The sequence below is a fragment of the Sturnus vulgaris genome, chromosome 26, assembly GCF_052056855.1.
Source record: "Sturnus vulgaris isolate bStuVul1 chromosome 26, bStuVul1.hap1, whole genome shotgun sequence".
NCBI classification, from domain to species: Eukaryota; Metazoa; Chordata; class Aves; order Passeriformes; family Sturnidae; genus Sturnus; species Sturnus vulgaris.
This window is the reverse complement of record NC_142268.1, coordinates 3,756,473-4,013,053: the sequence shown is the minus strand read 5'-3', so window position 1 is coordinate 4,013,053 and position 256,581 is coordinate 3,756,473. Positions and strand designations below refer to the sequence as shown.

The window sequence follows — 256,581 nt, the reverse complement described above, 5'->3', positions numbered from 1 at the left end:
TCTCCCGAGCACCCCGTGCTGGCCCGAGAGCCTGGAAGGAGACCTGAGCCTCATCTCTGGCCAGGCAGTGCCTGTGCCGGGGTGGGTGGGGTCCAGGCTGGGCAGGGAAGCTGCACTGGGGGATTTGGGTGCTGCTCCAGGTGGGAGCAAACCAACCAGGGAGCTGGGACTGAGCTGTTCTCTGCATCTTGAGAGGTCCCAGGTCTGGTTTATTTTTGTCTTTTGGAGCTCAGGGACTCGAGGAGGAATCCCCCCTACTCCAGCCATGCCCCAGGCTCTGGGGAGCCCCTGCCACATCCATGGGCACGCTCTGTCCCACTGTGAGCACAGCCCTGCTGCTGTCAGGTGATGGAGTCACTGAATCATGGAATTGTTTGGGTTGGAAAAGTCATCCTGAGATCATCACCATGTCCCCAAGTGCCACATCCACACATTTGAGCACTTCCAGGGATGGTGACTCCAGCACCAGCCTGTTCTGATGCCTGATCACTCTTTCAGTGAGGGAATTTTTCCTGATACCCAATCTAGATGGCTTTGAGTGGATTAATAATTGCTGAGGAATAATTTAAATGACCTGAGCAGGGCTTTCACCATGCTGGTCCCTCAGCATCCCCGTGGATTTGGGGACTGGGTCCAGGCCCCACGTGCTGCCACATACTTCACAGCAAGGAGCAGATGCCACAGCCCTGCCTTGGTGCCCATGAGCTCACCTGAGCTGTTCACCAGAGCCCATGGAGGCTGTTCTGGGTAATCACTATGGGGCAGAGAAGTTTGGCTTTGTGTTTCCCTCTGGATCCATCCCTGCAGTGTGTAATGCTGGCAAAGAAGCACATAAAGGACCGATGTTTGAGAGGCTCAGCTCTAGGTTTTATTGAAGCTGTATTTTTCCCTTTAAAATACCATTTTTATTTGTGATTGTACCACAAGTTGTCTCTGAGAAGCACAGGCTGAAGGAGCTGTTGTTTCTCCTTTGCTGAGAAGGGTGAGCTGTGAGTGTTATTGAAAACAGCAAAAACCTGGTGGCTGCAAAAAGGTTCTGAGGGGGTTTTGTACAAAGTCTGAACCCCATAAACTTTACTGGGGATTATCAGCCACTAAATTGGTGCTTGGGGCTCCCATCCAGCTGCCTTCCCTCAGATGTTCTGATAAACCAGACTTAGAGCACCAAGCAAAAATTTTTTGAGGGTATAAAACCACAGCCTGTGCTTGGGAGTTTGATCCCAGCTTCATAATTCATGGGCTATGAGGGGAGTGGGTTTAGTTTTGCAGAGCTTTCCCAGCGAGGAACTGGTGGATTTCATAGAATCATGGAATGATTTGGACTGAAAGGACCCTAAAAATAATTTAGTTTCAACTCCCCTGCCATGGGCAGGGACAGGTTTGGCCAGGCCCTCGTGAGCTCTTGGCTTTGAGGAGACCTTTGGGTAGGCTGAACTGGAGGCTGGTTTAGGGATCATAGAGAACCTGGGTGACTTGGTAGAGGGTGTGTTCTGTGACCTCCTGGAAGTACTGGCAGCACAGCCACTCCTCCAGGCCGGGGCTGGCCCTGGCCTCAGCCGAGTTTTCTGCAAACCTCAGGAGCAGCAGAGCCCTCTTGACCTGCAGCCAGCTCTGGAGCAGCCCGAGGCTCTTCCTGCTCCTGGCAAAGAGCTCCTGGCGTGGCCCCCAGAGCAGCACCTGCAGGATGCCCCTGGCCTGCTCGATGGACACCCTCTGCTGGGGATCCCTGTGCAGGAGCAGCGTGGCCAAGCGCTTCAGCCCTGCCGAGTAGATGGACAGCAAGGGGATTTCGGGAAGCCTTTTGCTTCTGAAACCCAGAATGTTCTCCAGGGAGATGTCCACGTGCAAGATCTGATAGATCAGCCTGCCCACGTTGAGCTCAGCTGCTGCTGGAGTGGAGGGTGCAGCGAGACCCTGGCTCCAGTCCTGCTCCTGGCTGCTGGAACAAGGTCTTTGCTTCTCCTGCACCTTGAAGAAGCTGCTGATGAGCAGCCGTGGAAGGGACAGTCCTGGCAGCTCCCTCTGGCCCTGCTGGCCCCGGGAGGGACTTGGGCACTGCACCAGCAGCAGGTTCTCGGGGCAGAGGTCCCCCTGGGCCACGTTCTGCACCCGGAGGTGCTCCAGCCCCATGCAGAGCTGCAGGAGCAGGAGGCAGCCCAGGCGTTCATAGTGCCCGGGGCTGGTCCTGTGCAAAGCGTGGGAGCCCTTCACAAAGTCCGCCAGGGTCTGCTGGGGAACCTCGGCACAAAGGAGCACCTGCAGCACAGCCCGGGGGGCAGGACAGGCTGGTTCCTCTCTGGAAGGGCCCTGATTCTGTTTTCCAGGGATTCCTGGGAGCACCAGTTCCTGCGGGAGGCGGTCGGTGAAGTGGCCGAGCAGGCGCTGGATGCTGCAGTGAGTCCCCAGGGAGCTCTGCACCCCCAGGCTGGAGCAGCACGGCTTGGGGACCTGCGGGGACACACAGGACAGGGCCAGCTGTGCAAGGACAGAGCCTTGGCCTGGCCTGGGCCACCCTGCCAGCTCAGGGCCACCAGCTCTGACCCACGTGTGGTGCTGGGGTCCTCCTGCACCCTCTGAACCCAGAAATGGAGCCAGGATGGCTTTGAGCAGAGCTGGGACACGGGGGGTGGTGCAGCCCCAGCTGGGCTGGGCTCTCATCCTGCTCTCCTGGGCAGCCAGCTCTGCTCCAGCCTCTGCTCTGCTGAGTTACCAGGACATGTCCCCCAGCAGGGCCATTTCTGACGTGTCCCTTGGCCCCACGGGAGCCGTCACCCTCCTCAGCCACCCCCGCCAGCAGCACTGTCTCATTCAGCAAATGCAGAAGTGGCTGCAGAAAGGGGAAGTGGCCCCAGTGTTGTGTCCCGTGGAGAAGCAATGCTCTCCTGGATCTCCTGACTCCCTCTGCACCACCCAGGGCTCCCGACTTACCCGACTCCCCCCTTACCTTGGCTGCAAACTGCAGCTGGCTGTGCTCGAAGGTGAAGCCCACCCTGAAGTACCAGGCATCCCCGCTCTGGCAGCAGGGCCGGGGGTCCAGGACAGCGAGCTCTGCCCAGCGCTTCCCTGCCAGCTCTGCCTGCAGCAGCTGCTGCCTCTCCTCGGGCCCCACCAGCTCCTCCTGCATGTGAGCCGAGAGCCGGGCCAGGGAGGCCTCCTGGCACCCCAAAACCACCCCACAGACCCCGGCCGGGCTCTCCAGGAGCTGGCCCAGCTCCCCGTCCGCTGTCCCAAATGTCAGCTCCTTCAGGCTGGCTGATGGGGCTTTCTGGGGGCTGCTTCGGGCCAGCGGCTCCCCCAGGCTTTGGGACTTGGTCAGGGGCTTCTTGGGTGCCCAGGAGGGTCTGTCCCGTGGGGGAGCCCCCTCCCCGAGCCGCAGCTGGGCTGGGGGGATGCTGTAGAGGATGCTGCCAGCCCGTGGCTCAGGGTCGCTATGGCAGCGGTGGAATGATGCCGGCTCCGGGAGGGACTCGGCTCGCTGGAGCTGCTTTTTGGGCAGTGGGGGCGGCTGGGGGTCCGGGCCGGGCTGAGGGAGGGGTCTCCCAGCGCCTTCCCCTCGGCTGGCCTTGCGGGGGACGAGGTGGGCCCGCAGCTCTCCTGGGGAGGGAGGGAGGGACAGACGTGACAGGGCAGAGGAGAAGAGAGTGGGATGGGATGGGATGGGATGGGATGGGATGGGATGGGATGGGATGGGATGGGATGGGATGGGATGGGATGGGATGGGATGGGATGGGATGGGATGGGATGGGATGGGATGGGATGGGATGGGATGGGGAGTACAGCACGTTGTTCTTTGCCCCCCTGCGTATTTCCAGCCCCAAAGCCACACCCAACACCAGCCAGAGGGGTGACACGGGGGGAGGACAGGGACAGCGGAGGGGCTGGTGCCACTGTCCGAGGTGACTCCTCGGCAGGCAGGGGCACAGCGGGGTCAGGCCGGCACTCACCCACGTTGCTGTAGATCAGGGCTGAGTTGGGGGGCCGAGGGGGGCAGCCCCCCGGCGTGTCTGGCATGGGAGAGGCCGGCGCGGGGGCAGCCCGGCCCAGGCTGGCACTGCGGGGAGCGGAGCTGGCCCTGCCGGAGCCGGGAGGCAGCGTCACCCCCGGGCCCCGCTCCCTTCGCTGCCGGCTCAGGGAAAGAACGCGGAGAAAAGGGGAAGCAGCGGCCTGGGGAGCCTCGGCGGGGCGGTTTTGGGGAGAAACTCGGGGACTTTGGTGGCCCAGTGGCTCCAGTTGCCGCACTGGGAAATCCTGGGAGTGGGCGCTGCCCGGGGGCTCCACACGCGCTGGTTCCCACCTGCATGGGACACACCCAGGGGTGCACAGGGGCTGATGTGTGACCTGCGGTCCCTGCCGGGTGACCCCAAGGAGGATACAATGCTGGCAGGGATTTGGGAAAAGAGCAGGAAAAGCCTTTGACACCCCCAGCCAGGCCTGGGGGACAGCACAGGGGTGCGGGCATGGGGAGGGAGCAGAGGGAGCCCAAGGAGGAGGGCACTGGGATGGAGCCGCTGGGTTTCACTTCCGTGCCCTGGCACTGGCTCTGACTTTGCTGCCACCGGCGATACCGAAACCACGGTGGCTTTGCCTAAACCTCACCGTCCTGCTGGGACAGCACCGGCTGAGCAGCTCCAGGCTGTGCCCCCACCCGGACCCTGTGCCCCCCTGTGCCCCCCGGCACCCCGGCTCACTGCCGTGCTGAGCAGCTCCTTCGCCCTGTGCACAGCCCCCCGTTACCTGTGGGGTGTCCCTGGTAGCAGGGGGGTCCCGCGGGGCTCCAGCTCCACATCCCGGCCCCGCTGCAGCTCCCGCTGCCCATCCCAGCCCGTCCTGGCGCTGCCCATGGCGCGCTCGGGACTCGCCTTGCGCAAGGGCCGGGGCAGGATGTGCTTTCAAAACCTTTCAAAACCTGCTCCGTGCTCGGCTGGAGGAAGCCGGGGCTTGGCCTCGCTGGTCACCGTGTCACCGTCAGTGCCACCTGTGGATCTGTGTCCCCCGAGCTCTGCACCCCCAGGCTGGAGCAGCACGGCTTGGGGACCTGCGGGGACACACAGGACAGGGCCAGCTGTGCAAGGACAGAGCCTTGGCCTGGCCTGGGCCACCCTGCCAGCTCAGGGCCACCAGCTCTGACCCACGCGTGGTGCTGGGGTCCTCCTGCACCCTCTGAACCCAGGAATGGAGCCAGGATGGCTTTGAGCAGAGCTGGGACATGGGGGGTGGTGCAGCCCCAGCTGGGCTGGGGTCTCAGCTCTGCTCCAGCCTCTGCTCTGCTCTGCTGCTCGTGGAGCTTCACACTGCTCCTCCTTCCTGCATGGCTCCAGGGATGGCTTTAAGGGTGGCAGCTGCTCTGAGCAGGGACTGCCCTCACAAACCCCCCTGACATCACAGAATTATTTCCCCTTCCTCCGGGTTGTTACTCTGGGTGGGTTGGCAAGGACGAATATTTTCATTTTCTTCCATGAATTGATGTTGTGGGTTCAATTCCTGTAAGAGTTGGACTTGATGATCCCTGTGGTTCTCTTCCAACTCAGAATATTCTTTGATCTGTGATCTGTCTTTTGTTGGGATTTCCTGCAGCCATTGCATGACAGGAGCCCAGCCCTTGGAAATCATCTTTTTTTTTTCTTGTCTCCCAGAGCTTTACAGATGCTCAAAGAGCACCAAGTGACCCAACTCAGTTGCAGTTCTCAGGCTGCAGCAGGTCTGGAGAGCTCAAAGGTGTGAATTGTGCTGTTCCTGCCCTTTCCACGTCCTGCTCAGGGCTTTGCCCACTGATTTTGCCTTTTCTTATCAAGGCACATGAGGAAGAAAAGAGGGAGAAAAAATCCTGGAAAAAATCCTCCCATTGGTGTCTGTCCCCTCTAGGATGAAGTCACTTTTTAAACAGTCTAAAACCCAAATATTTCAATATTTCCTCCCTTCTATTCACTGTTCGAAACATCAGTGGTGTCACTGTGGGTGCTGTGGGAAGGCACAGAAATCCTGCAGGGATTTCTCCTGGGAGCAGCGAGGTTGGGATGAGCAGGCTTTGGGAGATTTCCATGAGGAAAGTGGAAAATGTCATTGCTTGAGCCCAGCCATGCAACCAGGAGAGCAGGACCCTGGATCCAGGCACGTGTGCAGGGTTTGGGGGCTGGGGTGGGACTGGGTGGGTGCTGTGAGCCTGCAGTCACCCCTGTGAGGAGCCCACAGTTCCTTCCCGTGTGTTTATTTCTGTATTTCCCAGCCCACCCCAGGCCAGCCGGGGTTGTGGCTGTTGGCTGGGGCCGTTTCTGGGTGCTGAGGCCGTGTGTGAGAGCTGATAAAAAACCCTGTGGGGCTGAGTCACGCTTGGATCCAGCTCAGGGAGGAGGTGCAGGGCTCTGGGAGGAGACACAACCTGCACCATCCACCCCACGCTGCACCAGCAACACAGACTGGTTTGGGTTGGAAGGGACCTCAAAGCCCAACCAGTGCCACCCCTGCCATGGCAGGGACACCTTCCACTGTCCCAGGCTGCTCCAATCCCAATGTCCAACCTGGCCTGGGACACTGCCAGGGATCCAGGGGCAGCCACAGCTGCTCTGGGCATCCTGTGCCAGGGCTCACCACCCTCACAGACAAGAAATTTGTTAGAAGCATCACTGTTTTTTCCCTAACGAATAAAATTACTGTTAAGAAGTACCAGAAAATGTTGGGAATAAAATGACAGAATTCCTGCCATGCCTGTGACCCTGCCAAGCTGGGTGAGAAGTGGCCAGGAAAACGGGAAAAGCCAGGAACTGCCTTTTAGCTGTGAAATTCCTCATTTGTCTTATTACAAACAAGGAGAAAATGCCAAGTTTAAAAGCCACCCAAGCCCTTAAGAAGGATAGTCCTTTCCTGTTGCCAACCTGTGTAAGACTGTGCAAAATGCTGATTTAATTCTCCAGGCCATGGGGCATCCCTGAATCCTTTGGTGGGCTCTGCTGCCTGCTCCAGGTGGATAAATCAGCTGCAGGATGCCCTGATGGCACTGCTGGCATTTGCAACTCTGGTCCAGGAGCTGCTGAGCCCCTTTCCCCCCAGATTTGGGGATGCAGGGAAGCTTTTCTTAGTGTCAGCCTTTTTGGTTTGTAAGGAAATTGGTTTCTCTTCTCAGTGGGAGATAGAATCTTTACATGCAGCTGATGGAAAATTGCAGTTTTCTAATTGTCTTTATTTTTTGCTGTTTTTTTCATGGCATTGTTCAGCAGCCCGTGGGTGCTGTGGGGATGCTCCATGCCCAGCTCAGAGCAGGTTGGGGGGACCCCTGGGGCACTGAACCCACCTGGGTGCTCTCTCAGCATCTCCATCCTGCAGCTGACCCCCAAAAGGAGCCGGGGGGTCAGTCCCGGCTCCCACGGTGTCCCCACACCCCGGGCACAGGCGGGAGCTGTAACCTCGACCCTTCACCTCCCCGTGCCGTGCAATACATCTTGAAGCAGGAAATGAGAGAAAAAAAACCCAATTTCCTCTTTCCTCCCTCGCAGCTCTGGCGCAGCCCGCGGGGGCTGCAGCCTCCCGGTTATTTGGCAACCAGGGCCACCCTCCCTCGTGTCATGGGGTGGGAGCTGGGAGCCTCCCCGGACCCCAGGGAGAGTTTGCGGGCTGGAATTTCGGGCTGGAGTGGCCCAGGGCCCGTTTCTCCAGCAGATGGAGGCATTGCTTTGCTTCCAGCAATGCGCTCCCAGTGCCAGCCCAGTGCCAGCCCAGTCCGTGCCGGGAGAGCCGCAGCTGGGGCTGGCAGGGACAGGAAAGGGACACGGGGCTTTGGGGAGGACACAGGTGGCCCCCGGCCAGCGGGACAAGGGGACACTGGGCTGGCTGAGCCCGTGGTGGGGACAGCGATGGCCGCTGTGCCAAGGGCAGGGGTGGCCTTGGGGGGCCGGGCTGTGCCTGGGGCTGAGGGGATGGGAAGGGCACTGGGAGGGTCACTCTGTGGAGGAGGAACCGCCTCCCCCTCCCCACTGGCTCCTGCCCCACGGCCCCACCGCAGTGCCCTCCCCCCGTGCCTCAGTTTCCCCAGCACAGGCTCCCAGTGCCCAATTTCCCAGCCCCATCCAAGGGATTTGGGTTCCGTGTGTGCCTGTGCACATCCGTGCACTCTTGTGTGGATGTGACTCCTTTTAACCCCCCCAAACATGAATTTTCCTCCAAGCAGGACTTGAGGTGCTGACTTTGCACCCTCCATTTTTGGCACATCCTTATAAACACTGCATTAATAATTAATAATCGATTAATAGCAGCAGCAGTTTGTTAGCACACGTGCATTAATCATTTATTAGTTATTAATATGGACTTTGGTACCCTCAGGGAGGTGGTTTCACATTGTTTATGCATGGTTTGTGGGACTGATGGTGGTGACAGACTGAGGGGCTGCAAATCCCAGCAGAGCCCGGGAAGGGGGAAAGGTCTGCTGGAATTCTGGGGCCTTCCCGGCTTGCAGCAGGTCTGGAGAGCTCAGAGGTGTGAATTGTGCTGTTCCTGCCCTTTCCAGGTCCTGCCCAGGCTTTGCCCACTGATTTTGCCTTTTCTTATCGAGGCCCATAAGGAAGAAAAGGGGGAGAAAAACCCAAATGAGCCACAAAAGTCCCTTTTTTTCGTCTTTTTTGTTTTGCTCACAAATACATCTCACATGCTTGTTACATAGAAAACTGGGCCAGGTCTGCACTGCCCTTTGCTCCCACTGTGAGGGTCCATGCCCGACCCCCTCCCCGCCCTCCCACCCCTCCCCCACCCCCCTCCCAAGGTTAAAAAAACCCCAGACACCAAACAGGACCCTGGTAGGACACAGCATGCACGGCTGGGGGGCGAGGGGCACCGGGCATGTGGGGCCAGGGGACAGCCAGACCCATGGCAGAGAGGGAGGGAGAGAGAGAGGGATGATGGATGGATGATGGATGGATGGATGGATGGATGGATGGATGGATGGATGGATGGTGGATGATGGATGGATGGTGGATGATGGATGGATGATGGATGATGGATGGATGGATGGATGGATGGATGGATGGATGGATGGATGGATGGTGGATGATGGATGATGGATGATGGATGATGGATGATGGATGATGGATGATGGATGGATGATGGATGATGGATGGATGGATGGATGATGGATGGATGGATGGATGATGGATGGATGGATGATGGATGGATGATGGATGATGGATGATGGATGGATGGATGGATGATGGATGGATGGATGATGGATGGATGATGGATGATGGATGATGGATGGATGATGGATGGATGGATGGATGATGGATGATGGATGGATGATGGATGATGGATGGATGATGGATGGATGATGGATGGATGGATGATGGATGGATGATGGATGGATGATGGATGGATGATGGATGATGGATGGATGATGGATGGATGATGGATGGATGGATGATGGATGGATGATGGATGGATGATGGATGGATGATGGATGGATGGATGATGGATGGATGGATGGATGGATGGATGGATGGATGGGGGGCACCATGTGAGAGCAGAACAGGGCTGGGGGGATGTTCTGAGCAGCCACGTGTGTCCCACAAAGCTCCCAGCCCTTCAGATGCTCTGGTGCCACTTCAGGATGGGCAGCTGCCCCCTCCAGCTCCCAGCCTCACCATCATGGCTGGAGAAGGGACATCCCTGCAGGAATGGGGACAGAGGTGGCACCTACAGCAACCCCAGGGTGCACATGGGAGGAGAAAGAGGAGGAAGAAGCAATGAACTCCCTGGATTGTCCAGGTCACATCCAGGCTCTTCCATTCCAGCTTCATTCCTTCTCCCACACACAAAAATCCACGCCCTGAGGCAGAGCCAGGGCAAAGGCTGGGCAGGGGTGGGATGGGAAGGCAGGAACCACCCCTGTGGCAGCAGGGAGCAGCCCCAGGGACACTGACCCGCGGTCCTCAGCGCCGGAGGGTGCAGGATCTGGGATGGAGGTGTCAGCCAGGACGTTCTCCTGGACTGCTTCTTCCCAGCTTTGCTCTCCTCTTCTCTCCTGGGCCGTAGGGCCTCCCTGCACAGGATGAGCCAGGTCCTGCTCTCCTGCAGATTTCGACTTTGCAACTCAAAGAAAATGAACCCAAAAGTGCCTTTTGAACCCCTAGGAATCCCAGGCCCCCTCGGGCGGATACAGATGGGGAAGGGGGTGAGAAGCTTGCATAGCCCTGGGGCTGCTCTTCCTGATTTTAACGATCTCGGCCTCATTCTGCCTTTTTTCCCCTTTTTTTTTCTTGCTGACACCTCCTCAGAGCCTGGCCCTGGAGGTTTATTATTGCTTGTGCAGAAGCGTCCCCGGGCACCCACATTGGCAGATGTTGGATCTTAAATCCACGGATGAGAAGCTGTCAAGGCACATCCGTGCCCAGGGTGGGGGAGTCTGTCTTTGCCAAGGGAGTCTGTCTTTATCCCCCCCAGTTCAGTTCCTCCCAAGTCCCACATCACCCCGGAAGACATTTCTCTTGGAAATTCATTAAAAAAAAAAAATCGGACCAAAACCCCCACCAACACCAAGAAAAGAACCACAAACAACTACCAGGAAAGTTTTCTGAAGAGTCCCTTACAAAAAAAGGGAAAAGGTGGGGGGAAAACAGGAAGCATTTTTCTCCCAGGCCCAAACACTGCTGATCTTTTGGCTCAAGAAATGCATAGTTGGTAGCAAAAACTTTGCTACATCAGGAGCCCCTGGGATGGCTCCTGAGCCCTGAGGGCTCTCCACAGGGTCAGGAGATCGGGGTCATCCCTCCCCGACCCTGAGGTCCCCATGGTTCTGACCCTGCTGGCCTGTGGCACCTCTGTCTCCAGCCGCGTCCCAGCACAGCGAGGTCACTCTGCCAGCTCCGGGACACGGCCGGTGCTCCCACAGCCCTCCCGGCCCCGTCCTGCCACGGCCGTGCCCGGGGCTGGGCAGCACACAGCGGTTCTCCTCTGGGAGAGGCTCAGATCATCTTCATGTTGAACTTCCTGGCCCCTCCTTGGCCGGTGGTGGTGGTGGGACCGTCCACCTTGCGGAAGGAATATTCCACGGAGAAGTTGTTCTTGTGCTGCCCCCGGCCGCGGCTCCAGACGAAGAGCAGGAGGAAGCAGAAGAGCACCACGCCCAGGAAGGTGATGCAGCCCATGGCCGTGGAGACCAGGATGGTCTTGAGGTCCAAGGTGAACTTCAGGAAGACCTGGGTGTCGTTGTGGAAGGTGTCGTTGAAGTCGCTGAGGTACAAAGTCCGGTTGGCGTGGTGGGCGCCGTCGGCCGGGCGCCCCTTGACCGTCAGCGTGGCGAAGTAGGTGTCATTGCCGCCGGCATTGCTGGCGATGCAGATGTAGGTGCCGCTGTCCTGCACCTGGGCGAAGCGGATCTCCAGGGTGCCCCCGGGCAGCACCGTGGCCCGGCCCGTGCTGCGGGTGGTGATCATGCGGTGCTGGGGGGACACCCAGGCGATGGAGGGGTCGGGCTCGCCGTCGGCGCGGCACAGGAAGGACACGGACTGGCCCTCCCGCGCCGTCACGTGCTGCAGCTTCCGATCCCGGATCTTGGGCTTCTGGCAGGTGAAGTACTCGAAGAGCACCGAGTCCGGGAAGTCGCGCAGGGCGTTGCCCTGGATTTCGGGCGGTGAGGAGCACATGGGCTGCTGCCCGTCGAAGTTGAGCGTCTTCCGCCGCTGCAGGATCCAGAGGAGCCGGCAGTCGCAGGCCAGGGGGTTCCTGTCCACCCGCAGCGTCTCCAGCGTGTTGACCGAGTGGAAGGTGCTCTCCTCCAGCGTGGACAGGAAGTTGCTGGAGAGGTTGAGCAGCCGGATCTGCCTCAGGCCGGAGAAAGCCTGCGGCTCCACGGACACCAGGAGAGCGCCCACGATGTGGAGCTCCTGGAGCCGGATGAGGTCTTTAAAGGAGCCCTTGAGCACAGTGCTAATGGGGTTGTAGGACAGGTTGAGGTACCGCAGGTACACCAAGTTCCTCAAGGCAGCGGCGGGCACGGCTGTGATGTTGGTGTAGGTGATGGAGAGCGAGGTGAGGTTCAGGCCCTGGAAGCTGGTGGGAGACACCTCCTCCAGCAGTGGCCAGTTGTCGATCTCCAGCTGCAGGAGATTGTAGAGCTTCTTGAAGTTCTGGTCCTCCAGGGCAGAGATGCTGAGATGCCGGAGCCGCAGCACCTCCAGGTTCTGGAGGTAGGACAGCGACTCGGCCGAGATGGAGGTCAGGTTGCACTTCTCGATGGTCAGCTGCTCCAGGCCCAGCAGCCCCGAGAAGGCACGCTGGGAGATGTACACCAGGTCATTGTCACCCACCTCCAGGCTCTTCAGGTTGCGCAGATCCTGGAACATGTAGTCCAGCAGGATGACCAGCTTGTTCTCGCTGATGTCCAGCAGGGTCAGGTTGGTCAGCTTGGTGAAGACCCCCGGGGGGATGAGTTTGAGCTGGTTCCCCCGCAGCCGCAGGGTCTGCAGGTTGAACAGGTTGCTGAAGGCGCCGGGCTCCACATTGGAGATGATGTTCTCGCTGAAATCCAGCTCCTCCAGCAGCGGGTACGGGGCCAGGTCCCCGGGGTTGAGGCAGCGGATGCGGTTCTTGTTGAGCTCCAGGACCCTGGTCTCGGTGGGGATGCCCTCGGGGATGGCGGTGAGGCGCTTGCGGTGGCACAGCACGGAGCGCAGCTGCGGGGCGCACTCGCAGCGCGCGGGGCAGGCGCCCGCCCGCGGGGACAGCAGGACCACCAGCACCGGGAGCCACCATCTCATTGTGTGGGGCATGGTCTAGGGGCTCACTGCCGTTCTGCCATGCGCCTGCCATGGAGAGAGAGCGGAATCAGCGGGGACAGTCCTACCCGGCCCCACAGATGACCTACAGTGCTCCCCAAGCTGTGGCCAGTGGCCCCAGTCCCTCCAGGAAACCTCTGGATCCCTTTCACCCGCTGTGCAACCCGGGCATCCTGCCCTGAGATAAACGAGCCTCACTCTCCATCGGAACAGGGAAAGAGGCGGGGGAGAGGTTTGAGAGAGGAGCCAGGGCTGCAGACCCACACCTGAGCTGTGCCCTCGCTGGCACAGCCCTCCCTGTGCCCCCTCCCTGTGCCCCCTCCCTGTGCCCCCTCCCTGTGCCCCTGATGGTGCAGGCACGGGCGGAGGGCATCGTGAGCACCCTGGGATAATGCGGGCCACAGACACAGGCAGGGCAGGGCAGGAGCAAAGAGATGCTGGAAGAGACGTTGCCAACTCGTGGCACAGCTGGGATGTCCCGTTCCCTGTGGTGACACAGCTGGGATGCCCCATGCCCTCTGCTCCTGGTCTCATCCAGTGGCACAAATTCTCCCCAGGCCCTCAGCTTGGAGGGGTCCCGTAGGACGGGGGACACTCGGTGCCGCACGTAGGGCCCGGTCCCGGTCCCGGTCCCGGTCCCGGTCCCCGTCCCGCCCTCCCGGAGCGCAGATTAAGGCTGCCCCGGGCACAATCTTTACAGAGCAGGGATTAACACCGAGCCCGCGGAGCCGTGCCCCCGCTGCCCTCCTTTCCAGGGATTAGCACTTCGCCGCCGCTTTCCCTTTTCTTTGCTTCCCCTTCCCCTTCCCCACTCCCTGTCCCCATCCGTGCCCCAAATCTGCCAGGCTGCCTGGAAACGCAGCTCCCAGCGCCACAGCAAACTCCTCAGCGCCTTTCCTTAATGAAGCACGGTCATTAACCTAATTAAGTGGCAGAGTTGCTCGGCTGGGGAGCTGCGGGGTGTTTTTGAACCTGGCAAGAGAATTTTGGGGGTACCGAGAGCAGAGCCAGCCCCTCCAGCCACCCCTGTGGAGGTGCAGGGAGCGGGGCACTGACACCTCCAGCATGGGGGGCTTTGTCCCATCGCTCCCACTGCACTGGGACAAACTGGGATGCTGTCCCCGAGTTCCAGCCCTTCTGACTTCCAGGGAGCCCGAGCTGTGGCTCCAGGGATCCCTTCACACGCTCCCTTCTGTCCCTCTGGGCACCTCAGGGACCACAAACTCGTCTGTGGGAGCCCAGCAGGATGTGGGTGAGGGAGGGAAGAGGACGATGTGACATCAGTGGCTGCTCAAAGCCATCGAGATGTGGCTGCAGTGCTCCACCCTGGTGCCACTGCAGGTCCTCAGTGCCCAAAAGGTCCTGAAAAGGCCGACCTTGAGGTGGCTGCTGCTTGGCTTAGGGGGTGACAGGAGAGCAGTGGGGACCCCAGATCCCCCAGAGAGGTGACACTGATGGAGCAGGGACAGCAGGAGCTGGCCCAGCCCAGCATCTCCTGCTCCTCACACTCTGTGCTGACAAAGGACACCAAAGGCTGGTGTCACCCTCCCTGCTGTCCCCATGGGCTGGTGGCACACAGGACCTCAGGGGGCTGGGGGTTATTGACTCTCAGTGCTCGTGTCTCAGGGAAGGATTCAATCTCCATGGAGAATTTCCTGCCCTGATCCTATCACCCGACAGGAGCAATTCTCTGGGATTAACCCCATGGCTCAAGTGCAATTTTGGAAGGACGGGAGATGAGCTTTTGGACACTGCTCTCAGGGATGCTCAGGGTGGGATTGTTGGGGGGTCTGTGCAGGGCCAGGGGCTGCACTGATCATCCCTGAGGGTCCCTTCCCCTCAGGATATCCCAGGACTCTGTGATCTTTTACAAACGTGGGGATGTGGCACTGAGGGACAAGTGATGTCCTTGGCAGGGCTGGGGTAACAGCTGGACTCGATGATTTTAGAGGGATTTCCAACCTCAACAATTCTATTCTGAGTCTATGACACTTTTTTTTTTTTTTTTTTTTTTTTTTTTTTTTTTTTTTTGGTGTGTGTATGTATCTTAATTTTGCCACATTTCCCTTCTTCTTCCAATGAATCAAACCAAGAAGGAAGTGTCACCATTTCCCACAACCACAGGATTCCCAGCTGAGCTGGGGCACATGGGGGTGGGACCACTGACCCCACTGCTGCCCCTGCCCCTTTCTCCCCTCTCTCCAGCACTGCTCAGCTTCACTCCTTGCACCAAACCCCCTTTGGGGGCTGGAGGTCCCCAGATGCCACCTGGGCACTGGAGCTGCTCTGCCTTCCAGGAGAGTCACTTTGTGAAGGCTCTGCCTGGCTGGTGGCCCCAGGAACCTGAGCTGGCACTGGGGTGAGGTGGGGGCAGCTCCCCTTGGTCCCCTGGTTCTGGAGGCCCCACTCTTGCTCTGCCCTGGGGCTGCATGGGAAAGATGCCCCAAGCACGACCTGCAAACCCACAGGACAAAACCCTCCCTATTTATTGTGACACTTCATTGTCCTGTTCACTGCCTTTGCACTAAAGAAAGGTGCCCATGGGCCACTTTCATGGTGTCCCACGCTGGGCCGTGTCCCCGTGCCCACCATCCCTCCCTGCTAGCCCTGGGGGGGATCCAGCCCTTGCCCTCCCTGCCTGAGGCTGTGCCCGTGTTCATTATGGATGAGCCGGGGGTAACCCAACTCCACTTTTGGTTACTACTGCGGCCACCTGATCCTCTAAGCAAAGCTCCAGCCTCGCTGGAGTTGTTTTCCCTGGCAGATGGAGAGCGGGAGCCACAGCCCTGGGCTCACCTTCCCCCTCCGCAGCCAGAGCATCACCAGCGCTGCCCCACGGCTGCTGCACCGGCCCCACAAACCCCACAGCGGGGCCAAGGGCTGCTGGATCAGCCATCCCTGCAAATCCAGGCAGAGCCGAGCCGGTGTCCGCTGCCCCAGGACACCCCGCAGAGCTGCTGAGACCCTGTCCCCTGCAGGGACACCTGGGTCCCTCCCTGTCCGTCCCGGGCAGAGCCGGCCGGGCCGGGCTGTTTATTAATAGCTCATTACGGTGATTGTGCGGCGCTTTCCGGGTTCGCCCGGCCCCTGGGGAGCCAGGGTAATTAAGATCCAGAGCAAGGCCTAGATAGAGGCTCTTCTCCTCATTTAATTTATTTTTAAAAATAACAAGCTTGCTGCATGCAGGGCTGGGGACAGAGCCAGCAAAGCCCCAGGCTGAGGGACTGGGATGGGGGAAGCAGAGAAGAGCAATTGTGGACAATTTGGACAATTGGATAATTTTGTGAGCCCCTGGAGCTTTCCCTGCCTCATTCCCTACTTCTCCATCAAGATTTGGGACCCCTGAGCTCGTTTTGTCCCAGCCACCAGCAGCACAGAAAAACTGCTGCTCTCCAGCCACCCTGGCTTGGGGTTACCCAGGGAAGCTGTGTCTGCCCCTGGATCCTTGGAAGTGTCCAAGGCCAGGCTGGACAGGGCTTGGAGCAGCCTGGGACAGTGGAAGGGGTCTCTGCCCCTAGCAGGGGGTGGAAGGAGATGGGCTTTAAGGTCCCTTCCATCCCAAACCATTTGGGGATTCCATGACTCCTGCAGGTGGGGTTTTGCTCCCTCTCCACCCTTCAAACAGCTCCTGCTCCTCTGGCACAAGCTTGGTCCTGCCAGCTCCTCCAAGAGCAACTGCTCCTCAGCTGCCATTATTTCTGCCTTTTTGTGAATAAAGACTGAAAAATGAGCCCAGGTTGCCATTTCCAGGTTCCCCGGCTCAGACACTGCATGAGCACAAACATCTCAGTCAGAGCAAGGTCTTGTTTTATCCTTCCCTTGACATGCAGGATGCAAAATGCTGAGCCCTTCTCATTCCAGCACCCCAGTGCTGCTGCTCCAGGCCAGGCTCCTCCATGGCAGGGGCCAGAGGCAGCCAGGGGATGCAGCTGCATGTCTCCAGGGATGCAGGGAACTGCAGGACAGGATGGAGACCCCAAAGCAGGGAGGGAGCAAATGGAGCAGACAGTCAGTGATGGTGGGACCCCCACCCTGGAAACACGGACAGGGGGGACAACCCCAGTGCTCTGTCACATGGGTATCAGGGAGGTGCCAGTGCCAGTGTATCCCAAACTTGGCATGAGGCAGGAGACAGCTCCTACAAACACCAGCAGCAGCCAAATGCTGTTGGGAACACCCCAAGTGCTGCCCTGCCTGGCAGCCGAGTGTCCCCACACCATCCTCACGCCCTGGCTGCTGTCCCCAGCCCGGCTCCGTGCCAGGGAAGGCAATGCCAGCCGTGCTGGGCTGTGCCAGCATCCTCACAGGCACTGTCACCCTGCTCAGCCCCGGCACAGGGCTGGCGTTGGATGGAGTGTCCAAACATCCGTGTGGTGTTTCCCAGCTCACTGACAGCTTGCCAGGATTGCTGCTGGACTCTCCATCAGGACAAGCTCCCTGTGCTTCCCTGTCCTGGGCTGTGACCTGGGTGAGATCTCGATTCCCAGGAACAGGAATTCGTGGATCAGGCAGGCTCCATGGATTCGTGCCTCCCTGAGCTGCTGGCAGGGCCTCGGAGCAGAGGATGGGGCACTCTGGATGCTGATGCCAACAATTCCCTGGCTCCAAGCTCTGCCCATGGGGAAGGGAAAACTGCAGCCAGAGCTGCTTCAGGACAGAGCTCCTCCAGAGCTAAGAGGAGCCCAGACCCCAGTCCTGTGCCAAAGCCCGTCCAGACATCTGCTCCTTCTTCCCTGCTGAGCCCTCAGTTCCACCTTCCAAAAACACCCTTCACCCCATATGATTTTAGGCTGAAAAGGCAAGAAATGAGGGTCCCTGGGGTCTGCTCCATGCTCAGCTCCACTGATAACACCCCCCACGCTGATCATGGCACCAGGGGCTGCTGGGGGTCCCCAGGGGGATGTCCTGGCATTGTTCAGAGCTGGCAGAGCACAGTTTGATGCCCGATGTGAAGTCAGGGAATCCAAGTGTGTTTTTCCAGCTGTTGCTGCAGCTCAGAGCAGAGCACAGTTCCCAGGGGCACTGAAATGAGGACCAAAGGTGACCTGTGCCACCCTCCAAAAACAAACCTGTGGCCCCTGCAGCTTTATTTTATCCCTTGTCTCGAGTCTGCAAAGTCAGTGGGTTTGGAGCCACATTGAGTTTGGAAAACCCCAGAAAAGACAGGGAGGCATGGGAAGGATAGAGGTGATGGGGAGGAGCTTCAGGAGCATCCCTCAGACCTTCCCTGGCTCCTGGGGTGACACCAGCAGGTTTCTCTCTCTGCACAGAAAAGATCCTGCAGCAGAAAGATCCTGGCTTATGCTGGGGTGTGGAGGGGATTAAATCAGAGCTGAGACAGAAACAAAGAGGCAGAAACTGGAGGGTCAAAGGAGGCCAGGGATGTGCCCAAGCCTCAGCTCTGGTGATCAGGCAATTAGCAAGCCAAGCATGAGAATAAATAATCCAGCTGAAACAGGGAGAGCAGGACAGAGCTGGGGGTAAGAAGGAAGGAAATCAATCACCAGACATAATGGAGAATTATCCAGGAGAGAGTTCTTCCTAATCCCATCAGGAGCTGGCTGGGAAATAAATTCTCCTGGCTCTGCTGCTCTCAGCACGTTTTTCTGGGTCAGGGCTGGGCTGGGCAGGCAGGAGGGCTGGGCTGGAGGAGCAAAGGCAGAACCAATGGCTGGGTGGGCACTGAGGACACCCAGCAGGGTCCCTACAGAGCATCTTCCCACCCCACAGGACCTGGCACACACCTTGAGGGTCCTCAGGCCTCAAGTCATCACAACAAGAATACCACCTATAATTAAACACAAAACCAAAAAATAAATTTAACCACGTACAGTATTATTTATTATGTGTAATTTGGTTTTTGAGTAAAGATAATTTTATGAATGGGTTTGTTTGTACTTGAAGCAGAATTGATTTAAACTGTTTTTTTTAACAGAATTTTGATATGTATTATTGGGATTTTGTTTTTGTTTACTGTATGTAAGGATTTAGATTGGGTAGGGCCTGTTCAGTTGGTAGAGTTTTGGGTGTTAATTAATTAGGTGGTTTTTGTTAGATGTTGTTTATAATTTTTGAAAGATTTCTTTATTTAATGTTTTTAAGGTGGTTTTTAATAGTTTATTGTATTTTTAATTTTGTTTGTAGCTGGTGTATGGTAGGGGATATGGTACACTTATTTAATGTTATGTTTTTTAGTTTAGGCGTTGATAAAGCTGTTTTTGAAATGCGTTTTATTGTTTGATTTCATTTTTTTAGGGGTATTATGTTTTTACAGGATTGTAAAGTGGCCAAGTGACTGTCCCCAACAGCTCTGGCAGAGCCCAGCTGGGCTGTGACCATGGTGGCCACGTTCCCGATGTCACCCTCGTGTCCCTCTCAAGGCTGCTCAAGCAGAAGCAGATTTTCCTGGCAAGGCACAGGAATGGGGAGGGGAGCATGAAAGGAGCCAGGCTGGGCCACCACGGAACGTCCCCAAGTGTGACTTCAGGGCTGGCTGGAGACCATGGAGAGCTCCCACAGGAGTTTTATTTTGGTGAGTGGCAGCTGCTGCTCCTCCTGCTCGGCAGCCCCAGGTCCTGGGCAGGATCAGCCCTTCCGTGGTGTCTCCACAGAGCTGCCAGGATCCCCGCCCATCCTCAGCAGCCGTGGCCACAGGACTCTGCAGCCTCTCCCACGTGGGAACTCCCAGCCCTCGCAAACTCCACGGAACCCCAGAACCGAGGATTCCCTGAGCCACAGCTCCAAGGAGACAAAAGGAGAGAAGCCACTGCTTATTTTTAGAGACAACCTTATGATTCCTGAGCACGTGGCCCAGGCAACACTGCACAGGCAGCCCCAGATTGGCCACAATCTGCTTTTCTTCTTGACAGACATCACGTCTGAATCTCTATCTCCACAAGATGCTCCCAGGAGAGGAGACATTTAGAGACGACCACAATGTACAACATTTCTGAAAGGTCGCTGCCTGCACCAGGCAACGAGGAGCAGGAGCCACTCATCAGCAACAGGGGTTTGGGGAGGTGTTTAATATTCCATGAGCATCTCTATTTCTCTACCAAAGTGGATAACTCTTCTAAAAGTAGGGGAGGGGAGCAGGGCAGGTGGGTGCTGGGCTCTTGTTTCCACCCAAGGTGGGTTGGCTGAGCCACCAGTCAGAGCTGAATCTCCACTGCTGCTGGGAAAGGGTGGCTGAGAGTGAACCTGACCTGGGCCTCAACAGCCTCAGAACCTGCTGGACCACACGAGAGCAGAGGCTGAGCTTGGTTCCCCCTCTTCAGCTGCATCCCAGACCACCTTGTTGCCACTGAACTGTTCCACTGATGCCACCAGGAACCCTGGAGTTGAACTTCACACAGGGGCTGTGGTCCCTGGGTGGACAGCAGGGGCTCTTTTATTGAGGGTTCAAGTGAGAACTTTTAATTTGCAGAAGCCCATTAACATCAGGGGCAGGATGAGGAGGGGTTGGGAGGCAATGCAGGGTCACACCCCATGGCCCACTTCCTGATGTTTTCCCATCCCAGCCTGTCACCAGGACCAGGTGCTGGCCACAGCCCCCAAGGCGTCCCTGTCCCTGAGCAGCAACACAGCCAGGAGAGGCCCCAGCAGCAAGGTGACAGCCCAGGTCTGGGAGACTCCCACTGCAAACCCAGCTTTGTCCTCTCCCACCAAAGCTGGGCTTTGCCAAGGTCCCCATTCCAGCCCAAAGGTGCCCATCCAAACCAACCTGTGGCCAAGGCTTGCCCAGTCTCAGATTTCTCCCCAGCCTGGGAGTGGGGACAAGGAACCCAAACCCCTGGCAACTGTCCTGGCATCTCAGCTGTAGGGCCCACCTGACATTTGTTGCTGCTGGATGTACAAACCATGAGAGCCCAGCAGCACAGATGTGACAGTCACCACAGGCACACAGAGAAAGGCAGGGCCAAGCTCCTGCCCCCACAGAGACACAAACACAGAGCATTAAATGAGAGAGGGGCATTTGCTCCTTCCTCTGCAGCTTCCTCCCCCTCCTGCCTCTCTCCTGAGCTCATCCCTCACCTCCTGCACCAAAACACAGCCTGGGAGCACACCAGGAGCAAAGCCAGAGCACCGAGGGCAGCGTGGCCGAAGGGACCCGGGAGGGGACAGAGGCAATGTGCCAGAGCCTGGCCAGGCAGGACATGCCCAGGCCGTGCTGGGGACACCTCCGGGGGTGGTGTGTCCCCCATCACCCAGAGCAGCAGGGAGGGTCCCTGTGCCTTCGCTGCTCCAAGGCAGCAGCTGGGTGGGGAGGGAGGTGCGGGGCAGGATGATGAATAACGAGGCAGGGGCTGTGCCGAGGCTCCTTTCGGAGCGCTGATGATGACGCTGCTCGGGGGCGTGCGGAGCGCTGGGGATGCTGACGTGCAGCCACCCCCCAGTGCCAGCACTGGTCCCAGCCTGGCCAGCGGTGCCCAGCAGAGCCCTGCCCTGCTGCTGGACGGTGATTTCCCGGTGATTTCAGTGCCAGCTGCCTCCCACGGGCTTTGCCCCAGTACACGACCTCATTTGTCCAGCCGGCCCCGCCGTGCCAGCCCTCGTTAGATCAGCTCGTTCATTAAGCTCAGCACTTCAGTGATGCTGGCCTGAGCCCCTCAGGGGGCTGGCACATAAATCACACCCTGATCGCTGTCACTGGCTGCCAGTGCTGGACCTTTGATGGCAAAATCTCCTCCTAATCCCTCACCTGAACTGTGGTGACACCGGTCAGGGCAGTCCCAGCCACCCCTCCAAGCTCCTGGATAAAACAATGGCTCTTTGCAGCCTTGACCCTCAGGAAGGACCCTGTTCCTGAGGGCTCAGCCCATGGGAGCCTTCACCCATGGCAGGGGGTGCCCAGCAAGCCCAGCTTCCCTCTGGAGACGGAGCTCGGAGTTCTGGCTGCTGCCAGCCAATCTCTGCACCTTGGCAGGGAGATCCATCATTCCAGAGGCTTTAATCCAACTAGACTGCTGGACATGTGTGCAGAGGAGCAGACTGACAGGCCAGACTGATGGACAGCTGCCTGCTCCAAGGCCAGCAGGGACAGGCAGCTGTGGCTGGAAAACAGCCCGGGCCCAGCAGGACTGCTCAGCTCTGCAGGAAGCAGCTCCGAGCTCTGGGAGCAAAGCTCTGCGGGGGCAGGGGGGGCACGGGGCAGAGGTGGAGCCCCTGCCCTGCTTGGAGTGGGAATTCCAGCCAGGAGGAGCACAGTGACAGCTTTCCCTCCTGCTCCCAGCTCTGCTCAGCATCAGTCCCTGGCTGAGTGCATTTTTAAAGACCTGTCTACAGCTGCTGCTTCATCGGAGATTTTATTGCCATCCCAATTATGATCATGGGAGCAGCGAGAGCAAAATGCCATTACAGGGGTGAAATGGCTCCTGACATCCCAATCCATCCCTGTGGCGCCAGACGGGAGCGGGACTGGGACCAAGTGCCTGAAATAATCCTGGAGAGGGGAGGGGGACAGGGGGGTTCACCCCAGCCCTGCTGAGACCCTCCTGCCTCGCTGCCCAGATTCCAGAGGGGCCCAGCAGAGCCCGGGGGGGTCCAGCTGTGCCATCCCCAGAACTCCCCCGGGCTGCAGGATGGCAGTGGTGACATTTGGAGCGAGACATGCTGGCGTCAGTCCCCAGATCTGCGGCTTCAGGGCATCAGCTGGGGCACCAGGACAGCAGCTCCTTTCCCGTGTGCAGCCCCAAGACGATCCCAAAATCAGAAATCTCCGTGGTGGCAGGGAAAGGGGACAGCAGGGCCTTGTGGCTTCACTCCCTGTCCAGCATCTGGACAGCAGAGCAGGGGCAAAGCCTCCAGAGCTCCTCTCCCAGCTGATGCACTCCCAAATCTCAGGAAATCCATCCAAACCCCAAACCACTGCCCCTCAAACTGATGCTGCACAGGGATCCTGGCACAGCCAAGGCTGAGGGGCCAACAGTGGCCAAGGCTGGGGTCCCTGCTGGGGCCCCACTGCTGCCTGCCACCAACCCTGAGCAAGTAGCCGAGCTCAGCACCTCAGAGCTTCACATCCCAGCTCCACCAGAGCGACTTCTTGCTCGTTCTGGGGTGGTGACAACAGGCTGGAGATCTCCCAGCTGGACCACAGGACAACTGTCTGGCCCAGTGCTCCTGCTGCACAAGGAGGTGGGGACAAGGAGGGGGCTAATGCCACCAAGCAGGGATGGCCATGAGGTAAAAATGAGCTGGATTTTGAGTGTCCCAGTGCACAATCCCCAATCCCACTGGAGCCCAGGGAGTTCTCACCGTTCTGCAGGTCCAGGGCTGCTCCGACATTGGGATCTGCTGAGGCATTGGAGCCTGGGAATGTTCATGAGGTGAAGTGTCCAGCACAGCCAGCCTCGGCTCCTCTGCACAGAAAGCACAAGGAGACCCCTGTCAGTCACCTTCCCCCAGTGTCCGCAGCAGAAATCCCAAATAAACTCCTCCAAAGCCCAGGGATGTGGCACCCAGGCACTTCCCAGAGAGGGGGAGCATCCTCAGTGCTGCTCCAGCCAGATGTGTGACCTCACCATTGCAGCTTGCCTGGTTTTATCTATATAAACATATATAAAAATATAAAATTACGTCACACTTTGTGCCCTGAAGGATCCTCTCCCCACCAGGAGAGTGTCGGAGCCCAGCCCTGCCGTGCGTAGCTCTGGGTGGAGCAGGGAAGACACGGCCCTGCCCTTTGGGAATCCTGCAGGGAATGCAGGAGGGGAATGAACCCACCCAGTGAGTGCCCACAGCCCAGGAGGCCTCGAATCTGCAGAGATTTCATCCAAACGTGCAAGCAGAATTGTCACTGCCCGGACTCCCAGTCCCGTGTCCTTTGGGCATTTTAGGGGACTGGGGGGGTCGGGAGATGCTCCCAGCACTGATGCAGCAAATGCTGAACAAATGATTTGCTGTGGTTTGACTGAATTGCTTTGAACTCTCTGGCTCAAGCTTAATTTGCCTGTTGCAAAGAAAGGGGGAATTTAAATAGCTCCTTTTGTGCAGAAATCCTGGTTAACAGCCCTCAAATGTCCCCGGCTCGGGTCCTGCTCAGTGACACCCACGCAGAGACGCTGCAGCTGCAGCTCAGCTCAGCTCTGTGCCTGCTCCAGACCTCGCTCAGGGCTGGAAGGTGAGGTTTGGGTGGGCAGCAGCAACCAGGGGAGTTAACTCCTGCTGGGAGAGGCTTGGGGAGCCTTAGGTGAAGGAGGTTTCCACGGCAGGGATTTGCTGGGGAAGAGGAGCCGGCTCTGCAGCAGCAGATGGCCCCGGGGGCACAGGGACCACACCCCTGGCACATCCCGGAGCCAAGAATCCCGGCAGGATGGAGCTCTCCAAACCCCAGTGGTGTCCACAAGCTGCTTGTGGATGGGTAAATCCTCCCTTCTGGGGTTCCCACAGAACTGACAGTGCCCAGCGCTCTGGAAAGGCTAAAATTCCTCCAGGAAAGCAGCACCAGCCCAAAGCTGAAGCCAGAGGGATTCCCTTCAAACCTGCAGGTTTGGGCTCAGCCGTGCAGGGACAGTGCTGAGGGTTCCACACTCCTGCTCACCTGTGAGGCTGCAGGACTCCAACCAGTGCCCAGCAATCCCAGCCCATTCCCCACTCCAGACCACGTTCCCATTGTCTGCTCTGCCTGAGAGAACCATTCTTCTCCCTGGAATGGCAGGAACCCACAATCCCAGCTCCCAGAAGGTCCCAGTGTCAGTGGGATACACTGAGCCCTTCACCCCGTCAGTCCCTGGGTGGCAGGGATGCAAATCCCATGTGGGATGCAGGGAACTCAGTCAGAGATGCTCCCCAGTAAAAGAACAGCACTAAACCCCCACAGCAACAGAAATCTCCTGCCCTGGGCACGCCAGAGGTTCCTGCTGGAGCCAGGGGATGCACCAGACCCTCCAGGAGGAAGGGCTTGGACAACAAGGACAGCTCAGGGCTGGCAGGATGGAAAAGCCCAGGAGCACAGCAGGATCCATCTCCTCAGGAACCTGCCCTGCAGCACACACGTGTGGGAGTAACTCCGACCCAGCACCTGAAATAAAAGCAAGAATGATCCAAACCAAGCCCTGAGATGCAAAAACGACCCAGAAACACCTGAGCCTGCCCTCAGCACCTGCAGGGAGGAGCTTGTGGCACCTCCAGCAACTGCAGCTGGTGCAATCCCACAAGGAATTTGTCTCCAGGAGATGCAGTGTGTGTGCTCTGAGGGACAGGGGCTGATGTACACAGATCTGCTGTGGATCCCTGGTGCTGCTCCAGTCCTGGGAGATGGGATAACTGGGAGGGAAGTGGGTTTGGTTCACCTGCAGCACCACGTGTGGGACTCACACACTCAAATATTCCAGCAGCAACGGAGCCATCGCCATCCAAGGGTTAATCCCAACCACAACAGCTCAGCTGCTGCTCCCCATGGCCAGGCTCCAGCCCCGGGGATGGAGAAGGTAAAATTTCAATCCAATTCCAGCAGGCTGGACACAGCCACGTATTTACTGCAGTCAGCCCAAAGGTGCTCAGCTCCTGGCACTGAGCAGCCTCTCCTGCCCTCCCTGAAAGGCTTCACTCCCAGCCCTGCCTGGGCATCAGAAATGGGATTTAAGCTCACTCAGAAACCACCTGGGCTTGGCTTGTCAGGTGAGCCCCTTTTTCCCAGCCCTGGGAATGAGCAGGGGCTCAGCTGATGTCTTGGCATTTGTTTTTGGCAGCTCCCGGGTCACTTAGCAACCTCTGTCTCAGGTTACCTCTGGGGGTTTTGTCTGCAAATACATTTTAATCCTTGTGAAAGGGGACACACCAGCACGTGGGTGAAGTGGCTAAAGCCTCCTTTGGTCCCACGTGGTGACACCAGCACAGCTCCCTGGCCCTGTGTGTGTTTGTGCCACCAGGGCTGTTGTCACTTCCTGCTCCTGTGCTTTGTGTTTTACTCCAAACTTGGATTTGAACTCTTTTCTGGGCTACTCCAGGAACCAGGAGGAGCCAGGAGAGGATTCTCCTCTCCCTGGGTGCCACACAGGACCTGCTTCTCCATCAAGGAGCTTCCAGTTCTGCACACAAGTTCCCCTTGAACAAAGAAATTCCGCAGCAAATCCAAAGGCCAAACAGGACCCAAGAGTCCTGGAAATCAGCAGAAACCTCCAGAGAACCACACCAAGGTGCCCAAGTTGAGCTCTTGTAAGGCAGGAGCATCCCTTGGGCTGTGCAGAGCAACCCTTCCATGCATGGCAGCAAATCTGGCTCATCTCAGAGCACTGCAGAAAGGGACCTGGGGGTCCTGGTCGGTGGCAAGTTGGATCTGAGTCACCACTGTGTCCTGGCAGCCCAAAGGGCCACCGTGTCCTGAGGGGCACCAGGCCCAGGGAGGGATTGTCCCACTCTGCTCTGCAGTGGGGCAGCCTCACCTCCAGTGCTGGGGGCACCTTGGGCACCACAAGATCAGAAGGAGCCAGAGGTGTTGGAGAGTGTCCAAAGGAGGGACACGGAGCTGGGGAAGCTCTGAGGAGCAGCTGAGGGCACTCGGCTCGTTCAGCTGGAGCAGAGGAGACTGAGGGGAGACTCCTCGGGGGCTGCAGCTCCTCCCGAGGGGAGGCAGAGGGGCAGGGGCTGAGCTCTGCTCTGGGCCAGGGCCAGGAGCCCAGGAAGGGCTGGAGCTGTGCCAGGGCTTGGCATGGAGCTCAGGGAAAGGTTCTTCCCCCCGAGGGTGCTGGGCACTGCCCAGGCTCCCCAGGGAATGGTCCCGGCCCCAAGGCTGCCAGAGCTCCAGGAGCGTTTGGACAGCGCTCTCAGGGATGCTCAGGGTGGGATTGTTTGGGGGGTCTGTGCAGGGACAGGGGCTGCACTCATCATCCCTGAGGGATCCAGCTCAGGATATTCTGGGATTTTATCATTCCATGGACCCCAGGACACCTGATAGTGCCCAAAATCCAGCTGGTGTCACACAGCCTTGGTATCCAGGAGCATTAAGCCAGACTTTTGCTCATTAGTGTAATTAATGTCAGATTTCCCAGCCAGCTGAGCTTCCAGCTGACCTTTAGTTATTGAAATATGAACAACAAAAATGACACATTACCACGGGGAGGTGTCACACGCTGCTCATTTGAAATCCTGTCTCAGTGACAGGCCCCCAAAGAGTTTCTTTCTGCAAAAGTAAATGGGAAAATTTGGAAAATGCTCAAGCAAGGAGGAAAAATTCAACTCCACAGCAGCACAGCAGGGACACAGCATCTCCCAGCTTTAGGGGCACAGCCAGAAATGATCCCAGGGAGACAAATGGAGGGAGAAATGAGGCAGAGCTGTTAAAAATGAAACAGAGGAAAGAAGATCTGTTTCTTAGAGTCTTGGGAAAGTCACTGAGGTGGAGACAGCTGAGCCAGGACTGAGGCAGCAGGGACAGGGCCCCAGGCCATGGAGTGATCCCTGCACAGGGACAGCTCTGCCCAGCATGAACTCAGGGGCAGCAACAGCCTGAGCCAGAAAGAAGCTCGGGGCAGGAAAAAAACGCCAAAAACCCGGCAGCATTGTCTGGTGCTGGATGAGCCTGACCCAGCAGATCACAGCCCCATTTGTCACTGCAACAGCAACAACCTGGCCCTGGATTTCCAGAGGTTTGCAGATGTTGCTGCAGGCTGAGCAAGGCAGGGGAAGGCAGTGGTGCCAAATCCCATCAGGACACTCCCGATGGGAATTGCTTTGCCACAAGGCTGGGGCTGGATGTAAAAGTGACCCTGAAGGTAAGAGGAGAAACCAGTTCCTGAAATGTGGAGGGCCCAACCTCCAGAATAACTGCTGGAATGACTTCCAGAGCACTGGGCATGGCTGGCAGGGATGTTGGCATCACCCACTGCACTTCCCTGGGAGCAGCCCCAGGCTCCTACTCCTCATCATGCCCAGGAATAAGGACTAAGGAAGGCAGGATTATCTCCCCCCCCCTCCATTAGTCACACTTGGTTAATATTCCTGCTTATGGAAAAAGGTCACAGTTTCTCTCTCACTTATGTCACTCCACCTTCCATTTGCAATTGCAGGGTTCTGCTCCTTTTCCATCCCTAATTAATGTTCAATTACAGGGTCCTGCCCCAGCCCACCACCAGGCACAGGTCCGGGGCCGTGCTGCCTCTCTGGGGTCTCCCTGTGGAAAACTGACCCAAGAACAGCCCTTTTTCCTCTGGCAGCACGGCAGGAACCAGATGGACTTGCCTTCAAATGAGATTTAAATGGAAAAACACAAAATAGCTCCTTGTGCCAATATGGAAGGGTTGGTGTCCAGCTGTCCTGAGCACGGGAAGGTCAGCCTGGGTGACCCTCTGGAAAAGGAGGCCAGAAGCACCAAGCACCCTCGTGGTTTGCTCCTCTGGCTGCACCACTGAGAAGGGCTTGGAAATGATTCCTTCCACTCTTCCTGAGGGAAAACAATCTGCTCACCTTCCTTTATGTTGTTTATAAAAGTTTTCTTTATGCCCTTTAAGTTTTAAGCCTGCCTTGCTTTTGCTCCTAATCCCCTCTCACAGCAGGAAAGGAATATATGGAAATTGGCAAATCAAACCCCCTACACTGAGATATTCCACCCTGGAGATGTGGCTGAGAGAGTTTGGATGCTCAGGGAGAGCCCCTTGAGCTTCCCTGCCCTGCAAACCTCTGCTGCTGCTGCTGTGAGGAGCACTGTGAGGACTGTGCTCAGGAGGCTTCAGAGGATGGAAAAAAGCCTGAATCCCCCTCAGTTCATGCTCCATCCCCACTGGTGGCACCTGGCCCAGCAGCTCCTGTCACAGCCATGGCTCCAGCCAGGGGAGCTGATCCCACAGAGCAGCCATCGACACCCTCCTGGCTATTTCAGTTTATAGATGAACGCCCTCATCCTCCTGGACCGAAACAGTGGCCACACTGAGCAGGAAAAGCAATCAGAGCTTTGGGGGAGCTTTCTGGATGGGAATTGAGTTGGAGATCAGGAGCATCCCCCACTGCAGGTCGCTGTTCCTGCTCCTGCTTCCCTCCCGTGCCTGCTGGGATTTGTTGCGTGGCACAGCCACGATGTCCCACACTCCCAGCTCTGAAGCCAGCAGGGGCTTCTCCTCCTCCCTGGCAGCAGCAGGACTGTCCCCACCACCCAAAGTCCCCCCAGTTCCCACACAACTCTCTGGGAACATCAGGGTCCTGTGCCGTGACAGGGACAGAGCTTGGGCTCAAATGCACCCAAGGGCAACAAGAGGCAGAGAGGGACAATATTTGGTTTAAATTTTTCCTGAATTCCCTTCCCACTGAATATTTTCTCTTCTCCTTTCCAAGAACTTGCATTATTTCTCCCTGTCTCCCTCTAGCAACGGTATCTGGGAGAAACAATGAATTTTTAATAGGAGGGGGCGGTGGGAAGAGGCAGACCCTGAAGCAAGGAGAGAAAACATTGATCTGTTAAATCACCCCCATCAGCAGGAAACCACATTTAAGGGAGAGGGAGCCACGTGAGGACCACACAGCAGGGTCGTGGTCCCCTCTTTTCTCTGAACCCAGCAGATGCTCTACAAGCCCCAGGCAGGGTGAATCCTGCTCAGAGGAGCCCTCCCAGCCACTCCCCACACCCCTGGCCATGGCTGATGTGGGTGCAGGACCCCCAAGCAGGCCCTTGCACAGGGAGGGGAACCCTCCAGCCCTCCTGTCCCCCAGCACTGGGGTTGTTCCTCTGCAGCACCTTCCCTGGGAGGGTGCCCTGGCACAGGGTGCCCAGAGCAGCTGTGGCTGCCCCTGGATCCCTGGCAGTGCCCCAGGCCAGGCTGGGATTGGAGCAGCCTGGGACAGTGGAAGGTGTCGCTGCCATGGCAGGGGTGGCACTGGATGAGTTTTAAGGTCCCTTCCAACCCAAACCATTGGTGAATCCACGATCCCAAAGCTGAGCTGTACCCACCTCCTGCTCTCCCCTCTGCCCTGCAGGGCCAGGGCTCCTCCCCAGGAGCTGAGGATGCCCAGCTCCCCTCCCTCATGCCTGGCCCTGTCTCCCCATCACAGCCCGAGCCTAAATATAGTCCCTGGTTCTCTCTTCTTGTAGACACAACCGGTGCTCTGAGTCAAAGTCCTTTCCCATGAACTCACTGTTGCTTAATAAAGCACAAACCCTCGGAGACCTTGATGCTGAGATCTGTCATTTTAATTCCCAGTAACACTTGTTCCTCTCCACTCCAGTATGTGGCCGCTGCTATTTTGGTTGGCACATCGGGAGCTGAACAAGGAGCTCTGGCGCTCCAGATCTGAGCTGGGCAGAGCTGGGACAGCTTTGAAAACCAAACCCTCCTGATGGATGGGGCTGCAAGTGGCAGCTGAGCTCGTGGTGGCATGAAAAATTCAGGGGGAGGAAGGCAGGGAAGCAAGGGAAGAGCTGGGCTGAGGCAGAGGAAGGAGGAGGGCACGCTCAGGGAGATGGATCCTGCCTCTGCTGCCGGGCTGGATCCCAGCCTTGGGGTGCCCATGTGGATGCCAAGGCACCACAGCAGCCTGGGGATCACAGCCCAGACCCTCCATGCTTTGTTTTTAACCCATCCCTGGTAAAGCTGTTTCTGTTTGCCCAAATTCTCCATCCAAATCTCTGCTGTTTGGTTGTTCTGGGGTGAATTTGGTGCTGTCCTCAGCTTGCCCATTTTACCTGGGAAAGAGGGAATGGCAGCCCCTGCCCGGGCCTGGGGTGGGCTCTGCTCTCCCACCACCAGGGCTAATTCTCCACTCTGCCACCCCCATCCTGCCCAGCCTCAGCCCCCACCTCGGGGGGTTCCAGCCCCAAAACACCACAGCTTCAATGGGATCCGAAGGAGAATCCAGCACATTCCATTGCCAATGGCTGAGCAAGGCTCGGCCCAGCCTGTCCCACTCCAGCATCCCTGGTCCCACAACCCCTGGGCCAAACCTTGTGGAAGCAGCTGCTTTGTCCTTGAAGGTAAACCCTACAAAAACTTCACAACAGAAGAGTCAGCTGAGGGTGCCCAAAGCCCAATCCATTTCCCTTCCACAGCCACTGTGGCTCTTGGCAGCTTTTCCAAGCATTCTCGTGGGATTTATTGCTTTTCATCTCCTCTCACATCTCTGCTCTGAACATTTCTGCCCTCGCCTCTTTGTTTTGGGGCTTTTCCAGGACTCACAGAGTGGGGCCTTTGGGTTCAGGCAGCACCTTCCCTCCTCCCTGCAGCCCCATGGACCACAGACATCGTGAGGATGCTCCGTGATGCTCCCCCTGCCTGCTCAGCCAGTCCCATCACTGCTCCACAGCCACACACAGGCAGCAGCAGTTTGGCTGCCTGAGGGACTGTGCCACCCTCCAAATCCAGGCCTCCACACCACAGCCATGTACACCAGGGAAACTGAGGCACGAGATGCACACAGAAGGATTTTGGAGCCTCGTGGCGAATCAGTGCCACTGGGGACAAGCCCAGGATGGCCTCACTTGGCTCCCACCTCCTTCCCTTGGAGCTGTGGGACTGGGGACGTGGGGAGATGTTGCTGGTGACAGGTGTCCCACCCGGGCTGCCCACGATTCCCAGCACGGGAATCGCCGCTGCCCACGCACAGCACACCCGGCCACGTGCTCCACATTCCCGGCGTTATTCCCAGGGCTTCCAACACCTCTCTCCTATCCCAGGGATGTGAACGCAGCTCTGAGCTGCTGGAGCAGCCCAACTCCTCCTGCCTTATGGCAGCTCTGGCTCCTCATGGAGAGAACAGGAGCCACCTGCTCCCTGCTGGGATGCTGGGGGGGGGGAAACAGGAGTGATCCGACAGCCAGGAGTTGGGAAAAATCCATCCCAAACACATGGATTGAAAACCTTTAAATGCTGAGGGCAGCCAGTGCTGAGCCTGGCTGTGCCGCTGGGCTGTGAGTCCAGTGTTTAATTTGGGCCCAGGAGGGAAGAGCAGGGATTAGGTTTGGGCCTTGGAGCCAGGGATGAGTTCTCTGGTGAGGCAGAATTAGCACAGCTAATAAAAGCAGACATTCCTGAGCTCTAAACACTACAAAATAGGAAAAAAGCCCCCGGCCCTGCTATCTTCAGCTGGAGATCAGCAAAAGTGCATCCCTCCAGAAAGGCTGAGTCTGGCAGGACCCAGCCGTGCCTGGGGTGTGTCCCAGCTCTGCCCAGCTCTCTGTCCCAGCTCTGCCCAGCACAGCCACGTCCCACCCTTGGCATTGATGCCCCAGACAGGAGAAACACAACCCAGCCCCTGTTCCTCCTGCTCCCTCCTCCAACAGGGCAGGATAAAAGCAAAATCGACTGATTTTGAAGCCAACTCTTTCCTGAAGCTGTTTTGCCTCCTGCTCTCTGCTCACGGGATGCTCCTCCAGCTGTTTTGCAGGCTGGGCATTGGAGAGCATCTTCCCCCAAGCTCAGCCCACAACCCAAGCGTTTTGGGAAAGGCTGTAGGGTTTTTGCAATGTGAAAACCATAAGAAATCCTGGGTGGACCAAAAGTCCCCTCTCCAAGCTGGCCAGAACCCAGCTGGCTCCACCAGTCCTCCAGCAGCAAGAGGCAGCAGCTCCGCTGCCTCCCCTCCACGAGTGCTACAGAAACATCAGTGATAAAAACAGTGCAAAATTAAACCAGATCAATCCCAGGCTGCCCAACTGGCAGCTCCCCAACTCACCCTCAATTATTCTCCCATTTAAAGGACGTGCACCACGTTCTCTGCCATGCCCTGGGGTGCCCTGATTTTATCCAACCTGCAAGAGGTGATGGAGCTTTGGGGGCAGAGCAACCACAAGGGCCCTGCACTTCTCAAAGGATTATTGCAGGGTTCAACACCTGCATTTTGAATTTTAACCCACACAAAACCATATCATTGCTGGACAGCTCTGCTCCTGGAGGGCTTTTTGGTTTCAATGCCTCGTGTTTTGATTGAGAGGTTTGTAGGAACTTTCCCTGACTGGATGAAGCTTTTACCCTGGTGATACCCCTGCACTAGGGCTGGGTTTTGGGGTCTCCATCCTGCAGGCTGCACATCCCCAGCCAGGGTGAGAGACCACCCACAAAACCAAGCAGCAGCCAGGAGCTCTGCTAGGCCCAGGCTGGTGTTCCCCAGGTTACCAAAGATCCCCAATCCCGGTCACTTCCCGCTCCAGCCGCTCTGGTTCCAGTGCTCCTCACTCCCGAGGGCTGCCTTGGTGCTCTGGGTGCTGCCAGGCTGCAGGCACGGCTCCACTCTCCATCTATTTCACAGGCACTCTGCCTTCTGCTGCCATCCCCTCCCTTCCTGGTTGCTCTTTTCTCCTTCCCAAAAACCTCGTCTCAGGGTAAGGCTGGGCAGGAATAGAAAAAGCAGCTGCTCCTCTGCAACTGCTGCCTGTGCGAACGCCGCGGGAATTGGAGCACCTTTTGTCAGGTTTTAGCTCAAATCCACTTCGCAAGTGGATTAAGGAACTGGCACAAAAGTACACTGGAGGGAGAGTGGGAAGAGGCAAAGGCTGCTATTCCAGCACGGCAGTAGGAGCCAGGAACGCTGTGCTTGCTGCCTGCTCCATTTCCCCGAGAAACACAACCCGGTAACATCCGCGGCTAAACCAACCCTCGGAATTTTCGACAGGAGAATCCGCCTAAAATCCGGGAAGCTCGGGGAAGAGGCAGGAAGGGCCCTGGGGTGGCGAGGAGTGAGGACCTGCAGCAGCGCCCGGGGGGAAACACGAACGAGAGGAGATGGGAAAAGCTTTCCCGACTGCCGGCGATGCTCGGACCCGCGGGGCTGTGCCGGGGAAAGGGGCTGCGAGGCGGGGGGGGGGGCACTGCGGGTACCGGACCCCCGGGGATGGAGCGGAGCAGGGGCTGGGCACCACCGGCATCCCCGGCGCGACCCTGCCCGGGGGCACCAGCGCTGCCCGCCGTGCCGAGCCCCCTCCCCGGGCACAGCCGGGGCTGCGGAGGGGCCTGGCGGCCGCGGGCGGTGGGCGCAGCCGGAGAGGAGGAGAAGGAGGGATGGATGGAGGGAGGGATGGAGGGAGGGATGCAGGGAGGCTGCGAGTCCCCAGGAGCGGCGGGGGCTCGGCGGCCGCCCCCCGGCGCCACGTGTGCGGCCCGGCACGACCCCCCCGGCCCCGGGACCCCGCACTCACCGCTCGGCTGCCGCTGCGGGGCTGCCCATGGTGCGGCGGCGGCGGCGGCGCGGGCAGAGCCGCAGCCCCGGGGGCGGCGCGGCGGCGGCTCCGGACGGACCCCGGCCCGGCCCCGGCCCGTCCCCGGGGGCGGCGCGGCGGCGGCGGCAGCGCCTCTCCAGCCGAGCGGGCCGAGAGCGGAGCCGCCCCCCGAGCCCCCCGCCCGGCCGGGGGAGGGACGGGGTCGGGGGCGATGCGCGGCTCCGGGCGGAGAACCGGCACGGCCCCGGAGGAACGCGGGGAAGGGCACGGGGGTCTCCTCCCTGCGCAGCCGTGAGCAAAGGGGAGGGGGTCCCCCGGGCAGCCTGGGGTGTCCAAGACTCGGAGTGCCCTCCCTGAGGTTCCCAACTCCATGCCAGCACCATGGGGTACCCCCGACCACCGTGCCTGGGCTCCCTCCATGCCAGCACCCGCAGGTGCCCACCTGCCACCCTGCCTGCCCCAGGACAGGGTCTGGGGTCCACCTCACCCTGAGCTGCCCTCTGCACTGAAGGTGGAGGTGGTCGTGGATGAGGACAGCCATGTCCCCGCCATCCCATGGGAAATTTGGGTAATCAGGGCACAAACTGAGCTGTGACCCCAGGAATGAGCGCAGCCCCCAGCCCAACCAGGGCTCCCGTGTTTGTGCCCCCGCACTGGGCTCCACTGTCCCTTGCAGCAGTGCCAGGGAGATGCCAGGCTCACGGGAAAATGAGCTGGAGCCCCCCGGCAGCCCCCCCATCCCGCATGGGGCCAGCACTCACCATTGCCCATTCCTCCTTGGAGTTCTCCTCTTGCTCCTCTTCGCTCCTGCCGAAGCCTCCTGAGCTGTGGTGATTTGGTTAATTGGGCTTTGAGGATGGCAGAGGCCAATTCCCTCCTTGGCTCTGACTCGCAGGGTGGAATTGTTGCTCCTCTCCATTCATCGCTGGCCAGTCCAGGCTGGTCTTAGCCTTGCTGGTCCCTGGCCTCAGGGGCTGTGGGCAGCTGATGCAGAGTGTCCTGTGCCCTTGATGTGCTGTGTGCCAGCTGACCAAGCACCACCTGAGCCATTCGGTGACATTTGCTGCGTCTGACAGCGCTTTTCAAGCAGGGTTTGGCAGCATCTTCTTCACTTTACAGCTGAGGAAACTGAGGGCAGAACTCAGGGAGAAGGAATGGGGCTCAGCACTGAACACCAGGTGGGTCCAACGCCGTGGTTTCGCCTGGACTGGCTCCGTTTGTGCAGGATTTTGTCAGGAGAAATGCCAACAGCTCTCCCAGCCTTGTCGGTTCCACTCCCAACTCCCATCCCTTGCTGCAGCCCAGCGCTTCTGCTGATGGAGGTTCCTGGTGCCTCCTGCTGCTCGCTTGCTCCGGGATGTGGATTTATAATTTCATTGCAGGCACACGCAGCTCGGGCTTTCCCATTTGAGCTTCATCCCCAGCCTCAGCCCTGGATCTGCGCTTAAAACCAGGAGATTTATGTAGCTGGGAAGGAATTCCACTGCTGTTTTAAACAATATCAACTTATCTGCTTAGGAAAAGATGAAAAATCCAGGCATGAAAATTGTGGCTGGTTTAGTTGGGGATGGATTTTTAAGAGGCAGGTGTGGGGGGAGGGTGTGCTGGAGCGATCCACGTCTCATTTCCATTCCCCAGGATGGAAAGGTGATTCTGGCTAATTTGAACGCAGTCATTAAGCTGCTGTATCAAAAGCACAGAGTCAATTAAGCAGCGTCCCCCCCGCCCTGGCTCCACAGGCTGTGCTGTTTTAATCAGGGATGGGGGGAATTGCTGCTGTTTCCACACAGCTCCCGATCCCAGTGCTGGGAGTCAAGGGCTGAGCTGATTTTGCCTGATGGAAGATGCTCTCCTGCCCGCTGGCCAGGGTTAGAGGTGATTTTGGGGGAGCAGACTTCTGACAAATACACTGGGGGAGCCCCAGGTTGGAGGGGGCTGCTTTGTCCTTGTCCCCTCCCTATTCATCTCACCAGAAAATCAAATTATTTCTGTCCTACTGTGCTCCCTTCATGCCATTATTTTATTTTGGGGGAAACCAAGGCACAGCACAGGAGCAGGCAGGTTGTGACTCAAGCCTGTGCCCTGGGTTTTGGCCCAGCCCTGCTCCCCCTCTGGGCTCTCTCTCCCACCCATTAACTCCAATGCCCTTTTGGCATCACTTTGGGCTTTGAGGAAGGAGCAGGACAAAGCTGTGGAGGAAAAGCACCAGGCTGAGGTGACCAGTTCTGCTTCCCCAAGCCACAGTCCCGACACTGGACACTGGAGAATCCCGCAGGGCTCTTGGTCTTGTGCTCCAATTAATTCAAATTGGCTTCAATATGAGCATAAATCCAAAGGGATCTTAGGCCAGGAGCCAGGGACAGGTTGGGGAGGAGGTCCCTGCCAGGGGCTGTGGAATTTGGGATGCTGAGATGGGACCTGGTCCCCTCCTTAGGGGCTTTACCCCCACCTGTCCCCTCTGTCCCAAGAGCTTGGCCCTAAACAAAACTAGCACCCCCACAAATGAGGATGGGGACCCATAAACCACCAAAAACCTCCAAAATCTTGCTGAGCATTGGGACTGGGATGAAATGGGGCCACCTGGGTGCCAGCTGTACTCTGGGAACACAAATGCATGGAATCATAGAATCATCTCGGTGGGAAGAGACCTTCCAGACCACCCAGTCCAACTGTCCCCAGTTTGGGGGACACACACAAGTGGCAGGACCCCGAGGCCCCAGGGAGGGTCCCTGTCTTTGGAGATGCTGTTCCAAGCAATCCAGCGCTGGGATTGTCTTGACAAGTTTTGCTGCTTTCTGGGGCATTTTCACACAGACTCAGCAAAATGATTTAGGGGAAAAAAAAAAAGAAGTGTGAGAGAAATAAAAAAATCGCAGCTGCTCTGGCACACGCTCAAAAACCCAAAGAGTTTTTGACTGAAACGTGCCAAGGGGAAAAAAATAATTCCAACAAAGTGAGAAGTAAAGTCCCTTTTGCCCGCGGTTTGCCCTCTGTGGTGAAGTGAGGGATCTTTCCCGGCTGATCCCAGGATCCAGAGCCTCTCCCTGCCTGCAGGGTCGCTGCCAGCCCCTCCTGCTGCCGGCCACGCTGGTCCCCTGCCAGCCCGAATGCAGCATTCCAGAGCTGCCAGCTCCAGTGGCAGCCCGGGAGGTTTTTGTCCCCTCTCAGGATGCAGCAGCGGGAGCCGTGTGATGGGAGCAGGCTCCTGCTGCTCGTTCATTTTGCCTAATGGGAACCTCGATGGACTCCTCGAAGGAGCCGGCTGGGTGCTCCCCCTCCATGTGCTCCTACAGAATTTGGGTTCTGGGGAGCCCACCAGGAGCCACTTTAGTGCTGGGCTGATGCCAGGAGAGCTTGGGGGTGCCAGGGAGCCAGTCCTGGCTTGGCAGCCCAGACCTCCCAGTCCCAAATGTCCCTGAGCAGAGCCAGACACATCACAGGGACTGGGGACAGCACCATCGCCAGGGCTCGCCCCCAGGGCTGAGCAGGGGGATTATTCTGTGCTGGCCAGAGGCTTTGCAGTGCCCCAAACATCACTGCAGGGTGACACTGCACAGCCGGAGGGCACCGTGCCCCAGGGACACTGCCCTGTGTTGTCCCTCCATGCAGCCCCTCCCAGGGACCTGCCAAAGTGGGACCAGGAGATCCCATGGGCTCACTCTGGCCTGGTCACCCATCACACCCAAAAACGCAGCTTCACCTCAGGAGTGCACTCTGGCAGGACTCCAGCATGGAAATCAGGGGGGGCACAGCCCCACTGTGGGGTTTGGGGGACACAGGGAAGAGTGGCTGCCACATCATGAGTGACATCCGTGACCTGCTGTGCACAGAGCTGGGATTGTTCCCCTGCAAATCCTCTTGTTCCTCCTCCAATACCCCTGGTCCCCCCTCCAATGCCCCTGGTCCCCCTCCAAAGCCACTGGTCCCCCTCCAATACCCCTGGTCCCCCCTCCAATGCCCCTGGTCCCCCTCCAATGCCCCTGGTCCCCCCTCCAATGCCCATTTCCTGCAGCTCTCTCTGCCCTGACCCCAATGTCTCAGTGTCTGCACTGTCGATCTGTTCATTTTGAGCAGGAACCCCTGAGGGGGGACAGTCCCACCTCAGTTTCCTGCCAGAGCCCGGCAGGCAGCCCCGCTCTGCACACACAGCCTGAGCCCGTGACTAAGCCCAGTTACTTTTAATAAATATTTGGTAATAACAATGGAAGTTTCTCTGGCCAGGAACCTGCTGTTCTGAGCTGTGCCCAGCAGAAGCAGCACCAGGTGAAAGGTTTTCATCCAAGCAAGAGGGAGAGGGACCTTTCCCCTCTCTCACTGCCTGGGCTTCAAGCGACAGCAGTGCTGGGATGCTCACCTGCCCTTCCTCCCACTGCAACCCCTGAATGAGCTGTCATGTCTGGGTCCAGGTGTCCCTTTTGGCACTGAAGTCAGCCCAATGTGACAAACTCCACCACAGGAGGATTTCCTCCCTTTTTTCCAGGCCAGTTTTGTAGAACCACCCAGCCCCAGCCGGCATTAGCAGGAGAAATGCAGCCAGTGCTGGGAAACCAGAGATTATTTGCTTTATCCTTCTCTGAGGAGGGAAATGTTAGGCCACGTTTGAGGGTTGATGAGCCTGCAAAGCTCCTGCTGAAGCCAGCTGAGGCTGGGTGGTTCTACAAATCTGGCCCTTAAAAAAGGGAGGAAATCCTCCTTTGGTGGAGTTTGTCACCTTGGGCTGACTTCAGTGCCACCCCAGGTCCCATTTGCAAGGCCATCCCTTTGCTGGGGATCAGGGGGCCTTGCACAGCACCCAGATCCCTCCCCTGTCTGTGGCACTGTCAGACATGGAGCTGGTGTCACCCTCCAGGGCTGTCCAGCCCCACAGAGCCCACGGACTGATTGCCCACATAAGAAAGATAGTGAGCCATTAGAGAGTGTCCAAAGGAGGGCAAGGAGGATGAGGACAGACTTGAGAAAAGCCATGTGAGAAGTGGCTGAGGGCACTTGGGAGCAGAGGAGACTGAGGGGAGACTCCTCGGGGGCTGCAGCTCCTCCCGAGGGGAGGCAGAGGGGCAGGGGCTGAGCTCTGCTCTGGGCCAGGGCCAGGAGCCCAGGAAGGGCTGGAGCTGTGCCAGGGCTTGGCATGGAGCTCAGGGAAAGGTTCTTCCCCCCGAGGGTGCTGGGCACTGCCCAGGCTCCCCAGGGAATGGTCCCGGCCCCAAGGCTGCCAGAGCTCCAGGAGCGTTTGGACAGCGCTCTCAGGGATGCTCAGGGTGGGATTGTTGGGGGGTCTCTGCAGGGACAGGGGCTGCACTCATCATCCCTGAGGGATCCATTCTGGGATTTATTCCCCACAGCTTCTGATTTACTCCCCTCAACCAGTGGGGCCAGCATTGCCCAGCTCATTTTCCCATCCTGGCAGCTCTGTGGTTTCTGTTTGCCCAGCTAATCCAGGAAGGTGCTGCAGGTACCAGGATGCACTGACAGAGCAGCTGCTGCCAGCCCCAGCTCCTTCTCCCCACTGTGATCCTTGGCTCCACACCAGGGTTTGCTGCCCAGCCGTGCCTGGCCAGGCAGGATGGCAGAGCCACCTGTGTGCCAAGGGCCCCCAGCCGGGCTGGGAGCAGCCTGGGGACAGTGCAGTGACAGGGTTTGGGTTGGGGGAGTCCCTGGGGTGGGAAAGCCTCATGTTAGGACTCCTGCTCAACCCAAAAGCCGCAGGGAGCAGAACATTTCAGGCTCCAAATGCAGCTGCCCCAGGCTGCCTGAGCTCAGGGGTTTTAGGGAGCTGATGGCTGAGCTGAGGAATGCACTCTATAGATGATCACCCCAGATTTTACCCCCAACATTTTCCCTTCTTGTCCACTTATTATTACCTTATTTTTATCAGGGGTGGGGTGTGCTTGGCACAGTCGTGGTGCTGTCCTGGTGTGGATGGGCAGGACAATCACAGAATCACAGAATGAGTTGGAAGGGACCCTCAGGGATGATGAGTGCAGCCCCTGCCCCTCTGCCTCCCCTCGGGAGGAGCTGCAGCCCCCGAGGAGTCTCCCCTCGGACTCCCCTCTGGCCGTACAGATGAGAACCAGTGCAATGGTGTGGGGTTTTTTTTTTCCTGGTGATTTCTGTCTCAGCAGGTCCCAGGTCGCCTCCCCGTGCCTGAACCAGCTCAGGGATCCATGTGCTGCGTTTCCCGGTGGGATCCCAGCGCTCCCCCACCCTCGGGGAGCTGGGGGCGGCCACTCCGCTGCCTCCCCGTGAGGAAATTGCTCCTGATGGAATCCAGCCCACATTCCCTGAGCCGCAGCGTGCGGAAGGAACGCGCTGCCACCCCCGTCTCCCTCGCCCTCCCTCCTGCCTTTATCTGCGAGTGGCATCGAATCCCTCCAGCAGCTCCCAGCTCCTCTTCAAATACCATTAGAGCTGCTTTGCAGGCGATTAGAATTCCAGGCACTGCGGTGCCACGGACGGCAAACACGGCATTGGCACCTTCCAGACGGAAATGTCCCCGTGTCCCCGTGTCACTGCGACCCGCAGACAGAGCAGGTTCTAATCGGTTCTGATCCCAGCTCTGGGAGCTGCTGGTTCCTGTCAAGGATGGGGCCATTGTGGAATTGTCCCCAGGGAATGTGAACAGGATTGCACAGCAATAAAATCCCCAAATCCCTGCCTGTCTGTGCTGTGGGATGGCCCTGGCCAGGTTGTCACCCAGGGATGGCTCAGGAATGGCTCGCTGGACTCAGGAGGGATCTGACTGGGGCCACCAGCCAGGGACATCCCCATCAGCCTCTCCTGGTGGCTCCCTCCCAGCTGGCAGTGTGTCTGACCCACTCCTCAGGGTGTTGTCTTGGGAAAAAAAAGCTGTCACTTGGTGTGAGTGGCTCAGGGCCACGTCCCCAGCCACCACCAGGATTGTCCCCTTGCTGGGAAGGAAGGGACTCACAGCACCAAACTGGTGAAGGAGAGCACCCACACCACAGTGTGAGCTTGGTGACCTCCCAGCAGGAGCTGCCCAGCCCCTTACCTGTGCCCAGGTACAGCTGGCAGGTGACAGTGGTGACAACCACTGTCCCTTTGCTTGCTGGAGGCTCTCAAGGTCCCCTCTCCCCCCTGCTGTGCTCTCTGTTTTGAGGGATGTGCCCTTCCCAATCCCTTTCCTGCTTCAGGGTCATGCTGAGGCAAGGACGTGCCAATCCCCAAAATTCTGCTTCTTCCCTGTCCTCACATGGATCATGTCCAGAATATGTCCAGAAACTCAAAGAGCAAAGGAAGAAACCCCCCTGTCCCCATCTTTTCCTGCTCTCCCCAGTCCAGCACAGGGGGTCCTGGGTTTTTTTTTTGCTGCCTACTCTTGCTCCACGTCCTTGGAGTGGGATGGGAGCTGTTAGGTTGAAAGACAAATTATGCTGGGATGCAGTGATGGCAGAGCTGATTCATCAGCTGGGGGGGTCTACAAGGTCTAATTTGGGAGGGAAGAGCTGACGAATCCTTCAGTAACCAGGAAGACTTGGGAAACTTTTCCTGGCTGAACACATTATTAATTTCCCTGCCCATCCAAGAGCTCGGATGGGGAGGCTGCCATGTTGGGGAAAAGGTTTTAAACAGAAAATGTGTTCGCAGGAAACAGCTTCAAATTTGCTGGATCATCATCAATTGTTGGACTCTGATCTCACAGATTTTTTCCAACCTTAATGGTTCCATGGTTTCTCTCCCTGTGTTGGCCAACACCAGGATGGAGATGATGGTTTCTCCCCGAGGGAATCCAGCTGTTTCCAGATATTGAGAGTGTGAAGCTCCACAGTGCTGGACGTGTTTTCCCTGCCTGAACAACCCCCATTCCCTGTGCCCTCCACAGGGACCACGAGCAGGTTCTGGAATCTCTGGCTGCCCTGCTGTTGAATGGGGTTGAATGTGGCTGAACACGGCTCTGGGGCATGAAGGAATTTCTCCAGCTGGATCCTGTGGGAATTGGCTCAGGCTATCATCTGCCAGGCAGGCAATTCCAGCCCCTCTGGCAGCCTCAGGGGCTGGAGGAGACACTCAGGGCTGGGCTCTGGGCACTCCTGGCTGTTCCAACATCCCCAGGGGGGCTCTGAGATGGGGGAACTGTGATGGAATGGGGCTGGCAGGAGGATTTTGGGGAGCTGTCAGTGCTGGAGGTGAGAACAGGCCTGGCACCCAGCCAGCATTATTAGTGTCTCACTTCCACAGGCAACAAATCCACCCACATCCTCCATGGAAGCAAAAACTGTTTGGAAACAAGACCTGTACCTGGCACGGGGATGCAGAGATGCTCTCCTGGTGCATCTCCCTGCACCCCATGGCCTTGGCAGGATGGGCAGCAGTGCCCAAGGGTCCACAGCTCCATTGTGACCGTCCCCATCATCCTGTCCCTGCTCCTCATTCCAGCAGCAGCTCCAGGATCCTTGGATATGTGAGAGGGGTGGAGGTCACTGTGCCCTGCCTCACTCTGTGAATTATTTATCCAGCAGGAGACAGCTTGGACTGGGAAACCTTTCCCAGCAGGCAGGAACACTGGGAATGGGTTTTCCAGGCCGTGCTGGGTGAGCTGGCCGGGGACTGAGTCCCCTGGGCCAAGCTTGCTCCAGCCTGCCTGGTGTCCTGTCCCTGCTCCAGCTCCGAGTCATGTGAAATTCAGGGTTGCCCTTGCTCTGCTCCAGTTTCTCTGCTTTGCCCTGGGGTAAATCCTGGACCAAACCTTGGGGTCCTCCTGGGAAAGGCCTGAGCACAGGGTGGGGTTCTGCAGGACAGAGGGTGCTCCCAGGGACCCCGAGCCCAGCTCCCAGCACAGGGTCCTGGCATGGGGCAGGTACCAGGGGGATTCAGCAGGGGAGAGACAGATTCAGCTCCCTCAGGAGCTCTCCCCTCCCAGCAGCCAAACCCCTGGAGCAGCCCCTGCCAGCCCCCAGCCTCACCTGCACCATCCAAGAATCTCACTGATATTCCACTCAAGCATCCACCCCAGCATCCCTCAGAGGAGGGAGGAGCAAGAGCAGATCGAGGCTCCAGGCTGGTGTGGCTTGTGCCACCTCACCTCTGCTGACAGCTCCGGCCACCCCAGTGACCCCAACGTGTCTGGTGTCCTCCTGTCACTCCGTGTTTGTGTCCCTGTCCCTGTCCCCAGCCTCCTCTGTGGGGAACAGCCAGGGCTGCAGGCAAAGGGAAGCTACTGCTGACTTTTGTGTTTTCCCATCGGCCCTGGTGGTGTCTTCCAAACAGATTAAATTTGGATGTCAACCCCAAGATCAGCTCATGGAGATGCTGGGAGGCAGAAAAGGGGTTTTGGGGGGCTTTTCTGAGTCTGGGAAGCAGGTGGGAATTTAGCATGCCGGGGCTGGGGAGGCACAGGTTGCCCAGAGAAGTTGTGTCCACTCCTGGACTCTGGAAGTGTCCAAGGCCAGGTTGGACGAAGCTTGGAGCACCCTGGGGTGGCAGAAGGCGTCCCTGCCATGGCAGGGCTGGAATGGGATGATCCCTAATGTCCTTTCCAACCCAAACCATCCCATGGTTTGTGGGGATCTCTCCTTGGCTCTCAAAGGTGCAGTGCTGGGGCTGTATCAGGGGCCATGCTGGGTGTTGAAGGTGTTTGTGGGGAGCAGCACCTCTGCTCTGATCACAGGAGCCCGGGGGACACATTGGCCACGGGCTGGTGACACTGAGCTGAGCTGTCCCTGCTCCCCCTCAGGGGGCCTGGGCCACCTCTGGGCTCTGCTCCCCTCATGAACAACATCCCCTCACTCAGCCCTGTCCCTTCCCATAAACCTCCCCAGGGCTTCAGCCACTGAAGCTCCTGGACCTCCTGGAGGCCCCCAAATGTCTCTCAGTGAGAGGAAGAGGTGAGTGCTGAGGTGCATCCAACACCCAAGGCAGCATCTCCGTGCCCCCCATGTCTGACAAAAGCTTCATTAAACTTTGGGAGCAACAACACTGTCACACCGCTGCTGTCATTAATCCTTGCTAATTGTTTCTATAATTAAAAGCCCCATTGTGTCTTGTCTCTCCAACATGATTTATCAGATAGGGAGCACTCTTGCATGAATGATGCACGGCTGGTGGGAGGACATCAGCTCGGGGCTGCCTGCATGGAGGGGAAATGCACGGGGGCTGCTGCCTCGCCGAGCCCTGTGTGCACCTCAGCCTGGCTGAAATCCCCGTCCCCGAGACACCCCTTGGCTTCTCCTGGGTACCAGGGAAAGGTTCTTCCCCCCGAGGGTGCTGGGCACTGCCCAGGCTCCCCAGGGAATGGTCCCGGCCCCAAGGCTGCCAGAGCTCCAGGAGCGTTTGGACAGCGCTCTCAGGGATGCTCAGGGTGGGATTGTTGGGGGGTCTGTGCAGGGACAGGGGCTGCACTCATCATCCCTTCCAGCTCAGGAGCTTCCATTACTGATCAATACCAGGAATGGGATTGTTTCAATCCTTTGTGCAGAGCTCCTGGCCTTTGATCCTCAAGTGAGATCCAGCCAAGGACAGAACTGACTCCTGAGTGAAAGCAGCCAAAGAGGAGCCCCCTCCTTCCCTGGGAGCGTGGGAGGGCTGGGGTTCAGCAGATCACGCTCTGCCTCTGCTGGGAGCTGCATTAAACACCTGAAACCAGGTGGGAGGAGCTGCTCTGTGCTGGTGATGAACGAGGGGGTGCTTGGATTCCTTCCCTCTCTTGGAGACCCTGGAGCCTGGGAGGGGCCTGGCTGGGAAGTGCAGCAGAAGATTCAAACCAGGACAGTTCCATGGCTGGTGTGGGCACAAAGACTCCTCAGCAGGAGGCTGCTCCTGATAAAGCATTCTGGGATCTGGAAATCACAGAATCTGAAAGGTTGGAAAGGTTCCTCTGAGATCATGGAGTGCAACCACTGCCATGCCCTCCTGTGTCACCAAATGTCACATCTCTGGCCACCTGCCAGCAGTTCTTGAGGTCCCAGCAGTGCCCACTGAGCTCTGCAGGCATGGGGCAGGTGCTGGGAGCTCCTGGAAGCAGCAATGACATCGAGAGGGTGATGCTGAGCCAGCCAGGGTCCCTTGGGGACACAGCAGTGACCTGCAGCCTCTCCTGCCTCTCCACACTTCCTGGGTGTCCCACTCCCTGTGGGGACACAGCAGGAGCAGGAGTCACCTGCTGTGGGCAGAGAAGCATCCACAGCTCTCAGGGAGGTCCCTGGGGATAAGGGGGTGTCACAGCAAGGAGGGGACTGGTGACAATTTACACTCCCACCCTTTTTGGTGCCCTGAACCAGCCACAGGTGCCTCTTCCCCTGCAGGCAGATCCAGGGCCAAGAAACTCAGTGCAATCATGGAATGGTTTGGCTTGGAAGGGACTTTTAAGATCATCTTGTTCCACCCCTGCCATGGCAGGGACACCTTCCACTGTCCCAGGCTGCTCCAATCCCAATGTCCAACCTGGCCTGGGACACTGCCAGGGATCCAGGGGCAGCCACAGCTGCTCTGGGCACCCTGTGCCAGCCCTGCCCACCCTGCCAGGGAATAATTCCTTCCCAATATCCCATCTAAACTTCCTCCCTTTCAGTTTAAAACCATTCCCCTGTCACTACATACTCTTATAAATAACCTTTCTCCAGACTGGCCCATCCTTGACCCCTGGGGGCTCCTCTGCACCCCCCACCTGAAGGCACCTCCAGGAGGTCACATATTGGCACGAGCAGCTCGACTCGATGGCACGGACCTCATCCCTCCTTCCCTCTGTGGGGACAGGAACCATCCATAGCTCCCAGGCTCTCCTGTCACCTCCCATTTTTCTAAGCTAATATATTGCAGCATCTTTAAAGGAAATATGAACAAAACCAGTGAGTTTTGGGGAGTGCACGGCTGAGGATAATCAGACCTGAAAATGACTCTGCTTTGTGGGGTGAGTCACACCTAATGTATGTGCATATGAATGCTGCCCTTCCCAGCTGTGCTTCCAGGAGCTTTCACTGGGCTTGAGCTGGAAAGACCCTGGGAGCCAGGCACAGCTCAGCTCCCAGCTCTGCTCAGGACTTTTTGCAGAGGGGGTCTCACTGGATACCACTTTTCCCTTTTTTCCATCCCTTTTCCCTCACTTTTCCCGCAGTGTGACACACAATGAATCTCCAGGCCTCAGCTGGATGCCAGCCCAGCCGTGGCATCTGCTGTAGCACCGGTTCCTCCCTGCCACCCAACTGTGACCAACAGCTTGGAGACACCAACAAGGGCAGCAGCACAAATATGGGCTCAGAGCCTCTGGAAAACGTCAACATTCTCAGCACTCGCCAGCCAAAAATATCTGGGCTGGGAATTGTGCATCTCTGAGGGGATGGTTCCATGTCCAGAGATGCTGGTGATGGCCAGAGAGCTCTGTCACTGCTGTCACCATCTGCTCCCAGTTACACACCTGGCTGGAGCCCTCCTCAGGGGTAAAACGCTGCTTAGCTGGTCCAAGGCATCTCTGGGCTCCCAGATGCAGATAACCCACAGGGAGAAGGGTCAACCCTGATGCAAATCCCTCCCTGGCATCTGCAAAACCCCAAAGGGCAACTTGAGACACGGGGCTGGTCCCTCCCTGCACATCCCTGAGTGGAGCAGAGCCAGCACCTGCCCTGTCCTCAGAAAGACACAAAGTCACTCCCCAGGCACCCAGGTCTGGGCACCTCACCCTGAATCCGTGTTACCTTGGGAGATGAGCAGATGTGGGGACAGATGTTTGTCCCCTGCAGCTGTAAAACCTGCTGGGTTTGGGGCAGCTGGAGCTCCCCACGGGCTGGGGCTGGTACTGGGCTCTCTAGGGACACATCACAGCCTCCCTCATTCCTACCACTGTCACGAGGGAAGATAAAGCTGGCATTATCACTGAGAGCTGTCACCAGCTGCAGGCAGGAACCTCACACAGGTGACAGCACCGGGAGGGGCTGGATCACCGCCGGAGGCTGAGCAGGACACACACACAGAGCCCAAAGGAGAGCTCCCAAAGCTTTTGGGGAATGGCAGAAGCACCTGCCTGCTCCTCCTGCTGGTGGCTCTACTGGTTTTACTGGGACCATGCCAGGCACAAGGGTTCCCACTCTCCTGCTTTGCCTTCCACACTGTGGGAGCAGTCGGGCACAGAAGGAGGGGCTGGGCTCAGGGGGTGCTCAGTGCCTGCCCACACTGCTGGAACGGTGAATTCGAGGATTAATTCCTCCAGGAATAACGCCTGGAGGGGCAGGAGACTGAACAGGAAAGAAGAACACAGTAAAAAGTGTTGTGCTTTCACATTTCCCAAAAACGGGAAAATTTTGTAATTAGAATCATGATACATAAAGATGATTTTGCTGCAAGTAAACTGTTTGAATGCCTTTTTGCTAGGAAAGAAATTCCTGCTCTAACGTTAGACGTCACAGTTAATATTTAACCTCACTATTTCCATCGTGCTGGAGCTGCAGCTCAGCACGTCCTCCCTCCCCTCCCACCCCAGCAGTGACCTTGAAGGACAGACTGGAGCAGTCTGTCCTCTGCTCCTCATAGGAAAAAGCAAAACGCTCCTTCCAGCCCTGGGGCAGGGTTGGAATGGGGCTCCTGCCCCTCTCAATTACCGGCTTTGACAGCGGCAGCGATTGCTGCTCCCCCTGGCTGAGCACAGCCTGCCCAGTCCATCTCTCCAGCCTAAGCAGGCTCTGGCCAGGCACAGAGCCAGCAGCCCGAGGAGGAGATGCTGATGAGCCCCAGCCCCGGGGGACCCCCCTGCCACCCCCTGTCCCTGCCCTGGGACCCCCCTGCCCTCCCTGCTGCCCACCCCAGGCCAAGGTAACCCACCCCCGGCTCCTAATTGGATTTGTTCAGGCTAATTATGATCGTTTTCGCCTCAATTAAGCCATTTGTTTCCCACACAGCTCCCCGTGCACAGGTCTGAGCCCTTTGCAGGCTGTTTGGGCCACGTGTCCTCGGTGCTCCCCGGCTGTCAGGGTCACCTTTGCTCATCCCTCAGGCTCCCTCCAGCTCCACACTCATCTCCTCATCCCCCAAACACGGCATTAACCCCTTCACTCCCCTCCCTCTCCCCATTCTCCCTCCTGCCCATCCTCCCACAGCCCCTGTCCCTCTCTTTGGTGGCCCTTGCTGAGGACATGGAGCTGGCCCTGGTGTCACCCTCAAAGCCACCAAGCAAGTCCTGGAGGTCAGGAGGGTGCAGAGCTCAGGGCACCATCCACATCCTGCAGGGTTGCCACCATCCCAGTGCCTCTGGTGTGCAGGAGGGGCAGGGAAATGGGCCCGGGGAGAAAACTGAGTCTGGGGATTTCAGGGGGTGCAGAGAGGGAATCTGCTCCTGAGCAGGGACTGAGGGGAAGTGCCTTGGGGTGAAATACAGGATGTAACCAAAAGTCTGGATTCTATCCCAGCTGTTAATCCAGCTGTTGCAGTGTTCTTTATCTTTTCCACAGCCCATCCTCCCTCCAGGAGATCTCTCCTGTTCATGGGCCACGGAGTCCCAAGCTAGGGCTGATAAAATTCCATCATCCCATTAAATCCCACTAATTAACTGATAAAATTCCATCATCTCATTGGGAGATGCTCCAGCCAGGGGGAGGAGCCAAACATTTCCCACCTGGATAAAAACCTCAGATTTAGAACACCAATCCACTGGATCCCAGAGGAAAACCAGAGCCTTCCACATCATCCCTGGAGCTTTGGAGGAAAACTGCACCTTGTGCAGGAGCCCTGCTCCAGCAGAACCACATCTGTCACTGCAGGAGGATGCAGCCACCATGGAATGGGACTGCACCAACCCTGACTGACTGACGGGGGCACCTTGGATTCTCACTCTGGTGGCATTTAGGGTTTGTTTATTTGTAATACTGTATTTCTAGTCTAATTTTTCCTAGTAAAGAACTGTTATTCCTACTCCCATATCTTTGCCTGAGAGCCCTTTAATTTCAAAATTATAATAATTTGGAGGGAGGGGGTTTGCATTCTCCATTTCAAAGAGAGGCTCCTGCCTTTCTCAGCAGACACCTGTCCTTCAAACCAAGACAGGAAAGGTGAGGGGGATCAATATCTGGGCCTGGATCACCCCCAGGGCTGTTCCCCAGGGCAGCAGAGGCTGAGCTGGGAACATCCCACAGCCTTTTCCTAGAAATGAAAATGCCAAGGAGGGCTCAGTGAATCCCCATCCAACCAGGATTCAATAACCTGCTCCATCAGGCTGCTCCTGGCACCTTCCTACACCAAACCAAGGGGGCTGCAGCCACCCTGTGTCCCTGGGCTCCATCTCCTCACACTGCAGGGAAAAACAGGCACAAAACCCCACAGGCCAGCAAGGAAGAGCAGGAACGAGGAGAGGGAGGGAGGGGATGCTCAGAGAGACTTCATGGATTAGGCAGGACAGACTCTCCACCCCTGCCCTGCTTCACCAGACTTGGAGGGACCAGAAGTGCCCAAAGCATCATACAGATCCCACCCCCCCACTGAACGGCCCCAAACATCCTTTTAGCCCCAAACCTGCATTTCTGGGATGTACCAGTCTCACCCTTCCACAAAGGGACGTGGCTCATGTGCACACAGCATTCTGAGCAGCTCACTGCTAATGTCCCTGAGGCCACCACCAGCCAGTGCCACCCTCAGGCAGCCCCCAGGTGACTGGGCACCTGTCCAGGCTGAGCCTTCACCCTCTGAAGGGCCATCATCCCACTCCTCCTCCTCACAAACAGGCACCACACACCTGCTGGGGCTGGACTCATGGATGACGTTAGGATCAAACAGCTCTGCAGCTGCTTCTCCAAGCCATTTACTTCCTCCATGTTCAACTGAGGAGGCCTCTTCTTCCTAAATCAGGCTTAGGGTCTGGGGAGCTCTGGGTATGGCCAGAATTAATTTGCAGGTGAACTCAGAGGCAGATTTAGGGCTGTTTCTTTCCTCACCACATTTAAAAATCATCACTCTGCTGCCTGACCCCCAGGCAAGGAACCAAACCTGCCCTTCATGCCCACATCCAGGGCTCCTAAAGCTCAGGAGCAAGAGGAAAAGCCAGCCCAGATTCCAGAGAGAGCCCTTGCCCAGCTCTGTGAAGGATGTTTTATTAATTTCTGCAGCAGAGAAGGGGAGAGCTCTTGAACACAAACAAGGAGCACCTGAATTAATGCTGAGCCCAGAATAATATCCAGGAGCTGCAGGATCAGCTCCTTTATCAACCTTTAACAAAAAAAAAAAAAAATCTTGCTGTTATTCAGCAGTAATGAAAGCAAAGCTATTGTGGCTGCAGATAACACCAGGTACGAGGCACTGCAGCTTTATGAATGCTTGAGTTTCATGACTCAGGACTGTTAATGGTGCACAAATAACCAACCTGAGAGAAAAATGGCCCTGCCTGGCCCAAGCCATGCCCCACTGCAGCAGAGGCACAAGGAACCAATGCTCTGGCCAGAGCTGTAAAGCGAATTTTAGAGGGCCAGGGATGAGTCCAAGGCAGAGATGTCCTGACCCAGCCATAAGTTTAAAGCTCCAGAATTTCCTCCTTTAGGTGGTTCACTGGTCAGAGAAGGCTTTGGAAACACCAGAGTAGCCCAGCAGGAAAAGCCACAGCAAGGCTGCTCTGAGAGGCAGGACAACCTTTAATAAACCCAACATTAAGAGCCCTGGTCCCAGCAGGGTCTGGGAGCTGGAACCCCTCCATCCCCCTTACCTGCCTTCAAGCTCTCTGGGATTTTGAGCTCCCACTCCTTCCTGCAGCCCACAGGAATTGGGACACAAGCACAGCCTTGGGACAGCTCAATTCCTCTGTCCCCTGAGGGTTTATTCTCCTTCAGAGGTGTTGGCTGTGGCATGGGGCAGGCACAGACACAATCACAGGCATTTCTAAGCTGGCCTGAGCCACCCCGGTTAAACCAAACCGAGGGCTCAGCTCCTCCAGCCCCACATCGCTGCTGGAGGGGGCCACGGTTCATTTTAGCACTTGGAGCATTGTCAGTCCCAGTGGATTGCCACACAAAGCCAGCTCCAGGCAGTGGTGTCAGACACAGCCTCCAGGCATGCCCTGAGCAAGGGATCCAACACCCCCTGAGCTGTTCCTGTTCCCTCACCCACACTTGGAGGAGTTGCTGCTCTTTGTAGCCTCAGATTTTGGGAGTCAATCCAGGCTACAGCTCCAGCACTGGGACAACCTCAGGTCTCTGCAGAGCTAAGGGTCACATTCAGGCATTTCCAGACCCCAAAACCCCTGTTTCCTCAGAGGAGCCTCCTCAGGATCCGTGTAGAGGGAGAAGGCTCTGTTCACAAATCCCGGATAAAGCAGACAAAATACAAACTGAAAACCTCCAAGAGTTCATTAACAACATGGCCTCTGTGTTAAACTCCTTGGTTTATTCCAGTATCTTTGAGGATGCCAGAAGGGAAGGGGATTCCCTGGAGGCACCAGGCAGCCCAGGGCTATCCAGGGAGCAGCCTGGGTGTCCAAGCTCAGGGACTGCCCCATGGAAAGCCCCAGTGCTGCCCAGCCTCACTCTGCACCTTCAGTTCTCCCCCTCCCATCCCATTCCAGCATTCCCAGAGCCATCTCCTTCCCAGGAACTCCTCAGGAGGGAGTAGAGGGAAAGATGCCCTGGCAGCCCCAGACCCTGGAATGCCAGTTCCAGGTACTGACAGCCAATAGAGCCCAGTTCACATGAAAAAATAGAGTGATTTTATTATAAACCTCAGAAAAAGGAAACAAACAACATGAACACAGCATTTAACTGGACATCTTCCTCAGGAACACGGCTGTCCCAGGGAATGAGGCACTTTACAACCCCAGTTCATCCCAGCGGGACAAGTCAGGCGTCCTGGAAAACAGGAGATTTTCCCCATAGCACTGCCTGTCCTCACTGGGGACAAACCAATCCCCCACCTCCCTCCTCACCCTCCACCTCCCTGCAAGCCAGACAGGGCAGCAGCTTCCTGGGAATTTGGAGGGCATCCAGCAGTGCTTTGGGACCAGAGCAGTGAGGGACCCCATGGAAGTTGTGTGTGGTGAAGAACTTCCTACAAATCCTCCCTATTTTCTACTGCAAAATATCTGGGCCAGAGAGTCACAAAGGGCTTGTGGCAACCTGCTGGCAGCAGCCCTGGCTCAGAGGTGCCACAAGCTGGCACACAGTGGTGACTGGAGCCCCTCCAAGGCTTTCCCTCGGCAGCAGGGCTCTGGGACAAAGGCTCAGAGCCTGGGGACATCCAGGGCACTTGTGACACCTCCCCTGCTGGCACTCAGAGGGTGGGATTGTCCCAAGGGTCCTTACCTCATCGTGGCAGAGGTTGGGGTGTCACAGGTTGTGTCAGCCTCCTGCTTGCCGACATCCCCACTGCTCTCACTGGCTAGTGGCCTCTGGGCATCACCACTGGCCACATCCAGAGCTTCTTCCCCACTGCTGGCCACAGCTGGAACCTCTGCTGCTGGCTCGGGGGGCAGCACGGAGCCCTGGGGGTTGTGTGGCACAGGGACACAATCAGAGCAGCACAAAATCCATAAGGGATTCATGGAATTCAGGTCAGAGCGAGCCCAGACTCCCTCATCCCGCAGCCAGGGGCTGAGGTAAATCCTCCCAGGCCAGGACTGATGCAGTCCCCAGGACTGGAGCAGGAACACTCACCTGGACAGCTGAGGGCTCCAGCCCAGCGACCTCACCCTGCTCCTCCAGCTCCAGGTCGGTGTCATTTTGGGACTGGTACTCATCACTGTCTGACTCCACCTCCGAGGGCTGGGGGGGAAAGAGGCAAAGGGAGGCTCTGAGGAAGGGACAGGGTGGGGCAGGACACACCAGTCCTGTCCCAACAGCACTGGGAGCCACAGCCAAGGGTGACAGACACTGCTTTGCAGGGACAAGGGGAACCTCGACCAAAGGGAAACTCCAGGGATGAGCAGGGCACCCTCAGCCAGTGCTGGGGTGATGGTCAAGTACTCCTTGGGCACCCTCAAAGAGGGAATAGGAAAGGAAACCTCTGCAGGCTCCTCCACAGGGACACTCCCAGAGCATCCCAGGCCCACACTGAGACCAAAGCATCTTGGAATTGCTCAGCAGCCACAACATCTCACCTCATAGGTGAGATCTTCAGAGTCTTCTTCTGGCCAATCCCTCTCCAGCACCACAAACCAGGACTCCTGCTGCTCCAGAGCCACATCATCCCGCTTCCTCTTGCTGGCTTTGCTGGCTGGGTTGATGGGAGCCTCCCGGATCTCTGCAGGGATTCACAATCACCACACCCAGAACAAATACAGCCGCTTTCCCAGCTCCCTGCAGGAATTCCACGCTGTGTTCTTCCCGGCTGCAAAGCCTCCAGGTGCTCCAAGAGGCCCCAGCTCTTACCCTTGGACACGTTGCTCTGGCCCCAATCCATTGGGAGGTAGCCCAGGAAGTTCTGGATCCTGGTGGGGGTCACAAAGAGCAGAAGGCGCAGGAGTTTCCCCCGGCGCTTCCTGGCGAGGAGCCCGGGCCTGGGGAGGGGCTGGGATGGGGGGCAGAGTTTGCTCCTGATGGTGCTGACAGGGAACACCAATCCAATCCAGACAGATGCTTTCTGAAGGAGCTTCAGCTGCAAAGAGAGATCCATCAGCACATGGGAGAATTTCCAGGTGTTCAAAGTCCTCGGGGAATGCCTTAAACTCTGCTCTGTCCCAGTGTGGAGCTGAGATTGGGACCAACTTCAGCCAAAACCTGATGGGTTGTACTTCATTCCCAAAACCCTCCCATTTCTACTGGCCCAGAGAGGGAGAGAAATAGGAATGCTGGAGCCACCAAGAGCTGAAGGGGAGCAAGGCAAGGCCAAGGAGAAAAAGTTGGGATAGATAGAAAAGCAGAGGACAAATCATGGAATGGTTTGGCTTGGAAGGGACCTTAAGGACCACCTATTCCACACCTTATGGGCAGGGACACCTTCCACTATCCCAGGGTGCTCCAAATCCCATTCAACCTATCCTAGGACACTTCCAGGGATGCAGGGGCAACCACAGCTGCTCTGGGCACCCTGTGCCAGGGCTCCCCACCTTAACAGGGAGATATTTCTTCCTTATATTTAGTAATGTGAAAAGACTGAAATAATATAAACTATCTGGCAGAAAAACCCCAGAAACTGCCAGTGTTGAGGTTTTAGCCACCCTCTCCCCTGCCTCAGCTTCACTCACTGGGTACTTGACCAAACTGAGCTGAAGGACCTGGTCCAGGAACCTCCTGGAGAAGGAATCACTGCTGGTGGGTGGCCTCATCTGGAGAGAGAGAAAGGTCAGAGCCTCCAGGCCAGCTCTGAGAGTGCCCCCAGAAGCAGCCACATCTTGGGCAGCACCCAGACCTGATTTGTTCACTGCTCCACAGAGCCCAGACAGGACACAAACCCGGCCTAAGCCTCTCTGTGGCCCTCAGAGTACTTATAGGTCCTGCCCCATCTGCTCCTCGTTACCCTGAGGAGCTGCTGGCTCTGCTGATTGGGGCAGCCCAGGGACCTCAGGTGGGGCTATCAGCACTGCTACCAACACTGCTACTGACATTGCTTCTAACACTGCCACCAGCACTGACACCAGCACTGCCACCAACACTGCTACCAACACTGCTCCTAACACTGCTACCAACACTGCCACCAGCACTGCCACCAACATTGCTCCCAACACTGCCACCAACATTGCTACTAACACTGCCACCAGCACTGCTCCTAACACTGCCACCAACATTGCTACTAACACTGCCACCAGCACTGCCACCAACACTGCCACCAACACTGCTCCCAACACTGCCACCAACATTGCCACCAGCACTGACACCAACACTGCCACCAACACTGCTACCAACACTGCCACCAACACTGCTCCTAACACTGCCACCAACACTGCCACCAACATTGCTACTAACACTGCCACCAGCACTGCCACCAACACTGCCACCAACACTGCTCCCAACACTGCCACCAACATTGCCACCAGCACTGACACCAACACAGCTACCAACACTGCCACCAGCACTGCTCCTAACACTGCCACCAACACTGCCACCAACACTGCCACCAGCACTGCCACCAACACTGCCACCAATACTGCCACCAACACTGCTACCAACATTGCTTCTAACATTGCCACCAACACTGCTAGTAACACTGCCACCAACACTGCCACCAGCACTGGGGCCTCATTAAGGGCTCTCAGTGGGTCATTTTCTCTCAGTTTGAGGTCTCCTCCTCCAGGAGCTTGCCAAGGTTCTGATTTGAGATCTCTCCCCTTGCTCTGTGCGGGTGCAGAGCTGAAGGTGATGAGATGCCAGAACCTGCCCTGCTGAGCCCCCAGGGTTGGGAGAAACTCGATCCCAGGTGAGGGGAGGGCCCTCTGCATCCTCCCTGCTCCGTGCCCGCACAGAGATGGAGCTGCTTTTGCTGTCTACATCATTTTCCCAGCAGGATCCACCCTAAAGGCTCCATCATCCCCCTGAGAGTGAAGGAGCTTCTTTAGCTGGGGTAGAGTGACAGGAAACCACTCCTGTCCCTGTCCCTGTCCCTGCCCCGCTGCACAGGGGAAAGGCAAAGCTGGGAAATCAGCTTCATCCTCCTCATCCTCCCACCTGCAGGAGGCACAGAGCCTCTTCCCCCTGGCCTGGGGCTGTTCCCCCCCGTTCGCAGCCCAGCGGGATGGGAGCGCAGGGATGCTGCGGGAAAGGAGCCAGCGCAGAGCCCCGGCCCCGGCAGGGTGGGAGGAGGGACCCGGGGCTGCGGTGCTTGGAGCTGCCGCTGGCTCTGGGGAATCGCGTGGGCCGCAGCTTTTCCCGACGGGAGCTTTGCTAGACTGAGCTCAAGTGTTTGTCTGCCGCTGCCGGCTGCCCCTTCCACCTGATGCCCACGGCTGGTGATTCATCCGCTCCCGCTGCTCTTCCCCTCTCCGCTGCCTCGTGGGTGCCGGCCCTGTGTGACAGCGGCAGCGCCGTGTCCTCACTTGTCCCCTCCACCCGCCTGCCCCGTGCCCCGGCGGCCGCCGGACCCTGGCAGGACCTGGCGGTGTCGTCACCGCGCGTCACCAGCCGGGGGTGGCCGCAGAGCAATAAATGCCCAGCGCTGCCCAGCGAGCCCTCGGGGCCACCATGTCCCTCTGCCGGGCCACTCTCTGTCCCCCCGCGCTCCAGGGCAGCAGCTCCAGCGACATCTTCTTCCACGTGGTGACCCCCGACCGCATCCCGCAGTTTGTTATCCCGTCCCTGGACGCCCACAAGAAGCAGAGATGCTCAGGCAAGGGGGCGGGACAGCTGGAGGGGACGGGGCAGCTGGAGGGGACAGCTTGGAGTGGCAGCTGGGACACGGGGGTGCAGGATGAGCACGGCTCGAACTCATCCAGTTTTAACTCATCCTGCTCCGACCCAGACCCCACTGCCTGGGCAGCTCTGTCCCTGCCGCACCTCCCCAAGGTCACCACCCCGTACGGCTTTGTCACCCTGGGGCGGAGCCCGCAGGTCACCAGTGAAGAGGCTTTTTTTCACTCGGGCTCAGGCCACCCTCGGGGTCCCGGGACACGTCGCAGCTGGCAGGAGGAGCCGGGATGCTGCGGACATGCCGGGATTCCTGCCACTGAGGGAGACTCCGGCATGGGAAGAAGACAGAGGGACCACAAGCAGCCAAATCCCCGTGCCAGTGGTCACAAGGGCGATGGAAGCAGCCCGACCCCAGCAGGGCTTCCCCTGCCCGGATGTGCCAGAGACACCCGAATAGCAGAGGCTCTGGGAAGGGGAGAGAGAGAGAAGAGGGACAGGAGGCTCCTGGGCATGGACTGTCCGGGGAGCAGCTCTGGCCTGGAGCTCCCCGCGGTGACAGCCAGGAAGAATTTGTTCCAGAGGATCCTCAGGAGGCACCTTGGCCACCCACGGCAGCTCAAGCCTGGGCATTTCACTCTCCACTGATCCTGCAAAGCAGCTCCGAGGAACTGAGGCTCCCTAAAGACCTGGGGAAGAGACACTTCTGTCAATGCCTCAGAACGCTGAGCAGCCAGGCTCAGCTGAGAGCATCAGGGTGTCACCTTCCTTGGGGTGGCATTGCTGGTGGCACCAGCAGGGCACAGCTGGGAGGGACACAGCAGTGCTGCGGAGCAGAGCTGTGGGTTTGTGATTTTTCAGAGCCTGAATAAAAGTGCAAACATTTCATCTGAGCTGTTGTCCTTTCCTTTTTCTTTCTTGTGCCTTTCTTTCCTTTTTCTTCCTTTCTTTCAGGTGTCACCAGGGTGTTTTGGTGACCCCAGCACCCTCTCCTGTTATACCCCCAGGCTCAGCAGCTCCTGAGCGGAGTGCAGGTTCTTGATGGGCTGACACTGTTGGAATGCAGAGCAGGGGACACTGAGCCTGCTGCAGCAGGCCAGGAGGGAGGAGTGATCACATCCACTGTCCAGATTTGTGGCCATAACCTGGGGTAATGTGTCAGGGTTCCTGTCCCAGCCCTGCAGGAGGGACCTCAGCTCCAGGACACTGCAGCTCTCCTGAATTAGTGACCCCTCACCATTCCAGAGGGTGCAGTTTCCAACCACTCCTAACCAGCTTGATAAGCAAGTCTCACTTTATTGACTGTTCCCTCATAAATGGCTTTTTCCTTGCTTTTATTGAGCAGCAGAACCTGCAGTGCCAGAATTAAAGAGTTCATGGTCAGCAGTGTTTGGGGGCTGCTGAAGCTCAGTGTCCTGGGTCAGCAGTGCTGGGCTGCTGCCAGCTTCCCTTCCAGGGCTCTGGCTCTCCAGGAGATCCCTGAGAGGTTCGACTGGGAGGGCTGGACCCAGCCCAGGGGTGCTGGGGGTGGCTGAGGCCCCTGCACGAGCAGCAGTCAGGATTTGCATGTGGGTCATTAACCAGGCAGCTCATTAACCCCGTTGGCCTCCCACCCCTTCCGTGGCTGGGTCACCTGAGCCGCCGTCAGGGACTTTGTTTTTTCCCCATCCCTCCAGTCTGGTTTGATTCTCAGCTCTCTGGTGGAGCTGCCACTTCCAAGGCAGCTTTTCCTGCAGTGTCTGAGTGCCAGTGGGCAACAAGGATGAACACAAAGAGCCCTGGAGCCCCTGCTCTCCTCCAGATGGGGCATGGAAGCACCAGTACCCAGAGGATCCATGCCAGTGCTGTGGAAGGGGTGGGAGCTGGTCAGACGTGTCCCCCTGCATGGCTCCTGTCCACAGCTCCAGCACAGCAGGATGTGGCAGCCAGCACTGCTGGAAGGGGAGCTGGGATCAGGGATGTGACAGAAAATCCACTCCTAGTTTATTCTGAGGAGCACTGGCACTATGGAGTGAGTCAGGGACCGAGGCTCTGGAAATTTAAATTGATCTCCAGCTCCTGAGGGCATCGTCTCTGCTCAGCACTCGGGGCTGGGAGGGCAGGTTGAGTTACCAGGAATTAATAAAAGAGCTCTTATCAGTTACTCAGGCTGTGAGAGCTGAACATGTGCGTGCTCTGAGCTGACAGGCGACTGGGAATTAAGCCACGCTCCTGTAAACCTCTCTCGTCTCTCCTTTGATGCTCAAGCTGCTGCAGAGCAGTGGCTCTGTCCAACTGGCTCAGCATCCCCTGGGGAAAACATGGAAAACAACTCCCCAGAGCTGACTGAACCTGCTGTGTTTACCAGTTAAACCCAAACATGGGGAGCTGCCACTCCTGGGGTTTATTCCTTTCTTGGGGACCTTCGTGAGCTCCCAGGAGCTTTTTAAAATGTCCTTTACCTTGTCTACAAAATAGGAAGAAATCCACTCTGCTTCCCAGCTGGGTTGCAGGGCTTTGCTCATCCTTGTTCCCAGGACATCTCCAGTGCCCATTCAGGAATTCCCAAGGGAAGGAATATTTTGTGCTCCTGCAGGCTGCCATGGTGCAAGACTCGTTTCCTCTGGGTGTGATCAGCCTGGAGAGAATCACGGGTTATAGGATTGTTTAAAATGGTTGCAGTGGGAATTGCTGGCAGTGGGAGTTGTTCTGTGGCAGGAGTGGAGCTGGGGCTGAATGAGGAGGGAAACAAATTCCCTGCAGCACAGCAAAGGTGCTCTGCGGTGGAATTGTGCCTCTGCCTGCCAGGTTCCAGCTCAAGGCACCTCTCCAGCCTGTGAAGTGAGAAGGACAATACCTCCCAGTGCCTCTGTGATGTACAGGATGCCCTTTCCCTGCAAACCAGGCAGGGAGGACGTTACAACAGGAGGTATCAAGATGTGACAAGATAAATTGTCATTACCAGCCACTGATTATCCTGCCTGGGCCTGCCACATTTTCTAAATGTTGTTTTGGTCTGACTCAGAATTTCCTTCCAGCCTCCTGCAGGTAGAGGAAAGCTCAGGGCTAATTATCCCCTCCTCATCCCACGCTCTGAGCAGCACCAACCACGCCTGGCTGCAAGGAGGGGGAAATCAGAGGAGGAACCAATTCCAGGCTCCCGAGTTTGGGGGGCTGGGTTGGGGACAGGGCTCTAAATCCTCTGCAGCTCCCCAGCCCCTCTGGCAGGACCGTGCTGAGCCCTGTCCCCAGCCCTGTCCCCAGCCTTGAGACTGAGACCCCTCTTCCCTCCCTGTGACCCTTCTGGAATGTTCTGGCAGCAGTTTATTTCAAGAAAACCAGTTAAACTGGGCAGATACTCAAAGTGTTTCCCAGTGCCCCATTCCTGCAAACTCTATCAGGAAAAATCCACCACAGCTCTTCCCTTTGGTCTCAGGGGCTCCAGTGTATCCCTCAGGTTCTCTCCTCCCTGTTCTCCAGAATTCCCTCTGAAACCTATGGAAATCAGCATCCATCCCTTCTCTTTTCAAGCCAGCTCAGCGTCGCCCTAACTATTTTGCTGCCACCACTGGTCACACCCCCCTCAAAGGGGTGACAATTTCTCACTGTCAACAGCCTCCAGTGCCACCAATGTCACCTGCTGCAGGTGGCTCTTGGCCACACTGGGCACGAGGAGGTCTCGTTCTCACAGGCACCCAAGCAACAGCAAAGAAACCTCATGGAGAAATCCCATTTCCCTGTGATTTTTATGCTGGGGAGCATTCAGCCTTCGATTGATATGGAACTGCTGCCTGTGCCAGGAGTTTTACAGTCAGTGTCAGTGCCTGGGGCTGAGATAAATCCCTTCACGGGCTCATTAGCTGCACAGCTCCTCTCCAGCTAATTGGGGCTGCAAAGGTCAGGCTCTGGCTATGACCCAGCCTGGAGTGCCAGCCTGGGCAGCAGGGAGCACACAGGGATGGACACAGGGATGTCCTGCATTCCCATGGACCTGGGGATGCAGTTTCCCACCTGGTTTCCCGATGTGCACCTCCCTGGCTCAGTTTATCCTGCCTTCCACCCCTCTGACCCCCTGACACCCCTTCTCTGCCCTCCAGCACCTCCAGCACCACCCCTGGGCTGCAGCTCCAACACTGCCTTGGGTGCTCCAAGGCCACCAGCTTCTCCAGGGCGTTGGATGTCAGCTCCTCGGCTGGCAAGCTGTTTGTGAGCAGGTACAAGTGCCTGGATTTATCCTCATTTGTACCCTGAACAGCTTTGTTTGCTTCTTTCCATTACTGCAAACACCTGACAGCCAGGCTGTGCACTGGGAAAAGCTCAGCATTGCTGCTGGGCAGAGCCCTGGGAGCCTCTGCCAGGCTCAGGGCAGCAGCTGCTCTCTGCTCAGCCGTGCTCACAGGCACAAAGCACTCTTCCAGCCTGCCTGGCTCAGCAGCAGGACCTCTGTCCCCAGCTGGGAGTGCAGCCAGGTCTGTGCTTTTCATTTCAGACACTCTAAGAGACCCAACCATGGCTCTTCTGAGTAGCAGAAATCCTGCCTGTGCTCCTTCCTCGGAGTCACTTCAAACCTCACCGTGAGCATTTGTTGCTCTTTACAGAATCCCAGACTGGTTTGGGCTGGAAGGGACTTTAATATCATCCCGTTTTACCCCTGCCATGGGCAGGGACACCTTCCACTGTCCCAGGCTGCTCCCAGCCCCAATGTCCAACCTGGCCTGGGACACTGCCAGGGATCCAGGGGCAGCCACAGCTGCTCTGGGCACCCCGAGCCAGCCCCTGCCCACCCTTACAGGGAAGAAATTTTTCCTAATATCCAGTCTAAACCTACTCTCTGTCAGTGGGAATCCATTACCCCTTTTCCTGTCCCTCCAGGCCCTTGGAAATTGTCTCTCCCCATCTTTCTTGCAGGCTCCCATCAGGTCCTGGAAGGCCACAATGAGGTCACCCCAAAGCTTTTCTTCTCCAGCTTTTCTCCCAGCAGAGCTGTTACATCCCCCTGATCATCCTGGTGCCTCCCCTGGACTCTCTCCAGCAGCTCCAGGTCCTCCCTGTGCTGAGCCCCAGGGCTGGGGCAGCTCTGCAGGTGGGGTCTCACCATCCCCATCCAGCCCCTGTCCCTGCAGAGACCCCCCAACAATCCCACCCTGAGCATCCCTGAGAGCGCTGTCCAAACGCTCCTGGAGCTCTGGCAGCCTTGGGGCCGGGACCATTCCCTGGGGAGCCTGGGCAGTGCCCAGCACCCTCGGGGGGAAGAACCTTTCCCTGAGCTCCATGCCAAGCCCTGGCACAGCTCCAACCATTCCATAAATCCAGCTGGAACAATCCACATCTCCTTTCCTTTGGCATCTCCAGCTCCGTGCTGAGCCGGAACATGAGAGGAGGCAAGTAATGATTTTATTTCCAGCCAGAATTTATTGATTTGTTGGACACAGGCAAAAGAGGAGTTGACACGAATTAATGTACATCCTCCTCCTTCCCACTGTCCTTGGGCAGCCACCTGTGGTGTTGTGAAGCTGCTCCAGGGAATCATCTGCCACCCTGGGATGCTGAACCAGCACCAGCAGCACCACAGAGCTTCCCAGGGCTCAGTGCTCCAGGAGAGGATTTTCCAGATGAAAGTGCTACAAGAACTTCTAACCCAGCAATGCCGGTCCCCCCCCCCCCCAAAAGCCATTTTGGAGTAATTTTCGGAGTCATGAGTAATTTTGAAAGATGCACGGTTCACCTTTGTAGCTGCTTCACGTTAATTGCCTTAAACAAACAAACAAACAAACCAACCAAACAGGAGCAGATTCATTAGGTTTCTTTAATTGCCCTCAGGGCTGGGTGTGCTATGAAGGAGAATTTAATTTAGCTCCGAGATGGTTTTCATTAGTGGGTAAAGGAGGAGAGAGGAGAGGTGGTGTGGGCTGTTCTGTCCCTGATCAAAACAATGCTTTGTGAAGCTCTGGAGAGTCTGGAGCTGCTGGGGGATGAAATAACCCAAACCACTCCTCAGTGACACCTCCTGCACTTTTCTGTGCCCAGCTCCCCTCTGTATCCCACTGGAGAGAGACCAGGGAGCTCCAGGGGCTTGGAATCCTTGGGATATCAGAGAACAGGAGGGGATGGGGCCGGGATGGAGCCTTTGGGCTGAGGGGCTCTGTGCAGACACCTCCTGCACCCAAACAGGGTTTACATGGGAAGATCAAAATTTCTGCCCCAAAAAGGCTTCACCCATGCAGCTCCTGGGCTGGGCAGGGAAGGCTCCACCTGGACTCACCTGAGCTCTGCAGACACAGCCAGAACTCGAGGGAAACTGAGGCACATGAGGTTTAACTCACCCAGAGCTGCTCAGCAGGGAGGGTTCTGCAGGACCACGAATATCCCACCTAAGCCTCCTCTCTGGAAGCCATTCCCTGTGTCCTGTCCCTCCATCCCTTGTCCCCAGTCCCTCTCCAGCTCTCCTGGAGCCCCTTTAGGCCCTGCAAGGGGCTCTCAGCTCTCCCTGGATCCTTCTCCTCTCCAGGTGAGCACCCCCAGCTCTCCCAGCCTGTCCCCAGAGCAGAGGGGCTCCAGCCCTTGGAGCATCTCCGTGGTTCCTCTGGGCTGGCTCCAGCAGCTCCACGTCCTCCTGCTGCTGTTCCCCAGGGCTGGGGCAGCTCTGCAGGTGGGAGGAGGAGAGAGGAATGAGAAACAAGGAGATGTTTTATGTCTGCATCAGCAGCAGGGAATGCTTTTAGGGATGGAGCTGTCAGGACATTCTCCCTCCCTCCCTCCCTTTGTTTTCCCCCAGGGCTCGGTGGCACTGCAGGTGACCTCTGGGAGCAGCACTTCCCTGTAATCCCGGTGGAATCTCCAAGCCTGGCAGCTCAGAGGAGCTGCTGGAGGCAGCTGAAGCCCCAAGCTCCTTTGAGGATTACACTCCTGGGAGGCACAGAGCTCCTCTTGCTCTCCTCCTCTGCAGGAATTTGCAGCTGCCTCCGGGGCTCCTGCCAATAACTGGGATTTGTGGAAAGAAGATGACTTTAGCCAAGTTTGCTTAGACTTTTGGTGTATTATGGTTCAGTCAAGGCTTTTATCTCAGAAGGGCTGTGCTGGCCATGCAGAGGTAGATCCTATATCTACCCAATTAATGAGATTAATTTTACTGATTTTAATTGGAATGATTCACTGGCTGCAGACGAAACAGCAGCTTATTTATCTGCTGGATCCTGGCCAGACAATGCAGCATCTCAAGGATCTGGCCCTTACATTTCACAACCTGTGCAGGAATCCTTCCCCTTCAGTGCTGTGAGCCCAGAGTCTATGGTGGGGGTTTTATTGCTGTTATTTCAGGCAGAGTGCCCAACAGGGAACAGTGTGATTGATAAGCAGGCAACAAATCCAGGGGTAATGGTCCCTGGGAGCCTGGGGCCAGGGGAGCTGACAGCTCAGATCCCTGGGCAGCCAGGTGGAACTGCTGATTCCTGAGCTGCACTTTGGATACACTGCCAGGAACATCCAGGGATGGACTGGTGGGCATGGGAATAAAAAATTATTTACACAGAGCTCCTCACTCTGCTGAGAGGGACCATTAATCCTGCTTTGATAGGCTCCTGGGGTCTTGCCTTCCCAGGGTGTGCAGCTGTGAACTCATGGAATCTCAGACTGGTTTGGGTGGGAGGGACCTTAAAGCTCATCCAGTGCCACCCCCTGCCATGGCAGGGACACCTTCCACTGTCCCAGGCTGCTCCAATCCCAATGTCCAACCTGGCCTTGGGCACTGCCAGGGATCCAGGGGCAGCCACAGCTTTTTGGGAATTCCATCTCAGCCCTCCTCATCCTTGAAGGGAACAATTCCTTCCCAATATCCCATCCAGCCCTGCCCTCTGGCAGTGGAAGCCATTCCCTGTGTCCTGTCCCTCCATCCCTTGTCCCCAGTCCCTCTCCAGCTCTCCTGGAGCCCCTTTAGGCCCTGCAAGGAGCTCTCAGCTCTCCCTGGATCCTTCTCCTCTCCAGGTGAGCACCCCCAGCTCTCCCAGCCTGTCCCCAGAGCAGAGGGGCTCCAGCCCTTGGAGCATCTCCGTGGTTCCTCTGGGCTGGCTCCAGCAGCTCCACGTCCTCCTGCTGCTGTTCCCCAGGGCTGGAGCAGCTCTGCAGGTGGGGTCTCACCTGAGCGGGGCAGAGGGGCAGAATCCCCCCCTTTCCCTTGGTCCCTCCCTGGCTCTGTGTCCCAATGTCCTGCCCAGTGCCCTTCTCTGGCCACCACTGCAGAGTCAAGGGAGAAAAGTTGCTGCTTGCCCTACAGTTGGAATATCTCCTCCAAATTCTTGGTTTCTTCTTTCACAGTTTCCTTCTCCTTTCCCTCTGTGTCTTAGTTTAACTCCACCCTCCTTTAGATAAGGCACAGATTAGGATTTTTTAAGGAAAAACTCTCACACTTCTCCTCCAGGTGCAGCCTGGAGCAGCAGTGAGGCCCCAGTCTCCCTGTCAGCTGCTCCCTCCCAGAAATCATCACCTTTGCAGAGAATCAGGGTGGATCCTGAGCCATTCCCAGGGAAGGGATCCATCCTGCCCCATGCTCAGCTCCAGCCCTGGCCCTGGAGCTGCTCTCAGATCCATCTCTGGCTCCACAAGGAGTTTGCATTCAGCTCCATCAACGTTTCTGTGCCAGGCAAACAACCAGGAGAAACCTTTGGGGTGGGATGTTCCATCTTCTGAACAGGATTGATTTTGTTGGGAAAAGCTTTCCAAGGAGCAGGATTTGCTGCTGCACCTCAGCTTTCCCAGAGGGGTGAGCTCTGCTCCATCTGCAGCAGCCCCTGCTGCCCAGCACAGGGGACAGGACACTGCTTTGGGTGGCACATTGGCTGTCCCCAAGGTCTTTTGAACTGAAGTGTCCCTAAATTTGTTTGCAGTTCTCAACTGTGGGAATGCAGGGAGCCAGGACAGGCAGCTGCCAAATCAGAGAACCCTGGAATACCCTGAACTGGAAGGGATGATGAGTGCAGCCCCTGTCCCTGCACAGACCCCCCAACAATCCCACCCTGAGCATCCCTGAGAGCGCTGTCCAAACGCTCCTGGAGCTCTGGCAGCCTTGGGGCCGGGACCATTCCCTGGGGAGCCTGGGCAGTGCCCAGCACCCTCGGGGGGAAGAACCTTGCCCTGAGCTCCATGCCAAGCCCTGGCACAGCTCCAGCCCTTCCTGGGCTCCTGGCCCTGGCCCAGAGCAGAGATTGGAGCTGCCCCTGAGGACACTTCAGAGAGGCTACAGCAAAGTCCTGTGGCAGCTGAGTGACCTGAGGGACCTTGGCAGTCCCCAGCACTTTGTAAATCAATGTCCAGGTGCTGCCTTGAGAACAGAACTGCTGGGGCTGAGCAGGAGCTGCTGTGGGAGTGTTGGAGGTTCAGACCCTCCTCGATGTCACTGTGGCAGCAATTCCTGCTCTGCCCTGTTGTGGCTGACCCTGCTCCTCCTGAGATTTGCAAAAGCTTCCCAGAGCCATGGAAAAAGGAGAGATTCCACTCTGGGCCGTGCAGCTCCCAGCAGTCAGCTCCCATGGGAATACAACTGATCCTTCATGGGCAGGAGTTCAGGAAGTGGGAGCAAAATATTGGTATTTTCATTGTGGGCCAGAAGACAACGTGGTCTTAAATTATTCATGGGACCCTCCTGGCAGCACACACCACACAGCAGAGAAGTCTACTTAAAATTCTGAGCCTGCCTATGCAAGGGGAATAATGATTAGACTCATGTAAATGTTAAAAAAGGAATGTCTTACCACTAATTAAACCTATTTATCTCGCACAGCTCGAGCAGTTAACAGCCCAATAAAAGGTATCACCGTGTAACAGGGTGTTTATTTATCAGATGATTTTCCTGAATGTGAGGGCCTCTCCTTTACAAATGATTTGATGAAAGAGCAGATGGCACATGAAGATAAAAAAAGCCTGACTGTTGCCCTGGATGTGAGCTCAGAGTGAGGCAGCTCCACTGAACATCATCATTAATATTTAAGGGCAGAGTGAGGCTTCCTCAGGACATGGAGCTGCCTCCTGCACCAGAGGAATGTGAGAATCCTGGGATGCTTTGGGCTGGAGGGGACCTTAAATCCCATCTCATCCCACCCCTGCCATGGCAGGGACACCTTCCACTGTCCCAGGCTGCTCCAATCCCAATGTCCAACCTGGCCTGGGACACTGCCAGGGATCCAGGGGCAGCCACAGCTGCTCTGGGCACCCTGTGCCAGCCCTGCCCACCCTGCCAGGGAACAATTCCTGCCCAATATCCCATCCAGCCCTGCCCTCTGGCAGTGGAAGCCATTCCCTGTGTCCTGTCCCTCCATCCCTTGTCCCCAGTCCCTCTCCAGCTCTCCTGGAGCCCCTTTAGGCCCTGCAAGGGGCTCTCAGCTCTCCCTGGATCCTTCTCCTCTCCAGGTGAGCACCCCCAGCTCTCCCAGCCTGTCCCCAGAGCAGAGGGGCTCCAGCCCTTGGAGCATCTCCGTGGTTCCTCTGGGCTGGCTCCAGCAGCTCCACGTCCTCCTGCTGCTGTTCCCCAGGGCTGGGGCAGCAATGGGGGGTCCCAAGGCAGCAGAGCAGAGGGACAGAATCCCTCCCTGGACCCTTCTTTGGACTCAGCCCAGCACAGGGAGGTTTCTGCCAATGCACAGCTGGGACCTGTGGAGGTTTTTGTTCACCCTCACCCCCAGGTCCTGCTCCCCGGGGCTGTGATTTCCCTGCTCCCAGACCTTTCCTTCCCTGTTCTTGGTGTTGTAGCAATGATCTGGAACTAGCACGAGGAGCTGGATAGAATTTCTTCCCAAAACTGGCCTAACCCTGCCCTTCCAAGGACAGGGCCGTGTCCTGTGGGGTGTCTCAGCAGTGATCACAAAGGTGAGGAGATGCAGGAATCCCCCGTGTGTGTCAGGACACACGGCTGGGTCACCCCACAACAGCTCTGCAGTCCTGGACCAGGTTGTCCCACATGCAGAGATGTCCCAGACTGTGGGAGCTGGCACGGGACTGAGTGGAAGTGCTGCCCCAAGCATGCAGGCCATGGAGGCCAGCATGGAGAGGGGCAGTGCCATGGCCTGGCACAGCTGCCAGCAGCCCCTCTGCCTCCTGCCTCCCAGGCCCTGATCCTTCTTGCAGGTCTCTCCTAGGACGTGGAACAAACACCAGAGCTGGAGCAGAGGTGACCTCCTCTCTGAAAGTGCTGACTGAGGCAGGACCTGCCTGCATTGTCACCTTTGTCACGCTGTGTCCCCACCCCGGGGAGGGCCAGGCAAGGGCCAAGTCAGCAAATGGAAAGGGGCTGCTCTGTCCCCTCCGTGCCAGCACCTCCACTCAGCTGTTTTTTTCCAAGGACACGAGTTTTGGAGAGATGATTCCAACTCCTGGATGAGGCCTGGAGGGCACTGGCTGTTTGCTGCTGACGTGGGCAGGGAGGGGTCCAGAGGGAACAGGAGGAGATGAAAGGCAGTGCTGAGGTGTGGAGGGAGCAGAAAACATTCATAAAGAAGAAAGTCTCCCTACATCCTCAGAACGAGCCCCCTGGAAAACCAGAGCTTAGAGATGAGAAATGGCTGTGAAATGACAAATACAAAAAGGAATTCAGCTCCCCCCCCTTGGTAGACCCTCTTATCTATCTTCAATATTAGTGGTTCATTCTCTTTTAGTATCCATAGGCCAGCTTTGAATGTGAAATCCCTCAGGGATTGGTTAAAATATAGAATTCCCTTGGTAATTGGTGCAAACTGTAAAACCCTCAAAAGTGATAAAAACCCCTGTAAAACAAGAACTGTTGTATTGCCAGATCAGATGCCTTCACAGAATAAACGATGGATTTGAGCCTTTCTGCACATTCCAATCTCTTCAGCCCGCTGGTCTGAGAGCTCACCGTGAGCCAAATTCTACCTGGGCAAGGCTGGGGAACGTGCTCTGTCACTGAGGGCTGCAGAACAGCCTCAGGGATCCCAAAGGGACCCCAAAAACCCAGCCAGTGACACTGAGGAGCAGGAAAGAGCTGCAGCATCCCTGGGGAAACAATGAGGAGAGAGAGGAGGAAGGAATGAGAGAGGAGGGAGCTGTGTAGGGAGAGCTGGAGTTGCAGAAAGAGCTGGAACTTCAGTGTCAGGGTGTTCAGAAGAACAGGCTTGACATGGGAAAGGCTTTGGAAGGTTTGGTCTCTGAAATAAAGAGTAAGAACCAGTCTGGAGGGATGCTGAAGGATCAGAAGGGATGGGAGCACAGGCAGTGATTGATTTCAAGGTAAGAGGAGTCAGGAGAGCTCCTCCTCATCAGTGGCCTGGGCCCATGTGGCCACACTGAGCCCCCAGCTCTGACCAAAGCCTGCTCAGACCAGAGGATGAATTGTGCTGCAGGCACAGCTCCAGTGCAGGTACAGCTGGAGATGGGGACAGAGAGGTTTGGGGGTTCCCTGTGCTGGGAGGGCACACCTGGACCACCCCTTTGAGCACTGACCTTTCAATCCCTGAGCCTCTGGCCAGTTTGAGAAAACCTGGCTTGGTTTGTAAAGATCCAGTGGCCTCTGCCCACATGGAAATAAGTGGCTGTAAATGCAGGAACATCCCCTGCTCAGAGAACATAAATTTATCTGCTTTTATTTATTCATTCAGGCTGTTGATGTTCAAACCTCGAGAATCCGACTGAAGTTGCTAATCCCTATGGAGTGCCTGGGAATGACAAGTCTCTTTAGGAGTGTGGTACCTCAGGAGAATTTCAACAAGAATTTTGTGCAAATGTTGTGATTTCTTCTGCACAAGATGATAAGGTTCACTTTTCCTGTCCAGGCTTTTTTTTTTTTTTTTTTCCTTGAAAGAAAAGCCTCCATTTACCTCAGGGTGTCATTTTCTGGGGATGGGTTTTGTCATTTGTTAGGCTGTTAAACTCCACACAGATCCATTGGCAAATTCTTGTCTCGAGATCACAACCGTGACAAACTGCAACGGCCTTCAAGCCTCTTGTCAAAATCCATCTGGACTCTTCACACTGAAATCGAGTGTTCCAAAGACTGACTTTGTTCCTAGAAAGAGAAAAAAACAAGGAAAACTTCTTGGTTGTGCAGTGGAGGAACATGTTAGGGAATGGCTCCTGTCTTGTTTACATTGATACTGTAAATAAGAGGTTTTAAAAATTCCAGCTGGATCTTTCCCTTCCAAGGCAGCAGAGCTCTCTGGAGAGGCAGGAGGGGATAATTCCCCACGTTTACAAGGGATGTGTCAGATGTTTCCATGAATTTTGCAGGCCTGATCCTCGTGCTGGTTCCAGATCACTGTGGGAAGCTACAACAGCAAGGACAAGGAGGAGAAGGGTCTGGGAGGAGGGAAATCACAGCCCTGGGGAGCAGGACCTGGGGGTGAGGGTGAACAAAAACCTCCACAGGTCCCAGCTGTGCATTGGCAGAAACCTCCCTGTGCTGGGCTGAGTCCAAAGAAGGGTCCAGGGAGGGATTCTGTCCCTCTGCTCTGCTGCCTTGGGACCCCCCATTGCTGCCCCAGCCCTGGGGAACAGCAGCAGGAGGACGTGGAGCTGCTGGAGCCAGCCCAGAGGAACCACGGAGATGCTCCAAGGGCTGGAGCCCCTCTGCTCTGGGGACAGGCTGGGAGAGCTGGGGGTGCTCAGCTGGAGAAGAGAAGGATCCAGGGAGAGCTGAGAGCCCCTTGCAGGGCCTAAAGGGGCTCCAGGAGAGCTGGAGAGGGACTGGGGACAAGGGATGGAGGGACAGGACACAGGGAATGGCTTCCACAGCCAGAGGGCAGGGCTGGATGGGATATTGGGAAGGAATTGTTCCCTGGGAGGGTGGGCAGGGCTGGCACAGGGTGCCCAGAGCAGCTGTGGCTGCCCCTGGATCCCTGGCAGTGTCCCAGGCCAGGTTGGACATTGGGATTGGAGCAGCCTGGGACAGTGGAAGGTGTCCCTGCCATGGTAAGGGTTGGGATGGGATTTAAGGTCCCTTTCAGCCCAAACTGTTCCATGATCCTCTGAAATTCCCTGAACATTGGCTTTGATTGCAGCAGTGTTTCCATCCTGGCTGGGCTGTGGCTGAGCAGACAAAGGTGCAGTGACAATGACACTGAGACACACACAGGGCTGTGTGTGGCTGTAGTAACTCTGTAGTAACCCTGGAGGAACCTGCACCCACTCTCCCCTCACAGCTGAAGCTTCACATTGACTTCCAGCCTTCCCCAGCAGAGATCTGGGTGGCCAAAGGGGCAGTGTCCATCAGGATGGAAGGTGAGGGAGGTGGAGGAGGAACCTCTGAGCCTCCTCTCCCACCCCTGGGGTTCCCATGGCTGTAAATCTGTGTTCTCAGAGTGACTGATGGCACAAAGCTCATCCAAAGGCAAACACAGGGTGGATTTCTGAGCTGACACTCTGGGCTGGGCAAACTTTTCCCCACCACAAAGGTTTTGACACTTTCAGTTCCTCCCGGGGCTGAAGTCCAGGTAGAGGTGCTGGAACTGGCACCTTGCCCTCCCTGTAGACACTTTCCCTGATAGAATAAACTTATTTTTATATCTAGCCTGTCTTTTGTCTACTCCAAGATCAGGCAAGTGAGTGAAAGGAATCTGTTCTTGTAGGGCTGGTGTTCAGCTCACAATGTCCAGGGAGTTATGGAATGGTTTGGGTGGGAGGAAATCTTTGAAAGATTTTTAAAGACCAACCTCCTGCCATGGCAGGGACACCTTCCACTGTCCCAGGCTGCTCCAATCCCAGTGTCCAACCTGGCCTGGGACACTGCCAGGGATCCAGGGGCAGCCACAGCTGCTCTGGGCACCCTGTGCCAGGGCTCCCCACTCTCGTTGTAAAAAAATTCTTCTTTTATCTCGTTGACCTTCTTTCAGTTACATGAGCTTAGGAACTCGTCCCTTGGGAAAATGGAAACCAGCTTGGATCCCATAAAAGCAAAGACATCTTCCCTCTTCAGCCATTCAGGCTGCCCAGGAAACTCCCTGGTAAATGAGATCCCACATCCCAACGAAGTCACAGGGAATCCTACTGGGACAAGGTTCTGAGCAGTCAGCAGAAGGGAGGAATTGAGTTGAACCTTTGATAATTCCTGTAAGAATTCCTGGCTGAGCCCTTGTCCTGTTTAGATCCATTATAGGAAGGCTGGAACCCTGGCTGGATCTGCCTGGCTCAGTACAGACATAAAACTCATTAGCTCCACTGAGAAAAGCTTTCAGAAATGCACATAATTCAATTAGACCATCAAAAGATGATCTGAGCATGTCATCCCAATTATTCAGACTTGAGCAAGCTGAAATCTTTCATGTCCCCTAAACTGGGAGCTTTGTGCTGTGCCAGCCCTCCCATACCAACAGCTTGGGAGATTTATCCAGACCTTATTCCTGCTTTTCAATTGGCCTTTTTGGATAAGGAAATCCCCTAAGTTTGATATCAGAGAGACACAGGATTGTTAAGGTTAGAAATGACCTCCAAAGTCATCAAGTTCAACTTTCCACCAAATCTAAGCCTTATTTCCAGGGATGGGGATTCCACCCCAGGACACCTGGGCAGCCTCTCCCACTGCCTGGCCACTTGTTCAGTGAAGATATTTTTAGGCAAATAAAGAATATTAATGAGAAGGAACAAAGGCATCCAGGACACCACAAGGCAGGAACAGATGTGGTGTGGGCTGGAGCTCCTGCAGCTCAGGATTCTCCCAGCGTGGATCTGGGCATGGAAGCTCTGCCTGCTTCCCATGGAGCTGCCTTTTGGCAAAATCTCCTTTCTCCATTTCATGGGGGTGATGCCTCTGTGTTCCCTTCTCCTGATGTTTCTGCTCATTTCAAGCTTCTTTATCCTCATGGAAATCCTGCTGTCCTTTCCCATGATCCCCATGAACCCAAATGGGAGATGACAGAGTTTCCACCAATTGCTTGTCTGGCAATCCCAATGTTCCCAGTCCAGGGCTAAAGGAAAGAGGGATATTTTATGCACTGGCAAAGCAGGCACTGCTCCCTTTCCTTTGATTGCACCATAAATAAAGCCATAAATGTGACTCATCCTGGATTTCTAGTGAAATACTGAATGTAAGGGAAGCTGGGAAGTTAAAATTTGGGTGGAAGACCCTCAGTTGGTGATGACTGGACACAAGATGAAGGGATTCTGATTATTTATTGAAGAGGTGACAAAAACCTGCAGCAGTTTTATAGCATCTTCTGGCCAAAGGGAGCTGCTGAAACCATTCATGTTTTGAAGAATCTCCCGTGGTTCTTGTGCTGGGATGATTGGCTTGGGCAGAAAAAAGGGGAAAAGGGGAGAGAAAGGAAAAAAAAAAAAAAGATTGGAAGATACTGAAATATAATATATTCTGAGGGACTTCAATTGGCAGCTCCTCTGGGCCAGGAAACCTGCAAAAGATAAATGTGGGTAATGGATTATTACAAATTATATGTGACAATTATGGGATCATGGAACATCCTGAGCTGGAAGGGACCCTCAGGGATGATGAGTGCAGCCCCTGTCCCTGCACAGACCCCCCAACAATCCCACCCTGAGCATCCCTGAGAGCGCTGTCCAAACGCTCCTGGAGCTCTGGCAGCCTTGGGGCCGGGACCATTCCCTGGGGAGCCTGGGCAGTGCCCAGCACCCTCGGGGGGAAGAACCTTTCCCTGAGCTCCATGCCAAGCCCCCAGAGTCATTGCCAATGGGGGCACTGGAGTCCCTGGGGTCTCAGGGTGTGCACACCCTCCTCTCACCCCTCCTGTTCTGGGAGAGGAGCTGAGACCTGGCCTTGAGCAAACCCCTCTGTCCCTGCTCTGTGTCATTCCTGACTCCCACCTTCACCTTGGTCTCCATCAATCCCACACTTTGAGGGGAAGGTGCTGTTCTAACACCCAGCTCCCACCAGGTTCTTCATCTCCCCAAAAACCTCTGCACCTGAGCAAGGCATTGCTGCTTTTCCCTCCAAAGCTGCCCTGCAGTCAATGCACCCTCCTGAGAGCCAAACCAGTGAAACCAGTGGCTGAAGGGTGCAGGGCCCAGCCTTCCAACCTGAAACCACCCCAAAGATACAGAGAGCTCAGCCCTGACCAAACAGAGCCCTGAGAACCACTCATTGTTCTCAGGCACGTCCCTGGGAATGAGGATCCTGGGAGGAGGGAGCATCCCAGAGCTGTTTGTGCTCCTGTTTGCTCTCTTCATCTCAGAGATTTCCCAAAGCCTCTCACTCCAGCAAAGCAAATAAATGACAAGTGCTGAAGGAATCCTGAAGAACACAGGCCATGGCAACCACGACCTGAATGCTCCACACAGGATGGGAATCTGCTCCATGCACAGCTCCTCAGGGGCATTTTTATATCCTTGTTTTATCCCAGGGACCACTGGTGAGGAGATGGAGGCCCAAAGCTGCTCAGATGAGAGCAGTGTGGTGCTGTCCCAGTTGTGTGATTGAAGATCCCCACAGTGAAATCTTCTCTCACTGGTTAGAAATGAGTCATGGAATCATTGTGGAGTCAGGGAATGGTTTGGGGTGGAAGGGACCTGAAGGATCATCTCATTCCAGCATTCCCCTCATTCCAGGGACACCTTCCACTGTCCCAGGCTGCTCCAATCCCAATGTCCAACCTGGCCTGGGACACTGCCAGGGATCCAGGGGCAGCCACAGCTGCTCTGGGCACCCTGTGCCAGCCCTGCCCACCCTGCCAGGGAACAATTCCTTCCCAATATCCCATCCAGCCCTGCCCTCTGGCAGTGGAAGCCATTCCCTGTGTCCTGTCCCTCCATGCCTTGTCCCCAGTCCCTCTCCAGCTCTCCTGGAGCCCCTTTAGGCCCTGCAAGGGGCTCTCAGCTCTCCCTGGATCCTTCTCCTCTCCAGGTGAGCACCCCCAGCTTTCCCAATCAGGTTTCAAGAGATAAAACCCCAAAATGTGGAATTTAGAGGCAAACTTTCAGCATGGAAAGAGATGAGCAGCTCTAGAGCCCAGCAATTCTTGCAAGAGGCAGAATTCCTGCACAGATTTAGTGAGGAGTGAATAGGGGATGGCAGCAAATTATGGCTTAGAGAAAATTATTTCGATGTGAGAGAGTTTTGAATAGTCCCTGATATGAGAGGATTTGGAGGAACTTTGAAAGGACAGAAAAAAGGCTCAGCTGGGCAATAGGATGGCAGATGAAAGTCAGTGCAATGTGATGCATGTGGGAAGGAAGAACTTGAAGTGTTCCTGGGTTTCATGCATTGTAAATCAACTCCAAGGCCTCAGTGTCACTGGAAAGAGCTCATTAAGAAGCATCTGCTCAGCAAAGCGTTCTGGCCAGAAGAGCAGGATATTTAAATGTGGGCTTTATGTAATGATGAAAATATTATAGAGCCATATATTCCATTAGTGGTGAGCCCTCCTCATCTGAAATAGAGTTTTCAGTCAGTTCTGTTGAGAAAATGGAAATCAAATTCGAAGAGTGTGAGAAGAAATGCTAAAGACTTGGAGGATTTCCATATGAAAAGAGCCTTCTTATACTATTGCAACTTCAGATAAGACATTACTCATGGTAAAAACTGAATTTCTTTCATTAATGAATGGGATGGGATGTTTTAAAAATGATCTTCCAAACTGCTCTGCCACAAGAATGAAGAGGTTCTGCTATAAATTCAAATAACCCTTTTATGTTGAGGACCATTAAAACTCAGATGAGGCACTTTGGATCAGCAAACTCGTTAGTTCAGCTCAGTAATTCGTGCTCAGGAGCTTTGTTGGATTCCAGGAAGTTTCCTCCTCCTCCTCCCACGGGCTCTTGCAGGCAGATAATGCCAATTCTCACAAGTTCCTGTGGAATTTGTAGTCCTGGATTATTTCTTGAGCCAGAGCTCACACTCCTAATGGACCAATGAAACTGGGATTCACTCACCAAGACATTTCCTCCAGGAAACATCCAGAAAAGCTCTGGAACACCAAAAAAATTCAGAGCTGCTGCCACCCCCTTGCCAGTTCAGCTCCACACAGAACAATTAAGGAGAGGAAACTTCAATTGACATTCACAGCTTTATTTCAAGCAGTTCCAGGTAATTCCCAAACCTGCAGCTACTCCTTTTACAGCCTGGAAAAATCATCCATGACATTCCAGTGCAGATACTGCTGGGCCTGAGGGAAGAGCCAGACCTGTGTGGGAACCTTTAAAAACCCCTTGAGGGAATTCCAGGGGTTCTGCAGGGTTTTTAGGGACACCTTTGCTTCATTGCATGTGAAATTCACCCCTAAGTCTAAATGTTGAGATTCAGGATGGAGTTTAAGGCTGGATTTAGGGCAAATTAATGAGATCAACCCCAAATGTGCCTTCATTTAAAGGATGCTCCAGCAAATACCTGTGGCACGAGGTGACCATGACAAAGCTGTGGCACCCACAGGGACATGAGTGAGGTCACAAGTCCTACCTGGAAATGTTCAGGATTTCCACCAGGTTGAAGTTAAGCTTCCCTTCCAGAGCCACAGGCCTGGAGCTGAATCCCAGGAGAACTCTGGAATTTGGGTGTTCCCAAAACCAGGCAGCTCAGGTGGAGCAGAAAGAGCAAAGAAAAGTTGTGGGGATTACACAAGAAAGTCTCAGTGTTCCAATTTGTCTCCAAAGAATCCTCTGGTTTGCAGATTTCCCCCTGTTGTTCCAGTGCAATCCTCAGGAATTACCGTGAGAAGTTTTATTTCTCACAGAGAAATCCACACCCCCAGGATCACAGAGCTGCCCTGACAACACATTTCAAACTCAATTTTCCTCCCTGCCAGTCTGAAGCCACTCTCCTTCCCAGAGAGTATTCCCAAGCCCTTCTGCTGAGGAAAATTTTGTCTCATTTCGGTTTTGCTGTTGTTGTCGTTTTAATTTTGTTTGGGATTTTTTTTTTTTTTTGGTTTACAGGAGTCTCACTCGTTTTCAAGCCACTGAAAAGCTCCCTCAGCAACTTCAGTATTCCTGTTTAAAACATGGAAGATCATCTTGGAAAAACTGACCTTGGGATGTCCTGTCCCTCCATCCCTTGTCCCCAGTCCCTCTCCAGCTCTCCTGGAGCCCCTTTAGGCCCTGCAAGGGGCTCTCAGCTCTCCCTGGATCCTTCTCCTCTCCAGGTGAGCACCCCCAGCTCTCCCAGCTCTGAGCCCCCATGAAACTCTTCCTGTGTTTGTTAAAAAACCTTTATTTCAATATTTAGAGACATTTACAGACATTTTACACTGCAGTATTTTAGGTTGATCCAATTTCCATGTGTTTATACATTCAGGGAAGGAGCCATTTTCTTTGTTCGTACAAAGGGGAATTAACACGAAACAGAAAAATGCAAATTAAAAGTTTCCATCTGGGTATTGCTGGAAACCAGCTTTGCACAGGAGCCACTCCCTTTGCCTCCCCAAGGCTGTGGAGTGACGCCTTTAAGAGATGAAGTCATGAATTTAAATATTATCTGAGCTTAAAAGCCTCTAAGTTCACTCAGTGAAACTGAGCTTCAAGTAGGGGAAGGAGACCCTGTAATCTCAGCTGAGGACATTGCTGGGGACTTCTGTAAGGACATTTGTCCTTTGAAAAGCCAATATTGTCCTTTCAAAAGCCAAATATTCTCTGGCTTTTAATGCAGAAATTTTTCAAGGTTTTAAAAATCTCTAACTGATACTTTCTCTGTGACATTTTAGGGCTTTCAGAAATTGTTTGTGAATAGCTGGTGCCACTCCATCAGTTTGGGGTTTGAAATGCTTGATGCATTAAGGCTACACCTATGTGGGATCTGCAATGTCTCCTTTTTTTCTGTAATTTCCAACTCTTTTCATTCCAGTGCGGAGTGAAATGTCATATTTTAAAATGCAGCACAGAATGTGGTGTTTAAAAAGTTTTTCGAAGTTACTCTGTTGTCATTTTGACAGCCCTCCTTGATGTCCTTATTGTACTTTATTACATCAGGCAATAAAGGAGAAGTGGAAATGCAAAGTTCTTGTCATGTAAAAATGGAACATTTCAGCCTTATTTGCATGTTTGACTTTGCATTCAGAATATAAAGGGCAGAACCCAACACAATCCTGCTGAAAGCTTGGTTTTCAGTAAAGCAGCATTGTATTCTTTTTTTTAAAGAGGAAAATGTAGAAAATCCTGGTCAGCTACACAAGGACTCTGGATTGAGTCCTGGCTGATCCCATCTGGCAATTCCCAAACTTTTGCCTTGGCTTTGCTCTCAGTGAAGGTACAAACACTCCTTGGGGTCAGGGGGCAGATGTTCACCTCAAATATTCCATATATTCAGTAATCCTGAAGGTTTGACCACACCAGAGGAGCTCTGGGCTGGCTGGAGCTGGGAATGGCTGGGAATGGAAATCTCTTCCCCTTGACCAGTCCAAGACGCTCTGGGAGGGGATGGAGAATTCCAACCCGTTCACATCAGGCCTGGCTTGCTGGAAAAAAAAAAACAAACCTAAAAAAGGCCACTTTAATATGAAATATTTCCACTGCCAAGCCTTGCTGTGTGACAGAGCCTCGGGTGTGCCAGGGCTGGTTCTGGCAGTCACAGCTCTCCTTTGAAGAGCACCAGCCCGTGCTGCCCCAATTGAACAGGGGAAATAGAGGTGCATACCAAGAAATCCTTGGCATCAGTGACATTTTCACCTCACTTCAGTTCATTAAATGCTCTCGTTTTTGTGCTTTTCAGCCTCCCTGCTCAGTGCAGGTTGAACTCACCTGTTGTGCAGCACGGGGACAAAACCTCACTCAGCTCATTCCCACCTAAACCAGGTGCCTGGAGCCTCCAGGCTCTAACCTGGCAGGGGTTTGGTAAATCCTTGGCAGAATGTAATGCCCATAAATACCTGCCTGCAGGAAGCCCCAGAGGAGGCTCTGTCTGCTGCTGAAGGAGCAGGGTCATGGAGAGGGGGAGGACTCCAGTCCTCTCCAGGGGAGGGATCCATCAGCAGGACCAGGATCACAGCTCTGCCATGGGCAGCTCCTGGCAGGGAAAAGAGCTGCACATGGGAGAACTCTCTGGAAAACAGGGCCAGGAGCCCAGGAAGGGCTGGAGCTGTGCCAGGGCTTGGCATGGAGCTCAGGGAAAGGTTCTTCCCCCCGAGGGTGCTGGGCACTGCCCAGGCTCCCCAGGGAATGGTCCCGGCCCCAAGGCTGCCAGAGCTCCAGGAGCGTTTGGACAGCGCTCTCAGGGATGCTCAGGGTGGGATTGTTGGGGGGGGTCTGTGCAGGGACAGGGGCTGCACTCATCATCCCTGAGGGTCCCTTCCCACTCAGGGTATTTTGGGATGCTAAGAAAGGCATGGCCCAGGTGACACGTTGAAGAGGAAGGTCATCACCTCACCTGAGATCTCCTCAGCCAGGGAAGGAGCAGGTGAGCAGCTCTGTGAAGTCTGGGGGTGGCAAAGCTCCACAGGACATTCCTACCCACAGTGTCCTCCTGCCAGGCCTAACCTGAAAAAAAGATCTTTTTCCCTTTATAAAGTCACAGAAGTGTTTGGATTGGAAGGGACCTTAAAGCTCATCCCATCCCACCCCTGCCATGGCAGGGACACCTTCCACCATCCCAGGCTGCTCCAAGCCCTGTCCAGCCTGGCCTTGGACACTTCCAGGGACAGGGCATCCTTTCTGTTCCTCAACATCTGGAAAAACATGAACTTAACTTTCTCAGGCCCTTGTGGTGATTAAGCCCTTGAAGGTGGAAAAAGAGATTTTAGAAAGAATGAATGTTATGAAACTTTGGGTCATTAATAATGATCTGGTTCCCCACGGCCCCCTGGCAGACACACACAGAGTCTCCTGTCACTCACAGCCTCGTGAACCCTGGTGTTGCTCCTTCTCCAATGACTTTTGCTGTTATCTCTCATTCCTTACAAGGTTGGCTTCTGACTCCTCTCACAGCAAGACTGATCTGGCGTGGGCAGGGGCTCAGGGCTGTGCTGGGATCACTGAATTTGTCCTTCCTCAAATAGCTCAGCACAGGTTTGTGTCACACAAAGGCCAAAATTCTGCAGTTCGTTCTCTTTCCTCCTCAGCCAAGGAGAGAATTTGGGTTGAAGCTAATTTATATTAACATTACATCACCTGCAGCATCATTTCAGCAAGAATTTCTGGGCTGGAGAGAGACAAATGGGCTGCAGGGATAAGACTGCTCAGGGATGGCTGCAAGAAGATGCTGGAGCCCAAAAACCAAACCATAAACCATGGGGGCAATGGCACTGACACAGTTCTGTTCCCTCCCCTGCTCAGAGCCTGTGAAATCTGGAGCTGGTCCTGCTGATGGAGAGTGAGAGAAATGTTGGATTTGTCTTTCCAAACAGGCTGTGGGTCTGCTGGTAGATCAAACCAGCACTGAGAGATAAAAGAAACAATGGGATGGATTGCAGTGACTGATGAATGGAAAAAGATATTTGCCTTTACAAACAAACTGCAGGTTTGCTGGTAAATGAAATTGGATATTGCAAGATGAAAGAAGCAATGAGGAAAAATCATGAATTTTATAAGAATTAAAAATTAAAAGGGAGGGTTATACATTAGAGGGGAATCTCAGGTGCCAGGTGTTCTGGGAAGTCTGTACCTCTCAAGTACCTCAGCCCATGGGGAAAGAGAGGGAAATTGGGATAAAAAGGAGGCTGCATCCTCCAAAAATCTGAGAGACCCCAGAGGAATGCCCCATGGCCTCTCCCTTTATTCCAATAAAGTAAAAGGACTCCTCTGTCTCCTTTTTGGACATAAACCTCTGGTGTTTGTGGATTAATTTCCCTGACAAGAAGAAAAGGGAAGACAGATTTCCCTCTTTCTGAAGGGAATATTCCCTGCAGGAGCAGGTGAGAGCTGGGTGCAAGAAGGGGATTCTGCTTTACCTTTAATTCAAGCTGAGGCAGGGCCTTCCTGAGCGTGCTATAAACAGAGCACCTGCAAATCCTCTGCCTGCCCTAATGAAGATACCACACTCACAACTGAGATAACCACGTGCTAATGGGTCCCTGGAGTTCCTTAAAGGAGGTTCCACCAAGGGAATCCCTCAGAAGAAAACACCCGGCAACCTTCCCGAGCAAAGCCCCAATCAGGAGGAGTTAATTACCCCCCGAGAAAAGCCTTGGTGAGGAATGCAATGCCAGAAATGCGGGTGTGCAGGATCCACACACATCTCTGAACGCCTGACCTTCGCTTGTCACCACACCCCAAGGCAGGAGCATCCAGCAGAGCTTCATGCCTCAGGGGTTCTCCCCTCTGAGCCACAACATCTCCCTGCCTGCCCTTTCCTTCTCTTGCCATTTGTCTTCACAAACTTCCCCTTCTTTATTCCCCTCTTAACCTTTGATTGCTGAGAAGTGGAGATCACCAGTGGCAGAGCAGATCTTGGATTTCAATATTTGTAAAATACAGAGGGGTCTTGGGCTGGGTTTTACAGAATCACTGAGGTTGGAAAAGACCTCCAAGATCATCAAATCCAACCTTTGACCAAATCCCCCTATTCCCTCCAAAGCCTGTCCCCAAATGTCACATCTGCTTGTTTTTTGAGCTCTTCCAGGGGTGGTGACTCCACCACTTCCCTGGACAGCCCATTCCAATACCTCCCCACTTTCAGTGAAGACATTTGTCCTGATATCCAACCTGAAGCCCCTGGCACAGCTTGAGGCTTTTTCCAGTGTGATGCAGCAGGAGAAGAAATGACCCTTGGAAAACCAAGAGGCTGAGCTGGGCTTAGGAGTCACAGTTTTTAGTCACAGGTTTTAGGTCAGGGTTTGGCCTCAAGACCTCCAGGACAACACAGTGCTCACATATCCACATCCAAGCCCACTGCCTGGGGTGAGACTGAGCCTTTCTACAAAGAGGGCTGGAAATGCACCTGGAAAAATCTTAATCTCCTCTGCAGGACTGTGATCCCAGTGAACTCCAGGAATTTGTGCTGTTTTTATCCAGAAAAGCCCTCTGGGCTCGTAATCAGGTGCAGGATTTGGCTGTTTCATTTCCAGGCTGAGTGGAGGGAAAGGCTCCAGCCAGGTCCTGGGTGAGACAAGGCAGAGCCCCTGCTCACACTGACCCAGCTGGCCTGGGAACCTCCCAAGGCACGGCTCTGCCACCCAAAATTCCTGCCTTTGAGAGCACCTAAAACCATCAGGGAAAGGTTATTTGGGCTACTGCAAAGTTTACACCTCTTTTCTTGTGAGGGGAAAGTGCCCAGAGGGGATGGCAGCACATCCTTGCTCCTTGACTTCAAATCAAGGGACTTTTCCAATAAATTGCTGCAGTGAAAAGCGATGGAGTTTTTTTGGGGATGTCACCTGGGTGCTGTGACTCCCCCCTTGTGTTTTCCATGGAGTTTTTTTCCCGGTGAAGGGCCTATGGAGACACAGTGCAATCAATGGAGAATTAAATATCAATTCTGCATCCTAAATACCCAGGGCCCCGGTTCACTGAATATCCTGAGGAACCTTGGGATGTGAGTGGCAGCTGAGGGAGCTGGGGAGGCTCAGGCTGGAGAAAAGGAGGCTCAGGGGGGCCCTTGTGGCTCTGCACAACTCCCTGACAGGAGGGGACAGCCGAGGGGGGTCAGGCTCTGGTCTCAGGGAACAGGGACAGGGGGAGCCAGGGAAGGCTCAGGTTGGACACCAGGGAGAATTCCTGCATGGAAAGGGTGGTCAGGAATCAAAAGGGGCTGCCCAGGGAGGTTTGGAGTCCCCACCCCTGGAGGTGTCCAAGGAATTCCTGGGTGGGCAATGGGCACAGGATGGACTCGATGACCTTGGAGGGCTCTTCCAACCTAAATGATTCTGGAATTCTGTGATTCTCTCCTATTTCTGGTTCTATTTTCTGGTTCTATTTCTGGTTCTATTTTCTGGGCCACCCCCAGCCTTGCCCTTCCAATCTGCAGCTTGGGAACTCCTGGGATTATTTTTGCTTTACAAATGCAAATCTGAGATTCTTTTCTGTTCTGGGGCAGGTGCTGCTAAACCAGAGACCTGAGACGTTTGTGTTCTCCCACCTCCAGCAGTAACATCACCCCTGCCCCTGGAATGGGGAAAACGAGATCTCAGGAGCCACTTCTGGCTGCTGGTGCTGCTACTTCCCATCAAGGTTCACACAGCAGGTAAAAAAATTGATTTATCTCAATAATTTTCCTTAATCCATTAATTAGTCAGGCTGGCAATCAAATATTTTTCAATATTATACAATCAAATTGTCTTTCTTTTTGCAATGCTCTCCTGTATAATAATTTCTCCAGGTTTTTGTCCATGTACATTTAAAAAAGCCCAATAAGTCAATAATTTATTTTCTAGGTATTTGTTACCTGCAAATAATCCCCATTGAAGGTAACTGCACAGTTTCACTGTAGCTGCTTTTCTGTTAGAAGAGCTTAAAATAATTCTAAAATTAGCATAGGAACAATTAATCCTCCAAATCCCACTGTCAGTAATTGGCCAGAAAATAATAATTTACATACAAAGATGTGGGAAAAGCTTCAGGGTGTTATGATGGGCTGATCCATGTGTGAATAAATGCTCCCAAAAAAGGGGACACTTCAAGGTTTTAATCAAGGAACAATTTACCACTAAAACCTTTCAGCCTTGAGCAATATTCCCACCTGTAATTCCTTTTAAGTATTCACAAATAAACTTGTGAAGGTTTGGTAATAATTGTCATGTTTGCAGAGATCCTGAGAGGGAAGGTTAAAGAAATACTTATATTTTGGTCAGATATTTTTGCTAAAAAGTTGCATGAGAATATCCAGGAGCAGCTTTTTTCCCAGTCACTGTTTGAAGTCTGTGTTGTAAATGGCAATTTCAAGGTTGCCATCAGAGTAGCAGATTATTAAAATCCTTATTGTTGTAATTAGTGTGAAATAAAGGCTGTAAAGACTCTTAGAGAAAATATATTTATGTGTAGGCACCATCATAATGAATCAACACTTGACATCAACACTCTCTTCTGGAAGAGCATTGTCTCACTGTTTTACTGCTTTTTATCTGTGAAAAGAAGCTTCTCAAAGAGAAAATTAATGCACTAATTTCTGCCTAAAACCTTCAAACTTCAGGCCTGAAAACTCAGTCCTCCCTGTGCATCCTCTAAAGACATGGAAAGGTGCTTTTGGGAAGCTTTAAGATAATTTTCAGGGATGTTTGAGAGAGATGAGAATCTCAATAAGGGATTTATTTCATTATTCTCTATGTCAAAGTGACCCTCTGGGACTGGAACAACTCTGAATAGAATAATTTTCTGGTCAAATAATGTGGAAACCAGAGGCCCTCAGCCCACAGGCCTGAGATATTTCACTGGAAGGGCTTTCCCCAAATCCTGGAGGAACGGGCTGGATGTGGATCCATGCTGGGAATCCTTGACAGCTTTTCTGGGAGCTGGAGCAGAACTGGAGGAGCCTTGAAGGTTCTTCATTGCCTTCAGTGACATTTCCAAGGATTTCCTCATGCTCATCCTGCCCCCTCATGCTGCAGGAATGTTTTATGGATGTCACTCCCAATGGATTTGGGCAGTTCTGCTGCCACAGCCACAGTGCACAGGGGGGATCATAAATGGCAATTTCGGATATTTTCTCCCCAAGGATGCCGGGAGTACCAAGATATTCCAGCTGGAGATTGTAGGCGAGAAAAGAAACCAAAGGGATGCCCAAGTTCTTTTTAGAGTTAATTTATCCCTCCAAGCAAAGGGAGGGATCCACTGACAAAGGGAAAGGACAATTCCCAGCCAGCCTCGCCTGCTGACCTCTGGTTTGTTTTTCCCGGAGCTGTTCCACCTGGAATGAGTTCACCTAAGCCCAGAAGCAGAGCTCAGGAAGAAGCCAGGTAACAAAAGATTCCTAATCCTTCTGGAGGCTCCTTTGTCGTTAAATCTCTTCATAATTGGCTGTGAATTGGTCACGTAACTGCCCTGACCTCGGGATGGTCGGTGGAGCATTAAGGAAGAAAATTCCTCAGTTTTGGGGCTGTGCCAAATCCTCCTCTGCTGAGAGAGGCGAGGCCGGTCCCTCTCCTGGGCTGCTCTGCCAGCGCAGGCGCTGGGAGCTGCATCCGTCTGGAATTAGATTCTGGTATCCAGCCTGTTCCATGGACAATCCCAGCCTGTTCCATGGACAATCCCAGCCTGTTCCATGGACAAATCCTGGCCCATTCCATGGATAAATCCAGCCCTGTTCCATGGACAATCTCAACCCTGTCCTATGGACAATCCCAGCCTTTTCTATGGACAATCCCAACCCATTCCATGAACAAATCCTGATCCATTCGATGGACAAATCCTGAACCCATTCCATGGACAAATCCTGGCCCAATCCATGGACAATCCCAGTCCTATTCCATGGACAAATCCAGCCTGTCCCATGGACAATTCCTGCTCTTCTGCATTTATTCCCCCTTCCCTTCACTGACAGCCCAGTGCTCATTTGCCCCAGCACTGAGACATGTGGGCTCATCCTCTTGTTTGAGGAGAGTCCCAGAATGGTTTGGGTTGGAAAGGAATTCAGAGACCATCCCATCCCACCCCTGCCATGGCAGGGACACTTTCCACTGTCCCAGGCTGCTCCAATCCCAGTGTCCAACCTGGCCTTGGGCACTGCCAGGGATCCAGGGGCAGCCACAGCTGCTCTGGGCACCCTGTGCCAGCTCTGCCCACCCTCCCAGGGAACAATTCCTTCCCAATATCCCATCCAGCCCTGCCCTCTGGCAGTGGAAGCCATTCTCTGTGTCCTGTCCCTCCATGCCTTGTCCCCAGTCCCTCTCCAGCTCTCCTGGAGCCCCTTTAGGCCCTGCAAGGGTCTTTGAGCTCTCCCTGGATCCTTCTCCTCTCCAGGCTGGACAATCCCAATTCCCTTGGTGTTCCCTTTAGCCACGTTCTCCATCTCTCCAGTCCTCTCCATGGCCTCCTCTGGACTCTCTCCAGCAGGTGCCTGTCCCTGCTCTGCTGGGGGACACAGAGCTGGCCCTGGTGCTCCAAGTGGGGATTCACCAGAGCAGAATCAAAGCTGCTTTGTTCCTCTCTGAAATATCTCAAACTCCACAGGAAAACTTGGATCTTCTCCCAGGAGAGAAGGGCAGCAGGTGCATTCCTTGTATCTGCATCACTGCCGTGATTATTCACGTTCGTTCCCTGTGCAATAATTCTATATTTGTGTAGGAATTTCACACTGCAGCGAGGTTTTAAATACTTCTCCTCACTGCAGAGCTGATCCCAGCACGGAATGTACTGGGAAAGGAAAGGAATGAGCACAGTCAGAGGCACAGGCCTGGGAAGCACATCCATGTGTGCACAGCCATGGCCCACAGGAGTTCCAGGAACAATCTTTGCCTCCAGCTAAATTGGTCCTTACTGGCGCTAAACGTGCTCGGGTAAAATATCATCATTTATCTGCATTGCTGAGCTGGTGACATCAACACAACTCGTTGCGATTTTGGATTATTTCCCTGCTGACCTTAAGGATTTAATTGGTTGGAAAGGGCTGTGGATTTCTTGTGTCTGCCTGCATTTCCCAGGACAGCTGGGGGGGTCTCTGCTGAGCTGACCCTTGGCTGAGGCAAGAAAAGCCTCAGATAATTCATTATCAGCAGTGTGGAGATGGATTCCTGCTCGTTTATTTCAAAATCTTCAGGAGCAGCTCCTTCCCTGGGGCCTCCCCATCCCTAAATCTCAGCCAGGACAAAGATGTCACTACAAGATTCTCTAGAGGCTTAAAGCAAGACAAATATTTGAGTTTAGAATGTTGCTGTTTCCTGATGGGTCATTTCTATCTCTGAAAGGCCACATGGAGCCAACACAAACTTTTCCTTGTAGAAATATTTAGCTTTGTTTGCAGAACTTACCAATTGTTTCAGATGGTGGTGAGATTAAGAGCCGTGCAATCCACAGATTTCCTTAAAACTAAGAAAAAAAAAATCAGCAAATCCTATCCTTTAATTCCAGATATAAAAAACACCCACAACTTTTTCTTGATATTAAAAGTGGGTTTAAGTTGAAGGGGAATTGCCTTCCTTGCAGGTTTGAGGTTCTACATTTTCAGTCAGCAGGACAAACACCCAGCGTTGCATTCTTGCCTCATCATGACTAATTTCAAATTAAGTACATATAAGAAGCCAAACTAAAGGGAAATACAGAAATGGGAGGTTTTATCTCCAACTTTTCCTCAATCTTTGCTGTCTGAAACAGAAGAAACGCAGTTGGCAACTCTTGGAGCAGAGATTTGCTTGGACTAATTTCTGTTTGTATGAACAAAATCTCAGAGTAATGTGATATAAGGCAGATTGATGTTCAACCAGAGAGGAACAAACATCCTTTGATGGTGCTTTTATCCCCTGAGTAAATAATGCTAAGAAACTGCAGAGAGTTCTTTAAGACATTTCCTGCTTCTTTCTTGGATCATTCCCACATTGGGGACATTCTGCTCCTTAGAACTCAATTTATATTTCATTTAGTGGGGCTCAAAAAAAATCCTTCCTGTTTGAAAATGTAAAATAGGAGGTGAAGCAGGACAAGCAGAATATGGACTGATTGTTCTTCTTATATTTTTAAAGTCTGTGATTGCTGGATTATTGTTGTAAGAGCTGCAAGAGGCAAGAAATGTGAGTCATATTAATTTCAAGAAAGGCTTAGTGAGTTTTCTGTAATATTATCTGAACTCTTGCATTTGCAGAATTCTTTGCTTTCTTTATTTATTAATTCCCAGTTGGAACGAGTCTGTAGGGACAACACGTGGCCAAGGAGAACCTGAGCATGAGCTAAGAGAAAAACTTAAAAACTGGGTCATAAAATCACAGAACTAAGGCTGGAAAAGACCTTTAAGATCATCCAGTCCAACCATTGATCCAGCACTGCCAAGGCCACCACTAAACCACGTCCCCAGGTGCCACATTCACCCCTGTTTTGAACAATTCCAGGAAGGTGACAGCACTTCTACCCTGGGAAGCCTCTTCAGTGCTTTAAACCATGAAAAAATGTGTCCTAATATCCAATATGTGATCCTGCCCTGGTACAGCTTGGAACCATCCTGTGCCTGAAGGAGCCAGCAGGAAAGAGGGACAGAGACTATTTGCAAAGGGATGGAGGGACAGGACACAGGGAATGGCTTCCACTGCCAGAGGGCAGGGCTGGATGGGATATTGGGCAGGAATTGTTCCCTGGGAGGGTGGGCAGGCCCTGGCACAGGGTGCCCAGAGCAGCTGTGGCTGCCCCTGGATCCCTGGCAGTGTCCCAGGCCAGGTTGGACATTGGGATTGGAGCAGCCTGGGACAGTGGAAGGTGTCCCTGCCATGGCAGGGGTGGGATGGGATGGGATTTAAGGTGTCTTCCACCCCAAACCATTGTGGGATTCCATAATTCTCTGATTTCCATGAGAGGAGCAGGAAGCAGAAGTACAAGAACCTGTCACAAATTCAGGAACTGGACCTGCACAAGGACACTCGGTCTGGGGAATGTCTGCACTGTCAGGTTTTGTTCTTTTCATTGGCCAGGATTTTCACTCCAGTCCCCAAATGTCTTTGTGACATCACAGCCTGGGAGTGGAATCATTGCAGCTGGAAAAGATCATCCAGCCCAAGCTCTGACCCCTCCCAGTGGGTGCTTGCCCCAGATCACCAACACTGCTGCCTCTCCCTCCATCCCAACACCTTTCAGACCCACCTCGAGCTGAGCCTGACCTTGGAACAGCCATGAACGAGTTCTGGTTTTAGCTGGGAGTTAAAAACAGGCTGAGGAGCTGGGAAAGGCTGAGGAAGAGGAGCCAAAGCACAACACGAAGTGTCTGAGTCGTGCACACACGTCCCTGCTGTGGCACAGCCCTCCGTGGGATGGGGCACCACCAAAAGAGGGTTGGTGTTGGAATTATGGCTCCTCCAAGGAGTCAAGATGAGGCTTCTGGGAATTTCAAATCATTTGGTAGACTGGAAACATTCAGAATAATAAAAAAATCTCCCCCTTTTTTCTTCAGATGAAAGGTAAGGGAAGAGGTAAAAGCCTAAAGTAATAGGATAAGTTCCCAACAGCCTTAGGGGAGAAAATCTGCTGTCTAAAATGATGACAATTTTAAGATTCTCCAAGAAATGGTGTTTTTTGAATCTATAGTTAAAAGTCTTCTCCAGTCTTAAGGATTCTGTGGGTCCATGGGTCTGTTCTGTGTTTGTCTCTGCTCAAAGAGGCAAAGCATGGCTTGGACACATTAAAGCAACAAACCCAGGAGAGCAAGGAAAGAGATCATGGAAAGTTCATGGATATCTCAGCAAGTGCTGCCAGGGTGGGAAAGGAAGGGCAAACTCAGCTAAGAAATCAAATATTCAGGTATCAAATATTCAGAGATAAGGGGAAGAGGATCAGCCTGGCTGCAACTTAGGGGAAAACAAATTTAACACCTTTGGAACATGGGAGAGACAACTCAGGAGGGCTGCAAGGAATCCCAGAACCACTGAAGGTGGAAAAGGCCTCTCAGATCATCAAGTCCAATGCTCACCCAGCATTGCCAAGCCCACTAAACCATGTCCCCAAGTGAAAAAAAGCAATCTTTCAGCCAGGACTCCCATCCCCAAGTGCCACATCCACAAAGCTTTTAAATCCTTCCAGGGCTGGTCCCCCCACTGCCCATGGCAGCTGTGCCAGGGCTGTGATGCCTGAAGAGGCTACCTAGAAGAGAGGCTAGATACAGGAATAAAGTATTTGTTAAAATATTTAAATATTAAATTATGTATTTATTTATTAAATAATTAAATATTTAATTATTATATATATTTTAGTATTTATTAAATGGCTTCAAAGGATTCATCTTGGGCAGTGCAAGAGCTCGGCTGTGGCTCCACCCAAGATAGACTCCAAGTTTTCACACTTTTATCACTTTTGGTCCATTTCCATGTTGGGGTTCATTGTCCAATTCCAGCTCCAGGTTCTGCAGTCTCATCCTCCCAGATTCTCTCCTCAATTTGTTGTTGTTTGCACTTTTTGGCAGTGAAGGTGCAGTGGTGTCCTTGTTTCTGGGGCTGGCAAAGGATTGTTTTGTGTGACTGAGCTGGGAGGAGAACTTGGAACACTTTCTATGGAGTTCAGAGTTATTTACTAGTGCAGTACAGAATCGGGAAAATATGAAAGACAAAACTTAAAGCATCAGCTGGACAACCTTCTCAGGGAAGAAATGTTCCCAATATCCAACCTGGCTCTCCCCTGGCCCAGCCTGAGGCCGTTCCCTCTCCTCCTGTCCCTGTTCCCTGGAGCACAGCCCGACCCCCCCGGCTGTCCCCTCCTGTCAGGGAGTTGTGCAGAGCCACAAGGGCCCCCCTGAGCCTCCTTTTCTCCAGGCTGAGCCTCCCCAGCTCCCTCAGCCTCTCCTGGTGCTCCAGACCCTTCCCAGCTCTATTCCCTGCCCTGGACACCTCCAGCCCCTCCGTGTCCATCCTGTGAGGTGCCCAGCACTGGCCCAGGGCTGCAGGAGGTTTCTCAGCTGTGCCAGCACAGGGGTCCCTCCCTGCTCTGGGACTGTGGCCACACCATGGCTGGGACAAGCCAGGTGTCTTTGGCCTTCCTGACCACCTGGCTCAGGTTCAGTCGCTGTCACCAGCTCTCCCAGGACCTTTTCCAGCTTTCCAGCTTCTCTTCCCCTGGCCTGGAGCTGCAGGGGACTGGGGTGACCCAAGGCCAGGACCTGGCCCATGGCCTTGTTGAACCTCCCTAAACTGAGCTCATCAGCTGAGGGATCCCAGCCTTCTTTTAAACTGCAGAGCAGAACTGAATTTTCCACTGTGTCTGTGTCAGGTATGGAATAATCCTGGGATTTATCAGCTCCTACAAGCTGGCATTTTGTATTTCATTGGAACAGACTGAAAGGATCCAGCTAATTCAATGATGCTACAAAAGAAAGACTCCCTTTGAACTGTGCTGTTATAACTCATTAGACAAAGTGTGCTTACTTTAATTATTCCAGATGATGGCAAAAAGATTAATTTAATGTTCTACACAAAAGATGTCAAGGTTAATGATTCAATCAGGAACAAAACTGCTGGCAGGGAGAAGCCTCCATATGAGAGATGTTTTGATATGAAATGAAAAAAAAGAATTAAAGATTTAAGAATTGAAGATGGCACAATAACCCAACCTCCTCCACAAATGCTGTATTTTCCATTAAGGTTCTTCAAGTAAACAAACCTTTGCTCTCACCATTATATTTTTCTCCAAACAAATTCACTCAGACCTTTATTTATTCCACAAAATGCTGGAAAAAAACCCTTCCAACATGGAGCTGGTTGCAGGGGGTGGTGTGAAAATCAGCCTGTTCAACGGCAGCGTGTGTCACCCAATCTGTCCCCTGGCTCTGTGCCTGCAGGGGCTGTGCAGAGCCAGGCTCAGGGTGGCATTTACAGCTCTAATTCATCCCACAGTCTCCCTACTACAGGAGATGAGTGGAATGAGGAGTTTTTTCCAATCAAATCTGTCTGTTTTCCATGAGTGAAGAAATCACTGGGTTGAATAGACTGAGGGGAACTCCCCCACTGTGGGAATTGTCACTGCTCCCTGAGTTTCTCACTTCTGCTTGATTGAAGCAAATCCAGAGGAGGCCACCAGGATGTTCAGAGGGATGGAGCAGCTCTGCTGGGAGGAAAGGCTGGGAGAAATGGAATATTTAGCCTGAAGAAAAGAGGCTTTGGGGTGACCTCACTGTGGCCTTCCAGGACCAGATTGGAGCCTGCAAGAAAAATGGAAGGTGACAATTTCCAAGGGCCTTGAGGGACAGGACAAGGGAGAATGGCTTGAAACTGAGAGAGAGTAGGGATAGATTGGATGTTAGGAAAAAATTCTTGGCTGGGAGGGTGAGGAACCCTGGCACAGGGTGCCCAGAGCAGCTGTGGCTGCCCCTGGATCCCTGGCAGTGCCCCAGGCCAGGTTGGACATTGGGATTGGAGCAGCCTGGGACAGTGGAAGGTGTCCCTGCCATGGCAGGGGTGGCACTTGGGGTCTTTAAGATCCCTCCCAGCCCAGGCCATTCCATGATCATATGGTTGTAATTAATTATAAGATCACCACTAGGATCCTAATTGTAAACATATGTCTTTAGTAGAGCACTTGAAGGATGTTTAGATGTTTAAATCAGGGAAGGATTGAAGCCTCACTGAATTAAAATACAGCCATGCTCAAGGCTGGGCTCTGGCCCAGGGATGGTCACCAGGGCTGTGCTTTGCTTCTTCTGCTGAACTGGATCTGACCTGCACCAGCTGGGCTTTAGGGAGAACAAGAACCAAGCTCTGGTTCCACAAGCTAAACATGAGGTTTGTCAGGTCCCTTGAATTTTTGAAATTGAATCATAGAACCATGGAATATCCTGAGCTGGATCCCTCAGGGATGATGAGTGCAGCCCCTGTCCCTGCACAGACCCCCCAACAATCCCACCCTGAGCATCCCTGAGAGCGCTGTCCAAACGCTCCTGGAGCTCTGGCAGCCTTGGGGCCGGGACCATTCCCTGGGGAGCCTGGGCAGTGCCCAGCACCCTCGGGGGGAAGAACCTTTCCCTGAGCTCCATGCCAAGCCCTGGCACAGCTCCAGCCCTTCCTGGGCTCCTGGCCCTGGCCCAGAGCAGAGCTCAGCCCCTGCCCCTCTGCCTCCCCTCGGGAGGAGCTGCAGCCCCCGAGGAGTCTCCCCTCAGTCTCCTCTGCTCCAGCTGAACGAGCCGAGTGCCCTCAGCTGCTCCTCAGAGCTTCCCCAGCTCCGTGTCCCTCCTTTGGACACTCTCCAACACCTCTGGGTCCTTCTGATCTTGTGGTGACTATTTTTAGTTAAATCTGTAAATACTGGATGCAAAATATACCAGAAGACCTCATTATAAAGCCCAGCACAGCTGACTCAGCCTCTGTTCCTTGTTGCTTTTTCCTTCTGGTAAATATTTCCCCCTTTCATTCTGAATTGCTCCAACAAAGCCCCAACACTTTGTGTTTCCATGCTGCGTGGTGACAAGGGCTGACCTCTCCCTGCACTCCTCCCACAAAGGCTTTTGTGTTTCCATGTTGCTAAGGAGGGAAGACCTGGGAGTTCTGTACCTTGTTGGCTTTCCCTTCTGCTCCCTCACGCCCCAAAGTGCTCTGTGTGACTTCGGTCTCTACCTCTTGGCAGCCTCCAGGAGAAGGAATGCATTCAGAGCAGAATTTAATCTGTAGTTAAACAGCAAGACAGAAGGGAATGGGCAGAGGGAAAGGTTTTCAGTGCTCTGCTGTGGAACTACAACAATACCTGGTGGAACTGAGGTGCTGCTGAATTATCCCACTAAAGGGAGCCCAGGTTGGGGCAGTGCAGGGCAGGGACCCCTCCCACTGTCCCAGGCTGCTCCAAGCCCAATGTCCAACCTGGCCTGGGACACTGCCAGGATCCAGAGGCAGCCACAGCTGCTCTGGGCACCCTGTGCCAGCCCTGCCCACCCTCCCAGGGAACAATTCCTGCCCAATATCCCATCCAGCCCTGCCCTCTGGCAGTGGGAGCCATTCCCTGTGTCCTGTCCCTCCATCCCTTTCAAACAGTCTCTCTCTCTCTCTCTCTGTCTCATTTTCTTGCAGGCTCCCTTCAGGCACTGCAAGGCCACCATGAGGTCACCCCAAAGCTTCTCTTCTCCAGGCTGAACAATCCCAATTCCCTCAGCCTTTCCTTACAGCAGAGCTGCTCCATCAGCAGCAAATCCAGCAGGAAAAACCACCCCAAACTCATGAGGGTGCAAATACAGGACAAGCAATCCTGAAATAAACACTGGCTCAGCTTTAAAAATGCCTGAGCTTTAATTAATCTTTCATGATTAATGTCTTTTATTTCCACATGTTTTACTGCTTTGTTTTCTGAGGTTTAGGATGGCCTCTAGTGGCCCACAGGATGTGCAAGGTGAGACCCCGTTTGGTTTGGCTGAGCAGAGCAGGGGGGACAAAGCCAGGCTTTGCCCAGGCTGGCACTGAACAAGCTCCTGGCAGTAAATCGTCCCCTTGTCAAATATTAAATATTAAATCAACTTGATAGAAAAAGGGGAATGGGTTTAAGGTGAAGAAAGGGGGATTTAGATGGGATATGGAGAAGAAATTGTTGGCTATGAGGTGCTGCAGGATTGGCACAGAGAATCTGTGGCTGCCCCTGGATCCCTGGCAGTGTCCCAGGCCAGGTTGGACATTGGGCTTGGAGCAGCCTGGGACAGTGGAAGGTGTCCCTGCCATGGCAGGGGTGGAACTGGATGGGCTTTAATGTCCTTTCCAACCCAAACCATTCCATGATAACCTACAAGATGCATTTTTCTCTCTGCAAACAAACACTGAGCATTTCCTAGCTATAATTTAATTTCTTCTCTCTGGAAAAAAAGCTGCCTTTGCAGAATCTCTGCCTAATCAGGACAGCAGGGACGTGAGCAGGTTGAAGCTTTGTGTCTAATGGCATCACTTGGGTATGAAATGAAATCAGTGAGCTCGTTGTGGTCCCCAAAGGACACATTTGAACATCTCCAGGCACTGCTGGGACATTCAGGTACCTGAACATCCCCTGCAGCAGGGCCAGAGAGAATTCATTGCAAAGCTGGAAATCAGGAGGAAAAGCTCCTGTGGTGGAACTCATCCCAGTTCATCCCTCTGTGCTCAGAATGGAGCAGGAGAGGAGGTGATGAGATCCCAATCTCCTAAAAATTGGCTCAGCACATTTCTGTCCCAAATCAGTTGGAGCTGGATTTTAATCACAAAATCACACGGGAATAATTTTTTTCATTAGCAATTTCCTTTATTTGAGGAAAAAGTGGTGTGGGGGATTGTTCCTGCAAAGCCAAATCATCTCCATGTGCTCTGGGAGAGGTTTTTTGGGGGAGGAACCCCTGAGTGTTCACCTGGCTCTTCTCCCAGAGTTATTTTGTGTCACCAACACATTTTCTCATGGTCAGTAATGGTAATGCTGCTGTGGGGGATCAATTTATTGCCCAAAATTCATCCCATTAACTCCATTATTTATTTACTGATTTAAAATCCAGATGCTTTTCCATTAATGTTGCCACAACCCCCTTTTTACACCCGGAATTTCCCCAAACAAAGCCTTTTCCAGGCGATGTGGGTGCTCTTGAGGGTTTGAAATGGATTCCCAGCCCAAAGTGCATTTTTGCACCTATAGTTCATCCCACTGGGCCCCCAGTTCTGCCCAGATAACAACAACTTCCTAAACTAAGGAGGGTTTAAGGTGTGTCAGCTGCTCAGCCAACCCACCTGAGCCTGCCCTACCTGAGTGACTTCCATAACATTTGGAATTTGCTTGCAGAGGGAGCAGAGTTGTGAGGAGCCCGGAACAACTTCTCACTTGGACAAGGAGTCTCAAGACAACAACATGACTTGGAGACGTTGGTCTGGGCAATATTTGACACAAAATATATTCATAGTCCTGGCATTTTATTTCAGCACGTGCACAGCAACAGGTAGGATGGACCTTGTGGTAATTTTTTCATAGAATGCTCCAGGGAAACTGATATTTTAATTGAGGTGGGGGGTGAAAAATTTTTTAAAGGGAATTGTGAATTTATATTCATAAATATAAATGCAAATATTGCATTTATATATCAAATCTATATCTAAATATTTTTAATTTGGGATTAATATTAGCAGAGTGCATTCAAAAATTCCTGGAAAATACCTGTACCTGCACATGCCTGCAGTGCAGAGGCAGGAACTCAAGGTAGAAGATAATTAAACACTTTCTAATCATTGTGGATTATTTTGGGGAGGAAAAAGAGACAAAAACAATTCCAAATAGTTAAGACTTGAGCATATTCCCTGTGGTGGGAGGGGAGGTTTGCTGTGTTTTCAAAGCTGTAAAAGGGGACAGGAGTGGGGACTGACACAGTCACACACGCACTGGATCCTCTGGAATTGGGAATTGTCCTTGCTATTTTTCCCTTTGGAAAGGAAGGAGACCTGAATCTTTCAAACCTCTTTTAAACTGAAAAAACGGATATCTAGGTGAGATATTGGGAAGGAATTGTTCCCTGGCAGGGTGGGCAGGGCTGGCACAGGGTGCCCAGAGCAGCTGTGGCTGCCCCTGGATCCCTGGCAGTGTCCCAGGCCAGGTTGGACATTGGGATTGGAGCAGCCTGGGACAGTGGAAGGTGTCCCTGCCATGGCAGGGGTAGCACTGGATGGGCTTTGAGGTCCCTTCCAAGCCAAACCATTCCATGATTCCATGAATGTACCTGGATCAGGCAGATGTGAGGACCAAATTTTTTCTAGGAAGAGTTCAAGGAGACACTTTTTAACATTTGCTGAGATTGTGCCCAAATTCCATTATTTGAATAAGCACAAACCCCAAACCCATTATCTGCAGTGTTTTCTTTACCCCTGACTGTGAATATCTGATATCTGAGAGTTGAGAACAAGAAAAAAAAAAGTGCCTGAAATTTCTTCCTACATAATCCTGTCTTGATGCTTCAGCACTCAGGGGTAAAACTGCAGTCGAGTCTAGGAGTATAAGAATATAAAAATCATTGTGTAGGAAATAACTCCCATAAAAAAGATTTCATTGCATTTTTAAAGCCCTGTTCCCCCCAAATTTCTCTCACATAAAGGTTCCACCAATATCTGACATCTTAAAATGCTAGAATTAGGTGACTCAAGCAACAGCCTGAGGTAGAAATTCAGAATGGAAAGAAAAAACCAAAACCAGAAGGAGAAACTCTTTACATGAGGTTATAAAACAAAAAAACAACAAAACAAAAAGTTTAAATCCAGACAGGTTGGATGGGGCTTGGAGCAACCCGGGACAGTGGAAGGTGTCTGTGCCCATGGCAGGAGTGGCACTGGATGAGCTCGAGGGTCCCTTCCAACCCAATCCTTTCAGTGATTCTATAAAAATATAAATTATTGCAGAGAAGTTTCTGTCTCCTGTGGGGCTGAGGAGGAGCTGCTCCCTCCAATGTCCCTCCCACTCCTGACACTGAAGGGTTCCTTGGGCAAGAGGGATTCCAGTCCTGGCTGGAACAGTCTTGGCTCTGCCACATCCAGTGGCTGTGTTTGATCAGGATCAGATAAAAGATCCCAAGAAGCAGCAAGCTCCAATCTCCCCAAAAACTCCAAAATCACACAGAATCCCAGAATATCCTGAGCTGAAAAGGATCCCTCAGGGATGATGAGTGCAGCCCCTGTCCCTGCACAGACCCCCCAACAATCCCACCCTGAGCATCCCTGAGAGCGCTGTCCAAACGCTCCTGGAGCTCTGGCAGCCTTGGGGCCGGGACCATTCCCTGGGGAGCCTGGGCAGTGCCCAGCACCCTTTGTAATTAATGAAATCAATCAATTAATTAACTGAAAAAAAAATTACAGATGTCTTCTCATATTCCTAATCCTTTGATTTCTGCTGGATGTTGAGCCCTCTGTGTTTCCCAGCAGGTCTCAGGAGGTTGGTGCCTGGCATGAAGGACCTGGCAGCGATCAGGGAGAAGCTGCCAGAGGACAAACCCCCCTCACTGGGAATTGTGGCAGCATCAGAGGGGAACTGCAGGCCTGGAACGGGCACAGGGACAGCCCTGGGGGACAGAGTTCTGCCCTGGTCCCCTGTCCTTGGGCAGAGCACCGGGGATGAGTTGGCCCCACAGCCCCTGAACCCCTCGCTGGTGCTCGCTGAGCCCTCGAGCCCAAAGCCCCCCATGACACAAAGGGCACACACATCACTGTCCCCTCACCACCAGGGTGACAGTGGGGACCCTCCCCAGCCTGCCCCTGCTGCAGCCCCCGCTGCTGAAGGATCCTCTCCCCTTCCAGCCCTGCACATCTCCATCAGTGTCAGAGCCCGGGCTCTGCAGCACAAGAGCCCAGCTTGGGACCCTTCTGCAGCCGCCCTCAGGGCACTGACGGGTCTGGGGGCACCTGGCACTGGGGACACTGGGGACCCTGGAGGGACCCCCTCATTCCTTGGCCCCAGGGGGCTGCCCAGACCCACTCAGGACACGAGGAATGAGTGCAAGACACCCCTGAGCTCCAAGGATACCTCTGGGACGGATGTTCTGGCCTGGCTGCACGGCGTCGTGGCAGGTGAGAGCATTTATGGATTTATTAAGAGTGATCAGCTGATTCCTGTATTTTATTTAGTGTTTGAAACAGTTTATCTGGGGGCAGATCATCATCTTTCTAGTGCAAGGTGTCCCTGTCCATGGCAGGTTGAGGAATCAGATGATCTTGAGAGTTTCCTTCAACCCAACCCATTCTGGGATCCTGTGAAGTGTTTTCTGTCCTCTCCCAGTGTCACCTGGAATGTGTTCATACCCCTCAAACCAGGGAGATCTCGCATGATTTTCTGGAACCTTTTCCTCTGTGGTGCAATATCTGTGTCTGGTTACTCCCTCAGAAACTCTCCCTGGGCTGTGGGATTGTTTAATTTCTCCATTGCAGGCTCAGGGTTTGGTCCATGCAGACCAAGGCATGTTGGGGTCATTCAAAAGCCAAAGGTTTTTGTTCGAGCACCCACTCACAGGAAACACTGTCCTTTTAGCTTTCAGCATTGTGTCATGTTCTAATTTTAGGAGTCACCTGCGTCACAGGTGGGTTTGGGTGTGGAGCACACCTGGCAGAGGAGCTGCTGAGAGGATTTCTGTACAGACAGCAGCAATAAACGGAGATGATGCCCTAATCCAGAAGTAAATGAGAATAAAACAATAAAAGTGGGCGAAACACTTTCTTCCAGAGCCCTGGAATGGATTGGATTTCAAATGCAGTTCTCAGTTAATGCCAGCAGAAGGAAGTATTTGGTTACAAAACCAACTGGTAAAACCTGATAAATCAATCAGAATTTAGTGAGCATTCATTAACACGGGACAGGCAAAGAATGAAAGTTGTTATGAATTCCTTCTCAAGCTACTTCATTCCCACTGAGCTTTCCTTTGCCCCAGCAGCACAAGGGCAGGAATTATCCCTGTTTCAGAGCTGAAGTTCTCTTAAGGAAGTTAATTCCTGGTTCAAATGGCAGGTTGAAAAAGGAAATTCTAAATTAACCCACAGCTTTTCTTAAAGTGATGCATTCCTCCCAAACCATTGAGGCTTTCACTTTCATTTACTGAAATCAGGTGAAATCAGGAGTGTGTACAGCCAGGTGTCCCTGCCAGGGAGGTGCAAACACCCAGTTCTGATGAAAGGAAAAGATGCTGGATTATGTAAACGTGACTGCAGAGACATCATGGAAGAACAGCTTTTGTTTCAAGGGCTGTCATGTCAAGCCCTGCAGCAACCATCACCTTTATATCACAAAAGTGTTTGGGATAGAACCTATTGCCACCAGGAGGTTTTGCCTGCAAAAATTAATTGAAAACTTAATTTTTAACAGTATCAGGCCTCCCTCTTGGTGCAGGTGTGTGTGGAGCTCTTCCATCCAGGATTTTGAGACTCAAACTAAAGTAAGCAGAGTCCACTGGGCTGTTTATACTCCAAAAGTGAAAACAGGGGGGTTGTGCCTTTTTGCTTAACCTTGGAGACCACCAGAACCATCCCCAAAGCTCCTTTGTTTCAATTTTATTATTTTATTTACACCTGGTTTATTTACCTCCAAAGCTGGGATGATTCCTCTCAGAAGTTGGGATGATTTTCCCCCTCCCCTCCAATTTATCAACCTTTTCTATGCAGGGAGGTGAAGCCAAAGACAGATCACGTCAAAGAGGCGACCCAGGCAGAAATGAGTCGTGAATCACAAATTGTTTCTCCCTCAGTAACACTTGAGGAAAGGTCAAGGATGTTCAATTTACCCAATTCTTGCACAACCAGGCAGGAACAGGCGCACGTCAGTCCCTCACATCGTGACAGGTGTGCTTGAGGTAATTTCAGACACTCTGGAACTTTAAAACTTTCTGTGTTATCCAAGCAATGAAGAGGGTCTTTGTATCACAGAAATTTTACAGAGAAATAACATTTGTGTGGATGAATCCAGGCTTCTAAAGCCTATTTAGTTCCTCAATAAGGAAAACTGAATTTACATTAATTTTGTTATTAATGTATGTGCCAGTGTTTACTGGTTCTTTACCTGTGAAAAAGATATTTTTAATATAAATTATCTCCAGCATTTACAAAAAACCCCCTTGGATATTCAAAGCAGAACTGTCCCCTACAAGTTGTAGAAGTATAAAATAACTTTTAAATCCAATCAAACAAAACATTTAATTAATAACTCATAAAAACCTCCAGCTGAGAGAATTAGAATTGGTTTCCAGAGAATTTCCAGGTCATCTGGACAAACATTTACTTTTCTTCAGGCATCTGTTGGAAAACTGTCCCTCTAAACCCCGAACTGAGCTGGTGCTAAAGGCTCTCCATCAGGGATTAAAAAGGTTTTGGGCCTTTCCTGAGTGCAGGGTTTAGTAAGAATTAAATAAAAAGTGATGGAAAATGTAAAAGAGAATTTATTTATTTATTTTTCTTGGGTTCACCTTGAACAAGAAATGTTGGGTTTGGAAGAAGTGTGAGAGAAAGGAGGAGCAGGATTCTGGAAAGAGAACAGGGACAAGACCTGAGGGATGAAGGAACCTGTGGAGAGAGCAGAAAACATTCATAAAGAAGAAAGTCTCCCTGCATCCTCAGAACGAGCCCCTTGGAAAACCAGAGCTTAGAGATGAGAAATGGCTGTGAAATGACAAATACAAAAAGGAATTCAGCTCCCCTCCCCTTGGTAGACCCTCTTATCTATCTTCAATATTAGTGGCTCATTCTCTTTTAGTATCCATAGGCCAGCTTTGAATGTGAAATCCCTCAGGGATTGGTTAAAATATAGAATTCCCTTGGTAATTGGTGCAAACTGTAAAACCCTCAAAAGAGATAAAAACCCCTGTAAAACAAGAACTGTTGTATTGCCAGATCAGATGCCTTCACAGAATAAACGATGGATTTGAGCCTTTCTGCACATTCCAATCTCTTCACCCCGCTGGTCTGAGAGCTCACCGTGAGCCAAATTCTACCTGGGCAAGGCTGGGGAACGTGCTCTGTCACTGAGGGCTGCAGAACAGCCTCAGGGATCCCAAAGGGACCCCAAAAACCCAGCCAGCAACAGGAACCCAAACCCAAAGAGAGTCTGTTCACCTGTAGATCAATCCTGATCAAGAATTAAAAGGATAAAGCATCAAACTCAATATTGGTGATGGCTCAAAATAATTGGAAACCTTTTTTAATTCTCATCTGGATTCAGGGGTGTGGCAGCTCCTCTTTAAGCTTTATCCACTACCCCATGGATGTGCAGGAGCAGCACGTGGGTTTGCTGGGTTATCCACGGGTTTACCCCTGGGCATTCCCTCAGAGAAGTTCTCCTGAATCTCTTTGTCCCTTCTCCAGGGGAGAAATCCCCGGGGCCGCCTGAGGCTGTGCCAAGCTGTGGGTGAGCACTTTTGGCAGTGGGTGAACCCTGGGTTCCCGGGTGCTGGGAAGGAAGGATGAGCCCCACGGGCTCCTGCTGCTCCCAGCGACCCACAGAGAGCATCAGGAAATGTTTGCTCGTCACTCAGGGCACAGCTGAGCGACTGAAATGTAAACTCAGGGCCGGCCAAACTCCTGTCTCCGTGTCCACCCTCAACTTAAATATCTGCGGGATGAATGTGTGATTGTGGCCCTCGGGGGTGTAGACCTGTCCCCATTCCTGCTCATTTCATGCTCAGATTCACTCCCGCTGACCTTTTCAAGCAGAGAGTTTCTTATTTACCTTCCCTAGAGGGAAAGTACCAGGTTCTAATTTGAAAATCCTGGGGCTGTCAGCTACAGGTGTGGCCCAAACCTGCACCAAGGGCTGGTGCTTATGCAAGGGGCTGGAGTTTAAGAACATTTCCCCCCCTGCCCATCACACTCGTCTCCTTCCCTCCCGTGTGAGGGTCACTCCTGTGCTGCCCAGAGCTGCACATCACAGAGGGAATTTGGGAAAATTTCAAATCTTGTCAGAAAAATTCTAATCTTGTAAGAAAAAGGATGGATTGGACGAGAAATTTATCCCGATCTAAGATGAAGGTTTTGTGCGTTGTCATTGTATTGTGCTTCTTTTTTGGTAAGTAAAATTTATTTAATTATTTAATTTATTAAATACTTAATTTGTTTAATTGCTTAATTGAAAAAATTATTCAATTTACTTTTTTATTAGAAAAACTCTGTCAGTGTATTTTTGTAGAGTTGAACTGATTTTGTAAATTAAACGATGACCACTAGAACTAAAAACAAAACTGGTTTTATTCCCATCTAATCACTTCAAACAACATTGATGATTAAATGTACCCAGAATTTGTGATACAACTGAAAAACACCAAATCACTTTGGAGTGATGGGCTGATCTTTCTCATGGTCTTGCCAATTTTTAGCACTTCAAATCATCAGTTAAAAGAAGAAAGTAAGAGAGAGGACAACATTTATTTTTGAGATTTATTGAATATAAATACAGAGAAATTGCCAAAGCTGGGCTGATTTAATTTCTTGTAGCAAAAGCCAAAATATAAATGGCAACATTTGTTTTAGCATGCAAAGTTAGTTTTGTTTTCTGAAAAGAGATGAATGGGACGTTAATATTTACTTTATAAACGGCTCGTCTACATTCCTCAGTTGGGTTTTGAAATCATAAAAAGAGGGAGGGAATCCAAGTCATAATTATAATTGTTAATAGAAAATAATCAAGTTAAAAGATTTACAGAATTTGACAATATTTTCCAGTTGTGTATTTTTTTAAAAAGTAGGTAAAAATGACATTATTAATGGCAATGAAATGACAGAGGGTCTGGAGTGCTCCAGTCTCTGAAATGATATTTCTTATAACATGAAAATTAGCTTTGGAAATGTCTCTGAATTTAAAATCTAGAAGGTATTTAATCATCTAAAATTTAATTTTTTAAAAAAATTCAAGCTGTAATTACTTGATTTCTATATGGAAAAACAATTTTGTGGTAGTAGTTACTCAAAGGTTTATACATTTAATTTTTTGTAATAAATAGGACACTTAGGACTTGAAGTCCCAGTGACTTACAGAACTCTCCCAAAGTTAATTTAATTAATTAATTCAAATTACTAGAGACATTTTAAGGACATTGGTGCCAACATATAAAATGTCTTTGTTCATACAACCCGCAGCTTAATTGAGATTAGTCTTAAATTAAAGGCAATTAAGGCTGTTTTAATTCTGAATTAGAGACGAAACACCGGAGCTAAACATTGCTTTAAAGTACATGGGCTCAAAAACACTTGGAGTTTTTCATATTAATAAAATTATATTAATTTCAATTAATTCACCATGTCTTGGTAAGAGTTAGGCTGTTTCTGTGTGAGCTGGTGAATAGAAATCTGCATGAGGATTCCTGCCCAGAGCCAGATTTTAAGTACAGGTGGATGTGAAAATATTCCAGTTTCCCCACTGCACTGCAAAAGAAATCCAGCTTTGATGTAGAGCATGGAAAGGCCTGTTAGGAATTTCTGACTGGGATCAGGAAATCCCTGCGGTGTTGCAGTGAGGAAACTTTGATATTCTGGTGAATTCTCGGTGGATTTACCAACTGTTCCCTTAGAAGGATGAGGGTCACTAATTCTAGAGTTTGCAATTCAATGTGAATATTTGAATGTCTGCAAAATTACTGCTTAAATATGAATCTGTCCAATTAGTGTTAGAAATGTGTGGTTCCAGGTTGCTGCCCAGAAGAGTCTGGGATACAGAGAGTTTAGCTCTGTGCATCCCCAGATCCCTCTGCCAGGGGAGGCTTTGGTTCCCTCTTTTAATATTCTGAAAAATCCCCCATAACAAATCTATTAGGCATGGCCAGGAATGGCTTAAAACCTCCAGGTAGTACAGAAATAAAAGGAGGAATTTAACCATTCTCTAGATGTTTACATAGCAAAAAATGTATATGTTAATATACAAAATAATATATAAAAATATAAATACATCAAGGTAATAGGGATTCTGGTATTATATGTTTTAGGAAAAACCCTACTTATTACTGATATTTATAGACATATATTTTTATTTTTGTTTTATTTTTATCAATGTATATATTTATATTTATATTTATATTTATATTTATATTTATATTTATATTTATATTTATATAGCATAGAATGGTTTGGGTTGGGAAGGGCCTCAAAGCCCATCCAGTGCCACCCCTGCCATGGCAGGGACACCTTCCACTGTCCCAGGCTGCTCCAATCCCAATGTCCAACCTGGCCTGGGACACTGCCAGGGATCCAGGGGCAGCCACAGCTGCTCTGGGCACCCTGTGCCAGCCCTGCCCACCCTCCCAGGGAACAATTCCTGCCCAATATCCCATCCAGCCCTGCCCTCTGGCAGTGGAAGCCATTCCCTGTGTCCTGTCCCTCCAATGTTTTTATGTGCATCCTTATTTCTGAAAACTGTGATGTTCAATATCGTGACGATTAATGTGAATAAAAAAGTCAAGGACAGGTCTGTGAGTAGAAGCAAAGCTTGAGGAGCTACTACCAATTTACTCATTGCCACAGTGGCTGCCCCTTGCTTTCACTGACTCTTCTCTGCCCTTCCATTCTGTTCTAACACTAATATTACCACACCTGTTGTTTGTAATATTCTGCTGCTTTCTAAGCCCTCTCATGCACAAAATACCAGAGCATCACTTGCTTGAGTCCGGAATCCAGAAAGACAACAAAGATTTAGGAATGGGGAAGAGACAGGGCATTATTTTTGTATATAACAGACAGAGCTGGGGCTTGCCCTGGGCTGGACCACAGGTCACCTGTCCTGCTGAGAGGGACAGCTCAGTGCTTTGCTTTGCACAGTGTTCATGGGGCCAGGTGGCTCCACGTGGGTGCTCAGGGAGTGCAGGTAGAACAAATACCTGCAAAAACCCCACAGAAAACTCTTCCCTTCCATTGTCCAGCTGGTGAGTTGTGACAACAGAGAGATTTGATGTGACTGTGCCTGGCTCAGGTGAGACCCCACCTGCAGAGCTGCCTGCAGCTTGGGGGTCCCAGCACAGGAGAAAGAATCCAGAGAAGGCATCAGGAGAATTAAAGGGATAGAGCAGCCCTGCTGGGAGAACTGGGGGCTGTTCATTCTGGAGAAGAAAAGCTTTGGGGTGACCCTGTGGCCTTCCAGAACTTGAAGGGAGCCAATAAGAAAGATGGAGAGAGAGAGAGAGAGAGAGAGAGTGAGAGAAGGGGAGAGGGAGAGAGGGAGAGAGAGAGGGAGACTATTTCACAGGGCCTGGAGTGACAGGACAAGGGGGAATGGATTCAGAATGATAGAGATATCAGGGAAAAATTCAAAGGGGTGTTGAGATATGAGGGAAAAATTCAGAGAGTGATGAGGCCCTGGCACAGGGTGCCCAGAGAAGCTGTGGCTGCCCCTGGATGCCTGGAAGTGTCCAAGGCCAGGCTGGGCAGGGTTTTGGAGCACCCTGGGATAGTGGAAGGTAGGGATGAAACAAGATGTGCTTTGAGGCAGGGAGGACCCAAACTATGGCTAAACTATGATTCCATGGTCCCATGAAGTTGTTTGTGAGGATGCTGGGATGTGATTCCTTACATTTGAAAGAGCTTGGTGTGAGTCCCTCTCTCCTTTTCCCCCTCCTTCCTGTCCTAACGGCACTACCTGAGGCAGGGTGCCAGCCCTGCTCATTTCCTGGTGGGTGTCAAGCCCAAGCATTACTAACGAGCCTGGAATGTTTTACCAGAAGAGAATCTCCTGAGGTGACACAACTGACCTGACAGGGGAGAGACTGGGCTGTGATTCCAGTGAGGGATTATTAATAGAATGAGCCCCTCCTTAGAGCCACACCATAGAGATGGTTTGGAACATTTGTGTGCACCTCAGGGGAACAGGGGAATTTAATTGGGGTGACAAACCCACGCCTATTGTGTTGTCGTCACTGAAAGAGCCATGGATGAATAGCAGATTTTTTTAGGTGTTGCCAATTCAGAAAGCTTGAAAAAAACCAAGCTTTTTATGTAAGCATTACATATTTGTTACATGAATTACATTACATAAAAAGCAGCTGGAAAAATATTGGACTTTTTTGGAGTATTTTGAAAAGTGTTGGACTTGTTCAGAGTGTTTTTCTTGACTCCTATATTCACCTATTTAGGTATCTACTACTCCTTTGAAATCTGGAATTACAGACATGACTGATGTCCCTTAGTGAAATATATATTTAAATCCCGAAACAGCTCAGTGTTCTAGAGAAGCTATTCCAGAAAACTCTGAACAGTCTTTGACCCTCTTTTCCATGGAAAACTGGGGACATCAAAAAGATGGGGCTGGATAGGAGCACTATTTCTCATTGGAAAGGAAGGAGCTTGGGGAGTTGTCTGCTAACTAGCTTTACTGCAAAAAACAGAAGAATCTTAAAACTAATTGCTAAAAAATAACAAGACCATATAAAATAATAAAGCGTTAAGAAGCAAGAAAAGGAACAAATTGGTACTGCCTAATTCAATTTCCTTTTTGACAAAAGGTTTCAGCCAAAGGGAAACCCGCAGCTGGACTAAGAATTTAATCATACAATAAATTTTAACAGTGATTGACATAACACTTTCCTAAAAGAAGAAATCATCCAGGGTAGAGGCAAATCCTCATAGATGGCTTTTACTGTTCTTTTCTGGGTTTGGATGAAAAAAGTTGGATTAAAAAAATCTGTAAAAATTAATGTCTAGCAGTGAGATTACATTTTAAATGTCATCAGTTCTCCAATTTAGGGACAGTTCCTCCTAAATTATTTGAAATATTATCTATGGAACAATAAAAGTTAGGAATCTTGCAAATATTTTGGAAGACAGGATTAGAATGAAAATTACTTGGAAAAAAAAATTAATGGCTCTTCTGAATTGCAGTGGAGGAAATTGGGATACCTTGCACATGCGAATGCACATGTTCAGCTGCAAATAACATTCTGGTTTTACTTTTCTCTGAAGATCTCTTCAGAGAACCTCCAGCTGGACATTTCTGTTGATTTGAGTACATGAAGGAACACGTAAAGTGCAAGAGGTTTTGTGATAACACCATTGTTGAAGGGGTAAAGGTCCAGTGATCACTCAACCTGACGGACTGAGTCCAGAGGAGGCCACCAAGATGAGCAGAATGACAGAGCTGCTCTCATATGCAGCCAGGCTGATGCAACTGAGATTGTCCAGCCTGGAGAAGAAAAGGCTCCAGAGAGACCTTAGAGATCCTCTCAGTGCCTAAAAGAGCTGCAAGAGAGCTGGAGAGGGACTTGGGACAAGGGATGGGGGACAGGACACAGGGAATGGCTTCAAGCTTAGAGAGGATTGATTTAGGATGAGTACTATGAAGGAATTGTTCCCTATGAAGGTGGGGAGGCCATGGCACAGGATGCCCAGAGAAGCTGTAGCTGTCCCTGGATCTGGGGAACCTGGACACTGGGGACTGGAGCACACTGGGATAGTGGAAGGGCATGGCAGGGAATGGAACAAAAGGAATCTCAGGATCCCTTCGAACAAAAATAATTATGTGAATCTATACTAATATTATATAAAGTAACTCTGATCAGCAAATGACTCTTCAGTCGCTTCACCAATTATTATTCAGTAAGACGTAAATATAGGAAGAAATTTCAGGTAAAACCTGGGAAAAAAGAATTTCGAAACACTCAAATAGTGAAAACAGAAAAAATGAAGTAAAACAGACTTAAAATAAAGAAGGGATACACAACGATTGTATGAATAATATAGAAAATTAAGAAGACAAAATATTTGAAAAACTAACTAATAAATCTGCTCCAGGGACAAGCCCAACTTCTGCCACCAGCTCTGCTCATCCGCCGAGCTCTACTCAGGAGATCACTTCCACAAACCCCACCACAGCTACACCCTCCAGCAGCACTGCTCTTCAGACAACCTCCACAGCAGCTGGTCAGGCCACATCACCCGTTGAATCCACCACAGTGTCCACCACCACCACCAGGCCGGAAGAGAGCACCACGGCTGCGCACTCCACATCTCAGCCTGGGTCGACGGCTTCAGCCTCCTCACCTCGGCCAGAGACGTCTCCACTTGTGACAACCTCAACAATTCTCTCGACTACAGCAGAAATCTCCAGCCTAACGACTTCAGCCACCACTCCCATGACAACCAGTCCTGCTGAGACACCCGCTCGTTTCCAGGTCACCTCTGAAGCCACAGAAAGAACTGCGACCTCTGAGGTCCGAGCACAAACATCAACTGCTTCTCCTGGGACAAGCCCAACTTCTGCCACCACCTCTTCCTCTACTGAGAGCTCAACTCTGGAGTCCAGTTCCCCAGCTCTTAGCACAACTTCAAGTATCAGCACCGCGTCGGAGACAACCTCTACTTCTGCTGCTACGCCTACCTCCAACTTTGAGACCAGCACTGGGCCCAGCTCCGTGACAACGGAATTCTCCACCTCGGCTACACAGTCCACATCGCGTCCCGAGTCTTCGACTCCAGCCTCTTCCACTAGAGCAGACAAGTCTTCATTGGAGACAACCTCCACTGTCCTCTCGACAGCAGAACAAACCTCAAAATTGAAGACTTCAGCCGCCACTTCAGGGGAGTCCATCCTCACGGACACTTCCATGCGTGAGCACGTCACGAGTGCAGCAACAGAGGAAACACCCGCCAGCACCACGGTCCTTACACAGACGATGTCTTCTGCTCCAGGGACAAGCCCAACTTCTGCCACCAGCTCTGCTCATCCGCCGAGCTCTACTCAGGAGATCACTTCCACAAACCCCACCACAGCTACACCCTCCAGCAGCACTGCTCTTCAGACAACCTCCACAGCAGCTGGTCAGGCCACATCACCCGTTGAATCCACCACAGTGTCCACCAGCACCACCAGGCCGGAAGAGAGCACCACGGCTGCGCACTCCACATCTCAGCCTGGGTCGACGGCTTCAGCCTCCTCACCTCGGCCAGAGACGTCTCCACTTGTGACAACCTCAACAATTCTCTCGACTACAGCAGAAATCTCCAGCCTAACGACTTCAGCCACCACTCCCATGACAACCAGTCCTGCTGAGACACCCGCTCGTTTCCAGGTCACCTCTGAAGCCACAGAAAGAACTGCGACCTCTGAGGTCCGAGCACAAACATCAACTGCTTCTCCTGGGACAAGCCCAACTTCTGCCACCACCTCTTCCTCTACTGAGAGCTCTACACTGGAGTCCAGTTCCCCAGCTCTTAGCACAACTTCAAGTATCAGCACCGCGTCGGAGACAACCTCTACTTCTGCTGCTACGCCTACCTCCAACTTTGAGACCAGCACTGGGCCCAGCTCCGTGACAACGGAATTCTCCACCTCGGCTACACAGTCCACATCGCGTCCCGAGTCTTCGACTCCAGCCTCTTCCACTAGAGCAGACAAGTCTTCATTGGAGACAACCTCCACTGTCCTCTCGACAGCAGAACAAACCTCAAAATTGAAGACTTCAGCCGCCACTTCAGGGGAGTCCATCCTCACGGACACTTCCATGCGTGAGCACGTCACGAGTGCAGCAACAGAGGAAACACCCGCCAGCACCACGGTCCTTACACAGACGATGTCTTCTGCTCCAGGGACAAGCCCAACTTCTGCCACCAGCTCTGCTCATCTGCCGAGCTCTACTCAGGAGATCACTTCCACAAACCCCACCACAGCTACACCCTCCAGCAGCACTGCTCTTCAGACAACCTCCACAGCAGCTGGTCAGGCCACATCACCCGTTGAATCCACCACAGTGTCCACCAGCACCACCAGGCCGGAAGAGAGCACCACGGCTGCGCACTCCACATCTCAGCCTGGGTCGACGGCTTCAGCCTCCTCACCTCGGCCAGAGACGTCTCCACTTGTGACAACCTCAACAATTCTCTCGACTACAGCAGAAATCTCCAGCCTAACGACTGCAGCCACCACTCCCCTGACAACCAGTCCTGCTGAGACACCCGCTCGTTTCCAGGTCACATCTGAAGCCACAGAAAGAACTGCGACCTCTGAGGTCCGAGCACAAACATCAACTGCTTCTCCTGGGACAAGCCCAACTTCTGCCACCACCTCTTCCTCTACTGAGAGCTCTACTCTGGAGTCCAGTTCCCCAGCTCTTAGCACAACTTCAAGTATCAGCACCGCGTCGGAGACAACCTCTACTTCTGCTGCTACGCCTACCTCCAACTTTGAGACCAGCACTGGGCCCAGCTCCGTGACAACGGAATTCTCCACCTCGGCTACACAGTCCACATCGCGTCCCGAGTCTTCGACTCCAGCCTCTTCCACTAGAGCAGACAAGTCTTCATTGGAGACAACCTCCACTGTCCTCTCGACAGCAGAACAAACCTCAAAATTGAAGACTTCAGCCGCCACTTCAGGGGAGTCCATCCTCACGGACACTTCCATGCGTGAGCACGTCACGGGTGCAGCAACAGAGGAAACACCCGCCAGCACCACGGTCCTTACACAGACGATGTCTTCTGCTCCAGGGACAAGCCCAACTTCTGCCACCAGCTCTGCTCATCCGCCGAGCTCTACTCAGGAGACCACTTCCACAAACCCCACCAGAGCTACACCCTCCAGCAGCACTGCTCTTCAGCCATCCTCCACAGCAGCTGGTCAGGCCACATCACCCGTTGAATCCACCACAGTGTCCACCAGCACCACCAGGCCAGAACAGAGCACCACGGCTGTGCACTCCACATCTCAGCCTGGGTCGACAGCTTCAGCCTCCTCACCTTGGCCAGAGACGTCTCCACTTGTGACAACCTCAACAATTCTCTTGACTACAGCAGAAATCTCCAGCCTAACGACTTCAGCCACCACTCCCATGACAACCAGTCCTGCTGAGACACCCGCTCGTTTCCAGGTCACATCTGAAGCCAAAGAAAGAACTGCGACCTCTGAGGTCCGAGCACAAACATCAACTGCTTCTCCTGGGACAAGCCCAACTTCTGCCACCAGCTCTGCTCATCCGCCGAGCTCTACTCAGGAGATCACTTCCACAAACCCCACCACAGCTACACCCTCCAGCAGCACTGCTCTTCAGACAACCTCCACAGCAGCTGGTCAGGCCACATCACCCGTTGAATCCACCACAGTGTCCACCACCACCACCAGGCCGGAAGAGAGCACCACGGCTGCGCACTCCACATCTCAGCCTGGGTCGACGGCTTCAGCCTCCTCACCTTGGCCAGAGACGTCTCCACTTGTGACAACCTCAACAATTCTCTCGACTACAGCAGAAATCTCCAGCCTAACGACTGCAGCCACCACTCCCCTGACAACCAGTCCTGCTGAGACACCCGCTCGTTTCCAGGTCACATCTGAAGCCACAGAAAGAACTGCGACCTCTGAGGTCCGAGCACAAACATCAACTGCTTCTCCTGGGACAAGCCCAACTTCTGCCACCACCTCTTCCTCTACTGAGAGCTCTACACTGGAGTCCAGTTCCCCAGCTCTTAGCACAACTTCAAGTATCAGCACCGCGTCGGAGACAACCTCTACTTCTGCTGCTACGCCTACCTCCAACTTTGAGACCAGCACTGGGCCCAGCTCCGTGACAACGGAATTCTCCACCTCGGCTACACAGTCCACATCGCGTCCCGAGTCTTCGACTCCAGCCTCTTCCACTAGAGCAGACAAGTCTTCATTGGAGACAACCTCCACTGTCCTCTCGACAGCAGAACAAACCTCAAAATTGAAGACTTCAGCCGCCACTTCAGGGGAGTCCATCCTCACGGACACTTCCATGCGTGAGCACGTCACGGGTGCAGCAACAGAGGAAACACCCGCCAGCACCACGGTCCTTACACAGACGATGTCTTCTGCTCCAGGGACAAGCCCAACTTCTGCCACCAGCTCTGCTCATCCGCCGAGCTCTACTCAGGAGATCACTTCCACAAACCCCACCACAGCTACACCCTCCAGCAGCACTGCTCTTCAGACAACCTCCACAGCAGCTGGTCAGGCCACATCACCCGTTGAATCCACCACAGTGTCCACCAGCACCACCAGACCGGAAGAGAGCACCACGGCTGCGCACTCCACATCTCAGCCTGGGTCGACGGCTTCAGCCTCCTCACCTCGGCCAGAGACGTCCCCACTTGTGACAACCTCAACAATTCTCTCGACTACAGCAGAAATCTCCAGCCTAACGACTTCAGCCACCACTCCCATGACAACCAGTCCTGCTGAGACACCCGCTCGTTTCCAGGTCACCTCTGAAGCCACAGAAAGAACTGCGACCTCTGAGGTCCGAGCACAAACATCAACTGCTTCTCCTGGGACAAGCCCAACTTCTGCCACCACCTCTTCCTCTACTGAGAGCTCTACTCTGGAGTCCAGTTCCCCAGCTCTTAGCACAACTTCAAGTATCAGCACCGCGTCGGAGACAACCTCTACTTCTGCTGCTACGTCTACCTCCAACTCTGAGACCAGCACTGGGCCCAGCTCCGTGACAACGGAATTCTCCACCTCGGCTACACAGTCCACATCGCGTCCCGAGTCTTCGACTCCAGCCTCTTCCACTAGAGCAGACAAGTCTTCATTGGAGACAACCTCCACTGTCCTCTCGACAGCAGAACAAACCTCAAAATTGAAGACTTCAGCCGCCACTTCAGGGGAGTCCATCCTCACGGACACTTCCATGCGTGAGCACGTCACGGGTGCAGCAACAGAGGAAACACCCGCCAGCACCACGGTCCTTACACAGACGATGTCTTCTGCTCCAGGGACAAGCCCAACTTCTGCCACCAGCTCTGCTCATCCGCCGAGCTCTACTCAGGAGATCACTTCCACAAACCCCACCACAGCTACACCCTCCAGCAGCACTGCTCTTCAGACAACCTCCACAGCAGCTGGTCAGGCCACATCACCCGTTGAATCCACCACAGTGTCCACCACCACCACCAGACCGGAAGAGAGCACCACGGCTGCGCACTCCACATCTCAGCCTGGGTCGACGGCTTCAGCCTCCTCACCTCGGCCAGAGACGTCCCCACTTGTGACAACCTCAACAATTCTCTCGACTACAGCAGAAATCTCCAGCCTAACGACTTCAGCCACCACTCCCATGACAACCAGTCCTGCTGAGACACCCGCTCGTTTCCAGGTCACCTCTGAAGCCACAGAAAGAACTGCGACCTCTGAGGTCCGAGCACAAACATCAACTGCTTCTCCTGGGACAAGCCCAACTTCTGCCACCACCTCTTCCTCTACTGAGAGCTCTACTCTGGAGTCCAGTTCCCCAGCTCTTAGCACAACTTCAAGTATCAGCACCGCGTCGGAGACAACCTCTACTTCTGCTGCTACGTCTACCTCCAACTCTGAGACCAGCACTGGGCCCAGCTCCGTGACAACGGAATTCTCCACCTCGGCTACACAGTCCACATCGCGTCCCGAGTCTTCGACTCCAGCCTCTTCCACTAGAGCAGACAAGTCTTCATTGGAGACAACCTCCACTGTCCTCTCGACAGCAGAACAAACCTCAAAATTGAAGACTTCAGCCGCCACTTCAGGGGAGTCCATCCTCACGGACACTTCCATGCGTGAGCACGTCACGGGTGCAGCAACAGAGGAAACACCCGCCAGCACCACGGTCCTTACACAGACGATGTCTTCTGCTCCAGGGACAAGCCCAACTTCTGCCACCAGCTCTGCTCATCCGCCGAGCTCTACTCAGGAGATCACTTCCACAAACCCCACCACAGCTACACCCTCCAGCAGCACTGCTCTTCAGACAACCTCCACAGCAGCTGGTCAGGCCACATCACCCGTTGAATCCACCACAGTGTCCACCAGCATCACCAGGCCAGAACAGAGCACCACGGCTGTGCACTCCACATCTCAGCCTGGGTCGACAGCTTCAGCCTCCTCACCTTGGCCAGAGACGTCTCCACTTGTGACAACCTCAACAATTCTCTTGACTACAGCAGAAATCTCCAGCCTAACGACTTCAGCCACCACTCCCATGACAACCAGTCCTGCTGAGACAGCCGCTCGTTTCCAGGTCACCTCTGAAGCCACAGAAAGAACTGCGACCTCTGAGGTCCGAGCACAAACATCAACTGCTTCTCCTGGGACAAGCCCAACTTCTGCCACCAGCTCTGCTCATCCGCCGAGCTCTACTCAGGAGATCACTTCCGCAAACCCCACCACAGCTACACCCTCCAGCAGCACTGCTCTTCAGACAACCTCCACAGCAGCTGGTCAGGCCACATCACCCGTTGAATCCACCACAGTGTCCACCACCACCACCAGGCCGGAAGAGAGCACCACGGCTGCGCACTCCACATCTCAGCCTGGGTCGACGGCTTCAGCCTCCTCACCTTGGCCAGAGACGTCTCCACTTGTGACAACCTCAACAATTCTCTCGACTACAGCAGAAATCTCCAGCCTAACGACTTCAGCCACCACTCCCATGACAACCAGTCCTGCTGAGACACCCGCTCGTTTCCAGGTCACCTCTGAAGCCACAGAAAGAACTGCGACCTCTGAGGTCCGAGCACAAACATCAACTGCTTCTCCTGGGACAAGCCCAACTTCTGCCACCACCTCTTCCTCTACTGAGAGCTCTACACTGGAGTCCAGTTCCCCAGCTCTTAGCACAACTTCAAGTATCAGCACCGCGTCGGAGACAACCTCTACTTCTGCTGCTACGCCTACCTCCAACTTTGAGACCAGCACTGGGCCCAGCTCCGTGACAACGGAATTCTCCACCTCGGCTACACAGTCCACATCGCGTCCCGAGTCTTCGACTCCAGCCTCTTCCACTAGAGCAGACAAGTCTTCATTGGAGACAACCTCCACTGTCCTCTCGACAGCAGAACAAACCTCAAAATTGAAGACTTCAGCCGCCACTTCAGGGGAGTCCATCCTCACGGACACTTCCATGCGTGAGCACGTCACGGGTGCAGCAACAGAGGAAACACCCGCCAGCACCACGGTCCTTACACAGACGATGTCTTCTGCTCCAGGGACAAGCCCAACTTCTGCCACCAGCTCTGCTCATCCGCCGAGCTCTACTCAGGAGATCACTTCCACAAACCCCACCACAGCTACACCCTCCAGCAGCACTGCTCTTCAGACAACCTCCACAGCAGCTGGTCAGGCCACATCACCCGTTGAATCCACCACAGTGTCCACCACCACCACCAGACCGGAAGAGAGCACCACGGCTGCGCACTCCACATCTCAGCCTGGGTCGACGGCTTCAGCCTCCTCACCTCGGCCAGAGACATCTCCACTTGTGACAACCTCAACAATTCTCTCGGCTACAGCAGAAATCTCCAGCCTAACGACTTCAGCCACCACTCCCATGACAACCAGTCCTGCTGAGACACCCGCTCGTTTCCAGGTCACCTCTGAAGCCACAGAAAGAACTGCGACCTCTGAGGTACGAGCACAAACATCAACTGCTTCTCCTGGGACAAGCCCAACTTCTGCCACCAGCTCTGCTCATCCGCCGAGCTCTACTCAGGAGATCACTTCCACAAACGCCACCACAGCTACACCCTCCAGCAGCACTGCTCTTCAGACAACCTCCACAGCAGCTGGTCAGGCCACATCACCCGTTGAATCCACCACAGTGTCCACCACCACCACCAGGCCGGAAGAGAGCACCACGGCTGCGCACTCCACATCTCAGCCTGGGTCGACGGCTTCAGCCTCCTCACCTCGGCCAGAGACGTCTCCACTTGTGACAACCTCAACAATTCTCTCGACTACAGCAGAAATCTCCAGCCTAACGACTTCAGCCACCACTCCCATGACAACCAGTCCTGCTGAGACACCCGCTCGTTTCCAGGTCACCTCTGAAGCCACAGAAAGAACTGCGACCTCTGAGGTCCGAGCACAAACATCAACTGCTTCTCCTGGGACAAGCCCAACTTCTGCCACCACCTCTTCCTCTACTGAGAGCTCAACTCTGGAGTCCAGTTCCCCAGCTCTTAGCACAACTTCAAGTATCAGCACCGCATCGGAGACAACCTCTACTTCTGCTGCTACGTCTACCTCCAACTTTGAGACCAGCACTGGGCCCAGCTCCGTGACAACGGAATTCTCCACCTCGGCTACACAGTCCACATCGCGTCCCGAGTCTTCGACTCCAGCCTCTTCCACTAGAGCAGACAAGTCTTCATTGGAGACAACCTCCACTGTCCTCTCGACAGCAGAACAAACCTCAAAATTGAAGACTTCAGCCGCCACTTCAGGGGAGTCCATCCTCACGGACACTTCCATGCGTGAGCACGTCACGGGTGCAGCAACAGAGGAAACACCCGCCAGCACCACGGTCCTTACACAGACGATGTCTTCTGCTCCAGGGACAAGCCCAACTTCTGCCACCAGCTCTGCTCATCCGCCGAGCTCTACTCAGGAGATCACTTCCACAAACCCCACCACAGCTACACCCTCCAGCAGCACTGCTCTTCAGACAACCTCCACAGCAGCTGGTCAGGCCACATCACCCGTTGAATCCACCACAGTGTCCACCACCACCACCAGACCGGAAGAGAGCACCACGGCTGCGCACTCCACATCTCAGCCTGGGTCGACGGCTTCAGCCTCCTCACCTCGGCCAGAGACGTCCCCACTTGTGACAACCTCAACAATTCTCTCGACTACAGCAGAAATCTCCAGCCTAACGACTTCAGCCACCACTCCCATGACAACCAGTCCTGCTGAGACACCCGCTCGTTTCCAGGTCACCTCTGAAGCCACAGAAAGAACTGCGACCTCTGAGGTCCGAGCACAAACATCAACTGCTTCTCCTGGGACAAGCCCAACTTCTGCCACCACCTCTTCCTCTACTGAGAGCTCTACTCTGGAGTCCAGTTCCCCAGCTCTTAGCACAACTTCAAGTATCAGCATCGCGTCGGAGACAACCTCTACTTCTGCTGCTACGTCTACCTCCAACTTTGAGACCAGCACTGGGCCCAGCTCCGTGACAACGGAATTCTCCACCTCGGCTACACAGTCCACATCGCGTCCCGAGTCTTCGACTCCAGCCTCTTCCACTAGAGCAGACAAGTCTTCATTGGAGACAACCTCCACTGTCCTCTCGACAGCAGAACAAACCTCAAAATTGAAGACTTCAGCCGCCACTTCAGGGGAGTCCATCCTCACGGACACTTCCATGCGTGAGCACGTCACGGGTGCAGCAACAGAGGAAACACCCGCCAGCACCACGGTCCTTACACAGACGATGTCTTCTGCTCCAGGGACAAGCCCAACTTCTGCCACCAGCTCTGCTCATCCGCCGAGCTCTACTCAGGAGATCACTTCCACAAACCCCACCACAGCTACACCCTCCAGCAGCACTGCTCTTCAGACAACATCCACAGCAGCTGGTCAGGCCACATCACCCGTTGAATCCACCACAGTGTCCACCAGCACCACCAGGCCGGAAGAGAGCACCACGGCTGCGCACTCCACATCTCAGCCTGGGTCGACGGCTTCAGCCTCCTCACCTTGGCCAGAGACGTCTCCACTTGTGACAACCTCAACAATTCTCTCGACTACAGCAGAAATCTCCAGCCTAACGACTTCAGCCACCACTCCCATGACAACCAGTCCTGCTGAGACACCCGCTCGTTTCCAGGTCACCTCTGAAGCCACAGAAAGAACTGCGACCTCTGAGGTCCGAGCACAAACATCAACTGCTTCTCCTGGGACAAGCCCAACTTCTGCCACCACCTCTTCCTCTACTGAGAGCTCTACACTGGAGTCCAGTTCCCCAGCTCTTAGCACAACTTCAAGTATCAGCACCGCGTCGGAGACAACCTCTACTTCTGCTGCTACGTCTACCTCCAACTCTGAGACCAGCACTGGGCCCAGCTCCGTGACAACGGAATTCTCCACCTCGGCTACACAGTCCACATCGCGTCCCGAGTCTTCGACTCCAGCCTCTTCCACTAGAGCAGACAAGTCTTCATTGGAGACAACCTCCACTGTCCTCTCGACAGCAGAACAAACCTCAAAATTGAAGACTTCAGCCGCCACTTCAGGGGAGTCCATCCTCACGGACATTTCCATGCGTGAGCACGTCACGGGTGCAGCAACAGAGGAAACACCCGCCAGCACCACGGTCCTTACACAGACGATGTCTTCTGCTCCAGGGACAAGCCCAACTTCTGCCACCAGCTCTGCTCATCCGCCGAGCTCTACTCAGGAGATCACTTCCACAAACCCCACCACAGCTACACCCTCCAGCAGCACTGCTCTTCAGACAACCTCCACAGCAGCTGGTCAGGCCACATCACCCGTTGAATCCACCACAGTGTCCACCAGCACCACCAGACCGGAAGAGAGCACCACGGCTGCGCACTCCACATCTCAGCCTGGGTCGACGGCTTCAGCCTCCTCACCTCGGCCAGAGACGTCCCCACTTGTGACAACCTCAACAATTCTCTCGACTACAGCAGAAATCTCCAGCCTAACGACTTCAGCCACCACTCCCATGACAACCAGTCCTGCTGAGACACCCGCTCGTTTCCAGGTCACCTCTGAAGCCACAGAAAGAACTGCGACCTCTGAGGTCCGAGCACAAACATCAACTGCTTCTCCTGGGACAAGCCCAACTTCTGCCACCACCTCTTCCTCTACTGAGAGCTCTACTCTGGAGTCCAGTTCCCCAGCTCTTAGCACAACTTCAAGTATCAGCATCGCGTCGGAGACAACCTCTACTTCTGCTGCTACGTCTACCTCCAACTCTGAGACCAGCACTGGGCCCAGCTCCGTGACAACGGAATTCTCCACCTCGGCTACACAGTCCACATCGCGTCCCGAGTCTTCGACTCCAGCCTCTTCCACTAGAGCAGACAAGTCTACATTGGAGACAACCTCCACTGTCCTCTCGACAGCAGAACAAACCTCAAAATTGAAGACTTCAGCCGCCACTTCAGGGGAGTCCATCCTCACGGACACTTCCATGCGTGAGCACGTCACGGGTGCAGCAACAGAGGAAACACCCGCCAGCACCACGGTCCTTACACAGACGATGTCTTCTGCTCCAGGGACAAGCCCAACTTCTGCCACCAGCTCTGCTCATCCGCCGAGCTCTACTCAGGAGATCACTTCCACAAACCCCACCACAGCTACACCCTCCAGCAGCACTGCTCTTCAGACAACCTCCACAGCAGCTGGTCAGGCCACATCACCCGTTGAATCCACCACAGTGTCCACCAGCACCACCAGGCCAGAACAGAGCACCACGGCTGTGCACTCCACATCTCAGCCTGGGTCGACAGCTTCAGCCTCCTCACCTTGGCCAGAGACGTCTCCACTTGTGACAACCTCAACAATTCTCTTGACTACAGCAGAAATCTCCAGCCTAACGACTTCAGCCACCACTCCCATGACAACCAGTCCTGCTGAGACACCCGCTCGTTTCCAGGTCACATCTGAAGCCACAGAAAGAACTGCGACCTCTGAGGTCCGAGCACAAACATCAACTGCTTCTCCTGGGACAAGCCCAACTTCTGCCACCAGCTCTGCTCATCCACCGAGCTCTACTCAGGAGATCACTTCCACAAACCCCACCACAGCTACACCCTCCAGCAGCACTGCTCTTCAGACAACCTCCACAGCAGCTGGTCAGGCCACATCACCCGTTGAATCCACCACAGTGTCCACCACCACCACCAGGCCGGAAGAGAGCACCACGGCTGCGCACTCCACATCTCAGCCTGGGTCGACGGCTTCAGCCTCCTCACCTTGGCCAGAGACGTCTCCACTTGTGACAACCTCAACAATTCTCTCGACTACAGCAGAAATCTCCAGCCTAACGACTTCAGCCACCACTCCCATGACAACCAGTCCTGCTGAGACACCCGCTCGTTTCCAGGTCACCTCTGAAGCCACAGAAAGAACTGCGACCTCTGAGGTCCGAGCACAAACATCAACTGCTTCTCCTGGGACAAGCCCAACTTCTGCCACCACCTCTTCCTCTACTGAGAGCTCTACTCTGGAGTCCAGTTCCCCAGCTCTTTACACAACTTCAAGTATCAGCACCGCATCGGAGACAACCTCTACTTCTGCTGCTACGTCTACCTCCAACTTTGAGACCAGCACTGGGCCCAGCTCCGTGACAACGGAATTCTCCACCTCGGCTACACAGTCCACATCGCGTCCCGAGTCTTCGACTCCAGCCTCTTCCACTAGAGCAGACAAGTCTTCATTGGAGACAACCTCCACTGTCCTCTCGACAGCAGAACAAACCTCAAAATTGAAGACTTCAGCCGCCACTTCAGGGGAGTCCATCCTCACGGACACTTCCATGCGTGAGCACGTCACGGGTGCAGCAACAGAGGAAACACCCGCCAGCACCACGGTCCTTACACAGACGATGTCTTCTGCTCCAGGGACAAGCCCAACTTCTGCCACCAGCTCTGCTCATCCGCCGAGCTCTACTCAGGAGATCACTTCCACAAACCCCACCACAGCTACACCCTCCAGCAGCACTGCTCTTCAGACAACATCCACAGCAGCTGGTCAGGCCACATCACCCGTTGAATCCACCACAGTGTCCACCAGCACCACCAGACCGGAAGAGAGCACCACGGCTGCGCACTCCACATCTCAGCCTGGGTCGACGGCTTCAGCCTCCTCACCTCGGCCAGAGACATCTCCACTTGTGACAACCTCAACAATTCTCTCGACTACAGCAGAAATCTCCAGCCTAACGACTTCAGCCACCACTCCCATGACAACCAGTCCTGCTGAGACACCCGCTCGTTTCCAGGTCACCTCTGAAGCCACAGAAAGAACTGCGACCTCTGAGGTCCGAGCACAAACATCAACTGCTTCTCCTGGGACAAGCCCAACTTCTGCCACCAGCTCTGCTCATCCGCCGAGCTCTACTCAGGAGATCACTTCCACAAACCCCACCACAGCTACACCCTCCAGCAGCACTGCTCTTCAGACAACCTCCACAGCAGCTGGTCAGGCCACATCACCCGTTGAATCCACCACAGTGTCCACCACCACCACCAGGCCGGAAGAGAGCACCACGGCTGCGCACTCCACATCTCAGCCTGGGTCGACGGCTTCAGCCTCCTCACCTCGGCCAGAGACGTCTCCACTTGTGACAACCTCAACAATTCTCTCGACTACAGCAGAAATCTCCAGCCTAACGACTTCAGCCACCACTCCCATGACAACCAGTCCTGCTGAGACACCCGCTCGTTTCCAGGTCACCTCTGAAGCCACAGAAAGAACTGCGACCTCTGAGGTCCGAGCACAAACATCAACTGCTTCTCCTGGGACAAGCCCAACTTCTGCCACCACCTCTTCCTCTACTGAGAGCTCAACTCTGGAGTCCAGTTCCCCAGCTCTTAGCACAACTTCAAGTATCAGCACCGCGTCGGAGACAACCTCTACTTCTGCTGCTACGTCTACCTCCAACTTTGAGACCAGCACTGGGCCCAGCTCCGTGACAACGGAATTCTCCACCTCGGCTACACAGTCCACATCGCGTCCCGAGTCTTCGACTCCAGCCTCTTCCACTAGAGCAGACAAGTCTTCATTGGAGACAACCTCCACTGTCCTCTCGACAGCAGAACAAACCTCAAAATTGAAGACTTCAGCCGCCACTTCAGGGGAGTCCATCCTCACGGACACTTCCATGCGTGAGCACGTCACGGGTGCAGCAACAGAGGAAACACCCGCCAGCACCACGGTCCTTACACAGACGATGTCTTCTGCTCCAGGGACAAGCCCAACTTCTGCCACCAGCTCTGCTCATCCGCCGAGCTCTACTCAGGAGATCACTTCCACAAACCCCACCACAGCTACACCCTCCAGCAGCACTGCTCTTCAGACAACCTCCACAGCAGCTGGTCAGGCCACATCACCCGTTGAATCCACCACAGTGTCCACCACCACCACCAGACCGGAAGAGAGCACCACGGCTGCGCACTCCACATCTCAGCCTGGGTCGACGGCTTCAGCCTCCTCACCTCGGCCAGAGACGTCCCCACTTGTGACAACCTCAACAATTCTCTCGACTACAGCAGAAATCTCCAGCCTAACGACTGCAGCCACCACTCCCATGACAACCAGTCCTGCTGAGACACCCGCTCGTTTCCAGGTCACCTCTGAAGCCACAGAAAGAACTGCGACCTCTGAGGTCCGAGCACAAACATCAACTGCTTCTCCTGGGACAAGCCCAACTTCTGCCACCACCTCTTCCTCTACTGAGAGCTCTACTCTGGAGTCCAGTTCCCCAGCTCTTAGCACAACTTCAAGTATCAGCATCGCGTCGGAGACAACCTCTACTTCTGCTGCTACGTCTACCTCCAACTCTGAGACCAGCACTGGTTCCAGCTCCGTGACAACGGAATTCTCCACCTCGGCTACACAGTCCACATCGCGTCCCGAGTCTTCGACTCCAGCCTCTTCCACTAGAGCAGACAAGTCTACATTGGAGACAACCTCCACTGTCCTCTCGACAGCAGAACAAACCTCAAAATTGAAGACTTCAGCCGCCACTTCAGGGGAGTCCATCCTCACGGACACTTCCATGCGTGAGCACGTCACGGGTGCAGCAACAGAGGAAACACCCGCCAGCACCACGGTCCTTACACAGACGATGTCTTCTGCTCCAGGGACAAGCCCAACTTCTGCCACCAGCTCTGCTCATCCGCCGAGCTCTACTCAGGAGATCACTTCCACAAACCCCACCACAGCTACACCCTCCAGCAGCACTGCTCTTCAGACAACCTCCACAGCAGCTGGTCAGGCCACATCACCCGTTGAATCCACCACAGTGTCCACCACCACCACCAGGCCGGAAGAGAGCACCACGGCTGCGCACTCCACATCTCAGCCTGGGTCGACGGCTTCAGCCTCCTCACCTCGGCCAGAGACGTCTCCACTTGTGACAACCTCAACAATTCTCTCGACTACAGCAGAAATCTCCAGCCTAACGACTGCAGCCACCACTCCCATGACAACCAGTCCTGCTGAGACACCCGCTCGTTTCCAGGTCACCTCTGAAGCCACAGAAAGAACTGCGACCTCTGAGGTCCGAGCACAAACATCAACTGCTTCTCCTGGGACAAGCCCAACTTCTGCCACCACCTCTTCCTCTACTGAGAGCTCTACTCTGGAGTCCAGTTCCCCAGCTCTTAGCACAACTTCAAGTATCAGCACCGCGTCGGAGACAACCTCTACTTCTGCTGCTACGTCTACCTCCAACTTTGAGACCAGCACTGGGCCCAGCTCCGTGACAACGGAATTCTCCACCTCGGCTACACAGTCCACATCGCGTCCCGAGTCTTCGACTCCAGCCTCTTCCACTAGAGCAGACAAGTCTTCATTGGAGACAACCTCCACTGTCCTCTCGACAGCAGAACAAACCTCAAAATTGAAGACTTCAGCCGCCACTTCAGGGGAGTCCATCCTCACGGACACTTCCATGCGTGAGCACGTCACGGGTGCAGCAACAGAGGAAACACCCGCCAGCACCACGGTCCTTACACAGACGATGTCTTCTGCTCCAGGGACAAGCCCAACTTCTGCCACCAGCTCTGCTCATCCGCCGAGCTCTACTCAGGAGATCACTTCCACAAACCCCACCACAGCTACACCCTCCAGCAGCACTGCTCTTCAGACAACCTCCACAGCAGCTGGTCAGGCCACATCACCCGTTGAATCCACCACAGTGTCCACCACCACCACCACCAGGCCGGAAGAGAGCACCACGGCTGCGCACTCCACATCTCAGCCTGGGTCGACGGCTTCAGCCTCCTCACCTCGGCCAGAGACGTCTCCACTTGTGACAACCTCAACAATTCTCTCGACTACAGCAGAAATCTCCAGCCTAACGACTTCAGCCACCACTCCCATGACAACCAGTCCTGCTGAGACACCCGCTCGTTTCCAGGTCACCTCTGAAGCCACAGAAAGAACTGCGACCTCTGAGGTCCGAGCACAAACATCAACTGCTTCTCCTGGGACAAGCCCAACTTCTGCCACCACCTCTTCCTCTACTGAGAGCTCTACTCTGGAGTCCAGTTCCCCAGCTCTTTACACAACTTCAAGTATCAGCACCGCGTCGGAGACAACCTCTACTTCTGCTGCTACGCCTACCTCCAACTTTGAGACCAGCACTGGGCCCAGCTCCGTGACAACGGAATTCTCCACCTCGGCTACACAGTCCACATCGCGTCCCGAGTCTTCGACTCCAGCCTCTTCCACTAGAGCAGACAAGTCTTCATTGGAGACAACCTCCACTGTCCTCTCGACAGCAGAACAAACCTCAAAATTGAAGACTTCAGCCGCCACTTCAGGGGAGTCCATCCTCACGGACACTTCCATGCGTGAGCACGTCACGGGTGCAGCAACAGAGGAAACACCCGCCAGCACCACGGTCCTTACACAGACGATGTCTTCTGCTCCAGGGACAAGCCCAACTTCTGCCACCAGCTCGGCTCATCCGCCGAGCTCTACTCAGGTGATCACTTCCACAAACCCCACCACAGCTACACCCTCCAGCAGCACTGCTCTTCAGACAACATCCACAGCAGCTGGTCAGGCCACATCACCCGTTGAATCCACCACAGTGTCCACCAGCACCACCAGACCGGAAGAGAGCACCACGGCTGCGCACTCCACATCTCAGCCTGGGTCGACGGCTTCAGCCTCCTCACCTCGGCCAGAGACGTCTCCACTTGTGACAACCTCAACAATTCTCCCGACTACAGCAGAAATCTCCAGCCTAACGACTTCAGCCACCACTCCCATGACAACCAGTCCTGCTGAGACACCCGCTCGTTTCCAGGTCACCTCTGAAGCCACAGAAAGAACTGTAACCTCTGAGGTCCGAGCACAAACATCAACTGCTTCTCCTGGGACAAGCCCAACTTCTGCCACCAGCTCTGCTCATCCGCCGAGCTCTACTCAGGAGATCACTTCCACAAACGCCACCACAGCTACACCCTCCAGCAGCACTGCTCTTCAGACAACCTCCACAGCAGCTGGTCAGGCCACATCACCCGTTGAATCCACCACAGTGTCCACCAGCACCACCAGACCGGAAGAGAGCACCACGGCTGCGCACTCCACATCTCAGCCTGGGTCGACAGCTTCAGCCTCCTCACCTCGGCCAGAGACGTCTCCACTTGTGACAACCTCAACAATTCTCTCGACTACAGCACAAATCTCCAGCCTAAAAACTTCAGCCACCACTCCCATGACAACCAGTCCTGCTGAGACACCCGCTCGTTTCCAGGTCACCTCTGAAGCCACAGAAAGAACTGCGACCTCTGAGGTCCGAGCACAAACATCAACTGCTTCTCCTGGGACAAGCCCAACTTCTGCCACCACCTCTTCCTCTACTGAGAGCTCTACTCTGGAGTCCAGTTCCCCAGCTCTTTACACAACTTCAAGTATCAGCACCGCGTCGGAGACAACCTCTACTTCTGCTGCTACGTCTACCTCCAACTTTGAGACCAGCACTGGGCCCAGCTCCGTGACAACGGAATTCTCCACCTCGGCTACACAGTCCACATCGCGTCCCGAGTCTTCGACTCCAGCCTCTTCCACTAGAGCAGACAAGTCTTCATTGCAGACAACCTCCACTGTCCTCTCGACAGCAGAACAAACCTCAAAATTGAAGACTTCAGCCGCCACTTCAGGGGAGTCCATCCTCACGGACACTTCCATGCGTGAGCACGTCACGGGTGCAGCAACAGAGGAAACACCCGCCAGCACCACGGTCCTTACACAGACGATGTCTTCTGCTCCAGGGACAAGCCCAACTTCTGCCACCAGCTCTGCTCATCCGCCGAGCTCTACTCAGGAGATCACTTCCACAAACCCCACCACAGCTACACCCTCCAGCAGCACTGCTCTTCAGACAACCTCCACAGCAGCTGGTCAGGCCACATCACCCGTTGAATCCACCACAGTGTCCACGACCACCAGGCCAGAACAGAGCACCACGGCTGTGCACTCCACATCTCAGCCTGGGTCGACAGCTTCAGCCTCCTCACCTTGGCCAGAGACGTCTCCACTTGTGACAACCTCAACAATTCTCTCGACTACAGCAGAAATCTCCAGCCTAACGACTGCAGCCACCACTCCCATGACAACCAGTCCTGCTGAGACACCCGCTCGTTTCCAGGTCACCTCTGAAGCCACAGAAAGAACTGTAACCTCTGAGGTCCGAGCACAAACATCAACTGCTTCTCCTGGGACAAGCCCAACTTCTGCCACCAGCTCTGCTCAACCGCCGAGCTCTACTCAGGAGATCACTTCCACAAACCCCACCACAGCTACACCCTCCAGCAGCACTGCTCTTCAGACAACCTCCACAGCAGCTGGTCAGGCCACATCACCCGTTGAATCCACCACAGTGTCCACCACCACCAGGCCGGAAGAGAGCACCACGGCTGCGCACTCCACATCTCAGCCTGGGTCGACGGCTTCAGCCTCCTCACCTCGGCCAGAGACGTCTCCACTTGTGACAACCTCAACAATTCTCTCGACTACAGCAGAAATCTCCAGCCTAACGACTGCAGCCACCACTCCCATGACAACCAGTCCTGCTGAGACACCCGCTCGTTTCCAGGTCACCTCTGAAGCCACAGAAAGAACTGCGACCTCTGAGGTCCGAGCACAAACATCAACTGCTTCTCCTGGGACAAGCCCAACTTCTGCCACCAGCTCTGCTCATCCGCCGAGCTCTACTCAGGAGATCACTTCCACAAACCCCACCACAGCTACACCCTCCAGCAGCACTGCTCTTCAGACAACCTCCACAGCAGCTGGTCAGGCCACATCACCCGTTGAATCCACCACAGTGTCCACCACCACCACCACCAGGCCGGAAGAGAGCACCACAGCTGCGCACTCCACATCTCAGCCTGGGTCGACAGCTTCAGCCTCCTCACTTCGGCCAGAGACGTCTCCACTTGTGACAACCTCAACAATTCTCTCGACTACAGCACAAATCTCCAGCCTAAAAACTTCAGCCACCACTCCCATGACAACCAGTCCTGCTGAGACACCCGCTCGTTTCCAGGTCACCTCTGAAGCCACAGAAAGAACTGCGACCTCTGAGGTCCGAGCACAAACATCAACTGCTTCTCCTGGGACAAGCCCAACTTCTGCCACCAGCTCTGCTCATCCGCCGAGCTCTACTCAGGAGATCACTTCCACAAACGCCACCACAGCTACACCCTCCAGCAGCACTGCTCTTCAGACAACCTCCACAGCAGCTGGTCAGGCCACATCACCCGTTGAATCCACCACAGTGTCCACCACCACCACCAGTCCGGAAGAGAGCACCACGGCTGCGCACTCCACATCTCAGCCTGGGTCGACGGCTTCAGCCTCCTCACCTCGGCCAGAGACGTCTCCACTTGTGACAACCTCAACAATTCTCTCGACTACAGCAGAAATCTCCAGCCTAACGACTTCAGCCACCACTCCCATGACAACCAGTCCTGCTGAGACACCCGCTCGTTTCCAGGTCACCTCTGAAGCCACAGAAAGAACTGCGACCTCTGAGGTCCGAGCACAAACATCAACTGCTTCTCCTGGGACAAGCCCAACTTCTGCCACCACCTCTTCCTCTACTGAGAGCTCAACTCTGGAGTCCAGTTCCCCAGCTCTTAGCACAACTTCAAGTATCAGCACCGCGTCGGAGACAACCTCTACTTCTGCTGCTACGTCTACCTCCAACTTTGAGACCAGCACTGGGCCCAGCTCCGTGACAACGGAATTCTCCACCTCGGCTACACAGTCCACATCGCGTCCCGAGTCTTCGACTCCAGCCTCTTCCACTAGAGCAGACAAGTCTTCATTGGAGACAACCTCCACTGTCCTCTCGACAGCAGAACAAACCTCAAAATTGAAGACTTCAGCCGCCACTTCAGGGGAGTCCATCCTCACGGACACTTCCATGCGTGAGCACGTCACGGGTGCAGCAACAGAGGAAACACCCGCCAGCACCACGGTCCTTACACAGACGATGTCTTCTGCTCCAGGGACAAGCCCAACTTCTGCCACCAGCTCTGCTCATCCGCCGAGCTCTACTCAGGAGATCACTTCCACAAACCCCACCACAGCTACACCCTCCAGCAGCACTGCTCTTCAGACAACCTCCACAGCAGCTGGTCAGGCCACATCACCCGTTGAATCCACCACAGTGTCCACCACCACCACCAGACCGGAAGAGAGCACCACGGCTGCGCACTCCACATCTCAGCCTGGGTCGACGGCTTCAGCCTCCTCACCTCGGCCAGAGACGTCTCCACTTGTGACAACCTCAACAATTCTCTCGACTACAGCAGAAATCTCCAGCCTAACGACTTCAGCCACCACTCCCATGACAACCAGTCCTGCTGAGACACCCGCTCGTTTCCAGGTCACCTCTGAAGCCACAGAAAGAACTGCGACCTCTGAGGTCCGAGCACAAACATCAACTGCTTCTCCTGGGACAAGCCCAACTTCTGCCACCACCTCTTCCTCTACTGAGAGCTCTACTCTGGAGTCCAGTTCCCCAGCTCTTAGCACAACTTCAAGTATCAGCATCGCGTCGGAGACAACCTCTACTTCTGCTGCTACGTCTACCTCCAACTCTGAGACCAGCACTGGGCCCAGCTCCGTGACAACGGAATTCTCCACCTCGGCTACACAGTCCACATCGCGTCCCGAGTCTTCGACTCCAGCCTCTTCCACTAGAGCAGACAAGTCTTCATTGGAGACAACCTCCACTGTCCTCTCGACAGCAGAACAAACCTCAAAATTGAAGACTTCAGCCGCCACTTCAGGGGAGTCCATCCTCACGGACACTTCCATGCGTGAGCACGTCACGCGTGCAGCAACAGAGGAAACACCCGCCAGCACCACGGTCCTTACACAGACGATGTCTTCTGCTCCAGGGACAAGCCCAACTTCTGCCACCAGCTCTGCTCATCCGCCGAGCTCTACTCAGGAGATCACTTCCACAAACCCCACCACAGCTACACCCTCCAGCAGCACTGCTCTTCAGACAACCTCCACAGCAGCTGGTCAGGCCACATCACCCGTTGAATCCACCACAGTGTCCACCACCACCACCAGGCCGGAAGAGAGCACCACGGCTGCGCACTCCACATCTCAGCCTGGGTCGACGGCTTCAGCCTCCTCACCTCGGCCAGAGACGTCTCCACTTGTGACAACCTCAACAATTCTCTCGACTACAGCAGAAATCTCCAGCCTAACGACTGCAGCCACCACTCCCATGACAACCAGTCCTGCTGAGACACCCGCTCGTTTCCAGGTCACCTCTGAAGCCACAGAAAGAACTGCGACCTCTGAGGTCCGAGCACAAACATCAACTGCTTCTCCTGGGACAAGCCCAACTTCTGCCACCACCTCTTCCTCTACTGAGAGCTCTACTCTGGAGTCCAGTTCCCCAGCTCTTAGCACAACTTCAAGTATCAGCACCGCGTCGGAGACAACCTCTACTTCTGCTGCTACGTCTACCTCCAACTTTGAGACCAGCACTGGGCCCAGCTCCGTGACAACGGAATTCTCCACCTCGGCTACACAGTCCACATCGCGTCCCGAGTCTTCGACTCCAGCCTCTTCCACTAGAGCAGACAAGTCTTCATTGGAGACAACCTCCACTGTCCTCTCGACAGCAGAACAAACCTCAAAATTGAAGACTTCAGCCGCCACTTCAGGGGAGTCCATCCTCACGGACACTTCCATGCGTGAGCACGTCACGGGTGCAGCAACAGAGGAAACACCCGCCAGCACCACGGTCCTTACACAGACGATGTCTTCTGCTCCAGGGACAAGCCCAACTTCTGCCACCAGCTCTGCTCATCCGCCGAGCTCTACTCAGGAGATCACTTCCACAAACCCCACCACAGCTACACCCTCCAGCAGCACTGCTCTTCAGACAACCTCCACAGCAGCTGGTCAGGCCACATCACCCGTTGAATCCACCACAGTGTCCACCACCACCACCACCAGGCTGGAAGAGAGCACCACGGCTGCGCACTCCACATCTCAGCCTGGGTCGACGGCTTCAGCCTCCTCACCTCGGCCAGAGACGTCTCCACTTGTGACAACCTCAACAATTCTCTCGACTACAGCAGAAATCTCCAGCCTAACGACTTCAGCCACCACTCCCATGACAACCAGTCCTGCTGAGACACCCGCTCGTTTCCAGGTCACCTCTGAAGCCACAGAAAGAACTGTAACCTCTGAGGTCCGAGCACAAACATCAACTGCTTCTCCTGGGACAAGCCCAACTTCTGCCACCAGCTCTGCTCATCCGCCGAGCTCTACTCAGGAGATCACTTCCACAAACCCCACCACAGCTACACCCTCCAGCAGCACTGCTCTTCAGACAACCTCCACAGCAGCTGGTCAGGCCACATCACCCGTTGAATCCACCACAGTGTCCACCACCACCAGCCCGGAAGAGAGCACCACGGCTGCGCACTCCACATCTCAGCCTGGGTCGACGGCTTCAGCCTCCTCACCTCGGCCAGAGACGTCTCCACTTGTGACAACCTCAACAATTCTCTCGACTACAGCAGAAATCTCCAGCCTAACGACTGCAGCCACCACTCCCATGACAACCAGTCCTGCTGAGACACCCGCTCGTTTCCAGGTCACCTCTGAAGCCACAGAAAGAACTGCGACCTCTGAGGTCCGAGCACAAACATCAACTGCTTCTCCTGGGACAAGCCCAACTTCTGCCACCACCTCTTCCTCTACTGAGAGCTCTACTCTGGAGTCCAGTTCCCCAGCTCTTAGCACAACTTCAAGTATCAGCATCGCGTCGGAGACAACCTCTACTTCTGCTGCTACGTCTACCTCCAACTCTGAGACCAGCACTGGGCCCAGCTCCGTGACAACGGAATTCTCCACCTCGGCTACACAGTCCACATCGCGTCCCGAGTCTTCGACTCCAGCCTCTTCCACTAGAGCAGACAAGTCTTCATTGGAGACAACCTCCACTGTCCTCTCGACAGCAGAACAAACCTCAAAATTGAAGACTTCAGCCGCCACTTCAGGGGAGTCCATCCTCACGGACACTTCCATGCGTGAGCACGTCACGGGTGCAGCAACAGAGGAAACACCCGCCAGCACCACGGTCCTTACACAGACGATGTCTTCTGCTCCAGGGACAAGCCCAACTTCTGCCACCAGCTCTGCTCATCTGCCGAGCTCTACTCAGGAGATCACTTCCACAAACCCCACCACAGCTACACCCTCCAGCAGCACTGCTCTTCAGACAACCTCCACAGCAGCTGGTCAGGCCACATCACCCGTTGAATCCACCACAGTGTCCACCACCACCACCAGGCCGGAAGAGAGCACCACGGCTGCGCACTCCACATCTCAGCCTGGGTCGACGGCTTCAGCCTCCTCACCTCGGCCAGAGACGTCTCCACTTGTGACAACCTCAACAATTCTCTCGACTACAGCAGAAATCTCCAGCCTAACGACTGCAGCCACCACTCCCATGACAACCAGTCCTGCTGAGACACCCGCTCGTTTCCAGGTCACCTCTGAAGCCACAGAAAGAACTGCGACCTCTGAGGTCCGAGCACAAACATCAACTGCTTCTCCTGGGACAAGCCCAACTTCTGCCACCACCTCTTCCTCTACTGAGAGCTCTACTCTGGAGTCCAGTTCCCCAGCTCTTAGCACAACTTCAAGTATCAGCACCGCGTCGGAGACAACCTCTACTTCTGCTGCTACGTCTACCTCCAACTTTGAGACCAGCACTGGGCCCAGCTCCGTGACAACGGAATTCTCCACCTCGGCTACACAGTCCACATCGCGTCCCGAGTCTTCGACTCCAGCCTCTTCCACTAGAGCAGACAAGTCTTCATTGGAGACAACCTCCACTGTCCTCTCGACAGCAGAACAAACCTCAAAATTGAAGACTTCAGCCGCCACTTCAGGGGAGTCCATCCTCACGGACACTTCCATGCGTGAGCACGTCACGGGTGCAGCAACAGAGGAAACACCCGCCAGCACCACGGTCCTTACACAGACGATGTCTTCTGCTCCAGGGACAAGCCCAACTTCTGCCACCAGCTCTGCTCATCCGCCGAGCTCTACTCAGGAGATCACTTCCACAAACCCCACCACAGCTACACCCTCCAGCAGCACTGCTCTTCAGACAACCTCCACAGCAGCTGGTCAGGCCACATCACCCGTTGAATCCACCACAGTGTCCACCACCACCACCACCAGGCTGGAAGAGAGCACCACGGCTGCGCACTCCACATCTCAGCCTGGGTCGACGGCTTCAGCCTCCTCACCTCGGCCAGAGACGTCTCCACTTGTGACAACCTCAACAATTCTCTCGACTACAGCAGAAATCTCCAGCCTAACGACTTCAGCCACCACTCCCATGACAACCAGTCCTGCTGAGACACCTGCTCGTTTCCAGGTAACCTCTGAAGCCACAGAAAGAACTGTAACCTCTGAGGTCCGAGCACAAACATCAACTGCTTCTCCTGGGACAAGCCCAACTTCTGCCACCAGCTCTGCTCATCCGCCGAGCTCTACTCAGGAGATCACTTCCACAAACCCCACCACAGCTACACCCTCCAGCAGCACTGCTCTTCAGACAACCTCCACAGCAGCTGGTCAGGCCACATCACCCGTTGAATCCACCACAGTGTCCACCACCACCACCACCAGGCCGGAAGAGAGCACCACGGCTGCGCACTCCACATCTCAGCCTGGGTCGACGGCTTCAGCCTCCTCACCTCGGCCAGAGACGTCTCCACTTGTGACAACCTCAACAATTCTCTCGACTACAGCAGAAATCTCCAGCCTAACGACTGCAGCCACCACTCCCATGACAACCAGTCCTGCTGAGACACCCGCTCGTTTCCAGGTCACCTCTGAAGCCACAGAAAGAACTGCGACCTCTGAGGTCCGAGCACAAACATCAACTGCTTCTCCTGGGACAAGCCCAACTTCTGCCACCACCTCTTCCTCTACTGAGAGCTCTACTCTGGAGTCCAGTTCCCCAGCTCTTAGCACAACTTCAAGTATCAGCACCGCGTCGGAGACAACCTCTACTTCTGCTGCTACGTCTACCTCCAACTTTGAGACCAGCACTGGGCCCAGCTCCGTGACAACGGAATTCTCCACCTCGGCTACACAGTCCACATCGCGTCCCGAGTCTTCGACTCCAGCCTCTTCCACTAGAGCAGACAAGTCTTCATTGGAGACAACCTCCACTGTCCTCTCGACAGCAGAACAAACCTCAAAATTGAAGACTTCAGCCGCCACTTCAGGGGAGTCCATCCTCACGGACACTTCCATGCGTGAGCACGTCACGGGTGCAGCAACAGAGGAAACACCCGCCAGCACCACGGTCCTTACACAGACGATGTCTTCTGCTCCAGGGACAAGCCCAACTTCTGCCACCAGCTCTGCTCATCCGCCGAGCTCTACTCAGGAGATCACTTCCACAAACCCCACCACAGCTACACCCTCCAGCAGCACTGCTCTTCAGACAACCTCCACAGCAGCTGGTCAGGCCACATCACCCGTTGAATCCACCACAGTGTCCACCACCACCACCACCAGGCTGGAAGAGAGCACCACGGCTGCGCACTCCACATCTCAGCCTGGGTCGACGGCTTCAGCCTCCTCACCTCGGCCAGAGACGTCTCCACTTGTGACAACCTCAACAATTCTCTCGACTACAGCAGAAATCTCCAGCCTAACGACTTCAGCCACCACTCCCATGACAACCAGTCCTGCTGAGACACCCGCTCGTTTCCAGGTCACCTCTGAAGCCACAGAAAGAACTGCAACATCTGAGGTCCGAGCACAAACATCAACTGCTTCTCCTGGGACAAGCCCAACTTCTGCCACCACCTCTTCCTCTACTGAGAGCTCTACTCTGGAGTCCAGTTCCCCAGCTCTTAGCACAACTTCAAGTATCAGCATCGCGTCGGAGACAACCTCTACTTCTGCTGCTACGTCTACCTCCAACTCTGAGACCAGCACTGGGCCCAGCTCCGTGACAACGGAATTCTCCACCTCGGCTACACAGTCCACATCGCGTCCCGAGTCTTCGACTCCAGCCTCTTCCACTAGAGCAGACAAGTCTTCATTGGAGACAACCTCCACTGTCCTCTCGACAGCAGAACAAACCTCAAAATTGAAGACTTCAGCCGCCACTTCAGGGGAGTCCATCCTCACGGACACTTCCATGCGTGAGCACGTCACGGGTGCAGCAACAGAGGAAACACCCGCCAGCACCACGGTCCTTACACAGACGATGTCTTCTGCTCCAGGGACAAGCCCAACTTCTGCCACCAGCTCTGCTCATCTGCCGAGCTCTACTCAGGAGATCACTTCCACAAACCCCACCACAGCTACACCCTCCAGCAGCACTGCTCTTCAGACAACCTCCACAGCAGCTGGTCAGGCCACATCACCCGTTGAATCCACCACAGTGTCCACCACCACCACCAGGCCGGAAGAGAGCACCACGGCTGCGCACTCCACATCTCAGCCTGGGTCGACGGCTTCAGCCTCCTCACCTCGGCCAGAGACGTCTCCACTTGTGACAACCTCAACAATTCTCTCGACTACAGCAGAAATCTCCAGCCTAACGACTGCAGCCACCACTCCCATGACAACCAGTCCTGCTGAGACACCCGCTCGTTTCCAGGTCACCTCTGAAGCCACAGAAAGAACTGCGACCTCTGAGGTCCGAGCACAAACATCAACTGCTTCTCCTGGGACAAGCCCAACTTCTGCCACCACCTCTTCCTCTACTGAGAGCTCAACTCTGGAGTCCAGTTCCCCAGCTCTTAGCACAACTTCAAGTATCAGCACCGCGTCGGAGACAACCTCTACTTCTGCTGCTACGTCTACCTCCAACTTTGAGACCAGCACTGGGCCCAGCTCTGTGACAACGGAATTCTCCACCTCGGCTACACAGTCCACATCGCGTCCCGAGTCTTCGACTCCAGCCTCTTCCACTAGAGCAGACAAGTCTTCATTGGAGACAACCTCCACTGTCCTCTCGACAGCAGAACAAACCTCAAAATTGAAGACTTCAGCCGCCACTTCAGGGGAGTCCATCCTCACGGACACTTCCATGCGTGAGCACGTCACGGGTGCAGCAACAGAGGAAACACCCGCCAGCACCACGGTCCTTACACAGACGATGTCTTCTGCTCCAGGGACAAGCCCAACTTCTGCCACCAGCTCTGCTCATCTGCCGAGCTCTACTCAGGAGATCACTTCCACAAACCCCACCACAGCTACACCCTCCAGCAGCACTGCTCTTCAGACAACCTCCACAGCAGCTGGTCAGGCCACATCACCCGTTGAATCCACCACAGTGTCCACCACCACCACCAGGCCGGAAGAGAGCACCACGGCTGCGCACTCCACATCTCAGCCTGGGTCGACGGCTTCAGCCTCCTCACCTCGGCCAGAGACGTCTCCACTTGTGACAACCTCAACAATTCTCTCGACTACAGCAGAAATCTCCAGCCTAACGACTGCAGCCACCACTCCCATGACAACCAGTCCTGCTGAGACACCCGCTCGTTTCCAGGTCACCTCTGAAGCCACAGAAAGAACTGCGACCTCTGAGGTCCGAGCACAAACATCAACTGCTTCTCCTGGGACAAGCCCAACTTCTGCCACCACCTCTTCCTCTACTGAGAGCTCTACTCTGGAGTCCAGTTCCCCAGCTCTTAGCACAACTTCAAGTATCAGCACCGCGTCGGAGACAACCTCTACTTCTGCTGCTACGTCTACCTCCAACTTTGAGACCAGCACTGGGCCCAGCTCTGTGACAACGGAATTCTCCACCTCGGCTACACAGTCCACATCGCGTCCCGAGTCTTCGACTCCAGCCTCTTCCACTAGAGCAGACAAGTCTTCATTGGAGACAACCTCCACTGTCCTCTCGACAGCAGAACAAACCTCAAAATTGAAGACTTCAGCCGCCACTTCAGGGGAGTCCATCCTCACGGACACTTCCATGCGTGAGCACGTCACGGGTGCAGCAACAGAGGAAACACCCGCCAGCACCACGGTCCTTACACAGACGATGTCTTCTGCTCCAGGGACAAGCCCAACTTCTGCCACCAGCTCTGCTCATCCGCCGAGCTCTACTCAGGAGATCACTTCCACAAACCCCACCACAGCTACACCCTCCAGCAGCACTGCTCTTCAGACAACCTCCACAGCAGCTGGTCAGGCCACATCACCCGTTGAATCCACCACAGTGTCCACCACCACCACCACCAGGCCGGAAGAGAGCACCACGGCTGCGCACTCCACATCTCAGCCTGGGTCGACGGCTTCAGCCTCCTCACCTCGGCCAGAGACGTCTCCACTTGTGACAACCTCAACAATTCTCTCGACTACAGCAGAAATCTCCAGCCTAACGACTTCAGCCACCACTCCCATGACAACCAGTCCTGCTGAGACACCCGCTCGTTTCCAGGTCACCTCTGAAGCCACAGAAAGAACTGTAACCTCTGAGGTCCGAGCACAAACATCAACTGCTTCTCCTGGGACAAGCCCAACTTCTGCCACCAGCTCTGCTCATCCGCCGAGCTCTACTCAGGAGATCACTTCCACAAACCCCACCACAGCTACACCCTCCAGCAGCACTGCTCTTCAGACAACCTCCACAGCAGCTGGTCAGGCCACATCACCCGTTGAATCCACCACAGTGTCCACCACCACCACCAGGCCGGAAGAGAGCACCACGGCTGCGCACTCCACATCTCAGCCTGGGTCGACGGCTTCAGCCTCCTCACCTCGGCCAGAGACGTCTCCACTTGTGACAACCTCAACAATTCTCTCGACTACAGCACAAATCTCCAGCCTAACGACTTCAGCCACCACTCCCATGACAACCAGTCCTGCTGAGACACCCGCTCGTTTCCAGGTCACCTCTGAAGCCACAGAAAGAACTGCGACCTCTGAGGTCCGAGCACAAACATCAACTGCTTCTCCTGGGACAAGCCCAACTTCTGCCACCACCTCTTCCTCTACTGAGAGCTCTACTCTGGAGTCCAGTTCCCCAGCTCTTAGCACAACTTCAAGTATCAGCACCGCGTCGGAGACAACCTCTACTTCTGCTGCTACGTCTACCTCCAACTTTGAGACCAGCACTGGGCCCAGCTCCGTGACAACGGAATTCTCCACCTCGGCTACACAGTCCACATCGCGTCCCGAGTCTTCGACTCCAGCCTCTTCCACTAGAGCAGACAAGTCTTCATTGGAGACAACCTCCACTGTCCTCTCGACAGCAGAACAAACCTCAAAATTGAAGACTTCAGCCGCCACTTCAGGGGAGTCCATCCTCACGGACACTTCCATGCGTGAGCACGTCACGGGTGCAGCAACAGAGGAAACACCCGCCAGCACCACGGTCCTTACACAGACGATGTCTTCTGCTCCAGGGACAAGCCCAACTTCTGCCACCAGCTCTGCTCATCCGCCGAGCTCTACTCAGGAGATCACTTCCACAAACCCCACCACAGCTACACCCTCCAGCAGCACTGCTCTTCAGACAACCTCCACAGCAGCTGGTCAGGCCACATCACCCGTTGAATCCACCACAGTGTCCACCACCACCACCACCAGGCTGGAAGAGAGCACCACGGCTGCGCACTCCACATCTCAGCCTGGGTCGACGGCTTCAGCCTCCTCACCTCGGCCAGAGACGTCTCCACTTGTGACAACCTCAACAATTCTCTCGACTACAGCAGAAATCTCCAGCCTAACGACTTCAGCCACCACTCCCATGACAACCAGTCCTGCTGAGACACCCGCTCGTTTCCAGGTCACCTCTGAAGCCACAGAAAGAACTGTAACCTCTGAGGTCCGAGCACAAACATCAACTGCTTCTCCTGGGACAAGCCCAACTTCTGCCACCAGCTCTGCTCATCCGCCGAGCTCTACTCAGGAGATCACTTCCACAAACCCCACCACAGCTACACCCTCCAGCAGCACTGCTCTTCAGACAACCTCCACAGCAGCTGGTCAGGCCACATCACCCGTTGAATCCACCACAGTGTCCACCACCACCAGGCCGGAAGAGAGCACCACGGCTGCGCACTCCACATCTCAGCCTGGGTCGACGGCTTCAGCCTCCTCACCTCGGCCAGAGACGTCTCCACTTGTGACAACCTCAACAATTCTCTCGACTACAGCAGAAATCTCCAGCCTAACGACTTCAGCCACCACTCCCATGACAACCAGTCCTGCTGAGACACCCGCTCGTTTCCAGGTCACCTCTGAAGCCACAGAAAGAACTGCGACCTCTGAGGTCCGAGCACAAACATCAACTGCTTCTCCTGGGACAAGCCCAACTTCTGCCACCACCTCTTCCTCTACTGAGAGCTCTACTCTGGAGTCCAGTTCCCCAGCTCTTTACACAACTTCAAGTATCAGCACCGCGTCGGAGACAACCTCTACTTCTGCTGCTACGTCTACCTCCAACTTTGAGACCAGCACTGGGCCCAGCTCCGTGACAACGGAATTCTCCACCTCGGCTACACAGTCCACATCGCGTCCTGAGTCTTCGACTCCAGCCTCTTCCACTAGAGCAGACAAGTCTTCATTGGAGACAACCTCCACTGTCCTCTCGACAGCAGAACAAACCTCAAAATTGAAGACTTCAGCCGCCACTTCAGGGGAGTCCATCCTCACGGACACTTCCATGCGTGAGCACGTCACGGGTGCAGCAACAGAGGAAACACCCGCCAGCACCACGGTCCTTACACAGACGATGTCTTCTGCTCCAGGGACAAGCCCAACTTCTGCCACCAGCTCTGCTCATCCGCCGAGCTCTACTCAGGTGATCACTTCCACAAACCCCACCACAGCTACACCCTCCAGCAGCACTGCTCTTCAGACAACCTCCACAGCAGCTGGTCAGGCCACATCACCCGTTGAATCCACCACAGTGTCCACCACCACCACCAGGCCGGAAGAGAGCACCACGGCTGCGCACTCCACATCTCAGCCTGGGTCGACGGCTTCAGCCTCCTCACCTCGGCCAGAGACATCTCCACTTGTGACAACCTCAACAATTCTCTCGACTACAGCAGAAATCTCCAGCCTAACGACTTCAGCCACCACTCCCATGACAACCAGTCCTGCTGAGACACCCGCTCGTTTCCAGGTCACCTCTGAAGCCACAGAAAGAACTGCGACCTCTGAGGTCCGAGCACAAACATCAACTGCTTCTCCTGGGACAAGCCCAACTTCTGCCACCAGCTCTGCTCATCCGCCGAGCTCTACTCAGGAGATCACTTCCACAAACCCCACCACAGCTACACCCTCCAGCAGCACTGCTCTTCAGACAACCTCCACAGCAGCTGGTCAGGCCACATCACCCGTTGAATCCACCACAGTGTCCACCACCACCACCAGGCCGGAAGAGAGCACCACGGCTGCGCACTCCACATCTCAGCCTGGGTCGACGGCTTCAGCCTCCTCACCTCGGCCAGAGACGTCTCCACTTGTGACAACCTCAACGATTCTCTCGACTACAGCAGAAATCTCCAGCCTAACGACTTCAGCCACCACTCCCATGACAACCAGTCCTGCTGAGACACCCGCTCGTTTCCAGGTCACCTCTGAAGCCACAGAAAGAACTGCGATCTCAGAGGTCCGAGCACAAACATCAACTGCTTCTCCTGGGACAAGCCCAACTTCTGCCACCACCTCTTCCTCTACTGAGAGCTCAACTCTGGAGTCCAGTTCCCCAGCTCTTAGCACAACTTCAAGTATCAGCACCGCGTCGGAGACAACCTCTACTTCTGCTGCTACGTCTACCTCCAACTTTGAGACCAGCACTGGGCCCAGCTCCGTGACAACGGAATTCTCCACCTCGGCTACACAGTCCACATCGCGTCCCGAGTCTTCGACTCCAGCCTCTTCCACTAGAGCAGACAAGTCTTCATTGGAGACAACCTCCACTGTCCTCTCGACAGCAGAACAAACCTCAAAATTGAAGACTTCAGCCGCCACTTCAGGGGAGTCCATCCTCACGGACACTTCCATGCGTGAGCACGTCACGGGTGCAGCAACAGAGGAAACACCCGCCAGCACCACGGTCCTTACACAGACGATGTCTTCTGCTCCAGGGACAAGCCCAACTTCTGCCACCAGCTCTGCTCATCCGCCGAGCTCTACTCAGGAGATCAATTCCACAAACCCCACCACAGCTACACCCTCCAGCAGCACTGCTCTTCAGACAACCTCCACAGCAGCTGGTCAGGCCACATCACCCGTTGAATCCACCACAGTGTCCACCACCACCACCAGGCCGGAAGAGAGCACCACGGCTGCGCACTCCACATCTCAGCCTGGGTCGACAGCTTCAGCCTCCTCACCTCGGCCAGAGACGTCTCCACTTGTGACAACCTCAACAATTCTCTCGACTACAGCAGAAATCTCCAGCCTAACGACTTCAGCCACCACTCCCATGACAACCAGTCCTGCTGAGACACCCGCTCGTTTCCAGGTCACCTCTGAAGCCACAGAAAGAACTGCGACCTCTGAGGTCCGAGCACAAACATCAACTGCTTCTCCTGGGACAAGCCCAACTTCTGCCACCACCTCTTCCTCTACTGAGAGCTCTACTCTGGAGTCCAGTTCCCCAGCTCTTAGCACAACTTCAAGTATCAGCACCGCGTCGGAGACAACCTCTACTTCTGCTGCTACGTCTACCTCCAACTTTGAGACCAGCACTGGGCCCAGCTCCGTGACAACGGAATTCTCCACCTCGGCTACACAGTCCACATCGCGTCCCGAGTCTTCGACTCCAGCCTCTTCCACTAGAGCAGACAAGTCTTCATTGGAGACAACCTCCACTGTCCTCTCGACAGCAGAACAAACCTCAAAATTGAAGACTTCAGCCGCCACTTCAGGGGAGTCCATCCTCACGGACACTTCCATGCGTGAGCACGTCACGGGTGCAGCAACAGAGGAAACACCTGCCAGCACCACGGTCCTTACACAGACGATGTCTTCTGCTCCAGGGACAAGCCCAACTTCTGCCACCAGCTCTGCTCATCCGCCGAGCTCTACTCAGGAGATCACTTCCACAAACCCCACCACAGCTACACCCTCCAGCAGCACTGCTCTTCAGACAACCTCCACAGCAGCTGGTCAGGCCACATCACCCGTTGAATCCACCACAGTGTCCACCACCACCACCACCAGGCCGGAAGAGAGCACCACGGCTGCGCACTCCACATCTCAGCCTGGGTCGACGGCTTCAGCCTCCTCACCTCGGCCAGAGACGTCTCCACTTGTGACAACCTCAACAATTCTCTCGACTACAGCAGAAATCTCCAGCCTAACGACTTCAGCCACCACTCCCATGACAACCAGTCCTGCTGAGACACCCGCTCGTTTCCAGGTCACCTCTGAAGCCACAGAAAGAACTGCGACCTCTGAGGTCCGAGCACAAACATCAACTGCTTCTCCTGGGACAAGCCCAACTTCTGCCACCAGCTCTGCTCATCCGCCGAGCTCTACTCAGGAGATCACTTCCACAAACCCCACCACAGCTACACCCTCCAGCAGCACTGCTCTTCAGACAACCTCCACAGCAGCTGGTCAGGCCACATCACCCGTTGAATCCACCACAGTGTCCACCACCACCACCAGACCGGAAGAGAGCACCACGGCTGCGCACTCCACATCTCAGCCTGGGTCGACGGCTTCAGCCTCCTCACCTCGGCCAGAGACGTCTCCACTTGTGACAACCTCAACAATTCTCTCGACTACAGCAAAAATCTCCAGCCTAACGACTTCAGCCACCACTCCCATGACAACCAGTCCTGCTGAGACAGCCGCTCGTTTCCAGGTCACCTCTGAAGCCACAGAAAGAACTGCGACAGCTGAGGTCCGAGCACAAACATCAACTGCTTCTCCTGGGACAAGCCCAACTTCTGCCACCACCTCTTCCTCTACTGAGAGCTCTACTCTGGAGTCCAGTTCCCCAGCTCTTAGCACAACTTCAAGTATCAGCACCGCGTCGGAGACAACCTCTACTTCTGCTGCTACGCCTACCTCCAACTTTGAGACCAGCACTGGGCCCAGCTCCATGACAACGGAATTCTCCACCTCGGCTACACAGTCCACATCGCGTCCCGAGTCTTCGACTCCAGCCTCTTCCACTAGAGCAGACAAGTCTTCATTGGAGACAACCTCCACTGTCCTCTCGACAGCAGAACAAACCTCAAAATTGAAGACTTCAGCCGCCACTTCAGGGGAGTCCATCCTCACGGACACTTCCATGCGTGAGCACGTCACGGGTGCAGCAACAGAGGAAACACCCGCCAGCACCACGGTCCTTACACAGACGATGTCTTCTGCTCCAGGGACAAGCCCAACTTCTGCCACCAGCTCTGCTCATCCGCCGAGCTCTACTCAGGAGATCACTTCCACAAACCCCACCACAGCTACACCCTCCAGCAGCACTGCTCTTCAGACAACCTCCACAGCAGCTGGTCAGGCCACATCACCCGTTGAATCCACCACAGTGTCCACCACCACCACCACCAGGCTGGAAGAGAGCACCACGGCTGCGCACTCCACGTCTCAGCCTGGGTCGACGGCTTCAGCCTCCTCACCTCGGCCAGAGACATCTCCACTTGTGACAACCTCAACAATTCTCTCGACTACAGCAGAAATCTCCAGCCTAACGACTTCAGCCACCACTCCCATGACAACCAGTCCTGCTGAGACACCCACTCGTTTCCAGGTCACCTCTGAAGCCACAGAAAGAACTGCAACATCTGAGGTGCGAGCACAAACATCAACTGCTTCTCCTGGGACAAGCCCAACTTCTGCCACCAGCTCTGCTCATCCGCCGAGCTCTACTCAGGAGATCACTTCCACAAACCCCACCACAGCTACACCCTCCAGCAGCACTGCTCTTCAGACAACCTCCACAGCAGCTGGTCAGGCCACATCACCCGTTGAATCCACCACAGTGTCCACCACCACCACCAGGCCGGAAGAGAGCACCACGGCTGCGCACTCCACATCTCAGCCTGGGTCGACGGCTTCATCGTCTTTTGCTGATGTTTTCCCCTCGTCTCTTATGACAAGCTCTACACCGCTTCTTTCCAGAGCAGGAATTTATGGAACATCTCCTGCGATGACGACTTCCCATCAGTCTTTGTCTGACTTTTTTCCGTTTACTACACAGACATCTCATACATCTTTTCTTGATGTCAGTAGCACAGCTCATTTGGAAACGACAGAAACACCTCACAGTAGTCTTGAAGTCAGACACAGTAAGTTTTATGGGTGTATGAAATATGAGTGATTTTGTTTAATATTTCTCAATTATATATTAGCTTTAATATAGCTTTGTTTTATTTTTAGTAAACACCTATGATACATAAATTATGCCTTTCCAAATCTAGTTCTTTACATCTCCTCTTGTTTGAGATATTTTTGCAAGTATCAATACTGTATAATATGCCATATTACTGGTTTGTTTTGTTTTAATTGGCTTACCTTTTAGGTTTTTGTATTTGTCTCTAATCTTTGCATAGTGCACTAACAATCTGAAGTAAAAGGCAGAAAATAACCAAGGGGACTGTTGTTTTTCATTTGCAAATTCATAGTTATCAATATTGGACTATGAGGTATGTCACTGGAAAAATATACGGATATAATATTGAGATAATTGTTAAACAGACATATATAATTACCTGCATATCCAGGTTATAATCTCTAATCTCTGTTGAAATCAAAATGAAAGAAAACTTAGCATATGTATTTTAAACAGAAAAGTTAACATTCATAATTCAGACTATGAATTAAAGGCCCATATGATTGAATGCAGAACAAGGACAAAAAGGGGCATGGATGGGCAACCCCATGGCTGGCAACAGCGACCTGTGAACTCTGTGATTGTCCATCCAGAGACCTGACACTGAGCATGTGTCCCCTTGTCATTCCACATCTCTGTTTCTTGCAGCTCCCACACACCCACCAACAACAGCTGCTGCCCTCGAGCATTTCACTGTCAACTTCACCATCACCAACCTCCCCTACAGTTCTGACCTGGAGAATCCTGACTCGGCCAAGTCCAGAGCTACACAAAGGGTTATGAACACGCTGGTGAGTGGACAAGCACTGGGATATTGTCCTGCCCTCCTTGGGCTCTGTACACTTAGAGGGAAAGTAATGAGATTTCCATGGCTTAACTGGGAAACCTTTTCTCTTGGCAGCTCAACAGCCTGTTGAAGGAAAGCAGCATTGGCCCTGTTTTCCAAGGATGTGAGACAACAGACTTCAGGTATGAGTTGTTCTCCAGTGTGACTTGGCAGTGCCCTTGCTTAATTAAGGAGACCATTCACAATCATGTCCTCCTCTTCATGGAGCAAGGTCATTCTCCATCATTCCCAGGATTTCTTTCTGCTCTGCCCCACAGTTATATCATCCTTCCAATTGCTGCACTCTCATTCACCTCTTGGGTGGTGAAAGCCCAATCATATGATGAGTCGAAAGCCATTCCAGTTCCCTTCTTCCCTGAATAGGCCCAAATTGTTATTGAAGTTGCAGAGCAGTTTCCAGCCAACAAACAGACACCCAAATTTTGGGAAGGCAAAGATTGTATTCACATTCCACAATGAGCATAGAAGTTCCAAGAAAAAGGCTTGAGAGGAAAACATACAGAGGAGGGTACTGAGGGAGGACCCTGTGTTTTGCAGGCCTGGCAGTCACAGGGACGAGACCCGCGTGGACGCCGTGTGCACCTACAGCAAGGAGCCCTCGGCCGCGCCTCTCGACAGGGTGGGGCTGTACCACCAAGTGAGCAACAAGACCAGAGGCATCACCCAGCTGGGCCCCTACAGCCTGGACAAGGACAGCCTCTATGTCAACGGTGAGCCCCGCTCCTCCCTCGGCCTCCTCTGCTCTCCCATGGCAGCCCTGCCCCAGTGCTGCCCCTTGCCCACATCCAGCTCCTGACCCTCTGTCTCTCTCTTTCCTCAGGATACAACGAGCAGCCACTGGTAACCAGTGAGTACCTTGCAGCAGTGGGATGGGATCACAACACAGCCAGTGCCTCAGATTGGTCTCCTCTGGGGTAGTTGAGGCTGGGGAATGGGGCATGAGATCATGGGGATATGGGGAGCCTCCCTGCCATCCCCATAGAGAGAAAAGCTGGCAAGGGACCTCTGTGTTTCCATCCAGAGACCTGACACTCTTGTTCTTTCACCTTGTCACTCCCCCTCTCTGCTTCTTGCAGCTCCCACCCTTCCAGCAACAACAACAGCTGCTGCCCTCGAGCGCTTCACCGTCAACTTCACCATCACCAACCTCCCCTACAGTTCTGACCTGGAGAATCCTGACTCGGCCAAGTTCAGAGCTACACGAAGGGTTATGAACACTCTGGTATGTGGATCAGCACTTGGGTGATATCCTTCTTCCCATTGTGCTGATCAGCATGGAGGGAGTGCAGAGAGATGGTCATGGCTTAACTGGGAAACCTCTTCCGTTGACAGCTCGACCGCCTGCTGAAGGAAAGCAGCATTGGCACCGCTTTCCAAGGATGTGAAACAACTGACTTCAGGTATGGGTTAGAGCCATTGTCCCTTTGCAAGTCCGTTCCTAATGAAGGGATCAGTCATGCTCATGTTCCCTGTTTTAACAAAGGCAGGACCATGCCAATAATGCCCTTCTGCCCAAAGGCCTTCTCTCTGGTATCCATCCTTCTTAGATCTTCTCCTCACTGCTTATGATCTCATCTTAAGATGCTCATAGAACAGTATTGAGAAGACTCTAGGTCTGGCCTTGATTATTTGTTCCTGAAAAGATCCAGAGGCATTAGTGAAGCAGGAGAGTAAGAACTGAAAAAAAAGAGAGATGTATGTTTGGAAGCCAGAGCTAGAATTCAAACAGAAAAATGGCAATGGCAGCTTGGAAACCCACCCCTGAACGAGACAATGTGCAGAGAAGGGAGCTGATGGAGGATTGCCCTGTGTTTTGCAGGCCTGGCAGTCACAGGGACGAGACCCGCGTGGACGCCGTGTGCACCTACAGCAAGGAGCCCTCGGCGGCGCCTCTCGACAGGGTGGGGCTGTACCACCAAGTGAGCAACAAGACCAGAGGCATCACCCAGCTGGGCCCCTACAGCCTGGACAAGGACAGCCTCTACGTCAACGGTGAGCCCCGCTCCTCCCTCGGCCTCCTCTGCTCTCCCATGGCAGCCCTGCCCCAGTGCTGCCCCTTGCCCACATCCAGCTCCTGACCCTCTGTCTCTCTCTTTCCTCAGGATACAACGAGCAGCCACTGCTGACCAGTGAGTATTTTGCAGCAGGGGGATGGGATCACAAGACAGCCAGTTCCTCAGATTGGTCTACTCTGGGGTAGTTGAGGCTGGGGAATGGGGCATGAGGTCATGGGGAGCCTCCCTGCCATCCCCATAGAGAGAAAAGCTGGCAAGGGACCTCTGTGTTTCCACCCAGAGACCTGACACTCTTGTTCTTTCACCTTGTCACTCCCCCTCTCTGCTTCTTGCAGCTCCCACCCTTCCAGCAACAACAACAGCTGCTGCCCTCGAGCGCTTCACCGTCAACTTCACCATCACCAACCTCCCCTACAGTTCTGACCTGGAGAATCCTGACTCGGCCAAGTTCAGAGCTACACGAAGGGTTATGAACACTCTGGTATGTGGATCAGCACTTGGGTGATATCTTCTTCCCATTGTGTTGATCAGCATGGAGGGAGTGCAGAGAGATGGTCATGGCTTAACTGGGAAACCTCTTCCGTTGACAGCTCGACCGCCTGCTGAAGGAAAGCAGCATTGGCACCGCTTTCCAAGGATGTGAAACAACTGACTTCAGGTATGGGTTAGAGCCATTGTCCCTTTGCAATTCCGTTCCTAATGAAGGGATCAGTCATGCTCATGTTCCCTGTTTTAACAAAGGCAGGACCATGCCAATAATGCCCTTCTGCCCAAAGACCTTCTCTCTGGTATCCATCCTTCTTAGACCTTCTCCTCACTGCCTATGATCTCATTTGAAGGTGCTCTTAGTTCAGCCTTGAGAAGGCTCGACGGCTGGGTCTTGATTACTCGTTCCTGAAAAGGCCCTGGGGCATTGGTGAAGGTGGAGAGTAAGAACTGAAAAACAAACAGCTGTATTTTGGCAAGACAGAGCTAGAATTCAAACAGAAAAATGGCAGTGGCAGCCTGGAAACCCACCCCTGAACGAGACAATGTGCAGTGGAGAGTGCTAAAGGGCTGCCCTGTGTTTTGCAGGCCTGGCAGTCACAGGGACGAGACCCGCGTGGACGCCGTGTGCACCTACAGCAAGGAGCCCTCGGCCGCGCCTCTCGACAGGGTGGGGCTGTACCACCAAGTGAGCAACAAGACCAGAGGCATCACCCAGCTGGGCCCCTACAGCCTGGACAAGGACAGCCTCTATGTCAACGGTGAGCCCCGCTCCTCCCTCGGCCTCCTCTGCTCTCCCATGGCAGCTCTGCCCCAGTGCTGCCCCTTGCCCACATCCAGCTCCTGACCCTCTGTCTCTCTCTTTTCTCAGGATACAACGAGCAGCCACTGCTGACCAGTGAGTATTTTGCAGCAGGGGGATGGGATCACAAGACAACCAGTGGCTCAGATTGGTCTCCTCTGGGGTAGTTGAGGATTGGGACAAGGACATGAGGTCATGGGGATATGGGGAGTCTCCCTGCCACCCCCATAGAGAGGAAAGCTGGCATGGGACCTCTGTGTTTCCATCCAGAGACCTGACACTCTTGTTCTTTCACCTTGTCACTCCCCCTCTCTGCTTCTTGCAGCTCCCACCCTTCCAGCAACAACAACAGCTGCTGCCCTCGAGCGCTTCACCGTCAACTTCACCATCACCAACCTCCCCTACAGTTCTGACCTGGAGAATCCTGACTCGGCCAAGTTCAGAGCTACACGAAGGGTTATGAACACTCTGGTATGTGGATCAGCACTTGGGTGATATCCTTCTTCCCATTGTGCTGATCAGCATGGAGGGAGTGCAGAGAGATGGTCATGGCTTAACTGGGAAACCTCTTCCGTTGACAGCTCGACCGCCTGCTGAAGGAAAGCAGCATTGGCACCGCTTTCCAAGGATGTGAAACAACTGACTTCAGGTATGGGTTAGAGCCATCGTCCCTTTGCAAGTCTGTTCCTAATGAAGGGATCAGTCATGCTCATGTTCCCTGTTTTAACAAAGGCAGGACCATGCCAATAATGCCCTTCTGCCCAAAGGCCTTCTCTCTGGTATCCATCCTTCTTAGACCTTCTCCTCACTGCCTATGATCTCATTTGAAGGTGCTCTTAGTTCAGCCTTGAGAAGGCTCGACGGCTGGGTCTTGATTACTCGTTCCTGAAAAGGCCCTGGGGCATTGGTGAAGGCGGAGAGTAAGAACTGAAAAACAAACAGCTGTATTTTGGCAAGACAGAGCTAGAATTCAAACAGAAAAATGGCAGTGGCAGCCTGGAAACCCACCCCTGAACGAGACAATGTGCAGTGGAGAGTGCTAAAGGGCTGCCCTGTGTTTTGCAGGCCTGGCAGTCACAGGGACGAGACCCGCGTGGACGCCGTGTGCACCTACAGCAAGGAGCCCTCGGCCGCGCCTCTCGACAGGGTGGGGCTGTACCACCAAGTGAGCAACAAGACCAGAGGCATCACCCAGCTGGGCCCCTACAGCCTGGACAAGGACAGCCTCTACGTCAACGGTGAGCCCCGCTCCTCCCTCGGCCTCCTCTGCTCTCCCATGGCAGCCCTGCCCCAGTGCTGCCCCTTGCCCACATCCAGCTCCTGACCCTCGGTCTCTCTCTTTCCTCAGGATACAACGAGCAGCCACTGGTAACCAGTGAGTACCTTGCAGCAGTGGGATGGGATTACAACACAGCCAGTGCCTCAGATTGGACTCCTCTGGGGTAGTTGAGGCTGGGGAATGGGGCATGAGATCATGGGGATATGGGGAGCCTCCCTGCCATCCCCATAGAGAGAAAAGCTGGCAAGGGACCTCTGTGTTTCCATCCAGAGACCTGACACTCTTGTTCTTTCACCTTGTCACTCCCCCTCTCTGCTTCTTGCAGCTCCCACCCTTCCAGCAACAACAACAGCTGCTGCCCTCGAGCGCTTCACCATCAACTTCACCATCACCAACCTCCCCTACAGTTCTGACCTGGAGAATCCTGACTCGGCCAAGTTCAGAGCTACACGAAGGGTTATGAACACTCTGGTATGTGGATCAGCACTTGGGTGATATCCTTCTTCCCATTGTGCTGATCAGCATGGAGGGAGTGCAGAGAGATGGTCATGGCTTAACTGGGAAACCTCTTCCGTTGACAGCTCGACCGCCTGCTGAAGGAAAGCAGCATTGGCACCGCTTTCCAAGGATGTGAAACAACTGACTTCAGGTATGGGTTAGAGCCATCGTCCCTTTGCAAGTCCGTTCCTAATGAAGGGATCAGTCATGCTCATGTTCCCTGTTTTAACAAAGGCAGGACCATCCTAATAATGCCCTTCTGCCCAAAGACCTTCTCTCTGGTATCCATCCTTCTTAGATCTTCTCCTCACTGCTTATGATCTCATCTTAAGATGCTCATAGAACAGTATTGAGAAGACTCTAGGTCTGGCCTTGATTATTTGTTCCTGAAAAGATCCAGAGGCATTAGTGAAGCAGGAGAGTAAGAACTGAAAAAAAAAAGAGATGTATGTTTGGAAGCCAGAGCTAGAATTCAAACAGAAAAATGGCAATGGCAGCTTGGAAACCCACCCCTGAACGAGACAATGTGCAGAGAAGGGAGCTGATGGAGGATTGCCCTGTGTTTTGCAGGCCTGGCAGTCACAGGGACGAGACCCGCGTGGACGCCGTGTGCACCTACAGCAAGGAGCCCTCGGCCGCGCCTCTCGACAGGGTGGGGCTGTACCACCAAGTGAGCAACAAGACCAGAGGCATCACCCAGCTGGGCCCCTACAGCCTGGACAAGGACAGCCTCTATGTCAACGGTGAGCCCCGCTCCTCCCTCGGCCTCCTCTGCTCTCCCATGGCAGCCCTGCCCCAGTGCTGCCCCTTGCCCACATCCAGCTCCTGACCCTCTGTCTCTCTCTTTCCTCAGGATACAACGAGCAGCCACTGCTGACCAGTGAGTATTTTGCAGCAGGGGGATGGGATCACAAGACAGCCAGTTCCTCAGATTGGTCTACTCTGGGGTAGTTGAGGCTGGGGAATGGGGCCTGAGGTCATGGGGAGCCTCCCTGCCATCCCCATAGAGAGAAAAGCTGGCAAGGGACCTCTGTGTTTCCATCCAGAGACCTGACACTCTTGTTCTTTCACCTTGTCACTCCCCCTCTCTGCTTCTTGCAGCTCCCGCCCTTCCAGCAACAACAACAGCTGCTGCCCTCGAGCGCTTCACCATCAACTTCACCATCACCAACCTCCCCTACAGTTCTGACCTGGAGAATCCTGACTCGGCCAAGTTCAGAGCTACACGAAGGGTTATGAACACTCTGGTATGTGGATCAGCACTTGGGTGATATCTTCTTCCCATTGTGCTGATCAGCATGGAGGGAGTGCAGAGAGGTGGTCATGGCTTAACTGGGAAACCTCTTCCGTTGACAGCTCGACCGCCTGCTGAAGGAAAGCAGCATTGGCACCGCTTTCCAAGGATGTGAAACAACTGACTTCAGGTATGGGTTAGAGCCATTGTCCCTTTGCAATTCCGTTCCTAATGAAGGGATCAGTCATGCTCATGTTCCCTGTTTTAACAAAGGCAGGACCATCCCAATAATGCCCTTCTGCCCAAAGACCTTCTCTCTGGTATCCATCCTTCTTAGACCTTCTCCTCACTGCCTATGATCTCATTTGAAGGTGCTCTTAGTTCAGCCTTGAGAAGGCTCGACGGCTGGGTCTTGATTACTTGTTCCTGAAAAGGCCCTTGGGCATTGGTGAAGGTGGAGAGTAAGAACTGAAAAACAAACAGCTGTATTTTGGCAAGACAGAGCTAGAATTCAAACAGAAAAATGGCAGTGGCAGCCTGGAAACCCACCCCTGAACGAGACAATGTGCAGTGGAGAGTGCTAAAGGGCTGCCCTGTGTTTTGCAGGCCTGGCAGTCACAGAGACGAGACCCGCGTGGACGCCGTGTGCACCTACAGCAAGGAGCCCTCGGCCGCGCCTCTCGACAGGGTGGGGCTGTACCACCAAGTGAGCAACAAGACTAGAGGCATCACCCAGCTGGGCCCCTACAGCCTGGACAAGGACAGCCTCTATGTCAACGGTGAGCCCCGCTCCTCCCTCGGCCTCCTCTGCTCTCCCATGGCAGCTCTGCCCCAGTGCTGCCCCTTGCCCACATCCAGCTCCTGACCCTCTGTCTCTCTCTTTTCTCAGGATACAACGAGCAGCCACTGCTGACCAGTGAGTATTTTGCAGCAGGGGGATGGGATCACAAGACAACCAGTGGCTCAGATTGGTCTCCTCTGGGGTAGTTGAGGATTGGGACAAGGACATGAGGTCATGGGGATATGGGGAGTCTCCCTGCCACCCCCATAGAGAGGAAAGCTGGCAAGGGACCCCTGTGTTTCCATCCAGAGACCTGACACTCTTGTTCTTTCACCTTGTCACTCCCCCTCTCTGCTTCTTGCAGCTCCCACCCTTCCAGCAACAACAACAGCTGCTGCCCTCGAGCGCTTCACCGTCAACTTCACCATCACCAACCTCCCCTACAGTTCTGACCTGGAGAATCCTGACTCGGCCAAGTTCAGAGCTACACGAAGGGTTATGAACACTCTGGTATGTGGATCAGCACTTGGGTGATATCCTTCTTCCCATTGTGCTGATCAGCATGGAGGGAGTGCAGAGAGATGGTCATGGCTTAACTGGGAAACCTCTTCCGTTGACAGCTCGACCGCCTGCTGAAGGAAAGCAGCATTGGCACCGCTTTCCAAGGATGTGAAACAACTGACTTCAGGTATGGGTTAGAGCCATTGTCCCTTTGCAATTCCGTTCCTAATGAAGGGATCAGTCATGCTCATGTTCCCTGTTTTAACAAAGGCAGGACCATCCCAATAATGCCCTTCTGCCCAAAGACCTTCTCTCTGGTATCCATCCTTCTTAGACCTTCTCCTCACTGCCTATGATCTCATTTGAAGGTGCTCTTAGTCCAGCCTTGAGAAGGCTCGACGGCTGGGTCTTGATTACTTGTTCCTGAAAAGGCCCTGGGGCATTGGTGAAGGCGGAGAGTAAGAACTGAAAAACAAACAGCTGTATTTTGGCAAGACAGAGCTAGAATTCAAACAGAAAAATGGCAATGGCACCTTAGAAACCCACCCCTGAACGAGACAATGTGCAGTGGAGAGTGCTAAAGGGCTGCCCTGTGTTTTGCAGGCCTGGCAGTCACAGGGACGAGACCCGCGTGGACGCCGTGTGCACCTACAGCAAGGAGCCCTCGGCGGCTCCTCTCGACAGGGTGGGGCTGTACCACCAAGTGAGCAACAAGACCAGAGGCATCACCCAGCTGGGCCCCTACAGCCTGGACAAGGACAGCCTCTACGTCAACGGTGAGCCCCGCTCCTCCCTCGGCCTCCTCTGCTCTCCCATGGCAGCCCTGCCCCAGTGCTGCCCCTTGCCCACATCCAGCTCCTGACCCTCTGTCTCTCTCTTTCCTCAGGATACAACGAGCAGCCACTGCTGACCAGTGAGTATTTTGCAGCAGTGGGATGGGATCACAAGACAGCCAGTGCCTCAGATTGGTCTCCTCTGGGGTAGTTGAGGATGGGGAATGGGGCATGAGATCATGGGTTACCTCCCGGCCATCCCCATAGAGAGGAAAGCTGGCAAGGGACCTCTGTGTTTCCATCCAGAGACCTGACACTCTTGTTCTTTCACCTTGTCACTCCCCCTCTCTGCTTCTTGCAGCTCCCACCCTTCCAGCAACAACAACAGCTGCTGCCCTCGAGCGCTTCACCGTCAACTTCACCATCACCAACCTCCCCTACAGTTCTGACCTGGAGAATCCTGACTCGGCCAAGTTCAGAGCTACACGAAGGGTTATGAACACTCTGGTATGTGGATCAGCACTTGGGTGATATCCTTCTTCCCATTGTGCTGATCAGCATGGAGGGAGTGCAGAGAGATGGTCATGGCTTAACTGGGAAACCTCTTCCGTTGACAGCTCGACCGCCTGCTGAAGGAAAGCAGCATTGGCACCGCTTTCCAAGGATGTGAAACAACTGACTTCAGGTATGGGTTAGAGCCATCGTCCCTTTGCAAGTCCGTGCCTAATGAAGGGATCAGTCATGCTCATGTTCCCTGTTTTAACAAAGGCAGGACCATGCCAATAATGCCCTTCTGCCCAAAGGCCTTCTCTCTGGTATCCATCCTTCTTAGACCTTCTCCTCACTGCCTATGATCTCATTTGAAGGTGCTCTTAGTTCAGCCTTGAGAAGGCTCGACGGCTGGGTCTTGATTACTTGTTCCTGAAAAGGCCCTTGGGCATTGGTGAAGGCGGAGAGTAAGAACTGAAAAACAAACAGCTGTATTTTGGCAAGACAGAGCTAGAATTCAAACAGAAAAATGGCAATGGCACCTTGGATACCCACCCCTGAACGAGACAATGTGCAGTGGAGAGTGCTAAAGGGCTGCCCTGTGTTTTGCAGGCCTGGCAGTCACAGGGACGAGACCCGCGTGGACGCCGTGTGCACCTACAGCAAGGAGCCCTCGGCCGCGCCTCTCGACAGGGTGGGGCTGTACCACCAAGTGAGCAACAAGACCAGAGGCATCACCCAGCTGGGCCCCTACAGCCTGGACAAGGACAGCCTCTACGTCAACGGTGAGCCCCGCTCCTCCCTCGGCCTCCTCTGCTCTCCCATGGCAGCCCTGCCCCAGTGCTGCCCCTTGCCCACATCCAGCTCCTGACCCTCTGTCTCTCTCTTTTCTCAGGATACAACGAGCAGCCACTGCTGACCAGTGAGTACCTTGCAGCTGTGGCATCGCAACACAAAACTGCAAGTGCCTGACACTGGGCCTGTTTAGGATGGTGGGTGTCGGGGGCTGGGGCCACAAGACCATGGGGACCTGGAGATTCTCGCAGCCTTGAGCATTGAGAGGAAGGCTCCTAGGAGACCGCTTCTGTCATTCGACCAGGGCTGTAACAATCAAGATTTTACCATTTGTAATCACACATCTGTGCTTCTTTCAGCTCCAGCCCATCCATCAACGACACCTGCTTCCTTTGAGCATTTCACCGTCAATTTCACCATCACCAACCTCCCTTACACCTCCAACCTGGAGAATCCTGACTCGGCCAGGTTCAGGGCTACTCAAAGAGTTATGAATACCTTGGTAAGTGGACAAGCACTGGGAAATTGTCTTGCCCTCTGTGGGATGTCTGAACTTGCACAGTGTGCAGTGAGGTGGCCATGCCCTAACTGGGAAACCTTTTCTCTTGGCAGCTCGACCGCCTGCTAAAGGAAAGCAGCATTGGCCCTGTTTTCCAAGGATGTGAGACAAAAGACTTCAGGTAAGAGTGGCCCTCCAATGTGCCTTGGCAGTGCCCTTGCTTACTTAGGATGATCAGTCATGGTCATGTTTTCCTCTTAAATGGAGCAAGGACATTCTCCACCCCTCCCAGGATTTCTTTCTGTCGCACCTTTCTATTAAATCACAACCTGAGTTGCTGTACTCTCCCCTACTCGGGTGGTTAAGGCCTAATCTCAAGTTGACTTGAAAGTCTTTCCAGGCTCGCTCTTTCATGCACATGCCCAGACTGTGTTTAAATCTAAAGCAGAGTGTCCAGACAACAAGGACACAGACTTAAATTTCGGGTAGTCAAAGATTACATTGCCGTTTCACAATGAACATGGCTATTCCAAGACTCAGGCTAGAAAAGAAAACATGCAGAGGAGGGTGCTGATGGAGGATTGCCCTTTGTTTTGCAGGCCAGGCAGTCACAGGGACGAGACCCGCGTGGACGCCGTGTGCACCTACAGCAAGGAGCCCTCGGCCGCGCCTCTCGACAGGGTGGGGCTGTACCACCAAGTGAGCAACAAGACCAGAGGCATCACCCAGCTGGGCCCCTACAGCCTGGACAAGGACAGCCTCTATGTCAACGGTGAGCCCCGCTCCTCCCTCGGCCTCCTCTGCTCTCCCATGGCAGCCCTGCCCCAGTGCTGCCCCTTGCCCACATCCAGCTCCTGACCCTCTGTCTCTCTCTTTCCTCAGGATACAACGAGCAGCCACTGCTGACCAGTGAGTACCTTGCAGCAGTGGGATGGGATCACAACACAGCCAGTGCCTCAGATTGGTCTACTCTGGGGTAGTTGAGGCTGGGGAATGGGGCATGAGATCATGGGGATATGGGGAGCCTCTCTGCCATCCCCATAGAGAGAAAAGCTGGCAAGGGACCCCTGTGTTTCCACCCAGAGACCTGACACTCTTGTTCTTTCACCTTGTCACTCCCCCTCTCTGCTTCTTGCAGCTCCCGCCCTTCCAGCAACAACAACAGCTGCTGCCCTCGAGCGCTTCACCATCAACTTCACCATCACCAACCTCCCCTACAGTTCTGACCTGGAGAATCCTGACTCGGCCAAGTTCAGAGCTACACGAAGGGTTATGAACACTCTGGTATGTAGATCAGCACTTGGGTGATATCCTTCTTCCCATTGTGCTGATCAGCATGGAGGGAGTGCAGAGAGATGGTCATGGCTTAACTGGGAAACCTCTTCCGTTGACAGCTCGACCGCCTGCTGAAGGAAAGCAGCATTGGCACCGCTTTCCAAGGATGTGAAACAACTGACTTCAGGTATGGGTTAGAGCCATTGTCCCTTTGCAAGTCCGTTCCTAATGAAGGGATCAGTCATGCTCATGTTCCCTGTTTTAACAAAGGCAGGACCATCCCAATAATGCCCTTCTGCCCAAAGACCTTCTCTCTGGTATCCATCCTTCTTAGACCTTCTCCTCACTGCCTATGATCTCATTTGAAGGTGCTCTTAGTTCAGCCTTGAGAAGGCTCGACGGCTGGGTCTTGATTACTTGTTCCTGAAAAGGCCCTGGGGCATTGGTGAAGGTGGAGAGTAAGAACTGAAAAACAAACAGCTGTATTTTGGCAAGACAGAGCTAGAATTCAAACAGAAAAATGGCAGTGGCAGCCTGGAAACCCACCCCTGAACGAGACAATGTGCAGTGGAGAGTGCTAAAGGGCTGCCCTGTATTTTGCAGGCCTGGCAGTCACAGGGACGAGACCCGCGTGGACGCCGTGTGCACCTACAGCAAGGAGCCCTCGGCGGCGCCTCTCGACAGGGTGGGGCTGTACCACCAAGTGAGCAACAAGACCAGAGGCATCACCCAGCTGGGCCCCTACAGCCTGGACAAGGACAGCCTCTACGTCAACGGTGAGCCCCGCTCCTCCCTCGGCCTCCTCTGCTCTCCCATGGCAGCCCTGCCCCAGTGCTGCCCCTTGCCCACATCCAGCTCCTGACCCTCTGTCTCTCTCTTTTCTCAGGATACAACGAGCAGCCACTGCTGACCAGTGAGTACCTTGCAGCTGTGGGATTGCATGAGGAGGCAGCAAGTGCTCTCCACTGTTCTTCTTTAGCAAAGTGGAGGATAGGGGCTGGGACATGAGATCATGGGGACTTGGGGAACATTTGAATCTTCTCCCTGGAGAGAAGAGATGACAGGAGACCTCTGCACTCTTCCAGACAGAACATTAAAAACTAAGCTTTTCCAATCTGCAATTCCTAATCTTTGCTTCTTCCAGCTCCCAGCCATCCAGCAACAACATCAGCCACCCTTGAGCGTTTCACTGTCAACTTCACCATCACCAACCTCCGCTACACTTCTGACCTCGAGAATGCTGACTCAGCCAAGTTCAGATCTACACGAAGGGTTATGAACATGATGGTAAGTGGATCAACACTTGGACATGGTCTTGCCCTCACTGTACTGACCAGCTGGGAAGCATTGCAGAGATCTGGCCATGGCTTAATTGTGAAACCTCTTCCCTTGGCAGCTCGACCGCCTGCTGAAGGAAAGCAGCATTGCCCCTCTTTTCCATGGATGTGAAACAACTGATTTCAGGTATGGGTAACACCCCAGTGTCCCTTTGTAAGACCTATACCTATATGACAGGTTGTCTTCCGGGACGGAGAACATTTCTGTTCACCTCTTTCATAGAGGCAGCCCCTTCTGGCATATGCCATCCTACTCTACGTTGTTCTCCCTGGTGCGTCTTCCTCTTAGAGCTCCCCATCTAAGTGCACACTCTCATCTTGCATGGTCTAGGCTAGGATTATTTGGTAACCAAAATCAAGAATATATTAAAGACTTTCCACGCAATCTCCTTAATCAAGTATCCTAGAGCATTAGTGAAGATGAAGAGCAGTATCAGATCAACAAACACACACACATATTGTGGGAAGGGAGACCCAGCACTTCAACTTGGAAATGGTTATGAAAGCAGGAAGAGCCAGCCATGAGTGGACAATGTGCAGAGGAGGGAGCTGATGGAGGATTGCCCTGTGTTTTGCAGGCCTGGCAGTCACAGGGACGAGACCCGCGTGGACGCCGTGTGCACCTACAGCAAGGAGCCCTCGGCCGCGCCTCTCGACAGGGTGGGGCTGTACCACCAAGTGAGCAACAAGACCAGAGGCATCACCCAGCTGGGCCCCTACAGCCTGGACAAGGACAGCCTCTACGTCAACGGTGAGCCCCGCTCCTCCCTCGGCCTCCTCTGCTCTCCCATGGCAGCCCTGCCCCAGTGCTGCCCCTTGCCCACATCCAGCTCCTGACCCTCTGTCTCTCTCTTTTCTCAGGATACAACGAGCAGCCACTGCTGACCAGTGAGTACCTTGCAGCTGTGGGATTGCATGAGGAGGCAGCAAGTGCTCTCCACTGTTCTTCTTTAGGAAAGAGGAGGATAGGGGCTGGGGCATGAGATCCTGGGGACTTGGGGAACATTTGAGTCTTCTCCCTGGAGAGCAGGGATGACAGGAGACCTCTGCACTCTTCCAGCCAGAGCAGGAACTAAGATTTTCCAATCTGCAATTCCTAATCTTTGCTTCTTCCAGCTCCCAGCCATCCAACAACAACATCAGCCACCCTTGAGCATTTCACTGTCAACTTCACCATCACCAACCTCCGCTACACTTCTGACCTCGAGAATGCTGACTCAGCCAAGTTCAGATCTACACGAAGGGTTATGAACATGATGGTAAGTGGATCAACACTTGGACATGGTCTTGCCCTCACTGTACTGACCAGCTGGGAAGCATTGCAGAGATCTGGCCATGGCTTAATTGTGAAACCTCTTCCCTTGGCAGCTCGACCGCCTGCTGAAGGAAAGCAGCATTGCCCCTCTTTTCCATGGATGTGAAACAACTGATTTCAGGTATGGGTAACACCCCAGTGTCCCTTTTTAAGACCTATGCCTATATGACAGGTTGTCTTCCGGGACGGAGAACATTTCTGTTCACCTCTTTCATAGAGGCAGCCCCTTCTGGCATATGCCATCCTACTCTACGATGTTCTCCCTGGTTCCTCTTCCTCTTAGAGCTCCCCATCTAAGTGCACACTCTCATCTTGCATGGTCTAGGCTAGGATTATTTGGTAACTAAAATCAAGAATATTTTAAAGACTTTCCACGCAATCTCCTTAATCAAGTATCCTAGAGCATTAGTGAAGATGAAGAGCAGTATCAGATCAACAAACACACACACATATTGTGGGAAGGCAGACCTAGCACTTCAACTTGGAAATGGTTATGAAAGCAGCAAGAGCCAGCCATGAGTGGACAATGTGCAGAGGAGGGAGCTGATGGAGGCCCCTGTGTTTTGCAGGCCTGGCAGTCACAGGGACGAGACCCGCGTGGACGCCGTGTGCACCTACAGCAAGGAGCCCTCGGCCGCGCCTCTCGACAGGGTGGGGCTGTACCACCAAGTGAGCAACAAGACCAGAGGCATCACCCAGCTGGGCCCCTACAGCCTGGACAAGGACAGCCTCTACGTCAACGGTGAGCCCCGCTCCTCCCTCGGCCTCCTCTGCTCTCCCATGGCAGCCCTGCCCCAGTGCTGCCCCTTGCCCACATCCAGCTCCTGACCCTCTGTCTCTCTCTTTTCTCAGGATACAACGAGCAGCCACTGCTGACCAGTGAGTACCTTGCAGCTGTGGGATTGAATGACGAGGCAGCAAGTGCTCTCCACTGTTGTTCTTTAGCAAAGTGGAGGATAGGGGCTGGGACATGAGATCCTGGGGACTTGGGGAATATTTGAGTCTTCTCCCTGGAGAGCAGGGATGACAGGAGACCTCTGCACTCTTTCAGCCAGAGCTGGAACAACTAAGATTTTCCAATCTGCAATTCCTAATCTTTGCTTCCTCCAGCTCCCAGCCATGCAACAACAACATCAGCCACCCTTGAGCGTTTCACTGTCAACTTCACCATCACCAACCTCCGCTACACTTCTGACCTCGAGAATGCTGACTCAGCCAAGTTCAGATCTACACGAAGGGTTATGAACATGATGGTAAGTTGAACACCACTGATCCACATCCTTTATCTATTTGATTGCATCATCTTTGAAGCAGTGCAGACAACTGGTCAGGGCTTAAATGTGCAACCTCTTCCCTTGGCAGCTCGACCGCCTGCTGAAGGAAAGCAGCATTGCCCCTGTTTTCCACGGATGTGAAACAACTGATTTCAGGTAAGAGTAACAGCCCAGTGTCCCTTTGCAAGGCCCATGCTCACATAACAGGTCTGTGCCTGGCCAAGAGGACACTCCTGTTCCTCTCCTTCACAGAGGCAGGCCCTTCTGGCTAATGCCATCCTGCTCCAGGATCTTCTCCCTGATGCCCCTTCCTCTTAGAGCTCCCCCTTTACGCCCGTACACTCGGTGTGGTCTAGGCTACGATTATTTGGTAACTAAAATCAAGAATATTTTAAAGCATTTCCAGGCACTCTCCTTAATCAAGTGTCCTAGAGTATTAGTGAAGATGAAGACTTGTATCTGGCCACCAAACGCACACACATATTTTAGGAAGGCAGACCTAGCATTTCAAATTGGAAATGGCTATGTGTTGGGAAGGATGGATTAAGGAAACCTTATAAATACGAGTGCCTAGCAAAAGACTATGAGAATATGGAAAATATAAGCGAAATAGAAATGACAGCAATTTTTGACTGTGTGGCTGAAAGCAACTGAATGCCTGAAGACCCCTTTGTTTAGATAATGTTAGATGCTGTGAATACCAAGGAGCAAACAGACATCCTCCCTAGGCATGGCGGGAAGGGTCCCAGATAAAATTTAGAGATAAGAAAAGCAGTAAAACATGGTAATATAGTGATTCCTATAGGTTACATGCAAATCTTAGAGAATTTGTATCTTGTATTAGATTGGTTAGTGAAAATTAGAATATTCAACATAGAAGAAGGTTAAATGTATTGTAAAGGGGAAAATCTCTCTCTTATGCTCCTACTCTCTTCATTCTTCCTTTCTTAACCTCTCTTCTTTTACTCTCATTCTATCCCTCTCTCTGACGTGCTCTGAGCTGCAGCTGCAGTTCCTAGCAGGGCCTTATATAAACGCAAGGCCTACAAAATAAACTGTAAACTTTAAGACCAGAATAAGGAGAGCGCCAGAGTTTGTCCTGATCATCCCAAGGCAGCGTTTCCTACAGCTATGAAAGCACCAAGAGCCAGCTATGAGTGGACAATGTGCAGAGGAGGGAGCTGATGGAGGATTGCCCTGTGTTTTGCAGGCCTGGCAGTCACAGGGACGAGACCCGCGTGGACGCCGTGTGCACCTACAGCAAGGAGCCCTCGGCCGCGCCTCTCGACAGGGTGGGGCTGTACCACCAAGTGAGCAACAAGACCAGAGGCATCACCCAGCTGGGCCCCTACAGCCTGGACAAGGACAGCCTCTACGTCAACGGTGAGCCCCGCTCCTCCCTCGGCCTCCTCTGCTCTCCCATGGCAGCCCTGCCCCAGTGCTGCCCCTTGCCCACATCCAGCTCCTGACCCTCTGTCTCTCTCTTTTCTCAGGATACAACGAGCAGCCACTGCTGACCAGTGAGTACCTTGCAGCTGTGGGATTGCATGAGGAGGCAGCAAGTGCTCTCCACTGTTGTTCTTTAGCAAAGTGGAGGATAGGGGCTGGGGCATGAGATCCTGGGGACTTGGGGAACATTTGAGTCTTCTCCCTGGAGAGCAGGGATGACCGGAGACCTCTGCACTCTTCCAGCCAGAGCAGGAACAACTAAGATTTTCCAATCTGCAATTCCTAATCTTTGCTTCCTCCAGCTCCCAGCCATCCAACAACAACATCAGCCACCCTTGAGCGTTTCACTGTCAACTTCACCATCACCAACCTCCGCTACACTTCTGACCTCGAGAATGCTGACTCAGCCAAGTTCAGATCTACACGAAGGGTTATGAACATGATGGTAAGTGGATCAACACTTGGACATAGTTTAGCCCTCACTGTACTGACCAGCTGGGAAGCATTGCAGAGATCTGGCCATGGCTTAATTGGGCAACCTCTTCCCTTGGCAGCTCGACCGCCTGCTGAAGGAAAGCAGCATTGCCCCTCTTTTCCATGGATGTGAAACAACTGATTTCAGGTATGGGTAACACCCCAGTGTCCCTTTGCAAGGCCCATGCACACCTGGCATGTCTGGGTCTGGTCTTAGAACACTCCTGTCCTCTTTCACGGAGAGAGGTCATTCCTGCTAATGCCATCCTGCTCCAGGATGTTCTCCCTGATGCCCCTTCCTCTTAGAGCTCCCCATCTAAGCCTGTACTCTCATCTTGGCGTGGTCTAGGCTAGGACTATTTGAGAACCCAATTTAAGAATATTTTAAAGTCTTTCCAGACACTCTCTTTAATCAAGTGTCCTTTAATCAAGTGGCAGTAGTGAAGATGAAGACCACTATCAGGCCACCAAACACAGACGCATATTTAGGGAAGGCAGACCTAGCACTTCAACTTGGAAATGGTTATGAAAGCAGCAAGAGCCAGCCATGAGTGGACAATGTGCAGAGGAGGGAGCTGATGGAGGACCCTGTGTTTTGCAGGCCTGGCAGTCACAGGGACGAGACCCGCGTGGACGCCGTGTGCACCTACAGCAAGGAGCCCTCGGCCGCGCCTCTCGACAGGGTGGGGCTGTACCACCAAGTGAGCAACAAGACCAGAGGCATCACCCAGCTGGGCCCCTACAGCCTGGACAAGGACAGCCTCTACGTCAACGGTGAGCCCCGCTCCTCCCTCGGCCTCCTCTGCTCTCCCATGGCAGCCCTGCCCCAGTGCTGCCCCTTGCCCACATCCAGCTCCTGACCCTCTGTCTCTCTCTTTTCTCAGGATACAACGAGCAGCCACTGCTGACCAGTGAGTACCTTGCAGCTGTGGGATTGAATGACGAGGCAGCAAGTGCTCTCCATTGCTATTGTTTAGGAAAGTGGAGGATAGGGGCTGGGACATGAGATCCTGGGGACTTGGGGAACATTAGAATCTTCTCCCTGGAGAGAAGGGATGACAGGAGACCTCTGCACTCTTCCAGACAGAGCAGGAACAACTAAGATTTTCCAATCTGCAATTCCTAATCTTTGCTTCCTCCAGCTCCCAGCCATCCAACAACAACATCAGCCACCCTTGAGCGTTTCACTGTCAACTTCACCATCACCAACCTCCGCTACACTTCTGACCTCGAGAATGCTGACTCAGCCAAGTTCAGAGCTACACGAAGGGTTATGAACATGATGGTAAGTTGAACACCACTGATCCACATCCTTTATCTATTTGATTGCATCATCTTTGAAGCAGTGCAGACAACTGGTCAGGGCTTAAATGTGCAACCTCTTCCCTTGGCAGCTCGACCGCCTGCTGAAGGAAAGCAGCATTGCCCCTGTTTTCCACGGATGTGAAACAACTGATTTCAGGTAAGAGTAACAGCCCAGTGTCCCTTTGCAAGGCCCATGCTCACATAACAGGTCTGTGCCTGGCCAAGAGGACACTCCTATTCCCCTCCTTCACAGAGGCAGGCCCTTCTGGCTAATGCCATCCTGCTCCAGGATCTTCTCCCTGATGCCCCTTCCTCTTAGAGCTCCCCCTTTACGCCCGTACACTCGGTGTGGTCTAGGCTACGATTATTTGGTAACTAAAATCAAGAATATTTTAAAGCATTTCCAGGCACTCTCCTTAATCAAGTGTCCTAGAGTATTAGTGAAGATGAAGAGTTGTATCTGGCCACCAAACGCACACACATATTTTAGGAAGGCAGACCTAGCATTTCAAATTGGAAATGGCTATGTGTTGGGAAGGATGGATTAAGGAAACCTTATAAATACGAGTGCCTAGCAAAAGACTTTGAGAATATGGAAAATATAAGCAAAATAGAAATGACAGCAATTTTTGACTGTGTGGCTGAAAGCAACTGAATGCCTGAAGGCCCCTTTGTTTAGATAATGTTAGATGCTGCAAATACCAAGGAGCAAACAGACATCCTCCCTAGGCATGGCGGGAAGGGTCCCAGATAAAATTTAGAGATAAGAAAAGCTGTAAAACATGGTAATATAGTGATTCCTATAGGTTACATGCAAATCTTAGAGAATTTGTAACTTGTATTAGATTGGTTAGTGGAAATTAGAATATTCAACATAGAAGAAGGTTAAATGTATTGTAAAGGGGAAAATCTCTCTCTTATGCTCCTACTCTCTTCATTCTTCCTTTCTTAACCTCTCTTCTCTTACTCTCATTCTATCCCTCTCTCTGCTGTGCTCTGAGCTGCAGCTGCAGTTCCTAGCAGGGCCTTATATAAACGCAAGGCCTACAAAATAAACTGTAAACTTTAAGACCAGAATAAAGAGAGCGCCAGAGTTTGTCCTGACCATCCCAAGGCAGCGTTTCCTACAGCTATGAAAGCACCAAGAGCCAGCTATGAGTGGACAATGTGCAGAGGAGGGAGCTGATGGATGACCCTGTGTTTTGCAGGCCAGGCAGTCACAGGGACGAGACCCGCGTGGACGCCGTGTGCACCTACAGCAAGGAGCCCTCGGCGGCGCCTCTCGACAGGGTGGGGCTGTACCACCAAGTGAGCAACAAGACCAGAGGCATCACCCAGCTGGGCCCCTACAGCCTGGACAAGGACAGCCTCTACGTCAACGGTGAGCCCCGCTCCTCCCTCGGCCTCCTCTGCTCTCCCATGGCAGCCCTGCCCCAGTGCTGCCCCTTGCCCACATCCAGCTCCTGACCCTCTGTCTCTCTCTTTTCTCAGGATTCAACGAGCAGCCACTGCTGACCAGTGAGTACCTTGCAGCTGTGGGATTGCATGAGGAGGCAGCAAGTGCCCTCCACTGTTGTTCTTTAGAAAAGAGGAGGATAGGGGTTGGGGCATGAGATCCTGGGGACTCCCCTGCTCTCCACGGATGACAGGAGACCTCTGCACTCTTCCAGACAGAGCTGGAACAACTGAGATTTTCCAATTTGCAATTCATAATCTTTGCTTCCTCCAGCTCCCAGCCATCCAACAACAACATCAGCCACCCTTGAGCGTTTCACTGTCAACTTCACCATCACCAACCTCCGCTACACTTCTGACCTCGAGAATGCTGACTCAGCCAAGTTCAGAGCTACACGAAGGGTTATGAACATGATGGTAAGTTGAACGCCACTGATCCACATCCTTTATCTATTTGATTGCATCATCTTTGAAGCAGTGCAGACAACTGGTCAGGGCTTAATTGTGAAACCTCTTCCCTTGGCAGCTCGACCGCCTGCTGAAGGAAAGCAGTATTGCCCCTGTTTTCCACGGATGTGAAACAACTGATTTCAGGTAAGAGTAACAGCCCAGTGTCCCTTTGCAAGGCCCATGCTCACACAACAGGTCTGTGCCTGGCCAAGAGGACACTCCTGTTCCCCTCCTTCACAGAGGCAGGCCCTTCTGGCTAATGCCATCCTGCTCCAGGATCTTCTCCCTGATGCCCCTTCCTCTTAGAGCTCCCCCTTTACGCCCGTACACTCGGCATGGTCTTGGCTACAATTATTTGGTAACTAAAATCAAGAATATTTTAAAGCATTTCCAGGCACTCTCCTTAATCAAGTGTCCTAGAGTATTAGTGAAGATGAAGACTTGTATCTGGCCACCAAACGCACACACATATTTTAGGAAGGCAGACCTAGCATTTCAAATTGGAAATGGCTATGTGTTGGGAAGGATGGATTAAGGAAACCTTATAAATACGAGTGCCTAGCAAAAGACTATGAGAATATGGAAAATATAAGCGAAATAGAAATGACAGCAATTTTTGACTGTGTGGCTGAAAGCAACTGAATGCCTGAAGGCCCCTTTGTTTAGATAATGTTAGATGCTGCAAATACCAAGGAGCAAACAGACATCCTCCCTAGGCATGGCGGGAAGGGTCCCAGATAAAATTTAGAGATAAGAAAAGCAGTAAAACATGGTAATATAGTGATTCCTATAGGTTACATGCAAATCTTAGAGAATTTGTATCTTGTATTAGATTGGTTAGTGGAAATTAGAATATTCAACATAGAAGAAGGTTAAATGTATTGTAAAGGGGAAAATCTCTCTCTTATGCTCCTACTCTCTTCGTTCTTCCTTTCTTAACCTCTCTTCTTTTACTCTCATTCTATCCCTCTCTCTGCTGTGCTCTGAGCTGCAGCTGCAGTTCCTAGCAGGGCCTTATATAAACGCAAGGCCTACAAAATAAACTGTAAACTTTAAGACCAGAATAAAGAGAGCGCCAGAGTTTGTCCTGACCATCCCAAGGCAGCGTTTCCTACAGCTATGAAAGCACCAAGAGCCAGCCATGAGTGGACAATGTGCAGAGGAGGGAGCTGATGGATGACCCTGTGTTTTGCAGGCCTGGCAGTCACAGGGACGAGACCCGCGTGGACGCCGTGTGCACCTACAGCAAGGAGCCCTCGGCCGCGCCTCTCGACAGGGTGGGGCTGTACCACCAAGTGAGCAACAAGACCAGAGGCATCACCCAGCTGGGCCCCTACAGCCTGGACAAGGACAGCCTCTACGTCAACGGTGAGCCCCGCTCCTCCCTCGGCCTCCTCTGCTCTCCCATGGCAGCCCTGCCCCAGTGCTGCCCCTCGCCCACATCCAGCTCCTGACCCTCTGTCTCTCTCTTTTCTCAGGATACAACGAGCAGCCACTGCTGACCAGTGAGTACCTTGCAGCTGTGGGATTGCATGAGGAGGCAGCAAGTGCTCTCCACTGTTGTTCTTTAGCAAAGTGGAGGATAGGGGCTGGGGCATGAGATCCTGGGGACTTGGGGAACATTTGAATCTTCTCCCTGGAGAGAAGAAATGACAGGAGACCTCTGCACTCTTCCAGACAGAGCAGGAACAACTAAGATTTTCCAATCTGCAATTCCTAATCTTTGCTCCCTCCAGCTCCCAGCCATCCAACAACAACATCAGCCACGCTTGAGCGTTTCACTGTCAACTTCACCATCACCAACCTCCGCTACACTTCTGACCTCGAGAATGCTGACTCAGCCAAGTTCAGAGCTACACGAAGGGTTATGAACGTGATGGTAAGTGGATCAACACTTGGACATGGTCTTGCCCTCACTGTACTGACCAGCTGGGAAGCATTGCAGAGATCTGGCCATGGCTTAATTGGGCAACCTCTTCCCTTGGCAGCTCGACCGCCTGCTGAAGGAAAGCAGCATTGCCCCTCTTTTCCATGGATGTGAAACAACTGATTTCAGGTATGGGTAACACCCCAGTGTCCCTTTGCAAGGCCCATGCACACCTGGCATGTCTGGGTCTGGTCTTAGAACACTCCTGTCCTCTTTCACGGAGAGAGGTCATTCCTGCTAATGCCATCCTGCTCCAGGATGTTCTCCCTGATGCCCCTTCCTCTTAGAGCTCCCCATCTAAGCCTGTACTCTCATCTTGGCGTGGTCTAGGCTAGGACTATTTGGTAACCCAATTTAAGAATATTTTAAAGTCTTTCCAGACACTCTCTTTAATCAAGTGTCCTTTAATCAAGTGGCATTAGTGAAGATGAAGACCACTATCAGGCCACCAAACACAGACGCATATTTAGGGAAGGCAGACCTAGTACTTCAACTTGGAAATGGTTATGAAAGCAGCAAGAGCCAGCCATGAGTGGACAATGTGCAGAGGAGGGAGCTGATGGAGGACCCTGTGTTTTGCAGGCCTGGCAGTCACAGGGACGAGACCCGCGTGGACGCCGTGTGCACCTACAGCAAGGAGCCCTCGGCGGCGCCTCTCGACAGGGTGGGGCTGTACCACCAAGTGAGCAACAAGACCAGAGGCATCACCCAGCTGGGCCCCTACAGCCTGGACAAGGACAGCCTCTACGTCAACGGTGAAAATTTTTTTAATTTCTTTAATTTTTATGAACTTCATTTTCTATACTTAAATTATTTAATGTCCTGTCATATTAATTCACTAATTAATTCCTTTTTCTTTAAGTATTTTTTATGCTTTCCCTGAATTTTATCTCTCATTCTTTTGCTGGGTTTTAATGCCTTCTCATACCCTCTATATGCCTTTATTATACTACCTCTCTCCATGTATTTTTTAATATACGAAATTAAACTTTTTCAAGAATATTTTCGCTGTTATTTAAATTTTAAGTATTCTATTTACAAAACGCTCAGAAAATATAGGGATTGATTTCTGAAGTTTAAGGTACAGCAGTAGAACTTAAGACCCCTTGGCAAAATCATGCAGAAATTTTCCCTGTAGTAGTTGGATGACTCTTTGGCCGTGGCATTGTCCTTGGAACTTGATGATCTCTATGTTCCCTTCCTCCCCAACGATTCTGTGTTTCTTAATTGGATTTAGGCAATTGTTAAATTCCCTCTAGACATTCTTAAGAAAGGGTAAATTTTGTGCAGTGCTAAGACAAGCAGCACCTTGCCTACAAGGTAATGTACATTTATGCCTGAGTAGTCACCAAATCAATCTTTTCTTGGGAATGTTTACACAGGAGCTCTCAGACATGTTTTGCATTCTAGTGCATGCCAAACCTTCCCAACTGCGAGGCATTTCCTCAAATCCTGTCCCTTTTCTTCTCCCACAGGTCATCATGAAGTGCAGCCTGAACTATGTAAGTACCATTAAGGAGAATTTGAGGGGCAGGAACATTTTGCTAATTAGCAGCAGCCAAAACAGCAAGTTGGATTAATCAAGCAAGAGCACTGCTGGTCTATAAAATAGTGTTAGGAGAATTTGTGTGCCTGCTAGGGAACCACAGCTTATATAGCCTTGAAGCCACCTAGAATATCTGGGAATTTTACCTAGAGTGTTTCCTCTTGGGATGTTGAACACAAATGGTATTTTCAAGCAATAACTTTTCTTTCTCATTACAGCTACTGATCAAAGCACCCAACTTCGGGCACCAGCAGTAAAGAACTTCACCCTGAACTTCACAATAACCAACCTCCGGTTCAATGCAGATCTGCAGAAACCCAATTCCAGGAGATTCAAGTCAACAGAAAAAGTCATGTACCACTATGTAAGCCTCACAAACGATGCCCTGCTGGGGCACAGTTCTCTCAGTATCTCTCATCTCTTACCTTCACTGGCACATTTTGCTTACTTCCATGTTGTTACTCCATTTCCAGCTTGATCCTTTACTCCAAAGGAGCAGCATTGGCCCAGCTTACATTGGCTGCAAAATAATAGCATTCAGGTAAGAGCGATGTCTGGGAAAAGTTCCCATTCCCCACTTCTTAAAATTCCCATTTCTCAGCATTTCACTCATCTTTGGGTATTTTTTCATTGTGGTAGCAATGTCTGAGGGGTTTTTCTGATCCCTCTCTTTGACTGTACACTAGAAGTTAAGATAAATTTCTCAATAATGACTAAACCAACGCCTCATTTCCTAGGTCCACGAAGAACAGGGATGACACAGGAGTAGATGCCATGTGCAGCTGTAGGGATGAGCCTTCAGGTCCCAAATTCAACAGAACAACCATTTACCATGAGCTGAGCAAAATGACCAATGGCATCACCCAGCTGGGACACTACAGCCTCAACAGCCAGAGCCTCTATGTCAATGGTAATGAGACCTTCTCAAGGCCTTTTTCCTAATGAAATTGCAGATTCCCTGTCCCTGAAGGTGTATAAGGACATGTGGCATGGAGTTCTGAGCACCCTGGTCTAAGTTAAAGTTGTGCCTGTCCAGGGCAGAGAGGTGGAACTGGGATGGTCTTTAAGGTCCTTTTTGTCTCAAAACGTTCTGGGATTCTGTGTTGGAATCATGGAACCATTATGGTTGAAGAAGACCTCCGAGATCAATCCAACCTTCAGTGTTGGCACAGACTAATTTGAAATTAGAATGAAGAAGATTTAATCCACCTCTTAAAACAAAGAACAAAGATTAGAGGGCAAAACCCCGTCAGTCACCAAGTTAAAAGTCTCAAACTCAGTAACCACAATCTTGTAATAAAATCCCCTGTATTTAGTCCTGCTAAGACTTTCTTGGAATATTTTCCTAATAATTTTCCATTTGTTTTTCAGGTTACAATGAACCTCACAGTCCACCCTGTAAGTATATTTAAAACCAAATACAGGTTAAGGCTACTTAAAGGCATACATTGATTTTCTTTCCTGATGATATGGCAATGTTTGTAACACTGCAAAATGTCTGAAGGGTGGGATCATGTTCACATGGGTCTTTTCTCTAAGAAACCCAATAACAGCAATGTCTTATGAAGATTCTGTTCTTATTTTATCATTCTCATTTTTGTCCTCTCTTGCAGCAGTAAAACCAACCACCACACAAAGTCCAGGAGCAATCACGGAGCACTTCACCCTGAACTTCACCATAACCAACCTCATGTTCACCACAGACCTGCAGACACCAAACTCCCGTAAATTCCGCTCTGCTGAGAAAATAATGAAACATTACGTAAGCCAAAATTCTGTTGTTTTTCACTGAAATCACCCAGGATTTTGGGGTTCCCGCATTCACAAAGACTTTTCCTTGCCAGATTGACCCCCTGCTTCAGAAGAGCAGCATTGGCCCCCATTTCAGTGGCTGCAAAGTGACGGGGTTCAGGTGAGCAATAACCACAGAGATTCACTTGGAACTGCAGCAAATGGATTTCCTTACATTTGACTGACACTTTAATAATTGTTCTCCTTTTCCAAGTAGTTGCTTTTATTATAATAAAGCTTCTATGCCATTTTGTATGGTCTTTATCTTACAAAAGCTATTTCTTTGTAAGGCCATATCTCGGTGATTTCTGCATCTCATCTGAGAACTGTGGGCAGATTTATTAGGAGGGTTTTTTAATCATATCAAATCAAACAAACAAACAACAAAAAAAACCCAAAATATTTTTAATAACTAACAGAAGCTCCATGATATTAAATTCCTCAGGCCTGGGAAGAACAGGGATAGCACAGGAGTGGACACCATCTGCAGCTATGGAAATGGCTCCCAGGTGCCCACCTTTAATCCAGCTGAGGTTTACCAAGAGCTGAAGAGAATGACAAGTGGCATCACCAAGTTGGGAATCTACAACCTGGACAACAAGAGCCTCTATGTCAATGGTGAGTGTTTGATTTTCCCCCTCCTCCAGGCACTGGAGGAGTTTGGTATCACTTAGTTCTCAGGGATCACCTCAATGGTAAAAAAGTCACCTCAAGGAGAAGGTCTAGAGTATTCTGCTTAATTTCTCTGTGTAAAATGAAGTATGATTTAAAATCCTTCTGTGTCGACATTTTTGAAAATTTTAATTTCTATATTACATTGAAGGGTGAACTTAATTTTAGTCTTGACCTCAATCATCCACCTGCCTGTGAACATTTCACCTGATTCCTGTCCCATAGTGCTTAATTAAACATTGGCACACACATTTTCTCATTGTAGCCCTGCTCTTCCAAAGCACCTTGTTCTGCCTAAGCTTTGTTTGCTTAATACATTCACACCCTTGGGGTCTGGTTCTAATGATTCATTCCCAAGTCATCCTTTTAATCACCCCCTCTCCACTTACATTCACTCTGGAGAATGGATTTCATTTTCTCTTGCATTTCCTTTCAGGTTACAATGAACTCCTTGAGAGATCTCGTAAGTATTTTGCCAAATTCATTTTGCCACACTCATTTCACCAAATTCATTTCAGGGGAAGCTCTCAAAGGAGCAATGCCCTGAGAAAATCAGAGGGGAAGAGATTATTCAGAGTAGCCTTGAGGTGTGCTGGGAGTAGGAATGTTTTGAAAGTGAAAACAGCTTTTTGTTTTGTTAGAAAATTCCTAATCTTTCTCCCCTTTGATTACAGCCGGGAGCACCACAGCTGCACCAAAACCAAGCTCCAGGAATTTCACACTGAACTTCACCTTGACCAACCTCCGCTACACTGCGGATCTGGATGCCCCAAATTCCCGCAGATTCCTTTCCACAGTGAAAGTCATGAACCACTACGTGAGTCTGGCTCTGCTTGTGCCTCTTTTGGGTCTTGGTGGTGACCTCAATCCACCTGCTTTAAACTCAGGATGTGTTTCCCAGCTCTCATTGTCCTTTTTTTTTCACAGCTTGACCCTCTTTTCAAGAGGAGCAGCATAAGCTCTGCCTACACAGGATGTAAAGCCATGACATTTAGGTAAGATTTGGAATTCCAGAATCACAGGATGGGTCAGGTTAGAAAAGACCTCAGTGGGTCCAGCAGGGTCATCCCATAGAGGACATGGATTGTATCCAGATGGCTCTGGGTTATCTCCAGTGAGGAGATTCCACAACTTTTCTGGACAATCTGTTCCAGTGCGTGGTCACTGCACAAAGTTCTTCCTCATGTTCATCAACTTCCATCAATTCCTACCTTGTTCCTCTTGTTCTGTTCCTCAGCACTGAAGAGCAGAGCCTGATCCCTGCTCTGTGTCCTCCCTGCAGACACTAAAAATATCTGAAAGAATACTAAAAGTGCCTGAAATACAAAAATACCTAAATATAAAACACCTAAAACACTCCTGAAATTGCAATGAACCATTTCTTTACCCACTCTCACCTTCAATTCGTGGCTGGTCTGAGACCAGAAAACAGCAGCCAGTGACACCTCCCTGTCCAGCCAGGAGTTTTTTTAGCTGGTAAAATCATTTTGATATCTACATGTCATCACCCCAGTTCTGGAGAGCCTGGTGGAGGATGCAGGAGCCCATTGGCACTGAGGGTTTGGTGTCTGTCCTAAAATCCCCACAGGAAGTTGTGCCAGCAGAGCAGTGCCCCAAAGAACGTGTCTGACATTTTCCCCCAGGTCTGGAAGGAGCAGGGATGACACAAAAGTGGACGCTGTGTGCAGCTACAAGGACAACGCCAGCTTTGACAGAGAAAAGCTCTACCAGGAGCTGAGCACCCTGACAAACAATGTCACCAAACTGGGCCACTACAGCCTGGACAGGAGCAGCCTGTTTGTCAATGGTAAGCATCCAAGGGGATAACAGGATTTTGGGATCTCCTGGAAACCATTCCTCATCACTGGGGCCTGAGCTCTGATGAACCCTTTGGTTTGTTGGTTTTTTTTAAGTTTGACACAATGACAAAATCAATCCTAGAGAATACTGCCATGCTGGCAGCATTTTCATTCCTTAAATCAGACAAATTCCAGGTGAATTTCACTGTTAGAGTGTATGATCTAAACAGAGATATGAACAGATGTAAAAATAAATTCACTCCACCCTTTTTATTTAGGTTTCACCCCCATAGACACAGCTGCCACCAAAAAGCCTCTCTTGACAGCAGACAAACTGGGCTACAGACTGAACTTTAGAATAGTCAATGAAAACCTCACCAACCCTGACTCCCAGTCTCCAGAATACAGAGCAGCAGTAGAAAGCATCACCAACAAGGTAAGGAGGTATTTGAGAATATGTCTGGCTGGTCAGGTTTTGAAGCAACTACCAAAGATTTGTCTTAATTAAAAACAAAAATTAAAATCAGAATTTGGGAACAAAAATTTATAGAAACTGAAAGATAAGATTGGCCTTTGATTCCGTTTTGGTTTTAAGTTGTACTTGGTGGGGGTCAGCCCTGCCCATGGCAGGGGACTGGAGGATCTTTAAGGTCTTTTCCAGCCCAAACCATTCGACGATTCATTGTGGTCTTATGAAATTCTCTCCAGCCAAAGACATGGACTACAAAATGCCAGAACTGATCTGTTAAATGTTAAATCCTCAGCATTTCACTCCCACCTCCAGAAGTGCATCAGGGCCAATCCCTGCTGGCAAATCCCTGGTCAGCCTATCATGATTCATTCCAGGAATCCAACATTTTCTCTTGAGCACCAATCCAATTTATCAACCTGCTAAGGCCCTGACTGGGTGGTTTTTCTCTCTTTGAGCTGTGGGTCTGGGAGGTTGGGGTGTCACTCAGGACACTGCTCTCCCACACTGGCATCCTGCTCAGACAAGGCAGCAATGTTTGCCAGGCTGGAAGTCAGACCCCACCACCAGAAGGTGCCTATTCCAAAATAAAGCCCAACCCTCGTGAAATCCAAACAGCAAAAAATAATCCTGGTGTTTCTCTAGAGGTCAAGTCCCTCCTGCTGCCCTAAAGCCTCCACCACACTGCCCAAGCTCATTAATATTTAATGTAACATTTTAATTTCAGGTGAACCAGTTATACCGTCAGAGCGAGCTGCGGGACCAGTTCCTGATCTGCAAGATCACCGGGCTGAGGTCTGGGATAAAATCCGATTTTATTTAGAGATTGCAGCACCCTGGCAGTGCTCCCCCCTGGCTGAGTGCCACTGGCCCCTGAGGAATTCCTCCCTTCCATTCTCCTGTTGGAAACTGATGCCCTAAGGAGGCATTTCCAGGCTTCCCAGAATTTGTCAGTTTGAATTTTTTGGGGGGTTTCTCAGTCAGGGTTTCTTTAAGGCACTCTCAGGTCTCTGAGTATTCCAGGAATTACACATTCCATCCTTTTACTGGGAACTGGTGATCCTGTGACCTCTGCACTCCTCTCAGCCTGAACTCCACTAGATTTTAAAAGTGAGCTGTGGTGTCCTGCTCAGGATGGAATGAGGCTTGGACAAAGGACCCTCCCACAGAGACAAAGCTTTTAAAAACCTAAAAGTGCTTCTCTTTCCTTGCATTCATGCAATACAACCCAAATTCCCCCAGAGAAGAGGTAAAATTTTAATTCCTGTCCCTGCACAAAGGAAAAGCCCCAACCAGTCCATTCCATACCATTATTCCACCACGTTACTTTAAACCACTCCACCTTCAGAACAGCAGGAACCCTTCAGGAAACTCCTTCCCACACCGAGCTTCCTGCCCATCCCATTAATCTCCAAACCTCTGTCCCTCTGCCCACAGGATTGGATCCATAGTGGTTGACTGCCAGTGCTTCTTCCAGCCCAACCCAAACATCACCAGTGCCGTGGTTGAAAGAACTTTCCAGGACAGAGCCTCCAACACCACTGGGCTGTGGCTGGGGAGCAGCTACAGACTGCAGGAATTCTCAGTGGACAGTAAGTGCATCAAATCCCTTCCCACTTATCCCATGGATAACTCACATTGCCATAGCACACTCAGAATCTCCCAAATTCTGCTCTGTCAGAGCACAAATAAATCTATTATTCAGTTGAATCACCAGACTGAGTTAGGCCATTCAGACATTCAGTCCTCTAATCATTGATGGCTTAAGGAGTTATTCAATATTAAGGTGTTTTCAGTATTAAAAAAATCAGAAAATGAAGTGTGAATTGCTCACCACTGACTTCAGCCATCTAGAGCTAAAAGGTCTTCCAGCTTTTTTTTCCCAATGTGCAGCAATCCCAAAGAAATGAATGGCCTGGTACCTTTGGAGTTTCCTGTCAGACTCAAATTCTGCCAATCTAAGACTAAATCTAAGCTAAAAGGCTGCAGCTCAGTGCTGCTTGGTGGGAAAGCCTCAGCTTCTCTCTACTAGAATTTAATTTTCCTCTCCATTTTCAGCCTTGGAACTCTCAGTTGAGACAGCAACTCACAAGACACCCCTCGAGTCTGGCAAAGAAAACTTTGGATTAAATTTCCAAATCTCCAACCTTCCCTACTCTCCAGAACTGCACGACTCCAGCTCCCAGATGTACCGAGAGAACAAAGAGAAGATTGAGAAAGAGGTGACATGAACAGCAATAGCTTGAGCTCCCTGTCCAAAGGATGTGTTCAACTAACTCAGCTTTCCCCAACTGTTTTGTTTCTCCCCATCAGCTCGAGGTATTCAGGAGCAGCCGCCTGAAGGATCAATTTGTTGGCTGCACTGTGGAGAGCTTTGGGTATGTCCAGTGCTTTTTTCAAGTCCCAAAAGAGCAGTTCAGGAAGACATTTAGGGTGTCCACCCCTCACTGCCAACCTCTGTGCCCCCAGTGACACACGGGAGTCACTTCATTCTCCCTCGCTCACTTCTGCCTTTACCACAAAAGGTTTCTGTCCCAACAGAGCTGGTTTTGTTTCGGTGCTTGCAGAGCTGTTTTCATGCATGAACAATCCCAGGGTAAAGCAAACACGTTCATTCTCTCATTGAACGTGCCCAAATGAGCTCAAATTCCACTGGCACACACCAGGAAAACCAACTGACCACACAACTGACCAGCCTGAGGACAAAATCTGCCTCTGTGAGGCTCCTCCACCTATTCTTTGGAGGAACAAAGCAGCAGAGTAGATTTAACTTTTAGAAATAGAGCTGATTGAACTCTTAGAGTTGATTTTCCTCTTAGAAATAGAGCTGATTTACCTCTTAAAAATTCCTTGCTGGGGATTAAATCAGTGGATGGATTTCACAAGGCTGCAGGAGTTCCTGTCTTACCCAGAACAATCCCAATTAAACATCTCTGGGATATCTGCAAACCTGAGACTCCAAAGCCCTGTCCCTGCTCTACTCAGCTCTGTTCATTTTCTCTCCTCTCTGCCTGTCACCCTCCAGGCCTGTCCGTGGCAAAGGACACACAGAGGTTTCCTCAATCTGCACGTTCACCCTGGATCCCCTCTCGGGGACTCTGCAAGAGCAGGAGGTGTTTGAGGAGCTGAAACTCCTGACCCAGGGCTTCACCAGGCTGGGTCCCAGCTATGAGCTGGAGGAGCAGAGCCTGGTGGTGGAAGGTGAGAGGGACATTTTGGGGAATTCTTCTTAATTTTGTTTAAATCAGCTCCAGAGTTCCATTCCTCATCTGTCCCACTCCTCATTTCCAGGTTACTCTCCACTCAAGACGGACGAAGCAGAGTCCAAAAGATCTGGTAGGTGCTTTTTTGGCAAGGATTGACCCGACAGCCACTGAACACTTGAGCTCTGATAAGTAATTGAAGCCTGGTAAATACTTGAGCTGTAATAAATTAGCAACAGATATCTTGGAATGGGACTAAACCCATGGAAAAGATCAAAAATCCAGGGCTCTTGGTAGCAAACAGCAGGTGCCACCATCCCGAGGGGAATGGAATTGAAGGACAGGCAAAAGCAGGGCACTTTGGGAACTGTTTGAAAACTCTGGCACCGAGACATTTTGATAACTGCAGTATTTAAACCAGATATGGTTTAGCTTAGCTACTACTCCAGAACTAACAGCAAACAGGAGAGAGGAAAAAAAAAGAATTCTGAACTGTTACTTTGCCATGCACCACAAACACTCTGGTAAAACAACTACAGCTTTTGCTGACACCCTGAGCCCTGTCCCTGTTCCCAAAAGAGTCCAGAAGCAGTTAAGTCAGAACTTTGTCACTCTGAACATTCCTGCAATCAGCTGGAGGCTCTGCTGTCCCTGCGGTGGCATTTAAGGTTGTGGATCCCTGAACCCTCACTCCATTTTCCCAAATTTCCATAATTTGCACCTGCAGAGTGTTCAGCACTTCTGAACTTTGCCGGGGGGAGATCTCCCTCTCATAATCCCACATGGAAGAGTCTCTAAACCTGACGTGCCCTTTTTTTTTCTCCTTTTCAGAGCTTCAGTTCTGGGCCATCATTCTCATCTGCCTTTTCACCCTGCTGGGCTTCATCCTCCTCCTCTTGTTGTGCTTCCTGGTGAGTGTCCCCTTTGCTGTCCCTTGACTCCAGCAGAGCCACAGGAATTCAGACACATTCCCAAGGATCCAGTGGGAAACAGCAAAAACCAACCCAAATCCTTCAGTCCCTGCCAGCTCTTCCAAGCACTGGGGATGGGGAAGGGAATTTCGAGTCAGCTGAGCAGATTTTTAGCAAAGGAAGCAGAATTTTCCTTTTAGAAAAGCAGCAGGATCGTGGCTGGCACTGGGATTTTGCAGAGGGAAAACACAAACACAACACCAAGATGAGGAGCAGGAGTTAGGGAATCCACAGGTGGAAATAGGGAATCCTCTGCAGCATTTCCTAAACCTCTCCCCTGTCCAAATACCTGCAGGGATGAGCAGGTTCCAGATGAGGGAGTGCCAAAAAAAACATTTTTAACAGCCTGTGGGAACTGCATTGAGAATTTGGTATTCAGTGCTCTTAACCTACAGACTGCTGCAGCCTGGCAGGGCCATCTCCAGCTGCAAATCCTTGGAAAAGGCACAGGAGATCCTCTTCCCATCTCTGGGGTGTTTGGATGGGGAACAACATCTCAAAAGCACTGCTTGAAAACATTGCTTTGCACCAGCTGAGAGAAGAGCTAAATCTACAGAGAGCAGGGAGGTCCAGGAGACAAAATTACAGCCAGCAGGATTTAGGAGAGGAAACCCCTGTGCTGCAGAGCTGCCTCACAGCTTTAGGCATTTTGGGATTTTTATTCCCAAAATCCCTCCCTTACCACCCAGCAATGTGATTTGGGGACACCTAATGGTGGGCAGAGAACAGATTCCATTTTTTTCCCATTAAGTTTGATTTTTTTTGCCATTTATTTTGTTCTTTTCCCATTAGTTTTGTTCTTTTCCCATTAATTTTTGTTCTTTTCCCATTAATTAATTTTTGTTCTTCTCCCACCAGGTCATCTCCTGCCTGAGGAGAAAGTCCCACCTGTACCAGGTGCAGCAGAGCCTGTATGGGTTGTACTTCCCCCACCTGAACACAGGGAAGGTTCACTGACACCTCAGCTTGGTCTTCCCAGACCTGTTTGTCCACTGATGAAGGAAAAAATAGCTACAAAAACTAGAAAATATTTCTTTTATAAATTATTTCAGCGTTTTATCTCACCTTGAGACAAATCTTTGCACTATTGCCATGATTCTTTTCATACTCCAGGAAACTGCCAACAGTGCAGGTACTGAGGAAAATATTTTTTTAAGCACTGCAGTGTTTTATATAACTATAAATTTTATATAAATATTATACAACCAAAGGAAAATAAAAAATATCAGGAGCTGCAGTTTGCAAAGCCCTTCAGTGTTAACGTCAGTTTTCTGAAAAAGGCTTAAAATTATACTAATTTAGAGATTTTTGGGGACTGACTGCTGTAGACTTAGAAATCCCACCTAGATTTTAGCTTTTTCACCACTGAGCTATAAAAATGTAAATATCTTAAATTAATTCAAATATTTAATCTATTTATAATTATGATATTATGATGTAAAGAGATCTTGTTAAATCTGAGTGTGACATAGCCAGGCTGTGTTTTTTGAGATTGCTGCTGATTTCAGTTCATTAAATGCCATATTTTACTGTCATGAAGTTGTGTTTCCTTTGTAACAGCATTTTTATCATCCCAAATCAGAAACTGCAGAAATCCTGGAGGTTTTGCTCCTCAACCCCACCCCACAGCACAGGATCTGTTTTTAGAGTTCAGAACCTTTTCCTGCCCCTCTCACCCAGCCAGAATTGCCCCAAAACTCCCATTTCATGCCCCAATTTCCTGCTGAGCACAAGACTCAGGGCTGTTTCTCTGCAATTATTTGGTCCTATCGTTAAATGAATTCTCTGAAAGTGAAAGCATTCAATTAGAATTAACAAACCCACAATTAGTCATTAATCCTGCCACTGCAGGCAATGTTTCCACGCAACCAAGTGGGTTTTGCTTTCAAAGCCGAGCTCCTCCAGGGCAGGTCCGACCAGTTCACCCCCAGCTCAGAGTTTCCTGCAGAGGATTAGGATCTGTTTGCTCGCTCAAACAAAGGGCTTGAAGCACCAATTATGTCAGCAAACATCGATTAAAAGCTCTCAGAGCTCTTGCACAACACCTCTGTGGTGTCCCTGTTCCCCCGAGTGTCCTGAGTGCAGCGGCCACCCTGAGACAGGGATGTTGGGAGTGGGAAGGAATTCCCAGCTCCCAGTCTGAGCAAGAAAAGCTGAGTGACCCAGCAGGGCTGAGTGCAGCCACGAGAATCATAAAATCCTGGAAGGGACCCTGAGGGATGATGAGTGCAGCCCCTGTCCCTGCACAGACCCCCCAACAATCCCACCCTGAGCATCCCTGAGAGCGCTGTCCAAACGCTCCTGGAGCTCTGGCAGCCTTGGGGCCGGGACCATTCCCTGGGGAGCCTGGGCAGTGCCCAGCACCCTCGGGGGGAAGAACCTTTCCCTGAGCTCCATGCCAAGCCCTGGCACAGCTTTGTGCCATCAGAGCAGCAGCTCCTGCCTTGGCAGCCCTGGATCTTCAGCTGACTGTCCCTGCTGTGCCTCAGTTTCCTTCCCCCTGGTTTCCCTCTCCCCTGGGGAGTCTCTCACCCCCAAAAAGCCACGAGTGAAGCCAACAGCAGAGATGAGAAGCTGGCTCGCACGGGGAGAGGAAGGTGCTGGGTTTTGGTCCTGTTTCCTGGATATTCTGAATTTTCCTTTTCCCAGCGTGGCCCCAGGGGAAACCAGGGGTCACCCCAGGAGCCAGATCACCTGCCCAGGGTTTGGAGAGAACCAGCACACCCTGCAGGGCAGAGCTGGCACCGATGTCCCATCCAGTCCAGGGACAAAAGGAAATGCAGAAAATGCAGCAGTTTCCCAGGGAAGCTCCAGGACTAACTGGGAGCACAGGGCACATTTCTCACAGAAAGGCACAAGTAGCTGATCTAATGCAGAAAATCCTCGATGTGGCTATGTTTGTGGGGATCCAAAATGCCAAGGAAACCTCCCCAGCCCCACTCCTGAGGGAATTGTTCCTTTCTGCAGGAACAGCTGCAGAGCATCCCCCTCTGCCCAGCACAGCACCAGCACCCACTGCCAGCCCAGGATGTGCCAGGCACCACCTTTGCCATCCTGGCCAGGGGGCAAACCCCCACAGCCAAGCCCCAAAACCAGAGCCAAAATTAAAGCTGGAAAACAATGAGAAAGGAGCACCAAGACAGCTGTGAGGGGAGGGAGCAGCACTTGCAGGGAGAGAGGGCTCAGGGGTGCTCTGGTGCCCACGAGCCTCAGTCCAGGGCTGCTTTCCAAGGAATAGGAGGCCTCACATTCCACGGTGCTCCTGAGCATCCCCGGGCTGTGTCACAGCCAGATTCGTGCTGGGCTTGCAGGGCTGGGCCAGCTCAGCACCAACCAGGGGCTCAGCTCTGCCCTGGGCAGGGACTGGGCAGAGCAAGAGGGTGGAGAAGCTCCAGAATCTGCTCCCAGCTCCTGCTGCAGCCCCTCCCTTAATCCCCCCTTTGCCTCCCTCTGCCTTTCTTGTCCCCTTCCCCTGCAGCTGCACCAGGGTGGCTCCTCAGCGTTCCTGTCCTTGTGCTTGTCCCCAGGGCACCCAGCTGAGTCCCTGCTGCCACCAGAGGGTGACCTGGCAGCACTGGCAGCACCGATCCCATCCTGCCCAGCACCTGCCTGGCACTGCCTGGGAACTGCTGCCAGGTCACAGCCACTTTATCAGTCTCTCCTGAGCACTGGGAACCAGCCTGAGCTGCACAGATTCCAGCAGCTGCTCCTCATCCTTCTCCACAGCAACTCCTATTCTGTTTGGCTCTTCCAGATGGGAAAATGCAAAAGCATATTGACAGTGCTTCTATCCAAGCACTATGAGTACACGTACCTTTGGTTAAAACAATGCTTGCTTATTTCCAATACAATACCTACTTGTCAGCCTTACAATACAATGCACAGAGCTCCATTATTAAGCTTAGAACTTCCTACTATCTCGCTAGATAAACTTTTCTGCAGCTTAGGGAGTTATTCTAGCCAAGCTTTAATACACAGACCATTGTTCTATTTGTCCTTGCTTTCTACATCTCATACAACTTTTCTGCTGATAAATCTTATGGCTACCACATAGCTCTAATTGCAGTTCTGCTGTTTCTGAGGCCTGCTTTTTGCAGCTTTCCCAAAACCCTCTAATTTTAAGGATTCCCACACCCAGCAGCTGCCTGGGAATTGCTGCCAGGTCACAGCCACTTTATCAGTCCCTCCTGAGCACTGGGAACCAGCCTGAGCTGCACAGATACCATCAGCTGCTCCTCATCCTTCTCCCCAGCAATTCCTATTCCATTTGGTTCTTCCAGATGGAAAAATGTTCCATCTGTTTTGTGCAGCAAGGCCTCTTCTTCAGGGAGTCACACACTCAGACACCTCTGCCACCTCCTGCTCTCAGCATCAACCCAGCAGCTCCTCCCAGGGCCAGAATTCCATCCTGTCCCACCGTTCATGGAGAGAACATGGAGCTCCTTGTCCAGAGCAGGGTCCAGCCAGCCCCAGCTGGGATTTACAGCTCCATGGGCAAGAGCTCCTCTCACCCTCCTCAGTCCTTCCTCTAATTAGTTAATTGATCTAATTGCATCTCATCAGCATTTCTCCACTGGGAGCCTCATCCTGGGGCAGCAGGGAGATCTCCACCATGCCCAGCCAGGAATTTAGTTTGGGAACTGATTGTTTTAGCAGCAAATGCATCATTTTGTTAGTGCCAATCACTGAATTTACTGGCAAGGCTTGGTGTCACCTGCAGGGTTTGTTGTCCCCTCTAGGGTTTGGTGTCACCTGCAGGGTTTGGTGTCCCCTGCAGAGTTTGGTGTCACCTCCACGATGCCAAACAGCCCAAGGGACCCTTACCTGTGCTCAGCCAGGGCCGCTCAGCGATGCCAATCCCAGCAAGGTGACACCTGTGGCTCAGGGCAGGGCCACTCGGTGGCAGCTCCGGACAGTGTCCAGCAGGATGTCCCGGCAGTGCTGCTCCCTGCAGGGCTCAGTCCCCTCTGGGCCGGGGCAGAGGCGGCTGCAGAGACCCCAAACACGCGGTTCCACTGGGCTTCCACTGAGCCCACCCCGCCCCCGGTGATGTCACAGCACCTGGGGCACACCCCACATCGCCAGAGCTGCCCCAGGAGCCGGGAAAGGCCCTGCCAGGAGCCGGGCACTGCCGGGGATGGGGCAGGGGGCACAGGGGAGGCTGCAGGAGTGTGGGAGGGGCGCAGGAGGGCTGCAGGCAGGAGGTGCCAGCGATGCTGGAAGGATGCTCCAGGACAATTTCTGTGAGCAGCAAAGAACTTGAGTCTCAAATGGACCCCAAGTGGTCACTCCAACACCCCTGAAACTTTCCAGAGAAAACCAGTTCATCCCTCCCTGGAAACCCAGACCCAAACTGGGGCTGCCTGGAGGAAGGAGTAGCCCCTGGGATCCCCCAGAGCCACAGGGCTGTCCCTGTCCTGAGCTGTGTGCCCATGGGTGTCACCTCTGCTGCCCCAGCATTGCAAGAACCAACATTCTTCAAAATCTAAAAATCTTCAATCTTACACTGCCTGATTTCACAGCCCCAGGGAAGGCAGAGCATCAATATTTGCATTCCAAATCCAGCTCAGCTCCTTTGGCTTTGGCAGCAAAGGCTGAACAGCAGCACCCTGCCAGGGACAACCGGGCTTGGATTGAGATTCAGACATGAAATAATAATAATAAATTCTAATCAATAAAAACAACACCCTGAGTGTTTACAGGAGGTGCACCCCCATCTCCCGGGTGACATCCAAGCTGTGGGGATGAGGTCAGACAGGTCCCACCTCAGCCCACCCCAGGGCAGCCACATTCAAAATCCTCAACATCCTCTGAGCACCACCAGCATCCTCCAGCCACTGTTCCTGAGCTGTGACACTGTGTCCCCATGGGTGTCCCCTCTGCTTGATGTGGCATCACTGAGCCCCAGCATTTCAAGAAACAACACCAAAAAAATCCCCAAATGAGACCACGAAATCCCTCAGGACCCCTGAGCACCATTGGTTTTCCTGCCCAAAGCAGAGGATCCCATGGAGCATGCTGGGGGTGCTAAACCTGCACAGGACACAGAGCTGGAAAATCCCATCCCTGGGACTGGAGTTGCCTCCCCTGTCCCTGTCCCCGTCCCTGTCCCTGTCCCTGTCCCCGTCCCTGTCCCTGTCCCATCCCTGTCCCTGTCCCTGTCCCCGTCCCTGTCCCTGTCCCTGTCCCTGCCCTGTCCCCGTCCCTGTCCCTGTCCCTGCCCTGTCCCTGTCCCTGTCCCCGTCCCTGTCCCTGTCCCTCTCACTATGGCACAGCCTCTCCGCAGGGCAGGTCCTCGCTGTCCCCTGGCACTCCAGCCCTGCAGCCCCATCCTGTGGCCACCCAGAGCCCCAAAGGTGGCCCTGCCGAGGCCATCCTGGGGTTGGGGACATCCCCTGCTGCCTGTGCCCCAGCTGGGCCTGGCTGAGCAGCAGTGCTGGCCCTGGGGACAGGGGCTGTGCCCTGGGGGACACGGAGCACTCGGGCCCTGCCCCTGCCAGGCAGGGCACAGGTGCCCACAGGGACCCCCCAACACCGGGGCTGCCAGGGCAGGGCTTCCACTGACCCCAGCCTGCCCCAGGTGATGTCACAGAGCCCTTGGGGACATCTCCCCAATCCCACTGCATTCCATGGGGAATTCCAACCCCATGGGATGTGTTCCCTGCCCAGGGAATTGTGCTGCCCCCCAGTCCTGCAGGTTCACTGGGATGGAGCTCCCCAGTCCCAGGCTGGAGCAGGGACACCCCCAGTCCCTGCCCTGCTCCAATGGCCCCAGGACCACGCAGGCTCTGGGATCACCCTGGCAGCAGCACAGCAGCAGGACACCTCTCCCAGAGCATGGGGAGCATTCCCAGAGCTGCCCCAGGAGCCAGGAGCTCCCTGCCAGGAGCTGGGCACTGCAGGGAATGGGGCAGGGCCGTGGGATGGGGCAGGGGTGACACAGGGACAGGGCAGGGGGCAGAGGGGAGGCTGCAGAAGTGTGGGAGGGGTGCAGGGAGGAGGGGTCAGGGATGCTGGAGGCATTTGTCAGGACACTTTCCCAGAGATTTCTGACTAGCAAAGAGTGTTTCGTTCTCAAATAGACCCCAAGTGGTCACTTCATTTCCCCTGAAATTTCCAGAGAAAACCAGTTCATCTCTCCTTACAACCCCAGCCCCAGTCTGAGCTCTCTGGAGGAAGGAGCAGCTCCTGGGATCCCCCAGAGCCCCTCTCAGCCCTGCACAGCCCCTGGTGCTGCCTGCCCAGGGCTGTCCCTGTGGCTGAGCTGTGGCACCGTGTCACACAAACCATGGCCCCGTGTCCTGTGGAGCAAAGAGCTGCAATTTATTTCCTGTGAGCTGCAAGGGGAGCCACAGGGTGGGGAGGGGGGGGACCAGGCACACCCCAGGGTGTTACTGTGCATCCCTGGTTATCAGCTGAGGGATCACACCTTTGTTTTTCAGGCTGTTCCTTTTTCTGGTAAAGGCTTATCATGGTCATGACCATGTGGTCATCTCTGCAGTGACCACAGCCCTGAGTGGGCACAGCTGCAGCCACAGCACAGCTGGCAGAGCTGCAGCCCCACAAATCTCCTTTCTCCTTCTCCTGCTGCAGCAGCAGCTCCTTCCCCTGTGCATTCACCCCCAGCACCCCGTGGGGATGGAGGCAGGAGCAGGGAGCTCATCTCTGCTTGGGAGTGCCCTTGGAGCAGCTCCTCTGCCCACCCTGCCACATCCCCTGTGGGTGCCTGGGCACTGCCACCACTGCAGGTGATCAAACACCTCCAGCACCTCTTTATCTTCCCTTTCCCATGGAGGAGGATGGCTCCTCTGAATATTTGGGGAGAGGTTTCACAGCAGCACAGATTGCCATGGGGCTGTGAATTAAAGCAGAGTCAGAACCCTCCCAGACCTCTGTGCCCATGTCCCCTGCGCTCTGTGCTCTGTCCCCTGTGCCCTGTGCCCTGTGCTCTGTGCCCTGTGCTCTGTCCCCTGTGCCCTGTGCTCTGTCCCCTGTGCTCTGTCCCCTGTGCCCCGTGTTCTGTCCCCTGTGCCCTGTGCTCTGTCCCCTGTGCTCTGTGCCCTGTGCTCTGCACCAGCACTGGGGCAGCTCCTGTGGTAAAACCTGCACAGAAACACCCACCTGGTGCTCTGGGTCCCTGCACATCAGTGGGTGACTGCACAGATGGGAATTTGGGGACAAGGGCACAGCCCAGCAGGATGCCAGGGGCTGGTGCTCAGGTCCCAATCAAGGACAAAGGTCTGGCTCTGATCTGACAGCAGCTCCCAGGTTACCCCGAGCCCTTTTTGGTGTTTAAAAGCAAACACACTCCAAACACATCCCCCTGCAGCACCTCTGGCTCAGGCTGCAGGGCCCAGGGCACTCTCTGTGCTCAGAGCCTTCACTGCTCACTCACAGCAACGCTGGGTGTGTTTTCAGTGGGATGCAAAACCCCCAATCCAGCAGGGACGGGAGGGAGCAGGAAGAGCTTGGTGTGATTTTTGAGGTTACTCAAAACATTGAGGTAATTCAGCGGAAAGTCTTTTTCTGCTGTAATCTCACTCTCCATGCCAGGTTGTTGCTGCTGTATTAGAGAAAGGCAGCGCGTGTGGGAGGTGTGAATTAATGTTACCACACTGGGAAGGTGGTGACGACCAGAGATCTCACAATGATGCACATCAGGCTCCCTCCTCAACAGGGCTGTGAGCAAGTGCAGTGGAAAAAAAGGGACACTTTTTCTTAAAGTGTTTTAAGAAAAAGCCCAAACCAAAGAGCTGTGAGACACCGGCGTCAGCAGATGCTATTTCAGAGCACAGACACTCACCTCCTCTCTCCCAGGACAAGTGTTAACCTTTAAATGCAGCATTTCCATTCCTTTCCCTTTCACTCACGTATTTTTTTCCTCCCCCTGCTCCCCATTAACAGATTTACAGAATCACTCGAGTTTCCCCATTGAGGCTGTTGTGTGCAGGGAGCTGCTCCATCCACACCCCTACACCCCATCCCTGTGCTGCCACGGGCTTTTCCAGCAGCAAAATCTCCCTGTGGCACCCTGGACTTGGACATTGGCCTCAATTCTTGTCCTTCCTGGGCCAATTGTCCCGGAGATGTGGCTGGAACTGAAGCTCCCCAGCTCTGGTGCCAAGGGGAGCTGGCCAGGAGCAGCTCTGATCTCTGTGGTGAGCAGGGCCAGGAGCCCAGGAAGGGCTGGAGCTGTGCCAGGGCTTGGCATGGAGCTCAGGGCAAGGTTCTTCCCCCCGAGGGTGCTGGGCACTGCCCAGGCTCCCCAGGGAATGGTCCCGGCCCCAAGGCTGCCAGAGCTCCAGGAGCGTTTGGACAGCGCTCTCAGGGATGCTCAGGGTGGGATTGTTGGGGGGTCTGTGCAGGGACAGGGGCTGCACTCATCATCCCTGAGGGATCCAGCTCAGGGTATTCCGGGATTCTGTGGATTATATTCATTAATTATTTTAACTCTTCTGGCATCCCATCTTCCCCAGTGTTTCCAGTCCAGGTGCTGAATTGGGTGCAGGCAGATCTGGTGAACAAAGGTTCTGTGACCCACAGGCTGTCACAGCTTCTCCCAGTCAGGCTCCAGCAGCAGCTGGGGTTGGCTACTGGGAACCCCTGCCCCAACTTTCCACCCCCTCAGAGCGTTCCTGTTCAGTAGAAATGAAAGTTCCTTTGCACATCCTGCACCCAGCCCGCAGCACTTCAGGAGAAGGGATGAGGCTGAGCCCCCTCCCGCATCCTGCAGTGCCCGGGGCCGGGCAGGACCGAGGGGCTGAGCCCGGGGGGCTTCGGGAGGTGCAGAAAACCGCGAGGATGGCTGGGATACAAAAGGGAATTGTGCACAATTCACATCCCAACTCTGCTTCCCGAGGGAGGAGGGGGATGTGCAAATCCCCCGGGCCGGGAGGAATCCTGTGCTGCTCCTCATCCTCACACTCCCACTCTCTAGGCTCCCTGTTGATTTGGAATAAGAGGATTTACTGATCAAATTGCCTTTTAATGCTGAAGTTTCAGCCTCTGCTTCAAAGGCATTCAAAACAAAAATAGGTTTTTTTTATGAAAGTGCCTGACTCACTGAGAGTTCTCAACTGCTGCTTTAGGGCCAAGTGCCTCTGAAAATGAGGAGAGGAAGCTGCTGTGAGAGGCTCAGCTCTCAGCACTTGTCACCAAATATCCCCAGAGACTCCCCTGTCCCACCCAAAGAAGCAACCCCCAGCTCTTTAGGATTTGGGTCAAAAAGATTATTAGAAATTAAATAATTTAAATCTTACAGTGTTTGATTTCACAGCCCCAGGGAGGGCAGAGCATCAATATTTGCCCCCTAAATCCAGCTCAGCTTCTGAACTTTGGCAGCAAAGGCTGAACAGCAGTGCCCTGCAAGGGTCACCTGGGCTTGGATTGAGATTCAGAAATGAAATAATAATAATAAATAATAAATTGTACTAAATTAAACCCAACCCCAGAGTGTTTACAGGAGGCGAATCCCATCTCCCAGGTGACGTCCAAGCTGTGGGGATGTGGTCAGTGAGGTGCTGTCACAGGTCCCCTCCCCAGGGCAGCCACACTCAACATCCTCTGAGCACCAGCAGCATCCTCCAAGCACTCAGAAAACACCTTTTAACTGAAATCTCCCAAATTCTGCCCAGTTTGGCAGGGAGTGTCCTTGTTCCCACAGTGAGGGGCTCAGGAACTTCAGCCCTGTGGTTGTGCTGCTCCCACAATGATTCATTGAGTGACAGACTTGTGGCCACCAGGACTCTGGGGCTCTTCTGTTCCTGTGAAGTTGTGCAGAATTTCAGAGCTCAAACACAAGTTCCCCACTTCTCTTCCACGCTGAAATTTTAGATTTCACAGTGGTGCTCACCAAAAAGGATTATCTTGCCTCTGTTTCTTCAAAGCATAGCATAAATAATGCAACAGCATTTCCATTCCCTTCTGGATTTTGTGTTTTGCTCTTCTTTTTTCTCATTTTCAACTTTTTTTTCACCCACAACTCTCAAACACTGAGGAATTCAGGAAGGTTTATGCCACAGGAAAATGCAGAAATAAGTAGGAAAATTGCCTAGGTTTTATTAAAACTTTCTAATTTTGTCTAATTTGTGGGATCAGGTCAGATTGGGGGTGAGTCCTGGTGCCCCTCTGTGTCTCCCATGGATGCATTTCAATTTGCTCCAGGGAGACAGTGGGAATTAGGGAATTAATAAAATCATGCCAGTCAGCTCCAAACATTTCCTAGAAATGTTATTTTACCCTGAAAAAATATTATTTTCAAGTACATTCCAATACAGAGATTCCTCTCCTTTCATTTTGTTCACAAAAGTAAGAACCAAAAGTGCAACTTAAAGTCTAAACTTTGCCATTCAGTGGGCTGGAGGGAGGGAAATGCTGACAATAAGAATTCAGGATCAGATCATGCCTCTCTCACCTGCCAGGGAGGAAAAAGGAATTCCCTGAGCAGCTGTAATTGCTCAGGAGAAGGAAAACTGCCCAGGAAGGATTTTCCTGCCCTTCAGCTGGGGAGCAAAGAGGGCAGAGGCAGCACATCTGGAACTGGGGGTGACCAGGAGGCCACATCTGGATGGCTGCACTGACATCCTGTGGCTGCATTCCAGAGGAAATCTGGGGGGATCAATAAAAGCCTTAATTTTTTTCCTCTGATCTCTTCCAGAAGAGGAACCTCTCCCAGCTGAAGCAGGGACTTTGTGTCACCAGGAAATATTCAGAGTTTCTGACATGGGAGCAGAGGGAGGCTCAGGGCAATCCTGGAGCTCGAATTCCTGACCAGCAGAGCCTCCTCTGCAGGGTTTGGTGGCTCTGGGGGACACAGGGGGGCCTCTCCTGCTCAGGGACACAACAAAAATCTGCCCCTCTGCCTGGGCAGCACTTCCCTCTGTCCTGAGAGAGAATCCAGCTGGACTTCCCAAAGGCTGGGCTTTGTTGGGCCAGAGCAGCATAAAAAAATGTTGGAAGGGACCTTAAAGATCCTGCAGATCCAACCCTCAGGCATCCCATATTGTCGCCCACACCTCTGTGACCCTTCCAGCTGTGCACCAGATGTGTGGTGGGTGTTGATCTCTGCAGGCTGAGCCAGCCCCGGAGCTCTGGGTCTGTGCAAAGGGAGGGATAAACCAGCAGGAAGAGCGGACAATTCCCAAATTGTAAAGTAAGTAAACCAGGAATTCTGGGGAGACTGGGGGGATTTTAGTGAGAAAAATTATATTTGGGGTTCTAGGTAGACTTGGTTCACATTTCAGGCCAAGCCATCAATACCTGAGGGAGTTTGGGAATTCAAAAAAACAGAAATAAAGAGCACACAACCCTGAGTGAGGTCTGGGGAGTTCAGGACAGCTCTGCCACAAGCTCCTGCAAAACAGAGAGGGGGAAAGTCAGGGAAAAAAACATTCCTGAGCAGGGCACTGGGTCTGTGCCCACCCAGCGAGCCAGGGCTGCACCAGGCCTGAGGAGAAATTGGGATTGGGAAACTTGATCCACTTTGTGAGAGGTCTGGGGACCAAGGTTGAGCTGGGAGCAGTTTTTAGCTGTTCTTTTCCCCCACCCAGCCTGAACACCTCCGAGCTGTGAAGATTTTTTTATACCTGAAAAGAACAAAAATCAGAACCAGGCCAGCTCAATTCACCCTGGAGTGCTGCTCTCTGAACGGTTTTGAGGTCAGGGAGTTGCCAAACCTCCCCTGCTCCCTCTGATGTTTTAACACTCACCAGGTCTGAGTAAGGCTGTGAGAAATGAGAGCTTGTGGTCTTCAGGAAAACTGAGACCACAAACCTGCCCTGGGATGAACAATTCAGTGTGGTCACACCTCTGCAGCTGCATTTCAACAGGGTCCTGGAGAAATCTCTCTGTTTCTCTTTGTTTTCTGCAACAGGGACAGGAATTTGTAAGGTGTGATAAGAGAAAGATCAGAGCTGGAAGGCAGCTCCATCAATCTGAGTGTCCTGCACCCAAAATATCCCAAATAATCCATCCCAACACCTTGCTGTGAATTACTGCACATGGACGAGGACTTGGGGGGAGTAAGGAATTTAGGCAGCAACTCCCAGCTTTTTGCACCAAATTGCAAAATCTGCTTTGTCTTTTTGCAAGCCAAAGGATGGAGGTGCAGTTGAGGGGACACAGGAGGGGGCTGAGGTCACCCCAGGGGACACAGGAGGGGGCTGAGGTCACCCCAGGGGACACAGGAGGAGGCTGAGGTCACCCCAGGGGACACAGGAGGAGGCTGAGGTCACTCCAGGGGATGGTCAGGGGGTGTCTCCAGACCATTTCCCCAGCTCTGCCCCAGCTTGACCCTGCTGTGGAAGGACAGATGGACCTCACAGATATTTTGAGGCTTATCATCCTAAAGTCCCCATTGGATAAATCAGGCCAAGAATTCCATGCTCATGCACATCTCCAGCCCTAGAAGTCCAACAGGTACCAAAACATTGTCCTGTGCAACTTCCTCTGCACACAGCAGCTCCTGAGGTGCTGATCATCAGATTCTGTCCCTTCCAACAACAGGGATGTGGGGGAGCATGGAAATCCCAGGTATTTAATAAAAAACCCTTCACTACCCTTTAAACCCCCTCCAAACACCTTAAAATCCCTTCCAAAACCCAGCTTTCCCAAACCCTTTTCCAAGTTTGCCCAGACAGTGCCTAAACAGCCCTGGGTGACTGAGCCAGGCAGGGAACTGGGACCAGTTTGTACCAAATGTGCAAAGGAGGGGATTTACAACCAGGAGGGTGTGAAGGAGGCACCCAAGGATGAGGCTGAGCAGGAAAGGGACAGGTCCAAGAGAGCAGGCCCAGCAGGCAGGAGCAGCTCAGGTACAGCTGGTATGGGCAGCAGGATATAAGGGGCAGAAAAGCTGCCTGTGGTCAGCACTCAGCCAAACCCCACATGATCTTGGTGTAGGAAACAGCAAAGCCCAACCTAAACCCTGGTCCAGAGGCTGTGACTCACCCCAGGGTCAGAAAATCACCATGAAGTTTGAAATCCCCAGGGTCAGAAAATCACCATGAAGTTTGAAATGTTGCTGCATCCCCTCCCCACTGCAAACCCCCCCTTCCAGGCTGGGATTTGGGAAGAACCCCAACCCTCTGCCCTGCAGGGATCCCCAAAAGCTCCCCCTGAGCTCAGGTCAGGCCTGACCCTGCTGAGCTCCCCTGGGATCTGATGGTGCAAACACCAAGCCAGGACATGATGATTATTTTCTTTTCTACAAAAAGACCAACCCACTTCTCTAGACATCCTTCTAGGAGTGATGAAACGTTGAATGGAAAGAATTCTATGGGATGGGAGTGGGGAAATTCAGTTTGTTCTGAGTCTGAGCTGCCCATACAGCTCAGTGTCTGCTCTCCTGGGTGAGAGGGGCCAGGATGCAATGCAGGGAGCAGCTCATTTTCAGATGGTTAATATTGCTCATGCTGTATGGTTTGGAATTTTCCCTTCTGATTATTTTATAATGCTAGAAATACAACCAGAATTAAATTTAAAACCGACTTTAGAATCAGCATTGCCCTCCCAGGGGCTTCCCAGTGTGTGAGCAGGGCACTGTGAAAGCAGCACCTCTTTCCAGAAGTCACTGCTGACGTTTTGTGCCTCAGCAATGATTCAATTTGGGGCCTGAGCCTAAGCTAAAGGTCAGCATTAACTCATGCTCTGAAGGGAGGGCTCTGTACTCATCTCTGTGCCCAGCTCTGCAGTGTGTGACACACAGTGCCTGAAATGGGTGGGATTTGTTGGATTTTTTTGGAGTTCACTTTTCCTGGAGAAAGAGAAATTCTCCTTTCTGCGGCACGGGCATGGAGAAGCATTTGGATGAGGCTGTGATTCCACCAGGCTTGTCCCCAAAGCTGGGGAGTGCTCAGCAAACCCCAGGGAGAGCAGCAGCAGCATCACCCACCCCCAGCTCCCCTGAGCCAGAGTCTCCCCCAGCTCAGTCTCCAATTCCTCCTGGCAGGTTGATCCTTGCTGAAATCCTCTCCTTGTTTTTGGACCCCTGGGGACCCTTGTTGCAGGGTTTAGTCACGAGCTGCACGAAAAAGATCCATCCTGCAGCTTTTACAAAGCCTCTGCCCACTTTCCCTGGGTGGCAGCTCGTTCTGAGGCATGGAAAGCACTGAGAGACTTTCCCCTGCTCACATTCCCAGGGCTCCCTTGATGTATATTTAGGTGCCTGCAGCGTGTCCTGCCAGCTCAAAGGGAAAACCTCCCTGTCCTGGCAGACAGATAAAGAATACCTGGAATGGTTTTCCAAAGAGGTACAAGCAGGAATTATCTCCCTTGTCTCCCCCTCTTAGGACACACAGAGGATTTTTTATTCTATAATGTACAACCCAGTAATTAATCAGCTTGAAAATTGCCTGAAATGACTTTGGAACAGAGACTAATTAAAGACTTAACTAAGCCTAAGAAGAGGCAGGAACAGCTCAGCTCACTTTCAGCCCAGACTCACAATTGGTAACACAATGGCTCCTTTCTGAGGGTGTCAGTGAATGTGGAACTTGGGATAATAGATAGGGATAGATGGATGATGGATGATGGATGATGGATGATGGATGATGGATGGATGGATGGATGGATGGATGGATGGATGGATGATGGATGGATGATGGATGATGGATGGATGGATGATGGATGATGGATGATGGATGGATGATGGATGATGGATGGATGGATGATGGATGATGGATGATGGATGATGGATGGATGATGGATGATGGATGGATGGATGGATGGATGGATGGATGATGGATGGATGGATGGATGATGGATGATGGATGATGGATGATGGATGGATGATGGATGGATGGATGGATGATGGATGATGGATGGATGGATGATGGATGGATGGATGATGGATGGGTGGGTGGATGATGGATGATGGATGATGGATGGATGGATGGATGGATGGATGATGGATGGATGGATGGATGATGGATGATGGATGGATGATGGATGGATGATGGATGGATGGATGATGGATGGATGGATGGATGGATGGATGGATGATGGATCATGGATGGATGGATGATGGATGATGGATGGATGGATGGATGGATGGATGGATGATGGATGATGGATGATGGATGATGGATGGATGATGGATGATGGATGATGGATGATGGATGGATGGATGATGGATGATGGATGATGGATGGATGGATGATGGATGATGGATGGATGATGGATGATGGATGATGGATGGATGATGGATGGATGATGGATGATGGATGGATGGATGGATGGATGGATGATGGATGATGGATGGATGATGGATGGATGGATGATGGATGGATGATGGATGATGGATGGATGATGGATGGATGATGGATGGATGATGGATGGATGGATGATGGATGATGGATGGATGGATGGATGATGGATGGATGATGGATGATGGATGATGGATGGATGGATGGATGATGGATGATGGATGATGGATGATGGATGATGGATGATGGATGGATGATGGATGGATGATGGATGATGGATGATGGATGGATGGATGGATGATGGATGATGGACGGATGGATGATGGATGGGTGGGTGGATGGATGGGTGGGTGGATGGATGGATATTCCCCACACAGGAAATTTTCTAGGACAAAGCAGCAAAGGAGGAGTAAAGGTGTAGAAGGAGAAGAACCATCTCCATCTCATCCAGGTGAGCGACCCTGGAGGGAAGGAAAGGAAATCCTGGAAAGAGGGAGACAGGTGTGGGAGCAGGGCTGGCTCACTGCACACCCTGTCCCCATCTCCTGCTGCTTTTCCTGCTGCTCTCCCACCCTCCCACTCCCTCCACAGGCACCCAACAGCTCCCAGCACCAGCAGCCCTGACTCCAAACCAGGTTTCACCCGTTTGGTTTTTACAAGAGCAGGGATGCAGCAAACAGGAAATGTTACTCATTTCTTCAATGTTCTAAACACCCCACAAAAAACTACCTTTGGGCACCTGCAGGGTTAAATCTCTCGGGATTGGATTACTGGGCCACAGGCAGGAGGGGTGGGAGGGACAGGAGGGTTAGGAGGGACAGCAGGATTAGGGGATGCAGCAGGATTAGGATGCAGCAGGATTAGGATGCAGCAGGATTAGGGGGTGTAGCAGGGTTAAAATGGACAGCAGGTCATGGAGACAACCCATGAGCCCCAAATCCACCCTACAAATTAAACTGAGCTCCCTCCCACCCCCTCGCTGCATCCCGAATTCTTGGCAAGCACACGGAGCCAGCCCAGCCTTGCCCAGGGAGAAAAAAAGCTGATCCCACAGGGACTGGGAAGAGCAGGAAAAGGAGGGAGGAGTTTTACACATTTCTGTGCCACCTCCTTGCCATGGGCTGTCCCTGCCGCTTGCGAGGGGAAGAGGGGACAGCGGGAATGGGACAGGAAATGAACCACGTGTGATTTCCTTTCATCTGCAGAGCATCACTGCCTCGAGTTTCACACTTAAGCAGCGGCTGCAGCTCCGGTTTCCCCCATGCCAGGGGCACAGGACAGCCCCCCTTGTGCCCTGACACAGGAAGCTCTGCCCATTCCTGTGCACTGATCCTGACCCAGAACAGTCGGGGCTGATCCTTGAAGGGTGTCCCTATAAACAGTGGTGAGCCGGGACAGAGCCCCACACCCCAGTGCTGCAGGGTCTGTGCTGGAGCTGGGGTCCTGCTGTGGGAACAGAGGCACAAACAAAGGGAAAACACCTTCATGGACAGAGGAATGGGGAAGGGGTGCCCACAGCTCCCTGCTTGTTCCCCTTGTTCTCACTGGATGGATTTAGGACACTGCCTGTTCCTGAGGGGAAAAGATGCAGATCCAGTCCCAACAGTCAAACCAAGACACCTTTTGCAGCTCCTGCAGAGTTTTATTGGGCACATGTTGGTCCCTCCCCAGTTCAGATCCCTTGTACAGCTCCCACTCAGGGCCCTCTTTTCCAACCCAGTTTGAGGGATTGTTGCATCCTCTGTCAGGCAGCGTGGGCTGTCCTTTTGCATGGTCCTCTTATTGCTGCATTCCTTGACTATGAAATTATTCCGAGAAAAACACTCCTGACAATTGTCCTTATTCTCCAGAGCCTGAAGTTTTCATGCATCATGGGATGGTTTGGATGGCAGGGACCTCAGAGCCCATCCAGTGCCACCCCTGCCATGGCCAGGGTCACCTTTCACTGTCCCAGGCTGCTCCAAGCCCTGTCCAGCCTGGCCTGGGACACTGCCAGGGATCCAGGGGCAGCCACAGCTGCTCTGGGCACCCTCCCCACCCTCCCAGGGAGGAATTCCTGCCCAGTATCCCATCTAACCCTGCCCTCTGGCAGTGGAAACCATTCCCTTTTGTCCTCGTGAATTGTCTCTTTCCATGTTTCCTTAGCTCCTTCAGGCACTGGAAGGCCACAATGAAATCATCCCAGAGTTTTTTCTTCTCCAGGTGAACAATCCCAGCTGTTCCAGCAGAGCTTCTCTATCCCCCTGATCATCCTGGTGTCTCCTCTGGATTCTCTCCAGCAGCTCCAGGTCCTCCCTGTGCTGGGCCCCAGGGCTGGGGCAGCTCTGAAGGTGGGGTCTCACCTGAGGGGACAGAGGGACAGACACACAAAGGAACAGGAGAATCCCTTGGGCTGGAACTGATGAAGTGGAGACTCCCAGGGGTCTGAGCTGGGATGTTGAGTTCCACTGTCAGCTCTGGTTCTCAGCAGGGCTGGGCAGGTCCTGCAGCTCTTCTGTCTTTTGGGACATGAGACATGGACTGAGAATGTGTGGTTGGGGCAGAGGAGAACAGCTTGGAGTTGCTTTTTCACTTTGAGATCTTCTTCCATTGGATTGGGGCCGATGGAATCATGAGATTGGGCTGATCTTGTCCAACATGTCAAAAAATATTTGGGGCTGACAGATACAGTAACATCAGAACTGCAGGATCAGCCTTTCCGTGGGAAAAGAGACAAAGCAGGAAAGATCTGAGGAGAGGAAGTTACAGCTGTACCTGGAGTGCATCCCTGAGAATTCTCTTTGGCTTGAAAACTGAGGAACAGCTCCAAGCAGGCTCCAGAGCCCTGCAGGAGGCTGCTCTCCCTGAGGCTTTCCCAAAGCAAAGGCAGGCAGAAGGCAGGAGGGACAGGGACTGGGTCCCAGCAGATGCAGAAATACAAACACCATGTGCAGCTTGTGTCTGTTTGATAAAGAGTTCCCAAATACACAAATATCAGGTTTGAAAATGCTGTTTTAAAAGAAAAAAAGCAAAACTAAAATATTTTTTGCATTTCAATAATAATAATAATAAAATAATATTTAGTCTTCCATAATAACAGTTGCGAAGATAAATGGAATTATCTTCTGGACCACAGCATGTCTGGTCACAGAGAAAGAGTTCGTTCTCTCTGGAGATAAATTATGGTAAACTGGAATAAAGAGCAGGAGGTCCTGCTTTCATTTCATGCCAGTGTAAATCAACACTCCCAGAGTCACAAACCCTTTTTAATTTCTCCAGACAGCTGAGGGGTCTGAAACTGGTTCCATCAACAGTTTCCTGTGTCAGGGAATTCTGACTTCAGGCACATTGGTGAGGATGAAGGCGGTGATGAAGCAAATGTCACTACAGTGGTTGATACCCTCACCAGCTGTAGTGATGTCACATTGTGTGGGAACCATCCCCACTGTCTTGGCCTCTTCCTGCCCCTTCACACCTCCAGTGTGAGTTTGATGTGGCAGCAGAGCCACCAGTGAACCAGGGGGTGACCGCAGGGTCCTGGCCAGCTGCACTTGTGCTGTAGTGACGCAGCCCCAGAAACTCCCTCAGCATCTACACAGAGCAGGGAAAATTATGTCCATCTTTGGAGAAAAAGGCATTTCCCTGTCACCTCATCCTCCCAAACCCTTCGTGCCCTTGGAATGTCTCACTCTGGCCCCACAGCAGCTGTTCCTGTGCTGCCTCAGTGTGAGTCCAGCCCAGTCTCCTCCACACTGCCCAGGGCTTTGCTCTTAATCCGGAGCTTGTGTGGGAGGGCAGCAAAGCTCCGGCCCTTCAGCTGCTCCTCCGAGGGGCAGGGCAGGCTGCAGGAGGGCACAGGAGATGTTTTGGGCACTTGTTGCTCATCATCTTCATCCGACACCACAGTGCTGCTCTCCTTCCTGGCCTCTGCAGTGCCAGGGGATGGGCACAAGAAGCAGGCGTTGCCCAGCCAGGGGCAGGGGAAGGGATGTTTGTCTGGGCAGGGGTAGCTGAGGAACGAGGAGCAAACCGTGGGGCTGAAGGATGCATTGAACCTTTTGGGACTGAAGGATTCCTCGAATCTTTTGGGGCTGAAGGATGCATCGAACCTTTTGGGGCTGAAGGATTCCTCAAACCTTTTGTGTTGCTGGAGGCCGGGTGTGTCCATGGGAATGGGTTTGGAGTCGCAGCCGAGGATATTTGTGGAGGGGTTGAAGGTTTTGCAAGGAAACTCAGCCAGCTCCAGCACCTTGGGCACAAAACTCTTCTGGGCAGGGCAGCAGGAATCACCAGCAAAGGGCTCCGTGCCCAGCAGGGGTGAGGCTGCCCGGTGCCCCCTGAGGTAGAGGCCGAGGGGGTGACCCTGGTAGGGGCTGGGCTGGGGGCTGAGGAGCCCAAAGCGCAGCTTGAGGGAGAGCAGCTCGGTCCTGAGCACGGCGTTCTCGCGGCTCAGCGCTGCCAGCTGGCTCTCCATGGCCACGTCGTTGAGGCGCCGCTTCTCCCGCGAGCGCTTGGCGGCCTCGTTGTTCTTGCGCCTCTTCTCCCAGTACATGGTGTCCTTCTTGTCATCCGGCATGAATTCCCTCTTCCTGCGCGAGTGACCGCCCGCCTTCCCCAGCAGCAGCTGCGCCCGGCCCTGCTGCAGCACCAGCTCGCTCCGAGGGGCCAGGAAGTTGTCCATGATGGTGGGGAAGGCAGCTGGGGTTCTGTGGGAATGAGAACGCTCATTAGTTACCTCTGATGGTGCTGTGAATTAGGGTAAATTAATATCAGAATGGGGTTGTGTTTTCTCTCTGTTACACACACACACACACGTGGAAAATGAGGACGGCTTTTCCTGCTTATTCCTGTCATTTTGGAGCTGATGCCTAAAGGAGCTGGAACAGAGGCTAGACAGAGTTAAGAGGAATAAAATGGATATTTACTGAGGGGACTTCAAAGGCCACACCCTGGCAATGCCAGTGCCACAGCCATGGCTTTTCCCTGGATGGCTCCAAGATGGAAGCAAAAGAGAGTTTGGTCATGTGATCTTATATTTTTATAGGTTTTAGTGCATTTGCATACAGAACTGTCCAATTAACAGCCTCAAATCATGAAGTTTCATCCTCCTTGCCTGCTTGCCCACCCTCCTCTTTTCACATTGTTTATGCTTAGGGCCTGAAGTTTGAAGAGATTGTCCTTGAGTCCCCAGCTGGAATGGGACTGTTCTGTCTTTACCACCCTGTGAAAAGACCCTAGTAAACCTTAATATAAAACTAAAAGCTGCACACCAAATCAGAACAAAAAAACTTAAAACTTAAGGTATCAGAGCCACCTTTTCAAAATATTCAGATTCTGTAACATTTTCAAAATATTCAGGTTCTGAGGTGTCAGCACATCAATCAATCAATCAATCAATCACTCACATCTCACCAACCTCTGTAAAGTGCACCCCAAGATATCCAAAACCCGTGCATGACTGAGCAGAGTTCCACCCCACACGTTTCACCGACTCAGTGAACAATCACACTTTATCTAAGTAACTTCAGTCAAGATGATAAAAATTAGTAGTGATCTCTCACTCATCTCAAGCTGCCTTACAAAGGAAATAAGAGTCATTAGCCCTGTTTGGGAGATAAGGAAGGCACAGGGAGAAGAACTGATTTACCTCAGTCACGGACTCTGGGTAGCAGCTGAAGCAGAGTTACAAAACAGCTTTGCTGTCATGGAGTGGTTTGACTTGGGGGATCTCAAAGCCCATCCAGTGCCACCCCTGCCATGGCAGGGACACCTTCCATTGTCCCAGGCTGCTCCAATCCCCAGTGTCCAACCTGGCCTGGGACACTGCCAGGGATCCAGGGGCAGCCACAGCTGCTCTGGGCACCCTGTGCCAGGGCCTGCCCACCTTCCCAGAGAAGGATTTTTTTCCCAATACCCAATCCAAACCTACTCTGTGTCAGTTTGAAGCCATTGTCCCTTGTCCTGTCACTACAGGATGTTGAGAATATTCTCCCTGAGGTGTTGTGACAGTCCTCAGAAACTCTCCCCTGCTCAGGACCACGTCCCTTCCAACAGGACGCTGGGCCAGAGGGACCAGCCAGCACTGAGCCTGATAAGCCACCACCTCTCCAGGATTACTCTAAAATGGTAAAGAAAAGCATAATTGTTTGACTTCAACGAGCAACTGAGGCACTGGAGTTTTGGTACTGGCCACGTTTCAATCCCCAGGGCCCTTGGAAAAGCTCCTTCACTTCATCTCCTGAGCCTGACACTGCTGTGACCCATCAACACCAACAAACAGTGACCAAGGGGTCCCCTCGGTGTGTGCTGCTTCCAGGACACTTCATCAGCACTGAGATGTGCTCATGGTTCCCTCAGAGATGGAATAATCCCAGCAGCTGTTTCTATAAGTGACAAGAGCTTTTCTGAGTCATGGAGACAACAGCCCCGAGGTTCCTGGCAGGGCTGCTCACACTGCTGGGGGGGGAATGGGCTGGCTGATGCTTTCAGCTAAAAACTCCCCCAAGAAAAAATATTTCAGACTCAACACTGCCCAAATGGAGAGGCAATAAATCCACCATGACATCCAAAAGCCAAGCGTTGTTCAGTTTTTAGCCAGAATTTTTCAAAAAGCTATTTAGGAATGAAATGAAATCAAGATATTGAGGTGAAGTGAGAGATCAAACTCCTGCAAAATCAGGGTTGCATAAGTTTGTGAAAATGTGGCACGTGAGCTTTCTGAGAATCCACATGGCCAACAATGCACATAAGTAATTCCACCCTTCCTGCTGAACCAATTCATTCTGTGAGCAGCACCAGTCACTCTTTTCTCTGTGGCTGAGAACCATCCTCAAGGAAAAGACAAAGATATAATTCCAAATAACTCACTCTGGGCAGGGACCAGCTGATCTCAGTGAAGGACACACAGAAACAGAAATTATCAAGGATCATGTTTAGGCTTTTCTCTCATCTTTGCCACATCAACACAACTCAAAAGAGCTCATTTTGTGGGAAATAATTCCTAAATATTGTCCAGCTGTAATTTGTATCTGGAGGTTGAAAAATATCCAGGGTTCTTCACTTTTTGAGCTCCATGTGAAAGACCACATTTGAATGGTCTGGTTTTCCAAGAGTCACCTGCTATTCCTCCAGGATTCAACTCATAAATCAGAGAGGGCAAAATTTTGGAAGCAAAGTATCATAAAATCCAGAATGGCTTTTGGTTGGAAGGGACCTCAAAGCCCATCCAGTGCCACCCCTGCCATGGCAGGGACACCTTCCACTGTCCCAGGCTGCTCCAATCCCAATGTCCAGCCTGGCCTGGGACACTGCCAGGGATCCAGGGGCAGCCACAGCTGCTCTGGGCACCCTGTGCCAGCCCTGCCCACCCTGCCAGGGAACAATTCCTGCCCCAATATCCCATCAAAACCTACTCAGTGTCCATTTAAAGGTATTTCAGAAAATCAGATCTCTTTTTAAAGTATCCCAAGCACCCAACGAGTGAAGCAGGAAAGATCTCACGAGGATTTTGAGGATCAAACAATGTGAGAATGGATAAAATGAGCTCCATCATACATACACAGAATTCCACAAATATTGTCCAGCAGAAAGGTGAGCACTGAGCCTAAAATGCTGTTCAAGGCCTTGGATTCAGTGTTCTACTGCTCGTAGATGAAATCTTTATTTATGCAGATTTAGAAACCTTCAGTACTGGCCAGTTGTCATCACCAGTGACCTCTGCATAACTCAGACCTGCAAACCAGAACAATCCACATCTATTCCCTCTCCCAGTTTGCCCAGTGTGACAAGAGCATTGTTCTGGTTTAATCAGGACAAGTCCCACCAAAGTACTCTCTGCACAAATCAGTGGGATTTTGTAATTAAATACATTTTTATGCATTTATTTTCATTTATCCCTAAGCACTGGAGACCTCAAAGAAAACACAAAGGTTCTGAGTGTAATTACAAACCAAAACAAAGAATGTCCTTTAGCATGAATAAGCCTGGGGTAATTCCTCCACCTTTTGATCAGAATTACTGCTGACCTGAAAGCATCAAAAGGAGAATTTCAGCAAGTGGATTTCTGGTTTCTTACAGTGTCAAGAGGCAGAAATGCAGTTTTTTCAGGGCTTAATCACTTAGCAGGAATGTTTCAGTTTTGGAGGTGATGTGAGTTGTTTGTTGAATGAGTCAGAGATATACAAGTGGCTTTTTCACTGAATAAACTCCTCACCCACAGTGGGCAGAGCAGGTTGTTCCCTCCCCGTCCTTCCCTTGCTCCTGGTGCCCATCACAAGGGGATCCCATGGGAAGTTTCAGGGTTACTGTTCCCAATATTCACTGTTCAGTCAGGCTGGGAAGCACAGGGGGAAAAGGGACCCAAACCAGGCATTTGTGAGACAGAACCTGAGCAATGAACCTTCCTGAAAACCAATTTTATTGAACTTTTCCCACATTAATCCAACCCCTCACATTCCAAGTGATGGTGCTGAGGTGGGAATTTCCTTCAGAACTCAACATTTGAAGCACGTGGAAGCGAAATAGAGAGAAATGAGGGTTGAACCCAGGGGAAAGGGAGGAATCAAACATCTGCATTCCTTGGAGGTGGGGAAGGCCTGGGAGGAGGCGGCCGTGAAGGGGCAGCCAGGGGAAGAAGCTCTTATCAGAACCAGGGTCTGGCCTTTTAAGGTCAAGGAACGAAGCCTGAGCTGGGCCAGTGTGTGAAAGCATCAAGGTTTAGGCCACAGAGTCTCACCTCTACCTGTTATTTTTATCTGCAGCCCACAAAGTCACACCTGTGCCCACACGGGCCCTGGGGCTCTCGGCGAGCGCGGCTCCAGCGGGGCAGAGCACAAAGTGACACACAAAGTGACACAAAGTCAAACATCCACATTAACAGTGACATTAGAGCACTTTGGTCAGCTGAATTATGCAACCAAGAGTTTCTAAGGTGCTTTGGTGTCTGTTGTTTCTGCAGCTGGAAGTATGAAACATATTTATTTACCTTGCCTGAGTATAGGCCAAGCTCTGCGTTATCTGCATCACGAACAGAAAGCACCAAAAATAAAATATAAAATGATGCTGTTACTTTGGTTTTCATCTCTTTTTTTGCACTGAATCTGCTGGTTCTGTTCAGACAGAGCATCTCTCAGAAGCTCTGCTTCTCTAGAGAGCAGCCTCTGAGCTTTACCTCTGGGCAGGCCGAAAGCAAGGCACAGGTTTTGTACAAAGATTGTTAAATACGTGAAGACAAGCAGTGAAACCCATCCTCAATCACTTCTACAATGCCTCTGATCAGCTGGGAGGGCTGAGTGTGCATGGCTTGGTTTAATGGGCACCTCTGGGAGGGTGAGGACGTGCTGTACTCTGGGGTTTGCATTTGCTCTCCACCACACTGCTCAAAATATCCTCATTTTTGGTTAAAACTTTCCCTCCCACTACCAGAAGGCCCTTGTAGGGCTCAGCTTCAGAGATTTGGTTCAGCCCTATCTCCCCTCCTTTCCCTTATCTCCCCCCTGAGCCACAGATCAGGGGGGGCCTCTGCTGAGTTGGACTTTCCAGCAGAGCGTGCAAAACCCTCCAGGAAAAACTCGATATCTCAGCGGAACTGATTCAGTGCTGAGCCCTGAGCTGATGCACAACCAAACCACCCCGAAATCAGCTGCTGGATCTCCCTTTGCTCCAAGCCCAAGGCAAGCTCTCGACCCTCAGTTTATTCTTTTTGTTTCAAGGATGCAGTAAAATTAAAATAAATCCTGCGAAGGGCAAGCAGAACAGTTTTTCCGAACAGAAATTTTAACTCATTATTTCTCAGGCGTAAAGAAAATGAACTGGGATTATCACAGGTTGGGTTTCAAAGTAACAAAAGGAATCTTCATGGAGCACAACTAAAATTTGGAGTTAGTCATCAGGAGTCATCAAAAAAGGGACAAAGATCAGGCCTTGTTCAGCAGCAAGTGGTTATTGATATACAACTGAACCACAGTCATGGTCTTACCTTGGGATTAGAAAGGATGATGTGGATTAAATACAAAATTCAACCCCTGTACTATCATATCTGTATTTTATTATTCTCAGTTTCCTCCATTTTTAATGTGTGACTATAAATTTTGCTATGTCTCTCGATGGCTTCTCTAAGTTTCAATTTTTTTTTTAATCTTTGCACCCATTTATCCTTACATAGAAAAAAATTAAATCTACAAAAATCAGTAAAAACTTGGTTTTTGAAGTCTCATTTAAAAGCACAGCCAAGAGGAATATTCATCACTAAAACATCAAAAAATGAAAATCCAAGCATAAGTCTACATGTATTTTAATTAAATAGGACAATCAATGTAATATCAAAGGGCACAGAGTGACTTGGCAGAACTTTCCTGCGAAGGAGATTTCTGTTCTTAGCTCTGAAGTGAAAATTGTCAATTTTAGACAAGCAAAGGGAAGGAAACTTCCAAATGTTTTCCAAAAAACCACCCAATTCAGTTATGAAATTCACTACCCCACAGACCAGACAATCTTTGGATCAAATTTTCATTCCCAGTTTCCTGATCCTACAGCTTCATCACCCAGATATATAAGTATCAATCCATGGGAACATCACTAGAATTCACCTTTATTAAACTGGGTCAGAATCTGGAATTTGTAGTTTAAATCACACAGTTTGAGTCAAGTTGCCCTTGCTTCACATCAATATAAAGGAGCTTGAGAGCTGCCTATTTTTTGTCTTTTAAATTATCTCATCCTAAACTAAATCAAAATTCAGCTCTTAAACTCAAGCCACTCTAGCACATCAATATCAAACCCACAGGAGTTATTGAGAATTTGCTTTGATAAAATGAGATAACTCTGATATTTTTCACTGATATGAGAACTTACAGTGATAAAATGAGGCCCGGGTGCTGATTTACATCAGAAACCTCTGAAAACTTCTCCCAGGGACACTGTGCTGTACAAACACTGCAAGCAGCAAACAAGTTTTGATCACTGCTGCTGCTGCTTCTTCACCTGAGTAGTAAGAAAAAAATTAACCCTGTGGTTTGGTGGTATCTCAGGGTGCTCTCTAAACCTCCCAGCCTGTTTAAGATGAAAGGGCTCCACTCTAATTACTCATATTCCTGAGTATTTGACATTCACACTGCACAGTGGTTAACAGGAGCTGTTGAGGAACAGCTATTACTCACTTCTTATGTCTCAGTGGGAAATAACGTGGTCTGGTGATGAAAGGAGGCACAAAAGGAGCAAACAGCAGAACCCAATGACCTGTGGCAGCCACTGCCAGAGGACTGAAAGCTTTAAATTCAAACTCAAACCAAAACTGACTCAGAAACAACCCCAGTGTGCCAAAGCCCCAATTTGCTGTGTGTCTATTTTGAAAACACCAAATGATTGTTGGCTCCAAGTGTTAAATATTGCTGCAGGTCTGGCAATGGATTGCAGAGCCTTTAATTTCCAAAATTAGGCATTTTCACCTTCAGCTTTTCTAAAATCACTCAAGCTTTGCATTCCTTTCTTTGGAATTCAGATTTCAAGATCACAGAAGGATTCTCTGGAGTACATTACAATATTATTATTACAACCATGGATGCTGAACTCCCCAAAATCACCTTTTCCTCTACAGATTCCAGGTCAGAAAGACACGATGAACTTCCTGGTGTGCTAAAATGTTCAGCTCTAAGCTATTGAATCACTGTCTCCACAGCCTAATCACAACAGGTGGTTTGTTGGAAGCTCGGTAGAATTAATTTTGTCTTTTTGGTCTTGAGGTAGGAAAAGGTTGGGAACCCACCCCAAAAGTTACCAAAGCAGCTGCTGCCTTGATACCCCAGCTCCTGTGGTCCAAACCCGCAGCCCTGAGACCACTGTGCTCGGGGTAAGAAGCCTCAAAATCAGCTCAGGCATTGCTCAGATTGGAACAACCTGACCTCTAAATTTGACTGTGGGTCTGTGACAGACCATAATGCTGGAAATGGGCTGCAAAATGCTGAAAAGCCCCAAGATGCTGCTGAACTTTTACAAGTGGCCGAGTTTTGCATTTCTTGGTCTTCAAATGCCTCAGTGAGAGCTGCTGAATAACCACAGAATCAGAAAATAATTAAGTTTTCACAGTGTTTGCTCCATTTCAGTTGCTTCTGTGCCCGAGAAATCTGACCTGTCCCATCCTGGTTCAATTCAAGATATTCATAAATGTGGTTTTTTTTTTTTCTCCTGGGAAATGGCTTTCAAGAAATCCTTTTTCTTCCCCTGTTTTATTTCATGGCTTGGATGGATAGCATTGACTCTGGGACAGTTTAGAAATAGTGGAATTAGAGATTCGAGTATTTCAGCCAAAACCTGAAATCAGCTCTGGAGTCCTCAGGATGGGAAGGACGTGGAGCTGCTGCAGTGAGTCCAGAGGAGGAACCAGGATGATCAGAGGGGTGGAGCAGCTCTGAGAGGAAAGGCTGAGAGAACTGGGAATGTTCAGCCTGGAGAAGAGAAGGTAAACTAATTGTGGCCTTCCAGGACCTGAGAGAGCTCCAAGGAAGATGGAGAGATAATGTTTCCAAGGGATGGAGGGACAGGACACAGGGAATGGCTTCCACTGCCAGAGGGCAGGGCTGGATGGGATATTGGGCAGGAATTGTTCCCTGGGAGGGTGGGCAGGGCTGGCACAGGGTGCCCAGAGCAGCTGTGGCTGCCCCTGGATCCCTGGCAGTGTCCCAGGCCAGGCTGGACATTGGGATTGGAGCAGCCTGGGACAGTGGAAGGTGTCCCTGCCATGGCAGGGGTGGAACAAGATGGGATTTAATGTCCCTTCCAACCCAAACCATTCCATCATTCTGTGATTCTATGAAAACTCAAAGCAATTCAGATCTCACTACTTTCAAATAATTTCTGCTTATTTTTTAAACAACTAAAACTCTCCTTGGAAGCCAATTATGTCAGAAAAGCAACCTGGACACTACAGAGCATTTTACAAACATCTTTAGTTGTTCCTTCAGCTTCAGCACCCATTTGCTGGGCCCTGCCCCAGGACCACAGAACGTGAATAACAGAATTATTCTTTTTCCCCTGGCCATTTCTTCGAAATATCTGAGCTCTTTCATTCAGATCAAACAATGCTGAGAGAGGCTGGGATTCCCCTGAGCTGATTAATGCCAACAAACCCAACCTGGCCAAGAACTCCTGACACTGCCCCTCACTGAGATCACACCCGAGCACAATCACAGGGCCCAGACTGTAGGAGCAGCCCGTCCATATCAGACCTGTCTCATTTAAAATATCATCTATAATGTCATCGATGAGATCATTTATATAAAGGAAAGAACACACAAAGCCTTTGTGCCCCCCAGCAGCACAGAGGGCAGGGATGAACCTGACAATTCCTGGGATATTTCCAGCAGCCGCTCTGGGGCTGCAGACAGGGACCTGCAGGGAATGGCTGCATTTACCTTGATGGCACTTCAGGAAAGCTCTTCCAGGCACTGGATCTTCACTCTCACGATGGGAGGAGAAGAGAAGGAGCCCAGGAGCTGAAGGAGCTCCTTGGAGGAGCAGTTGGATGCCCACGAGCGACGTGTGGCAAGTGCAGCCTGGCTTCCGCCCTCCTCCCCTCTCTGCCTACCCAGAGGGATGGAAAATTCCATCTGCTTCATACTGAATGTGACCAAAACTGCTGTCACAATAGGGTTTTTTTTAAAAAGTGAAGATCGATGGGCAGAGATAAAGTTCATTATTATCTGAAGGTTACCCCACAGGTTACGGTGATGTCTCGGCAGGAGGAAGAAGTGAGAGGCGGCCACCAGCCCAAGGTAAGTCCCTTCCTCCCCACAGAACGTCACTGCAGGCCCTGAAATCCAGGAGGCCTTAACTGAAATCTAAAATTAAGCACAGGCTAAGAGCTTTTCCTGTGACAAGGTCAGAAATGCTGGCTCATGCAAGAGCTGCCATTGGCCTTAACAAGTCGGGGGTTTCTGTCTTGGAATTCATAAGAACACCAGATCAGAAGTCAAGACCCACCAGGAAATAATTGACCACATTTCTACTCCTTGGGAGGTGGGACCATCCCTGGCCAGCAGGTCTTGAAATCCCTGTTTTAAAAGCAGAGTGGAACTCTGTCATTTGGGTCATTTTTTTATCATTTGCAAATGATGAAATCCTGCAGCTCTGCAGAAGCTGAAACGGTGCCGCTGTCATCAAGCAACACTTCCAGAGGAAAAGCAGAACAAATCCTTATAAAAGAAGGACTTCCCCTCATTTTCCAAATCCATCCCCCAGCAAACACCAGTCAGGAAAGAGCCTTCTCCTGTATTTGAGATTCCCAATTCCTTCTGTCATCTTTCCATGAATCTGTTTCAAAATGCCCAACACGAAATATTTTGTACGGCCCATGAAACTCCCAGGATCCCCATCCTCCTGCTCCTTGCATGGCTCCTCACAGCAGCAGCTGCAAATTATTCCTGATTTACCAAACTGAACCAGGCCCTGACCTTATCCCTGAGCCACAGAGACACACACAGGCAGTGGATCCTATGGGATTTTGCTAACCCAGCCAAATTCCAGCCTTAAGAAATTATTTAGATTTAAGAAGACAGACTGAAACCAACTCCAGCTCTCCCTCTCTTTCTCCCAGTCTTTTCCTGTGCCTAAGCCAGCACAAGCACTTCCAGAACTCAGGGCTAGAGGGTCCCATTTACAAGAGTTTCTGCAGGACCTAAATAAAACTCCCTTCATTGCTTCCCCTCCTGTTCCAGACCATTCTCACTGACATGTGCAGAATATTCAGCAGATTGGGACTGGAGCATCTCAAGGACCACGAATTTCTGCACGTGGCACCTTTGTCTCCTTATGGTTACAAACTGTGGATGTCCCTGGATCCCTGGCAGTGTCCCAGGCCAGGTTGGACATTGGGATTGGAGCAGCCTGGGACAGTGGAAGGTGTCCCTGCCATGGCAGGGGTGGCACTGGATGGGCTTTAAGGTCCCTTCCAACCCAAACCAGCCTGAGATTCTGTGATTTTATGATAATTTTCCAGCAGGAACACTCTATCCTTGAGTTCTTTTGCTGAAATTTTGTAACAGGACCTGAAGTCCTCTAAAAAAACTTTCTTTTTCCTTTTGAAAGGAAGCAAATCATCACCACCAGCCTGGCCTGGAGGCTGCCAGGCCTTCCCCACTCGTGCATGTGCCAAAGGCACTCTCAGCCCAGCCTGATCACATCTCTCAGTCATTAATTGCTAATATCAAGATTTTCTCTCAGAGGTTTCCCTTTCACTCTGCCATCACAGGAAATAAATGAAACTTTGAAGATTTTTCAGGCACAGTCAGTGCTGCTGAATTTCCGTAACACACAGAGCTGCTGGCAGCCCACGAAAGCTGAAACCTTTCATTTCAACACCAAATCTTGGTTCCTCTGTGCCCAAGGCAGCAGGGTCCTTATCACAGCTTTATCAGCCTCAAAATGCTGGGTAAATAAAGTCAAGGCTCTAAATTATGATTTGGGTTTTGTCTGAAACTGCACTCGAGCCAAATCTGGAGTGTTTCCACTAAAGCCGCTCAACTCCTTCCAGGTTTGTGCCCAAACTGCAGAAATAAACAGCCAGACCATGACATAAAAAAGCCAAAACCAATGAGCTCTCTCTTCCATCCCCTGCTTATTCCAGTCTTTGCAATATTCCAGTTATTGCAATATTAAGAATCACAGTAAACATGCACAAGGCAGAAGCAGGAGGAGTTTCTTGACTCCACAAGAAAATAAAGGCACTTTTCCTTTTCAAGACACAAAGGCAAAATCTGCTCTTAACTCCCCTTTACCTGACTTCCTCTATTAATTACCCATTACCTGATTTTCTGTTATTAATTACACTTTACCTGACTAATTTTATTTTGAATTATTCTGAATTATTGCACAACTTTGCAAAAGGAAGGGGCTGTGGTCTGGCACCAATTTCAGCGGACTCAGGGCAGGTTATTCACCAAAAAGGTTTCACCAACCCCATCTTTTATGTCTGAGGGACTCCTAGGAGATGGAACGAGTCCCCAGCTCCTCAAAATCCAAATTTAAGGATTCACCTCCAGTTGCTGAGGCCACACTGATGTGCTAGGACAGCAAGAACCCCCCTCAAACCAATCCTGCCCAGTGAAAATACCCCTGCAGCCAGGGCAAGCTGGAAGATCAATTAAAAATTAATTAATTAGAGTGAGAAACAGCAACAGTTTGTGAACAGCAGAAATTGGGCTGTGTTCTAGAGGTTTCCACCTCAGAGAGAAATCAGGGCATGGACCCCAAGGGCAAGGCTGGGGCCTGGTGTCATTGCTTCCAAGACGTTTTACAGCTGCTCAGGAAAAAAAATCCTGGAGTTTGTAAGGTTTTCCCAGTATCTGCTGTTTTTCTGGAAGCCTCTGTGAGCTAAAGGTGCCTCATTATGGAAGTCTCACCTTTTAATGAAAGAAAAATGTGCAGCCTCAAAAACCTGAACGGGCAGAAAACAACAGCGAAAACCTGACCCCACAAACAAAACCAAACCAAACCAAACCAAAAGTTCTTCACATTTGATTTCCTAACCCAGTATCATTTGAATTTCATTTTTAAGGGCACACTGTAAAGAAATTGAAATCGGAATGGAATGTTTTCTGGATACAGTTGGTGGTTTAGACTCTTTATAAGAGAACTGAAGTTCTGAGGCACCTTAAAGATGCCCGAATTTTGAAAGCGGTGCTTTTGAAGTGAAACCTGCTGCAATTGGCAACCAGAAATGCCAGAAATGGGAGGAATTAATATTTTCTGCCTCATATCTGCAGGTTCTTCCACTTGTGCTGGCATGGAAGCCACCCTATAATTAATTACTGCAATAATTATTATGAGCAGGGTTCTAATATGGGATAACGGGCACGTGGAACACTTAGGAACTGCATTTCCCTTATCCCAACAAAATCTTTGGCTGCACCCAAAAAATCCAGCCAGTGGGAAGCCAGAGCACAACAAAATTCAATTTTAGAATGGCCAAAAAATAATAAAACTTAAATACTTCAAAAAATTTAAGTATTTTATTCCCTCTGCTACGACGAAGGGCATTTGTCACCTGTGGAACTGGAGGTTCCAGCTTTCTGGTGGGTGCCCAGTTAAGATTTTTTTAGTCTGGCAAGTCCCAAGAAATTTCATTTTTGCAGGTTTTTTTATCAACAGAATAATTATTTATTCTCCAACTTCCTTGAAATCCAAAACAATGCTGCTCAAATAAGCACAGTGGAAAGAAGAGGCAGCAAAAGTGTCCAACTTTGACAATGAGGAAAATAAAATGGAATAATACAACAAAATCTACAAATATCAGAATTTCCATCTGAGGATGGGAAAAGGAATTAGGGAGGAAGATATTGGACATGGCAGTAAAGTGAATATTTGTCCATCCAGGAGGGTGCTGGGTGCCAGCTGAGAGACAGAAATTCAGGGACAGGTGGGGGAAAGCAGAGAATGCAAAGAGAGAATAAAAAGAAGGGGGAGAGAGAGAAAAGGAGGATGGAAAGAGTAAAAAATAAAGAGAAAGAGAAAAAAAAGAAAAAAGAAAAAAGAAAAAAGAAAAAAGAAAAAAGAAAAAAGAAAGGAGAGAGAAAGAAGAAAATAAGAAAAAAGGGATTAGAAAAAGACTTCAAAATATGAAAAGGAAAAAGTGCGGGGGAAATACAAAAAGAAGAAAAAGAAAGAAAAAAATATGAAAAAATATTAAAAAAAAATTTTAAAAGCAGCGATTTTCCTGCCACGAGCCAGCCCCGTGCCAGGAAAGCCCCGGGGCTCTGGGGATAACCCAGCAGTGGTTTCTCCTCCTTTACCCCCCAACAGCTGGAAAAGCCCCAATTCCGTGGATTCCTGGGCAGGACTTACCTCGAGGATGGCACCAAGCCCTGCAGCCACCCTGGAGCCACCCGGGCAGGGCGACAGGGGGACGTGTGTCCCCCGGGTGTCCCTCACCTGCAGCCCCTGTGACAGCCCCGCACCCCCAGACATGGCCCTGAGTCCTTTTCTCACCTTTTTTTTTTTTTTTTTTTTTTTTTTTTTTTTTTTTTTTTTGCATGAGCAGCCCCGGGGAAGCTGCAGAGATGTCGCGATTACGTAAGAGGCGGTGACATTCGGGGACAGAGCGGGGGAGGGCAGGTGGCTCCTGCAGCAGCGCCGCTGCTTTCGAGCTTGCCGCCAACATCTGCAGCCAACATCTGCAGCCAACATCTGCAGCCAACATCTGCCAACATCTGCAGCGAGGGGCAGCGTGGTGCGGTGCGGAGTTTGAGCCTCAGAGCCTGCGGAAGGTGTGCAGCCACCCGGCAGCGAGTGAGGAGCCCCAGGGAGGTGACAGCAGCACCCTGAGGGTGGCACGGGACTCCCGTGGGGTGGGACACGGAGAGGAAGAGGAGGAGGATGAGAAGGGCTTGGTGGATGCAGCCGTAAAGACAAATCTCAGTTTTAATCTCAATTTAAACAAGAGTGGCACAAACAAACAGGGACGTTCAGGGCTGGGGTTTGGAGATGTTTCATTTTTGACAAATCAACCATTGGGACCCAGCACGATCTGGGCTAAAGACAGCCCCACTTCATGGATTAATTCCATTCAATTAAATTCTATCTCTGATTTCCTCAGCTCGGAGGGTCACAGCCCCTCTCCCTGAGCTTCCTGTGCAGTTTGGGGCTGGTGCTGAATTTCTTTCTGCTCCAGAGCAGCTGTGGCTGCCCCTGGATCCCTGGCAGTGTCCCAGGCCAGATTGGACATTGGGATTGGAGCAGCCTGGGACAGTGGGAGGTGTCCCTGCCATGGCAGGGGTGGGATGGGACAATCCTTAATCTCCCTCTCAACCCAAACCATTCCATGATTCTGTGAATAAAAACTTCCTCTGCAACTGGGACAATTCAAACTCAAGTATGGAATATTCCACTTTTTTTCCCCAGACCACTCTGGGTGCACCCCAGGTCCTGTTTGGTGAAAGAGGGTCCTGGCAGGGACACAAAGAGGGAAGGGGGCAGCAAAGCCCAGAGGGGATTTTTCATCTCTGCACTGCACCCAGTCCTCAGCAGAGCCAGGTCCTTGTCCTCAGGTTTTGCACCTCTGGCAACTCTTCCAACCCTGCATTCCTGCAGGACAGAAAAGCCCCAAGAACATCCTGGTGCTGCCAAGGCAGGAGCAGCAAGGAAAAATCTGCCAAAATAATGATCAACCTCACTGGATTGGTCATGGAATGATGGAATGGTTTGGGTTGGAAGGGACCTCAAAGCCCACCCAGTGCCACCCCTGTCATGGCAGGGACACCTCCCACGGTCCCAATGTCCATCCTGGCCTGGGACACTGCCAGGGATCCAGGGGCAGCCACAGCTGCTCTGGGCACCCTGTGCCAGCCCTGCCCACCCTCCCAGGGAACAACAATTCCTGTCCAATATCTGATCTAAATCTCTGTAGAGATTCATTTCCTTCACAGTAGTGGGTGTCAGCTGATTTTTTTGTTATTTTACTTTATTCTATTTTATTTTACAGTGGTTCTTGACAGGATGAGTGTGAGCAAGGGAGAGAGAATCTCTCTTCCCAGGAAATCAGGGCTGGGCTGTAGAGGTAACTCTTCTCTCTTGCTGCTCCCAAAAGTGGGAATTGGGAGACTCCTGGTTCCACTGAACTCCAGATTTCTGCTCCTGAAGGGTTTCTCCATATGGAATGATTCTGTAAGATTGCTCTTCTGGTGAATGGAGAGAAACAGACTTTTGTAAGGTTCCTCTCCTCTCATCATGCTCTCATTTTTTTATTGGTAATATAATACAATACAATATAATGTAATGCTTTAAGGGTGGTTTGGGTTGGTTTTTTTTTCTGTTTGGTTTGGGGTTTTTTGTTTGTTTGTTTTGGTTGTTTTGGTTTTGGTTTTGGGGGGGGTTTTTTGGTCTGGAAATATAAAAATTTTCCTTTGGAAAATGCCAATTATGCAAGAAATAGCTTTTATCTGTGGAGGAATGAGATTGTGACATAAGGATCCCTGCTAGCTCCAAAAACTGGAGTTGAAATTCAATATTTAGAATGGATTGTTGTGAAAAGAGGAATGAAAAGCATTTTTAAGGAACTACAGGGATTTTAAGGAAGTGCAGGGAACAGGGATGAGCCCATCACATCCAGCTGTAAAAGGAGATATCCTGCATTTCAGATTTTCAGGGATCAAGTAACTTCATCCCTGAGCAGTCTGTCATGAAAAAAGCCCTGTGAAATATTTTGTTCAAAACAGGTTTTCCACAGAAATGTGAATTTTCTCCAAGGAGAATTTTCCACAGCAACCCTCAATTTTCAACTCCAACTGAATTTCATAACAGCAGTTGGGGAACCACCCTCAGTTGTTCTCCCTCTCCCCAGTGGTTTCCAGCTTGGACAATCAAAACATCACAGCCAAAAAAAGCCCCAAAATCCTCTTTACTTTCCAGATGTATTGTTTGAAGAAACCCTCCAAATGTTGCAAAGAAAAATTCTCCAAACCCAAAACCATTTTTTCTGGTTTCTGTTGACAAAATCATTGCCAGGAGCTGAGAATTTCAAAGCAGCTCCACAAAGCTGTGACACCACCAGACTTTTCTCTGCAGAAACATCTCCCACCTCCCCCAGGGGATTTTTGCTGTTCAAATCGTGTGGTCCTGCTCTGTTTCAAGGCAGGGCTGAGCCCCCTCACAGCTGCTCCTTTTCAAGCTCAGTTCTCACCTTTCCTGCTGATTTGTTGTGTCTGAACCTCATCTTCAAACCCTCAGCTCCCCCAGAGCCCACAGGAGCCACCACAGCCCCAGGGGCTTCCCTCCCTCTGCTCTTCTTCACCCTCCTGCCCAAAAACCAAATCACTGCTCTGCCACCACCTTGAGTCCAGCTCAGCTGGGGGGTTTAATTTGTTACCTTTATTTTATTTCACCGAGTTAAGAAGGCATTATTTGTGTGTTGGGAGGGAGTAGGAAGTGCCACGACAGCATTTTCAGGGCAGAGCTGGACTCAGTGCTCACCCACCCCAGCTGCCCAGAAGAATAGAGCCTGTCTGCAGCTCCTCAGCCCATCCTGCCAAGTCCTGCAGGGCTTTAATAACATTTCATCCTAAATGAAGCAAAACCCATCGTGTAGGAAAAAAAGCTGCTGCCATAGGAGAGAAGGAAACTCAGCCAGAACTGGAAAGGGACCTTCAACATTCACACAGCTGGGAAAGGTGATTTGGGTTTGGGCTGCAGGGAGGGTCCAACACTGAGCTGGGTTCCCACTCCTGTGCTCTTGGAGGGGTTTGGAATTGGGATGGAATTGGGATGGATTTGCTGGCAATGGCTCAGGATTTTGGCAGGACTCACCCCTGGGGAATAGCTGGCCTGAGGGGATGGAAACTCCCTGGTCCCTCCTGTCAGGGCTGAGCCATTGTTTGAGGGCTGGCAGCAGCTCCTGGGATTAAACCACTGTGACATCTGCGGTGTCACCCGGGGCTGGGCCAGCACTTTACTCCTTGGTTCCTCACTGGAGGATGATTCCCTTCCACCCCAGACAGGGAATGGGGCAGCACAGGAGCCCCGTGGCTCCCTGACTGCAGCAGCTCTGGGAGCAGAGGGGTTTTCACTGGGTTATTCCTGCCCAAAGGATTCCCAGAGTGTCCCCTTGGCCATTCCCCAGCAGAAGGGATGGTGAGGATTTGGGGGGACAGGAATGAAGCACAAACAATGTGAGGGTGGGCAGGGCTGGCACAGGGTGCCCAGAGCAGCTGTGGCTGCCCCTGGATCCCTGGCAGTGTCCCAGGCCAGGCTGGACATTGGGATTGGAGCAGCCTGGGACAGTGGAAGGTGTCCCTGTCATGGCAGGGGTGGGATGAGATGAGATTTAAGGTCCCTTCCAACTAAACCATCCCATAATTCCATAATAACAACTCCTGCAGGCCCAGTGCAGCTCTGTCCCACAGCTCTGTCCCCGTGTGCAGGACACAGCCCTGGGTGACTTCAGACACACAAAACCTTTCCTACACACACCAGGACACACCTGACAATTCCCAGGTGCCCCAGGGATGTCATTTCCCACTCTGAAGGCTCCAATCCAAAAACACCAGAAAGGAAAATGAGGATTAAATCTGCCCTAAGTGTCCTCTGAAACTGCTCCAAGGGAACATTGACATCCTCCTTCCATTGACTTGCTGGGAAGAATGACCTGCACAAATTCCCATCACTTCATCCATCCCCTCTTCATTTAACTCTGCCTATGAATCTGATTTTCCTCTACTTTGGTTTTCCTGAGCCTGGGGCTGTGTTGAAGCATCTTGCTCCGTCTTGGTCCTGGGGACAAAGGGACAGCTGTGGAAGGAGTGTCCTTCTCCAGCAGTGTGAGCTCCCATTTCCATCCTGTCCAGCTGGATTTCTCCATCCTCTCATGGGCTCTGATCCCTGAGGGCAAAACAGGTTGGATGTGGAGACAAATGTGACCCATTTCAGGGGAATGGCCTTTGACTGTTCTTCTGCCAGAGAAAAAAGGTCCCAAATCCCTAAATCCGAATGAAAAGAACAGGAATTCTTGGTCGGGGAAGCTCCAATCAGACCCTTGATTTAGAAAAGCCAATTAAGAAAACCTAGAGGAGAGATTTTTTTGGTTAATTTCTAAAGTTAAAATAACAGAGATAAACCAGATGATTTGACAAGAAATCAGAATTAAACATGACAAAGTAAAATTCAATACCCCCTTTAAAACTTAGTTCCTGTCATTCATACTTGGGATATCCTCTGAAATATTCCCTGTGCTGAGGCTCCACTGCCCTTTGCTCAATTCCCTGCTCTGTCTGTGGGTAGATTTTCATATTCTACCCCAAAAATTCCTCCTTTTGTTCCACTTTCAGTACCTGAGCCCGTGTCATTATTTCTGCTCTTACTTAGCAGCTGCTCTGCCTGTTCCCCACCTTTGCTGTGTCTTTGCAGCTCCTCCCAGTGTCAGTTCAGTTGTGATTTTTCTGACTGTGCCAGCACAGCTCTGGGGTGTTAAACAGGCTGCCCTAAATAGCAGCTCTCAGCCTTCTGTACAGTGTTTTTTCCTCTTTGCCGAGTCTTTGCTGCTTCACATTTGGGAAAATGGGTGCTGAATTTGGGGATCTGCTGGCAGGATTCAGTATCTGCCTTCCCGTGTCTGCTTTTAACCCAGTTTTGGTACACCAAACATATTTTCCGTCCTTTTTTCTCTTCTTTGTTAAAGCAAAAATACATAAAAGAAAATACTTTCCCCTTTTCCACTGGCTGGAAGAGATGCTTTATCTTTTATTAATCATTGCAACCACTTTTTTTCCAATCAGTATTTTTATTTTGCTTTTTAAGTTGGTGAATATCTACCAGATAAATTTTCAATTTAAAAAGCTGGAGCAAGACAGGAGATTTTGTGATTCCCTTATTTCTCTGATTCCCTTATATTTTTACCACAGACACCTTCCTGAAGGTGTCTCTTGCACAGGTGCTTCTTAATAACAAATAAAGTCATCATTTTCTGTGAGGTTTGCTGCAGTAGAACAAAATGTGCTAAACCCTGCAAATTAATGAATATTTATTTCACATTGAGGCATTGCTGTGCAGAAATAAGGCAAATTCCCAAAGGATTAGCTGTATATTTCTGGAGTCACAGCAAGAAAGGCAGAGGGATAAATCAGAGGATCACAGAATTCCACACAGAATCATGGAATTAAATTTGGAAAAGAACTTTAAGATCATCAAGTCCAACCATCAACCCAACAGCACCTTGGTCCCCAAGTGCCACACTCAAAGGTCTTTGGAGCACTTCCAGGGATGGTGACTCCACCACTGCCCCAGGCAGTCCCTTCCAATACCTGACCACCCTTTCCATGAAGAAATTCTACCCAATATCCAATCTAAACCTCCCCTGGAGCAGCTTGAGGCCATTTCCTCTCATCCCATCCCTTGTTCCCTAAGGGAAGATAAGGAGGTATCAACCCCCACCTCTGATGCTTCTCACATTGACAGGATTTTTTTATTCTTTTTAGGTCAAGGGCTGTTGAGTATTTTTCATTCAAGTGCATTTCCCAAAGTTCACTGGCACGTGGCCCAAATGCTGCCCAGGATGATGTGGCACGTGGATTCTGTAGATCTGGGGAAGGAGCTGCTCCACCACATCCTTGTTTCCATCACACCAAAGGATGTGGGAAGTGGCACAGCCCTGCCAGGACCGTGCTCTACACCTACTCCCTGACCCCAGCAATAAATGACTTGGGTTGGGCAGGAATTTTCCACCTGAGAACTGAGGAGGCCCAACTGAAGAGTTCTGAGGAAAGGTTTTTATTCCATCAGAGCTTTCGGTGGAAACAAAGCAAGGCCTGGCCAGGTCCTTGGATGGGCCCCCAACCCCTGCCCACACAGCCCTGCCCTTCCTGGAGCTGTGGCCACAGCATTTCCCAGCTGATGGAGCAGCCAGGGCAGCAAAGAGAAGCAGCTCCTCCAGCAATGACTGTGTAGAACAATTTAATTAATTGATTTAATTGCAAAATGTATTTACTGAAGGTGTTTTTTTAACCTGTTGACACACAATTGTTTTTCTGCTCAGTTTGAGGATCCTTCACCCTGTCCTAGAGCCACAAGCCCAGGCTGGGGGTCACAGGAGGGAGAGATGGAGGCCACAGGGAGGAGAGTCCAGAAGTGGAGGAGGAGGATGGGACCCAAGGGGACCTCAAGAGCCAAATTCCTGGGTACCCACAAATCCTCCAGGTTGTAAGAACAAGGCCCCAGAAGAGCAGAGGCCAGGGGGACACCCTGGGACATCTCCCAGTGGCCAAAGCTCATTGGTGATGGCCACAAGAACCAGCCCAGAGAATGAGCTGCTGGAGCCACTGTCCCTGCCTCTGCTGGCTGGTGGCAGCTGGGGACAGGAACAGCTTCTCTTTGTGACATGGGTGTCATCAATGCTCTCTGCACCTCCTGCCAGCAGTGTCCCAGTGCCTGTCCCCACCCCACAGGGTGCTCCTGTCCCTGCATGGGGATCTCTGGAAGTTGGAAGAGATGAGTGAGGATGAATTTCCTACTCTCCAACACATCATCAATCTGGAAGAGTCCCAGGAGGATCAGTGCCAGCACCTCTCTGCTTTTCCAGGGTTTCTGTTGTTGATTAAAAAACCAAATTGTCCTTGTGCTGTGTGCAAGTGATAACCAGGCCTGTCCTGGTGACAGGATAGGGGTCCTGGTGATAAGATAGGTGTGCTGCTGATAAGATAGGTGGGGATGAGGCAGATCAGGCTGGGGGATCTGATGAGGTGTCCCAGTGATGATCAGATGAGTCCCAGCCCTGTCACGGTATCGCTGTGCATGCTCAGAAGGTGAAGTTCATCCCTTCCCTCACAACACGGAGAGTGGAAAATTCCAGAGCCTGAAAGGTTTGGGTAAAACAGAGGGAGATGGATGAGTGCAGGGATGGAGGGAAGGAAGAAAAGAGAGGATTTGGGGAAGTTTCTGGAAGATGAGCAGCAGCCACAGAGCTCCGAGTCTGAGCTCTTCGAGTGCTGCCTTTATCAGTGACAGCTCTTATCCCAGCCCAGATCCCTGGGATCAGACAGGGAAGGGGCTGGAGGTCCAGCAGGGTGTTCCACCTGCAGCAGGGAGTGGGGAGAGAGGCAGGGCTGGATAAACCCCTGCTGTGGATGGGAGAGGGGAGAGGCTGCAGACCTGGAGATGTTCCCACTGGGGGGGCTGAGTCCCTCTGGAATGGCAGAGTGGGGATGATCAGGGCCTCAATTCCAAGCAAGTTCCCCTCATGGATCACTCTCAGACCCTGCACATCCCAAAAGCAGGAATCACAAAGATTCACAGGAGCCCTGTGACTTCAGGTCCTGCTTGTCTCACTCCTTTTTCCCCTTCCAGCAGCTCCGGATATTTTCCAATGCTCCAACAGCTTCCAACCCAAATCATCCCCAGCCCAGGCAGGATAAACCCTTTCCCTTGGTCCTCTGGCATAATCCCAAGGGATTTATGTCCTGCCTCTATACACACACTCAAAACTGTCTCCAGCTAAAGCAGAAGTTTCTCTGGGAATACTTCTCTGGTGCTTTCCTTCTCTGTTTAAAAAAAAAAATAGAGGAATGTCCAGTTAACTGAAAGTTATTGCAATAAACCATTTCAAACCAGAAAGTGGATTTGTTTTGAAAACAAAGTCTAAACAAAATGTTTTGGCAGTGGCTTTCAAGTAGAAAGCACATTGAGCCTTCTCTTTTCCAGCTAAAGAGCTTCTTTCTCTGGGAGGAAAACATGACAGAGAGGAGAATTTCTTCCTGTCTCTGCACGAAGTGACTGAATAAACAGGAACAAGGCAGGTTCTCCTGGATACCTGCTTTCCTCTCTGCTGGGAGGGATAAAATATCCAGAGTTCAACATTCAGGACAAGGTGTTACGATGGGGTTGAGAGAGAAAATGCCACATGAAGAGTTGGTGTCTCTCTAATCAAGGAAACTTAGGGCTTGTTTTTCATCAAACCTGGCTCAGTGACTGCTGGGACAGAGGTTAATTAGATGTTGATAAGGTTAATTACCTGAGTGCTCCCCAGAATTTTGTTTTCAGCCCAAATCCCACTCTCACCGAGGCTTTTGGCTGTGCCCTGGCCTGAGGCTGTTTGTTCTCCCCCAGGACAAGGTGCTGGGGGGGGGAGCTGATCTGTGGCTTTAACTACCAGGAGATGGTGAGAGATAAATTCTGGTGTTGCTGCATCGCAGGGCTCCCACCTCCTGCTTCCTCCGCTGCCCCAGCCTTCACAGCCTCTGCTCTGTGCAGCACAGCCCCCACCACGGGCCATCCCTGCACTGGGGGCAGCTGGGATCACAGCAGACACAGCTGAGACTTTTTTTTTTTTTGCAAGAAAACATGCAGAAAACCTTCCAGCTGTGCAGCAAAACCAGCCCAAAGTTGGGCAAGAGGAGCGTTAAGGAGGGAAATCCTGGCTTAATAGAGGGAAATTACATTTATTTTCTTGTCAGCCTGTGGGAAATGATAAAACTTTTAAAATAAGCTTTAGTTAATCATAACCAATATATTAATTACAGACAATGTGTTGTTCTTAAATTACTTTTAGCATATAGCAAAGCTCCTTTTGTGGGAACACAGCCTGGAAAAATGACTAAAACTGTAAAGTTTGTTGAGCTAACCTTGATATGCTGCAATGAACATTCACTGCTTTGTTTGCTAAAAATGTATAAAAAGGTGAGGAAGTTTTGGATCGGGGGCTGTGTGGAGGCTGGGATTTTGTCAGCCCCATCCACACCCAGAGCTGAGAATAAAACAATTTTCTGACACTAAAAACGCAGCGTTGGAGGGTTCTCTTATCCTGATGGGTTTTGCCAGCATTTCTCAAAGTTCAATGATCTGAGCCATGGGATGTTCAGAACATGGAATAGTTTATTTATAGGGTTTTTAAGTTTTTAAGCTTGAAAAACAACACTTCATCAGCACAGAGGGGCCAGGTGGGACCCAAGAGCTAAAGGAATGGTCCTGGAATTGTTTGGGAGCCCCCTTGGAATGCTGGGTGACACCTGCTCTGTGCTGGCCAGGGGTGCAGGGGGACAAACCAGTGGGACCAGCTCTGTCCCACTGCTGCTCCCCATCCCAGTTGCAAACCAGCTGCTTCTTGCCCTAATCCAAGGGGATAAGGACACTGTGGCTGCCTGTGCTGGGTCCCACCCCCTGCAAACCCCACCAGAAATGTGCACTTGGTGGGTTCCTGAGAAAGCATTCCTGGGAAATCTGGAAAAATTCAGATTTTCTGGAGCCAACACAGTTCATCCTCAGTGAGCCTGGGAGGCACAAAGCTCTGGGATCCTGGGACAGCTTTGGAACTGGGTGGGAAGGAGCTCTGAGAGTCTGTTCTCCCGGGCTGGGTCAGGCTGGAGCAGCTGGGAGCACAGCTGGGTGTCCCTGGCTGTGGGGACACCAACGTCCCCCACACCCTCAGTTCCACAACTGCTGAGGAGCATTTGAGAGATGAAAGCAAAACTTCACAAAGAGCCTTTCCAGGTCCATACAGGGCAGGTGGAGGAGCAGAGAAGGAATCTCAAGGAAGAGCTGCTTTGGCCTTGTCCCCTGTGTCTGGCCCATTTTCGGGCTTGGCAGCGATGCTGTAGTAGTAGGAGCGGATGATGTTTTCCACAGCCACAAATCCTGGACGTTCTTCCCATCTGCAAGGGCAGAGAGGAACAAATAAAGTCAGGAGAGAGGACAAAAGTGGCCTGATGCAATGAGAGGACACACAGAGACCCTGGGGAACAGCAGCAGCCTGGCTGTGCCAGGGCTTAGGAGGCAGCTGAGACAATTTTGGGATGGAGAGGGTCAAAAACACCGAGCCTTGGGGATCTTCCAGGATTGGCACAGGTAAATGGGGGGGGGTCTGATAGTGACAAATTCATCTTGGGCTGGGGAATCATCACAAACAAAGGCAGGAGACACCATTTGCTTCGTGCTGTCACCATGCAAACAGTGAAGGTGTCCCTGCCCATGGCAGGGGGTTGGACTGGATGGCCTTTAAGGTCCTTTACAATTTCCAACTTCCTAATTTCCAATCCCATTCTGGGATCTGGTGGCTCTGGTGGAGCTGACACCGTGCTGAAATGCTCACTTGTATGTCCAGCACTGCTGCATCAGGGCATACATCTCTGCTGGGCACTCCTGGGGACAGTCCATGCGCTTGCCCTGCTCTATGAAGCTGATCACCTCGGGGCCCTTCATTTTCTGCGATGGGAGCAAGTGGAAAAGGGGTTAATGTGCTCAGAGCTGGCAGCAGGGTGACAGGAGACAGGTTAGAGCTGGGCCTGGGCTGAGCTTTGGTCCCACATCCCCCACACCCTGCAGAGTCACTGCTCCCACCCCAGCAGCCAGAACTGGTGTCCCACGCTGTGCCCAAACCATCCCATCCCATCCCATCCCATCCCATCCCATCCCATCCCATCCCATCCCATCCCATCCCATCCCATCCCATCCCATCCCATCCCATCCCATCCCATCCCATCCCATCCCATCCCATCCCATCCCTTCCACCCTGCAGACCCCCCTCCTGCCACTCCTGCAGACCCCATCCCACTCACCCCATCCCTCCTGTCCTACCAGCTCCATCCCACCCATTCTGCCACCCCACCCCACCCAAGCACAGCCCAGCAGTGGATGAGAAGGGATTGTCTTCCCTCTTAGGTGAGCAGAAGGATCAAAGAGAAGAAGGATCCAAAAAGTTGAGGTTCTGCCACAGCTTGTAGGGCCGTGCCTCACCTTGTAGGATTTCTATCTCACCTTGTAGGGTTTCTACCTTGCCTTGTAGGGTTCCTGCCTCACCTTGTAGGGTTTCTGCCCGAAGCTGAAGGCCTCCCACATGGTCACACCGTAGCTCCACACGTCGCTCTTGCTGGAGAACTTGTGGTACAGGATGCACTCGGGGGCGTACCACTTCAAGGGCCACTTCCCTGCTGTCCTGGCCTGCAGCAGAGCAAGGGGGGACATTTCCAGCCTGAGGCACGGAGTGCTGGGAGCTGCACCTCAATGCTGCTCAGTGTTGGGGTCAAATCTCACATTGCTGAAAAAAATCACCTCAAAAAAGCTCCAAAGCCCAGTCCAGGCCCTGCTGTCCTGTTGTGCAGGTGCTGAACGCCCAGGGTGCCACCCTCCTCCTGCCCCCTGTCCCCAGGGCTCAGTTAAACCATGGAATTCCAGACTGGTTTGGGTTGGAGGGACCTTGAAGCCCACCCAGTGCCACTCCTGCCATGGCAGGGACACCTTCCACTGTCCCAGGCTGCTCCAATCCCAATGTCCAACCTGGCCTGGGACACTGCCAGGGATCCAGGGGCAGCCACAGCTGCTCTGGGCACCCTGTGCCAGCCCTGCCCACCCTCCCAGGGAACAATTCCTGCCCAATATCCCATCCAGCCCTGCCCTCTGGCAGTCGAAGCCATTCCCTGTGTCCTGTCCCTCCATCCCTTGTCCCCAGTCCCTCTCCAGCTCTCCTGGAGCCCCTTTAGGCCCTGCAAGGGGCTCTCAGCTCTCCCTGGATCCTTCTCCTCTCCAGGTGAGCACCCCCAGCTCTCCCAGCCTGTCCCCAGAGCAGAGGGGTTCCAGCCCTGTCACCAATTTAGTGGCCTTGTCTGGACTCATTCCAAGAGGTTCTCATCTTTCTGGGACCCCAGAGCTGGACACAGAATTCCAGGTGAGGTCTCTCGTTTAGTTGAGCACTGCTGGGAAGATCAGCCTGGCTCAATCTTCATCACCTTCTCCTCTCATCCCCCTGCCCCACATCCCCCTGGCTGCCTCTGCATCCTCCTTGTCACCAGAGCTCTGCAAAGCCCCTTTTAATGTCACAGCAGTGAGGCAGAGCCTGATGTAGTGCAGAGGTTGTCCATGAGCAGCCCAGATGCTCAAGTCCCTTGGGGTCTCATCCTCCCAGCCAGGAGGGCTCCTGCTCCAGACCCTTTGCTGGGCTCACACCCACCTTGTAGTAGCTGTCATCAGCTCCCAGAGCCTTGGAGAGCCCAAAGTCACTGATCTTGGCGTAGTGCTGGTTGACCAGCAGGACATTCCTGGCTGCCAGGTCCCTGTGGACAAAGTTCTTTTCCTCCAGGTACTTCATCCCCATGGACACCTGGTGCATCAGCTCCACGATGTTGCTCGTTGTAATCTCGTCCCTAGGGAAGGTGAAAGGAGAATTCAGTAATAAAGGACCTGCTGTGGTCCCCTCTGCCTTTTCCAGCTGCAAGGGAGAATAAGCAGGGAGATCTCTGCTCCAGAAGCATCAGCCCCTGGAGCCTCACATCAAATAAAATCTGATAAAATCTGAAATGTGGAACAGCAGAGCAGCCTTTTCCCACTGGATCCCAGAGGAAAACCAGAGCCTTCCACATCATCCCTGGAGCTTTGGAGGAAAATTGCACCTTGTGCAGGAGCCCTGCTCCAGCAGAACCACATCTGTCACTGCAGGAGGATGCAGCCACCATGGAATGGGACTGCACCAACCCTGACTGACTGACGGGGGCACCTTGGATTCTCACTCTGGCAGTGTTTTGGGCTTGTTTATTTGTAATACTGTACTTCTAGTTTAATTTTTCCTAGTAAAGAACTGTTATTCCTATTCCCATATCTTTGCCTGAGAGCCCTTTAATTTCAAAATTGTAATAAAATAATAAAAATAATTTAAAAAATAAAATTATAACATTATAATGATTCTCCACTTTAAAAAGAGGCTCCTGCCTTTCTTAGCAGACACCTGTCCTTCAAACCAAGACATGCACCTACAAGGGTGGGCTTTTGAGGTAGTTTTGGAGTAGAAACACAGAAAATCAGCCACGTTTTATCCAATACTCACTTCTTGGAAGCCAAGAACCTGTTGAGGGGCCCTCCAGAAGCCATCTCCATCACAAGCATCAGCGACTCAGCCTCGCACACCCCGATCATGCGCACAATGTAGGGGTTGTCCAGCTGGTGCATGATCTGCGCCTCCTTCATCATCTCATCCTTCACTGTCTTCTCGTTGTTGCTCTTCAGCACCTTGATGGCCACATCAATCTGCTTCCTGCACAGGGGAACAGCCATGGGATGGGCTGAGCACAGCTGGAATCAGGGCTCACAGCCAGGAATGGAAATCCCTGCTCATGTGACACTGTTTGACCTCTCCACAGCCTGTTCTGGCAGAGCCCTGCAGCATTCTGGTGTCAAGGATGGAGAGAAAAGGTCACCTCACCCTTGTGGGTGCAGGCCAGAAGTTGCCATCCTTGATCTGGAGACACCTCCCCTCCCACACTGAGATCTGGGCTATCAGTGCCACTTCTCCAGGAGGAAACTGAGGCACAAGTAGGTGAAGACCATCAGCAACAGACAACCAGCAACAGAGCCAAGGGTGCCACAACTCCTCAGTGTCACTGCTTTGGCCTGGCACGGACAAGAGGTGGCCTCAGGAATGTGGAGTTGCTTCTCCAGCAAGTCCCTTTGGAAGTGGCAGCTGTGTGCCTGGGAATGTGCTGCAGCTTTCACACCCAGGGCAATGCAGCTGGCAGTGAAAATCCGTGGAATTGCAGCATCGTATCATGGATATCATGGGATTGTTGAGGTTGGAAAAGACCTGCAAGATCATCAAATCCAACCCCAAACACTGCCATCCCCACTAAACCCCACTATAAAATCTCCTCATTTTCTGAACACTTCCAGGGCTGGTGCCTCACCCATCACATCCATCATCCCTGACCTTCCAGATCATTTCTTATCCATTCCCTTGTCACTTTGGGGCCCATCCAGTGACCAGCAGGACAGCTGGGGACACCTCGAGCCCAGCCCAGCTCCCTCTCCTGTCCCTTCCCCAGCACCCTCACTCACTTCCTCATTTTGTAAACTCCCTTCTTGACACAGCCGAAGTTTCCTGCCCCCAGCTCCACCTCATCAATCATCAGGTGGTCCCTCTTCAGGAACAGCTTCTTGTCCTTCAGCTCCTCGGGGTCGCTGTAGGGGCTCTCGTACACGCTGGTGTCCATGGGCAGCAGCCGGGATTTTCCTGCCCCTTCCCAAGAGGAACCCTTGGTTATGAACCTGCCCTTCCCCATCCCGTGTCCCTCATGAATTGGGAAAGGTTTCTCTGCTCTTTTGGTCAATTCACTTTCACTTCCAGCATTTCTCATCCCTCCTGGGCATCTCCCTTCATTTACAACCCAGGGCCACTCCCAGTCCTGGTTGATGAAGGAGGTGAGGTGGGGAGAGGGATCTGGCCATTCCCACCACACAAACCCTGGAGGGGTCTGAGCATTCCCACTCCACATATCCACCCTGCCAGCCCTGGGCAGGGCTTTACCCCACTGAAATTCAGCTGAATTCACTGAGTACTTAGTGGAAAATGGGGATAGGACAGGGCTTCATTTCCTGGGTAAGGCAGGGAAGGGAGTAGGGCTTGATTTCCTGGGAGCCCGGTGTGGGTGCAGGACCCCAAAATGTCTGGGGTGCTCCTGGGCGCTTTTGCTTCATAGCAGGGGTCCAGGGAACCCCCAGGCTCCTGGGACATCCCCAGTCCTGTCCCCTGTGAGGAGCAGAGGGCTCTGGAGGTGCTCACCAACAGGGTCTGGGGTGTATCCATCTGCATTGAGGGGGCCCAGGTTTCTCTGGAAAAGAAATGGGGAGAAAGTGGATAAAGGAGAAATTGCTTCAGTTGAAAATGGAGGGAAAAGAGACAGGGAAGCTGCACCCCAACACAGCCCCAGCTTCACCCCAAAAACAGCCCCAGCTGCACCCCAAACACAGCCCCAGCTTCATCCCAAGCACAGCCCCAGCTTCATCCCAAACACAGCCCCAGCTGCACCCCAAACACAGCCCCAGCTTCATCCCAAGCACAGCCCCAGCTGCACCCCAAACACAGCCCCAGCTTCATCCCAAGCACAGCCCCAGCTTCATCCCAACAGCCCCAGCTGGTGATCCCTCTGAAAGGCCCTGAGGGAGGCTGAGATTGGAGTGGTCTGGAGCCAGCATTGCTGTTCCAGTCTTGGCTGCAGCTCCCCCAGGGCAGGGCACAGCAGGGATTTGGGGGCAGGGACTGTAAGGCAGGGACCCTTCTCCCAGGGGCTGTGCAGGGTGAGGCCTCTGTCACCTCTGCTGTCCCCATCCCAGTTTACAGTGAGCCAGGAAGGGCAGGGGAGCCTGGAGGCAGCACAGGCAGAGTGGCCTTGGGAGAACCCAGAGACACTGCACAGCCACTGTCCCCAGAGCAGAGAGCAACAGGGTGGCACAGCTTGGAATGACAGAGTCACAGAATCCCAGAATATCCTGAGCTGGGAGGGACCCTCAGGGATGATGAGTGCAGCCCCTGTCCCTGCACAGACCCCCCAACAATCCCACCCTGAGCATCCCTGAGAGCACTGTCCAAACGCTCCTGGAGCTCTGGCAGCCTTGGGGCCGGGACCATTCCCTGGGGAGCCTGGGCAGTGCCCAGCACCCTGGAGGTCACCGTGGATGTGAGAGCACCCTGAGGTGATGGGTGAGCCCCCAGGCCTCACTCAGCCCCCCTGGGATCCCCAAACCCGCCTGGTTTCAGCACAGCTCAGCACTCAGGGGCTGAGCAGGGACATTCCCTGGGGCACAGGGAGCACAAAGCCCTGGCTGGGGGCCAGCAGGAGCAGCAGGGCTGAGCATTCCCAGAATCCCAGCACAGCTCCCTCGCTGCTGCCTGGCCAGCAGGGCAGGGATGGAGGGTCCCCAGGGACAGGCCCACATGTTGCAAGGAGCTCAGGATGAATGGAAACCCTTCTCAGCTCTACCAGGGGCTGTGGCCAGCTATTCCCCACCCCCATACAAGCTGGAAAGGGAACAACATCCCAGCTGGGCTTAATAAAGTCCAGTGCAGTTCCTGAGCTTTTCAGACAAAAGCAGGGTTTGAAGAACAGAGTTTGATCAGCCAAGCTTGAAATGCAGCAATTTTAAAACCACTGAGGTCCCAATAAAACAGAGCCTCCCCCAGACTTACGCTCACGGAGGGGTGGGTGGGTGGAACTGGTGCTGCAGAGGCTGTGAAACAGGAGAGAGGATTTGTTATCAGGAGTTTATTAATTATCAGGAATTTGTTACCAGGAGTTTGCCCTAAGCAGGGTCAGAGCATCAGTCCTTGAAGGATCCTGTGGCCTGATCACATCCCCTTCACCCCCCAAAGGAAAGTTTCCACAGCTTTAGCCTAAAAACGTGTGGAAATGTGTCTGGATGTGGCTGTTCCCAAATTTTCTCAGGGAAAATGCCACCACTGGAGCACCCCCGGGTCCAGGGGCAGAGACTGAGCTGTGGCCCAGGACAGGGCAGGCTCTGAGGTGACATTTGTGACATGTGCACCCAAAGTGCCCCCTGGATGTGAGTGTTCAGAGAGCCAGCAGTGCCCAGCCTGGCAGGACGTGGATGTTCCTGCTGCCTAAAACCCTAAAAATCAGGTCATGCTCCAAATCCATCTGTTGGGCACCAAATCCATTTGGCCACTGACTCCCCCCACCTGCTCCTGCCTTTGGGCCACCTCAGGCCAGGCCTGGCCAGTGACAGCACCAAGGGAGACTGGCCCAGGTTGCCAGAGGGGCAGAGCCCTCCCTGGGCACAGGAAGGGAAATTCGGGCTGGCACTGCTGCAGCTGGCACCAGTTGGTGGCAAAGCAAGGCCAGGGGTGGCACTGAGAGCTGTCAGCTCACCTGGCATGTTGGGGTTGGGGCAGGCTTCCCTCAGGTAGAAAATCAGCCCGTCTGGTTTGAGTTTTAAGTACTCCACCAACTGGGAAAGGGATGGGAGGAAAAAGAGATAATTGTGAGGAGAAAATAATCTTTTTTTTTTTTCCCCCTATTATTGTTGAAGGCAACTTTTGTGGCTTAGGGCAATGATTCCTCTCAGATTTATGGCAGGCAGGGACCAGACTGTTTCTCTGTTTCTGTCCTCTATTTGTGCACTCAGGGATGTCCCAGGGTGTGATTGCATCCCTGGATATCTGCCAGAGCTGGGAAGAACTTGGGAAATTCGATAAGGCCCAAAAAAAGACAAAAATCTCCAGTCTGAGTAGGGCATGTTATTGTTGTGCCAGCCAGGAAGGGTTTTAGCCCTGAAGTGTGGGATAAATCCTGGGAGAATCAGATCCTTTCCCAGGGGAACTCCAGGGTTTGTGCTGGGGATCCCAGGCAGTTGTTGGTGGATCCAGCACAGAGGGGACATCAGCCAGGCTGGGGACAGCCAGCACCAGCCCCCAGGGACCCCAGGCTTCCCCTTCCCCTCCTGGCTGGCTCAGGTTTCAGCTGCAATCAGAGCCTGGCACGGTTCTGTTGCCATAAAAATGCCCCCAAATCTTTGTTTTCAATAAAATTCTGAGTGAAAACAGCCCTGGGAATTCAGAAAATTCAGCAAAATGGGGTTGCTGTCCCACAGACAGCCCTAGCCAGGAGGAAGCTCCAGCATCCACTCCCTGGATAATTTTAGTTAATGGTTTAACTCTTAAATGACTTGATTTAATTAATTAATCCCAACCAATATATGTATTAATTATAAATAGTGTGTTATTCTTCAATTACTCTCAGCCTGTATGGAACAAGGTTGCCATGAGCTGATTTTGCAGGAGCACAGCTCGGGGAAATTGCTGGAATTTTAAGTTTTGATTAACTAAATCTGATATACTCCAATGAACAAAGCCTGGGAGAGGAAGATGGATTGAGGTTGGACATCTGGAATGCAGAATTTATCGACCAGAAGGAGACTTTGGAGAAACCAGAAGAAAAAGAAGAGACAAAAAAGATTCAGTTTAGGCATTGGAGAGTCCCTGCGGGAGAACAAAAGGATTAAAAAGATTAAAAATATGGTGTAATTAGCAGAAAAAGAGAAATTAATATCCAATAGATTATAGAATACTAATTAATGCAAGAGAATTAGGACAGAATCATGGACTATTCTGAGCTGGAAGGATCAATGGTGATGATTAAAATTAAGTGAGGGGGATTAAACCCACAACCGTGGTGTTATGATGTCATTTAGAACCAATGAACATTAATTTCTTTTTCTATATAAATGATTATAAATATGTAAATATAAATAATAGAAATGTTATCTTTATAAATAATAGAAATATGAATAATACATAAATGTAAATATAAATATAAAGTGATAAAGTTTTAGATCAGGATCTGTGTGGAGGCCAGAATTTTATCAGCCACGCACACAAACCCTGGCCAGGAATAAAACAATTCCTGGCTCACTGACACTGAAAAGGTGATGTTAGAGAGGTTTATTTACCCTGGTGATTTTGAGGGATTTGGTAACACTTCAAAGCAAGGAAAAGGTGCCTCAATTTCTGAGGACACCCAGCCTGGTACCTGCCAGAGTGTGTCAAACTTGGTGCCCTCAGGAATGGAATATTTCCCAGATTTATCGTGATCCACCCGGTAGTGATACACAGTCTTGCCATAGATGAGGGACAGGGCATAGGCACGGTTCTCCTTCTTTTCTCTCAGCCTGGCAGGAAGGAAAATTATTCATTAATTCTTAAAAGCAGCTCTTGGTTTTACTCTGAGGATTGTCAGTGTAGGTGGAGAGTGGGCACGTGGAGAGGTGTCCCTGCATCCCTGTATAAAATGCATGAATTATATATATTCCAGTCCAAAATAAAATGCAAGAGGCTGTCTGGAGCTATTTCAAAATTTAAATAACAGACCTGATCCAGTACCTGCTGCCTCAGGTGAAAAAAACCCTCCATTAAGGCAAAAACCACCAGAGAGGCCAAAACTCCACTCTAAACATTAAGGCAGAGCTGACCAAAAGCCTAAAGCTGGGTCCAGTGGAATTGTCACCTTCCCAACCCCCTCTGCAGAGGCTGAGGAGGGATCTTCACCTCCAGTTTTCACCCCTCTCACAGAACCAGAGAATCTCAAAATCGTTTCAGTTTGAAAAGACTTTAAAGTCACCCTGTTCCTGTTCCTTCCACTGTCCCAGGCTGCTCCAATCCCAATGTCCAGCCTGGCCTGGGACACTGCCAGGGATCCAGGGGCAGCCACAGCTGCTCTGGGCACCCTGTGCCAGCCCTGCCCACCCTCCCAGGGAACAATTCCTGCCCAATATCCCATCTAAACCGACTCTTAATTTCAAACCATTCCCCCTTGTCCTATTGTTCCAGCTCCTGATGAACTGTTCTCCAGCTAATTCTTTCTTTCCCTAACTCATCCAGGAGAAAACTGAATTATATTAAGGATGTCTCATCAGAGCAGAGATGCAGAGAAAAACTTTCTCCTGTGTTTTCTGGGCCTTGCATTGCCAGCCTGTCAGTGTTTCATATCTTCCCCCACTGAATCCTGTGTCCCTCATCGTCCTGTGCACAGCAACCAAACTTCATAGAGATATTGAAACATAAGAAACAAATAAAACTCCAGATTGCCTCTTCATGGGAGGGGCAGACACTGGACAAGAACAGATTTGGGGCTCAGCCCATGTTTGAAATATCTGTAACCACTCTGAGCACATTCAGCTACACCTGCTCTGCCACGTGAAACCAGTAACAGCAGGGGTGGGGAATGGTAAAAAATCCAGGGATCCCATCATGTTGCAGGGGTTTGGATACTCACAGGAATTTCCCATCAGGCTGTGCCCCCGAGTAGAGCCTCCTCTCTGCCTCCTCCCGGCTGATATTGCCGTGGTACCAGGGCATCCTCTCGTGGGCTGTGGTGGCCACGAGCTTCTCCACCTGGGGGGCCTGGCTGATGATGGCCTGTTCCAGAGCATCCCCCTGGGAAAGAGCAGCAAAAGGGACCTGCTGCCATCCTGCTGCTCTGCTGATGGCTTCAGCACAGCTCGTCTGGGCCACGACACAGGAAACTTGGAACATCTATCATTGAGACCCAACAGTGGCTGAATTCTGTTCTGCTGCACAGCAGAATTGCTGCCTTATCTCAGCTGACCTAATCCCTTAAATCCAGCTGAAGTCCTTTGACGTTGGTGAGGGAAGAGAGAAGACACCACGTTTATGTGGGGATCTTAACACTGGGCCTGTGGGGTTTCATTCAGCCTTGTGTTCCTGGTGGGTGGCAAGTTGGATCTGAGTCACTGCTGGCAGCCCAAAGGGCCACCGTGTCCTGGGGGGCACCAGGCCCAGGGAGGGATTGTCCCACTCTGCTCTGCACTGGGGCAGCCTCACCTCCAGTGCTGGGGGCACCTTGGGCACCACAAGATCAGAAGGACCCAGAGGTGTTGGAGAGTGTCCAAAGGAGGGACACGGAGCTGGGGAAGCTCTGAGGAGCAGCTGAGGGCACTCGGCTCGTTCAGCTGGAGCAGAGGAGACTGAGGGGAGACTCCTCGGGGGCTGCAGCTCCTCCCGAGGGGAGGCAGAGGGGCAGGGGCTGAGCTCTGCTCTGGGCCAGGGCCAGGAGCCCAGGAAGGGCTGGAGCTGTGCCAGGGCTTGGCATGGAGCTCAGGGAAAGGTTCTTCCCCCCGAGGGTGCTGGGCACTGCCCAGGCTCCCCAGGGAATGGTCCCGGCCCCAAGGCTGCCAGAGCTCCAGGAGCGTTTGGACAGCGCTCTCAGGGATGCTCAGGGTGGGATTGTTGGGGGGTCTCTGCAGGGACAGGGGCTGCACTCATCATCCCTGAGGGATCCAGCTCAGAATATTCCATCACTCCATGATTTTCTTTAGAGCACGACCTTCCTGGTGCCCCTGCCCTCCTGGCTGCTCAGCACCCACAGGACCGGTCGAGGTCGGTGCAGTTTGGCAATCTCAGGGGTGAGACCCTGAACTCCTTCCCCGGGCTCGCTCCGGTGTTAAACCGTTACTGTCCCTTTGCCAGGAGGTGGCGATGTCCTTTGTGTTATCTGCAGGTGGCCACAGATCTGCTCTGGGGGAAACCCAACAGAATCCACGGTTCTGGGAGAGAATTCTGCTACAAAATACCTCATTTGAGCACACAACAACTCATTCAGCTATAGAAACCCTGCAGAGCACCTTGTTCACCCTACAAATTACCCCATTCTGTCAAACACGTTTGGTGTAAATAGGCCAAATTTACAGAGCTTCTGTTGAAGGACTCCATAAGAAGACTGGCTGAGCCGTATTTCTCTGGGGCCTTAAAAGAAAATATAGAACTCCAGAATGATTTAGGCTGGAAAAGACCTTCAAGGTCATGGAGTCCAACCTGTGCCCCATCACCAGCCCAGAGCACTGAGTGCCACATCCAGGCCTTCCTTGGGCACCTCCAGAGATGGGGACTCCAAACCTCCCTGGGCAGCCCCTTCCAACAAAACAACAAAATGACCCCTGGAAGTGTCTGAGGAGCCAAGGTGGCAGCAGGCAGAAAGAAATGAAGTCCATGGCTGCCTGTGGGGCAATTTAGGATTCTATTTATGCATATATTGTAGATATTCCAGTCTGCAATAAAAATGCAGGAACCTGTATGTGGCTATTTTAAAGTTTATATAACACACAGACCTGATCCAGCACCCCCTGCCTTGGTCTCATGGGTAAAACCTTCACTGGCAAAAAACCCCAAACCTCTGCAGAGGCAAAAAATCCACTCCACAGAGTGAAAAAGAACAGAGCAAAAGTCTAAGTCTGGTTTCATTTCATCTTCAGCACAATGTTGGGAGGCACAGGCACCTCACATATAGACAGATACTCCCAGAAATCACAGAATATTCTGAGTTGGAAGGGACCCACAAGGATCATCAAGTCCAATTATTAAGTAAATGGAGATGTGGGGATGGAACCCACAACCTTGGCATTATTAGCACCATGCTTTGACCAACTGAGCCAATCAATTGGGATGGAGAATCTGCTGCCAGCAGCACCAGGGACACATCCATGGCATGGGGGTCATGTCTTTATGTGCCTCTGGAGCTCCGTGGTTGGGTTTTGGGATGAGTTTGTTTAATTCTGGGATGCGTTTATTGAGGTTTGGGATGGGTTTGTTTAGTTCTGGGATGTGTTTGTTGGGGGTTGGGATGTGCTTGTTGGTATTTGGGATGGGTGTGTTGGGGTTTGGGATGGGTTTGTTGGGGTTTGGGAAGGGTGTGTTGGGGTTTGGGATGGGTTTGTTGGTGTTTGGGATGGGTTTATTGGTGTTTGGGATAGGTTTGTTGGGGTTTGGGATGGGTGTGTTGGGGTTTGGGATGGGTTTGTTGGGGATTGGGATGGGTTTGTTGGGGTTTGGGATGGGTTTGTTGGGGTTTGGGATGGGTTTGTTGGTGTTTGGGATGGGTGTGTTGGGGTTTGGGATGGTTTTGTTGGGGTTTGGGATGGGTTGACTTGTTGGCTTTTGGGATCAGAGCTCTGGTCTAAGGCAGGGATCATCCCAAGGGCTGCAGAGGAGAAGGACTCTTGGGGCAAGGCCTGCAAAGTGAACTCCAGCTGTTCCAAGGACAGCTCTAAAGGCTTGGGAAGCATGTGGAGAAGAATCTGGGAAAGACCCAGATTCAGAGCCCTGGCAGCGCCAGCACCCTCCGGGGAGAGGAACCTCACTGTGCTGTGCTGCAAGCGGGACACAACAGTGCCAGGGGGGTGACGGGTCCCCACCCCACCCCTGGGGTACCCCAGTACCTCCAGTTTCCAGGTCTGCCGCACGTATTCCCGCACCATGTTGTCCCTCATGCTGTCGAAGACGCCGGGCTGGGGCTCCACGCCGCTGGGCCGGTTGCAGGGTTTGCGCAGGGGGCAGCAGAGCCCGTCGGCGTCCTTGGAGTAGAACTCGCAGAGCTCCTCGGGCCCGCAGTGCGCCTTGCCCCCCAGGATGGCGTAGGTGCCGTTGAGCTGGCGCTCGATGGGGTAGTGGTAGAACTGCAGGTCACACACCATGGACAGCACGTAGCCGCCCAGGCTGCGCAGGCACTGGCGCAGCAGGAACAGCCCGTCCGCCATCCCCGCCAGCTTCAGGTGCTCCTCGGCCTCCGAGCGCGCGATGCTGCCGTAGTAGAAGGGCAGGTGGGCAGCGGCGTCCGGCATCTCCTCCCCGCCTGTCCTCACCGCTCACGCGCTGCCGGGGCACGGCCTGGCGGGGGAAATCGGCCCCTGACGCCGTCAGTTTGTAAAATGGTCTCCTTGGGGTTCAGACTTCCCTCTCCGGGGGTTCTCCTGCTGGGTCTCTGTGAGGTCATTTCAAACTCACAGTGTCCCACATCCCTCTATCCTGCCCTTACTGGAGCTGGGAAGTGTAAATAAAAATCCACCTGATCTTGATTTAAAGACCCCAAGCAAGAGAGAATCCACTCAGTCTTGGTTTATAGATGCCAAGGAATAGAGAAACCTGATTTAAAGACCCCAAGCAAGAGAGAATCCACTCAATCTTGGTTTATAGATGCCAAGGAATAGAGAAACCTGATTTAAAGACCCCAAGCAAGAGAGAATCCACTCAGTCTTGGTTTATAGATGCCAAGGAATAGAGAAACCTGATTTAAAGACCCCAAGCAAGAGAGAATCCACTCAATCTTGGTTTATAGATGCCAAGGAATAGAGAAACCTGATTTAAAGACCCCAAGCAAGAGAGAATCCACTCAATCTTGGTTTATAGATGCCAAAGAATAGAGAAAGCACCTGATCCAAATTTAAAGACCTCAAGCAAGAAAGAATGCCCCAAATCCTACAGGGAGTTTCTCCTGTGCTTGATTACTTTCACTATTAAAAATGTGCTCCTTAAATCCATCCTGATGTTTTTAGCCTTGACTTCCTACCATTTTCTCTTCAGCCCTGTTCACAATAAAAGGAAATTCTTTGGCCTCTCTGAATAAATGAGTTTTGCCATGGAGGTCTAGAAGGCCAAAACCCTACATGCATTAAACCACGAGGTGGATATGAAATGTCTAAAACAACATTTAGATAAACAACTGCACCAAGCACAGCAAAAGGAGAGAAACCCAAGTGCTTCTGGGCAGACATCGACCATCAGTCAGCAGGAGCAAGAAGAAACCTTCCTTGAATTGTTTTTTAAACAATCTGTGGATTTTTTCCCTACAATACCTGGCTCTGGCTGGTTCCTGATGCTCTGATCCCCTTGGCAGAGAGGGCCCTTCGTTGACCAAGTCCCTGCAGAGCCCCTGGTGCCGAAGAGCTTTAGGGCTTGTGTCTGTGCAGGGCTTGTATCTCTATCTTGAATCATCGAAAATCCCACCCAGAGGGTGTGACAGAGCCCAGTTTGCTGTAGTCAATGGAAACATTATCGTGACCAAAGGGTCTCATTTGTTCCCCGGAGCCTGAAATTTGGGGTTGTTCCTGCGCAGACGATGACCCGAAAAAGATCAGAGAGATTTTCTCCATCTGCGCCTCCTGCAAATGCGTCACTCGTGTGAGGAGCAAAGAAACATCAGATTTTGGGGCAGCACACTGAGTGTTTGCCCTGATTCTTCCCAGTTTGACTCTTCTGGACATGGTGGGAGAAGTCGCTTCCCCAAGGGCTGAGCCCACAGCTGCAGCCAGAGCTGTGCCTGGGCTTGTGGTCAGTCCTGCCATGGTGATCAGCCCTGCTCTGATGGTCAGCCCTGTCCTGGTGGTCAGCCCTGTCCTGGTGGCCAGCCCTGCTCTGGTTCATCCCTCCCAGCAGCACAGGGCCCTCCTGCCATCCCCTGGCATCCCTGGAGCTGGGAAGGGTTTGGCTGGATCTCTGTGTTGGAAGGGCTCAGGAGGAACTGTTCTCCCCCGTACACCCTGCCCTGCTCAGCCCCCCACGGCAAAGGGCTGCCAGGAGCTGGATTTATGGCAACCAGAGCCTCCTCTACCTGTTTGTTGTGCCCATGAAGCTCTGCAATGGCCCTGACGAGAACAGGAAGGGAGAGCAGAGAGGAGGCGTCTCAGCTGAGGCAGGAAACCACAACAGGAAGCATCAGTGGTTCACAGCCAGGGTGAGGGACCAGCAGAAACCATCCCAGGCACAGCTCAAATCAGCCCAAATTGTGAAGGTCCTGTCACCAAATTCACCAAATGGAGCAAAGTGGGGTCTGGGCACAGCTGCCAGCCTGGAACGTGGAGGTGAATGGGAACACCCTGAGGCTCAAACCCAAACTGGAGCTGGTGCTTGGGACCGAAGCAAAGCATCCTAATCCTGTGATGCCTCCAGGAATCAAAGCCCAGACTGGTTCCCAGAGCTGGTTGCCCAGGTTCAGCTCCTGGGAGCAGCTGGTTGCCAGCTCTGCCCAACCTCAGCCTGCTCCCAGGGGAGGGCAGCTCCCAGGAAAATGGGCTGAAGGAGGTGAGCAGTGAGGATTGCAGCTCTGGGGTTTAGCCTGGCAGGTTCATGAGTCAAGTTCATGAGGAAGAGGAAATGCTGAGTGGGCAGAGGGACGTCGATGGCCTCCTGTGTGAGCTGCTGCTTCCCACTGGGATAAACACCCATGAGATCTGCACCCAAACCTGCTGAATCCCTTCTCTGGAAAGTCCAAGCTCAGAACATCACAGCAAATGGAACACCTTTGTCAGTAGCTCAGCCAGGTGAAAATGAGAGGGCAGAAGTTATTGATGACATGCAGGCCCTCACAGAATTTCCAGCTGCCCACACAAGGTGCTCTGTTATAAACAGGTTGTTTTTCCTCTCCAAACACAGGGTTTGGAGTGAAGAAACCGTCACAGAGACACAGGAGAGGGACCCAGGGCTCAGAGGTTGAGTCAGACGGTGCCACCCAAGCCCTGCTACCACAGATCAGCCCTGGTAGGAAATTGCTGAGAAAAACCATCCCAGTCCTGAGATGTGAGGAAAAGTCACCCCCTGAAGCTTGAGAGCAGATTTGAACAGGAGGATTTATAATCCCTCTAAAGTTCTTACTTTTAAAGGTTTGTCTTGCAGTCCTGGCTGGTTTTATTGCCCACACAGCAGCTCAGGGTCTCCTCTAATTCCTCTTCCAAACTCCAGCTCTGTTCCTTGGCACCAGCTCTGGGTGGACCTAAGCAACCCTGAACAATCTCAACAGACCTGCACAAATCTCCTTTAACTTTGTTCTCCCACGCTGCCAAATGCAGCCAAAAATGAGAACCAATTTCCTGGAGTAACACCTGAAAGAACCTGTGCAAGGGACCCTCCACGTTATTCATTTCCATTATCAGCCCCTCATTTTTCCAGCTCAGTCTGTGTCCCTGGGGTGCAGGTGCTGGGTGTTCCCTTGGGTTTGGGTGGTCCCACAGGTTGGGCACAGGGAGCAGGGCTGGAAGCCCAAGGCTCCTCTGGTGATGGCCACGTTGGCAAGTTGGTGTCATGATGTGAAGATGCACCCAAAAAAACAACCCCCGCACGAAATGAGTTGGGTTTGTGCCCCAAGACACAGGAAAGGCAGGCAGGAAGCCATGGAGATGTCACTCAATCACATCTATTTATAGCTGGCCACTCGTTTTGACTCAGATCAGACAAGAACCAGCAGGAACTGGTTTGATTTTATAATTTCCCAGAACAGCACTTGGTGCAAATCCGGGCCAGTTCCCAAGAGCAGGGGGTTGTACTGGTGAAACTGGAGCAGCACTGGCAAGATTCAGCATCCTGTTAAGAGCAAGTTTTCTGTCTCCTTGTTCTGGCAGCAATAACCCCACACACCACAAAGAATCCCTGATACCACAGCCCTTGGCTGTGCCTTTAGGGTGGTTGGGACAGTCTGGGGGGAGCAGGGACCTGCCTGGAGGGGATCAGGTGGGGAAGGATGGGAATCGTGTGATGGGGAACCAGGAGAGGTAAAAAGGAGGATCTGGGGGGCTTCTGTCCTTTGGGGGTTTGTGTTGCCAGTGTGGGGTGTTTTTAACAATTCCCTAAATGGAGTTTAACTGGGGAAGGGAGGGAGAGGCAGCTCAAGGGAAGTGCCAGGAAAATGTGCCTGGGGGTGGCTGAGAGGGGAGTTCAGCCTGGGATGGGCCTGGGGGCTCTGAACTGCTCTGGGGGTTCCTTCTGCTGCCCCTCAGGGCTGGGGTGTCCCATGAAGAGGCTCCAGGGTGGGTTCTGATGGGCAGGGCACAGCCCAGGTTTGGGATTGCCCATCCCAGCACAGGTGGAGGCACGGGGTGGGTGTGGGGCACCAGCTCTGCCCTGAGCTCCCCTGGCCTCTGCTGCCTCCTTGTCCCCTCCTGATGCCAAATGGCCACAGAGATGCTTCTCGTGGTGCCTTGCCTGGTCCCACCTGTATTTAATGCCACAATAAATGCACTTTCAGAGGTGATGGGCACGGCCAGGGACCTTCTGCCTGTCCCCATCCCTTCCCTGCATTTCATTCTCTTGTTCCTGGTTTCTGGTTGAAGATAAGAAAGGCTGGAAAACACCTGCAGTGTCCAAGTTGCCTTCCCAGATGGTTCATCCCAGAACTGGCTGGGACTGTGCAAGAGGAGGAACTGAGGAGCTGATTCCTGGAGGATTCCTGGGTTTGGTTTTATTTTTTAATTCATAAATAACAGAAAACCTCCAATAATTTTGATTTAACTTGCAATAACTTTGATTCAGTGCAATATCTCTTAGTTCAAAGAAAAAACTGAAAAACTTCACCTTGCCTTGACCTGGCTACATGCTTCTAATTAGTGATTAATTATTTATGCACTCCATGGTAGGTCGTCCCAACATTTAGGAGAGTGACATTCCTGGCTGGAGCTGCTGTTCTGCCCTCCCTGCTGGCTGCTCAGCTCTTGATTAACACTTGAGCTGTGTGGGAGTGGGAGTTTGTGAGAGCTGAGCTGTGTTTGTGCTCACAAACACGGGCTGTGTGCAGATAACGATCTGCTCTCCTGCTCAGGAGCTCACTGACTCACAGCTGCCCCAAAATGGGTGAGTTTACAGTAAATCAGGAAAACCTCCCTGATTCCCACCAAGGAGCTGCTCTGCTCTTGCTGGCCTTGAGCCAAGCTGAGTCCTCAGTGCCCCAGGGCTGCCTGATGCAGAAATTCTCTATAAAAAAATCACCAAGGGCGGAAGAGACCTCCAAGGTCAAGCCCAACCTTTGACCCAACACCACCCAGTCACCAAACCCAGCACTGAGTGCCATGTCCAGTTGTTTCTTGGACACCTCCGGGGTGTTTCACCACTTCCCAGGGCAGCCTGTTCCAGTACTTGACAACTCTTTCTATGAAGAAATCCTTCCTGATGTCCTCCTTCCCCTCCGAAGTGAAATGTGGGAGCCACTTGGCCCCAGGGACAGTCCCCCGTCCTTTTCAGAAGGAAAAATGTTTAATTCCACACCACTGCCAAGGCCCATTGAGGGACCTGGTGATGTGGGAAGGCTCCTGGGGGAGCTCAGTGTCCCTCCACCCCCTTCTAAATCCTTTCCTCATGCCACCCATCCCAGTGGTAGTGGAGCTCCAAAAGAGAGGGGATGGTTCTGTTTGAGTGCTTGTGTCAGACAAAAGGAGGCTCAGGGGGGACCCTCTCCCTTCTCCAGGTGCCTCCTGACAGGAGGGTGGGGCTGGGTGGGGTCAGTCATTTCTGCCAGGTAAAAGGTGCTGGGACAAGAGGAAAGAGCCTCAAGCTGTGCCAGGGGAGGCTCAGAGTGAATATTAGGAGCAGGGTTATAAAGCCCAGGGCAGGGATCCCCATCCCTGGGGGGAGTGGAAAGGTGTGGCACTTGGGGACAGGGTTAGTGGTGGCTTTTTAAAGGACCTTAAAGGCCTTTTGCACCCTCAGCAATGCTGTGATTCAGCCACAGGCAGCGCTGACCCAGTGAGGGGGGAGAGGTTTGCTGTCACTTCCCAGCCAGGTGCTGAGCTGCCCGGGGTCCCCCAGCTCTGTTAAACGTTTATTGCCACCAGTCAGTGCTTGTGGTGAGTGCTGGAGGGCTCACACTGCTCACAGAGCCCTTCCTGGCTGTTATAAATACATATTATATTACTGGCTTCTTGCAAATATTAAAATGAATGCTATATGCATAATGTTGGAAAACTTTGCTGCATGCATATAGTTTCTTTTAGTTCTGTTATTAACAAAACTTAGAAATAGTAGTGTGATAAATATATTTTCCTTGGACTACAACATGGTGATGTAAAAAGCTTTTGTTCATGCAACTAACTCAGAGAATGGTAAAAGGATAATCAGGAAATTCTTCACATTCTTGGATTATCCTATCTGGATGAAGATAACCAGAACTCCAGGGAAGGAATTTATTGATCAGGGAGTAGTGACCGAATGGCGCCACAAAAAAGTTGATTTTCAGGTTGGGGGTGGATGATTTTGAATAATGCCTGAAGATCTATGAATATGCAACGGGTTGATGCATTTAAAGAAGTGTTTTCTGAGTTAGTGTGTGCTCTTGGCTGAATGTCAAACACCTTTTGCTTTATTATTTGTCTCTGACTGTCTTCTATTAAACCTTTTAAAATTTACCAGGAAAGTGAACCTCGTTTTTCACACTGACACTGTGCCACCTCTGCCTGTGTCACCTCTGCTCCCAGCTCTCACATCCTCCCTCCTGCTCTGCTCTGACTCTGCCCCAGCTGAGGCTGCTGCTCCTTCCCCAGAGGCAGAGCTGGAAGCTCCACGCCAGGCAGGTCTGGTGCCCTCAGATGGCTCTGAAGGGGGATCGTTTCTCTCAGGGTTATTTGTTAATGAGAGGATGTGCTCCGGGAGCAGGGGAGGGACAGGGCCACCTGCACTGGGGCTGTGGGGACACCTCTGTGCCTCCTCTAACGGCTGGCGCTGCCACAAAGCAGTTTTTGGGTTCCCAGAAAGCATTTTTTGGTGTCACTTTGCTTCCTCTGGGTTTTCCCAGCTGCCTCAGGTGCCTCCCCTGCAGAGGCTGGGACAGGAATTTCTGTGGGGCAGAGGAGGTGACACAGCAGAGAGCAGTGAGGACACTGCAGCAAGAGGTGCTGTGAGAATCCTGGACTTGCACAAACTCTGCTCCTATTTCCATGCACTCGTGTCCATGGGGGTCCTCCAAGCACATGGAAATAGGAGCAGAGTTCCTGCAAGTCCAGAAGGATTCACACAGCACCTGCACCTCTCCTCTCACCTCACAGCACCTTCTCCTCTCTTTTTAGCAGAGAAAGAGCCTGTCTGGTAAAACTGGCTTGGCTGGGTGTTCTCTGAGTGGGGATGTGGCTGGAAAGGCACATCCAGGCGTGGGGGTCTCTGCAGTGCTGAGTCTGCTCTGACTGCACTGGGTGTTTGCTGGCCACAGAGCTGACTCCAGTTCTGACACCACTTGGAGGAGTTTAGCCAAAATTCTGGGCCCTTTCCCTAAAAAAGAAGGATATCAGTTCCTTATCTCCTCTGAAAAGATCCCTGGACATTTCTTTATCCCAGGTAGGAGCCTGGCAACCCCTGGTAAACCAGAATGTAACCAACACAAATTTTTCCTAAAGAATAATATTTTTCCCAAAATGCTGCAATGACAGGAAGAGAAAATTGAACTGAATGTGGTTCTTTGTCTCAACTCCAGCTGACATCAGTATTTCAGGAACATCCAGAGGTGCAGACAGGCACAAGTGCCCTGATCCCTGTGTCCTGATCAGAGGCTGGGTTAGAGCAGGGACAGAAGCCTTGCAGCTGCCCCTGGTTTGTGGAAGCATCTTCTCCCAAGCCAAATGTCCCTGGTGAGCAGCTTCCCTCCGGATCAGGAGGGTGCTGGGCCCAGGGTGGCACTGCTGGGACACTTCTGTGTAAAGCCAAGTCACTGTGCTGTCCTCAGGCAGCCTGGGCTCCTCTGCTGGCTGTGGGAAGGCTGTGAAACCCCGCTGAGCCTTTGTGGAGCCACTGGAGACACTCCTGGCTCCAGAGCCATTGATCCTGAACAGTTTTTAATGAGGGGCTGAGGCACAGAGTTAAACACAACCCCCCCTCATTTCCTGCCTGGCATCCCCCCTGCTCCTGGGGGCTCAGAACTCAGCCCCGGCTCTCAGCAAATGATGGCAGGAGGAGCACAGAGCTCGTCCCTGCCACCAAGGGGTTGACAACAAATGGAGAGGGGTCAGAAATCCCGCAGATCCTCTGGCTTTGGAGGAGGAACCAAGGACAGGAAACTGCAGTAGTTTATGCACAAGCTGGAGGAGAAGGGCTCTGGTTTTTCCTTTGCTTCTCCCTGGCCTCCCTGCATCACCTTGTGCTGAAATAACAACTTACACACAACACCAGGGGCCTGGAGACTGACCCCTGCCAGTGCAGAGGGCTCGGGGAGTGTCAGACTGCAGGAAGATTAAATGAGATATTTATGTAGGCACTGAGGAGTTGTGGCTGAGCCCATTCCTTGACTACTTTACTACTTCCTTACTCCTGCAAGTAGCACAGCCTTGAGCAGGGTGTGGGAAAGGGGACACAGAGGGCTTTGAGAGCACTGGAAATAAATTTACCCTGCACTGGTTTGGGTCCTCCTGAAGGTGCTGAGCAGGTTCTGAGCTGCCCTGTGCACCGAGCCCTCCTCACCCCTGCCCTGCTCCCTGCTCCAGGTGCTGGAGGGCTCTCAGCTCTATTTCCAACCACAAGTGACAGTGGCTTTGGTGCATGAACAGCTGTGTTCTTGCCTTGTCTCTGCTGTTTAAAAATAAAAGTAATGCATGTGTGAAGTGTCAGCATGGCTGGGCTTCCGTCCTTCAGCATTTCTGTTTCATTTAGCTCTGAGAGGAAATGGTTGTTGTGTCTCCCAGAGTGAGATCTCCCTGCTGAGCACAGGCTGTGCTCTGGCTTTGTGTTCTGGGTGGTTCTGTCCAAAGCCACCTCCCCTCTCCTCTCTCTGCTTCCCAAGGTGGATTTTGAGGCATTCTCACTCTGGACATCTCTGTGCAGATGTGGCCCTTTGTACATTTCTGGTTCAAAGTCCAACCCTGGAGCCACCCACACAGATCTGCAAGTCCCTCCTGGAGAGGAGGATTGAAACAGGGAATCTCAAAACCATGGAATGGTTTGGGTTGGAGGGACCCTAAAGCCCACCCAGTGCCACCCCTGCCATGGCAGGGACACCTTCCACTGTCCCAGGCTGCTCCAATCCCAATGTCCAGCCTGGCCTTGGGCACTGCCAGGGATCCAGGGGCAGCCACAGCTGCTCTGGGCACCCTGTGCCAGCCCTGCCCACCCTCTGAGTAAGGAATTCTGCCCATTATCCATCCCAGACCCAGCAGCTGCCACCCAACCCAGCACGGAGCTCCTTGTGCTGCTGTGTCAGTGCCAAACTTTGGTCACCTCAGCTTGGACAACACAAAGGCTCCCCTGATCCCTGAGCCGCCCCAAAACTGCCCCAAAACGGCCACTGGACAGAGAGCTCTGCCTGGGGCAGTGCCAGGTGGAAGTTCCAGCTCCCCCAGACCGCTGTGGTCTCTGAACATCTGCAGCAGATGTTGGAGCTGCTTCATCCTCAGCTTCCAGTGGGACACGGCAGCTCCTGTGCTCCAGGAGTGTCTGGAACAGGGACACAACCTCCTGCAGCCCTGCTGGAGGGCTTTGGGCAGGTTAGAAATACAGAAATATGGAAATATGCAGCTCAGGAGTTGGCTGAGACACCAAAGAGAATTCTCTGTGCTTGCAGTGCCAGAGGCTCTGCTGGCTGTGAGTCACAGGTTTTCTCAGTCTTTGAAAGTTCAGGTGAAGGGGCCACCAGCAGCTCCCAGCACCACAAAATGAACGTGTTGGGTTCATCTTTATAGTGAGAATATTCCTGTGGGCACAGGGGGTGAAAGCTGCTGCCACGTGGGGAAGAGCTGGAGGAGCCCTGGGTGCTGTCACTGCTCCTCAGACACAGCACGAGGAGTTCAGTCTACACAGACCAGACCTAAACATTCCCTGTGGTTTAGAAATTAAAGACTAAAATAAGTACCCACCCCTGGGGCTCAGTCCCATGATCCCTGCACGTTGGTGAGGCTGAAATGAGTTATTTTGGGGGGTGATTTGAGCCTCAAAGAGTTGGAAATGTGACAAGTTCAGGAAAGAGCAGTGAAAGAGATGAAGAGCCTGGCTGGGCTGATTGATGGGCTCAGCCCTGGGGGATGGAGACAAACATGAATTGTTGGCCAAGAGTGATGGGGGAACATCTGAGAGCAAAGGAGAAGCATCTGAGGAGGACAAGTTTCTTTCAGAGAGGAAAAACTGGTTTGGATGTGCTGATAAAATGAAACAGGAATAAAGCAGAAGAAATTAATCAGTGGGAAGGAAATCTGAGTATCAAGAAACACTTCCAAGCAAGAAGATTCATCAGGATGTGGGGCAGGGGGAGAGTGGAAGTCCCATTGCCAAGACCTTAGCACTGGATCAGGAAACGGGAACAATCCTCCCCAGGCAGGAAGAGCCCAGGATGAGCTCACAGGACTTTCCCATATCTAATTCCTGCAATCCTGGGTTCCATTAGGGAAAATCCTACTTTCAGTTTCTTTCTGTGATTGCCAGTTCTGTAAGGTTTTTGTGGAAAACTAAAAAACACCAAGCACAGAAGGATTTTGCTCATGCCAGTGACATTTTTGGTGGTGTTTCTGTGTGAAAGAGTAAAACCCTCCCTGGGCGCAGCAGTAAATATTCTCTGGCACATTTTTATAACTCAGTGATCAGGACTGAGGTGAAAAAACAACTCATTCTCCATGGTCTGGTGAGTTCCTGGTGTTAGTCCTTCCTGTGCTCTCAAGGGGAGGTTGCTTTAATCAATAACTGCCCATGCTCAGCCTGTTCTCACATGGGCACTATTCACCTCTCCCTTCACTTTTCCACCCAGGAAAAATATCTCTGAGGTGACCTTGCAGCTGAACATCCCATAGCAGGCAAAATCCAGCATTTCCCTCTTGGAAGGGACACTAGAAGGAGCAGGAAGAGTTAATGCTGCCCCACAGGAAACCTTCGGGGTCTTTCTGTTCTGTCCCCCCCAGCTGGACCTGGGGGCCAACAAGAGCCCATGGACACGAACCCAGTGTGCTCACAGGAATGGGGATGGGAGCTGGAGGTCCCTCTCAGCTGTGCAGGATGTTCCTGGCTGTGTTTTGGGGCACTGAGAGCAAAGTTCTTTTTTCCCCTCCAGCAGTTTCATAGGGCCTGCAGCTTTTATTCAGCACTTGCAGCAGAGCCAGAGTGGAAATCCCTGCAGATCCCAGGGAATGCAGCTGAGCAGGGCCTGTCCTGCCCTGCTTGGAGCTCCCACAAGGGCCTGGAGCCATTGGAGCCGTGGGAGTGGATTATGGGGAGGTGCAGACAGCCCTGAACACCCTGAACCTTCTGCCCATCCCTCTGGCATCCCTTGCCCTGTTCTGCTTTTCTCCAGACTCTCGTCTGCCTCCCCATCCAGATGCTGTTCCTTGGGGCAGGATTTGCTGGATGCTTCCCCAGCTCAGCTCTCTGTGCCCAGTCTGCCCAGTTTGGCTCTACAGGACCCTCTTCCATCCCCCTGCTCTGTCCTGGAGGTGACAACACAACAGGACCTTGAACATCTGATGCAGAAATTGGGAGATGCTTTTCCACTGGTGTATGGGCATGTGCTCAGTCTCACCCTCCTCCCTATGGCTGCATTCATAAAACAAAGCTTTGGCTGTGATATTTCATTTATGGGGCTGCTCCCACCCCTGCCTTCGGAGCTCTGTGCCTGAATAAAAACTGAGATATAAAACCCAGATAAAAACTGAGGGGCCAACCATACGTGGATGTGCTCACAAATAATCTGCTGGATCTGCACAAACATCTGACAGGAAAAAAGTTGCGTTTTTCACTGAAAAACCCAGCACTTTCCACTCGCCCTGCAGATCTCAACAACAGATTCGAGTGTGAGCTGCTTCAGGGTGCTCAGTGCTGCCTGCATCTTTCCAAAATCAAATTATAAGAGTTCACTCTACTTCAGAGACCAACACTGAGAGTTTTCTGATGAGATGGAGAACAGGAGAGCCAAAGCCCTGAATGATCTGTTCTTCCCTGGGCCAACCTGTCACACCTGAGTTACCTCAGAGGCTCTGGCTGGGGGACTGTTTAGAAGATTTTCAGAGGCACAAATCAGATGGTTTTGTAAGAGACTTTAAAGGTTTAAAATACTTAGGCCCAGGGGATTTTGGCCAGAATAAGAGAGAACCTGAGCAAAATATGCACTTTGGAGGCAGAAGGATTTTCTGTGAGATCTGAGCTCGGGGTTGGAGTCAATCACTGAGACAATCACTGGGGCTGGGGTCTCTTCCAGCTCAATCTCTGCCCGGGTTTCCTGTCCAGGTAATTCCTGACAGACAGAAACATCCCTGAAGTGCTGGGAGAGAGTGACTGGTTTGGTGAAATCATCATAAACGAAGGTTTGAGATTTCACTCATTTTCTGCAGGTGCTGGAGTACTCCTGGTGTAGTTGGTGGATACAATGACCCCAGGGATGGTGCTTTTGCTGCTCAGTGATTTCTGCTTTGCAGTTTTGCTCATCCACTGCTGCCCAACCCAGCCCTGGGCAGAATCCAGAGTTTTCCATTTCCTCCATCTCATCCACTCCAAGCCTTTAACAGAGCTCCAGGGGGACAAACTGGGAGGCTCACGGTTCTGCTTTGGGATTTAACTCTTGCAACAGAGGATTTACTGAGTATCCCAGAATATCCTGAGCTGGATCCCTCAGGGATGATGAGTGCAGCCCCTGTCCCTGCACAGACCCCCCAACAATCCCACCCTGAGCATCCCTGAGAGCGCTGTCCAAACGCTCCTGGAGCTCTGGCAGCCTTGGGGCCGGGACCATTCCCTGGGGAGCCTGGGCAGTGCCCAGCACCCTCGGGGGGAAGAACCTTTCCCTGAGCTCCATGCCAAGCCCTGGCACAGCTCCAGCCCTTCCTGGGCTCCTGGCCCTGCTCACCACAGAGATCAGAGCTGCTCCTGGCCAGCTCCCCTTGGCACCAGAGCTGGGGAGCTTCAGTTCCAGCCACATCTCCGGGACAATTGGCCCAGGAAGGACAAGAATTGAGGCCAATGTCCAAGTCCAGGGTGCCACAGGGAGATTTTGCTGCTGGAAAAGCCCGTGGCAGCACAGGGATGGGGTGTAGGGGTGTGGATGGAGCAGCTCCCTGAACACAACAGCCTCAATGGGGAAACTCGAGTGCTTCTGTAAATCTGTTAATGGGGAGCAGGGGGAGGAAAAAAATACGTGAGTGAAAGGGAAAGGAATGGAAATGCTGCATTTAACACCTGGATGTGCCCAGGGATGTGTTTAAAATGGCTCCTGCCTGCTTTGTGAGCTCAGTGCTCCCACCTGGAGCACCTGCAGAGATTCTCCCAAAAGCATTGCCCTGCTCCCTGTCCCTTCCAAGGCTTTACCCCAGGTTTTGCCCAGGAGGAGAGCTTTGCTCCTTGAAAAGGAGCTGGTGCTCTGCCCCTGGTGCCACATCAGTTCTGTATTTTGGGGCAGCTGAGGGGTGACATTGCTCTCCCTGTCCTGAGGGTGAGGATGATGAGGGAGGCAGCAATGGGCTGGAGTTCTCCAATAACTCACTTGCTCTGCCCCCAGGAAACACATTCCAGCTCTGGGAACCTGGGATCTAGGGTGGGCCTTGAGGGAATGATCATCCTAACACCTCCTGTACTATGGCCTGCAAGGCTCAGAACTGAAGTTCTTGTGCTGTTCTAAAACCCCGTGGGATTTTCAGAAAAATCTGGCATCACCTGAAACCTTTTACCCCATTTCTTGTGCCAGAGCCCTAAATCTGTTTGAGTTCTGAAGTTCCTGCAGGAATTTTGTGTTGTCTTGGTCCCTCAGGGGCACCCAGGAGGTGAAGTGTTTGCTTTCCCTTGTACTTTGGGCTCATTCAGAATAAAAAGAATAAAGAGAATAAAAGAAAAGAACAAAAAACTGCATGTGTCTCCCAAGGTTCAGGTGACAAGTCCTGCATGAAGTTTCACCTCCTTTAGCACCCATCCTGTGGGGTTTATGTGCATCTGCCCCTGCTGAAGGGATTCTGTCACTGAGGGGCTCCTGGGTCCTGCTGGAAGCCAAAGGATGGCTGGGGAGGTCTCAGGTCTGTGGCTGCTCAAAGCAGGGCTTAGCTAAGCTTGGCTTGACTGGGAGATGCTGGGATGGTCAAGCCCAGTGGCCAGGAGCAGTCTGGGGTCCTGCTTCCCCAGGATCCACTGGAAATGTCCTCAATTCCTGTTGGGAGTTGAGGCCCCCACATTTGCCCTTTGGTATTTGCTGCTCCCAGGGAAGTGGGGGACGGCTCCTGGATTGCTCAGGGAATGTTTGACATCCCAGGAAAAGCATTCCCAGCTCTGTGGAGAAGAGCCAGAGCAATGGAAACCTGATCTGATGGATCCTGCACTGCAATCTCCCAGCTGTAAGGTCAGAAAGTGGAAAATTAAAGGAGAAAGTTTGAGAGCAGGAGAGTTTATTGAGCCTCAGATGCTCTGGTTGGAGTTTTAGAAGAGGCAAGATGAACATAAGGCTGAAATTTAACTGCAGCAAGGAAAGGAATTCTGCAGGATGCAGCTGAGGGCCCAAAATCCCAGGTGGGGAATGTCCTGGAGGTGGGTGATGCTCTGGAAGGGTCTCCATGGAGCTCAAGCCTTGCCTGAGCATTGCTGGAACATTATTTCAGAGCAGAGACCATTCCTTTATTAATCTGTGATCTGAGGATTGAACAGAAATTCTGACTGGGCAGGATTACAGGATGGCCAGAGGAAATTCCTGGAGGGGAAATTCTGAAGAGGAAATTCTGAGTAGGAAAATTAAAACAACTGGGAAGTGAAAGGGTTGGACATCAGCTCTGCTCCTGCAAGAAATCCTCAGCTCTGAGGGGTCAGGACATCCCTGAATGTGAGCAGTGATTTGTGAGGGGCAATGGGAATTTGTTCCCACATTCCCTGAGTGTGGAAATGCTCCACTCACAGGCAGCTTGGGATCTCTGTTTTCTAAGAATAAAGCTGAGCCAAGATTGTCTGAGGCAGAAATAAAGTGTCAGATCTGCCCAGGGAATTTTGTTTATTTTTAATTACAGCAGCAAAGGGGTTTGGATGGGATGTGGGGAAATGGAATTATTTCAGACTTCTTCATGTTTTATCTTTCCTGCCTCCCTCACTGAGGCTGGAATTTGATTCCTGGCTCTGTGTGGAGTTTGTGGAAGCTGCCCATGGTCCCCACGGCCTCCTGGGATCTGCCCCATGTTCTGGGCTCTCTCTGCTGTGCCCATTCAATTCCACACCCTGCAGAGCCTTTCCTGGCACCTCTGGGTTGATTCAGGGATCAAAGCTGTGTTTAAAAATGCACATTCCTGAACTAAGGACTAAGCAAGGGTTATACTTCGAGGTTATATTTAATTATATTAAATATTCGATTCTGTTCTATTCTATTCTAGTCTATTCTTATATTTCATTATATTAATGCATTTATTGTATCTCTGTCTATACTTTAGGTGTATGTGCTTACAGCCTCTATTATATTATCCAGGCATTAAACATTGGCAGTGCTCACCCGGAGAGGAGAAGGATCCAGGGAGAGCTGAGAGCCCCTTGCAGGGCCTAAAGGGGCTCCAGGAGAGCTGGAGAGGGACTGGGGACAAGGGATGGAGGGACAGGACACAGGGAATGGCTTCCACGGCCAGAGGGCAGGGCTGGATGGGATATTGGGAAGGAATTGTTCCCTGGGAGGGTGGGCAGGGCTGGCACAGGGTGCCCAGAGCAGCTGTGGCTGCCCCTGGATCCCTGGCAGTGTCCCAGGCCAGGTTGGACACTGGGATTGGAGCAGCCTGGGACAGTGGAAGGTGTCCCTGCCATGGCAGGGGTGGCACTGGGTGAGCTTTGAGGTCCCTCCAACCCAAACCAGTCTGGGATTCCATGGCTTTAATTCCCAACCCATCCACTTGCTGTTACCACCTAATTCTCCCTACAACTCCACAGAGATTCCCAGGAAATCAAGCACTAAACAAAACGTGTGAGCCTTTAAATCAGCTCATAACCATTATTTCTACTTTTGGGTATTTCCAACCTTCCAGAACTTCTTGCTTTGCCCCACAAGGAGCTGCTCCCTGCTCCCTCCTCTGCCCAGCCACCACTCAACCCCAAACGTTGTCAGAGGTGAAAAAATCCTTTCAGTGGCTGAAAGCCACGCTTTGCCTTCAGCCTCTCTCTTTCTGTGCCTCCAGTCCCACCTGCTCGGGGTTTATGTGAGGAAAAACCCGGCTTAACCAACACCTTTGTCCTTCCTGACCTTTGCTGCTCAAGCCAAGTTTTCTGTGCCTGGTTGAGTGGGTTTAGGTCATGGATGGAACCTGGGTATTCCCAGGATTTCTGCTTTTCGTGGTGCTTTGCAGAGAGACCATGGATTGTCCTGGTTATCTGGGAGTTTCCAAGAAAGCCTCTTTCCTAACATCTGGATGGGAATTAACTTTTAAAGTTGTATATTAATATGTGTGAATTCTAAATCCTGCTGTGGCATCACTCAAGTTTCTTTAGGAAATCCAATTCCCAGCAGCATAAGCAAACTTTTCAGAGAATTGGGTCCCTCTTCCCAAGAGGAAAAAGGAGCATGAGGGATTGGAATCAGCAGAATCATAAATAAATCAGGAAGCACAGCCCCATATTTCCATTTGTTCATCCCCTGCCAGTGAGGAGCCTGATCCCTTCTCCAGTTCTTCCCTGGATTGGCTTTCCCTGGTGTCCCTGTGGGGGTTTATTCCAAATCTAATAGATAGGGAAGCTTTTCTGAGGTTCAAACCCAAGGTTCCTTTGTCCCAGGTTATTCCCTAACACCCCAGACTGTGTTTGGATTGTCAGGACTTGGAACTGTGCCTGTTCTCACCGAGCAACAACAGAGGAGATGCCAAAGAAATCCAAGGAAATAAAAGTGAGTTTTGCTCTGGATTTCAGTCTATTGTTATAATGGCCAGCAGCAAATCTCTGAAGTTTTTCTGGAGTGTTTGGAGCATTACCCAGCAGGTGCCAGGTGTCCTAAACTTTCCCATTGCCACTGAGATCCTAAATCTTCCCACATGGCCACTGAGATCCTAAACCTTCCCATTGCCACTGAGATCCTAAACCTTTCCATTGCCACTGAGATCCCAAACCTTCCCAATTTCACTGAGATCCTAAACCTTCCCACAGCCACTGAGATCCCAAACCTTCCCAATTTCACTGAGATCCTAAACCTTCCCACAGCCACTGAGATCCCAAGCCTTCCCAATTTCACTGAGATCCTAAACCTTCCCACAGTGTCACTGAGATCCTAAACCTTCCCAATTTCACTGAGATCCTAAACCTTCCCACATGGCCACTGAGATCCCAAACCTTCCCATTGCCACTGAGATCCTAAACCTTCCCAATTTCACTGAGATCCTAAACCTTCCCACATGGCCACTGAGATCCCAAACCTTCCCAATTTCACTGAGATCCTAAACCTTCCCACAGCCCCACTGAGATCCTAAACCTTCCCACAGCCCCACTGAGATCCTAAACCTTCCCACATGGCCACTGAGGTTCGCAGGAAATTTAAAGAGAAACTTCCAGAGTTTTGATGCCATGTCCAGAAGCAAGGGGAAGGGAATGGCTGGCCAGGAGTGTTGGACCACAAGGCACCACCTCATCATCTTCTGACCTGTCTAAAACCCCCTCAGCTTCAAAAAGAACGCGATGCCCCCAACTCAACCCCGTTTCTTTTCCAATGGAGCGATCAGTAGGGAAACAGAGGTGGCATGAGGAATGAATCTGGAATTTCAACACCAACATTTCCCAGGATCTTCCCCCTGAACCCCCTGGGCTGCAGGAAGGCACCAGGCAGGGAGCACAGCAGCCATGATGTCGGTGCCACCCAAACCGCGAGCACAAAGCGTCCCTTACCTGCTGTGCCGAGGAGCACGGCGCCTCGGGGCTTCCCTACGGCAGCTGGGAAGCAGGGAAGGAAAAAAAAAGAGGCAAAATAATCTCTGTTGGGTGAGGCTTGTGTCGATTTGGGGAAAGAAGAGGCCGCAGCATCCAGTGAGAGCTCTGGCATTCGCAAACCACCGCTGGCTGGGTTTCTCTGAAATGTGACCCTATTTCCTTGTTGCACAGGAAAGGAAAGGAGAGCAAACAAAAGCTCTGCAGCTCTGAAGAGTGAAAGAGCTCTGAGATCTTCTCCGAGCCAGGGCAGGGGTCTGCTGGGGAGGAGAACACAGCAGAGGGAGGTGCTGAGGAGCTGCTGTAATTGAAATTAAAGTTTTAGGAGCAGACGTGGCGTGGGGAGCGAAGTTCTCTCCTTGAACAGTTTCCACTGAGCAGGTGTTGGTGGGAAAGGGTGAGTGGTGTCTTTGTCTTTGCCACAGGATCACAGAATCAGCTGGGCTGGAAAAGCCCCTGAGGTCATGGAGTCCCAGCCGTGCCATCCCCACCTTGTCCCCAGCCCAGAGCACTGAGTGCCACATCCAGGAGTATCCTGGGCACCTCCAGGGATGGGGACTCCAAACCTTCCCTGAGCAGCTCCTTGTGATTCCTGACCACCCTTTCCATGCAGGAATTCCTCCCGATGTCCTCCAAATTCCTCCTGGAGCAGCCTGAGGCCATTTCCTCCATCCTGTCTCTGTTCCCTGGAAGCAGAGCCCAATCCCCCTGGCTGTCCCTTCCTGTCAGAGCCTTGTCCTGCCAGGCTGGGCCTCTTGGAAGTCACAGACGAGACAGGAAAACTGGATTTCTTTGGATTTTCCACCTCCAAGCCAGGAGCTGCTGAGAAAGGTGCTCTGTGAGGGGCTGCTGGGGAGCTGTGGTTTGTGATGGGCAGAGCAGGCTCAGGAGCCCAAGAACCTCTCGTGGCCTGGTTCTGCTCCCTGGTTCTGATCAGTGATCAGCTCATTGTGCTGCCAGAGAGGCCAGAATGTTGTCATGACTGGGGACCTTCCACCTCCAGTGCCACCAAAGGGTGTTTATGTTTTGCAGGATTTCCAGCTGCTCCTCAGGGCCAGGAAATGCCTTTCCAGGAGGAAAAATCTCCCTGTATCACCCCCAGCTCGCTGCCACCTCTCCTGGAATTGTTGGCTACAGGGACAAGGGCCAGCCTTGGAGGAAGGCTGTGACACCACAGAATCATGGAATGTTTTAGGGTGGAAAGGAGCCTTAAACCCATCTTGTTCCAACCCCCTGCCATGGGCAGGGACACCTCCCTCTGGATCAGGATGCTCCAAACCCCATCCCTGACTGATTCCTGCTGAATGCAGAGGTGTCCCAAGGAGATGGATTGGCAATCCCAAAGTTTCTTTTGCTGGCAGAAAATTGTAGTGTAGAAGTCAGGACTAAGGCCCTGATTAAGCAGGATGAGCTTAATGATGTTCAGGCCTGATTGGAGTAAAAAAAATTGGGAATGGGTTGGATTGGCAGAGTACAAGGTATCCCTGAGCATCCTTCAGCCCCATGGAATGTCAAATTCCCCCAGGAGCCCTTTGTGTACATTTTCACATGGAACTCTTCATGATGTTTACCCAGAAATCCACAACAAAGCTTTTTCCAAGGACAAGGTGAGATCCTGAGGTGAAAACACAGCACCCCAACGCCCCTCCTGCAGTGCCCTCAGCAAAACCCACCTGAATATTTGTCTTTTGCCCCCAAATCCCCACAAAATTCTGGTATCAGGCACAAGGATCTCGATAACCACTTCTTCATGGCTCTGCTCTCAAAGCCTGTGGCTCCTTCAGGCCGGAGTTACACTTTTGGGAAAAACCAACCCTATTTTATTTAACACCTGGGACTAATTAAGCCCAGCTTTACTGTTGGGCAATTAGTTTACATGTCTGTGCCCCGGTGGAAAAACAAACCCGTTTGTTTCCAGCTTGTTTCACTCGCAGGTTCTCAACCTGCAGCCTCTGGGCTCCAAACAAAGCCCAGCACTTTGTTTATTGCTGCAGTAGCTGAAGGGCTGAATGGAGCTTTGTTGTGTTGGGTGCTGAACAGCCATAAAAAGGGTGAGTCTGTGGCCAAGGAGCTTGTCCCAACACGGACTTGGGGCCAGGCTGTGATGTAGAGCCAGAGCTGGGAACTCTGCCCAGGCCCTGCAGTTCAGACATAGCAAGGCAGGGAGAATATTTCATTTTATGTACAAAATGCTTACACAAAATTACCCTGTCAGGCCTCAGCAGCGTTCCCTGTGTGTCCTAATGGCAACCAGGACAGAGTGTGCAGCCTTTTCAAGCCTCCAGACGAGCCCTGGCCTTGGTGTCGTGTGGGTTGGACACGTTGGGCATCATCCAGCACCACTGGGAAGTGCCAAATCAGCCTGGAAGTGTCGGAGCTGTGCTGCCCTGGGGTTCAGGCCATCGTTCCTGCAGTGTTTCCATCATCCCAGGGGGTTCAGGCCATCGTTCCTGCAGTGTTTCCATCACCCTGCTTGGGGTCCATCATCCCACCATTGTTTCCATCATCCCAGGGGGTTCAGGCCATCATCCAACCATTGTTCCCATTGTCCTGAGGGGGTTTCCATCATCCCAAGGGGTTTTCAGCATCCCAAGGGATTTCCATCATCTCGCTGTTATTTTCGACATCCCAAGGAGTTTCCATTATCCCGAGGGATTTCAGGATCCTGCCATTGTTTCCATCATCCCGAGGGGTTCCCATCATCTCAAGGAGTTTCAGGATCCCATTGGGGATCCCGAGGGATCCATTGTCCTGAGGGGTTTCCAGCATCCCACCGTTATTTCCATTATCCCGAGGAGTTTCAGGATCCCAAGAGGGTTTCCATCATCCTGTCAGGGTTTCCATCATCCCAAGGGGTTCAGGCCATCATCCCACCATTGTTCCCATCACCCTGCCATTGTTTCCATCATCCCAAGGGGTTTGCAGCATCCCAAGGGATTTCCATTATCCCGAGGGGTTTCAGGATCCCATCGTTGTTTCCATCATCCTGAAGGAGTTCCAGCATCCCAAGGGGTTTCCATCATCCCAAAAAATTTCAGGATCCCACCGGGATTTCCATTATCCCGAGGGGTTTGGGGCATCCTGGGGGGTTTCCATCATCCCAAGAGGGTTCCAGCATCCCACCAGGGTTTCCATCATCCTGAGATGTTTCCATCACCCCTTTGTTGTTTCCATCACCCCTTTGTTGTTTCCATCATCCCAAGGGGTTTGCAGCATCCTAAGGGATTTCAGGATCCAACCAGGGTTTCCATCATCCCGAGGGGTTCCCATCACCCTTTTGTTGTTTTCACCATCCCTTTGTTGTTCCCATCGCCCCGGTGCTCTCCGTGCAGCCACAGGAGGGTGCAGTGTCACCGGGCTGCTCCTCTCCTTCCCCCCCGGACAGCGAGGAGTTCAAATATCTGCTGGAAATTCAGCCTCGTCTCCTCATCCCAGGGAGAGGAAGCAGCTGGGTGATTTTGGAGATGAAATGTGGGGGGTGTTGTTTGCCCTGAAACCATTTTTTTCAGGCAGATTTTCAGGTGTTTTCTGATACCGAACTAATCTGAAAAATAAACTTTTTAGCAACCTCAGGGACTAAAAAAAATCTGGGTTTTATGCTATTTATCACCTCCTCCTCTTTGCTAAGAGCCTCTGGTTGTTTTACCATTCCCTGTTTTCCAGGATTTGTGCAGGTGATGGAGGTCTTGGCTTGTGAGGGCTGTGCTGCTCCATCCCCTCCTCAGAGACAGGTCAGGAATGGAGTAAAGGCCATTTTTGGAGCTGGTCTGGTACAAATCTGAGGGTCCTCAGAGCAGTGCTGGGTTGGGGTACAGGGCTGGGGGAATTTGCCTGGTAAGTCAGGAGTCACTGACTGTATTTACCACTGAGGAGGGACCCAGGGAAACCCTGCAAATCAGGGAAAAACAAGTTTTCCAAAGGGTCTGGCAGAACAGAGCCACTCTCTGGGGAAGGAAATCTGTCCCTCTGTCCCTGTTCATTCCACACAGAGTGTTTGAGACAAGCCCCAGCAGACAGAACACCCCTGGAATGGCACCAGGCCACACTTACAGCAATTAGTTTTTCCTTGGCCAGCAGCAGCACCATTCAATTAAACCCCAAATATTTTGTTCAGTTGCTCTTTTCTGGGTGTGCTCTGGGGGCTCAGACAATGGCCAGCGTGGCCTGGGGAGGAAGGAAACCACTCTGTCCACCCAGCCAGGGAACTGGCCCAAAGTCCAGCCCAGCAATCAATCCCAGTCCCTTTTGAACTCGGTTTTCCAGTGCAGAGCCAGCCCTTTCCAGTCTGGACAGAGAGAGTGGCTGGACTGGAGCTGGGGGCTGTGATCTCCCACCCTCAGCCAGCTCCTCCTGGGAGCAAAGGATGTTTTCCCTGTTTTTTCTGGGCTATTCAGATGAGCAAACCTTCCAGGCAGCACAAAATGCTGGGGAACTCAGGAGGTCCCTCCTGGGCATCTCCTGCTGCTGCTCCATCCCAGAAGGGAAGTTCAGGGTGCTCCAAAAAGGGTTTAAACAAATTCATGGCAGAACATGAATTAGGGCTGGTTCAGCTCCAGGGCAGGTTCCTCCTGCTTTGCTGATAGCAGAGGATTTAGGGGCATCCACCACAGAAAGTGCCACTGCTTCTTGCTTTTTCCTTCATTTCTGTTTTTTTTTTTTTTTTTTTTTTTTGGCCAGCATCCCATCAGGACACGGGGCTGGCCAGGCCTTTGAGGCTTTTTCCTTTCTCCATCCCCATCTCATGGTCTGGTGGCTGCAGGCTGGTGCTGGGGCAGCCTGGGTGGCACCAGGGACCGTGGCCAGGAGCTCTGGGGCTGTGTCCTGTGGCTTTGGCACTGGCTGTGCCTCAAGGGTCAGGGCAGGACACGAGGTGTCACCCACACCAGTGCCCAGGGATGCAAACCCTGTCCTGCTCTCCCAGAGCCCCCCTGCAATCCCCTCCTGGGGTCTCAGGTTCAGGGAGTTTGCTTTAATATATATATATATTATATTTTTATATTTTACGTCTCCCTCTGGCAATTTTTCACCCCTTAACTCTTCTTTCAAATCCTCCTGGAAGAAAAGGCACTGCCAGGGAGGTTTTGGGGTTGCTCTGTCCCCACAGAGGGCTCAGGCTGGGGGTCCATCCCCACCCTGGTGCTTCCATCCTTCCCCTGTGTCCTTCCCCAGGGCCCCTCTCTTTTCCCAGGGAAGAGCAGGGCAGCCTGGAAAGGCTCATTTTTCCAACGTTTGCAGCACTGCCAGGTAATTCTCTCTCCACCAAGGCTCACAAATTCAGCTTTGAAATCCCAGAGCCGCCTTCAGAAGGAAGGAGGAAATGAGCTCCTGCCTTTTATTGTTGCTGATTGCTCGAGGTGTCCTGCGAGGGGGTTGTTTGGAAACAAAGCAGCATTTGGTTATTTCCAGGGTTTATTCTTGCCTTTGGAGGTGGATTGTCCTCGGTGGGACACTCCACGGTGGCAGCAGGACGGGAGAATGCCGGAATCACCGGAGCCAGCGGGG

General features: G+C 52.4%; 5 protein-coding genes across 6 annotated transcripts; 1 reads left to right on the top strand and 4 right to left on the bottom strand.

The window, feature by feature from the left end:
- Positions 1–845: 845 nt before the first annotated feature.
- Positions 846–23,111, bottom strand: PEAK3 (PEAK family member 3). The gene is made up of 5 exons (XM_088179199.1): positions 23,007–23,111; positions 4,735–5,035; positions 3,945–4,072; positions 2,945–3,594; positions 846–2,448 (listed from the first exon to the last, which is right to left on the bottom strand). The coding sequence occupies exons 2-5, from the start codon at positions 4,839–4,841 to the stop codon at positions 1,447–1,449; spliced, it is 1,887 nt and encodes a 628-aa protein (XP_088035325.1). The 5' UTR covers positions 4,842–5,035; positions 23,007–23,111; the 3' UTR covers positions 846–1,446.
- On the bottom strand, positions 8,250–34,624 carry LINGO3 (leucine rich repeat and Ig domain containing 3). The gene is made up of 3 exons (XM_014884402.2): positions 34,587–34,624; positions 23,007–23,110; positions 8,250–12,779 (listed from the first exon to the last, which is right to left on the bottom strand). The coding sequence occupies exon 3, from the start codon at positions 12,744–12,746 to the stop codon at positions 10,941–10,943; it is 1,806 nt and encodes a 601-aa protein (XP_014739888.1). The 5' UTR covers positions 12,747–12,779; positions 23,007–23,110; positions 34,587–34,624; the 3' UTR covers positions 8,250–10,940.
- A 16,789-nt stretch (positions 34,625–51,413) lies between these two features.
- On the bottom strand, positions 51,414–55,730 carry LOC148221206 (uncharacterized). 2 transcript variants are annotated; one of them, XM_088179230.1, is made up of 7 exons: positions 55,600–55,730; positions 53,918–53,998; positions 53,103–53,328; positions 52,832–52,974; positions 52,389–52,496; positions 52,038–52,216; positions 51,414–51,584 (listed from the first exon to the last, which is right to left on the bottom strand). In XM_088179230.1, exons 2-7 carry the CDS (start codon positions 53,996–53,998, stop codon positions 51,545–51,547), a joined length of 777 nt encoding a protein of 258 aa, XP_088035356.1. In that variant the 5' UTR covers positions 55,600–55,730; the 3' UTR covers positions 51,414–51,544. The 2 variants fall into 2 exon arrangements, with proteins under 2 accessions (XP_088035356.1, XP_088035357.1); XM_088179231.1 differs by lacking the exon at positions 55,600–55,730 and having other exon boundaries at positions 53,918–54,253.
- A 117-nt stretch (positions 55,731–55,847) lies between these two features.
- Positions 55,848–177,153, top strand: MUC16 (mucin 16, cell surface associated). The gene is made up of 94 exons (XM_088178981.1): positions 55,848–56,220; positions 96,251–96,892; positions 97,381–97,398; positions 119,210–119,295; positions 123,241–123,291; positions 135,133–135,180; positions 136,912–136,968; positions 141,970–142,057; positions 142,750–142,892; positions 143,003–143,070; positions 143,486–143,679; positions 143,769–143,795; positions 144,025–144,170; positions 144,281–144,348; positions 144,768–144,940; positions 145,051–145,077; positions 145,299–145,444; positions 145,554–145,621; positions 146,038–146,210; positions 146,321–146,347; positions 146,577–146,722; positions 146,833–146,900; positions 147,317–147,489; positions 147,600–147,626; positions 147,856–148,001; positions 148,112–148,179; positions 148,599–148,771; positions 148,882–148,908; positions 149,130–149,275; positions 149,385–149,452; positions 149,869–150,062; positions 150,152–150,178; positions 150,408–150,553; positions 150,664–150,731; positions 151,148–151,320; positions 151,431–151,457; positions 151,679–151,824; positions 151,935–152,002; positions 152,419–152,612; positions 152,702–152,728; positions 152,961–153,103; positions 153,214–153,281; positions 153,700–153,893; positions 153,983–154,009; positions 154,239–154,384; positions 154,495–154,562; positions 154,979–155,172; positions 155,262–155,288; positions 155,520–155,662; positions 155,772–155,839; positions 156,291–156,484; positions 156,574–156,600; positions 156,829–156,971; positions 157,081–157,148; positions 157,597–157,769; positions 157,880–157,906; positions 158,138–158,280; positions 158,390–158,457; positions 159,512–159,705; positions 159,795–159,821; positions 160,053–160,195; positions 160,305–160,372; positions 160,826–161,019; positions 161,109–161,135; positions 161,367–161,509; positions 161,619–161,686; positions 162,738–162,931; positions 163,021–163,047; positions 163,259–163,401; positions 163,511–163,578; positions 164,630–164,823; positions 164,913–164,939; positions 165,171–165,313; positions 165,423–165,490; positions 165,944–166,116; positions 166,837–166,863; positions 167,126–167,271; positions 167,381–167,448; positions 167,645–167,817; positions 168,279–168,305; positions 168,521–168,669; positions 168,752–168,819; positions 169,144–169,316; positions 169,807–169,837; positions 171,014–171,177; positions 171,448–171,605; positions 172,366–172,433; positions 173,076–173,230; positions 173,697–173,860; positions 173,952–174,016; positions 174,664–174,839; positions 174,930–174,974; positions 175,673–175,752; positions 176,671–177,153. Exons 1-94 carry the CDS (start codon positions 55,848–55,850, stop codon positions 176,767–176,769), a joined length of 10,593 nt encoding a protein of 3,530 aa, XP_088035107.1. The 3' UTR covers positions 176,770–177,153.
- Positions 177,154–219,300: 42,147 nt separating this feature from the next.
- On the bottom strand, positions 219,301–251,273 carry ZAP70 (zeta chain of T cell receptor associated protein kinase 70). Its single transcript, XM_088179103.1, has 13 exons — positions 251,041–251,273; positions 232,962–233,409; positions 230,003–230,163; positions 228,761–228,899; positions 227,102–227,180; positions 226,402–226,442; positions 224,998–225,046; positions 224,274–224,454; positions 223,270–223,476; positions 222,400–222,592; positions 221,253–221,393; positions 220,546–220,658; positions 219,301–220,108 (listed from the first exon to the last, which is right to left on the bottom strand). Exons 2-13 carry the CDS (start codon positions 233,361–233,363, stop codon positions 219,985–219,987), a joined length of 1,830 nt encoding a protein of 609 aa, XP_088035229.1. The 5' UTR covers positions 233,364–233,409; positions 251,041–251,273; the 3' UTR covers positions 219,301–219,984.
- Between the last annotated feature and the right edge of the window lie 5,308 nt (positions 251,274–256,581).

Coding starts and splice junctions, on each gene's coding strand:
- ZAP70 (XM_088179103.1), bottom strand. CDS start 233,363: ATGCCGGACGCCGCTGCCCACCTGCCCTTCTACTACGGCAGCATCGCG. Junction 228,900..230,002: donor CAGCCTGATGGGAAATTCCT/GTGAGTATCCAA, acceptor CCTTCCTGCCAG/GCTGAGAGAAAAGAAGGAGA. Junction 223,477..224,273: donor GGAGTTTACAAAATGAGGAA/GTGAGTGAGGGT, acceptor TCCCCTGTGCAG/GAAGCAGATTGATGTGGCCA.
- LOC148221206 (XM_088179230.1), bottom strand. CDS start 53,998: ATGAGGCCACCCACCAGCAGTGATTCCTTCTCCAGGAGGTTCCTGGAC. Junction 52,217..52,388: donor TGGAGCCCTCAGCTGTCCAG/GTGAGTGTTCCT, acceptor CACAACCCCCAG/GGCTCCGTGCTGCCCCCCGA. Junction 51,585..52,037: donor CCAACCTCTGCCACGATGAG/GTAAGGACCCTT, acceptor CCTGTTTTCCAG/GACGCCTGACTTGTCCCGCT.
- LINGO3 (XM_014884402.2), bottom strand. CDS start 12,746: ATGCCCCACACAATGAGATGGTGGCTCCCGGTGCTGGTGGTCCTGCTG.
- PEAK3 (XM_088179199.1), bottom strand. CDS start 4,841: ATGGGCAGCGCCAGGACGGGCTGGGATGGGCAGCGGGAGCTGCAGCGG. Junction 4,073..4,734: donor CTACCAGGGACACCCCACAG/GTAACGGGGGGC, acceptor CGGCTCCGGCAG/GGCCAGCTCCGCTCCCCGCA. Junction 2,449..2,944: donor AGCTGCAGTTTGCAGCCAAG/GTAAGGGGGGAG, acceptor GTGTCCCCGCAG/GTCCCCAAGCCGTGCTGCTC.
- MUC16 (XM_088178981.1), top strand. CDS start 55,848: ATGTCCCTCTGCCGGGCCACTCTCTGTCCCCCCGCGCTCCAGGGCAGC. Junction 142,893..143,002: donor AAAGGGTTATGAACACGCTG/GTGAGTGGACAA, acceptor TTCTCTTGGCAG/CTCAACAGCCTGTTGAAGGA. Junction 167,818..168,278: donor CCAGAGCCTCTATGTCAATG/GTAATGAGACCT, acceptor TTTGTTTTTCAG/GTTACAATGAACCTCACAGT.